This window comes from Heloderma suspectum, chromosome 1 (assembly GCF_057233095.1).
Source record: "Heloderma suspectum isolate Gila_16-S chromosome 1, 16-S_ref, whole genome shotgun sequence".
NCBI lineage: Eukaryota > Metazoa > Chordata > Lepidosauria > Squamata > Helodermatidae > Heloderma > Heloderma suspectum.
Window position 1 is genome coordinate 327,533,225 of NC_139458.1, and position 257,932 is coordinate 327,791,156.

The 257,932-nt window shown below is 42.2% G+C and overlaps 3 protein-coding genes across 10 annotated transcripts; 2 read left to right on the top strand and 1 right to left on the bottom strand.

Moving 5' to 3' along the window:
- Positions 1 to 2,112: 2,112 nt before the first annotated feature.
- Positions 2,113 to 205,098, bottom strand: CEP85L (centrosomal protein 85L). 4 transcript variants are annotated; one of them, XM_084827392.1, is made up of 13 exons: positions 205,028 to 205,098; positions 127,074 to 127,235; positions 83,106 to 83,890; positions 53,075 to 53,196; positions 38,191 to 38,308; positions 26,853 to 27,035; positions 24,432 to 24,584; positions 23,045 to 23,199; positions 18,229 to 18,346; positions 17,085 to 17,135; positions 11,747 to 11,854; positions 9,454 to 9,667; positions 2,113 to 8,090 (listed from the first exon to the last, which is right to left on the bottom strand). In XM_084827392.1, exons 3-13 carry the CDS (start codon positions 83,814 to 83,816, stop codon positions 7,930 to 7,932), a joined length of 2,094 nt encoding a protein of 697 aa, XP_084683518.1. In that variant the 5' UTR covers positions 83,817 to 83,890; positions 127,074 to 127,235; positions 205,028 to 205,098; the 3' UTR covers positions 2,113 to 7,929. The 4 variants fall into 4 exon arrangements, with proteins under 4 accessions (XP_084683518.1, XP_084683516.1, XP_084683520.1 ...); XM_084827390.1 differs by lacking the exon at positions 205,028 to 205,098 and adding an exon at positions 161,350 to 161,708; XM_084827394.1 differs by lacking the exon at positions 205,028 to 205,098 and adding an exon at positions 148,933 to 149,116.
- Positions 72,637 to 73,044, top strand: PLN (phospholamban). Its single transcript, XM_084827395.1, has one exon. It carries the CDS (start codon positions 72,718 to 72,720, stop codon positions 72,874 to 72,876), a length of 159 nt encoding a protein of 52 aa, XP_084683521.1. The 5' UTR covers positions 72,637 to 72,717; the 3' UTR covers positions 72,877 to 73,044.
- LOC146359474 (uncharacterized) lies at positions 174,166 to 178,040 on the top strand. Of its 5 annotated transcripts, none has more exons than XM_084831505.1 (6): positions 174,216 to 174,357; positions 174,462 to 174,490; positions 174,586 to 174,660; positions 176,527 to 176,628; positions 176,721 to 176,834; positions 177,063 to 178,034. In XM_084831505.1, exons 2-6 carry the CDS (start codon positions 174,481 to 174,483, stop codon positions 177,647 to 177,649), a joined length of 888 nt encoding a protein of 295 aa, XP_084687631.1. In that variant the 5' UTR covers positions 174,216 to 174,357; positions 174,462 to 174,480; the 3' UTR covers positions 177,650 to 178,034. The 5 variants fall into 5 exon arrangements, with proteins under 5 accessions (XP_084687661.1, XP_084687670.1, XP_084687631.1 ...); XM_084831516.1 differs by having other exon boundaries at positions 174,242 to 174,357; positions 176,554 to 176,628; XM_084831535.1 differs by lacking the exon at positions 174,462 to 174,490 and having other exon boundaries at positions 174,166 to 174,357; positions 176,554 to 176,628; positions 177,063 to 178,040.
- Positions 205,099 to 257,932: the final 52,834 nt, after the last annotated feature.

The window sequence follows — 257,932 nt, forward strand, 5'->3', positions numbered from 1 at the left end:
TTTGACCCTTGGACACCAACTACACTACACCAGCTTTTAACGTTGGCCCTGGCCCTGCAAGGGAAGACCCTTGTATCCTGCCACTTCTCCCCCATGCCTCACTTCTACTGATGATACCAAGGGGCATTTAGCTAGTAAGAAATAAATGCTATTGATTTGATTACATTAGTAGCTTATCACCATCATTTTACACTACTGGAATATCTCTTTAATCATGTTTTCCAAGACTGGACTCATGGTAGAGATGTGAGATATTCTCCCACATTTTTCCGCCCAGAATGCTTTTAATGGAAGCTGAATAGCTACAGGACCAAAAAAATCTCCTTAAGATATCCACATATTTTTTCATCCTCCCTGCTCCCACCCCAAGTGCTCTGTAACAAACTTAAGGAGGGTGAGAAGCTTTGCTAAGAAACTTGTCAAAAAGAGCAGTGCTTTTCATGAAACTTCTCCACAGGGGAGCCTTCACACCCAAAGGCTTCCCATTTCAGATGTCCAGGCTTACCTGTGGCTGGCAGGGCCAGAGCCAGAAGTTCACACTGACTGGTGAAGCCAGAGATACAGCCCCGTAGTCCCTTCTTACATGCTTTGCCCCTTCATGCAATGAATGCACTGGAAAATAATGCCCTCGTACACTGGAAAAGGGTCCCCTTGCAGACACACATTCTCCTGCAATATATGGCAAAACTCTAAAAGGACTCAACTGAATTTCAGTTCAGACTTGAAAGGTATGATGAACCATCCCTGTGGACACCTCTCTTTTGCAGGCTCCATACTCTACTTCAAACTTTGTGCCATTCATGTTTAGTGATAGAGGATGGAGGTTTTCAAGTGAGGGAGTCTAGTTATCTTCAGCAGTAGCTTTGTGGGGGCACTTTCACGTGAGCCCTTCACTGTTAAAAGCAAGAGGGAAGTCAACTCCTCCTAACTCTTCCATTTCAGAAATGGCCATGTGAACCATTAAAACAACTGGGTGGAAGTGCTTCTGGTGTGAAGTGTGGAGTTCTTGGAATATACTATTTAATACGGTCAAGCTTTAGGACAAGACCACACACCCTAGTCTCTGGGTGTTCTACAGATGCACTGAGGTATAACTTTGAGTCATTCTTCTTAACGCAAATAATTATTGTGGCATCTACAGCATCTCTTAAGGTCTAGTTGTCAGATGTAATGAATGGGTCTGGGGTATTATGCAAAGTGCTGCACTGGTTCTTCCTTGTCAGTGATTATTGAACCCTTGTTTTTTGATCATGGCAAAAAAGATACTACTTGGTGGGCCAGTGGAGTACAACTGATAGACTGAAACACAGCAGCCATGTTTGGACATGCTGTGACTAGTCATGAGTAATTTAACCAACAAGAAGCCAGGGTGCCCATAGGCACCAAGTTGCATATCCAACCGTTGCTTGGGGTTGTCGTGTCGTGTGGACCCGGCCAAGTGTGAGTTATGCGAGGATTGTTTAACCCTTGTATAATCCATGTTTGCACAACAAAACAACCCCTGAGCAGGGCTTGCATATTCAAAATGGCACCCGAATGCAGAGCTGTTGTGTTGTGCAAACAGCCCCACTGAGTGAGAAAGCTACCACTCTAATCTATGTTGTTGGAAGGAGAAGTAAAGTAAGTGTAAGGCATTTAATACTATACTGGAAAGCGATATAGGTATGTTAAATATGTGCATGTTACACATGAAGGAGACTGTAGGTGCTTTCACACAATCATTTCCTTCATTCACAAGATAGCTATCTGGAACTCTGTTTTGTGATTTGGATACAACACATAGCCAACTGTCGGCTTGCCAACCACACTCCGTGAAACACTCTGCTGCAAGGTCACCACAGCACTGTTAGATGGGACAAAGGCCAGATGAATCTCCTCTGATGCTTGATCCAGATCCACTGTGGTGACTCCTCCTATAAGAGTTGCCCTTGCCCATCCACTTCAATAAAGGGAATGACTCCATGCACATATAGGCATCTAGCTCGGGCATAATTTCATTTGACTCATATCCTTTATGTCTCTCCCACTACAGTCTTCCTGCTTTTGTGATGTGTTTTCTACAACTTGCACAACTTTTAGCATAATGACCCATAGAAACAAAGACAATGTCTTGGTTTTGTAACAAAATTTATTTCTGTTCCATAGATACAAATCCAAACATCAAACAGAGTGGAAAAATACTAGTAATTAACAATGAAAACTTTTATCATTTAATAAATAGAACTTTGGCATTCAAAATTGTAGCTTTAAATGCTACTTTAAAAAAAATACAAAGAGAGGCAAGAATGACAGGCCTTAAGACATGAGCCAACCAGTGGCTCTTTAAAAATAAGAAACAACAACACTGAATGCATTTCGATTAAGTCATGACAACTCTATGTACACATGAGGTATTCTGAGTGGTTCAAAAACTGAACCCAATGTTGAAAAACTACCAGTCTAGGAGACTGATCCAGTACATGTTTGCTGTGCTTTTAAAAACAGCCTCCCTTGCCTTTGCCACTGATTATCAATGATATACTATACCTAATATGTACAAAATCAATACATTCTGATTGAATTTCTTGCAAGTTCTACATATACAGAAAAACTGGTAAATAAAAACCAGACTGCCTTTCAAAGGTTGACCAAGAAGAGCTTTTAGAAAATATTTCTATTTGTGAAAGTTGTTTTTCACAAGGCTACAAGCTAAAAAGATTGCGAAGCAGAGGAAACAAAGTGCAACAACTTGTTACTCTTATGGCTTTTACAAATGAGAGATTATTACTTATGCCATAAGCAAAAATAAAAGGCACACAGGTACACCGAAGTGGAATTAAGAATGCTAATGACCTATTGATGTATTTGCAGGGTTCACCTATTTTTAAATATCCACTAGCTTTTCCCAAACTTTCCCTTCAATTTTGAATGAAATGGCATCCAAATCCAGAATATTGTGTCAAATCTATTCCATGCACAGAGCTATCCCTAAATATATAAGTGGATTTAGAGAAGCATTATTGGATGACAAATTTGGTTTTCTGTGACTGAGTGAACTCAGCCCCAGCTTAGGTTTTAGGCAAATGAAAATGTGTACACATCTTGCCTTCCTCTCTTTCCCTCATTCTGGAATCTGGCAAGAAATAATCAATTTCCATTTCCCCCAGAAAAGTGAAAATCATATGTTAATGAAAGGGATAAAAATAACTTTTGAGTCAGATAGCTAGTTGTGTTATTAGGTTAAAAAAAACAACCAAAAATGTTTAGCCAAGGTGGGTGATCATGTCAACCTATTTAAGGAAAATACAAACTTACTGTGCTTCTAAACCTACATATCTAGAGCTGAAGGTTTAATATCCAACCCTAAATACATTTAACTAGGAAGTCTTACTGATTTGGGGCTTACAGTTAGGGCTTATTTCCAAATACGTGTGCAGAGGATTGTTGCCAAGCAGTCCAATGGGGATGTAAAGTTAAGTATGCACAACTAATTTGAACCACGCCTATATACGACATTATACATATTATATGGCATATAAATATTAGCATCAGTCAGATCCAAAAACAACTTTCTAAGCTCCTTTTTGAGATACATTCTTGAATTACAGTAGTTACCATAAAATGCCATCTACATAATTAAAGAAATACAACCTGAAATATGAACATTACTTGTACTAATTTATTCATGTTTTGCTAACAGACAAAACTGTGTAGTTTCCATTAATTATTAATGTATTTTTCAGCCCTTGGGATTGCCTCTTATATCTGTGGGAAAAGGTTGTCATGACTAAATCAGTCTACTAAGTAATGCCATTGTTAACCACTTATCTTAAAAGCTAATACTCGTTAACCACTTCTCATTAAGTATGTTGAATGGGACCATACCCATACATATTAGATGAAAATACCCATGCACATCTTACATAAAACTTAAACCATTTAAAGGCCAGTGTAAACTGATAAGCTCTTTAGCTACTGAAACAGTAGGCCCTGTTTTAAGAAGTTAACCCTAATAAAACAATACTGTGTCTTTATGGCTCATTTAACTTTTGCCCATGTCCTTTCTGTCTTTGGCTACTACCTTCTTTCATTAACTTGACTTGAATGAGGCCGATAAAACCAGTCGCCAGTAAGTCGAAGCATCCTTCCAGATGCAAATTCCTTTCTAAATTGTCCAAATCATGCATGTGAGTGGCTGCAGTTAGTGTCCCTTCATTCAGCACTCATGGATAATCTCATGGTCCCTCTTGCTGCTGTAGGAACCATATTTGTACCTCCAAACAGGTAGTTGGTACTTTGAGCTCTGTCAATATCAATCAACTATGTGGGTGGGATGGCCACTGAATGAAGCGGTCACCCACTTGAACAAGTCATTGGCTGACCATCTGTTTGGTAGGTAGGTCACAATGTCAGAAATGCAAGAGCCCTCTTCAGCCCCTGCCCCCACCCATATGTTCAGTGAATGTGTAAGGGTATGTGTGGGGGTAGTAGGAAGATTACACTCCCCTGTGCTATGCATGTTTGGTCGTAGTGTGAAGGGGTCCAACTTTCGTACAGACTTACATATGTATGCCTTTTCCATGTGAGTGGGAATGCTGGCCAATCAGTATCCACGTCAGTCTCTTGACCACCAAACGTACAGTCTGTGGGCACAGGGCATGGCCCTGACAGTTTCACTGAACATGTGTGGTGGGGATGTCTCCAAAAGGTGCTGTAAAATGTTGGCTTTGTTCTTAGAAAATTTCTCAACATGTTTTAGTTTGTATGTGCATATTCACAAGAATATACATACACATTAAGTTGGAGTAACTATACCCATTATCATTATATAGAGCAATTACTTCTATTACAGAGAGAACTTACTCCATTATTCCCCTTAATGATATAGTTTTAAAAGTAATAAGTCCTCTACAGTATCTTTGGAGGCTTTCTTTGTGCCACAGCTCTCCTGTTTCTACAGCAGAATGTCAACTTCAAAAATCAAGGGCTGTAAAATAGTTTGTCATTGCCACTGAACTTTTAAAAAAGCACTGTTACTTAAAACAGTTCAATTAAACAAATTATAAACTTCTAGAGTGGGAAGAATTTTAACTAAAATAAATAAGTTTGAAAGTATCAGATAAGATATCAACAAAATCCAGGGTAAGGCTGAGAAGCTACCGGGTATCAGGAAGAATGTTTCACAAAAATATTGCATTCTCCTTAAATACCCTCTCCCATTATGGTAATTTGCAGTGGTCCTGCAAAACAAAGTAAAAATAATTACTCATTCAGCATGAGGGCAGGAATTATCCTCACTCTGATTTGACTTCATGATGTGATAATATAGCCAAATCTGATTGGCCATCTGATGACTTGATATTATCATATTGCCTATGTGAGCCCTGAATGTTTGGGCTCGCCTCAGAAAGAAGCCCATGTATAGAACAACAACAACAACAAGAACAAACTGGCACCAAAGCTACAACTTCAGGAAAGCAGCAGGTGTGAACGGTGTGCAAGAAAATAAAGGACAATCAAGAACATTCTACCCCTCCAACTTCGACTGACCCCCTTTGCCCCTAAATTTTTAATGGCCAAAAATTTGGTACAGCCTTATTCCTAAATGCTTTGTAAACCATCACTGTTCTAATTCTTCACTGGATTATCTTCCACAAGTGAAAAAGGAAATGAGCAGACAAAGAAAAGGATTTAAACAATTAATCTGAATCCTACCTTGACTAATTAAGCAACCAAGGGTGCAATCCTATGCATGTTTAGACAGAAAAAATCCTACAACTTCCAGCATTCCCCAGTCTTTTTTTCTCTAAACAGGCATAGGATTGCGCCCTAAAGCCCCTCTCTTGCAACCTATGTAAAAATGAAATTTCTTGCCGTTTCTTTGTCCAAAAACAACTGTTTACAAAAACTAGTTCTTTCTTTGCTCTAGAGTGAATTTGCAGGGCCAAATTATTGGCGAAAGTATCATAAAGATAATGTCACCATAGGATCGAGCAGAGGATACAATGGGAAAACATGTTTTAAAGCATAACATGAAACTCTTATCTCGCAACAGCAAAATAGCATAGCATGTTGAGGAAGTTTCTCTCACTTTGTTTTTTCCTGCTGTGTAAGTAATTTCTGACTATTCAAGCCCTCATCTGAATGGAAACATATTTAACAGCCCAATTCTAAACTTAAGTACCACTCAATTAGATGTAGGTCTTGGTAACTGTGCTTGGGATTGGAGCCTTAGTATTTTAAATGCAAGCCATTTGCTTTATGTTGTAAGGATGGAGGAGCATTCTCATATTTACAAAGTTCAATGTAATACTTACAGATATGCATTTGAAAACACTAAGCAGTAGTTAAGATGAATAGTAAAATAAATTTCCACAGATAGAAGCCAGAACAGTATAACAAGAAACACCTATTTAAATAAATCGCTTTGAAAAAATGACCAGACTTTTTTTTTTTTTACATTAGTACAATCATATACAAATGATACTTAAATGTAACTTACACAAAAGGGGGGGATCAATGTAAAACTGATCTTCTTTTAAAAATGGCTTAGGGAGAGATACCAACATAAGGAAGTGAAAATGGCAACTCATTCAATACACACTGCTCACTTTAAGCAATGACTGTTGGCAAGATCAGTCCAAAATTTTCTGCATATTCAGGTCAGCTGTAATTGCAAATAAGCAAAATGCACCTTATTCCCTCTCCCCCACTTCTCTTTTAAAAGTATGTGTTCCATTTCTTTATATAATTGATTGTCAGAATAAAGTGATGACAGGGTTGGCTTGGCAGAGAGAACGTATATGCTTTAACGCAGCAATACCAGTCTGGCTTATGTGTGGCATAGGCCCAATTTAACTATTCTGAAGCTGTATCCATGGAGGGGCTGTGAGGCCATACGTCATCCCCAACCCCTCACCTCCCAACTTTCTTGTACTCAGCAGGGAGATCTGAAGAGGAACTGTAAGTGCATTCGGCTGAACCCAGTTACAGCACCTAATCCTGGTGCACTCCTACAGTCATTAGCCATCAGTATCTGCTGCTTTCAGGCCTTATGAAGAAAACATGGTTCTTTTTGGCTTTTAATCTTCCCAGGTGCTGGAGTAAGCCCCTGAACAAATTCAAAATGTAAAATAGGTATTGATTACCAAGATGCAATACTCTCCTGCATTTCAGTGGCTTAAAAAAATCATCTCTAGCTCTAATGCACTCAGGTCACAAACAAACTTTACAGAAACCAAAATTTTCAAGCTCATACATTGCAGAAGAGGTTAACAGGATTATGGCTAAATTCTCAGTCTGAACTCCTTAAGCATTATCTGAAACGTGGAAGCTTATTTTCTGTTTTGTCTCTGAAGAACGCTAATGATCACTGACCACTAAGTGCTGGGTAAAATGACACTTCGCAAACCGAGAAGGCAAACATAAGGCATGTGCCAAAACCATCTCAGTGCCTGCCCACAACCAAGTCTTTGTAAGCCTCCATACCACCGTCCATAGTTTTAATGCCTGCAGATGGCCAGGCACTTCAACCACTTTCCCCGATAAGATTAGCAATACTGGTCTTGTACCCCAAAGTTTTGCTGAAGGGAGGAAATGATTCGACAATAACTATAGTGCCTCTTCTGATACTTACATTTTGAATCCAGAAAACAACAAGGATAGTTTTTTTATGGGCTGTAACAGAGGAAACAAAGTCCAACATTTTCAACAGAAACACATTCTTCACAGCTTTGACCTACATTCAGTAGTTCTGAATAAATCAGATTTCTCTTGCAGCACGTACTGTTCTCTTCAACTGATGACTGCTTCACCTGCATGAAATATGCGCAAATGTTTGAAACCCAGGAGTGCATCTTCCAATGTGGCTCCTTAACAGAAACACAAAGGACTAAAACCAGAGCAGCATTTAATAACTTAATTATTGTTGCTGTGAGGCCAAACCTTTTATCACTGTGTAATGCAATTTTCTCCCATGTCCTGAGCATAACAGTCTGATATTATAGTCCTCAATTCATCAATTTCCTTTCGTAACTGACACACCTCTGAGAGTTTCTTTGAGAGAGTTTCCGTGCTGTGGTAATACTCATCTTCAGATGAGCAGTTCATTGCTGTAAGGAAAAATCATAGTGTATTACAGTGAATGGAATCATCATCATCAGTATTGGCCTTTATGCAGATCTTCATTCTACATAATATATGAATCTGATTTTTAGCATTTTTGGAATAAGGGGCACTGTGGGATTTACCCTACTTTTGCAGAGTTGTTTAATTGCATTTATTGAATGTCACTGTCAACCTTTCTCAATGATACGATGTCCCTGTCCCTTCCAGCCAGAGACACACTAGCTTGAAAATAAGAACAAGAAAGAGGTTCATTCAAGAGTTAGATATCCCTCCTGTGAACTGGAATTTACAAACATGTTTTGTTAACTGGCCATGTTTAGTCTGTAATATTTAAGCTAGGCCAGAGATAATTGCTCATATACAGATCCGTCTTTTTTCTCTTATTTTTTATTTTTTGTTTTTCTCCTCTTTTTTAAAATCCCTTCTCTCTAAAATGGGTATGATATATTGTACTTAAATCTTGTTTGAGGGTGTATAGAAATGTGCACACTCATTTATATATCTAGTACAAAGTACATTAGTGATTGCTGTAAGGTTGCTTTTATTATATGATATTATATTAGTGATTTGTTATTATTATTTCTCTTTTTTATTATTATTATTATCATTATTATTATGAAACTGGTTAGTAAGATTTTTAGCTGGTTAAATTGTTAAGCTTTATAATTATATGTTAACTGAAGGGCAATATATGGTTACTGAAAATGAATTGTTGGCCTGCTTCCTTGCTATAAGATTGATGAATGTTCCCAATGTTATAGGTATAATTCTTAAGTAGAATGGGATTTGAAGTTGGTGTGTAATGGATTTTTCTTTCTTTTTCTCCTTTTTGTTACTGCTGTGTCCTCCTAAGAATATTATATTGTTGGGAAACTGTAGTTATTGTTTAGCTTGTTGGTACTGTTTATTTCATTTAAAAAGATAAAAATAGAAGTATTTTTTTAAAAAAGTGTTAGGTATCTCTTTGCATGCTGTCATGACACACTTCCCTGTGGATTCTGGGAACAGGAAAAAGTCTCACAATTCCTGCATTCTTTCGACTGTCTGTATGTGTACTCTATGTCTGTCTATCTATCTAAAATTATTTCTACGCTGCTCTTTATTTTGTTTTGCTGCTAAAACAATGTATGATCTTGGTAAAAAGCAAGTAAAATAATATTGAGGTTGCTAAATGGCAAATTGGAAGACATCTATTTGGTTTTTCTCATGATAACAGGGAAGTATAAATCAGTCCATGGTCTCCTCTTCCTCCCTCGCCACCGGCTCCCTCCCTTGGATTTCACTTGTACAGGTATGTCTTCCCAACATCAAAAGAATACAGCATTTATCTTTAGTCATGTTACTTACATCTGATTCCCAGGAGTAAGGACAGGTTAGGCTCCTTGCCCTGAGCTCTATGGGTAAGAATACTGCAAAGTGCTTTCAAGTCAAACAAACAGTGAGACATTTCCTTAAACAACTGATCAGCAATGGGCAGTTTTTCAGCCACTGGCTGTCTTGACTGTTCTATCTGGTGGATCTGTCCCCGCAAAGATGCATTTTCTTCCACAAGTCTTTGGTTCTTTATTCAAGAGGGAAAAGGAAAGGGAAAAAATGCATCATTTTATTCACTTGTTTTATTTATAAGAAAAACTTTAATAAAAAAATAGGGATGCCAAAATCTACTAGCCCTAATTTTAGTTCGAAGGAATTTCATGTTCAGGGGCAGTATACCTCTGAGTACTAGATGCTGGGGAGAAACAACAGAGCGTGGCATGAACATCATGTCCTGCTTGCGAGCTTCCAGAGGCCTTCGAAGGCTGGATGTGGTGGACTTTGCTTTAATCCAGCAAGGCATGTTTACATTATGGTATATTAGGCCTACTGCCAGAAGACAACTTAGACATATATGCAATCCAACACAGAACAAATCATAGTGATTAACTTATCACAATACACCTTCCCTCCACCACAAACTCCTCACACATTTATAAATATATCAATCAGTAGCATAGGTTCATTCATAAATAAATCTTAAGGAATAATTATGCTTTCAAAAATTAAGACATTGGTGCTTATTCCATATATGACATAGTTAAGAACATGGAAATCCCATCATTTAATAAACCTTAAACAACTGACCCAGATCTAGCAAGTATTATTTGTGCATGGGACCAGATTTTTATATGCACATCTAATTTGTGGATCAAGCCTATGACTGGGATTCAAAGAGCTATTTGATTACACCCAAATACTTAGGCAAGCCAGTGTGATTTTTGACTTTTCCCCCTTGATCAGAAGATACCTCCCCTCAACCCCCAAAACTCATACAATGCTATGTCATAAATTGTTCTTCCCCCACCCCCCTCCCCTCAGTTGCAGAAGCAAATTGTCTTCTAAGCCCAGAAGCATGGGGCACCAGTTTAGGAAACAGAAGTCCAAAGTCTCTTTGAGCATGCACAACTAGCTATACAGTCCTTTAGATCCTGGCCTATATGTGTAAAAACCTCCTACTATTGCATGACCCATAAGGCCCTGTATTCAGCATCCTATGCCAATCCCCTGTCAGGATTGGAATGTGAAGACCAAATCCAGGTATGGTCTTTCCCCTTCAAACTAGAAATTAACACTCCCAAAGCTGGCCATTGGTACACAAGGCATATTATATCCACTTACAGCATGGTGTAAATGAATATTTCTGGGTCGGGTCCAGTGTTTCTTATCTTTTAGGGAAAGTATTGCTTCTCACTCACATGTCATGAAATTATGTAATAATAATAATAATTATAAAGTGCTTTGTTACAATAAAAGAATAACTTGTACATAAAAGAATAACTCAACAATTTAAAATACATAATTACAATGATTCTAGTACAACTTAGAATTTTTGTACTCAAAAATACAATATTATAACAAAAGTCTTAATAACCCAAATACACATAAAAGCCATCAGCATACTTTACTTCAGAAACAACCAACCACTCTCTCCTCCTACTCAAAAAGATAAGTTTTCAAACCTTTCTTAAACACCTCCAAACTTTCAGTTAGCCATAATGGTAGGGGGAGGGAGTTCCACAGCTGCTGGACAAGGTCCTGGAATGCATGATAACGAGACACCGCAATTCGTGAAGTAGAGCGGGTCAGAAGACCCTGGCCCATGGGTCTAGTGGCCTGCTCTGAGACATATCAGGACAAAAGAGAGGATAGATAGGCTGGGTAGTGCAACCTTAGGGCCTTGAAGGCCAGGACCAAAATCTTGTAAAGGGTCCTGGCCTTCAATGGGAGCCAGTGCAAGGCCCTACGATAACAGGTGATATGAACAAAACCGGGAAGGTCCAGAACAGTCCTGACAGCATTGTTCTGAACCAGGATTAAAGGACGAAGAGAGGAAAGAGAGAGGCCAGCTAGAAGACCATTGCAGTAGTCTATACGTGAAACCACTAAGGCCCGAACCAGAATGTCTGCAGTCGCCTGAGACAGGAATCTGTGCATCCGGTGGATATTCATTACGTAGAAATTACAAGTCCTTGCTGTGCTCTCAGTAAAGGAGAGCAATACATCTCACTTCATCCCATCCAACGTTGTGATGTATAAAAAACAAGGAACAAGACGATACACCGTTGGTTAAATTTGATTCAAAGTATGTGATCTCAAAACTTACTTCAAGCAGAGTCTTATGTAACTGCTGTATACTCTTATCCTTTTCTTCAAGTTCATTTTTCTGTTTTTGAATTGTCAGTTTTCCTTGCAAAAATTTATCTTGCATAGACTGGGGGCAGGGGGAGAAGAAGAAATCATCTTAAAACACGTTGTATAAAAAAGCCAATAGCTCAAACACTGCCAGCACTGTATCTGTGACATATACTTACTTGTTTTTGCCTGAAGCTTCTGTTTTCTAGGGGTACTTTAGCCACCTTTATGCTGGCTATAGGCTACCAGTTTCTGGAGCTAAGCAGATCCTTTTGACCAGGACCTACAAGCCAAAAATTGTGAGTGCCAAGTTGCTCACCATTGAGGGCTTGATGGAGGTAAGTGCCTCTGCCCATCTGCAAAGGAAGTCTCCACAACCTTTCCTGTAGAAAAGGCAAGCAGGGAGCATTCTGGCTTCAGCCTATGCTTGGTGAAGGAGCTCTACAGAGGAAGTATCCCCCTGCCTCTCTCTCCTGCAGGAAAGAGAGGTGGAGAGAGTTTGGGCTTGAGCCATTGCTTGGCAGTGGGACTATTAGTCCACTGTTACCAAGCAACTGCTGACACACACTTGCGGGCACACACACACCCCATCCAAGTCTCTATTTCTTGCAGGAAAGCTTCAGCTGCTGCTCAGTGGCAATGGCAGAAGCAGCTTTGTGCCTGCCTCTTTCTTCTGTAGAAAAGGGAGGTGGGAGCATGTGTACTCTGCACAGCAGCCAAGAGGCCCCCAGAGCAGGAGAGGGTCAGGATCTTGCTGATTTGGCCCTACATGGCCAAAGCACTCCAGAGGCCACACAGCTACCAAACCATGCCCAGCTTTCCTCTCAACCTTAGAGCTGAGGAGGGGACAATGATAGCTGCAAAGCTCTTGGGATTATCCCTGCCCACCTCTGCAACTTCAAAGTTGGGAGGAAGGGTTGTCACTCATCACAGGGCAGTGCCATGCTCGCTATGGCGAACATAATTGTTGAAGACTGATTTGGTCAATGTTTGTTCGGAGGGAAAAGAAAGCTACAGATTTTGATAAACTAGGAGATTTTGATAATCTTCTGATTCTAATAATCCTCTTCACAGGAGTATGATCTAGACATCTGGTGGAGCCTTCTCTACAGCATTTCAAATAAGGGTGGGCAACTTGAGGCCCTCCAGATGTTTTGGCCTACATCTTCTATAAGCTGTAGCCACCATAGTCAATGGTGAGAGATGATGGTAGTTGTAGGCCATACATCTGGAGGGCCACAAGTTGCCGACCCCTGATCTAGATGATGGGCAGGGCCTTTGCTTAAGAAATTTGTGAAGGGACAACGTAGACCTTGTTTCAGTATTATAAGGATTTTGAACCAGGTCCTGTGCAGCCACCACAAGGTTACCAGGCCACCCATGTTTGAGGCATCTTGATATTCTGGAGCATTCAGATTATCAGGGATTAAGAGGAGAAACTGAGAGATCTCCTTAGTTGAGCACTGCAGAACATATACATCAGGGATGGGGAATGTGTGGCCCTCCAGATGTTGTTGGACTCCAACTCCCATCATCCCTCACCATTGGGTATGCTGGCTAGTGTTGCTGGGAGTTGCAGTCCACCAACATCTGGAGGGCCACACATTCTCCACCTCTGGAGGGCCACCACTGCAGCCAACTACTGAAGCTCAGACGATATTCCCCCATTGGGAGAGCTCTCCCAAGCTCCCCTTGGAATAACATAAAAGAGATCTGAGTTCTTGTCAATGTGTGACCATGAAAAATGATCCCCTCTCAGCCTGTGACATCTGCTCGTTTCAGAGGTTTCAGAGGCTGCAAGGACAAAAGCTGAGGGTAGGGAGGGAGCCTACCTCCATAGAAGATCCTTAGGGCAAGAGAGTCCTTTGTGATGGCTGTACTTCCCACTCCCATCCCTGATTTTTGCCTTCGCAGTGCTGCCAAAGCAGCCAGTTTAGTCTCGGATACCCCAAAGAGAGTCTCCAAGGTCTGAAAAGGAGATCTACTAGCATTCACTCAAATGCAAGTAGAAATTTCCGCACAACTGTGGACCCTGCCTTATCAGGAATCTCAATAGCACAGGGAGTTCTACTTGCATTCAAGCATGTGTGAGCAGAATTCCCTTTCAGACCTTGCCAATTCAACCCAGCAAGGTCTGTACTGAGGTGGGTGGGGACGGTGTACCCAGAGAAGTAGGGGGAAGAGCCAATGTGCAAGGCCTCGACTATCTACACACTTTAAGCGCTCACATGTTTGCCTGAACAGGGCTCTTCTTGATGAGAAATGCTAGGCTGAGGGCTCTCTCTACTGCCAAGAACGCTAGAACATCCTGTATATCTATTGCCATGCCAAAGAAGAAAAGGTTGGAAGATAGAATTAGGGTGCTCTTCTTTCAGTTGGCAAAAAGACCATAGGCTTTCTTGACATTGTGCTCAACCTCTCTCACAGAGGAGGATATTGTGATGGCAGTTGTTTGTCGTAGTTAGGAGCACAATCAGTACAGTAAAATCCTTCAAGAGCCCTGTTGATGTTGTTAACAAACTGAAAGGGAGACTCAGTAGTGCGAACATTTCAAATTTCACACAAACTTTAGTTATTGGTGGTTCAGAATACTGAGATATGTCTCCTCCATGTCTATCAAGGCCAGCACATTCCCCTGCTGAGGTGTCAAGAAAGCAGACTCTACATGCTACAGATCTACGTAATAGTTGATTTTCTTGAGAACCAGGATGGCTCTGACCACATCATTATTTTGAGGCATTGCGAACAAAATGGAGATAGGGCCCGGGCCGCTCTTCCCTAGCACATCTCTCTAGTAAGAGCATGCAACAGCCTTGACTATATTCCTTCCAATAGGAAGGGAAGGCTGAGCTTCCCCTCCTGCCTGAAGGAATTGATATGTGCCTGGTATATATCAATCATCTCTGAAGTCCAGGACTGCTGGACTCAGAAGAGAAAGATCCTTCTATCTGTCCAGATCATACTTTGGAAAGAGGTTGAAATTAGCTGAAAAATACCACCAGTGAACTGTAAATAGAATTATACTGCATTGTGTCTAAAATTATTGTTCATTGCAATCTGTTCCAAACTTTCAATTTTTAATCATGTATCTCAAGTGTCAATTTTATGCTAATTTAATCATGACTAGAGGGATGGAATTCTTTTCAAGTTTAGACTTCCATTATTAAAAACTCAGCAAAAACCTTGCGCCCTGGGATAGAAATACAGCTACTAATACTGCAGCTCAGTTCATATCAAAGATCGTTTCTGGCTTTTGACAGTTTCAGATATGGCAAAAATAAAAATTTTACTGCTCATGAATTAATTGCTTCTCATTCCCTGAACAGCAACTAGTCTGGATTGCAAGAGGCTTGTTCCCCATCCCCAGATACTACAGCTAACAAGGCCCAGCTGAGACTAATAGGAATGTCCTGACTTCAACAGCCCAGCTTCCCTATTCAGCCCCTGAAAAAGGAAACAGGAAACAAAAATAGGAACAGATCTAGTTCTATAACAAAGTCACTCCCTAGCAGAACTCATCTCTTCTCCTTAGATCTTTGCCCATTCATTGCATCTCTCCTGCTAAGTCCCTCTCAGAGTCTGGTGCTTGCTCTGAATTCTAGTTCTTGGTGTTGCTTGTTTGCCTAGCGCTGCCTATCTCCACTGCTGTTCCTGGACCCAATCCTACCTTGCCTCTGCCTCAGACCTCCTTTTGCCTTGCTTTCTCTGTCCTAGACTCATTTATGTTCAACCTCTTTAGCTACTCTTATTCTTTACAGACTCTTATCCTGGGACCAGGACTGAGTGCCAAGTTCACATTCGCACCTCTTGCATGTGAATTTCAACACTTCAGTGGTGGTTTCTCTAAACTGCAGTTTCATGTTACATTTAAAATGGGGAACTGTGGTTTAATGTCCGTTTACTAACCAGGATCAGAAACCAGGCTCCAATCATAGTTTCAGATCCTAGTCAGTAAGCTGACATTAAACCATAGTCCTTATTTCAGATGTAGCAAGATGTAAAGACATGATAATTGAAGCACCAAAACTGGTACAAAAGGGGCGGAGGGGAAGGGGGAAGTACGTGGGCTAATGCTCCTGGCTTAATCAACTATGATTTATTAGGTTGGGCTCATTTAATCCAAACTGGCCCAAAATATCAGCAATGTAATGAAAGAAAAGTAAGTCTGTGCTAGTCTGTAGTTTACTGCTGCCACACAGGTGCTTTAAGTCACATAAACAGCTGTTTACATGCAGCTATTTACCAGCAGGTTGAGCAATTTTTTTAACCACAGCCAGTCATAATAAAGATCTGTAGTGGCATATTAAGCCACTGATTGCAAACACTGCACCATGTGGTTATAGCCAACACATGGAACAGTTTAAAGCAGCCTTCCATTGGCAGTATAACATGTTGTAAACCAGCCCTCAAGTCATGCTAAAGTGACAGAAAGCAAAATCTTTGCATACTATGTTTTGCATTGTTGTATGTGTTCCAATCACTTCATCATCATCTTCATTAATTCATCATTCTCCTCTATACCAATTCTGCGTAGGTAACTGTTGACCAGTGAGAAGCACTTCACTACACTACACAGATCTAGTTAGCAGGACATGACAGCCCACCTTGGCTTAATTTACCCACAGGGGCTGTCGCATTCTGTGCCTGCTGGTGCTATTTTGCACAGTGCCCACAGTTGCCCAGCTTGTCATGTCATGCAAACCCATCGCTAAGGGTAAAAGTCTCTTGAGAAAATAGTGGGGAAGGGAATCCAGTAGTACTAGCAATGCTGTACTATTCTTATACCACTATGTGGCATGACTACATCATGCAAAATAGAAGGTGTTTGCTGCTGAAACCCAAGAGGGTAAAGTTGGCAGGTGCAATCTTGCCTACCTTCAACAGTGTCATAAGGTACTGTGGGCAGCTTATGCAGCCATGTCAGCAGATACACCCGCTGCTGCTAACATTAACCAAGAAATCCCATCCAGCCTTCATTGACACAACTAAGGCATTGCTGACAGAGATTCAGCTGGGTTACAGTGGTGGGACCTCAGTTTTCATTCTTGATGAGCTTTTCTTCTTCCCTACCTTGCTGGGTTCCCAGGTTATGATATTCATTCATTCAGAACATTTATATTCAGCCTTTCAGTCCTAGGTACCACAAAGCAGATTACAAATGAAGCATAAAAAGCATTAAAATAGTACAAAATAATGGCTTAATAATATTGCTCACTTATGAAGTGCAGATGACCCCCTTTTAATGAAGAAGATGCATCTTCCTGAATTGCAAGGCTAAGATTAAATGCATGAAAACCATATTTCAGTACCTGAATCTCTAAAGTCATCTCTGTAATCTGATTCTGTTGATTGTCTATGACCTGTTGAGAAAAGAACACAAAATGTTACTGTTCATATCGCTGATGCATCGGCCATATTTTGATTGAGGGACAGTTATCTTATTTCTTGTGGGCCTGAGAATGCATGCAAAAGACATGCACTACTAAAAAAAATCATGTTGCAGGATCAGGACTGGAACTAGCAAAACACAGAGGCTGGCGAGAAGGTTTGTTGGCACAACTGCCAGTGGTGCTAAGAGGCAAATGAGGGGAGATGAAAACATGCCCAGCAGTGGCTGGAAAACGGCAGTGGAGACACAGTGTATTTTGGTCAGCATTGTATATGTGCACAGATACTGACTGGCTAGCAGGCCTCAACATGGACTACTAGTCAGACAGCAACTGCATGCTTGGCATGGTCATGACTAAGACAGTCCTTGCCTCCACCATTACCCCTCACCCACTTCTGGCTATGTTTACCTCTCTTCCCTTGATTGCTCTGCAGCAGCACCTGCTGCTGGCAACACATAGGGAAATAAATAACAGGTCAACACAGTTCAAGGAGTTGTTAACATATAAAGCTCTAAACAAATTGGGACCAGGTTGTCTTTGGGACTGCCTCACTCCTAATGTCCCTCCCAGATCTCTGTGAACATCAGAGGGAGCATTTCTGAGGGTGCCACATGTTTCTGAGGTTCGCCCGAGGAGCGCTCGCAGTACAGCATTTAGTGTAGCAGTACCCCCCTCTGGAACGCTTTCTCAATTGGCATTAGAGAGCCCCCCACAGTTCTGATGTCCAGATGTCTTCTTAAAACTCATCTCTTTACATAGGCTTTCCCTGAAGTGTGACCCAGCCAGGTATGGTTTGTAGTACACAGTAGAGCGTGTGGTCTTGCTGCTGATTAATTTGTGTTGTGTTGTTTTTGTTATATTTATTGTTGCTTTTTATGCCATTGTATTTTATGCTTACCACTTTGATACCTTTGTGGAAAGCAGTATAAACATCTGAATAATAAATAAAAATAAATAATATAACATAAAATAAATAAATATAACTATAGCAATATGGCCTAGAGCTGAAAGAATTTTTGATATAATTTTTGACTGGATCATCTAACCAATTTGGTGTACTTACCTTGCTGGCTTTCTCATTTTCCTCTTTGAGGCTTTCATTTTCACTCTGAAGTTGTTTTGTGTCCAACATAGGAAGGCGGACACCATCTTCCAGGCATTTTTCTACTTTCTGTTGCAGGCTGTGGTTTGGATTTAAAAAGGCAAAAACAAACAAACAAGAAAATCATACATTTCACACCAATACTCAACAGCCAAATGCTGTGTAGTACATGTCATTCAGAAAATCACTTTTTGATTTGAATCTATAAACAAAATGAATTCTGCCACAACCAAAGATTCCATTCACACATTAATCCCTGGAAATGTTTTGTGGATAACTCATGCTGATGTAGCGGCCCAGTTTACATATAACACTAAGCCACTAATTCAGCATTACATGCACAAGCCTTTGTCAGCCCAACCAAAGTATTGCGCGCATGATCCTAAGAGCTTGTGTACATACTGCTAAATGCCAGCTTAAGTGTTATGTGGCTAGTGTTTTTACTTATTTGGGTTGCTAGTTTCATTTTCTGAAATGAACTTGTGGGCACCAAATCACTAGAACTCCCTGGAATGTTATAAAAACCTTCAGCCTTTTACAGATAGGTAAACTCCAGCCTCAGGAGACGAACTAGACTTGTAATACAAAACATGGGTGGTTCCATGGGGCCAGTAGAAATGCCCTCAGGTCTCTGATTTATAGTATGGATTCAGCTGTGTGTATGGCCCTTTTAAAAAGGGGGAAATCTGCTGGGCATATTCCAAAGCTGAGTCAGCTTTCAGTTCTCAGTACTTTTCTGCCAGAAGCCTCCTGCTTTGTTTTGCAAACAGAGATGGCTGTGTTTGCTTATTATTTATTATTATTATTATTTTATTTATTTATTTCATTTCTATACCACCCAATAGCCGAAGCTCTCTGGGCGGTTCACAAAAACTAAAACCAAACAACACACAATAAAACAATTTAAAATATATAGAACATTAAAACCACAATACAATACAATGCTTCTGTTTCGTGACTAATTTTGCAAATACCAGTGACAGTGGTTTTATTCTGTTTCAAGTCAAAACTATCAGTTTTTTAATCTCCTTTGGTTTATCTTTCCCTGTGGCTATTGCAGCCCAATCCTGTGCAGAGAAATTAAGATTCTTTGAATTCACGGGGATATACTGCCAAGTAAGAGTGTTTAGGATTGCAGGGGGCGGGGGGAGGACAGGAGACTGGCAACTTGATTCCAGTTATTGTTCTAGTTACTCGATGATAAACATTTGCCTAAAAATACTAAGATCCTGTTCTTGGGCTGGCCCTAGTAAGCCTTGGATATTGCATATAGGAGGAGGAATGTCCACCTTCAGCTGCAAATGCCTGCTATGTCAGTTTTAGCAAAGAATATGATGTTGTAGGGTGTTTTTGTTCTTTGGCCACTTGAAACAGAGTGCAAGCCTCATATTAAAGTGTGATCATGGTGTTATTGTTGTTGTTTAACTTTAAAGGCTTTCAGGTATTTGAAATCAGAAGATGTTGGCTTTTAAAAATGGGACGGGGGAGAGAGAGAGAGCTGATTATCCTTATTTTATATGAAAGATGCTCTGCACATACTCAAAATGCTTCTGATTTTACAATGTCTTGGTCTGAGCTCGGGCAATGAAAACACAAGAGTAGCTTAATCCAAACAAGCTCAGTTTCAAATTAAGCCCTGCAATATGAGGAAGCAGAAAAGCAGGAGATATGGATGTCCATTTTGCTCTGCAAAGTCATGTTATGTGAACAGCTTTTTCTTGTAAAATAATGTAAGTTTTGTCAAAAAGCAGGTTTGTTTTACTTAGGTTATGTGAAGGGATGTTAAATGCAAGCTTCTTAAGTAGATTTGACCATGGTTTTCCTGTTTATTTCTCCCCCTCCCCACAATTTTGGGGGCAGAGAAGGATAATTGCTCCTTTAAAGTTGAGAAGTCTGTTTTATCCTTTGGTAACTTTTTTAAAAAATCTGACACTCCCCAAAATATCTTCTTTAAACCACCACCACCACTATTTTTGAAAATGTTTTTTTTCAATCCTTATGTCTAGCCAGGCTGGCTAACAAAATTTGTTTTGTGAGCTATTATCTCCAGTGTACTTATTTTCATTCTATCTGCAATCACAACAATATGAAAGAAGAAAAGTCACCCCTGAATGGCTGAAGTCCAACGTCAGTTCAAGTTTTTACAATGGCCATGTGTGAGCTACTGACTGTAGCATGCAGCCCTCCCCCCCACCGAAAAGGAGCAAATAAAACCACGTGCGTCTACCTTACATAAATGTTGCCTTAATTCTTTGCCCTTTGCCACTCACACACATGCCAAATATACCCCCTCCATTACATACAAATGTCCCAGAGCAGGGAAGAATCACACTTTTGCTTCCCATCATCCCCATGATCTTTCAAAAATAAAAATACTAATGATGACAATGACAATTGTTGTTTAAATTTAGAAACAAGACTGCTCTTCAAATATTTGTAGACTTTCAGGAGGGTACAAAGCCAGACTGGTGGATTACACACTCACAAATACAAGAGGTACCAGATGTAAGATGGAAACAATGTACTCAGTAATTTGGCTAACTGTCTCAAATACCTAACCTTTCATCATTTGAACAAAGTGTTTGTGGCATGAACCTTCAGCAACAGAGGGTCACAAACTGAAGTGTTACATGTTAGAACGTAGACTGTTAGAAATTAAAATTCTAAAATGACTTTTATTGTTATCTTTATTGCATAGTTACAATGGAGTATTCGCCTAGTTTCTTTAAAAATAAAAGCCTTCTTATAAAATGATAGACTCCAAAGAATTTAGTGCATGCTGCAATGACACTGTCTCATTTTAACATTTAGAATTGGTCAGGTGAAATCTCTCTTCCTGTTCCTTTGTAATAATGTATATATAGTGAGAGAAAACATACTAGCTAAATGTCTCTTGTAAATATTTGTCTGCTTCAGCACAAATATATGAATTGTATATTTTAACAAAGCTCTGCAAACTACTTTACAATCCTTATTTTCTCCTGTCTCACAACTTCACTGTGAAATAGTTTCTACTACTTAGATACTCAAGATACAGTTGCTTGCTCAAAACATTCAGTGAGTTAACACGCTAACAGGAGTTTAATCCCAAAAACCAAACCTCACTTCTAGTCAACAGATCACACGGTTTCTACCTGTCAACAAGAATGGAATTTTCATTCCTTAACTCTCATGTTTAGCAACTAAATTGACCAACGGAGGGAGCAATCCTATGGCCACTAGACAGCGACTAGACGGCCATAGGATATGCTGTTTTCCAGGAAGCCACCTCAGAGCCCATGCTCTGAGGCCAGTTCCTGGAAAACCGACCTCCCCCCACTTCCGAACAACCCTGTCCTCTGCACTCACAAGAGGAGCGCAGAGGGACCGGAAAGGGGCATGGCTGGGGGCATTCCAGGGTGGTGAGATCACAGCTGCTTGTACAACACATCCAATGTGTCATACAGCAGCCTCCTTCCCCACTCTGTGCTCATGAGGCTATACAGCCGCAATCGGCTGTCTAGCTGAAAAAGTGGGGCAGGAAACACGTGGGGGGAACGATTCCCTCCATGCTTCTCCTGCCCTGCTTTGGATAGGCGGTCGCCTCCGAGTTTGGAGGCAGCCACCTATCTAGATAGGACTGCGCCCTAAATGACGCTCCCAACTTTGGCCTATCAGTGCTAGCTGGGAAAGCTTATGCCACAATCCATCTCCTAATCTAGAAGTCACCACAAGTTTCTGTTGTTTTTGCTGCAACAGACTCACATGGTGACTCCTCTGGAAGTTGTTCTCATAGTGAAGAAGAATATTCTCACTGTCACATTAAATTTAGGAACTGCAGCAGAAGTCTTGTAACTTTCCAGCCAGGTTTTGTCAGCTGCAGAGACTGCATTGGAATGGAAGGGAAAATGGGGGGGAATTACGTGTGTGGCTGCAGTGCTGGCTCCAGGTCTTTATGGATCCATGGATAAGACACCCTCAATGGACCCCTCTCCCTTAGTGAGTCTACCGTCTCACCAGCAGTGTGGCCTGCTGCTCCTCCTCCTCTTCCTCATAATTGCTACCAGGTCCAAGGGCTCTTGTTAGCAGGCCTTCTGCTGGGATGTGGGTCTTGGCAGGTGCCCAAGCATGCCAACACTTAACACAGGCCCTGTGTAATTGCTAGGGTTCTATGCAAGCATTTCCCATTGCTTCCTGTTAACCTGGAAGCACTATGGGGTGCTTGCTAAGCAACTATGCGTGCAACTCCCATTTGTTCTCCCTTGTTTGTAGTTCTGCCAGAAAAACTAGTTTGGAAAGTTATGTGACTGCTGCTGCTGCTCTACCTACATTTCGGATGCCAACACTGGCAAACACAGCACCTGGAGTACACCTTATATCCTCAATGAGACTTCTGGCGACAAATGGCAGCCTTCTATGAGACTGATTCTGCCCATGCATTGCCAGTTTATGGCCTGTTCTCCAGTCAAACATGTTATTTGTTAACAGTTATGAATCCTCTTAGCCATCAGGATTAGCAATTCCTCTTAACTCAAGCTTCTGTTTTTACCCCTCCTTTCCTAAAACCAGCAATTTTTGCAATGACCACATATTTAAAAAGATGTTGCTGTCACCAGGCACAGACACATCTCATCTGCATTTTGCAATGTAGTGCATCACTGCCTTTTGTGCAGTGTAGAGGGGCAGTTGACATTACAACAGCGTTCACCTGAGTGACTTCACTAGAATTGGATAAGTGGAGCTGGATTGAAATATCCTGTACAGAGCAACAGACCAGCGTCAATCATGTTATTCATACCTCTGTACTGCAGTTACCAATTCTTTTTCTTTCTTCTTCTGACACACTAGCTGGAGTTCTTTTTCTTTACATTGTGCCTTGGACTCTTCAAGATCCTTTTCTAGCTCAGCCACAGTAGCTTTCAGCTGCTTGTTCTTTTCTTCAAGAACTTGCAGCTATAGAACAAGGAAAGATTTTAATATGGAGGCATGCTTACCACAGATCAGGGACACTCGGTCTATGCCTTAGCACAGTTCTGTTTAAGGGAAATAACTATCCAAGCTTCCTCAAGTGTACTAAGACAGATCTACAAACAGGTAGTTGGCACTGGGGTGTATAGCTTGGAAGCGAGCAAATCAAAGCAAAGGGAGGGAGGGAGCATGGTCACATTGTACCCTTTAACATGTTTCAGGAATTGTTTGCTAACTAGAGAGGGAGCCAAAGCTTCAAAAAGATGTTGGTCGTAGAAAAGTTGAAAGTTTATTAGTAAGTGCAACATGCTCCACATTTTTTGGCATATAGCTTTCTTCAGGAGCAATTTTTTCATATTGAACCTACTATGGGCATTCATGTTTATTTAAAAAAAGGAGCCAATATATCAAAACACAGTGGGCATATTGCATTTTCCAGCAAACTTTTCTACTTTCAGAATCTGTTTGAGGCCCCATCTCTCTTTTTGTTTCCAGGTTCCAAGATGCTGCCTTCCTTTTTGTGAAGCATCTGGAATAATGGGCTTAGCCACAGCCTCTCTGGACTCAATATCATTCTAACACAGCAACAGGCAAAATGTCCATGCTTACAGTTCTCTGTATGATACAGTTACCATTGTTAAGGCAATGTGTGGTTATCTAGTTCAAAACATGAAACCACAGCCCACACTTTTCATGCTCTGGAATTTTTTGTCCCAAATTATTTGTTCCACTGGTTGTTTTATATTACTTTAATAATCAGAATGTGTTGTTGTTTTTTGAAAGAAATAATTGTATACAATGCAGCAACTAGTTTACTATGCTAATCAAGAACAAAGAAACTGGAGACTAATTCAGACTACTTTTCTGTTTTCCATAATTATTTGCTCCCATACTACAAAAGAAAAAACAATGCAAACGAATGACAACAAATGTGAGCTTCACATCAGGGCAACAAGTTTTAAAACCCTTTTCTTATTAGTATATTTGAGCACAATTCACTGGAACTATGTGAAGTCTGCTGAAATGGGCGGGATCTGTGTAGAAGGCTTTGGGCAGCACTTATTCCTTTCTATGGGGCTTATGCTGAGATGTTCCCAGATGCTTTTTATATTTTATCAGAGTACAGTCTATGCAAGTACAGCACAATTTGGAATATGTATTCAGCAAAAGTTCTTTGCGAGCCCTCTGTCTTCTGAGCACTGCAAAACACAGATTACCTGTTTAGTCTGACTCTCAACATCATCCAGTGTTGGCAAGTCAGCCAGGTACTTTTCAAGTGTTTCAATTCTTCTTTGTTTCTCTTTATTTTGCTCTGACTCTTTTTGGCATTTCTTTTTCAGGCTGGTTATGTACCTATCTCTTGTTTTGAGCTAGAAAGGGAATAAAGTTATGTGTTTCATTATGTGAGGTAGGAAACAAATCTTTATAGGCTAATTTAAAAACAGAATGATTTATTATTAAACCTCAGTAAAACCTTAAGTTGTTTTTTCAACATGGATTAAAACAGTGTTTTTATTAAAAGACAAACAGACTGCAATGGAGTATTTATATTTTCAAAAGCTAAGAGGTCTTGCTTACCATCTCCATGGTTAAACACACATCTATCTAGAGCTGCTTTTCCTTTATTTAAGCCAGCAGTTTGGAGACCACAAAACATATTAATAAAAACATACTATTGCTTACACTTATTTGTCTTGTATTAATAGCTGTGGGAACAGTTTCTTTTCTCCAAAATGTAACAGTCAGAATTTTGCTGCTGGTGGCGTAACTGTTGGCAGTTTCAAACATAGTCTCAGCCAGTATCCACAATACAGTATGAACCATAGGCTTGTGTGCCTTCCCCCACCATCTGAGAAAAGTGTATTGTGAACTACAGCCTCTGAGAGAAAATGTCAATACCACAAGTAGGCCCTCCTCATGCTATGCATCTGCTGCAAAGAGATAGATCCTGACTGTTTGGCCTAGTTGTGTAGTTTTGGTTATGGAAGAGTGTGTGAGCCTGAAACTTGCTTTCACACCCTGCTGCTTGTATAACTTATATACTCAGGCTATGTGTGAAGTGATCACATGTAGGCATGACCTCTGAATGTGCACACATATATTTTAAGGAACTTCGGCAGAAACAGCAGTGGTTGGAAGAGTAAGGGGAAACTAGGGAATTACACTGTCCATAATCAAGACTCACAAGCATCTTCTCACAAAAAGATCCTTGGGATCTATTTCTTGGATGACAGTCTGCCACATGAATGAGAAAAGTTCCAAATCCATCCCAATACAAACAACACAAGACACGAAACTCAGCCTAACGTCTTCCCTTGACAGTCTGACAGCTCCATCAGAGGATTTCATGTCAAATAGCTGCTTTGTTGAGGTAGACTTCTTACAGCACTCATGTCACTGTCAGTCTTTAAAAAGTATGTCTTTATTGTACCTGATAATTGACATCAGCAAAGGTAGATGTGCCTTGACAACTTCTTTGTTAACAAGGATTTTTTTAGGCAAACCAATTTAAAATCTGTACTCTAAAATTTAACACATAAATTGTGACTTAAATTGACTGCATAATAAAAATCAACCCAAGTGCTTAACCACTTTCTGGATGAGACATTCATTTCATCATGAATCAGTGTAGGATTGCCCCCTGCCCCAATATTTTTAAATACAAAAGATAGTTTGTATCTAGGATTTGTTATACCCAGCTATCCATTATACTGAATATCAGCCATGATACAAACAGGTGGAGATGCCTGTAAAAGAGTTTATTAGATGGTATCAGAAAAAAAAAAGTTGAAAAGTCAGAAACAGGACACCCAAGTAGTTAGGGTGAAGGGTAATACTGCCTTGCATAACTCCCATGGCTAGAAGAATTAGAACAAAATCATGCACAGTTGGCCTTGTAGGCCCCTTCCAACCCTACTAATCTATGAGTTAACCATGTTTTGTTAATTTTTTTTCACAAGGTGCATAACTGCTCTATTCTTGGGTATGGAATTTTGATACTTTTTTTTAGAACAGAACAGAACAGATTATAGATCACTGCAGTTTTTAAGGCTGAGGCTTTAATCACCATTTTGGCTTTTATTAGTAGTCCTGCCACAGTACAAGAGCCTCCAGTAGATAAGCTGAAATGTACTGCATTAGCACTAATCCAATATCCCTTTAATTGTACTTCTTCCTCCTATTGCTGCAATCTAAAACAAACAAAAAACCAAGAGTAATTTAACAGTGGAAGGAAGAAATATGGTACAACTGAATTAAATATGCAGAGTCGGGTATCAAGATGAACCAGACTCACCCTCTGCCATTTTCCAAGATAACAGGCTGGATCTAGACTACGTCAGTGGAGCTTAGTTCCCAATAAAACTAATGGGACTTAAGCTACATTGTACCACTGATTTCAATGGAACCAAAGTTCAACTAACTTAGTCTGGATCCAACTCACTGTACTGCAACTCCAATGAAAAAAAGAGCTCTCCTCCAGCTGAATAAAGCTGTATAAAATGGGAAGATCACACTGATAAGTCACGCACAGCATGCATGAAGATGCTATGAACAAATCTGAAGCCTTAATATAGCTAACCCAACTGAGAAATTTGTTTTTGTCACAGAAATAAAGCCAAAATCAATGCAAGACCCACCTTCTCTTCCATCTTTTTTTTATCTTCGTTGGATTTGTTTGCCATTTGTTTGAGAAACTCACTGAGTTGTAGCTCCTTACTTTGTACAGCTACAAGCTTTCGTTCCAGCTCCTCCCTTTCACAGTGTGCCACAGTTCTCTCTGCAAACTGAGGCTGCATTGCTGGGTTCTCATACTGAGGTTGCTTTGAAGAAGGAAAACAGAACAGATGAGAAAAGGGTCCCTGAAGATACTGCTATTAACCTTGCATAGCTGGAGCACGGTTTCTTGAGAAGGCTCTCTCACCTGGAACATTTGGATCAGGGTGGCCATCTTGGAAAGATAACAAATATAGTATATGCTATATTGAATTTCATAATGAAAAAACAGAAGCATACCACAAGGAATATTGGTGGTTATCTTCAGCTATATCATAAATTTAAAGTGGCATCCATTTTTCAGCTAATATCTAAGCATAATATGCATTTATGGGTAGACACCAACTAAAGTCCTACTTTGAGTAGACTCATTGAAATGAATGGGACAAGTTACTCATGACTAACCTAAGTCCCATTCATTTCAATGGGTCTACTCCAAATAGGACTTTAGTTGGATTCTACCCTACGTGTTAAAGAATGCATGGATTCCTAGGTAACTATCCTGGCCAGATGGTGGGTGTGTGTAAAAAAGAAAAATGAATTTGGCCATCAGTCATAATGTTGAGGTGTGACTATACTACACCAGTAAAGAACAGGTCAACTGTGCAATCCCTCCCAGCTTTCCCATTAGGTTTTCCTTTTATACAGAGAGAGATTTCACACAGTTTTGTGAACAATCTTATAGAGAAAAATAGTAGTAGAGAGTCATGCACTCTAAGAAGACTGGAACAGAGGCTGACAAAGTGGACTTAGGCATGGTAATAGTATGTCAAATCCATACATGTCTAGTGTCAACATTTCATAAACTGAAGTAGTCAAACTAAAGCTCAATCTAGAGCTTATTGCTTGTAAAACCCTTCCTGACTGCACTACTTCAGACTACTGTGGGGGACCTATAGCCCTCCAGATGTTGTTGGTCCACAACTCCTGTCATCCTTCACCATTCGCCACGCTGGCTGAAGCTGATGGCAGTCCAGTAATACTTGGAGAGCCACAGGTTCCCCACCCCTGGCCTAAGTGAATACTAGAAAACGAGCATGTCAGTGGCCTGGTTTCCACGATCACCACCATGGCTTGCTTAAACTGCAGTGCGTACCGGTGCTTGCTGGGTGCCATTTACCTAATTACTTGCATGGACATGCCTTGTCATGTCATCCAAACCCAGGTGGTATGGCTTCTTTGAGGGGGAAACACCCTGAAATAATCCAACAACAGGCCATGGGTTGAGAGTTGTTTCCGCCTCCAACAAGTCATGCCACCAGGGTTTGGATGACATGATTTAAGCCACGTCTGGGTGGATAATTGGCAAATGACACCCAAACAAGCCACTGTTGTTTGTTTAAGCCATCAGGTAAGTGGGCTGCAGGAAGCCCAGGGGGCTGCCCTTTAAGCCATCAGGTAAGTGGGCTGCAGGAAGCCCAGGGGGCTGCCCTTTATCCTTCTGAGAGGCTGTGAGCTCACCAGGTGCTTCTGAGAGCTCCAACTGAATTGGAGGGGTGTGGCCTGAGTACTCCCAGCAGCTGAGTGGCAGGGAAGCTTCAGTCTGTTTCCTGCCTCCCAGCTGAGCAGAGCAGAGCAGAGCAAGCTGCTCCAGCTGGTCCAGGGACTACAGAAGCAAGCAAGCTCCCAGAGAGTGAGCGACCAGAGCGAGTGACCAGGGGGAGCAAACAGGAGTTGGCCAGGGGAGTTCAGCAGGGGAGGCCCAGGGGGAGGCCCCTAACATTTTTTTTTCATTTTATTTTTAACTAACTTTTTTTCCATTTTGTAACACACACTTTCACACAAGTGGGACTCTGCTTTTAACCTCTACTGAGCAGAGGAACAGGCACAGGCTAGTCTAGAACAATCACAAAGCTAGACACAAAAAGGGAAAAGAGGCTATGGAAGGACAAGACTCTCCAGTGGTGGTGACCTGCAAGGTGTGTGCAATGTTTGTTTTCTTGCCTGAGAACAACATGGCCTACACCTGCAACAAGTGCAAGTTGATCACACTGCTGGAAGAAAAAGTAAGTGGACTGGAGCGGCGACTGTCGACCCTCTGGGGAATAAGAGAACATGAAGAGTTCTTGGACAGAATGGGGGAACTACAGCAGCAAAGGGAAGACCAGAAGCTTGAAGAGCAACAGCAAGATGAGGCAGTGGGAAATGCTGAAGTGAAGAAAAATGGAGTAGAGGATACTCCTTGGAAAAGGGTGACAGTTAGGGGAAGAAGAACTAGACGCCACTCTGCACCAGTGGAAGCAATGGAACTGTGGAACTGATTCCAGGTACTTGCGGATGAGACTGGAGGACAGCCTGCAAAGGAAGAATCACAGGGGAACCTACATGAGAGTGAGCAAGAGGCTGAAGGTCAGTCAAACAGAGGCGATGAAACCCAGGCCTACAAGAAGAAGAAGAGAAGAGTGGTAGTAGTGGGAGACTCCTTGCTGCGTGGGATCGAGACCCAAGTATGTCGCGAAGACCCGCGGATTTGCCAAGTATGTTGTCTCCCGGGAGGACGAATTAGAGACGTGACTGAAAGGTTGCCTGCGCTCATAAAGCCCACTGACAGGTATCCCTTTCTTCTCATCCATGTGGGAACAAATGATACCGCCAAGTGGAGCTACGAAGAAATCACGTCAGACTTTGAAGCTTTGGGAAGGAAACTCAAGAACTTTGGGGCCCAGATAGTTTTCTTATCCATCCTTCCAGTAGTTAGAAGAGGGATAGAAAGGGAACGAAAAATACGCTGGGTGAATGACTGGCTACAAAGGTAGTGCCGACGGGAAAGATTCTGGGACCACGGCCTATACTTCCTGGAAGATGGGCTGTTGGCAAGGGATGGGTTGCACCTCACAAAGGATGGGAAGAATGTGTTTGGCCACAGCATGAAGAACTTCATCAGGAGGGCTTTAAACTGAATCCTACGGGGAAGGGAGATATAATGTTGGGGGTAACAATGGACTTGGAGCATGCACTGCAACGGAGAGAACAGCTCTGATAGCGCCCAATAATAGTCTTCAGACACATGTAGGAAGAAAGCCAGACTATGAAGCACATGGTCTTCGATGTCTATATACTAATGCCCAGAGTATGGGAAACAAACAGAACGAACTTGAAATCTTAATTCAGGAGGGAAATTATGACTTGATGGGTATAACTGAGACTTGGTGGGATGACTCTCATGACTGGAATACAGCAATTGAAGGATATAACTTGTTCAAAAAGGAGGAACAGAAAGGGAGGTGGGGTTGCACTGTATGTGAAAAATACATATCTCTGCACAGAAATATGTGGAGGAGGAGCTTGGTAGCCCCATCGAGAGCATCTGGATCAAAATAAATGGAGCAAAGAATAAAAGGAACCTGGTGGTCGGAGTCTAGTACCGGCCACCCAATCAAGGAGAAGACGAGGATGAAACTTTTGAAAAGCAAATAGCCAATGTTTTAAGGAAGCATGATGTAGTAGTAGTGGGGGACTTCCATTTCCCCGATATTGGTTGGGAGACAAATTCTGCAAAACATGGCCCCTCCAGGAAATTCCTGACTTGTGTGGCGGATAACTTCCTCCTACAGAAAGTAGAGGAAGGAACTAGAGGATCGGCTATCCTTGATTTGATCCTAACCAACAGAGATGACTTAGTGGATAAAGTAGCAGTTACAGGAACTCTGGGGGAAAGTGACCATGTTGTACTTGAGTTCTTGGTTCTAAGGGAAGCAAAAGCCGAGTGTAGTCAAACGCGTACCCTGGATTTTAGGAAAGCTGATTTTAATAAACTCAGAACAATGATCAGTAAGGTCCCATGGCAAGCGACGCTAACGAGAAAACGAGTCCAAGATGGGTGGGAGCTTTTAAAAAAGGAAATTCTCAAGGCACAATTACAAACCATTCCAACAAGATGAAAAGGTGGAAGACAACAGAAGAAGCCAATGTGGCTTCACAAAAAGCTTAGGGATGACCTGAAAACAAAAGAGGACACATACAGGAAGTGGAAAGAAGGCCAAGCTACAATGGAAGAATACAGGCAGGTAGCACAGAATTGCAGGGATGGCGTCAGGAAGGCTAAAGCTGAGAACGAGCTGAGGTTAGTGAGGAATGCTAAAAACAACAAAAAGGCTTTCTTCAGCTACGTGCATAGTAAAAGGCAGAGGAAAGAAACGGTGGTTCAGCTATTAAATAAGGATGGCAAAACGATAACAGATGACAAAGACAGAGGTGCTCAATTCCTACTTTGGCTCAGTCTTCTCCCAAAAGAGGGTTTATGACCCCACTGGCAAAGGCGAAGTGCAGGCTGAAGGGGCAGGATTGCAGCTTGAGATCGATAGGCATATGGTCAAGGAACACCTCATTACTTTGAATGAGTTCAAATCTCCAGGCCCAGATGAACTGCATCCTACAGTCATAAAGGAACTGGCAGAAGAACTCTCAGAACTGCTGTCTATTCTCTTTGAGAAATCATGGAGGACGGGGGAAGTGCCAGATGACTGGAGGAGGGCTAATGTTGTCCCTATCTTCAAAAAGGGTAAAAAGGAGGAACCTGGGAACTACAGACCAGTCAGTCTGACATCAATCCCAGGGAAAATTCTGGAGCAGATGATAAAGCAATCCATCTGGAAGAACCTTGAAAACAATGCCGTGATTACTTGAAGCCAACATGGATTTGTCAAAAACAAGTCCTGCCAGACAAATCTGATCTCATTTTTTGATCAAGTAACCTCCCTTGTAGACCGTGGGAATGCTGTAGACATCATATACCTCAACTTCAGCAAAGCTTTCAACGAAGTGCCCCATGATATTCTGTTCAGCAAACTAGCTCAAAGTGGGCTAGATGAAACAACGATCCGGTGGATCCACAGTTGGCTACAGAATCGGACTCAAAGAGTGCTTATCAATGGGACCTTCTCAAACTGGGGAGAGGTAACGAGTGGGGTACCGCAGGGCTCAGTCCTGGGCCCAGTGCTCTTCAACATTTTTATTAATGACTTGGAGGAGGAGGTGCAGGGAATGCTGATCACATTTGAAGATGACACAAAATTGGGCAGGATAGCTAATACTTTGGAAGACAGAAACAAAATTCAAAGTGATCTGGATAGACTGGAGTGCTGGGCAGAAAACAACAGAATGACATTTAATAGGGATGAATGCCAAGTTCTGCACCTAGGAAAAGAAACCAAATGCACAGTTACAAGATGGGAGATACATGGCTCAACAACACTGCAAGCGAGAAAGATCTTGGAATTGTTGTCGATCACAACCTGAATATGAGCCAACAATGTGATGTGGCTGCAAAAAAGGCCAGTGCTATTTTGGGCTGCATTAATAGAAGCATAGCTTCCAAATCCCGGGAAGTACTAGTTCCCCTCTACTCAGCACTGGTTAGGCCTCATCTGGAGTACTGTGTCCAGTTCTAGGCACCACACTTTAAGAAGGATGCAGACAAACTGGAGAGGGTTCAGAGGAGGGCAACAAAGATGATCAGAGGACTGGAAACAAAGCCCTATGAAGAGAGACTGAAAGAACTGGGCATGTTTAGCCTTGAGAAGACTGAGGGGAGATATGATGGCACTCTTCAAGTACTTGAAAGGTTATCACGGAGAGGAAGGCCAGGCTCTCTTCTCGATCATCCCAGAGTGCAGGACACGGAATAACGGGCTCAAGTTACAGGAAGCCAGATTCCGGCTGAACATCAGGAAAAACTTCCTGACTGTTAGAGCAATATGACAATGGAACCAATTACCTGGGGAGGTGGTGGGCTCTCCCACACTGGAGGCATTCAAGACGAGGCTGGTCAGCCATCTGTCAGGGATGCTCTGACTTGGATTCCTACATTGACTCGATGGCCTTGTAGGCCCCTTCCAACCCTACTATTCTATGATTCTATGATTGTGTGAACTGGGTCAATGAGAATAGTAAGCTAGTACTCTTCCCCTAAATGCCTAGTTTCTACCTGCAGGGTATTTTTAATGTACTGATCAGATTTTTGTATATTTCAGTCTGAACAAAACCCAAGAAAAAGCTCAGCCTGAAGTTTCAGTCTTGTGGTCTCCAACCTACAGTCTTGTCCACGAAACGTTTCAACATATGTTTGTGTATTCAGGCCTCATACACTGATCCTAATCTTTTTGGTGTGTTTTTTGAAGTTTCTTACTGTGAATTCCTGTTTTCATTATCTTCTGGAGGGCATTCCATGACCTTCAGGTTAGGCCCTCCCATCGGACTTAGTCAGGGTCCAATCTAACAGTCCTCTGCAGTGGGAGGGGCTACCCAGTCTGCCCAGACTGGACTGGAAAAGCCGAAGCCCCTTAACCCCTAATAGGAGAAACAATCTAACTGCACAAGAATGAAATAAGCAACAAATGAAACAAGTGCAACAGGACCAATACTAACCCCTTACCAAGAAACTCAAAGGACTCATTGAACTGGAATGGAGCACCCAGGATGCCTAACTACCAGCCCCACATGTGTGGCAGAAGTAGAAGCCTATAAGGGAGCAGAAGTATACTAGCTAGTCACTGGTTCAGAAGATTCAGAAAACAAGAATTCACAGTAAGAAACTTCCCTTTCTCCTGTATCTTCTGGAGGGCATTCAATGATCTTCAGGATGTACAAAGCAGTCCCTCAGGGTGGAAACAGTGTATGTACCACTGAATATGCACCCTCCGCAAAACCCTTCTGCCAAAGGAAAAACATCAATTTTATAATGTCTAGCAAAGCTGTGCAGAAGCCCATGTGGCCACCTTGCAGATCTCCTCAACCAAGGCACTGTTGTGGAATGCAGCTGTAGTGGTTGCTCCTTGAAGAGGGTGTGCTGTTACCCCTGATGGAGATTTTCCCCAATATTGGTAGGCCAAGGCAATGCATTACCTTAACCACCTGGAAATTGTAGATGCTGAGACCTTCTTACCCAAGGTACTGTCTTAGTGAGAAGCAAACAAGGCCTCTATCTGCCTGACAGCAGCTGTCCTGTCCAAGTAAAAGCGGAGGGCCCTGCACACATCCAGTTCATGCCAGACCTTCTCCTGGGGATGGACTGGCTTGGGACAGAAGGAAGGCAAAACAACCTCCTGCTGCTGATGAAAAACGATTAACCTTAGGCAAAAAGGAAGCATCTGTCCTAAGTACCACCTTGTCCTGATGGAATACACAAAGTTGGGAGTCAGAGGACAATGCTCCCAACTCAGAAAGTTATCTGGCTGAAGTGACATCCACTAGGAAGATGGTGTTGATAGTCAGAATCTTAATAAGACAAGTGGCCAAAGGTTCAAAGGGGGGGGGGCGCTATCAGAGCCGTAAGTACCTATTACAGGATCCACATAGGAAATCTGTGAACCACTGGGGGATTAGCAAGAGCTGCCCCCCTCAAAAATCTCTTTGAATGGGGATGGTCAGGTTGCCACCTGGCATTTTTAAGTGTGCTAGTACTGAGTCCTTTCAGCAGTCTCGCCTGAAGGAATTCCAGAACTGCTGACAAATCCGCCTCCTCTGGAATTCTGCCTGAATTGTGACACCAAGAAATGAAGGCCTTCTAGGTATTATTGTACATCTTCTTAGTAGAATTGTGCCAAGAGGCCAAAAAGGTGTTTAGGACCTCATCTGAATATCCAAGGTGGCCAAGCCACCTCTGCTCAATCCCCAGTCGGTTGAAACATTTCTGCTGAGGGTGCAACAAGGGATGCTGGGTGAGGAGGTCCCTGCAAACAGGAAGGGGCAAGCTCCTCTGAACAGACAGGTTCACCAGATCTGGGAACCATGATCCCCGTGGCCAATGGGGAGCCACCAGAATCACCTCACCTGCTAACTGTCAAATTCATTGGATGACACATGGAATCAGAGGAAGTGGACAAAAAGCATAAACAGCCCCTTGGGCCATGGGCGGGTCAGAGCGTCCACCCCTGTTGCCCCCGAGGAAGGATTTCTTGACATGAAGTGAGGCACCTGGGCATTTTCCGGTGTGGCAAAGAGATCCACTGATGGCTGTCCAAAGCATCTGACCAATTGTGAGACCAGCCGGGAATATAATCTCCACTCTGCATCCTGAAACTTCTGCCTGCTCAGCCAGTCTGCGATCATGTTGTCTGTCCCTGGGAGATGGACGGCTGAGAGAGAGAGAAGATTCTCTTCTGCCCGATTCAAGATGTCCAAGGACCCCTTGTTTAGCTTTCCTGATTTTGTGCCTCCTTGTTTGTTAAAATAAGCTTTAGCCAACACATTGTCTGTTCTGATCAGTACATGGTTGCTGCTTATCATGGCTTGGCTCAAGTGCCAATTTTATTGTTCTCAGTTCAAGAAGATTGATGCTGAGCCGGGACGCCTTGGGTGATCAGGTCATCCAGGTGAGCTCACAATCCAATCAAGCTGGCATCTGTTGTGATGACTATCCGAACTGGACTTGCCAGGCTGACTCCTGTCGACAGCCTGTGGGGGTTGAGCCACCACATCCAAGACTCTTGAAGGGCTTGAGGAAGGGATAGCTGTAGGCAGAACCTGTTGGCAATCACCTCTTAGTTTGGAAGCAAAAGGGTCTGTAGCTGCCTGCTTGACCAAACCACTAGGTCTTGACAAGACACCAGAAGACCCATCAGATGGGCCAGAGAATGTAGATCTGCCTGCATGGATCTCTGAGAACTGCACAAATGGCCAGAAGGATACTGCACTGCCATTCCTCAGTGAGAAACATCTGGAAGCATTTGGTGTCCAGAACCACTCCCAAATGTTCTAAGGACAGCACAGGAACCAAGGAGCTTTTCTCCTGATTCACCATAAATCTGTGGCTGCTGAGACACCCCCGTGTTGCCAGGACATCCTCCATCCCTTTCTCCCAGGGGGGAGACTTCATGAGGATGTTGTCCAGGTAGGGGTATAGGTAGATACTCCTCATTTGTATATGGGCCATAAGGGCCACCAAAATTTTGTTGAAAACTCTGGAGGCTGATGTCTGACACAGTGGCATTGCCCTATACTGGAGATGTCTGCCTCCGTAGGCAAACCTCAGGAACCTGCAATAGCGTGGTCAGATGGGCACATACAGATACACCTCTGAGAGATCTAGAGAGGCTAGGAAGTATCACTGCAAAATGGATGTCAAAATGGATTTGAGGGTCTCCATCTTGAATTGCTTGTGTAAGAGGAAAGTGTTGAGCCATTTTAAGTCCAGAATAGCTCTGACCTTCTCATTCTGTTTGGCAACCAAGAAAAGAATAGAATAGACCCCGAAGCGCCTCTGGCCCAGAGGAAATGAACCTATTGCCCCAATGTCCAGGAGATGAGTGATCTCCCTCAGCATAGCCTGGTGTTTGGAGGGGGTTTGGGACCTTGGGGAGGCCAGAAACCTGTCCCTGGGGTGAAAGGCAAACTCCAGAGTGCATCCCTGGGACACTGTCTCCCTGACTCAGGCATCAGATGTTGTCATTTCCCAGACTGAAAGACAGCTGAGTCTGGAAAAAGGCCCTCAATTTTCTGGGATGGGATCCTGGTGTCATGCAGAGGGAGATTTCATGGCCATCTTGGGGAAGTTGGATGAGACTCCACTACCAGAAGAGGACTGGGAAAAAACCCTGCCAGAGGCTCTTTGGCAAAACCACTTGCTCCAGTGAACATCAGAGGGTCTGGACTTGTGTTGAAGGGTGGAAGAGTGAAAGTGCTGCCGGGACCTGGCCTTCTTGTCATCCTTTTTGGATGTGAGTAGGGCCTTTGTTTTATTCTTAGTTTCAACAAGTACCCTTTCTAGGGCGTCACCAAACAGTTTAGAACTGGAGAAAATGTAGCCTGCCAGTCTAGGCTGAGAATCAGGATTGGCTTCCCATGTTCTCAGTCAGAGATTCTTTCTAGCCACAATGGCTAGAAATTAGCCACCATGGCCCTGGATTCCAGCTGAATAGCATCAAGTGATGAATCTGCCAGCAAGGCTGTGGAAAGGGCAATCTTTTTCAGCCCATCCTTGACAGCTTTGGAAGCACCTTCCAGGCTGGCCAGCTGCCCTGACCAGAGATAAACAGCCCTGGCAAAGACAGTTGGTAACTGAGGCCCTGAAGGTTGTTGCTGAAGCCTCGATACGCCAGCACAATGTGGCTTCCACACTTTTATCCCAGGAACCCTTGGGGCCTCCCTCCCTATCTATGGGAATGACTGCACAGGAGACCAGAGCAGGCATGGGGGCATCCACCGTGGACACCTTCAGTGTTTCCATAACAATATTAAAAAATAAAATAAAAGGAAAACTCTAGCTGAGCTTGAAGAGTCGATGCCAGGCCTGGGTAGACTGGGTAGCCCCTCCCCCTGGAGAGGGCTGTTAGACTGGACCCTGCCTGTCATCTGGTGGGAGGGGCTAACCTGAAGGTTATGGAATGCTCTCCAGAAGATACAGGAGAAAATAATTTACAATATCATTTAACACAAAAGAGCAAATAAAATTCTCAAAATGGGAAAATTTTAATACAATCAATAACCAAACTTTCTCAATTCAATACTTCTTACTTTTTTCCAAACTTATATTATAGCTGTTAAACAATTTCTAAGACCACTTTCCCTATATTACAGTAATTATTCTTTTGTCTCCAGTACTGAATATATTTGTCCCATTGTTCTAAAGAATCCTTTTTTGTAACTTGACCTTTTTATAATATGAGATTTTATGCATTAATACTCCATGCCCAAACCCACTTATTTCAATGGTACTTGACACATACTTATACATTCAGAAAAAACATGTGGTATTGCCCTGCTGGGGCTACATCATCTCAGACTATAGGTGAGAGATCTCATGACTAAATGCTCCCCCACATCAGAGATTTCCTGCACACAGAAAGCTAGGATGTCACAGAGAAGTGCAAGGAAGCAACAATCACTAGACTTGTACCTTGTGAAGTAGTACAACTATTTAGACTCTTCATGATACAACAATATTTCATTATGTATAACAGAACTCTCGCTTCTGTATCAGTTTAAACTTGAATCTTTTAAATGTTACACAAATTAACAATTTTGAAATTATTGTAGAGAGCAGTAACACATACACTGAACTGATTTCAAATGATCATCAGATTACAAGATATGATATCTTTCACAGATATACCAGCCTCATTTGATTGAACAAACGTATAAACAGTTTGGAAGGCAAAACATTTTATTGTAATGTAATAGAAGCCTGCTCTTCACAATATCAGATGTGTTCAGGATTTCCATTTGACCAGGCGTAAAGAATAATAATAAAGAACCTCATCTTACCTGAAAACTACTCATGTAAGAGTCTTCACAATTCACAATGTGCCCCAATCTTGCTTGCTGAGCTCGCAGTTCATTCTCCTTTATCTTCTGATATAAAAGGTTAATTTGCTGGTTCTGCCTGTAATTCATAAGCATCAGAACAGAAAATAAGGTAGAACATGTGAAGCTTGAGTCATGCTGCCAATCTTTCCATTTTCATCCTCTCATCTATTCAAGCGGGAACAAATTAGTATTTTATTATCATCTCAGTTGTTCCAAAATTTTAGAATTCTTATTAAACTTCCATGGCCTTATCAGTAATTCCTTGAGCACATGGAGCTCTCCTGGCCATGAGGACTTTCTGGTACACTTCAGAGGATTTCACAGCTTTTTACGCATTGAGGGAACTGCAAAAGAGTTGATCCTTTCACTTGTACAGTGCAAACAGAATTCTAAAATGGGGATGTGGGATGATATGAGATTCCCTTTAAAATAAAAATGTTCTTCCCCAACACACATCAGTGAAACATATATAAATATATGGCTTTTGACTATCCAGGGATCTGATTTTGCAAGCCACGTGTATAATGCTCAGCATTTATAACTTTCAGTTGGGCAATACTATTATAATGTTCTACCTTGGCTACATCTTTGTGTTCATCATTATATTCCAGGATCTACAGTATTTCACAGAGTTGACAACTGTTGGACATTTCATGTTCTGTGGATTGTGAGGCACCATTATTTCTGTTACTTTTCAGTGTTTCTTCCCTAGACTCAGATGATTTTGCAAGAGCAGACTATTGTTTATTTAGTATTCATTTGCATCTACCATCTATGCTCTATCAAAAGTCAAAGACCTGAGACAGCAACGTTAGCTTTGTAGCAATGATGTCATAAGAGAATCTACCTTTCTGACAGGAGAATTATCACACGCTCTTTAAAAATTCCAATTTTAATGCAAATATCCTGTGGGTGAGGAGGAAAGCTATGTTATCGCCCTGATACCACTAACGACATTTAGTATTGGACGAGTGGATTAATATTTCTCAAAGTTGCCATCTTCAGCTTCTGCCTATCTGAATTTAGTAAGTAACACATGCCTATGCAATAAAAAATATATATATTTGGCCCTTTGTGTTGCAGGATTAACTTTTCCCTTGATGGTTTCTCAACGCAGATTTAAGGGCATCTTCCTCTTGTATACTTTCATATTATTATTTCATCTTCAACATCCCCTATATAACTTTTATGGCTCAGTACATCCAAATCCAATTCATCTTGCTACAGGTAAATCCAATAAAGTAATATAAATAATTGTGGTGCTTGCATATTTTAACATATACTTAGAATAAACCCCATCCTAAGAGTTTGCCTGAAAAATAGAACAATTTTATATGTTTCATTTAATTCTTAAGCAATTACCTTGCACATCATTAATTCTCACAGCAAAGCCAACTTCTTTTTAAAAAGTTGTCAAATATGGTAGCTATTTAAAAGGATGCCAAAACAAATTCTGTAGCAACATTCCTTATTTTGCATATAATCCTATAAATCTCCAGAGCAGTCTGACAATAAAAGGTGTCATGCCATGTGCATTTCATTGCTGATAATGTTGTATGGTTGCTTTAATCCTTTGTTACCCCAACAGCTGTTACTATTAATCCACTGTATAAGCACATGGTGATAGGCTTTGCTTAAAAAAATAATAGCATGATGATCTCACAAATCTAGTCAGAGCAGAGCAATGGAAACAATATACCCAACAGTCTGCCAGTCTACAGGTAATTCTAGCACTTTCCAATAGCTTCCAGAGTGTAAAACCTTCTCAAACCTGCTATGTAGCAATTTGGAAACACATACTGAAGTGGAATCCCTTGCCTGAAAGTCAATCATAGCTTCTTCTTTCAAACACTTCCAGTCATTTCTCTCTTTGCCAAGTCCTTTAACACCCTTACAATTACACCCTCAAAATTACCAGCTTCCATATTTCCCTCCTGATGTTACCTCTTGTTCTCCTCGTCCTGAAGGCCCCTCCTGATTTGATCATGCCTCATACTGTCACCCATATTCCTCACAGAGACATTGTGTATATAGCACAACCATCTCTGTTTTTAATGATAAAACATACTGAGCCCATACGTCAGTTTGCTATAGATACTGTGTAACAAAAGTGTGGGTGTGGGACCCAGGGCCGAATCTTTTCTGGAACACAGATTCTCTTCTTTTTCTTCAAAACTATGGATAGGGCAGCAACAACTGATCTCTATAGCTACCAAAAAGAACATATGGATTTAATGGCCTCTCAGATGAGTCTTATTCATCACCAAAAGGTATTTTTCATTGTCTCCTACTGGCAATCACACTTCACATTCAAATGCTTGGATTGTAACTTGGGCCAACAAAAGTTTACAGTATATATAAAGACAAACAGAAACAAAAACAATCATTTTGTCAGAAGTACCCTTTTCAAAATTATTACAAATAAATATAGTTAAGAAATAGCTAGAATGGAATCTTCTGCAATATATTTTTACTTTTTTAATCAGGACGTTTATACAAAACAGACATTAAACATGATATTAGAGGGGAAGGCACCTACAAAACATCTCAAATCTTTCTTTTAAGAGGTAAAATATTTTTCAAAAGCACCTACAGAGAAAAACTTTGAATTTTCTCTTATTTTATATAAAAAGTTATCATTGACTCCAAGGACCATTCTACATTCACTTGAGTAGTTTAAAACTTTCTTTTACTTTTCCCACTCATTGAAACTAATGGGAGAAAATTAACCATATCAGCTATAGGGCTGGCATACATTTGGGGCCTGTTTGGAAGTATATTGGAGGTCTCCCCTGAAATGCCCATACTGGCCCCCACTGCCTTTGGAGCACTGAGGGCCAGTCAGCAGAAAGCTCTGCTGCCACACTGGGGAGGCTTCTGACTGCCAGCATCCCCCTCGACCTGAAGCATTCTACAGCCCCTCAAACACTTACCCAGGGAACATGAAATTGCTCCCTAAATCTGTGCATTTGATTAGAATATTTAGTAAGTGTTTTTTTTTCATGGGATTAGCCATTCATATACAGAGGCTTACCATGCAATCAGTAGAATATCTTAGTTCTACCACTAGTTTTGTGTGACAGGTGCTTGTGGAGGACATGGGGAAAATCTCCAAATCTGCATGCCGAACACCAATAAATTAATGGCTTGCCACCCAGGCAGCAACCATTGGAAGGACTTTTAAAGAGCCTCTACTTTGAGACCATTTAATTTGTAATACACCCCTTAGAATTTGCTTACAGTTCTTGTCTCTAGTGCATCACAATCTGACCCTTCTCCTCCAAATCATATGCTTGTCATGCATGCTATTCAACTCTACTAAATAAAAGTATCTTTATCTTTAAAGGTGACCACAAAATAATTCTAAATAAATGAAGGAGTTGCCAAATATATTACATGTATTTTGTTATTGTTTCAATGTTTCATATTTAGCAGGACAGCTCTCAGTATTCCTATATTAGTCTTTTTCACTACTATAGTAAACAAACTGCCTAACTGCACCTTTCCTATACTTTGCAAGCTGTTCACCTTATTTCTTCATTTCTGTTCCTAACTCTAAACACCCTTTATTTTTCCAAACCTACATAAACATCAGCCATCTCTTTTTCTTTAGTTTAATAAATACTAGTACTAATCTTACAATAAATATCAGAGTGACATCCTGTTTATTCCTTCACAGGTGTGACCTACCCTGGTACACAATAAGACATGTATAAGGACCTACATGCCAGGCCATAAGCTGGTAACAATAGACACTTCCTAGACAGAGTATGTCAGGACTGCAACAAAGTTATATACCTATGGCAAGATGCCATATTTCACACAGAAACAATTAGGGTGTGTTCAGATCAGTGGTTGTAATTGTGTGTGTATTAAAAGGGCACAGGAATGCTCCTGTAGTTAAGGTCAGTTACAAAAAAAAAGGTTCTGCCATTATAAGCCCCCACATCCTACTGCTTATAAAAATGGCACCTGTTGAGCTAGTAACTTGCAATGTGGCATCCGTGATCTATCTGAAGAGGTCTACAAGTGTGCAAAATGTCAAAATTCAATAAAAATTGCCACAGGTATAGTAAGTTAAATAGTGCTGAAAAAGGACACGTTTGTATCTTTTTTTTCTCCAAGCTGCAGCTCAGCAGATCATATCCTTCATCAGCAAAGATGCCTGATGTTGTCCTGGTCCGGTATCGCCTTCTGAAACATCTAGCCTTACTGCCAGAAGAGGGCTCCCTCTCACTGTTTAACCCATCCTGCCAGCTACTGATGTAAGCAACAAATTGGCATTGGTGAACACACGGAAGAATTCATCTTGCAAAACACTCAAATGCTTCATAAGGCAATATAGGACCAGGAAAATGTGGGGAATCTTTGCTGGACCCATCTGGTTCTGGGCGGTTTTCTGCTGAGCCCAAATGTGGGAAATTATTCACACCAGGGTATTAACCAATGGTTTGATTGTATTAACTATGGCCTGAACATACTTTCCTGTATTTGAATGTAATAGGAAACTGCAATTTGTTAAACACTGCAAAACAGAGCCTTTACATTTTCTTTCGTCATGCATGAAAGAGGGAGAAAGGAGGCTCACACGTATTTGTCCCCATAATGCTAAATAACAGGGCTAGGCAACCCTTTGGGGCATGTAGGATCATTTGGCGATTTGATAAACTACTGTGGGCACCACCACAAAATGGCTGCCACTGGCGCAATGGCAAAGGACAAGAAACCTCCCCCAAAGACTGAGTACAAGGCAGAGGTGGGGTCTGAGCCCCAACACATTAAACAACTCCTTTGAACCAAAAGTTTTCAGCACCAGCAGAAACCTATTTCACAGAAAGCAAACTCTGCATACATATGTGCATACACACATGTCCCTCCCCTCTTCTCCATACTGCAAGCACATAAAAACCACACTCACAGTTTCTGGATCCCTCCAAAATCCCCACCCCCTGCAGCTGACTGCCATCTTCATTTCCTAAGTATGTCTCTGAAGCCCTCTATGTAGCCCAGACGCATTCATGGGAAATGAAGACAGCAACAGCTGGAGGCCCTCACTTTGCTTTGAAGCAATCCTAGCTGTGGGTAAGAAAATGTGCCAAGTTTTTAAAAAGTTAGAGCACCTTGGTTGGTGCCAAGAAAGGTGTCCTCCAGGAGCACACTGGTGCCTGCAGGCATCATGTTGCCTGCCCCAGTTATAGAATGTTATAGCTAGTCTGGATATACTCTTAGATCTCTTATGGAATGTGGAGAAAGAAAGCAACAGAAGGGCAACTAAAGCAGTAGCTCAACCATGGAGGGGCAGAAGACAATTAATTTTGTATATAACTAATTTACAGCTCTTTGTGTTCAAACCTATTTCCCTGGGAAAGCCAACATCAATTGGTACTGTCCTTGGGAAAACCCTTCCTCATCAATAACCAACTTTCAAAAGCAGTGCAGCATAACACTGTGTAGAACTCTTCAGGATCATCCCAGAGAACAGAATCAATTAATAATAACATAGACATTGTAAGATACAAAACTGATTCTTACTTCTTCAAAGTGTTGTGCAGATATACACTTCAAATCTACTTTAAGTGTAGATTTAGCTTCTATATACATAAATGTTCACATGGAAACAGTGTTCAGATTGGGATGGATGCCACCCCACTTCTTTTTAACAGATATAATTTAAGTCTGGCCTAATCTGAACCGAAACCATCCCACTTCCTTCTTTCCTCCTACTTGAAGCACTGCTTACAAATGTGCAATACTGTGTGTACAACAGGCTCAAACAACTTTCCTGATATTTATGTAGAGAAGCTATCTGTCATGCAGCTTTAACTAATTCACCTGTTCCATTTTTACTATCCCTCAGTCTGTGGGATTTACTTTAACATTTACAATAAGCTTCAAAGGGGCTTTTAGACAGAGAGAGAGAGAGACAGAGACAGAGACAGAGAGAGAACAGCCTCTCAGAGAGATTCCATTTTTTTTTATATTACTTTTTTTGCTTTCAGTTTTAGATATAAGCCCAAGACTGCTAGGATCTGTCCAGTTGTTACAGTGTATGAACTAATATCTCTCAGCACTCTACAGCCAAAGAGCAGAACCATTAAAACATTTGTTTGTTTGTTTGTTTATTTATTTATTTATATTCAGAGTTCAAGTTCATCAGTATTCCTAAATTCTCCAGTTTGGTTCAGGCTCAGGCACAAACTTTTTTAAAAAGCATGGCTCAGTAACAAGTTCAGCCACTTTGAACCTGATTTTGAGCTGATTCAGATACATTTTGTACAGAATTATTAATGTAAAACTTTTGCAATTGCAGTATAATACCTGTAAAATAAATACATTATCAATATTTAACAGGAATATTTAACAATACATATTTTAAGCATGCAATTTGCATGCACTAATGCCCCACCTTCTAGAACTCTGTCATATTTGACAACTGAATGGACAGAATTAATACACAGTTTCTACATCGACCAGCACAGCACGAACAGAAAACATAATTTTAGTTTATTTCAGGCATTTCTATTTTTTGTCTCCTCAAGCAGTGAAGAACAGTAAGTATAAATTTCATTATATAAATCCTTGGCGCAGCTACATTTAGAATATTAGACGATATCCAGCATTGCACAAGCAGACTTGTGCTCATGCAACAGAAGCTTCCTATCCTCTCTACCGCCCTGCAGCCCCCACACCCTCCAAAATGGGGAGATGCAGGGGCTGTGGGAGAGATCTGCTGCGCTGATATCTGCCGTTCCATTGGGGGAAGTGCTAGTTGGATACCACCAACTGTGTACAGTTCTAGTTGCCCCATTCTAAAAAGGATATCCTAGAGCTCAAAAAGATACAGAAAGACAACCTGCAGTCATCCTAAGCCTATTTATTCAGAAGCAAATAACTCCAAAGGAATTACTTTCAAGTAAGTGTGCATGGCATTGCAGGCTAAAATTATCAAGACTTGGAGCATCTTTCTATGAGGACAGTCTAAAGCATAATAGACTTTTTATCTTAGGAGGAAAAAATGTGCCAGCATGATACAGAGGTTTATAAAATGAACAGCTATACGGCATAGATACAGAACATCCCACCCACCGCCCCCATCCAAAACACTAAAACTTGGGACATTCACTGAAGTTGATCAGCAGAAACATTTCTTCATACAGCACAACACTTAGAATCATAGGGTTGGAAGGGGCCTATAAGACCATCGAATCCAACCCCCTGCTCAGTGCAGGAATCCAGGTCAAACATCCCTGACAGATGGCTGTCCAGCCTCGTCTTGAATGCCTCCAGTGTGGCAGAATTCATTCACTTAACAGAATCCTATGGTGTGGTTAGCCACTAGCTTGGATGGCTTTAAAAAACACCACATGGAGCTCCACAACCATCACTGCAGGGCATCCCTCGTGTGCATGTGTTACCTCAGCCTGAAAAAAAAACCAGTTAGCATTGAAGTCCCTGCTCTACCTTCGGCCTCACTTAATGTGCGATTTTAAAAATGATTAGTAGTAGTAGTAGTAGTTTTCAAACATTTAAAAGTGCAACCAGTCTGCATGAGAGCTAACGGTGTAATGGTGAGACCATTACAGTTCCATACTGCATGTAACTGAGGACCTGATTTGACCTGGGAAGCAGGCTGAGGGGACAATTTAAACAGAATGACCTTTGCTGTAGCCTGAGAGGTATGGGGGATTTTTGACTGGGAACCCAAACCAGCCTCAGCCCTATCTTTGACTTGTAATATTAATAGTGGACTACATTACAGGTTGTCTAAAGCTTCTCTCTCATCACAGCCCCGCAAATTGTAATAGCGGCATAACAGAAGGGTTGTATACTACTTTCTCAGCCCAACTAGAGAGAGCCAGTGTGGTGTAGTGGCAAGAGTTTTGGACTGGGAGCTGGGAGATCTGGGTTCTAGTCCCCACTCAGCCATGGAAGCTCACTGGGTGACTTTGGGCCAGTCACACACACTCAGACCAACCTACCTCACAGGGTTGTTGTTGTGAGGATAAAATGGAGAGGAGAAGGATAATGTAAGCCACCTTGGGTTCCTTGCAAGAGGAAAAAAGGTGGGCTATAAATGCAATAAATAAATAATAATAATAATAAATAACTAGCAATTTGGGGATAAAAGCAATGGTAATACTGCAGGGTTGTTATAAACTACTCTCAGCTCCAGCCCAACCTGCAAAAGAGTCTTAGTACCTCTTATCAACACTACAGGGTTGTTGTAAACCATTAAGAGCATGATGTGCAGTATTCAGTCTGAATCACACTTTGGCGCTGTCATAAGCCACTCTCTCCCTGTCACAGCCCCTTCCAACCTGCAATATGAGGACAATAGACTGCATTTGCTTCGGAAATTGTATTAGCATGGTTATTTTTAAATCTTTCACACTAAATAAGACTGAGTTAGAAAAAGCAGGAACATTTAACTTGCTGCTATATTTGGGGTGGGGTTGTGGGACGTGCATACTGTGGTGCCCAATTCCAACTACAAAAAAATCTTGAATTTCTCCATTAAGTATATGAGCAGCTCTCAGGTCCTGTCCCATCCCTGGGAACATTTAAAATATTTTCTCGGTGTGAATCAGGAAACGATTCCAGGCCAAGAGATGGTTCTCTCCACCCTTTTTATAACCATGTGTCTCTTCCTCAGTCCTCCTTTGCTCATTTCTTTCAGAGAAGGAAAGAGAAAGAGAGAAATGGAGAAAGAGACAATGGGAGAAGAGACACACAAATATATATCTTCTGAACTTTCACTCTTCTCCTTACCCTCTCTGCATTGCTTGTCTTCTCTCAATCTCTCTCCTGCCAGCTGATCAGTGGCATTTTGAAGCCACTTGGGCTGTTGCGGTCACACTTGGCCACTTCCAGTCTGTTCATCTCCCCCCAACCCCCCAGTTTTCTTTTCCAACTGACTCAATGTTCTGTAGCTACTGAGCATACCCATTCCTCAGTGACCCCTTTGGAGTCCTCCTCCCCTTTAGGGTTTTTTCCTTAATTTTTTTTTTTTGGTAGTTCTACAAACCTTGAGATTCCTCCAAACCTACTGATACCTATCGCTTGTCCATGGTTGGTGCAGTTTTGATTACACAGGGTGCAGCACTCATCCCTGAGCTTTGCAAATAGAGGGAATGATTAGACAAATTCATGGAGGAGCAAAGGTCTATCTAATGCTATTATCCATGACAGCTATATGGAACCTCCACATTTAGACACAGTATACCTCTGAGTACCAGATGTTGGAGACAAAACAACAGGGAATGGCTATCATGCCATCCCCTGATTGTGAGTTTCCAAAAATATTGGATTCACAGTTGATGGAAACAGAAAGCTGAACTAGACAGACCTTAGCCTTATCCAACAGGGCAATTCTTTAGTTGTCATTTTTACTCTTACCGAGATGTATCATCCTGATAAAAGAATCTGGGCAGGGACCAATATGTTTGTGGGCCTTTATCTGAGCAAGCACCTCTTGCTTTCTGAAATTGTTAACCTTCTGAAAAGTAGTTCAAAGTCACTATTCTCAACTACCCAGATATTTCTGATTGAAAGTTCGGTCACATTCCGCTTAGCATTGGGAGTACGTCCCTAGAATGTCCAAACTCGCCTGCAGTTTAGTTAGATTTCCTTTTTCCTTGTCTTTATCTAAGAAAATCAGTTTGACTCTTAAGTAGATGCAGGAGAAATACCAATGCTGCAATCCCTTCTCCTGATCCTGTCTGTCTCATTTCCAGTGGTTACCCTAGAAATACAGACCCTTTTGCATATCTCTAGAAGTTTTGATATTAGAGAAAGGCAGAGTCTGATAGACACCCTTCCTTACTACCCTTAAAACAACCCCCAGAGCTTCTGATTATAGAACCACTTAAGAACACAGGAAGCTGATTTATATTAGATCAGCACATCTATCATGGTACTGTCTTCCCTGACAGGGAGTGGCTCTCTCAGGTATAATTTGTGTTTAAGAATTCTGTTCAGTCTGGGTTTAAGAAAGCTCTTTAAACTAGTTTTTAGGTCCAGGTTCAGTTTACAACCTACCTACAACTTTAAGCAGAGTGGGCATACACCTTGCACATGCTTCCAAATTCTGCTCATCCCAACTTTCTGCATAACAGAAAGGAAATATTGCCACAAATTATTCCGTTGTCCTTCAGAATACCTTGTGGTTAACTTTTTACCATAGGAAGGCATAGAGAACAAAAGCCCAGCACAAACAAAGGCTTCCTGCTCTCTTCCTGAAGGAAAACACTCCACACATGCATGAAGGTTTGCATATTGTGCCATTAGAGCATCTGACTGCTCCAAGAAGAGAACAGGAAATCCCTGCATGCATGGAGCAACACCCACGGGCACCAAGAGCTACTGAGTACAGGCAATAATGTGTGGAAAGTTATAAATAATAGTTGTGGAAATGGATGTAATGGTGCTTCCTTGCAGATTCCGAAATACTCACATATTACAGGATAGCAAAGGGTCCAATATATGATAATGACAAAACCTCAGGATGATTGATCCTCTTCTCATCCAATCTAACAGGAAACATGTTTTGGCAGAGGCTAATTTACGTCCTGCTATCCAGACAGCATAAGGTTCCAGCCTTTGTAATGTAAGAATGTTTTGTTCACAAACTGTATATAATGTTAGACTGATTTCTTTCTCAGGTTCAGGAAAAATTAAAAGTAGCAAGAAGGAAAAATTATCAATATTTTGAAGAAGAAAAGGTTGTTGTTGCTTTTCTAGCTGGTGGTCCTCAGTTTTAAATTACGAATAAGAGAACCCCACTGCAAAATCGTGTATGCCCATGTGGCGATGACAATATCGAAATAGTGGAGTATTGCTGTTTTGTTCGATCTAAAGAGATTTATGAAAAGGGTTAATTACTTCACCATTATTATCTCTCCCAGAACATTCTTCTATTTTTATGTGTCTTTTCTCCTCCCTGGTCAGGAGAATTGGGTGACAGTGAGGTCGGCAAAATGTTTAACACTTGCTTTTAAGGTAAGGTCCTCTGTGACACTTTGAGTCTTGATTTGTTATATTTTTAATTTGGTAATTTTATCTGTTCAGTTGTACATTTATATTTTTTATATATCAATTGCAATGGCTGTGGCTGATGCAAATAAATTTCTATCTACAAAAATGACTGCTCTGTTTCAGAACCAAAGCACAATCAAGGGGTTGAGTGTGTGTTATCCTATTATGTCCCAGCATCTGGACAGTTCAAGGTTCCAGCCTTTGTCATGGAACAGTAAGTTCTCAGACTGCCCCAGGAAGTCCCACCAAGTTGCCTGTATTCCAGCCTAGTGGAGCATGTCATACATTAATCCCCATCTTCCCCACTATCACTACATAACTCCAAAACAACTGCTTACAATGCTTTGATGCACAGTTGAAGAGGCAAGACTACTGAAGTAAAAAAAAGAGTTAAAGTCAATCCAGTCTCTACATTCACCCTTCAACAGGCATAGACCTATTTTGTAAGCCATGGTGGGCTGCAGCGCATGCCGGGCAGGATTTGAATATTCAATGCCTGGCCACAGCTTGTCGTGTCATATGAACTTATATGGTGGGGATTGTGGAAGGGTTGAACAAACCTCATACAACCCATGGTTTGTTGTTTGGGTTATTCAAGCCTTGTTTAAATAAGCCACAGTGGGCTGTTTGATTGTGCAAACCAGCCCGTTATGTACTGGGCAGTCACAGGTAAAGCCAACAGCAATCCCCATGACCACAGTGGCACTTTTTCTAGCTCTTGCTGACAGCTCTGTCTACATTTACCTAGCCCACACTTCAGGCTTGGACATATGAATGGACCTAGGGATGGTCAGGGCTGCTCATTTGGAGAAAAACGTTTTGGTATGAAACATTGTTATGCATCAAACAAAAGAGTAATATTGCCCACATGGATCCAATTGCATACTATCACCTGAGCATATCAAACCAAAAACAATTCTACCAAAACAAAACAAAAAACTATGTAATTCAACAGTCTGGGAATGAGTTACCCAAAGTTCTAGTAATGGTAATAAACCAAAGATTCAGCAGCTGTTTCAGAATTTCAAAAATCATTATACCCTGTGGAATGAAAGCTATTCCCTCAAATCCTAACCTTTGTATTTACCTTTCCTTAAAAAGCCCTTTGAACACCCTTAAGCTGTTTAGAAGAGAACATAGCAAATGTTGATGAGTGTGCTATTATTTTCAGGGACTTATGTCATATGTTTAGCATTTGGCATTTATTCACACTACCATTCTAGGCAATCCTTGCCAAATGAACGGTGCCAGTACTAGCCTGAGCACTGCAGTGGAAATGTGTAGCATGCAATGGCCAATCAAGGTCAGAACAACCCAAACTATTACAAACCAGTGGTTGCAGTGTGTGTGTGTGTGTGTGTGTGCGCGTTTTCAACAGAGTGAAGCAGTACCACAAACAGTACGCTACATAAAATCATACAAGAATCCATTACTCCCTCTAGTGTTAAAAATAAAGCCATGTAGTATTTAATAATACTATTAAACAATAAAAATGGCCATGTAATATGGGAAAATGAAACAAAACAAAAATAATAAAAATAAACCTTGTTTCAGTGAGGGAAACAGAAGGGAACGAGCAGCTTACATCTTCATTACATTCCTTGTTTTTTTGCATTATAAACAAAACGACAGTTGAACTACTCCTGGAATCAAACCCAGTATTAATGTGATCCAAATATTCCTTAGAGAATTCCACTCATCCATCAAAGAGTCATGTAACCTTCTCTCTTTTTCTGGACTAACTCACATGACCAGAAAGGTCGGTTAAGAATGGGGGTTGAATTAATTCATTAATATTTCCACATGTACGAAAGTGGTCTTTTGATTGTTTCAAGCAAGTTTCAGTTCACAGTCTAACCTTATCTATTTTGGCAGTTCCTGAGGTAAACATACTCCTTTACACACGATCAACTTCATATAGATTTCATATTTGAAATATGCCAGTTTGGTCATATGAACGTGTTCTTACCCTGCAGTTTTATCCAAGTAAATGGTAACGGCTGCAAACCAAAGAACCCTATGTAAGCAAAAACTGCTCCCTTTCACACACAGGGGTGGGGTTGCTGGCTTTCTTTCTATCTGTAGCCTGTCGCGGTGCAACGAATACTACTCAGAGGGTCCTCTAACCTTCAGAAGCAGCACTCTGGGGGGACATGATGGGTGGTAGGGGGTAGGAGACGCACCCACTCTAGTCCCTAACTGTAATTTGAAACTTGTTTGGCATCAGTATGAAATGCCTCTTAAGCAAATTAATTTGAGATCAACAAGGAGTTTTGTGACCCTTCGATAAACAACACTGTGTAGTAGCCCACATGGTTAGCCTCGTGCTATGAAGTTGCTTTAGCTATAGCGGTGCACATACAGATGGAATTACAAATCAGAAACTCTGAGTATGTTTCCATGACCTAGAAACAACTCTCATGGCAACTGCTCAAACATTGACAAGCTAAGAACCTGTTGAAATGCTCCAGCAACAGCCATTCACATCATCTCATGCAGCAGAGAATCCATTTATAATCCTGGTCTTATAAATCCCTTAGAGGGTAAGAGGAAATCGACAGTAATTGTATAAGCACAAACTGAAAACATCAGTAGAGATATGGCATATTCATATCATATATATGACCAATTCATGTGTAGGCAATTTACTGCTCTCCAGATCTTTTCGACACCAGCTCCCATAAGCATGGCCAATAAGCAGGGATTATGGGAGCTGTAGTCCAAAACATCAGGTTGCCTACCAACACTTCAATCCTACTGAGAGCTGTATGCTTGGAACAAGATATTAAGTATGAACTGGTGTTGATATATCAAGGCTTAATCATTGACTAGAAAACTACAGTTCTTGGAATATATTATTGCATGTTATTCATTTTTATGTTGTATCAAGTAATTGCAACAGATGTTATGTAAAAGACATTGGGACTCATCTCTGTTTAGCATCCTGCTCACGCTAGGTTCTGCAGACCCTCTTTTAAGCATTGCAAAAGCTCTGTGCACTTGCTAACTCTGCCTTGTCTGTTAGATTTCTAATTCAGTGATACTCCTGAGACTAATCCAACTATTCCATCAATTTTCCTTAACTTGATATTTCAATAAATTAATTCTGTCTTATGCGTTTCATGTAGGCACTTTCTTTTGCTTATCCTGCATGTAACACAAATAAACTTCATTGGAAGACCCTGAGCTCTAGGTGTCTATCATAACCCACTCTCAAGTTGTCTTTTTTCTAAACTAAAAAGCTGCAAATATTTTAGCCTTCCCTCAAAAGAAAGGTGCTCCAAGCCCCTTGCTCTCCTCTGCACCATTTCTAGCTCTTCAGTATCCTTTTTGATCTAGAAGTCCTATAACTCAGCACTTTGTATTAGGATGTTCCCAGGAACAATCCTTGGCATCTCCAGTCAAAGGAGACCTTGCAACAGTGCTTTGAAAGACCTCTACTTAAGACCTTTGAGAATTGCTGCCAATCAGAGTATACTTTACCAAGCTAGATGTATAAGGCAGCTTCATTTGTTCAGAACTGTACTCTGCACCACAATATAATGGCATTATGACACTAGCCAATTTATTTTCAGTTCCTTTCCTTATCATTCCTACTATCCTGAATATCAACTGTGATTTTGTATGATGCAGAAGCTCCAGTCAATTCAGCTATTCACATGACTTCATTCAAAGCGCTATAAGTCCCACTAGCCTGTATTTCATATTTTTCAGGGTACATCTCCATCCTTTTTGGAAATCAGCTTCTAAGATGCTCACCTGATGTACAAGGCAACTTTAAAGCAAATGGAAGAGTGGATTTACTCACCGATCAATCACAATCTCCTTTTGCCTTAACAACCCTTCTTTGATTTTCATCAGGGATTCCCAATTATTGTAGTCCTGAAAGCTTGCAGCCGGATAACTCTGATGAGATGAACCACTCAGAACCTGCATAGAAATGCACAAAGCGAGACAAGCACCATCAAAGAGAAGCATAATGAGTAATATCTCCCCATCTCCCCCACTTATACAGTTAAAAATATTGTGAAAATGCTTAGTTGGGAGAAATATACTTCAGAAATTTCTTACGGAAGACTGTAAGAAACCAATCCTTCCTTTGTTCTTCATACAGGATGTAGCTTGAACATGGAAATTTTGCAGTTTATGCAAGTTTTAATCTGCAGTATTTTCACCTCGTGTCTTCTTGCTTTACACTTTGCTCTAAGTGGAAGCTTACTGAAGAATTACATATAAGCTTTTCATTGTTCTGGTTTTTCAATGTAATTAAATCCATTAGATTATTATTTGGAGGCACAAATAAAGCATCCTGCATTAATCAGCTACGCCACTGACAGTCCATGTTGTAGAACAGGGGTCAATGAAACTTGAAAGTTACAAAAGCCATAAGGAAGATGATCTCAGTTTTGGATTTAAATTTTATAATAAAAGATGAAAGTCAACTCTATTAAATGAAGGAAGGAATCTTGGTGGTTACTGTTTCTAGCTGGCCTTCAAAAGAACATGGCTATGCATACTCACAAAAAGAACTATCCCGTGAATACGATTTACACCCCAAACCTTAACTATGTGCTACAAGTAGCACTACTTTACCACCAACCAGCCAGGCTGCCTTGTCTTGAGAGTCAAGCCCAAACCCTTGTCAAACATAAGTTAGTGGAAACTTTTGGACATCACCCTATGACGTTTGAAAATAAACAGAATTTTCAACCCAACAGGTAGATAGATTTGGAAGGAAGAAATAAATCCTACAACATTACAAATGTTTTCTAGGACAACTGTGAAGCAATAAATCCTACAACAATACAAATGTTTTCTAGGACAACTGGGAAACAATTCTGTCCCAGGTTGAATGGAGTTCTTCATGGTTTTCTTTTGGTAGAATATACAATGACATCTTTTGCTTCGCATAAAATCACTTGATGGACTATGGATTACAGGAGTTCAAAGATCCAATATGTAAATGTACAAAGGCTTTTGGGGAAGGATGTGTGTAGAGAAGTAAATTTGTTTGTGTGTGCATGCGGGGGGAATTAAACTGGTGTTTACCATTTTCTTTTAATGTTTTGAGGTTCAATTGTTTTTGTTCCTTGCTCCAAAGCATATGTATTACTTTTCCACTACTTGTATCCAACTTTTTCCCCCTGGTGCTATAAATACACTTCCCTTGCTTGATACTGCCCAGACCAACAAAGACACTTTTGATTCATATAGAACACATGGTGCTGAACGCTCACAACGGGTTCCTAGGCTAATAAAATTCTCTGTTACTAAAATATAGGTGGATCTGATATTTCTAAATATTAAGGCTGATATCCTAAAAGGTCCAACTGACAATTTAATTATTAATTAATTAATTAGGAAGAATCCCATAGAAGATAACAGTTCAACTGTAAAAGTAAACTGCTTAAGGACTGATGAACTGCTTTTGGAGTTTAATATGATGCAAAATCATTTTACAATAGCAAAATAAATACAATCACAATATGGGTTTTTCACATAATATAAAATTACTTTGCTCAGTTAGAACACTGGGCTAACTAGTGATGGGGCTGCTGAGAAAAGAGCAAAAAGCAATCGATTCATCTTGCATCAAAGCAGATTTAGAACAGAACTCAGCATATGTTCCGTAATTGAAAGAATGGCAACTCTGCCAGAAACCTGCTGCTGTAGAGGACTGAGGTAGGTAACACAAGGATACTTCAACTTCTCACTGTATTTCCCATTTAAATGAACAGAAAGATGTCAATGAAATGATATATATTTTCCATGTGCACACCCTACTATTGGGTTCCACAGGTAGACAGTGCTTCTATTCACTGGTGAAGCTTATGTGCTGCTGCTGTTGCTGCCATCATCTGCTTTTCCTCCTAAGACCACTTCCAGACAACAGCTCTTGCAGCACCAAAATCCTAGTGTGAGACCAGTGTGGTGTACTGGCTAGAGTGTTGAACTGGGAGCCAGGAGATCCAGGTTCTAGTCCCCACTTGGCCATGGAAGCTCACTGGGTGACTTTGGGCCAGTCACAGACTCTCAGCCCAACCTACCTACAACATGGGGTTGTTGCTGTGAGGATAAAATGGAGAGAAGGAGGATTATGTATGCCGCCTTGGGTTTCTTAAAGAGGAAAAATGGCGGGATATAAATGTAATAAATAAATAAATAAATAAATAAATAAATAAGATGAGGCCTAACCAGTGCTGAGTAGAGGGGAACTAGTATTTCACGTGATTTGGAAGCTATACTTCTATTAATGCAGCCCAAAATAGCATTTGCCTTTTTTGCAGCCACATCACATTGTTGTGATATTCAGCAGCAAGCCAGTATAGTAAAGGGAGGAAGACACAGACAAACCATTGCTTAATTTTATTTTAAAAACTAGAGCCAATTTCAATGGGCTTAAGTACACTTAACCTCATGTTAGATTGTGCCACACGTGAACCCATGCAGTACGCTATAAGTTACAGAAGGGAACAAACTGTTGTTCTGTGCATGCCCTTTTCTTTTATAGCACTTCTGGAGTCAACACACTCCAGTGACAGAAATGTTTCCAAAGGGGTGATTCACACTACATACCTATGGATCAGCGAAAAATCTTAACACGTAATGTTAAAATATCATCAGCAAAGAAAGCTTTAAACCATGCACCAAAGTCAGTAACACATTTGCCAGAAAGCCTTCCACCTACATTCTGGCCAATGTTATGGACAACACTTCTAGGTGGCACTTCAGATGACGTTCAGAGCAAGTGTGTCTGGAATTTTCCAGAGATAACAGAAGGTCTCTCCTAAGTATAGAAGCACTTGTTTTAATAAGTGTTCTCATTATCTTCCCATTACATTTGAATTCACTAAAGATCATTACAATCTTTCACCTTCTTTGAAGCTGTTTAATGTGTGATACAGCAAAAGAACACTATTAAAAAGTTTTTTTTAACACTGAACTAGGAAGTATTCCAGCAATACCAATTCATATAATAATCAATTTGGAGTTAGTACTAATGTTAATACAAAGGTAAAAAAAAAAAAAAGCCAAATCTTTTAGTTGAGAGACTGACAAAACAAGAAACCTTTGGGATGCCTGTGAGCAACATATATGCACACACACATATATATACTTTTTAAGTGCAGATCTTGTGTCAAACATCTATAATAAATGTTCTGACAGTGTATTATAAGTGTCATTTTAATTTGTATTTATGAAATGCAGCTATAAGGTGTTTTAGACTATGTTCAGGAATAACGGTGTTTCCAAATGGAGGGTTTTCCAAGTATTGCATGGAAAGATTCAAACAAATGGGCTTAATAAAAGTTAAGGCTGCTTTCTCAGATAGTAGAAATCATCTGAGGGACAGGACTGTATTAATTAACCAAATCATAATGTAGAAAGTATTTCCCCCTAGTTCAAGGGCACTTAAATGGTAACAATTAGGCCTCGCCTACGAGTCACAGCAGTACTGAGGCACCCTGTGGCAAAGCGCCGCCACATGCACACAACGTGCCTCCTCCACCTTGTATATGCGGAGCTCTACTTAATGCCTGAGCAGTCCAGACAGGCTGCCTCCAAAACATATCAACTTCTAAATGCTCACAGGGAGGGGAGGGGAGGGAGTGTGCTTTGGCGAATAGGGACTCTCAGCCAGAACCGACACCAGCAGTCTCCAATCAGAGAGAGAAGGAGGAAGGCGGTATATATACTTCGGTGAAAGGCTGCGTTCGGTTATTGCACTAGCTGTGTCTTTGGGAGAGGGCTGGTGTGGATAGATGATCGTGTCTGTGTGTGTGTGTGTGTGTGTGTGTGCGTGCGCGCATGCGCGCACATTCCTAGGAGTTACTCCTTCAGTTCATTTGGTTTTGATCGTCATTAGGCTTTCCTCAAAATTTAAATTGAAAGGAAACAGCTTGGTTGTACTGGGAGCATTTTCTCACTCCTTGATACTCTGTCCCCTTTGGGACGGTGTCTTTTGCAGCACCTCTTCCAGCCCCCCTCTCCTATTTCCTTCTACTTCTGACTTGTTTGTTATTTGTATTTGATTAGATTCATCTTTCCTTTCCATAATTTTTCAAACTAACATAGCTTTTTCTCAGTTGTTGCTGCTACACTCTCCCCTCCCCCACCATTCCTGTGTTTGTTTACCTCCATTTTGGACTCCGGAAAAGGCTGTGTTTGTTGTGTAACGTCGACCCTTACTTCTGCTTTCTCCACTCTATTTCCCCGTCGATGTCTGTCAACTCTTTTAGATTTTTAAAAACTTAGTCTTATTTTGATTTTTAAAAGCAAACGTTGACTTCTGGGCATGTTCCTCCTCCCCCCTTTTAAAGTCATATTCAAGCATTTACTTTTATCTTTCTAAATTCTGAAAGAAAGACATATTATACCGTCTGTGTCTTCTCTCTCTGTTGATCCCCCGAAAACAGAAATTAAAGGTTTCTTTAAAAAAACATTTGTTTGATTACTGCTCTTATCTTACTGCCTGCACTGTCCTGTATTTCTTGAAGTTACCCTGCCTTCCATAAAAGAACATGAAATATAAAACAATAAACTAAAGACCCCCGTCATTTGCTTAGGTAGTTCTGCTTTTCTTTAGCTATTGTGTGTCTGTGTCCGTGTACGTGTGCGTGCTAGGTTGCAGTTCCACCAACACTATACGTCCAAATTTCAAGGCAGTGTTGAAAAAGCATGAGACACATAGTATTTATATTAATTACCTTCTTATTCCAAGAACAGTCCACTGTGTGGCAAAGCAATTCAGCGCAATATGAGGAATCTTTGGTGAGTTGGCAGGGGCAGAGGTGGGGAAACAGGGAAGAAGTTATGGCTCTTTGCTTTCTGAATTTTTGTGGGAAACCTCTAATTTCACCAGCGCCTTGCACACAAGCCAGTGGGCCAAAGTGCCTAGACTTTGGTGGTGGATGCCGTTGAGGGGTGCTGGGAGGGGCCCAGGTTTCACACCCATCCGTGGAAACAGGGAGAAGTTACAGATCTTTGCTTTGGGAGTTTTCCTGGAAAAAATCAAATTTCACCTGCGCCTTGCACACAAGCTGGTGGGCCAAACTGCCTGGGCTTTTGGGGGTGCGATGCCCTCAAGGGGGGATGGGAGAGGCCAGGGTGTCATGTGTGTGTGTGGAAACAGGGAGAAGTTACAGCTCTTTGCTTGGAGAGTTTCTGTGGAAAACATCAGATTTTAACTCCAGGTAGCACAAAACTCACTGGGCCAAACTGTCTGAAACTCTGCAGGTGGCCTCCTCCCCAGGGGCTTGGAGAGGTCCCCAAATGTTATGCCTGTATCATAAAAACTGAAAACGTAATGACCGTTTGTATTTTCCCATGCAAGTCAATGGAAAAACCCCCAAAACGGGCGATCCAGATATCCGAATTGCGCTTCGGATTCAGATCTGAGTCAGAGTGGGAGGGGTCCGTGCAGAGCCCTAGTAACAATAGCTATCCTATCCATGGGTCTTCTAAAATCTGTTGCCTGTCTTGTCACTCTCATATTACATGCATGTGCTAAACCTATGATACCACCATACTGCCTCCCAGATTCTGCCAAACATTGTAACCAGGATTCCTTTATGTGAGTATTTATAATAAAAGGAGAAGAATATAATACTGACTTCATTCAGTATGGTTCATACTCAACTTACTGAAATGACTATCACTTATTTCCTCCACGTAGTAAGAAAAAGCAGAGGGGAATCTTTATTGCTTTAGAGGGAAATTTGAAAGATCCTCCACATTGTGAATGTAAATAAAACAATCAGGCTACAATCCTCTCTGTACACACTTACCTGAGAGTAAGTCTTATTGAAATCAATGGGTCTTATTTATGAGTAGGCATGTGCAGGATTGCACTGTCAGCCTTTTTTTGAGCATTTTGAATATGGCAGAAAGCTACTTGTGATAAAGGCTGCAATCATTTGCATACTTACTTGAGAGTAAGCACTGTGAAACTCGTGCTAAGGATGAGGCTGTATTTCTCACTAAAATTAATGAGACTAAACTTTGACTGCACAACCAGCCAAACGTTTGCGCTATTTATTGAAATCATTATTTCAATGGAAGAGTGCTTACCTCTTTCAATGAAATCAATGGGACTTGTAGGTGTTTAATTTTGCCTGGATTGCACCCCATATTTAACAGATTACTTTGAGGTTTCTTTGGCTAAAATCAACAAGCACACAGGCACGCAGAGTTCCTCCTGCCTATTAAGCTTAACAAGAGTTTCACGAGTTTGAAGAGTGCTTTGCATTGTCATAGCTGGCAGTGTGGGCACTCTGTATGCACTTTCACTTGACCGGGCTATGAATTAATTATGCATGGTCATTAATCAAAAAATGGCTCAATCCTATGATATGTTATACTAGCAAATAAATGTTTAGCATGGCACATGCCAACTACTATATTATGTTAGTTCAATATGTTTAGTTGATTATGTAAATTTGTTATTAATATTGTACGCCGCCTAGAGTGGCCAGATGGGTGTAGCCAGGCAGATGGGTGGCTAATAAATCAAATAAGTAAATAAGTAAATAAAAAATAAAATGCTTGAATAAATACCATAGCTGCACTAGAGCTAGATTTACCATCCCAATAGCTTAGGGTCCTAAATGCCAATTCCGTCTTTTTTGTATGTTATCACTACACAAAAAGGAAAATAGAATGACAGAGTTAATAATATCTATAAAAATCTATAGTCATTCTCATGTCTTTATAAACTAGCATAATGTGACTCAGAGTCCTCTGAATTTCTTCAGAACCAGTTTGGATTCTATGGTTCTCTCAGGCAGGCATACTACAAGCTGAATGCAACTCAGACACATCCTGCTTGTTAACTGAACCTCCAGAAAGACAGCAAATACAGGGTGTTTACTGAGACTCTGGTAGAACATGGCTGGGAGACTACATTCCTCTTGGTGGGTCACATATTGTGAAGGCCTAATACAAGGTCTACACATTTACTTAGACACATAGTATGAGGCAGCTGGAATTAACAGACAACTGCCATTATAAAGAATCCTCTGCCCAAATACACAATAAAGTTTAACATATATATCATGTGTTTAATATGCACCCATAGATTCTAGGTATTTGCCCACACCATGTGTAAACTTAAAGTGGGAATGGGATGTGTGCAAGCGCACACCCACCCTGCCCCCAAGTGTGCCCACATCCCTGGTCATGTCATAGACCTTCATGTGTTGAGTCCAAAGGTCTGTATAGACGGCTTGTAAGTATATGCAGCTAAACAGGTTTAAAGCAACATGTTATGTGTGGTGGAGGATGAGTATACAGAACTTCACACTCAACACACCAATGTCTATGACATGGCCAGGGGTGAGGGGATACTTGGGGGCTAACCCCTAAGTATCTCTAAGCAAAGCAATCAAACAGATTTCCCAACTTCTTTAGCCAGGGAAATTCCAAGTTTGAAGCAGCCCATTCCTACCAAGGTTCAAACACCACAGGAATGAGCTGCACCATATTCCCAAACTCTCTCTTTCTTGACCTCTGCTGAGACAGAAAGAGTGTGTGCAAAATATTCTGGCTACACTTTAGGTGGGCCAAGAGGCAGATTATGGATGCTCACCTCCTCCCTTATCCCAGTCAAATTAAAACACAGGTATATGCCTTTCCATTTGTGCTGACTGATTTGATAATATGCCCATGTTGATATAACAAGTATATGCCTATGTTGGGTACTTCTTGCTGCCCCTTGCCTCCACTGCTTTACAACAACATCGACCAGTGAAAGTGTGGTCTCTCTCCTTCTCAGTCACCACTCAGCAGCTATGGTACCCCCCCCCACACACACACAAACTGTCATTGCCTATACTATCATGCTTTCTCCAGACACAACTCCAGAGAGAACAGGGAGAATGAGTGAACTGTTCATACTGATTCATCTTAGCTGGGAAGACTCAGAAAATGTGCTGCTTGAACTGGAGAGAGTAGCTAAATCACTATTCTTGAGCATCAAATTCTACTAAGTTGTACAGCACTAGAATTGCTCTCCTGGTAAAAATGTAAACCATGGCTGAAAAATTATAACAGCTTGAGTGACAAATGCAATCTTTGGCTTCTAGTCTATAATTGCTGTTAAAGAGGAGATAATGCAGCTCTAGAATTCTTGGTTACTGGAACAGTACCCTAACTGGCCTTCCAGCCTTTTATCTCTCCTTCATATGCCTTTGCCTCTGCGTTCATCCAGCACTCATAACACGTCAAAGAACACAGCTAATCTCAGTGCTTCCTGGAACAGTTTATCAGAAAAACACTCAGCGCAGCTCCAAAGTTACAAGACTCTTAGCACATCAACTGGTGCTGTTTTTGCCAAATATGTAACATTTTCTAAAGTAACACCTTACATGTGGGGTGGGGAATGATTATGAATTCACACTTTAAGGTCCAATCCAGCACTCTAGTGTTTAGCTTTGTTTCTATAAGCCTTCCAAATAGGCCAATGTGCCAATGAACTAGGGAAGCCACCGAAACCTGAAATTAGTCAGCTCATAAATCAAATCTAGTAGAATCATAATTCCTGAATATATAATGAGCCATGATTGTGTTCCAATGAACTTTAAGATTTTTGTAATTCTAACCAAGATTCATTACAAGTTAGTTTATATTTTCTGCATGTGTGTGTTCTGCATGACTAAGCATCTAAACTCCACCACCTTTGTACATGCTCAGATGTTGCTTGCTGTCAACAAAGCACAGCCAATTAGATAGGGATGCATCATGGCACATTATATCATGATATGCAGGGCAGAGAAGAACACAGCCCATGGTCCTGTGGTGTACTTCAAGGGCGCATGTGCTCAAAAATTCGAAGATAATTTATAAATGCATAATAACAGAGAACTTTCATCTGAATCCATGAGGTTGGATGTGTAACTCAGTCAGCAGATTACAAATTAGGATGGGGCCAGTTCACCCAATAATATAAATAACTAATTTATAAACTAATATAAATTATTTTATTTATAAATTAATTATAAATAAACTAATTGTAACTAATTTCCATTCATGAACAAACCACATATTTACAAATTCTTAGGGCTTCTTCCACAATACATTTTTTGTTCATGTCTGCAGCCCTGAACATCATCAAGTCCATTCAAACAAAATAAGTGAACCAGGCAGGCATGGATATAGTCAGCAGCAATTCCCATTATCATGATTGTTGAAAAAGTATTGACATTAAAGCCAGTATTTAATGTCTACTTCCAGGTTCACAATAGGAGGAATACAAATCTTTTTCTACTGTGCGGAGAGAAGCAATATGGTGTCCACATATCATATTTCACCTCCCTTCAAACCCAGTCCAGAGCACAGGAGAAAAGGAACTCTCAAAAATGAATTAATAGCATTCTCATGCTCTGTGTTAACATTCTAAATTTGGTCTTATTTGTTATTAGTCACGCAAACATTTTGGTTGTGTTCCCAGTGAATATTTTCCTTTTTGTAAAGCAATAAATAGTTTTTTGTTTTCTTAAAGAAAAACAACTTTAAATAAGACATGGATCTCATCAAGAGGGCAAAGTCTGAAAAATGATGCAGAATCAAAACAAGACACTCTGGATATAGCTAAAAATCCAATTCCAAGAAAAGCTTTAAATTGCTTCTCTCTTCTGAAGAGGGCCTGTACACAGTATCATTTTGTTACTCAGCTTTGGGTCAGTTATTTAGTTTGTGTAAATACATATCATTAGCTATTTCCATGGCTTTTACCCGAATGTTACCCTCATTATAATCAAATAGGTGGGCAGGTCCTTCCTTCTGTGCTGTACAATTCTGTATGAATTGTAATATACTTCTAATATACGTCTAATCACAGTGGACTGCCTTATACTGATTCATCCCATTGGTCCACCTAGCTCAGTATTGTCTGCTATGACTGCTAATCGCTCCCCATAGTCTCAGAAACCTTTGCAAGCTATGCCACTACAGATCCTATAGCTGGAGATGTCCGTGATTAAATCTGCATGCAGAGTCTGTAGACTAGTAGTGGCATATGGCCCCTTCTACAAGCATGCAAGTTTACACCAACAATGGTGCCTCAACTATGACTTGAAAAGTTTTGGGCACAGTGGTAAGAATGGCTGTTCCTAGGTACATCATGACAAACTACACTACAATATCCTGAATCAGTAAACAATGCCAGCACACTGGGTGGTCTATGATATCCTGTTTGTTCAGCTTCAACCCTGTCCTGAACATGCATTTGGAGGTTCAGCCATTTGTAACATCAGGTTGTTAACCAATTCATACAAATGAGTATCTGTTTACCATAGAATTAAACAGAAAGATACACCTGCAGTTTTAAAAGCTAGTATACAATATGTCAGAATTATTTCCAGCGTGTAGACAACAATGTTGTCATTTTTAAACCAAATATGCTGCTACAACAAGGTACAAAATGCCTCTCTCCTTAGATGTGATCCCCAAATAATTTTCTACCAGATCTCTAAATAAAGAGAAACATGCTCTGGTAGTAGATTCCTATTCCCTCTGGAGAAAGCCCAGATCATTTCCATTTAAGGTCATGTAAGCAGCAGCTGCACATTTTTGTCCCTTGAAGAAAATGGAAGTTGACCCAAAGCTTTACACATGCATTGCTTTTATATGTGACAATATTCCAAGTTGCTCCATGGTTTTCAGTTTTTTCTAATGTATCCTAGGAATTAAATGTTTATTATTTTCTCTGTACATGCCCTTTATTATCTTCAGAAGATGCTTCAAATTGTTTCTCCTCTCTCCACAAATTGTGTGTGTGCGCGCGCACACGCACGCACAGAGGTGCATAAAACGTATAAATTTTAAATGCAGGAATGGATGGGTTAGATGTATTTGCACTCCACTAAAACATACAATTACATGATCATATAACTGGTGACAACATTTCTAACAGATATTGGCTAAGTGGGTTTGATGTCATGTAATATTCACAAACATGTCCAATTCTACAGGAAACAAAACTGTTTTCCAAGCAGTCTTCTGTGCAGGAATAGAAAGCTTAACTGGGCTAGGAGTAAAATCTCGCATAAGCCTTAAGGACAGGAGGAGCTGTGGGGGCAAAGTAGAGCTAGAAAGCCAAGTGGAAAGAGTTCCCAGGAAATAAGGAAGCTAAGAGGAAGCAATCCCCAACACAAGATAGATTAAGGAGTGGGTGGAGTAGGCAGTTTGCTGTGAAACAGGGAAGCAAGGTCTGGAAAAGGGGATAGAGAAGACACCTTAGGTGAGAAAGGAGATGGTTATGAGAAGAGGGGCTGTGGGATGAGCTCATACAGGATCTATGGACAAGAAAGGATGAGTGCTACTGGTGGGGTAGAAATGTTAAGTGGCTGGTGCTGGCCAAGAGTCAAGGTAACTAAAGAAAATGAGGTAGAGCATACATACTTAAGAGCAGGCACCTAAAAAACAGTGGAGCGAACAAACCCTGAAAAAATAGGGTCCCAAGACAAAGTAGGACAAGAGTGGAACCTCACATAGAGCAGAGGCACAGAAGGGGATGAGTGGCTGTGTAATACTGCCGGGAAATAAGAAGACAGAAAAGGGGGCATTTGGAGGCCTGGATTACAATGTGGGCCAGGGAGCAAAGGGGTTATAGAGTTATCAGATCTAAACCCTGAGAGAACCACTGCACTTTTCGGAGTTGTGTAGAAAAGAAAGGTTCTCCCATCATCATAGCGGGATGACCTGGAATTCCTGTTGTTCAGTCGTTAAGTCATGTCCGACTCTTCGTGACCCCATGGACCATAGCACGCCAGGCCTTCCTGTCTTCCGCTCTCTCCCAGAGCGTGCTCAAGTTCATATTCATTGCATGGGTGATGCTATCTAGCCATCTCATCCTCTGCCGTCCCCTTCAAGACAAAGGCAAGTGAGGTAGGAGAGGAAAAGTCACACATTGATTGGAAATAATCAGCTCTTTGGCTGCAAGTTTCTCCCATTTTACATTGCTTAAGTGGGGAACATATGGCCCTCCAGATGTTGTCAGACTTCAGCTCCCATCATCCCTCACCATTGGCTGTGCTGGCTAGGGCTGGTGGGAGTTATAGCCCATCAACATCTGGAGGGCAATTTAGGGTTAAAAGGTTATGTAGGAATGAGAGGATGAAACAGGCCAATCCTATGCGGTACAGCATTGGTAAATAAAAGGTGTCACAGATCTGCAGTCAAGCACTTGCTTTACATGTACAGAGTGGCCCAAAAGTAGGTATACAGTACAGTTTATTTGTATTTTATTACATTGTTTATTACACTTACATTTGTTTACATTCTCTACACTTAACTGATTTAACTGTCACCCCCTGTCACTCACTCTTCCCAACTGTCATTCTGGCTCCACCCACACATCTTCTACTCACACATTCTCTCTCCCTCCCATCAACATTCTAAACAATAGTATACCTACTTTGGGGCCACCTGGTATATGATTCATCAATCTCTGACATCTCCCATTAAAGGATCTCAAAGGAAAGACCTGCATCTATGGGGAGTTGCTTCTAATTGGATCATTGGGGTATAAAGATAATTGGTCTGAACCAGAATACAGCTGCCCTTTGTGTCTTACACATCTAGGACTGGTACAATTATTTTTACACTTAAGGCAAACTCAAGACTTCTGGTATGCTTATGCCATGAGCCAACATATTAGTATTTACAGCCTAGCAGGGCAGACTCAACCCATTTGCCAAGCAATGGAGTAATCTAACCAATGCAAGTATAATGACTGAATCCAATGTAGATGTGTCATTACAGATACTTGTATGTACAGGAAAGGAATGTCCATCCCCTTAATGTATCATTTATGTCCAAACATACTTCCTCAATTATTACTAATTCGAAGCTCTAAATTTCAAATAAAAATAAACACGTGTTTTAGGGAATGTTAGTTTTCTTAGGTTTGCAGTATTTTTTCACCACTGTAATGAATTTTTAAATCAATTTAAATTTGTTCTAGACCCTCAGAAGAATGGTCCATAAATATTTTTTTAAAAAACAAGCTAATAGGAACAAAAGACTCTCTAAACTCATCTGCACAAATGTAAATTGTGTATCTGTAGCAATGAAAAATCACTGTTATGAACAAATGTGCCCAATGAAAGTCAAGATGAAACTTTCAACAGCTTGTCTTCTATCCATAAAGAAGTGATACTATGTGCTCTCATATGTGGTAAAACAAAGTGGTACCTTATCTGCAACAGACAAACAGTGAAGGTTCTTTTTAAAAGGGCAAGTGCCGTTCTCTTGAGAGCCTCAGAGATCCATAATTCCAACAACGGCAAAGGACAACACTGCTACTAAAAGAACTGACGCTTACGTCATTCCTAAAAATGCTAATCCGACACAAGTATCATGAGCTGTAAGACAGGAAACAGCATCACTCGTGTTAAGAAGTGGTTTCATGGTTCTCATTAGAAGTATTTTGCCAATAATGCTGCAAATTCATTCTAACATTATGAAGCTCTCTTCAGCTTTTCTAAGTCAGAAGTAGACACAACGAGCAGGCTAATCTATTTACTTTGGAGCACTGCACGACCCAATTAGCTGGACCTATCCAAAGAGCTACTCCAGGCACACCACAAGGGGTAGGTTTGATTCCCCTTGCCCCAAAGAAGAGCAGATGCCCCTTCCATATCACAAACTGGTTTTGAAATCTGGGATTACAAAAGTAGTTGGGTGCGGAGCATGTGGGGGATCTGCACTAAGCAGGCAGAGCTAATTATTTACACTTTTCTGTGGACCACAGTCCTTATCCCTGGGGAAAGTGATCCTGAATGCCTGTACGTGCAAAGGCAAAACATGTGTTTCAATTTTTCATTTTTATCTTATAGTTTTATAGAACAGTTACTTAAAATAGTAGCTGTAGTCTGGCACCATTCAGCCCAATGAGGGTTTTTTTCTTCACTGACAATGGAAACTGCTGTGTACCTACCGTGTAATCATTACTGACTGAATTCACCATCATGTCTCTGTTCAAATGCCTCACTTTGCAGAGACATGCAGAGTCCTTTATACTCTCTTCCTCTCTTGACAGTTCAAGTACTAAACATCACTGCTCTAAATGAGGTTAGCCATGCAACTTCCCTGTTGTTGTTAAGGCTCTTCTATAACCAATCGCCAGAGTTAAATTCCTGAATGACATCATGAGCCCTGCCTATGAAACTTTTGTTATTTTTTCCCTCCACCAACTTCAGTTGTTCCCACAAACCCAGTGGCAGAGAACGCCTTTTAGTTTCCCAGAGCATATCATCATATAATTCAGTAACCACTGGCTGTTGAGGTAAGGGAATTTCCTTTTCTTACAATACGATGACTTTGTTTTTCTAAATTAACTATTCTACTTTTTTTTTTTTAGAAGTCTACAGCCTTTGTTGAGAAACACTAATTTGATACAGAACTCCAACACCAGTTGCCTTCTGATTCTTTTTAGGATTGTTTTATATGTAGGCATATCAAGCATTTCTGGTGTGTGTGTGTGTGTCTGAAGAAAGGGGGGAGGTGGAAGAACCATAATACAAGAAACCAAATTAAATCAAGTTATATTTCAGTTTTGTTTGGAGGACAGGTTAAAGAACATTGCATTCCCAATGTCAGAAATTTGAGATCTCCTTCTTTCCCTTAATTTTCTATTTAATAAGAATGATACCCCATTCTTAGTTTTTCTTAAAAGTATACGACTCATTTATAGCATTCACATTTAGATAAATAATTAAGCCATTTTCGTTTGAATATGCAATCTTGCACATGTGTTTTTTACTGCAGCCAAACAAATGAATCCAATATATTGTATACAAGTATTGCCTGGGATACAGACAGTTACTTAGGGAAGCCCAAGGGCTCCTGTATGTCCAGAAGGATTTTTGATGTTCCCCCCCTTGAACATCAGACCCCATACCATATCACAAACTGCTTTTGAAAGTCCCCTCAAAATTAAAAGTCGTTTGCCATCTTGTAAGTGGGGCTGTTATTCAAGGAACATACACCCAAAGACTTGTTGGGCACACGGACCTAGGAGCCTGGTTCCTTGGATCCTAGCCAGTGGCTTCAATCCTGCACAGTTAAGCTGCTTAACTCTCACTAAAGTACCCTAATCTTGTGCAGAATTTTAGCCACTACCATTAACAAGGTATTTATTTCAACCAGGCTCCAAATCACCTACAATGAAAATTTATGAATAATATACAATCTTCTCAAATATTAAAGTGCATGATTAAAAACACAAACATAATTATAAACATAATTATGATGGTAAACATAAATGCCAAAAGCAAAAAATACGAAGATAATCCTCTGGAGAAAGGAGATTCCTTTTACACTTCGTAACATAAAGATATGTTAAGGCACGCATGTATCTTTATACCAGAGAAACACTCTCCACTCTCAGTGTTATAGCTTTGTAATGCTATGTAATTGTTATTACAGAAGTTTTTCAAGGTTGTATTTTCCATTTTGTCCACAAGAGGTCTTTTTAAAAAATAACCCCACCCCAGCCACAGATTAACAGAAAATTCTATTACATCATCTCAGGCAGAAAGACTCTGGATTTCAGGATAAAAACTGAAAGGATCAGAGGAACTTGCAATACATAACATGACATATTATGGTTACATAATTTAATCAGTTGAAATGTGAACAATGTGCTATTATTACAATTAAGAGTTTAATTGGAAACAAAACCTGGAAATCATAGAAATAATCTATTTTTATTAAGAAGTTGGGAACTGACTAAATGATTATTTCCCTCACCAACTGAAATAGTAAAACCTGATCCATTTCACTGTATGTTCTCCTGTGTGGGGTGTGTGTGTGTGTGTGTGTGGGTGTGGGTGTGGGTGTGTGTGTGGAATAATAGGACTGAGAGGAAAATATTATTTTATCTAATGATAAAATGCTGGAGTTTTGGTTCCATGATGATGATGATGATTTTGATCTTGGGAGAGCAGGGAGAAGGGGAATATCAGAATATATTTTAATGCCCCAAGGTTTGTTCTCTACTTGGTATTCCTTGTTGGTTAGGTAAACATTTTTACTTTTAATATGTCAGCAGAGATTAGATCACCCTGTGATTTGCCTTTGAAAAGCACTTCTCACTGCTATTGTATTATTCCAGTGGAGCAAACAGAACCTTTCCATATCGTTGTTTTCTGTCCTCTCTCGCTGACCTGTTCTTTACTTTATACCTGATCCTTGACACCCCCAATGCTCGTGATAATAAAATATGTTTTCCCAAAGATCCACTGCCAGCCTCTTAACTGAATCCCCAGACTGATTTAAGAGGGCTAAAATAAACCTCAGTAGTTGTACACAAAGTAATAATTCATTGCTGCCAAAGTTGTCAGTATAATGATGTAGCTTGGAAGGGAGGCAAGAGAATTTTAGCAGAACAGACAACCAGGGGACTGCTGGTAGAAGATGCCTCTGTTCCTCAAAGTATTTGATAATATTAATGAGCTCCCCACCATTTACAGCATTTCTTTTTGCATGAACTTGGGGGGGGGGGGGTCAGCAGTAGACGGATGACCTCTAGTGGTCTAATGAAAGAGTGCTCACCACTGTCTTGTTTTATTTTGTTTTGTTCTTTAAGAACAGTTAAATAACCCCCCCAAAAGTAAATAGGTTTTCTAAATCAAAAACATTACTTACTACTGCATTTCCATTCCACCCAACAGCTGAAGGTCTCTGGGTGGTTCACAACATAAAGATTAAAACTGTAAAATATATAATAAAACCATCTAAAATTTAAAACAGATTAAAACTGCCACAGAATAAAACCAAAATAAATCCAACAGCAGAAGACAGCACCAGTGCAAGGATCTAGGAAGCACAAAGACCATTTTAAAAATGAAAGACTAAAAAAAGACCACACTGTAGATGCCAGGTGAGCCACTCTATGGAAAGCATAGCCTCATTGCAAAGATCCATATGCATTCCTGTATGAGTGGTTTGACTTCATGTTTTCACACTGTGAGCCAAACTGCTTTGGGAAAGTCTGATGTTTGAAGACTTCCAACCCACAACTGGTTTGTGTTTTGAACATGCATTGAACAAAATTCTAGAGCAAATCCAAGACTAGCCCTCCCATACTGCAGGAAGAAGTGATCTACTTCAGGGAGCACCATGCAGAGGAGTGGGGAGACAACAAATGAAAGCAGGATTTTTAAAGTGTTGGCCCTAGCAAGGGGCCAGCACTAATATTAAATACCTGAAACAAAATGCTGATTTCCCAAGAATAAAGCAGAAATGTAGTTTTGTGCCTTTTTCTTACCTAATACATCTAAATAAATCTACTGTCAACTGACAAGCAGTAAAAGCAACAAAAATTCTAAATTGCCCTGTGCTATATTATACCAAGCAGAGATTTAATACAAAAGAGAACAGACAAAACAGCAAGCAATTCACTAGCATTTCTGTAGAATTTTGACAGTTATTACCTGCACCACATGGGACACCAAGAAACCAAGTGGATTAATTTGGTGAACCCCCTATTTGCTTATAATCTATGAACGTATCAACTACGGAATAAGACATATGCTCAGCTGTGTCTCTTTCAATGTAGCTTTTCTACACGGGGACAAGTTAATATTGATTCATTGGCAGCATGAATTAAATTAACTTGAGGGATTCAACTTCAAGCACCTGTGATTTTCCCAGCAAGATAGAAAACAAATCAAAACATTCAGATAAAAATAACCACAAACAGAAAAAAGCACTACTACAATAGTGCTACAACTGCTTGCTTAAAAAATTCAGCAAGATCGAAAACAAAATTTCTTGAGCGCAAGGAAATGAACTTCTATATTCTGAACCCTACTACAACTAATTTCAATTATTACAGTTACTTGGAAGGAAGCCCCACTTAACAAAGTGGAGCCTACTTCTAAGCAAATATACATAGGATTACACTTTGATTCTTATTTCTTTCAAAGTGGTACTCGATATAAAGATATAAAAGAAAATATAACCTTCAAGTACTTTGAAGATCTCCCTCCAGTTTCAGAGCTACAGTTATGGACAACAGTATTAATCAAAGTTAACACCTAGCTATCATTATTATGTATTGCACTGAAACAAGATCTATGCTGTTCGCATATATGTTACAATTAATCATTAAGTCTTAACTCTTTAAAAATCTAAACCAGAAAAAAGCAACTTCTTTAGCTTGCCAAAAAAGCAGCTTTGTCAACAAGTATGTTGTTGACCTTTCCAAGGAGCTTGAAGAGTTCCATAAAATAACTTCATCTTAAAATGTTACATGCAGGAGATGGGAATGTGTGTTTTTAATTGATGTGCCGATTCGGTAACAGGAGATTTATAAATATTTCTAGCAACTAATTATGAGATACGTCTGAAGTGTCAAGCCAAGCTTAACAAATGTGTTTAATCTGCCAGTATTTAATTCACTATAGCCTACTTGGAGCAGGATAAACACTTAAGCATAACTGAGTCCATATTTGGCTAGAAGAAGGAATACCATTTTTACCAAGTCCCTTGAAAATACTTCTGCATGCCTTGTTATTACAGCATCTACTCCTGACAAATGTAAGCCAAAAAAAAAACTGAACACAGTGTCAGGCAAGTATTTTAATAGCTAATGGTATATTGCCCTTCATTTATCCAGAATGAAACAGAGTGGAAAAGTAATGGATATACAATCTGGGATTGTGGAGTTTTATTTATATAAAACATTCCAGTACAAATTTTGACCCAAGCTGAACACAACCGACCAGCTTTGTATTTTGGTCTGCCAGGTGCTTGACAACCTCATTGTTCTTGCACTCTTGGACAGGCATCAAAAAACAGGAGACTTAATAAGCCCCTTGAGCCACCATACATGGTTGGTGGGCTACATTCGGCTTGGTGGATCACAAATCAAAATCTGTGTGGCAAATGTCGAACAGAACTCTCAGGACGGTTTTACGTGATACTGAAGTGTTTGCAGCATGTCCACTGCTACTCCCTATGACCAACTACAACAAGTGTTAAAGATGCAGGCAGGAGCTGGATCCAGCTATAGATCCCAGATATAAATGTTAAAAGCATGTGTATCTCAGTAGCTGTCACCATAAGGGCACGTGGTCAGCCTGCTCCAATCGGCTTTTTTCCTTATCGTAAACAGTGGCTTTCAGAATAAGCCTGGTATAATGTTACTGCAAGGTATGTTTGGTCTTATTGTTTTGTTTTCAATGTGAAAATGTCTTACAACAGTAATGAAACCTCACATATTTGTTTTAAGTGTTCTGTCCACTGGATTAATCTGCACTTGTACTGGTCAAAGTGCTGTTTGCCATATTTTTAACACTCCACTTTCCTGCTTTCTCTAGCTCCACAAAGACTCTTTAAAAAAAAACCCAAAGAGAAGATATTAAGCACTTTTGCACTGTCCCTGAAAACTTCTGCTTCTTAAAAATCTGCTCTACTTTCTTAAATTTCTGCTTTCCTGTTGCCATGGAGAAGGTCCAGTACATAACGCGGTCTGCTCTGAGGAGAGCCTCAACTATTGAGGTGAACCCACAAACACGCCAAAGGCTTCAAGAGCTCTTTGTAAATTTCTGTCTTATCTTAATATGCCTCTTGCTTATCTGCATCATTGTGATGCTTCTCTGAAGTCCAGCTTCTTTGATTGATCTTCAGTGCACTATGCAATGAGAAAAGCACACCAGAGGGGGAAAAGAACCAAACAAGAAACCTCCAGCACAAGGAAATCCTTGCAAAGAAGTCCAGCATTTGGACTAAGCAGTATCCCACCAGCTGCACTATTCACTTATTGGCCACTGCAATCGTGTTAAAAGCACCACTACTGAACAGTGATTTGAAACCTACTGTCATAACGCTATGCATGAGCTAAACCTATTTGCCCTGCTAAAAAAGCGAAGTCTTCTGTGGATGTTGCAGACTAATGTCTTTGATTAGTTGTTTTACTGAAGTGATGTGCTAGTGAAACAGATATAAAATGTTCCAATACCATCCTTGAACTTTTGGTTACAGATTTTATGCATCAGTGCCAATCAGCTTTAAGTGTTTTGGTTTTACATTTGAATCATGAATAGGTTGAGATCAACCATGAATGAGCTATTAAGAGATATACTTAGATCATTATATATTCTATAAAAGATCTTGCACAGCCTACTTTAAGATCTTGGCTTTAAGGATTGTTCATTCAAACTATTACCAACATTGCTTCAGTATATTTATGACTTCAGCCCTGAAAATAATGTCAAACCATTACATGATCACTGACTTTTCCATCTGAAAAACCATCATATTAAATCAACCTGATATGCAAATTATACAGCTCAACAATGGTATTTGTCTAAAACAATCTGAAATCAGCACAGCCTGTGCCTAAACATATCTTTAGGCAGTAGGTATATTTGCAAATACTGGATATTCTCTCTTGTGTTTTAAAGCAGGGTAATCTGAGACTAGTGGAAGACACTAGATTGCTTCCAGATACTGTACGACAAGTAGAGTTTTTAACAATACTTTTCTCAAACATAAAATTAGGGGAAAGTGTGAATGAAATAACTGCTTTGCATTTTTGCAGTGCAGAATACTAGTTTAAATAGAAGAAATATTCCCACCCTAAAAAGTCTTGAGATAAGTATCTTTAGTCATGTCTTTTTAATTTTTCTCCCCAAACTGGAGTTAATGCTCCCAATTTTCTTAGCATGGTTAAGGATTGTGAACCGGACTTTATGCTTCCTATCCTGTACTCCTTCACCCCTCTGACACAAATTTCCCTGAGAACCATAACCATGGTTAAAGCTTATTTAGGTACTGACCTTAACTGTGGTTAAAACTAACTGGGTTCACTATTAACCAGTGCACTGAAACCAATTTCAAACTCTGATTTCAAATCATGATTATTTTTAACCATGGTTATAGTTGGGGCCAATAGAAGTCTAGTTGTGGTGGAAGAGGAAATGGTACTGGGGAAAGAGAGTACTTAATCCAGCAGCCCACTCCCTTAACCACAGTCAAGCGACTGAAACTATTACATGTGTACCAGTCCACTGTGTTTTTTTCATATTCCAATTACAGATATCACTTGATTTGCTGAATGTGTGAAAACTGCACTTTTAGATGATTTTTCTCAACTCTAGTATATGCAGGTTTTACATATAATAACTTGGTTGTATGAAACCTGTATCATAGACTGAATCTTCTTATCACTTCTATGAAGTGTACATGCTATCACTTTAACTGAGGTGATAAGAAGCAACAATGTCTAATGTTTTATTACATGATTAGAGTTGTTCCACAGATTGAGAATTTATTCTTCATATGATAATTATGTTACATATGAACTTATTCTCCCTTGTTGAAAAACAATCATTTGTTCTGATCTAGTCCTAAAATAAAAATGAAGGCTAACTGATTAGCAGGTTGTTTGGGGCGTATTTCTGTTTATTTTAGTTTTGGCTGGTGAATGTATTTGATGCACTTGAATAAATTTAAGAAAGTGAGTTTGGTCATTTTCTGTGTTTCACTAAACACAATGATTTTTAATCACAATGATGATCAGTTTCATATAGTGAAAACAAAGTTAGACTGGGAATAGACAATTCAGGTATTTGAGCAGAATGGCAATAATGCAACTGAAAATGCTTGAGCGTTTTTGATAAAAGAACAAACATGTGCCAATTTGTTTGGCTCCAAGTTCTTAGTCAACTCTATTAGCACTCTTATCTACAGTCAAATTCACAGTACTGTGCTCCTTCCTGCCACTGCTGGAAATTTGCCTCCCTGATCAAACTGGAACTATAAAGATATTTTTGAAAAGTTTTAACACCTTTTGAAAGGTAAAAATTTACATTTTAACATTTTACCTTAATTTCTGATTAATTTTTATATCATTGAGAGAGCCTCTTTGTCAGATCATTATTACCTACTCTGGGTGTGCTTTCTTATTCTCACCACATCCCTATTTTGTCTGTCACATGCCAAACAACATGTATCACCTGATGTCAAATAACAAATAAAAAGAAATAAACATAAAATATCATACTTTTGTTTGAATGCACATGATTCAGCAACCTTGCTGTAGCTAATGCCCGAGTCTGGTCAGTGCCTAGATGGGAGGGAGATTGCCTCATGTATGTCACCTTGAGTTCAATTATGAAGGAAAGGTGGGATTTAAATGAATAAAATAAAATAAAATAAAATAGACAACTTCAGAACCAGTAGTGGAAGATTTTGAGGATTTAGGGAAGCACAATCATTTAATGTCTAGAATTCCAGCTGACAAAATTCTGCCACCTCTTAAACCCAGCCCTCATTTCTTATCACAAACTTCTGGGTGGCAACAAGAACAAAGTTGCATGCCTGGGCAGTTACAGAGCAACTCCTTCCTCATAGGAGGAGGAGAAGCTTATTTGTTTGGTGGACCAGTTGGCATCCTTCTTCAGTCTCAATTTTGCCCAGGGTAAATCTCATAAAATATCTGACCTGTTTTCCAAATGAGGTTGAGGCCATCACTGGAATATTTTATGTAAGCCTCCTTTAGTCCAATTTTGTTTTTATCCAAGGCCAAATTATAAAGATTTAAAAATGAACTAGAGGTGTGTTCATTAAAAAGAACAAATGGAGATGCAACATGAGTTAACAAACTTCATTCTTTAAAAAGAAAAAAGCTGTTGTATGAGCACAAGACTTTCACAATATATTAGAAAAAGAAAGTAACTGTCATGCAAATCCTAGAACATTAGGAATCTTCCTATTTGCTTTTTAAAAAGGCACATTAGGAAACTATTTTTGTGGTATATTAGGAAACTAAAAAGAAAAGGTTTACAAGTTACTGTATGTTGTGTAATGCCTCAATGGGGCTCTGTAATGATTATGGGTACACGCCATCAAACCTTAAACTTTTATAAGTCCCATTAATTCCAATTTGAAATAGTTTTTTTTAATTTAGGAAACTCATGCTACCATTCATAAAAAATAATCACGGGGAAGATTACAACAAATTATGCATGCACTTAACTCACCCACGGAATTTAATAGGACTTAAAAGTGTGTAATGTTGGCAGGATGATGCCCCATGTAGCCAAGTTTTTCCTTTTGGTCTGCAAACATTTAAAAATAACAGTAAGGGATGAGAAAGTAACTTAAACAGGTTGTAAAGAGACCGTCCTGTGTGCTCCTGACAATTCCAGGAAAGAGGGCAAGGCTAGGAACAGTAAGGAAACTACCTCATATTCAAGACTATCTTTCTAAGAAAAGGTGAGATTAGACTACAAGGAAATATCTGTTGCTCTGAGTCGTGATCTTGCATGTATTAACTCCCCCAACACAGATTAGTCCATATATCCAGGGGCCCACACATTTTGGCTGGCCTTAGAAGCCAAGTCAATACTTATGGTCATAAGGCCCCTTCCCTTCAGCGCAATCCTATGGATGCTTACTCAGAAGTCAGTCCCATTATGTTCAATGGGGCATAATTCCAGGTAAATCTGCATGGGATTACTGCCTTAATTCCCAATTTTCCACTGTGCCTCTGCAAGAGGTCAGGACCAATCTGCTGCTCCCCTCTCAAACTCCTGACTTTTATAGCTGGGGGAGGAGAGCCAGCCCAAACTTCCCCTCCATAGCCAGAGACTGGAGCTTATTTTGGAAGGAACGTGATCTGAGCACTTCCACTGCCTACCACCAAAATAGCTCTCTCTGGTTTTCTCCCTCTGGAGCCAGAAAGTAAGGCTGGAACATCAAGCACCTCAACCACTGGGTGTGCCCACATCAACCTTCCTTTCTAGATTGGTGCTAGAGAGGGGATGGGGATCCTCTCAGCTGTTCCTGTAAGAGCATTCCCATCCTCTAAAGCTCAGTGTCACGGTGAGGATGATCACAGCCCTCTCCATAACTCCAAGTTAGAGAGGAAGGTGGGTTTCTCATCACCCTCTCCAAAGAACAACTTGTCAAGGCAAGAGTAGCAAGTAGAAATGTGGATTGCTGAATATAACTTCGATGGTGCCATGAATAGCAGAATAGCAGAAGCAAGCACAGTGCACCACTGTCTGAAGATAAGGAGCCAGTCATTCAGTCATTTGTCAGTAATATAAATTAAAGGCACAATCCTAGGCGTGGTTAGACAGAAAAAAAGTCCTACAGCTCCCAGCATTCCCCAGCCAGCCATGGGGAATGCTGGAATTGCCAATAATATTTATTGACAATTTTGGGAATTGTCAATAATATTTAAGAATGAGGGCAGACACAGATGACTGGCAACTCTGACGGCACTGTTGCGCAATGTGGCATATTATCAACATAAAAATATGTGTTACCACACAGTGACACCCACTGTATGAGGAAAATATCTTTTCCACCGGGCATGAGGAGACAGACCAGTGCCTTATTAAGTGGTTATGTACACACCATGGTAAGTTATCACTTCTTAACTAGTTGCCTGTATCTTTGTTCAGGGTAAATTTTGGGGTAGTGTGCTTTTGGAACTGTCTTCATTAGTTTTTGCTCACCAGCCATTTTCTCTTAGGTGGTGGATAATAAAGCTCAAATAAGAGCCAGGAACTGAAGATGTGATATACATATATGTCACCCATAACCCATTGTCACTGAAACTGAACCAGCCTGAAACTGCAATCAAGACTTCTGTTGCAGGCGCAAAAAAACGCAAGGGTGGCCACAATGGATCTGGCTACAAATAGAGGCCTCAACCTGTTACTCAATTTCCTGCTTATTTTCTTGGTTCTTGTTCTCATGTACATCCTTGTGAAGCTCATGTGAATTTTGTGTGTGAAAGTTTACTTTTATTCCACTATGGTAACCTGAACCTTGAAACTATGTGAACATAAACAATGAAACAAACAAATATATATAAAAAACCACAACCCAACAACAGGGGAGCTCTGAATTTATTAGACAAACTAAGAACATTGATTTGCTGATGTGTAGTATTTTTACATCAGAACAGACTAACAGTGTAGTGTACAAAAGCTACACCCCTGATGGTTTGGAATCAAGTTAACTGCAGCACTGTCACCAGCATCATACATCAATGCCTTATATTTAAGTATCTACCAAAGAGTGGGTAGTTTGTGGACTTCTGATACTACAGACTCTGCAAGCAGGACAGGAAAAAATGCAAACTCAAACTGCATCACTACAACCTGAAATAGAACGAAGAAAAAAGAAACAGCAAACATGAAATTATCTAGAGGACAAAAATAATGGCATCATGTTTATTTGAAGCAAACATGGATATTCCTGTGACTTTTATTTGGGGGGCAGGGTGTGAGGGCAAATACTGCTTAGAAGAGGTAAGAAAAAATATACAGCCAAATTGTATGCATGTTTATGCAGAAGTAAGTCTCCCTATGTTTGATGGGCCTTACCCATACATACTAGGGAATAAGCCCCATTGAAAACACTGTGATTTACTTGTGAATAAACATTAATGGGATTAATTATGTTGAACACTGAGGGAGAGCATGCACATACTATTACAGTATGTTAGCCATATTTGTAGCAGAACAACAGAATACATTCTTAACAAAAAGCACATTATGTTTCCTTTAGTTGATTTGAGTCACTCCCAAGCTTGTTCAAAGCCTTATTTAACAATGCAAAAGCCTTAGCCCCACAAGGCAAATCTAGGCCTTTCTCCCAAATACATCCTATTAATCTGCAGACTAACTCCCCTTCAGTCTCCAGTTCCACAGGCCTTTCAAGCCAGAGGAGAGTATTCTAAGGCGGGGGTCTCCAACCCCCAGGCCACGGACCGCTACCGGTCCATGGCCTGTTAGGAACTGGGCAGTACAGCAGGAGGTGAGCGTAGGGGTGTGCGAAACCCCTTTACCTTGGGTCCGCGGGGGTGCGGAGGCGATCTGTCTCTCCCCACCGGAATCCTCGCTGGCCCCGGCCGGCTCCGCTCCACGGCAAGTCCACGGAACTGCCAGCCGGCTCCAGCCAGTGGCGGACTTCCGGCCGCTGGGATGCAAATGGTGTCCGCATAGCGGACGCCATTTGCGTCCCTGTTCTTCAAGTAATAGGCTACGTAAATCTTTATGTAGCCTATTACTGCAAAGAACACAGGCGGAAATGGATCCCCCCGGTCCATGGAAAAATTGTCTTCCACGAAACCGGTCCCTGGTGTCAAAAAGGTTGGGGACCGCTGTTCTAAGGGACACATTATAGCGGATAGATGTGTCTAGGATTCTTTTCTCTCTGCTGCCCTTTGTTGTGATGTGTATACAGATGTGCAATCATTATTTCAAACAGACCTTTCAGAAATTCAGAACATGCATATTTCTTCTATGCTAAAATAATGCCACTTTGCCATCATCTTAGCTTTGCTTACAGATCTCTGTTTCACACAGAATAAACTGCCCAATGAATTTACTGCAGGATCTTTATGCACTATGTCACTGGTCATATTTGTGAAATATGTGTGTCTGCATGCCCACCTTAGCAGAAGAGTCACCTTCAAAACCAGAATGACTGGCAAGACCTATTTTATTAAATGGAATGTCATATGGAAAACTAGCAACTTAATGTATGTTACAGAATTCAAATGCCTGGGATGCCATGTGAGATATGCTTGGAAAACAACCACAGACCTTCATAATCATTTTAGAAATCACAAGTCAGCCATCACAACAAAAACAATTGAACAGCATGTTGCCAAGACAGATTTATATGACCACAACATTTCCTACACAAAAATATTTCCAATAGAAAGATCATCCAGTCTGGAATAGTAGAAGCATTATAGAACTTCTGGATAACATACACTGAAAACCTTAACATCTCCCATACCCTTAACCCTGAAAGCATTTACCTATGCTTTTAACTCTCTTTTAAACGTTTCTTGCACTTATATAACAAATGCCACCATCTTGACAATTCTCTCCATCCTCAGCATCCTTACCCCTATCTCCTTGGCTCCTGGGGCCTGGTCTGAAATCAACAAAGGTGCAAACCGAAACATTTAACTACCTAATTTTAAGCTGCTCTCTGTTTTGCCGGTCACTTATTACATATGACTTGAAAGATAGTTACAGAATGGTGTATTATTTTATGGGACTGCTATGCATTCCGCACAGGTCTTCCCAACTTGTCGCATACTGCTGCAGTCTGTTGAGATAATGGAAAGACCACACTTAGTGGAAAAGCTACTCTCATATACCCAATATATAGGACAAATATCAGAATGCACAGATATTGATGTAACTTACCAGTGTTAAGAGCTGCAAGAATTTAAAGATACAGATATTTGATGTAACTTATCTTAATGTATCAAAAGTTGAATTTTGCTAAAGAATGAAAAAGATTATGTGTTTCTTGTTGTTTTTTCCCTGTCTACAGCCAAAAATATCTGACAATAATTAGCCATTTTAATCTCTTCACAAGCTCAGGTACACAGATAACACATGGGGTGAACTCAGCATTTGTAGAAAAGCCTAAAGGAAATATACAAACTTGAAGACTTGATTAGCCCCTTACTTCCTCGCTTTCTCAGTTCAAAGTAACTTTAGCAACACACAATAAAAGGGAGTTATAGGAACTGCTAAATGATCTTCACAATTTCAGTATGCATAAAGTTACTAAACACAAAGCCCAGTTATGCCCCTCCAAAAAAGACACCAAACAAGCAGTCCTTTGGGGGGCCCAAACTAGTGACAATACTAATGTCAGTAGCCCATGTGTGACCTCCACCCCCCCTTAAATAGCCAGTGCATGGGGCCCAAGCTAGATCAAGACCATGATGTGGAGGCAGGGGGCTTTAACCCTTTGCTCCTACAGTGATACTGATACAAATGGGGGTGGGGGCTGCACCTACTATTTGCAATGGGAGGAAAGCTGCCACACCAACGGAAGTTGGAAAAAAATATCTGAATGTTCTTATGATTATTTTCCATACCACTTATTCCTATTCTGTGCAATTTAGGCTGGCAACATTAAAATATGGAACACATGCAGCCAAATCCAAAACAGGACTGTAACTGTTATTTATTTATTACATTGATATCCCACCTTTCTTCCTCCTTAAGAAACCCAAGGCGGAGTACACAGTCCTCCTCCTCCTCCATTTTATCCTCACAACAATAACCCTGTGAGGTGGGTTGGCCTGAGAGTCTGTGACTGGCCCAAAATCACCCAGTGAGCTTCCATGGCTGAGTGGGGACTAGAACCCGGATCTCCTGACTCCCAGTCGAACACTCTATCCATTACACCCTACTGGCTCCCACTGTTATACAACCTCGTGTACATAATCAAGACAAATCTGCTCTCTGACAAGCTGAAGGCTAAAAATGCAAGTCAAGAAGTCCCTGGCTCAAATGTCACCTCAACTATACACTCCCTGGGTGGCCTTAGGCAAACTACTATTCTCTATCTGGAGAAAGAGAATAGCCTACCATACTGAATTCCCGTAAGAATTCCTAAAATAATTTCTGAAATGCCCTGAACAGTCTGAACTGCTATATAAATGCCAAGTATTATTTTCATTATCACCACCTTAACTCCCTCCTGATATACCTTTTTACTGGTTCTGTGGTGGATAGCACCATTCCCACAGCCACAATACAGGGAGCAGAGGACTCTACTCACCTCTCTTCACTTGCTGCTGCTCTCATACAGGGTGTGAGGATCAGCTCCCAGGTTATCCTTGCACCAGCGCTAGGAGTTCGGTATACAATTAATGCTTTACACAGCAATGTCACGTGCTGCACTGCACTCACCCTGAGATTAATATATGCTGGCACAGCAAGTCTTAGAACTGACCCAAAAGCATTTTGGATGATTGCAGTTAAGAAAATCAGGGACCTAAGATAAGAAGTCAGTATATAGATAACTGAAAAAAGTAGTTTCAGTTGCAAAGGAAACTTGATCATTTTGAGTTAGCTAGTGCTCTAAACAAAACACATAGCCCTCACCTTTGAGGTACAGATCCTGTCCAACTAGCTGGCTTCATGATACAGCAGTGTGCTACTTGGTGGTGCTGTGGTTAGGGCATGGCTGTATTGATAATGCATCTGCTACACAGGTGAGGCTTGAGTAGATAGCTTGCAGGACCTACAATTTCTGCAGCTGGGAGGCCTATATGGATACAGGAGAGGAGCTGCCCGGGTGAATGTTAGGTCACTTGAAAGACACTTAAAGCTAAATTTAAGAACAGCAACATATAATTTTGGGGGGGGGGGGGCTGGACTCTACTGAATTGTTACAATCTAGACAAAAGGTAACGAGAAAGAAACTTCATTCTTGCAGCATCAACCAAGTCTAATACTATATAAACCACTGCTCTATTGTCATCAAAGCAAGAAGATGTGGTAAGTCTTTAGGGGCACAATCCTATGCATGTTTAGACATAAAAATGCCCCAGCATGCCCAGCCAACTCCCAGCATGCCCCAGCCAGATATCATACCAAGAAAGTGGATTATTTAACTTAAATATGCTAATGATATACAAGGCCTGAAGTCAATGGTCCCAAATTCAGTATAGAGTTAATCATGGTTGAGTTCTGCTAATTTTAATGTGACTTAAGAGAGCAAAAATTGACTGTGGTTGATGTATGGACCGAGCCATGCTTATATTAATGTTTAATTTGCTTATCCACCCATAATCAAGGCTCCCTGCAAATTTGGAGAAAAGAAGGAAACTGGGGTGAATCAGATTACATCCACCAGCAATACCTAGAATGATGGTGTCATTCCAGTCCAATTCAATTAATGCCTTTACAATATAAAAAGTCAGCAGGTACACGCTATACTACAGGACCGGGAAGGACCTTTGCTCTCATTTAATAGCACGTCATTTGATGCCATTTCTCTTTCTGTCCACTTGGTGGCAGCAAACACTGAATTTCTGTTCTTACCTGCAGAGGATGTTCACTTCCTGTTCTAAGGTCTTCAAGCTGCTGTAACTGCCAAGGAGGTAAACTGTATGACTCCTCAGAAGTCCTAGACTCTGGAGGGTTTGTATGAAATTGTTCTGTAAGCCACCGCTGAGTCCTCTCAGAGGGCTGAATGGGAACCCCGCTCACAGCCTGCGGTCCCAAAGTTATGTATCCTTGATGAAAAACCTCACAGTTTGACACAGCAGGCGTGCTTTCAGGTAAGGCACTGTAGGTCATGTCTAAGGCATGTCTCCTGTTGGAGGGATCAGGAACCCTCAAGTCTTCTTTGCTGCAACTTTCAAATTTGTATTTGCAGTCCAAGGTAGAATTTCTTTTTTTCCCAGTTTCTCTGTCCTCAGTCTTGAGTAGCTCCATACTATTGTGCAAGCAGCTTGTCCCATTTCTTCTTAGTTGTAGTGACACAGCCTTGTCTCTTCCCATTTTATCCATGCTGGCCTTGCACTCTGCCAAGTAAGCACCCCCATCCTGGTTACAGCTAACTGGTGTGCTTAGCTTAGACAAAGATGACCATTTCCTTACAGGCCTCAAGTCCTTCATATCAAGAGAACTGTCCAGCATGCCCTGATGCCTGCTTCCAGCAGACCTCAGAAGGCTTGTACTCCATTTTGAACAGTCAGACTTGAGAGGTTCCCGATGTCTGGAAAGCGAAGAGCTAGTATTAGACGGCATCACATGGGCAGTGGGAATTGAGACCAGTGAACGGCTGGGCTTAAACGAGGAAGTGCCACTTGAGGTGGAATGATCTGGGGAGAAAGATGTTCATCATGAGTGAATACAGTGCTAACGAAGGCCGGCCAATATTACTGGCCATAAAATTTAAAAGATAATGTACTGACACAGCTGAGATTAGTTAAAACATACACTTAATACATTTTTATTTTGAAGACTTTTGCTAATTAAGATGCACTTTTTAAAAGCCTCACATGTGAGGCAAGAAAATGCTGTCAGTTTGTAAGCTCCACTCTCTTCTTTTCTTTTTTTAAGCACAGCACCTCATTTATTCCTATGTGTTTTCATCCTCTGTGTTTTCATCACGTCATGAACTGAGTTCAAAGACTGAAGCCATTGCACAGATACTCACATACTGCTGATCTTTCCAGCTTATATTTGCACAAGTGGACATTTTGATATGGCTGCAAGGTTTATTTCATTTATGTTTTAAATTTCATTGACAAACCATCTATTTTTTTCCAATTCTTTAAGAACAGTTTTGTTTCTTTTCTTTAGAAGTACTATCAGAAAAGTCGGTAAGTATAGTGTACCCTCATCTATACTGTAATACACTAAGGGAGCAATCCTATGCATGTTTGGATATATAAAGTCCTACAACTCCCAGCAATCCCAAGCCAGCAGACTTTTTTCTACCTAAACATGCATAGGATTGCACCCTAACTATCTTAGTACACTAACAGAACTGGTGGCAGAGATGCGAGAAAGAAAAGCAATGGTTCACTATATACAATGGCTTTGATCCAGACATACCGGAAAGGCATTTCCACTTACACAAGGCAGCCGTGCCAAATTCTCCCAACTTCCCCATCCCACTGCAGCCTCCTGTGCCCATCACATGCCATTCTAGGTATTCCTTTGACCCTCAGAAGCTGCTCAGGAGGGAGGGTGCTGTAGTGTGTGTGTGTGTGTGTGTGTGTGTGTATGTCCGGGGGGGGGGGGCAGGAAAGCCCCACTGCATGAGTTGAGTTCCACTCATCTATCTCTGGATCCAATCCATTGAAACTACACTGGACAGTTGTTTGCTGAACTGACCTCTGAAATTTTCAAGAGGCTGGAAAGCCATATCAAGTATTTATGTTAATGGTTAAAGCATTCCGTCTCAGGGGACACATATGAAAGGAACACTCTTTAAATGAGTTACAATAGCCTCAGTGTGCAACCATCTTCCAAAAATAATTCCTCAGTACCAAGCAAGAAGAAATTTGAAAAACAGCACCGATTAGGTGATGAATGCTCCTTTCTTTCCTATACAGTGGAAAAAATGCTCTGTTCCTCATTAGATCACTGAAGGCTTTCAGATAGATAGGTAGACGTTGGTTTGGATCCAAAGATGTAGTACAAGAAAAACATGGAAGGAGTTGGAATCTCCAGTTTGGGGCATTTACCCCTTACTGCAGCAGCCACCGTGCCATATGCCATACTGTTTGAGAGGGTCCCCCAGGTCTCAGAAGAGGCTTTTTTGGAGTGTAGGGGGCTGCAGAGGGATGGAGGAGGCAGAAAAGTACTGCTCTGTTCCTGAACAGAAGTCAGGATCAAGCTTTTGTACCCGGTATACAATATGGAGTAATGGCATTGCTACTGTCTTGGCTCTCCCATTCTGGCTCCATTCTCAAACTGAAATATCAGTAGGCTTATAGAAAATCCCAATGTGCCAATGCTCCTAGACAGACATGCAAGTTAAAATTAACAAAGGTGAAACAGAGGTTATTGGAATCTGAGTGGCAGCTCTCCTATGCCCAGCAACTGCTACTTTGCATCAAAGCCTGCAGACAAGCAAAAATAAGCAGCTAATCCTGGCATTAGGATTTTAGCCTCTACTACATCATGTAGCTCAAGCTTCCCCCAAGCTGTTCACATTGCTCTCACATGGGAGGCTTTTTAAAAAGTCTTACTATTTACTTTGATCATAAAGATCTGCTGGAGTTTAATTTATGGCTTTTCAAAAAGAACAAACAATCCCAAGCCTTCTGGATCTTTCTTTCATGCCACTATGGTTTCTTCAGAACCTTAACCATGAATGAATTCAGGTAAATTCACATTTAAAGCTAAGCAAACCTGTTCAACTGCTCTCCATTTATGATGCCCACAGGATAGGGCCCAGAGATCTCTGGAAGGGGTGAGGATGGGAAGGTCATGAGGTCTTAGAGACCAGACTGCACTTCAGTTGCAGAGGTATATCACCCCTCACATTATATATCATTGTCATCTCTATTAACTAACATAGCTATAGGCCAAATACCTTAACAGAAAGTTAAAATCACTTAAGTGTTTAGCTTAAACAAAAGCAATTATATTGAAATAAAATTACATATTATAAAACCTCAGTGATGGAACCTTTTTGATCTTAAAAGTAGGGGAGTTTCCTTCGTGCATGTGACAAAAGCTTACAATTTCATAAATAAAAGCAACCACACATTGTAAGAAGGAAAGGCAATATTTAGCATTTCTTTTATCATCAGATCTGAATGTACAGAACATTCTAAATTTGAGTAACATACTGAAGCTACATTATACACCACTATATTATGGAAGATAAAAGTTTAACAGTGCAATCCTATGCATATTACATAAGTCCCACTAAGTTCGGTGTGACTTATTCCCAGATAAGTAAGTGCGTACAGGATTGCAGCACTATACTGCAGAAGATGTATCAACATTTCAGCTGAACACTCACACCTTCAGTTTCTTCTGGTGGTTCTTTTAGAGTGGTAACCATAGCAGTTTCATTCTGAATGCCAAACTATTCTGGTAACTTTGGAGACAAACTGAAAGAAAAGGTCATCTTTCAAATTTCTTCAAATATGACTCTAAGAAAGGACAGATTGCGCTTTTTTGTGTTCTGCATGATGCTGGGGTGTCCCAGACTCCCAAATCCCAAAGTTTTTACTGATTGTCAGTTCTAACAAGTAAACAGGGTGAAAGACTGAATGTTCATCCTTAATTAATGTTTCAGTTGATTGATCACACCGATTAACCAATTAAAGCTAGCAGCTTTTGCTTCTAATGTATAGCAGAGGAACACCAGCATGTCTGTTGGAACAAATACACATTTGGACATGCCATTGTTCAGAAGTTCAGTTTCCAGTACTGCCATCTATTCAGCCATAATTAAATGAATGCCCTCATGAAAATAGTGGGTAAATGCATGCTTGGCTGCTTTCACTCTAATGGAACAGCAAGACATTCTATTGAAGGAGCTGTTTGCCAACATTAGGACTAATAATCTCTATGGATTTCTTTCTATCTTAAATAAATATTTGGTTGCAGGGTTCCATTTTGCTTTAGTTGTGGAAGAATGTTATTGTTACAAAATTTGAGAGTAGGGAGGTAAGGCCTCTAAATTTAGATTTCCTTATTGCTATATTTAAATTGTTTACTGCAAATTTTACAGCTAAATTTCCTGGTCATTTTAAATCAAACTAGATACCAACCATATGCTTTTTAAGCAACCAGTTAGGTATCTAGAAGAAAAGCCACAATGGTTTTTGAAAGAACAGAAGTGTTTGCTTTGGAGTTATGCAAAGAAATGTGAAAGGTTGGGGGGGGGGGGAGAAGGCTTGCAAGGAAGTATTTAAGGGAAATCCTCTCCTCCTTGTTGTCATCACCACCACCCGGGTGCCACAGTACAGCACTGCATTTCTTCAACTGCAGCTAAGAGCATACAGTAGCCTTAATGCTGCACCAGGTTCTTTCTCTTCCTTTTCCTCTCAGCTGATCTTAATGTCTATCATAGTTGTAGGTTTTCTAAAAGCCCTTGCAACAGACAACCTAAAACTCCCAGATTTTACTACTTGTCTTGTTTGGTCGACAACATGATTTGCATTTCTACATGACTCAGCCAGAATTCCAACCCAGGAATTCTTCCAGCCTCTTCCCTACTTCTATCCACTGCAGAAGTGTGAAACTTGTATGTGAAGACTGCAGGAGTCCAGCTGCAAATTCCACAACAATTCCTTCCAAATGCTCATGATATTTCATCAAACCACCTTTGGTCTTTTTGCTTTTAGAAACTACCCTCCCCCCACAACCATATGGGCTATACATCTTATTCAGGAAAAAAAAAACAAATCTTGTGGCACCTTAAAGACTAGCAATATCACTCTGGTATAAGCTTATGTGGACTGTAGTTCACTTCATCAGATGCATGAAGTGTCATCAAGAGTTTTAGGGAGCAATCCTATAGGGATAGTCGACTGCCTCTGAACTCAGAGGTGGCCGACTATCCAATGCAGGACAGGCAGAGCATGGACGGGATCCTCTCCTCCACGCTCTGGCCATCCTGCATTTGTAGCTAGACAGCTGATTTCGGCTGTCTACCTGGGGAGCGTCAGAGTGGGGGGGGGGGCAGATGGTGCATAAGAAGCATTATAACGACACTTCCACAGTCTCCCCCCCTCCCCACCACTGGGAACGCTCACTTTTTTCCTGCTCCACGCTGCTCTTATGAGCGCAGAGACAGGGATGAACCGTGCTGCCTACAAGGCAGTGGGGGAGGCGGTGGGGAGTGAGATTTCTGAGAACCAAGCCAGAAACTGAAAAATCCTATGGCCATCTAGACACTGTTAGTGTAATAAAGGTATTACACTAATGTAGATTTTGTATTAAACCTGAAACTCTCAATAACACTTCAGGCATCTGAAGAAGTGGATTACAGTCCACAAAAGCTTATGCCTGAATGAAATTGTTGGTAACACCTGACTCGTCGGTTTTTTCTGCAATAGACTAACACAGCTACCTCTCTGGAAATTATTCAGGAAAGTAAATCTAAGACTATGGACATTCACAATTGTGCTTTGTTAACAATTCCATGAAACTACAAGAAGCAATAACATCCAAACATTGTGGTCACAATTGCAAGAGCTAAAGTGGCAAAACCGTTTACAAAAAAGGAGCATCAAAAAGTAGCATGAGAATAGCTGACAAATGAGTTCATCAAGCACAACAAAACCAGACTGGGTTTTTTTTAAGGCTTTTGATTTTTAGACTATCAAACCAGAATATGAATATCCAGAATATGAAACTGACTTACAGTGGGATATTTTTCCATTAACGTAAGATGCTCTCAATATAAATCTATATAAATATGTCACTCACTACAGTTTCATTGACTTGTTTTCTGACACCTTCTCATCCTTCTCCGCACTGACCTTCTGTCTTGCTGTAGGTCACAATTCATCCATGACTGCAGGTCGTCCTGCTGGCTCACCAGCTATGTGGTACTCATACTGGCAAGCTGCCCAAGTTCATTCAGTTTTCGCCATTTAGTACATCTTCTAATTTAAGTAACGTTTTAGAAAATTAAACATACTGAAACATTTGGTCAACCCGAGTTGGAAGTCAAAGACAATCATACATGAAAGCTTTATTTTTAAACTACATTTAATCTTATCTGTTTTCCCCTCTGCCATCCCACCTCTGCACTTGGGCAATAGTTTCACATTGAGATCACGCTTATACTACATTTTATTCCTGATGCTGTTACTTCTCCTCTGCTATAAGAATACATGTATCACTAGGGAACAATTGAGACTATGAAACAATTCATCCATGTTAATTACAGCAGATTCTCCAGGATGTTTGGGACATGCGTTATATATTTTTTCTCTCAATTCATTTGAAGGAAAAATGCAGCTACCCAATCCTGATGGATTAAGAAATCAAGCACAATGCCTGCAATAATGCTAGTGTAGAGGGCTGATCTGGACTTTTCTATTCACCTTTATATACCCATGCAGAACTTGTGAAGAAAAGGAGAGGAAATAAGACTCTAGTATTATAAAAAGCATCCCTAGACTATTGCGAAGAAAGGTCTTTGAATGCAAAGATCTGATTCAGAAGTGGTAAAGCCAGGTTGCTTACCCATAACTGTAGCTCTTAGAGTGGTCATCTGTGCATTCACACATAAGGTCTGTGAGCCTAAGTGGAGTCCCATTCAGGAAACTTCTATAGCTGAGAAATGTTTGGCAGTCCAGGTCCCCCACTGTCCTAGTGCGCATGTTCCTTGCAGGTTCCCACCTACTCCCTCATTCCCAGAGACCGCCTATTGTGGCCTCGGAACCAAGAGTAATCTCAGCACCAACATCTACACCAAAGTGGGGACAGTGGGAGGGTTGTGTGAATGCACAGATGACTACTCAAAGAACTACAGTTACAAGTAAGCAACCTGTCTGTCTTCTTTGTGGTCTCTTGCGCATCACACATATGAGAGAGTAGTAAGATGATTACTGGAGGTGGATCAGTGTCCTACAGTAGAACAGAGGAGAGGACAGCTCGCTCAAAAGAGCAGTCAACTCTACCCTATACATCAAGCCGGTAATGCTTAATAAACGTTGATGGTCTCGACCATATCGCCACTCGGAAAAGTTCAGGAAGAGCGCCGCCCTTTCCAAATGCTACCAACTCTTGTCGAGCACGCTCGAACCCGAGCAGAAAGTTCAAGTCCCACTGCCTCATAAGCTAACTTGATGGTCTGCACCATAGGCAGAAAGTCATTGGGATGACACCAGGATCTCTTTTTGGTTACCCCCATAACAAATAGAGGCACAGCAACTGATGAAAATATTTATCTAGAGTATGAAGCATAGACTAACAGAGAAGCAGATGATGGAAAGAAAGCAGGCCTTGAGCTCATACACTCCCCTTCCTCCCTATTTCATGTGTGAAGGTGTTTCTAACAAACAAAAGTTTCCCATTTCATCTGGATAGGTGAAACAGTGATTTTACAAACCATAATAAAAACTTCATTATCAAACAGGTCCCTGTCTCCAGATGAAATAGGTAACTACTCTTTCTTAAAATCCTACCCTCTCAACACAACAGTCCGCCCTATTCAGGACGGTTCCCTGACCCCGGGGAAGGGCTTTTCATGGGGCTTGGAGGAGGATGGGGACAGAAGAGTCACCTCCTGCACACACACACCCTTCCACCACCACTTCTCAGTATCCCAGTCATGAGTATGACTTCTTTGGGGGATTAATTTCATGCAAAATGATTATAATTTTTCTGCTTACTATTAAAACTATACTTTTGCTGATGTGAAACCATACATAGCAGTTTAGGGCATAGTCATCTGGTGTGGATAAAACTGTCTATAAAGCCAGATGCTAAACTGGTATGCCAATATTATTTATGTACCCTTATTATGGAAGGCTGTATAGCTTGACATGTTCATTTTATTAAAATGCTGGCAGTAAAACTAAATGCAAGACAATAAATTCTGTACGCTGTACAACATTTTATTCTTCTGCAAGTTTCTACAGCCCATTGCCTATCTGTTATGTATATGTCTGCATTTCTTTTCCCCTGAATAATGAAATCCAATAAGACTATTTTATCTTTCACATATGCATTCATTTTCATATTCCTAGTGACATAACTTCCCAGAAGTTATCTATTTTTCCATTCCAGAAAAGTGGCGACTTAACATTCTTAATACAAATTGCCGTGAAACAGCAATACCATTCTTAACCATCCAAGTACTGCTTAACACTATACAAGATACAATGAAGGCCAGGCACAGCTACCCTTGCCAAGTAAACCCTTCTGGAATGCCCAACATTTCACTAAAACATCAGTTCCTGAGAAAAACCAGGAACAGAGGAAGCAATGTGGATAGAATTCAGTGTCAGATTTCACCTCAAGCTACTTATAAAATATAAATGTACATATATTTACATATATTTACATACAGTACCTCAAATACAAAGTATCCACTTCATTAAATCTACGTTTTAAAAATGCCACTATAGGAAAGTACATTGAACAAACTATTAACAATTTCAGAAAAATCAAAACTAAATGGACCCAAGAAGATTACTATTTGAAGTTATTTGTGACTTTCATTAGTCACTTCATTCTCAACCCATAGTTTAACAAACCATGGCTTGTGACATCCAAACTGGGTCTAAGTGAGCCTTTAAGGCAGCTTCTCCTACGCCAATTATTAATATTTAATGTAGTATATGGTACACTAGGGGCTCATTTTAAATTTGATTGAGATCCTAGCTGGAAGGCAGATTTAGCTCATTATTTAAGGCTTGATGCATTATTTCGGTCACCTGTGAACAAGTGGTCTTTAATAGGTATATTCAAACCTTTACTCAAAAGAGAAGCAACTGGAGGGCATGGCTTATTATAAAATATGCTGTTGGTGGAAATTAGGAGTGGCAAATGCTGTAATATCAATATATCGTGGTGGTGTGTACAAAAATTGCACGTAGCTGTGTTTCATGGGCTCCAATCCATGAAAGCTTATGCCACAAGATTCCTTTTTAGTTTTGGTTTTTATTTTGGTCAGACGCTGTCAGACTCCTGATGGGACTGCTCAGTATTCATTAGTCCATCTCCTACTGATCATCACAGTGACTACGGGCAACCTGTCTAAAGGGTCCTGTTGCCTCACAAGGCAACACAGTGCAAGGAGAACATACTGGTGCTCAAAACCACCAATTTCTGAAGCTACTTACTATAGTAAATTCCATGAAGAATACAGGGTTAAAGAGTGGCTTGTAGGGAAAAGGAGGGAAGAGGCAGCAGAGCCTCCAAATCCAGGCCACTCATAAGAATCTCTCTGAATATTTCTTATCTGGAAAGTTCTGAACAGTTTTCATCAGAGCAGGTGTTCAAGATCATTTTCTCAAAACCAGAGTCAACAATAATTTCAGTTGTTTAACGGAGCACCACAACATCACTGAAGCGAGCAAGTAACCACTTATGTTTACTTAACTGAAGCCTTACAGCAATTCAGTTCCCTCAGGATGCTCCAGGTAATAGAGGACTCAAGCTACTTACATCAAAAGTGTATTTTTAAAGCCCCACTGAAAGCCATGCTCCAGAACAACTCCAGACTAAAGCATGCTGAAGACGACAGCCTGACAATATTTGAAGTTAGGAGGAGGGATGTATGTGGAGGTGCAGGGGGTGAAAGGAGAGCTTGCATACATATCTACTCAGAAGTAAGTCCTACCGAGTTCAGTGGGGTTTACTTCCAGGTAAGTGAGTATAGGACTGCGACCTAAAGAACATTAGCCAAAGTTGTCATTGAGCTGAAACCAAGGACCCAAGTAAACCAGGGGTCCCCAACATGGCACCCACAGGCACCATGATGCCCACAGGCACCTTCAATGACACCTGTGAAGGGGTCCCCAACATGGCTCCTGAGGGAACCCACAAAACTTTTAAAAATGTTTAATTCCATGTTTTTAATATAGGTACATGGATTTGTATATACCTATCCATAGCAATGAATACATATGAAATGCATAGAACTTTCTAGCCTTCAACAATACATAGCCTTCAACAAAAAATGGATCAAGTATCCAAATAAGTATCCATTTGAAGGTTGCATCTATATGAAGACCGTTCAAATATTGAAAGTGTTGTAAGGTTCCCCAATCCATTGCATTATAGGAAGTGAGTATTTATCCTTCCAGTCTTGTAATATCTGTCTTTTAGCTGTCAAAAGGGCACAGATAATCCATTTATGCTGACCATTTCCTAATTTCCATGAAGCAGGTTAATAATTTAAAAGAGTGTGTACATCAGTGAATATAAAAGATTGTTCCAGTACAAAATTTACCCATATAATAACCTCCTCCCCAAAAGAAGCAACCACTGAACATTACCAAAACATATGTTTAACAGAAGCATTAACTGTATTGCACCACCAGCAATTAGCTGAATTAGACAATCCTTTCTTATAGAGATGTTGCGATGTCCAATAGACACAAAGCAAGCTTTTTTTTTTTCTGAATAAGACGCAGCCTAAGATCCATAGACGCAACAGCTAGACACCAAAGCAGCAATCTACTAATTAGGTATTTTGTGGTGGTGCCCACAGCAGTTTCTCACCTTCTCAAATGTGCCCAGGGCTCCAGAAAGGGTGAGGACCCTTACAGTAAACAACTGTGGTGGAGACATGAAATTGATGAAAGGTGGTGCCAAGGAGAAAGTAAGACTGGGGCAAAACCTCACATAAGGTTTAAGGGCAGCCTTCCGCAAACTGTTGCTCTCCAAATGAGTTTGACTACAACCCCCATAATCCCCAGCCAGCATGACCAATGGCCCTGCTGGCTGGGGATGATGGGGTTGTAGTCAAACCCATCTGGAGGGCAACAGGTTGGGGAAGGGACAGGTAGCCCTCTACACTCTTGGTGGCAAGGAAGGTTTGAAAGGCTGGGGAGCAAAGCAGCATAGGTAATGAAGTCTAGGACCTGTCAGGGCTGCTGTATCTTTAAGTAGTTGCCAATTTTAATTTCTGTAGTCCTGCCAGGATTATAGACTACCCACTCTAAAGGGGCTACAAGGACCATGAGGGGGGCAGGGATGAATGTCACATTCATATGACCTAATCAGCCAATTACTTCACTGCAGACTTCTAGAGGTGTTTGAAATCTCACTGCATCCACCTTGGAAGAAAAAACAGGTTATTTTTTCTAATGTATAATCAATCGCACTTGATCACAATCAATTTGTAAGGGAAGTAGCAAATAATGAATATCAAATAGCTATGTTGCCCATCTGTCTAGATAATTATAGAACATATCACCATGGTACCAAACTTAGCTTATGCCACAGGAAAGTCAAAAGAAACCAGTTACTTTCACTGCTAACATTTATTTAAAAATTAGGGAAGGGGAGGGGCTGTCAAATTCTCATTTAGTGCAATCCTAAACATGTTTACTCAGAATTAAGTCATACTGAGCTCAATGGGGCTTATTCTCTAGTAATTGTGGTTAGGATTGCACCAGTAATAGATGTATTCAAATACATTCCTTCTTCCTCTTGAGGACAGGCACTCCCTAAAAAGTAGTTTTGAGTTTAGTGTGTCTAACTGATGTCAGTTAGGTAAATTAGGTACATCACCTAAGTACGTAAGTAGCTTTGGAATGGAAGACCTTTAAAAGGAATGGTAACAAATGAGACAGTGAAGTATCAAAGATAAGTATCACGTCTGAAAATAAAAATCAACTCCTTGGATCATCCAACAAGAGCTACTTTGAATGATTCAGCCTCCTGAACACCCAGTTCAGTAAAATAAGCTATTTCAGTCTAGTCTACTGATGTTAATAATTTAGTTTTCTTGCCCCCTACAGGGAGGGGAGGACGAAGAGGAAACATGCAGGGAGCAATTTTGCGCAGTGCAGCTTCTAATCTGTTTTCTTGTGTCACCTAATAGTAACAGCAAATCCCATATTGCAATGACAACTGGCCCACAACAAAGCTACTAGGGTGAAATGTGACACCTAGCACGTGCACATGCATACACATACCTCAGAGTAGTGATTTTTAGAAGCCTCAGAGATAGTGCTTTATATCATCATTCAGGAAGAGAGTTAGGTGGGTAATGAGCCAAAACATTTTTGTATGATGACAAATTTTATTTTATTTATTAAGAAGCCGACAGCAGGAAGGAATAATTTTAAAGCCACAAGCTGCTGATGGAAATGTAGTAAGGCTCAATTACATCTCAGTAAACCATAGTTTAGCATGATATGTGAATCAAGCCAATAAAGACGTACTCAATAAAAAACAGTTAAAAGTAGCACTAAAACACAGTAAAAATTAACACCCATCAGAAAAAAAATTTTTTTAAAGCAAGGGAACTTGGGTCAGCTGTAAATAACTAACCTGGGCCAGTGATTCAACTGTTGACACATTCCTTGTATTTGTAGATAAAGCTAAATATTTCAACATGCAGTATAAAACGACACAGCATGTTACTCATGGAGAAGCCCATGCAAGAATACACCTTAGGAGAAGTGTACCACACCATACTGTTACCGATATATGTATGTACATACAAACACCTTCACTTCAGTTTGAGCGCATACTGTCATTTTTAAACACTTGGTAGGTATAAAACATTTGCATGACTGTCATGCTCATAAACATAGCCAGATAGTAAGACTTGCTGTGCCAGTAAATGTTTCCAATGAGGTAACTGTTGTCCCAATGCAGGGCCATGAAAGACCTTTAACATTTTTATTACATTTATATCCTACCTTTGTTCCATGATGGAACTCAAGGGAACATATAGAGTTCCCAAGCAGTCTTTCATCCAGGCACTGATTAGATACAGAGCTGCTTAGCTCTATCAGGCAGATGCGTCATTTGCCTTCAGCCCATTGTCTAGGCAGCTTTCCCCAACCTGCTGCCCTTCAGATACACTGGACTACAATTCCCATCACTCCCAGCCAGCATGGGGAATGAGCTGTGCTGGCTGGGAATGATGGGGGTTGTAGTCCAACATATCTGGAAGGCACCAGGTTGGTGAAGGCTGGCCTAGGACCTAAAACATTAATTATAAATCCTATGTTCAAAGACAATGCATTGGTACCAAAGCTGCATAAGAGCTGCATTATGTTGCATTAACTCAACCTAAGAGGCTCTTTCATTTACTATTTAAAAGCAGCAAAGGATAAGCCAGGTCAAAATATCCAGATCTAGTCTTGGACTAGTTTCTGTCCCTATTTAAACCAAAGAAAATTAGGAAGAACTGCTCAAACCAGAAGCAATTTCTAACCACACACTGGTGAAAAGCCATAGAAGTTCAGGACCCCAAAATCTTCATAAAATGCTGAAAACTACTTTTTAAAAACGCAGCTAACATTATAAACGCATACAGTGTATAATCACTAAAAGTGCTGACCATTTATAAGCTTTACTGCAGAAGACAAAGAAACAAGGCACAGCAGGTTTTACCAATCCTGTTATAGAAGTATGTAAATCCAATTTCAATCAAATTTTATTAGACAGCTAAGTGGAGAATATTACTGGCATCAAGAATTCCAGCACTTTATATATAGTTATTGGGTGGTGTCGATTTGAATACTGTAAGAATTTTTAACCCAGTGATGACCGGAAATAATTTGCCAGAAATGTGTCCAGTGATAATGACCTTCTAAAGTTATGAGGATGAAGGACAATAAAGTTCTATGAACATGTCAAAACAAACACTATACTGAAATGTTTTGAAATGAAATACCCAACTTTTAAGTCAAGCTATACTCTTTTTCTCCTAAAGGAAATCAACCCTGACTGCTCATTGGAAGGACAGATACTGAAGCTGAAGCTCAAATATTTTGGCCACCTAATGCGAAGAGAAAACTCACTGGAAAAGACCCTGATGCTGGGAAAGACTGAAGGCAAAAGGAGAAGGGGACGGCAGAGGATGAGATGGCTAGATAGCATCACCGATGCAATGAATATGAACTTGAGCACGCTCCGGGAGAGAGCGCAGGACAGGAAGGCCTGGCATGCTATGGTCCATGGGGTCATGAAGAGTCGGACACGACTGAACAACTGAACAACAACAACAAATATTCTTTTTCCCCTTGCCTTCTAAGTGAGTGAATGACTTTGCTTCACTGATGTTAATCCTTGCAATAAAAGCATTCCTTAAAAAAAGTGCTTCCTGCCACTCCCCAAATTGTGATATATCACTAAAAGCATATATGTCAAACCAAAGGTCTTCATATGCCACAGGTACATATGTTTCTTTACTGGATTGCAGGTACGTCTTTACTATATTGCAGTCGCTGAGGGCCACAGGGTTATTTTATTATTATTTATTATTATATTTATATCCTGCCTTTTTTCCTCTTGCAAGAAACCCAAGGCAGCTTACATAATCCTTTTCCGCATTTTATCCTCACAACAACCCTGAGAGGTAGGTTAGCCTGAGAGTCAGTGATTGATCCAAAGCCACCAAAGTGAGCTTCATGGTTGAGCAGTGACTACAACCTGGATCCCCTGAATCCCAGTCCAACACTCTAACCACTATGCAACTCTGGTTAAGAGCCCAGTAGATTTTAAGAGTCTGGCAAAACCTCACACAGAGCATAGTCAGAAGAGGCTGTTGATGGGAAGAGGACCACTGAATTTCACATGTTAATTCAAAAACAAATCTCTGTAGGTCTCCAATCAAAATGACAATTCAAGTAAGTTTTCTTAACATCTTATTTGGCATTCTAGTGTGATTTTCAGGATTTTCAATTCCCTAACTGGAGCTTATTACATAAGGTAGGGTACCCTAACCACATTTCTTCTGCTAAAACTGTAAGTTCTGTAAATAAACTATATAACGTAGTCTGGTATAGTGATAAGCAGAGGAGAGATGACATGATATCCTGCCTATGTGTAAAAAATTAGCCTTAGCCAATCCACCGACACACCCAAGTGTGGGTTTATTATCCAGAGACAACAACACAACACCAATATAACAAACCTTTATAAATAATACAAATGAGGCTTATAAAAACATACTGCTTTGTATTTAATTCATGCGAGCTTTCCCCCCATCCTAGTCTACACAGAATAACAGATGCATCTGCAGATCATACAAACAGGTAGAAAAACATGCAGGGTTTCCTCCCTCATGTAAAAGGTTAGTTATCTGAATTTAAAAATAGAATTATTCCTGGGCTCTTGTTACAGCATGTTTCTGCTGACCTTCCAAAGTGCTTTCAGTAGGATACTAGTTTTGATTGATGGTCATAGTACAAGGAACCAGCGAGGGGAAAAATGCCTGCCCTCTTGATGAAAACTTCATCCTTTGCTTAGTAAATAAGAGTTCAGCTCCTCTTGCCTCATCTGACCCTTTGTAAGAGGGGCTATTTGGTTTAGTGCTTTGTTGTAGAGGCAACCTTCAAGTATATGTACTACTCTAAGTACAAATTGTTACGAATACATAGTGAAATCCACATTTGCTATACACTTGTCCTATGATGTTCTGATCTGATACAGTTTCTGCTTTTTGTTGAAAATAAGTAATATAAATCCTACCTATTTCAGTTTTGGTTGACGAAATGTGATCACATGTCAGTAGCACTCCTAATTTCTTGGACATGTACACTCTGTAAAAATTGGGTCAATGATTTTAAAACTGACAATTACATTTAGTTGTTGCAGAGAAATTCTGTAATTGCCTAGCACAACACTGATTCCCTAATGAATTTACTTTGAAGTGAAGATTACAAAAAAGCCAAGTTCTAGCATGATAAGTTTACATCCTCATTGGGTGTGAATGCAGAAAGCCAATGGATTATCCACAGGATTAGAGACCTTTTCCTCAGGTGGGACAATCAACTTTGGAAAACCATGAAATTAATCTTGCTGTGTGTTAGGATGCATGGGGCTGCTGTAGTTTTAAACCTTCAATTACATCAGCTACTCTACCGGCAAGATTCCACTGAACTAGTTTGTTGTGGCGACAACTGTAGTGACAAATAAATATTTAGTCAATAAACCAATGACATTTGGCGTTGTAACAATATCAGGCTTGTAAACAAAACTAAAGCAATTCTGTGGGCAGCCCTTGATGATCTAGAGGGGAATAAAATTGAAACTGTTGACAGCCCTGCTTGCTAAACATTCAGGTACTCTTAGGACAAAGCTTGAGTCTGGTGAAATGGAACTTACCACCTCACCTGCTAGTATCAGGATTCTAGGACTTCATATTCAAGTATTCCAATTGCTAATGAGATCCAGATATGGAAAGTTCCACACTAGACCTGCCCAACCATGGCAACTATTTTAGATAGTTTCATAGTAGTTAAGAGTGTTGGACTGGGATTCAGGAGATCCAGGTTCTAGTCGCTGCTCAGCCATGAAGCTCACTTGGGTGGCTTTGGACCAGTCACTTCTCAATATATATATTGTCTCTCTCTTACAATACTCCGACGTATTTCCAGCTGCAAAACATATTGGTGGAAAACCAAGGGACCTTGGTTGTCAACATCCATATGCACAACACACCTGTTTTCTTCAGTGCATAGTAGCCCTTGTACTGAACTGCAAGCCCCTTTTGAAATAGTGAGGGTGGAGAAGGAGTCAAAAGCAGGTGATGAGAAGGAATATTCATGGTCTACAATGACAGCAGAGTAGTGGAACCCAAGATATGAGGCAAAATGTTACATCTGAGATGTACTGACTCTTGAGGAGACCTGCTTGGGACATCAAGCCCAATGAGGGGGGACAAGGGAGGCTGCTTTCCCAAACCCGGATGAACAATAATTCTTGGATTGCCAGCTTTCATTTTTTTAAAAAAGCAATTCTCTTCCCCTTGTAAAACCTAGCATATGAGGCAAAATGTAAAGGCACTATTCTGCCCATTCATTTGTGCAAATTTAGAGGTTAGGAAGTAAATTGAGGGGAAACTTGTGCAAATGTAAAGGCTAGGCAGTAAACGAAGAGGAAATTTGTGGATCAGGAGTAATTACTCCAAGAAGGAGCCGCGAAAAAAGGTGGGGAGCCAATAACTCCCCTTTCTGGACTTGCTGGAAACTCGGGGAGGTGTTGAAAGGGAGGAGGACACTGACAACTGTCTGTTCAACTACTAATGGAGAGATGATGACATTGCCAAGAAGGAGATATTGTCTCCGTTCCTTTGGTGCACTTACTTCGCTTTTTTCTTTTTCGGTGCTTCTGAATTGTGCAAATGGGTTCCTCCTTTATCTTACTATTATTTATCCCCTGGTCCTTCACAACTGTGCACAAATTAGCCTATATACAGTCTCGCCTTGTCAGTTTCTTTGTGTTACCTACTCTACTTCCCTGTTACTGTTGACAGCTGAGGAAATGAAACTGACAAGGTAATATTACACATATTGGACAGCTGAATCTGTGCTCTTGTGCACTTGCAAAAGACTGGGAGGTGTGTGTTTTTTAATGATCCATTTGCACAAATTTCAAGATCCACCCCCCAAAAAAGAAAATCCAATTTGCACAAATTGCCGCCATTAAAAAAGGGGGAATCCGCATATTGGATCAACTCACTACAGATCAAGTTGATGCCAGCGGGGGGGAACAGAACTAAATCCGCTAGGGCCGAACCAGAAAAATCCATCGAGTTTTCACCCCCACAAACTGAATTCTCAGACAACCCTAGTTTTTAGCCAATGAATGAAGTCATGAATATGATTCATACTCCCACTGTCTAGTGAAGGAACTCTGATTCATTTTGAAGCCATTTTGCTGGTCTTCCCTGGTGGAGTAGTGATTGCTAACTCATAGAAAACCATTCACAAATCCAGGATTTTAATGTAGCTGTCAATGGACAATAGTGTGTCTACCCCAAAACAAATGGTAGCAGCTAAGGTAACTAGGGTCTTATTTCATACCAAAAAAAAAAAATGTAATTCTCTCTTCCCACCCCCAGGTTTGTAAACATTTTAAAAATTACCCTGCCAATGCCAGTGCAGACTTCATTGCATTCATTTCATTTATTACATTTCTACACCGCCCAATGGCTGAAGCTCACCGAGCAGTTTACAAAAATTAAAAACATTACAATATTATACATTGTATAAAAACCATTTACATATAAACGGACAGCACACACACACACACACACACACATATCTCTAAGCAATTTTAAATGACAAACAATTCAAGAATCCAGGACCTGATTAAAAACCCTATCATATGCTGCCAAATGCCTGAGAGTAGAGGAAGGTTTTAACCTGGCAGTGAAAAGATAACAATGTTAGTGCTAGGCGGGCCTCATTGTGGAGATTGTTCCATAATTAGGAGTCCATCACCCAGAAGGCCCTCTCCCTTGTTGCCACCTTCCCAGCCTCCCTTGGAGGAGGCACCTTAGATGAACTTAGGAAATGGGTAGGTTCATGCCGAGAGAGGCGCTCTGTCAGGTAGTGTGGTCCCAAGCCATGTAAAATCCATCATTATTATATCCATTCTGCAGGGGGCAGAGCTGTGGCTAAGACAGCGTGGGTTACACCAGCCCTGCGAAGTACTCCAGTGTTATAACATTTTTCTGGGTAAGAGTAGTATATGACAACCTTGCAGTGTGATCCAGTGGTGTTATCCAGTCTCCTGGCATGTTGGTATTTTTTATAGAAATGCAGGAAAGCTATGAAGTTGATTGTAGCAGCCGTGAAATTCATTATGGGTTGGAGGGACTCATGGAAAGAACTGAGGGTTTCAGCTGAGGGTGGAAAGACATTACTTGGACACCAGGTCTACTCAATGAGTGGGTAGAATTAGTACACATTTCTCAGAGGCCAGGTCTGCCCAGTTCAGTAGACCTATTGCCCAGGACTTGCCGCTGCTCAGCCAACTGGATCTGCCAAAAAAACAGTAACTTCTTCTGATGCTACTTCATTGGTCTGGAGGTTCTGGATTTGGTTATCTTTTGTATGGTCAGTGATACTGGTGCATTGTTTTGTATGGTCTTGTCTGTGCCCCACTTTTCCTTGCAAAGGAAGTCCAAAGCACGGGCATCAACAAAAATGTTATGTGTTAAAAGAAAAAGAAGTCTCACTGCATCTAGTTTGGCCCTCAAGATTATGTTTTCAATCTTTTGTTGGTTGATTATTACTATTAGGGTGACTCACTGACTTTCTGTCTCCTATTCTTTGTGGTTTCTTTGTTTCTTTGGAATTTTTGTGGGATCCTACCCCCTTTTCTCATTCGACCTGCAAGCCTCCTGCCTTAGGACAACAGTGAGGACTGACAGCCAAACAGTTTGACTCAGCTATACTTAAGGAGGGCTCAAAGAGTTTTTTTTATTTATTTCAAACACCTGTATACTGCTCCATCTATTTTTTAAAGTAAGTTGAAGGAGTTTACAGTAATAGCTATGAAAATACTCTACCATCATACCATCAACAGCAAAAGCACAAATACAACATATTAAGCACTTTGAATTTCCATTTATTTCAGTGGCAGAGTTAAGTACATGCTTAATCTTTCCCAGCAAAATCATCAGGACCTCTAAGTGATTAAGAGAACAATCCTATGTCTGCTAGACAGTGGCTACACAGCCAAAGGATTGTTTGGTTTTCGAGAAATGACCTCAGAGCCATTGCTCCGAGGTCAGTTCCCACAAAACCGCCTCCCCACCCCCTCTCCCACCCCCTTGTAGGTGGCATGGTTTGTCCCCGGCTCTGCACTCAGAAGAGCAGCACAGAGCGGGGGGAAAGGGGGCATTCCTGGGGGTGGGGAGGGAGCAGCGGAATCACTGGTACGATGCTTCTTATGTGCCATCCAGCCTCCCCCACCCCTCCAGCTAGACAGCTGAAATCAGCCATCTAGCAGCAAATGTAGGGCGGCCAGAGCAGGGAGGAGAAAATCTTCTCTGCACTCCACCTGCTCTGCATTGGATAGTCGGTCGCCTCTGAATTCAGAGGTGGCCAACTATCCCCATAGGATTGTGCCCTAACTCTAGTTGGATCATGCCCTAAATCTGAGAGCCTTTCGTATCACGGAGAGGGTTCAATGCCTCACACCTTCAAATCTATGCAGAAGAACAAGTCAAAGTATTTTTTTTAATCTCAATTTTTCATTTAGTCAGAGAAGGGGGAGATTGTCAAGAGGCACAAATGGCTGATCTCCACCTGACTGATCTCTATGCTTTTCAGGATCTCCCACACAACTTATCAATATATGATTAGTCCTGTAGGAAAAAGTCATGCACATTATTTTCTATCTCCCTTTCATGCCAGGGAAAAAAATTGCTATGGTACACTTAAATGTGATATGCAGTCATACATTTGAATAATTCTCTTTAATGCTCAGTTGCTTAGCAACAGTTAACAGCGATACAAAAAATGAGACGCATCTTAAACTCCAATCCAATCCAAAATGAGCAGGTTGGTCCACAAAGACATTTTGATTTACAGCCAGTTCGTTTTCCAACTAATTACAGTCTTCTGTTACAGAATCTTGGCAACTTGCAGTCTCCAACATAGAAATCAATACAACATGCTGCCAAGAGAGTTGCCTCCTGCGCTAAATGCATTACTTGGGAGAAAGAAATCTGGTTGCAAGCTTTTTGCTTTTCTCCATGGAATTCCACCCTGTAGCAGGATAGTCTACTTTCCTCCTCTCACATCTTTCACCTCCCTTCTTAACCTGAGACATCCTACCATTATCATTCAAATTATACTGCCAAGTCAGTTTGAACATTGAATGCCACTACGTAACTAATGTATTCTACGTAACTAATGTATTATGCAACTAATTACTAGTGTGCAATCTATGTACCCTTTAAAAATGTTAGCTTACCTTTTGATAGAGAATCTGTTCCTACTCAAAGCCCACAATCATAGTGTTGAATCCCTCAAGCCACAGCTATCTGGACAAGTCTTCCAAGTATTTACCACTTCTATAGCTCTTAATTTTCAAAGTAATCTACAGTCGTTATTGTGTCTATCCTCAACGCAACCTCTCCGAGACAGGCCAACTGCCCATGTTTTAGTTGAGAAACTGAGCCTGACAGGCAATGGATTAGATCCATACTTGTCCCTCCATGAATGGAAGGGTTCCTTTCATCGGCAGAAGGAACTGAGGCTCCCCGCTGAAGGAAGGGGGTGGGGTGCAATTTCTTATGGTTCCTCCTTTCTCTAGCAGCCCCCAGAATCACCTGCCATGCAGTTCTGGAGGGTCCCCTGACAATATGGAGCAGACTTCGAAGACACAAAGCAGTGAAGGCAGGAGGGAGAATCAGCAAAGCATGCCTCCCACCCCACAACAGTTCTGTCCACAAGAGCATCACATTTGCAAAGTTCCAGTCTGCAGAACTCTGGATTCAACCCAGCAATTTGTCCAAAGCTACATAGTGGGTCCTTGGCTGAAGTGGGCAGAATTTGAATCCAGGATTGTGTTAAATCTATGAAATGTGGTGAAACTACAAACCTCCTAGCTTCACAGATAAAACCGGTAATAACACAACAGACTGGACTGGTATACTACAATTCACTCTTAATACCCATTTATGGTACACTGTGGTTTATATTTTTAAAGCTACATTCTGCACACACTGCTGTGTTTGATTAGAGGCTACAAGGCTTAATCCTGCCTGAAACCCATACTGTCTGTTCTGGGCAACCAGAAAATGTACTGCAGTTATTCAATAGAGAGGGAACAGCACTCTGCACATGTTCAAATGCAGCCTCCCCCTTATCATTTCTTCATAGGCATTCAACTATTCCAGCACCTGAGTAAGGCTGCTGAGGTAGAAGACCTTAAACCAGGGTGCACAAAGTGCAGGCCAGAGGTGCCCCCCCCCCCAAGCCTGTCTAGCAACCCTCTAGCATCTGCTGCCATGAAAAGAAAGGGAAAAAAGGAAAAATGCTCTAGGAATGGGCTCTATGGTTCCTGCCATAGAAATCTAAACGTAGAGCCAACTAAGAAACAGTGCCTGAGAGTTCCTGCTTGCTTCCTAGGATGCTCTAGGAACAGGGCTTCTCTGGTAGGAACCACAGAGCCTGTTCCTAGAGTGTTTCTTTTTTCTTTTTCCAGCAGCAGCAGAGGGAAGGGAAGGGTTAAAGCTGTGAGTGAGTAGGTGTGAGTATGTGTGAGTGAGTGGGGGACATTACTGTGTGTTAGTGGAGAAGTGGGATATAGCTTGTGTCTGTGACTCTGTAAGATTAAAGGAAATGGAGCACAGGTTGCCCACTTCTCTCTTAAACTGAAGGTTTTAAAATATTAGAATATATACAAGACAAACACAGTGTGAGTGACTCAGTGATGCGTGAGAATGTGCATGGGTCTATGTGCATCTGCATCCATGAACGGACATATGCCGTCCCCACCACCCCAGCAGACACCCAATGCAGCCCGCAGGGTTGAAAAGGGTTTGGGCCCTGGCCCTGGCCTTAAGCAAAGCTGTGAGAGAAGGCAGAAATGCGTCCCTATGTTTTCTCACACCCTTCTTTAGTTAGATTTGTCTACTTCATCTCCCCCCTCCCTCTGGTCTTTCCTACTGATTGTAAGCTCCTAAGGGACCCATCTGTTCTGTTTCTATAATAATATCACTGATGGTGCTATAGAAATAATAAAGGAAAGAGCTGAGTAGAGAACTGAAAGAATTCAGTGGACTCCAGAATGACCTTGGCTAACCAGCAACAGGATGCAGTTAGCAACACACCCAAGGATCCACTTCCTGTACAAATGTTAACTACCTTGGATATGCTTCACTGTGTAAACAAGCCCACCATCAACTACATCAGTGATGACTGAATATGTGCAGAAACTAATTTCTAGGGTTAAAAATATATGCAGCATTTCAACATGAAATAGTATTTTTAAGATAATATCTTTTATATTAGTGGATCGAAGTTCTCTCTGATTATTACCTTTACAAAAACTTAAAACAGAAACATATGCACTATGAATGTAAATGAAATCTCTGAACAATGAATGTGAATGAAATCTCTGGATGCTCCTGCATATTAAAAAAAAAAGTGCATTCAAGAATTCAGTAAAAATGGAACAAGTTTAACAACAACAATACCAAAATTTAAAGCAGCATAGGCTATTCTTACATTTTAATACTGATGAGCTGCTGCATAAGGACACATGGGTTCAAAATTAATAGTCCCTTGTAGTAAATATGAACAGGGTCTTCAAACCTGTGATTCTCAAGACCATACCGAACAATAATAAACTGTGGTATATATTTAGGCCAAACTAGTATGTTACAAGGACAGGCCTACTCACAATAAAATCAGAATAACTCTTAAGCAAACTTAGTTGCAAGACCACACGTAACAGCTAATGCTGTATTTAACTGAAGTAATGAACTGAGCCCCCCTCAAAAAGGAAATTTAGTTCTTCAAGCAGAGGCTGAACAGCCATCTGTCTGTTGGGGATGCTCTAGCCCTGGTTTTCCTGCATCAATTTTTCCTGTTGGACTAATGGCCACAGTATTAGGTTCTATCTGATGTTCTATTTGATGTCAATTTTATTGTTTTAATTAGTAAATTATGATTGCTTCATTTTGTATTTTTATGAGTGTTTATTGTACTTTCTGTATTGTAAGTCACCTTGAGAGGCTTTCTTACCCTGAAAGGTGGCCTAAAATATGTTACATACATACATACATAAAAGCTCCCATGCAGCTCTATGATTTCTTAAGAGTTCTTAGTCAGGCATCCAAAAAGCTTATGTAAATAATGCTAGGCAATCCAAATTAAAATGCAAATAGCCTGTGGGAGTGACTAAACTCTAGTTGCCGCGCATGCGCGCGCGTGTGTGAGATCCACGCACCTGTAGCTGGTTCAGTAAGATGCAGCACATACAGGATGTGTTACAAAGGGGGCTCAGCAGTGAGGCTTCACCTATATAATAATTTTCTAACCATAGTTCCAGTGATAATCAGGAAGATATATGTAAGTAAGCACTATGTGAATTATTAGTAGCAGTTCTAACTATTGTAAGGGAGAAGAGAGTATTATAAAACTATAGTAAGGGCACATATGTGACCTAGTACCTCCCAGTTACTCCATAACTAACATTTTCAATTATCACAGTGGTTTATCTTGCATTGTCCAGCCACAATTAAAGGAACAATCCTACACCTGAGGAAGACAAACATCAGAATTCCTATTGATACTAAGAATATGGCCTCTGGGACTGCGATCCTATACACATTTACCTAGGAATAAGCCTCAGTGAACACATTGGGACTTACTTCTCAGTAAACATGCATAGGATTGGATTGCACCATTAGTCTGTTTTTCTGAAAATCTGATACAACCTCTGAAAACTAAATGGCAACCAGGTAGGTTGCTCTGCAAACATGGCTTAGAATGCAAACCTATAGGATCCGTCCTGGGTACTTGTATGCCCCCGAGTTCATAGAATCATAGGGTTGGAAGAGGCCTACAAGACCATCAAGTCCAACCCCCTCCTCAGTGCAGGAAGCCTGATTCCCAGGCGGTCTCCCATCCTGACCCTGCTTAGCTTCCCAGATCAGTACATCTTGCCATAGTGGGGAAAACGTATGTGAAAATACATTCGGAAGCTTACGATTACCCAGGGCAGATCCCATAGGATTGTGCCCTTAATTAGGAATTGGTGATACTATATTACTTGGGTACCTTTTCTTCTCTGTTATATCCTCACTAAAGGATGCTTTATATGATGTATTTCCTAAAGAGGTCGATAAAAATATACGTACATTAAAAAAAGCCCGCAATGACATATCTGGAATCAAGTGTTCATATTGTGTGCGTATGTACCTAAAAGCCACAATATGCAGAAGCTTTCAAGTGCGTGTATACAGAGCAAAAATATATGGCACAATTTTCACACACTTCGTGCATGAAAATACCACTGGTAAAATAGTATTCGACTACATTCTATCCAATATACTAATAGAGAACTCATTCTTCGAGTGTGGATGCTTATGTAGTCAAAATGGCAGTACCCACACACAAAGAGGTATCAGCAGACTTGCAGAAGTACAAAAACATCTTCTGAATAAAAAGCCTAAGGTGGGGACCCTCCCCCCCCCCACACATACACACACAAAAAGCCCTCAACGAGGGTTGAGCATGTTCAGTAGGCATGGAAGGTAGACTGACTGCTGGCAGGGGAAATGGAGGCAAAGGCGGATGGAACTGGCAATGCAAGGCAGAAAATTTTCAGTTTCATAAGTTCATTAGTAAAAATGGATGTATGCCAATTGCAAATACAATATTAGGCAAGTTTGGCAGTTTCAAAGTTGTAATTAATGTTTTTCAGGTGATCATCCTTAGCAGACATGTGAGAGAATACATATATGGCACTGAGATACATATATGTCTCAGAGTGAAATGAAACTAATAAATAGCGACAGTGAAACTGAAGGTGCCCCAACAAGCTTAGTGGAAGAGAGTTGAACTCTGTTGAAATAGATGCGTGGTTGTCAGCATATCATGCCCATTTCTTTGGGTTGCTAAAAGTACTTACAGCACAATCCTACGCATGTTTAGACAGAAAAAAGTCCTACAATTCACAGCAGGCCGTTAGGTGTGCTTTAATTTTCTCCCTCAAATATTTCAGGTCAAATACTTGTGGTTTATTGGGACAAAAAATAACACGGGGAACTTTTTTTTTAGCTTTGTTTACTAAATACAAGTAAAATAAATATGCTAAATTAGATCTCTCTAGGGCAGGGGTGGGCAAGTTGTGGTCCTCCAGATGTTTTGTCTTACAGCTCCCATCAGCTCTAACCAAACATGAGAACATCCTCTAATCCAAACTGAAAATTTTTCTATTCAAATGACACTAGCAAATTAACCTACTTTGCATTGGGAAATTTTCCAATTCAAAATTTTCCAGAAAACCCACATCACTGTATGGAATGGAGTATCCTGGGAAAGGGCATGTCTGGATGATTTGCTTCCTGAACTGGGGCACCCTACAATGCAGCCTTCCCCAACCTGGTGCCCTCCAGATGTTTTGGAGTTCAACTCCCATCAGCCTCAGCCAGTATGGCCAATGGTCATGAATGCTAGAAGTTGTAGTCCAAGCCACCTGGAGGGCACCAGGTTGGAGAAGGCTGGTGTAATGCAACACTTTATTGCAGGTCTCACTTGTAACATACGGTTAGGCATGCTAGGAAAACATTGTCAAGTTGATGACTTGCTAACAGATTATCAATGTGGCTCCTTCTGATGAAACACCAAGGATGACAAGAGATGTCGTCCTGACACCTGGGAACCTTTCTCCAGTTTTTGGAATGTAATACCCAACACTTTAGAAAAGTAACACAGTAATGGATTGCCCGATTCAAGGTGCTGGTTTTAACCTATAAAGCTTTACACGGCTTTGGATCGCAATACCTGACAGAACACCTCTCCCGACCTGAACCTACCCAAACACTATGATCAACATCTGAGGTATTCCTCCGAGTACCACCTCCAAGGGAGGCTCGGAAGGTGGCAACAAGGGAGAGGGTCTTCTCAGTGGTGGCCCCCCAACTTTTGGACTGAACTCTCCAATGAGGCCCACCTGGCGCCAACACTGTCATCTTTTCGGCGCCAGGTTAAGACTGCCCTCTACTCCTAGGCATTTAATGGCATATGATGGGCACTTCTGTCAGCTGTCTTGAACTGGTCTATTATTACAGATGTTTACTGAAATTGTTTTTAGCTGCTTACATTGTTTTACATTTTGTATGTTAAAAATATTTAGACTATGTTTCATCATAATGTTATATTTTGTAATGTTCTATAATGTTCTTTGTATGTTTTGTGTATCGTTGTGAACCGCCCAGAGAACTTCAGCTATTGCACAGTATAGAAATGAAATAATAATAATAATAATAATAATAATAATAATAATAGCCGCCCTAAACTGTTTTCAGAGAATAAGACAAGAGGCAGAAAACCGAATTTCTCACTAGAGTTAGCTGAACTTAGTTGACGGTTTAGAGAGCCTTCTAAGAATCTGGTTCAGGGTTAGCAGATTTGCTACCTGCTGAATGAGTGCCCATGAGAAGTATCCAGTACTCCCTCAACCAAATTAAACTAAATCCTATAGGAGTGCCCCTGGAACCCTTTTTTGTTCTATTAATCTTTTTATGGTGATTTTAACAAAACAAAACAAATCATGATAAAAAAGACAAGAAATTACATGCATAGAAATATCAATATTCCAGTAAATACAACTTTCTAAAAAAAACCCACACCCTGAAACTCCTTACCACTCAGAGAACTGGGGTGTGTAACAATACTACTGGAGGAATCTGTGGGGTGAGTGTAGACTGTACTGACTTTCTCTGTCATTTGCAAAAAAAATTGTTCTTTTTCAAACATTCATGTCTTCATCTACTACGATACAATAAAAAAAGAGTTAAACCCATTACTTCTGATTAACTACTACTATTTTTTTAGATCTACAGATTGGTAAGTAGAGTTAAAAACCAAAAATGACAAAGCAGCCACTAAATACACGGTTATCTCTCAATTGTTAGTTTTATTTCAATTTACACATTGCTGAAGTATATATTCTCTGTAAATTCTTCATCACTTTGTGTCCCCAAGGTATATACAATTGTAGGTACTTTCTGACAGGTTATGTCTAACAGTATAAAATCTCAGTACAAAAATATATTTGACGTAAGCCATTTTTTATTTGCACTTATTTTCAAATACAGAATTAGTATGCTAGTACTTTAACACCTTTAGATTATTAACAGCCCAATAGAGGGCTTTAAAGTAAGCCAATAAACTTCTGAGTGGCCTACACATGGTCATTTAATCACAAAGGATTCATCACAGGTACAAGGAGGCAGAGAAGCAGTGGCCACTCACAGCACTCAACGCCAATGAGAAGTTTTTAAATATGTTTCCTTTTGGAGTACATAAGATCATTCTCCAGATGTTTCTCAGTTTCAGTATTCCATTCTACATTTGCATGCTTGCCTTCTGAATTAGGAGGGCAATGCTAGAATCATGAATAGCATGTAAAGAAAGGAAAATATTTCTGGGTTGGAGATTCATCTTAGGGCATATGTCGTTTCGTTTTCAGAGCTTCAGTTCAGCATATGAGGTCCTCACAGACAACACAGCACCCATTCAAACAATCTACCGAAAAATTTCAGGGCATGCCGCCTCAGCATTAATTTGTGACCTTTTATCTTGTTATTCATACTAAGACTTAATAGAAAAAGAAGGGGACTCAATCAACTAGCAAAATATATCCCTTGTATTTTAAAAGTATTCATACCATTATGTTTCTGCTTTATAAAAATAGAAACAGCTATGAATTTGATTTCTTGCCATTTTGAAGCACTTAATCTTGACAAGATATTTGATAAAAACAAACTTTTCCCATTAGCAGTATAGCTGCTGGCACTGCTTGCTGCAAGGTTTGCTTTTGCAAAGGAAGGGAAAGACTTAAGCTTCGCTTTTGTTCCTGGCAGTTTAAACATTGCTTACACTGTTTTGCAGTTTCCATGAGAAAACACATCTCAAGCAGGAGCCAAATGAATGGTCTTGGGAGCACTTAAGGCTAAAGCACTGCTGAAGCTAAGCAGGTGTGGATTTGATCAGTACCTTGAATGGGAGATCACTGGGAGCCCCCTGAGAGAGCAGGAACTAAGTACAATAAATAAACATTTTTTAAAAGAAGAAAACAAATCCCAAGTAACAAATTTAGGAGAGGACTTTTCCATATCTGCCCATCACCTGCTGGTGGTTAATGGGCAATTACGATGAGCAGCTCACATGGTGCTGCTCCCTGGCATATTTTCCAAGAGCATAAAAGAAACACAATTAATTAAGAAAGGAAGACTGGGAAAGAAGAAGTATATACAGAAACAAAACTATTGAAATAGATCTCCAGCCCACTGCTATAAAAGTACAATGACGAAAGACAAAGAACAATGCATACACATGCTTTCCCCCACATGATATTCCAGCCAAGCTCCAGTATTCTATAAATTAGTTCCAGAGCTGTCTAACCACCAGAACTGGATCAGAGCTTGTTAGAAAGAGGCTAAAGGTGCGGGGAAGAGAGGGGAAAGGGAAGCAACACTGAATTCTTCTGTCTCCTGAAAGGCATTGAAATGATGCAAGGAACAGGGAGGCAAGAGTTAATAGAGCTCCCATGCTAGAGTGACTCCTTTCTCATCTTGGGCTGGCATAACGCCTGTGGGGAGGCAGAAGACCCAACACAAAGCATTTGAGCCTGTATTCCTCAATGGGTCCTGTGTCTCCTCACAGGCTTGATGGTACTTCTTAGAGATGCAAGCATAAAAGAACTATCCAGACTGAGTACACTGACATTTCAATCTTGAAACTGCAGCAGCAAATGGGCTTATCAATATTTTAGATACACCTTTAATGCATAATGTTTTAAAGCTTATATTTTTAATCTATGAATGTTAATAAACCATGCCCAGTACAGAAAGAGTTCGTGTAAGTATATAAAGAAGTTTGATGATACTGATTAGAATCTTGTTGTTCAGTCGTTCAGTCCTGTCCGACTCTTCGTGACCCCATGGACCATAGCACGCCAGGCCTTCCTGTCCTGCGCACTCTCCCGGAGTGTGCTCAGGTTCATATTCATTGCATCGGTGATGCTATCTAGCCATCTCATCCTCTGCCGTCCCCTTCTCCTTTTGCCTTCAGTCTTTCCCAGCATCAGGGTCTTTTCCAGAGAGTTTTCTCTTCGCATTAGGTGGCCAAAATATTTCAGCTTCAGCTTCAGGATCTGTCCATCCAATGAGCACTCAGGGTTGATTTCCTTTAGGACTGACTGATTTGACCTCCTTGCAGTCCAGGGGACTCGTAAGAGTCTTCTCCAGCACCACAGTTCGAAAGCATCAATTCTTCGGCGCTCAGCCTTCCTTATAGTCCAGCTCTCACAGCCATACATTACTACTGGGAAAACCATAGCTTTGATTAGACGGACCTTTGTTGGCAAGGTGATGTCTCTGCTTCTTACTATGCTGTCTAGGTTTGCCATAGCCTTCCTTCCAAGGAGCAAGCGTCTTTTAATTTCATGGCTACGGTCACCGTCTGCGGTGATCTTGGAGCCCAAGAAAGTAAAATCTGTCACTGCTTCCATTTCTTCCCCTTCTATATGCCAGGAAGTGATAGGGCCAGATGCCATGATCTTTGTTTTTTTAATGTGGAGTTTCAAACCAGCTTTTGCACTCTCCTCTTTCACCCTCAACAAGAGGCTCTTTAGATCCTCTTCACTTTCTGCCATTAGGGTGGTATCGTCTCCATATCGGAGGTTGTTGATAATTCTCCCGGCAATCTTAATTCCGACCTCTGATTCATTCAACCCCGCATTTCTCATGATGTACTCTGCATATAAGTTAAATAAGCAGGGTGACAATATGCAGCCTTGTCGTACTCCTTTCCCAATTTTGAACCACTCGGTTGTTCCATGTCCGGTTCTTACTGTTGCTTCTTGACCCTCGTACAGGTTTCTCAGGAGACAAGTAAGGTGGTCTGGTACTCCCATCACTTTAAGAATTTGCCACAGTTTGTTGTGATCCACACAATCAAAGGCTTTCGCATAGTCAATGAAGCAGAAATAGACATTTTTCTGGAATTCTCTTGCTTTCTCCATGATGCAGCAAATGTTGGCGATTTGATCTCTAGTTCCTCTGCCTCTTCGAAACCCAGCTTGTACTTCCGGTAGTTCTCGGTTCGCATACTGCTGAAGCCTAGCTTGTAGGATTTTGAGCATCACCTTGCTGGCATGTGAAATGAGCGCAATTGTGCGGTAGTTTGAACACTCTTTGGCGTAGCCCTTCTTTGGAATTAGAATGCAAACTGACCTTTTCCAGTCTTGCGGCCATTGCTGAGTGTTCCAAATTTGTTGGCATATTGAATGCAGAACTTTAACAGCATCATCTTTTAGGATTTTAAATAGCTCAGCTGGAATACTGTCATCTCCACTAGCTTTGTTGTTAGTAATGCTTCCTAAGGCCCACTTGACTTCACTCTCGAGGATGTCCGGCTCAAGTTCAGTGACCGCACTATCATGGCTATCAAGGACATTAAAATCTTTCCTGTATAGTTCTTCTGTGTATTCTTGCCACCTCTTCTTAATCTCATCTGCTTCTGTTAGGTCCCTGCCTTCTTTGTCCTTTAGCATGCCCGTCTTTGCACAAAACGTTCCCTTGAGATCTCCAATTTTCTTGAAGAGATCTCTAGTCTTTCCCATTCTGTTGTTTTCCTCGATTTCTTTGCATTGTTCATTTAAGAAGGCCTTCTTGTCTCTCCTTGCTATTCTCTGGAACTCTGCATTCAGTTGGATATATCTTCCCCTTTCTCCCTTGCTTTTTGCTTCCCTTCTTTCCTCAGCTACTTGTAAAGCCTCATCAGACAGCCACTTGGCTTTCTTGCAGTTCTTTTTCTTTGGGATGGATTTCATTGCTGCCTCCTGAACAATGTTACGGACCTCCGTCCATAGTTCCTCAGGCACTCTCATACCTGAACGGTTTAATGGTTTTCCCTACGTTCTTCAATTTCAGCCGAAATTTTGCAAGAAGCAGCTCATGATCTGAGCCACAGTCAGCTCCAGGTCTTGTTTTTACTGACTGTATGGAGCTTCTCCATCTTTGGCTGCAAAGTACATAATCAATCTGATTTCAATATTGACCATCTGGTGATGTTCATGTATAGAGTCGTCTAGAATCTATTATTTACAAAAAGGTCATCATCTAAAGCCAGTGTGGTAGTATAGTACAGTAATCAATTCCCTCTTCATGGGACTGTTGTGAGGGTCACTTATGTTTCACATCACAGATACTACACCGTGAAGAACAATGAAGTATTCAAGAGCTGCTGTTCTAGAAGATTGGGCAGAGACAACTCTTCTTGTCCCCAACTTGTGATTTCTGTATTCCACCTCCAGACTTTTTACTGTCCTCTGTTGGTATATAAGCACATACCAACAAAATTAAGACATTCCTTGTGCTACTGTGTGGACAAATGCTCACAAGAAATTGTGGAAAATGGAAATGTCTACAGGCAGCAGTATTATAATTTGCTATAATGACGCTGTGCAGCAATAATCATAACTACAGATTCATACTTTATGTTTTGGTAATTTATTTCACTGGTCCCTTCCTGATAGAACTGTTTGCTATGAAATCAAATTTTCTAGTGGTGTATTATGCTTGCATAAATAGCAGAAAATACAATAAACATTGGAACTGGTGGCACCTAGGGACAAATCTGCTTCCCTGAGAGGTGCCGCTTTACGCCTCCTTTGCTGGGCAAGAGTACAGAAGAATGGGATGGTGGAGAGAGAAACAGAGAGACATGGGAACCCACAGCAGAGCAGAAGAACACCCCTACTCTCACTTGCACATTCCTTTATCTGCCTCCACACGTCTGAGCCATTCTGGGTATATTGGAGGGTAGATCTGGGTATTCCTCCATGCTGTGTGAAATGCCATGAGGGAGGGGAAGGAGACCAGCAAAAGAGCATGTGAGCAAGAGAAGCCGAGAAGCCCCTCCATTTGCTCTCTTCCTCCTGTAGTGTCAGAACATATGGAGGAGAAGGGAAGGGGGTGAGGGGTAGAGCTGAAAAAGTGGTTGCTTCCTTTGCCGGGGAAGGGAAGCTTAGAACCACACCTCTAAAGATATTGGTCCAACAACAAAACTAATGCTATTACTAACAGGTGCCCAGTACATAATGGCTTAAAGGAAAACACAACCCACTCCACTGTCTATCTTCTTCCTTCCTATGCACCCAAGACATTTCTGATTGCATGAGGTTTCCCTGAGGCATTTGGAGGGAGATAAATTAGCACATGACCCAAAGCATAAACAGGAGATATTTTCACTAAAAGAGAATTGTCCACCCTTTGGGTAGAACTAGTTATTTCCTCTTAGGTCATAGAAAACAATAACAAAGCCAACTCTTCAGCATCCATTCCTTGGTTGCAGTTTTCATTGGCTGCAATGACATTTACTCATTTAAAAACAATTTATTGTGACACACTATTTTATCCCTTTAATGTTGGCAGAGTTAATCTGCATCTGTAGAGCAGATTTATGCAACCAACATGCATACAAAAGGCATAGCAGCAATGATTTCCCATTTTTCTATTTACAATCACAGAATAATTCTTATTTCCCTTGTAGAAAATATATTTTATCATTTGACTACCACAGTACACACTATTCACAGGAGATGACAAATACATTTTCTACAACCTACCGATGAACTGCAGTGCTCGCTGGGATGCTTACTGGTGACTGTTCTTCGAGAGAAATACACACAGACACAGAAATCACAGGCAGAAAACTTTCTAGAGCTGCTGCACACATTACAGTTAACATGAACATGTAAAATATGTTTAAAATTTGTTCTCATAGAACACATTTTTACCTCTGCATGTATGATACATGTGCACATGCCAGTAAACCAGTATTTGACACTGCACAGCATAGAAAGGTATATAGCATGGTGAAATTCCAAGACAAGAGGAGAAAGAGAATATGAGCCACCAGCACAGGTAGGCAATATTGGGCCAGTTCACACAACGCAACAGCCCATCATAGGTTTATTTACTGTGAGGTAAACATTCGCATAACCTTAAAACAGACCATGGGTTATATGAGGGTTGTTTAACCCTCAAATAACCCCCTGCTGCCCAGGTTCAGACTGCACAACAAGCCATAGCAACCCCCGGCTGGGGCTTGCATATTCATAATGGCAGACAGCATGCACTGCACCTCCCTGAGGGTTAATTAAGCCACAATGAGCTATCGTTTCATTCACAGCAGATCACTGTTTTCTCCTTCAAGTGAATTCTCACAGTCTTGAGTGACTAGTCCTTTTCCTCTAAGAAAGATGAGTAGGAATGTAGATATATTGATGTCAGTAGGAATCTCCCCGCAAAAGTATATTTGTAGACAAAAATTCCTATTTGCCACTGTTTCTCTTTATGGTACTTTATGAGTAACATGAAGAAGCACTAAACTCCCATTTAGGACAAACAACACATCTATTCAATGGAAAGTCAACGGAGCAAGCTCAAGCAGAATAAACTGTATTATTATTATTATTATTATTATTTAGAGTTACCTAGTCCTGGTCTACTTGCATTAGTTAGTTTACCACTAAGCATTTCAAGACACTTGAAACAAGTATAGTATCTATCTGCAGAACCAAAATGAAAACAGAACTGTCACTAAGTGAATATATAAAGCCTACTGTGGCTGAGATGCTGCAGTTCTTGTGTTGGGAGAAATGCCAATGGAAAAGAAAGAACTAGCATTTTGGACAATTGTAATGTTATAGTATAAGCTTTTAGTCCAAAAATTTAGTTGTATTCTGGCCAGAGATTTGGGGGGGGGGGGGGGGAGATAGTCCCAGCTGATATAATTTTATTTGCCTTTTTTGTAGCTTCCCTCTTCTCCTACCGTAGTAAGTTGGATTTTTCGGTTTGTAATAAATCATTTTGACGTGACAAGGTAACTACCTCTCTCTTAAGCATTCATTTATTGGTTTTTGAACAGGGGAAAACATTGTTTTGATAATTGTTGAGCAAGACTAGGAAGCAAAGAGCTCTTGTAGCTTTGGAGGCCTGAAAGTGTCATCTCACCTGGAGAAACATCTGCAACTCTGGCTTACCCTCAGTGGGGATATGAAGGTTCCCGAAGTGTACTTTCCTTTGCAGAGTTTATGCAGAAGTAGACCTACAACATGGGGCAATATCCAATCCTGACTGTTCGCATGCAGGGCCCACCACCACTTTTCTTCTGCGTGCAACCAACCCTGCCAATTCTGCTGCTCAAGCAGCCCCCACCGCTTGTGCAATTGTAATTTAGCACTTCCAGGGGAAAGCCCCCAAACTAGCAGAAACACTAATTTCTGGAAGGGGGCAGGTCAGCAGAACTCACTTATGCCATTTTATTTCTAGAAAAAATCCCCAACGCATGTCATGCTCCCACAGGAGGAATCCTCCTCTGAGGAGGAGCTAGAGCTCTCAGACACAGCCAAAACCAAGGAACCACCCGTGGCAGGAGACCTGGGGGAGTCTGGGCCCTCAGGGAAAATTATCACGGTTCCATCCCGGCAGAAGGGGATGGAGGCTGGGCAACCACCTAGCCCCCAAGAGCATTGCCACCTCAAGAGAGCAGGTCAGTAAGGCTCCTTTAAGAAGAAGTGCTTGAATTGAAAGAAGGACTCCTCAAGAGGAAGGTAATAATCAAGAGCAAGGCCTGTAACGAACTGCAGCTGAGCCCTGAACGCTCTGGCAATATAAGTCTGCAGTATCAGTCTAGTGATTGCTGGAAACAATGTCTTCTGCCAGCTCCAATGCCTCTGACCTTGCTCTGTGACTGAACCTTAGTGCTACTGACTTTGGACTCCTGCTTGACTCTGCTTCTTACACTGTGTATTATACCTGACTGCTCATCTGTGTTTGCCCCTCAGCTGCTCTTCAGACCTCTCTTTTGTGACTCTCCCTCTTGTCTGGTAAACTGTGCCTTCGACCATTGCCTGTTCATTGACTTGCTTTTGGCTTGCCCCTTAATTTAACGTTATGCAGAGCCTGATCCAGCCATAGCAGGACACGTGGGGCATAAAATATTCCCAGAATCTATTAATTTTTGCAACTGGGGTGTCTTTATGTCCCCAAAATGAAGCGATGTTTTAGAGGTACAAAATCTCCCATGGGTTTAAAAAAAACTGGTATAGGGAAGCATGCTTAAGTATTCTGGGTGTCAGTAGGTTGGCACACACAAGACCACAAGATGTTAGTTCTTAGTAATAATACTTTTTTCTTACTTTTTCTAATATTTTGAGTTGTAGATTTTTGTGTGTGTTGGATGATAGTTTTAATGAGAAGGGTGGGGAAAATTCCCAAACACAGCAAATATTTCCAAGCACACTGAAATCCTAAGAAGTGTAGGACTTTCCCCAGAATGTGAAGAATTTTATCCCATATCCTTCTTGGAATAGTAGTTGGAAATAGCCATTGGGCTGGTCATAGGAACAGGAGAATCCGACAATTTCAAGTTCCTCATTTTTCTGGCCTTAAGTTCATTCCATCCTGTTTCTACGTAAATTTTCATTTAAAAAAAAAGTTTGTATGGACACTCATATGCATTTTTGAATGCATTTCTCCTAATACACACATTCTGTATGCACTTTTGCATAATGTACACGTGGCAAAAAGTTGCCCCTTATATACTTTTTGGTACATTTCTTACATTTTTATGTACTTTTCCCCTAATATATGCAATTTGAGGGCAATTTTTGTTTGGAGAACTGCACTGCAAAATCTGGAGAAGTGCAAATACCAGAGGACAACTTTGTTGTGGCTTGCATATTGATTCGGGAAATGCAAACTGGTATGTTTGAATCGAAATGCAAACTCAACAAAAAACTTCCACATCCCTAGCTGGTCATTTGTTGTTGTTCAGTCGTTAAATCGTGTCCGACTCTTCGTGACCCCACGGACCATAGCACGCCAGGCCTTCCTGTCCTACGCTCTCTCCTGGAGTTGGATGCTATAGGATGCTATCTAGCCATCTCATCCTCTGCCGTCCCCTTCTCCTTTTGCCTTCAGTCTTGCCCAGCATCAGGGTCTTTTCCAGGGTGTTTTCTCTTCGCATTAGGTGGCCAAAATATTGGAGCTTCAGCTTCAGGATCTGTCCTTCCAATGAGCACTCAGGGTTGATTTCCTTTAGGATCGACTGATTTGACCTCCTTGCAGTCCAGAGGACTTGTAAGAGTCTTCTCCAGCACCACAGTTCGAGAGCATCAATTCTTCGGTGCTCAGCCTTCCTTATAGTCCAGCTCTCACAGCCATACGTTGCTACTGGGAAAACCACAGCTTTGATTACACGGACCTTTGTTGGCAAGGTGATGTCTCTGCTTCTTACTATGCTGTCTAGGTTTGCCATAGCCTTCCTTCCAAGGAGCAAGCGTCTTTTAATTTCATGGCTACAGTCACCGTCTGCGGTGATCTTGGAGCCCAAGAAAATAAAATCTGCCACTGCTTCCATTTCTTCCCCTTCTATATGCCAGGAAGTGATGGGGCCAGATGCCGTGATCTGAGTTTTTTTAATGTTGAGTTTCAAACCAGCTTTTGCACTCTCCACTTCCACCCTCAACAAGAGGCTCTTTAGATCCTCTTCGCTTTCTGCCATTAGGGTGGTATCGTCTGCATATCTGAGGATGTTGATAATTCTCCCGGCAATCTTAATTCTAACCTGTGATGCATCCAACCCGGCGTTTCTCATGATGTACTCTGCATATAAGTTAAATAAGCAGGGTGACAATATGCAACCTTGTTGTACCCCTTTCCCAATTTTGAACCAATCAGTTGTTCCATGTCTGGTTTTTACTGTTGCTTCTTGGCCCTTGTACAGGTTTCTCAGGAGACAGGTAAGATGGTCTGGTACCCCCAAACTCTTTAAGAATTTGCCAGTTTGTTGTGATCCACACAATCAAAGGCTTTAGCATAGTCAATGAAGCAGAAATAGACATTTTTCTGGAATTCTCTTGCTTTCTCCATGATCCAGCAAATGTTGGCGCTTTGATCTCTAGTTCCTCTGCCTCTTCGGAACCCAGCTTGTACTTCCGGTAGTTCTCGGTTCACATGCTGCTGAAGCCTAGCTTGTAGGATTTTGAGCATCACCTTGCTGGCATGTGGAATGAGCACAATTGTACGGTAGTCTGAACACTCTTTGGTGTTGCCCTTCTTTGGAATTGGAATGTAAATGACCTTTTCCAGTCTTGTGGCCACTGTTGAGTGTTCCAAATTTGTTGGCATATTGAGTGCAGCACTTTAACAGCATCATCTTTTAGGATCTTAAATAGCTCAGCTGGAATACTGTCATCTCTGCTAGCTTTGTTGTTAGTAATGCTTCCTAAGGCCCACTTGACTTCACTCTCTAGGATGTCCGGCTCAAGTTCAGTGACCGCACTATCATGGCTATCAGGGACATTCAGATCTTTCCTGTATAGTTCTTCTGTGTATTCTTGCCACCTCTTCTTAATCTCATCTGCTTCTGTGAGGTCCCTGCCTTCTTTGTCCTTTATCATGCCCGTCTTTGCACAAAACATTCCCTTGAGATCTCCGATTTTCTTGAAAAGATCTCTAGTCTTTCCCATTCTGTTGTTTTCGATTTCTTTGCATTGTTCATTTAAGAAGGCCTTCTTGTCTGTCCTTGCTATTCTCTGGAACTCTGCACTCAGTTGGATATATCTTCCCCTTTCTCCCCTGCTTTTCGCTTCCCTTCTTTCCTCAGCTACTTGTAAAGCCTCATCAGACAGCCACTTGGCTTTCTTGCAGTTCTTTTTCTTTGGGGTGGATTTAGTTGCTGCCTCCTGAACAATGTTACGGACCTCCATCCATAGTTCCTCAGGTACTCTGTCTATCAGGTCTAATCCCTGAAATCTATTCCTCACCTCCACTGGATATTCATGAGGGATATAATTTAGGTCATACCTGAATGGTTTAGTGGTTTTCCCTACGTTCTTCAATTTCAGCCGAAATTTTGCAAGAAGCAGCTCATGATCTGAGCCACAGTCAGCTCCAGGTCTTGTTTTTACTGACTGTATAGGGCTTCTCCATCTTTGGCTGCAAAGGACATAATCAATCTGATTTCGATATTGACCATCTGGTGATGTCCATGTGTAGAGTCGCCTCTTGTGCTGTTGGAAAAGAGTGTTTGCTATGATCAGCGTGTTCTCTTGGCAAAACTCTATTCGCCTTTGTCCTGCTTCATTTTGTACACCAAGGCCATGCTTGCCTGTTATCCTGGGGATTTCTTGACTTCCTACTTTAGCATTCCAATCCCCTATGATGAAGAGGACATCTTTTTTTGGTGTTAGTTCTAGAAGGTGTTGTAGGTCTTCACAGAACCGATCAACCTCAGCTTCTTCGGCATCAGTGGTTGGGGCATAGATTTGAATTACTGTGATGGTGAATGGTTTGCCTTGGATTCGTACTGAGATCATTCTATCGTTTTTGAGATTGTACCCCAGTACTGCTTTTCCTACCCTTTTGTTGACTATGAGTGCTACTCCATTTCTTCTAAGGGAGTCTTGCCCACAGTAGTAGATATGATGGTCACCTGAATTAAATTCGTCCATGCCTGTCCATTTTAGTTCGCTGATTCCCAAGATGTCGATGTTCAATCTTGCCATCACATGTTTGACCACCTCCACCTTACCTTGATTCATTGATCTTACATTACAGGTTCCTAAATAATATTGTTCTTTACAGCATCGGATTTTCTTTTCACCACCAGACACATCCGCAGCTGGGTGTCCTTTCGGCTTTGGCCCAGCCGCTTCACTCTTTCTGGCGCTACTTGGAAATACCCTCTGCTCTTCCCCAGTAGCATATTGGACACCTTCCGACCTGAGGGGCTCATCTTCCGGCATCATATCTTTTAGCCTTGTGATACGTTCCATGGGGTTTTCTTGGCAAGAATACTGGAGTGGGTTGCCATTTCCTTCTCCAGTGGACCACATTTTGTCAGAACTCTCCACCATGACCTGTCAGTCTTGGGTGGCCCTGCACGGCGTATCTTATGGCTTCACTGAGTTACGCAAGCCCCTTCGCCACAAGGCAGTGATCCATGAAGGGGCTAGCTGGTCATACAGGTGGGAAACATAAAGAAAAGCTTTTTCTGGCACAAAAATACCTTTGTGGTCTAGAATGGCCCACAATCCTAATTGTGCTTATCTACACTAATCCATTCAGATGAACTCGGCATATGGTGTCTCTTCTATAATTTATCAAACTCATGTACCTGTTTGCTATAGGAATGAAAGGTTAAGGCAGTTCTATGTAAAGATGTGTTACAAAACAAAGTTCAGAATGCAGATAGTTAAGAAGGGAAAGTAATAATAATATTTTAAAAATCAGAGTAGTAATTCAGTACTGATGTTGGCTGAAACTTTCATATACTTTGTTAAACTTGAACTGTGGAATTCCTTTCCCTGCATTCTTGCAGTGATCACAATTTGTAAGGCTGTTCTTCAGTAATTTCTGCCATCAGTTACATAATACCTCCATTGCAACTGAGAACACATGGCTAAGTATAACTTTGAAAATAAAATTCTTCCTGGCAGTCCATCTAGATTATATCATAAATTATGCTGCATCCTAATATTTCCTCAAAAAGAGGGCTAATAAAGCCTAGTCAGTGTTGACGAAAAGGCAATCCAATGAGTTCAGAGTGAAGTTCCGGTTTTCCTCTTCCTTTGAAAAACAGCCTAATGCAACAACTTCAGATAGACAGGAAAACAGCAAGATGATTTAGAGCAACAGCATGAAAACAAAGTAGATAAACTGCATCAGCAGAACTGATAACAAGTCTTTTATTTCTACTCCAAGTCAAAAAAGGACAAACAGAGCATTAAAAAGGGTAGATCAAACAAGGTTGTCAACTAGAACCATATAGTCCAACCACTGGAAATGACAAGGGGTTCCAGATCTAGAGCCAACTCTTTCTGCATTGTGCCTTGAAGGAACACAATCCAATCCTAACCAGAGCAATCTGCATGGCCAAGTTGTCATTTGATCACTTCATCCCTTGTACAACACAGCAGTCAGCACAGGCCAACGCAAACTAAAACCTTTAGGCTGCAATCTTACACACACTTACCTGGGAGTAAGTCCCACTGAATTCAATAGAGCTTCCTTCTGAGTGGACATGTAAAGGTTTGCGTTATTAGTCATTTAATGATGCAGTGACTGGCAAAGCAGACACCCATATATCATGAGGTATTCCATACCTGTGTAATAGCTAGGTGTTCAGTTTGTTTTCTCTTTAACACCAGGGATGAAGGCTGTAAAATGTTCCATTACAAAACTGTTCTTAAGGTCTGGAATTGTTTCCTGATACCAACTAAAATAAAACCCAAGCTAAAACCTGGTTCGCTACCTCTGAGACCCACTTCTCATCTTTCCTACAATAACCCTACTGAGTTTCTTTTAGAAATTTTGAATGCTTACCACGTTCCCCCTACCTTCCTTCCCCTTAAACTTCCTTTTTCTACGTTAAAAGTACTAAAATCCTTAAGCCTTTCCTTATATGTCACATATTCTAGATGCATTGCCATCTTCCCCACCCTCATGCCTTAGGATTGTTTCCTTTTTCTTTGTATACTTCTGAAACATGATAACCAAACAAGACACAAGAATTCAGATGTATCCTAATCGAGAACATTCGCATCTTGTGTCTTTCATAGAAACATGCCTTTTTTCTTTCTTTCACAGCTTAACTTCACTGATTCATTTAACTTGTGATGGCTGCTGTAACTATACATTTTCTCAGCAGCACTGGTCTGGGTACCTGTTTAAGCAAAATTATTTACGATCATGAAACTATAAAAGGCAGTAAAAAAAAAAACTGAGAAGAGACTGACCAGCTTAAAATGTATGGAAAAACAAATGTTTTGACCTGGCACCAAAATGAAAGCAAGGTCAGTGCCAGTCACGTCTCGATGGGGGGGGATGTTCCATAAACAAGGCACCACAACAGAGAAGGCTCTTTTTCCCTAGCTGTCATACAGTGAGTAGACGGCACCTTGAGAACAGCTTCCCCTGCAGATCTCAAGACATGGGTAGGCTGGTATATGGAGTAGAGTTCCTTAAGGTATTGGAGCTCCAAGCCATTTAGGGCTTTATATGTAAGCACCAACAACCTGAATTGGCCCGAGAAGCAAATAAGCCACCAGTGCAGCAACCTTAAGATCAGTATAACTGGTAATCTGGCCATGCCCATTAACATCCTAGCAGGCACGTTCTGCAGTAGATAAGCTTCCGTGTCATCATCAAAGGCAGCTCCACATTCAACGCATTGCAGTAGTCTAACTGGGAGGTTACCAGAACATGGACCATTCTGCCAGACTATAGGATCCCTGTAGGCAGAGTCAAGGGGTCCTTGTAGGCTGAGCCAACTAGATCTAGTTGTTTTCTCCCCATCTTCTTCCCCTGCAAAGACTGTAAATATGCTTAATTCAATGGGTGTGACTTTTCCAAGGAATGGGGATTCCACAAAGTTTGGGAAGTATAGAAATCAATGTTCACTAAATTTGCAACAGCAACAAAAGCCAGCCAAAAACAGTTGCAAGCACCCATCTTGGAGCTGGAAAGGTCTTCAGACCCAGAGATCTATAGTATGCCCAAGGTGTGCATGCACACACACACACACACACACACATACACACCCCATGCAAACAAGTCAACCCAAAAAAACACTGCAGATGCCCATTTAAGAGCAAGGAAGCTTGTTAGATCCAAGGCACACAGACTATACAAGCAAGTGAACCAAAAAAGAATTGTAAAAATACTTTAAAGTGAATTAAGTAATGCACACAATGCCATCTAGGCCCCCCAAGACCGTTAAGTCCACAATCTAAAATTAACTAACTGCACCAGTGGCTCATGCCTACATCCCTTCTGCAAAATGAAACCAATCATACTTATAGGGTTAGTATAAGGATTGCTGAACTAATAAGTGCTTTGAAATCTCAAAAAGCAATTAAACTGCCATCTATTATTAGGAATAATAATGAAAGTAGATAATAAAAATGAAAGAATAAAATAAAATGTCCCTGCAGAATCCATTCTCTCTGAGCAAGTAACTGGCTTCTCCTTTCAAAAATGGACCTGAGGACCAATTATCCCTGAACATGTGCTGAAGGCTTTCTACCTTTGACATGCTTTTTTTTAAAGTCAGTTAACAATGCAATGCTATACATGTTTATTCAGAAGTAATTCCCACTGAGTTAAATGGCACTTTCTCCTGGGTCTATAGGCAGCCTAAAAAAACAAAATTACTCAGGATTTGTAGACTGGCCCCAGAAAAGATGCCTTCACCCCAACAAACTCAGTCACACAGATACACACACACACACACACACACACTCCCCTCTTATCTCTCTCTCTCTGACAGACACACCACTTTAACCTACCCCCTACTCTCTGCTCCCCTCCCCAGAGTTCCCAATGCACACCCATTCATTCACAGCAATTCTGCTTGCACTGGGAATGATAGGAGGACAGGACAAACAGTTTTACCAAACCTCCGCCCCCCTCCTAATGCATGGAAAATAGCAGTGGTTTTGCTTTGCTTTGCCTCATCTCTCTCTCCAAAGCAATGTTCTTTGCTGCAGACTATGACCAGACGACCTGAGCAGCCACATAGTATGTGTATTTTTTTTTCTTATTGTCATGCTTGATTGGTCAGTGTGATGGCAACAACACCCATTGATCAAAAAAATGGAATGGACCCTCCCCTCTGCACAGGACTATGAGTGAAGTTCTGTTTTTAAAGAACATTTTCAAGTTCATAGGGGGATTGTTTCCCCCAGGCAAGCTCAAGAAAATTTGCGATTGCTGAATTGAACAATCTGCCCATGTGTGGCAATTGCACATGCTCAGTTCATCAAAATGAACCTACAAGACTGCTGAAGGAAGACTGAGAGAAGCCAGCAGTAGCACAGCTAAATCCACATAAATAAATAATTAATAATGCAGCAGTTTGAATGACTGTGAGTAACACAGGGAGTTCCCCCCAGCTGCCAGCACGTAAATGTCAGCCATCCCTTCAAGTTGAAGTAAGTGAGTGAGGACTGGCAGGATCAGGGAACTGGGGATAGAGAGAAAGATTAGAGAGGGTGTGTGTTAGTGTGTGTGTGTGTGTGTGATGGACTCCAGCTGGCAGTGCTCTGCCCTCTTTTGCCCTATAAAGGAGCCTTCCCTTATTAAGGCTACAATCCTTTGAACACTGACCTGGATATAAGCCCCACTGAACACAGTGGGACTTACTTCTGAGTAAATATGCTTAGGATTGCACTACATCTCTTATGTCACTGGAAAAATTATTATTTCAATGTCACCTTAATTAGCTCTACTCTACATGACACTCAACTTCTAAAGGTTTCAGGCCATGTCCTCTCTCTGCTTTCCATAAAAGAGACAAGGCGTTTGCTTTAAGCATTGTTACTCACCTTCCACACTATCAGAACAGGAAGTTCCGATGCCAGTGTCCCCACTGTCAGAAGCTATGCTGTGTCTTCTGATATGGGTACTTCGACCGTTTGATGGACCAGTTGTGGCTTGCCACAGTGAATCAGTACCAGGTAACCATCCTGATGAGGAATATTTTGGGCCTGCAGAAAGAAAAAAAATGTATTTCAAAAGCAGCTCAATAGAGTTCAACTGCAAACTGGGTTATAGTGCATCCACATGTGAAAATCTGAGAGACAATGAATAATGCAGCAATTAGTTTTATGGTCATAGCAGAGAGTTCTGACAAAATGTGGTCCACTGGAGAAGGAAATGGCAACCCACTCCAGTATTCTTGCCACGAAAACCCCATGGAACGTATCACAAGGCTAAAAGAGATGACGCCGGAAGATGAGCCCCTCAGGTCGGAAGGTGTCCAATATGCTACTGGGGAAGAGCAGAGGGTATTTCCAAGTAGCGCCAGAAAGAGTGAAGCGGCTGGGCCAAACCCAAAAGCACACTCAGCTGTGGATGTGTCTGGTGGTGAAAAGAAAATCCGATGCTGTAAAGAACAATATTGTTTAGGAACCTGGAATGTCAGATCAATGAATCAAGGTAAGCTGGAGGTGGTCAAACATGAGATGGCAAGATTGAACATCGACATCTTGGGAATCAGCGAACTAAAATGGACAGGCATGGGCGAATTTAATTCAGGTGACCATCATATCTACTATTGTGGGCAAGAATCCCTTAGAAGAAATGGAGTAGCACTCATAGTCAACAAAAGGGTGGGAAAAGCAGTACTGGGGCACAATCTTAAAAATGATAGAATGATCTCAGTACGAATCCAAGGCAAACCATTCAACATCACAGTAATTCAAGTCTATGCCCCAACCACTGAGGCCGAAGAAGCTGAGGTTCATCGGTTCTATGAAGACCTACAACACCTTCTAGAACTAACACCAAAAAAAGATGTCCTCTTCATCATAGGGGATTGGAATGCTAAAGTAGGAAGTCAAGAAATCACCGGGATAACAGGCAGGCATGGCCTTGGTGTACAAAATGAAGCAGGACAAAAGCTAATAGAGTTTTGCCAAGAGAACACACTGATCATAGCAAACACTCTTTTCCAACAGCACAAGAGGCGACTCTACACATGGACATCACCAGATGGTCAATATCGAAATCAGATTGATTATGTCCTTTGCAGCCAAAGATGGAGAAGCTCGATACAGTCCGTAAAAACAAGACCTGGAGCTGACTGTGGCTCAGATCATGAGCTGCTTCTTGCAAAATTTCGGCTTAAATTGAAGAACGTCAGGAAAACCACTAAACCGTTCAGGTATGACCTAAATCATATCCCTGATGAATACACAGTGGAGGTGAGGAATAGATTTCAGGGATTAGACCTGATAGACAGAGTGCCTGAGGAACTATGGACGGAGGTCCGTAACATTGTTCAGGAGGCAGCAACAAAATCCATCCCAAAGAAAAAGAAATGCAAGAAAGCAAAGTGGCTGTCTGATGAGGCTTTACAAGTAGCTGAGGAAAGAAGGGAAGCGAAAAGCAAGGGAGAAAGGGGAAGATATACCCAACTGAATGCAGAGTTCCAGAGAATAGCAAGGAGAGACAAGAAGGCCTTCTTAAATGAACAATGCAAAGAAATCGAGGAAAACAACAGAATGGGAAAGACTAGAGATCTCTTCAAGAAAATTGGAGATCTCAAGGGAACGTTTTGTGCAAAGACGGGCATGCTAAAGGACAAAGAAGGCAGGGACCTAACAGAAGCAGATGAGATTAAGAAGAGGTGGCAAGAATACACAGAAGAACTATACAGGAAAGATCTGAATGTCCCTGATAGCCATGATAGTGCGGTCACTGAACTTGAGCCGGACATCCTCAAGAGTGAAGTCAAGTGGGCCTTAGGAAGCATTAGTAACAACAAAGCTAGCGGAGATGACAGTATTCCAGCCGAGCTATTTAAAATCCTAAAAGATGATGCTGTTAAAGTGCTGCATTCAATATGCCAACAAATCTGGAACACTCAACAGTGGCCACAAGACTGGAAAAGGTCAGTTTACATTCCAATTCCAAAGAAGGGCAACGCCAAAGAGTGTTCAAACTACCGCACAATTGCACTCATTTCACATGCCAGCAAGGTGATGCTCAAAATCCTACAAGCTAGGCTTCAGCAGTATGCGAACCGAGAACTACCGGAAGTACAAGCTGGGTTTAGAAGAGGCAGAGGAACTAGAGATCAAATCGCCAACATTCGCTGCATCATGGAGAAAGCAAGAGAATTCCAGAAAAACGTCTATTTCTGCTTCATTGACTACGCTAAAGCCTTTGATTGTGTGGATCACAACAAACTGTGGCAAATTCTTAAAGTGATGGGAGTAGCAGACCACCTTACCTGTCTCCTAAGAAACCTGTACGAGGGTCAAGAAGCAACAGTAAGAACCAGACATGGAACAACCGATTGGTTCCAAATTGGGAAAGGAGTACGACAAGGCTGCATATTGTCACCCTGCTTATTTAACTTATATGCAGAGTACATCATGAGAAATGCCGGGTTGGATGAATCAGAGGTCGGAATTAAGATTGCTGGGAGAATTATCAACAACCTCTGATATGCAGACGATACCACCCTAATGGCAGAAAGCGAAGAGGATCTCAAGAGCCTCTTGTTGAGGGTGAAAGAGGAGAGTGCAAAAGCTGGTTTGAAAGTCAACATTAAAAAAACTCAGATCATGGCATCTGGCCCCATCACTTCCTGGCATATAGAAGGGGAAGAAATGGAAGCAGTGACAGATTTTACTTTCTTGGGCTCCAAGATCACCGCAGACGGTGACTGTAGCCATGAAATTAAAAGACGCTTGCTCCTTGGGAGGAAAGCTATGACCAACCTAGACAGCATAGTAAGAAGCAGAGACATCACCTTGCCGACAAAGGTCCGTCTAATCAAAGCTATGGTTTTCCCAGTAGTAATGTATGGCTGTGAGAGCTGGACTATAAGGAAGGCTGAGCGCCGAAGAATTGATTCTTTTGAACTGTGGTGCTGGAGAAGACTCTTACGAGTCCCCTGGACTGCAAGGAGGTCAAATCAGTCCATCCTAAAGGAAATCAACCCTGAGTGCTCATTGGAAGGACAGATCCTGAAGCTGAAGCTCCAATATTTTGGCCACCTAATGCGAAGAGAAAACTCCCTGGAAAAGACCCTGATGCTGGGAAAGACTGAAGGCAAAAGGAGAAGGGGACGGCAGAGGATGAGATGGCTAGATAGCATCACGGATGCAATGAATATGAACTTGAGCACGCTCCGGGAGAGAGCGCAGGACAGGAAGGCCTGGCGTGCTATGGTCCATGGGGTCACGAAGAGTCGGACACGACTGAACGACTGAACAACAACAACAACAACAAACTGTATCGAACCAAGCATAACATGGGCAGGCAATGCACAAGCATGCCCATGATGTCCTGCCAAGATGCCTGAATTATCCTGCTGTTCCTTCTACAATCTTGCCAATCAGGACAGACTGCAAGGCTTACCCACAGTTTGTGAGAAGAGAGGGATGGGAGAGCACTTGATGACAGGAGACATTAAGAGAAAATCACACAACTACGCCAAGGCTTAAATTGGCCAGATTCCCACTGGACACTATGTCTTAAATCCACGTAGTTCTATGTACATACATAAAATGCATATTTAGGTTTTCATCAGTTCAGTTTCTTACCATATTGAATTTTATTTTGTAGGAAACTAGTCTTATTTACATATTAACTATGATAGTTTGATTAAGATCTTTTTTCTGATAGGTTCAGGAAATGGGAACTACAATTCTACTACATGTATTGTGTAATCTGTAGTTACCAAAGAATTTAATCTCTCTAAAGTTGTTAAGTTAAAAAGATGGACAATGCTTGTTTGCTAACATGTGCATACAAAAATGGTATAGAAAATGTACATTCTAAAGTAAGATAATATTCATTCAGGCAGACATTACTGTTTCCACTACAAAAATTCGTTCAACACTACAGTCAGAGGACAGCGCTTTGAGGCAGGAGCTACAGATAATTATAGCAGAAGGTATGGATTTTACACAACTATACAGATTCCTGCATGGATAGGTCTCTATCTCTCTCATACACACACAAACTCACAAGTGAACATAACACACACAAACATAATTCTCTCTTAGCAGAAAGATCTCAAAAGCAAAGCAGGATATGGTTGATAAAAAGTACTTTTCTGTAATACTGTCTAATCTTAACCATGTACAGCTGATTTCAAAAGGACCTACCTCCAAATAAATATGGTTTAAGTTTGCAGCATATGGTTACAGACTTGCAACCTGCATGACTGCACAGTGTAGGACAAACTCTCATAAGAATCCAGAGTATCCTCCTCATAACCCCCCACCAGGGCATCTGTGTATTCAGTTTTGATGAGCGTGCTGCATCCTGGAAGGCCCATTCTTCTAAACAAAAGTTCTTCTGCATCTCACATTAGGACATCCAACAGCCCACACTTGTCCCAGCCCCATATGCGGATGTGATCCTGCCTTTACTAAAACTAGACACACTCCAGGGGCCTGAGAGAGAAGTGGGCTGTTGGAAGTGCTAAAGAGATATGCAGACAGGCTTCTGTTTTAGAGGTACAAGCCTGCTGAGAGACAGCATGCTGAGCATGACAGTGGTGCACTAAGGTGCCTTAGTGAAGGAGGGGAAGTCACATGGCTCTTTACAGAGAGACCCACACCTTAATCTATTCACTCAGATCCAGAATTGCAGCTTTAGAGCCTAAATACCAGGATGTTTTGCACAAGACCCATATTAATTTAGGGATGAGATCCAGCAATAACATTGCATAAAAGCTGATGACATCCAAAAAATGTAAATAGCCACTTACTAGGTCACTTGATATGAGTAAGAATTATCTCTAGGTGACTAGGTGGGGAACCTTTACAAACATTGCTTCTTTTAAGCCACAGATCACCAATGCAGGTAAGCATGAAGAGTAGACTACTAAAAATGGTTGTAGGCGAGTAACTAGTGGACTTATTTACAAGGTTAACTAATCTAACAGGGATGGATAATTGCAGCACTAGGGTCACATATGGCCCTTGTCCTAATTCCATGTGGCCCTCAGCTTAATTTCAAAAGCCCTCTACATGAAATCAGTTCAGACCTTTAGCAAGAGTGATCTCTCCCTTCCCTAGCAGCCTGCTATGTGGGAAAGAAGAGGGAGAGAGAAAAAAGAGGGCAGCAGAAAGATTATGGCAGAAGGGGTGACCCACAGACTTCCTGCTCTGGCACTGCACACCTCTGGTTTCAGCCACACTCACCACCAACTTGTGGACCCAACAGATCACCCTCTACGGAATACAACCTTCAACAGAAAAAAGGCTGCCCACCCTGATCTAAAAAAAAACAAATTAAGGAAAATGCTGACCAAAATACATTCTTATTGTATTTATATCATTATCAAAGGACCTGTTATACTAGCAAATAAATATTTAGGACTGAACGTGACAAACACTGTGCCAGAATACCATCACAACATGTGGCATTCTGGCCAAAGTATGTCCCTGTCCTGTTCATTACAATGCTAGGATAAGCACTGCTAACCCAGGGAGGCACTACCAATGGCTTTGGCTACCTAGCAGCATCACATGAAGCTGCTGGCTGGAACAGAACTGAGCAGAGATTAGTTTGTAGGCAAGACAGGTGGTATTGAGGACAACTAACCTACACGTTATTCTGGCTATCACAGAACTATGTCAGTCCAATTCTGTGCCCCAGAAACAGCAGGTATAATCGGGTATATGACATATCAATTGGCATGCAATATAGAAGATAGACTTGCCTCACCGGGGATGCTTACAGTGAGAGCGTTACTGTTGTTATTTATATTGACAACATTATTTTGACTATTCCTTAATGCACTGGCCCAGTAGTCATGAGCATTTTCTCACTGATTCTCACAACTAAAATTATATTTCACAGATATAGTGGAACTTTCTTAAGCCATTACCAGTTACAGTGGATAACCAATCGTGGTCAAAAAATAAACACCTTGACTGCATAAATAATACAGCATATGTGAGCAATATGGCTGACCATAAACCACCTGTTGTTTTATACAGTTTTTATAGGGTACTGTTGGGAATTGTTGCCCCAATACTTTTATCCTGCCAGGATAAAGGTGAAAGTAAAGCTGCTACATGTGTAAAACACATGTAGCAGCTTCACCTGGTAATACAACTTCTCTGAAAAAAATTATGGTAGGCCTTACTCATACCTGCAAGGGCAGGCCTCATACCTTGTACAATTAGTGCTAATCTAGAAAGACAGGAAGCATTCTAGGAGAAGTCAGACAATACTTTCTCAGGACATCCCCGCAGTACAAGAAGCTAGCTGCAAAGAATGCACAACCCAAGCTGATCCTATAATCCCCTACCCCATCTCTGTAAAGACAATCCGGGGCCAATTCTAAATAAAGCCTCTATGCTTTTAGCCTGATTTACATAAGGTTTTTTTATGAAGCAATTATTTGTATATTACATTGAACTATTTCTCAATCTGTCATTTAGTATTATATGCAAGTATTATTGATTACTCCACAAGGAGTGTTTAGGCTTATAGTTGTCAATGTACTTGGATAACTTACCACTTATTTCCAGAAAATTCAGATGACCAATTTTTTTTGTCAGTAGAATGCTGCCCATTTCAATCACATATGTAAGTATATACTTGGGAAAATGGGTTGCCAGAAGGGTTCACTGCATTATGGATTCAAATATACCCATGATTTTGAAAATCATAAAAAATACTACCTCAACTTATACTGTGCTCATTGCACCCTTAATAAGATCCCTTTTAGAGAGTTCAGTTCCATCAGAAGCCATTGAAAAGTTACTGCAAAAGTTATTGAAGGATGGGAAAAACAAGGCTCCCCAGAGAAGCTTGCCTGGAACCTATATTGTGGGCTTTTCAGCATCAGGGAAAACCTTTTTTGTTTCCCCAGGGTCCTTCAGTTTTAAAAACTGTGTTTAGTGCGTTCGTAGATCTTTACACTAATGCTGGTTTGATTCTGTTTTAAACTTTTTAAATATTATGTTTTACTATATGGTTTTAAGTTTTGATTTGTGAACTGCTCAGGGAGCTTCAGCTATTGGTAGAGATGTAAAATGTCTGGACATTTTGAAGCCATGGGGGGAAAGGGTTTTTTTGTTTTTTTCAGGAAAATTTGAAATTTTGGGGAAAATGGCACAGTAAGCAATACTTCTTATTTTAGCACTCCTTACAGATCTAAAGTCACTTTGTTACTTTATGACAGCCTTCCCCAACCTGGTGCCCTCTAGATATTTTGGACTTCAGCTCCTATCATCCTCAGGCAGCATAACTAATGGTCAGGAATGCTGGGCACTGTAGTCCAAAACATCCAGAGGGCACTAGGTTGGGGAGGGCTGCTTTAGGAACATAAAGCAGCCTTTCTGTTCCTAAAGTTATTTTATGTATCACTTAGTTTGCTCATAAAATTATCATTATATTTTAAAACTTTAAAAAGTAAAATCAGTTAATTTGTAATTACTGACTGAATAAATTAGAACTACATTAAGTGGGCAACCCTACGGCTGCTAGTCAACAGCTAGACAGCCATAGGATAGGTCGGTTCCCCGAGAACTGACCTCCACCCCCTCCCACGCTGCCTCATAGGCAGTGCGGATTGGCCCCACACTCTGCATTCACAAGAGGAGTGCAGAGCAGCGAAAACGGGGCGTTTCTGGGGGCAGGGCGGGCGGACGTGCCTTTCTTCCTATGCGTCGTCTGGTGTCCACCCCCCCACACTCCAACTTCCCATGGCTAGACACCCTCCGCGCTGCTCCTGCCCTGCATTGGATAGGTGGTCACCTCCGAGTTCAGAGGCGGCCACCTATCCCGATAGGATTGTGCCCTAAATGACTGCTAAACATCAGAAACACAGGACTCTATAGAATAAAACCCAAACTGTCAAGAATGCGCATTTCCTGTCAAGAATGCACAGTGGTGACTCTAAGCACATGTTGGGAAATTGAGCATAAATGTCACCAGTAAAATATACTTTAGATCAATAATTTTAAAAAGGTATTAAAGAAATAACTATGCTGGGAACTTATCTACATTAAGGGAAAGTCCTGAAAACTTACTGGGGCTTCGTCTTCCAGAGTCTTTGCAGGTTTACAATGGGCACAATACACACGCTTCCCCCTCCCCCTTTTCCTTGGTCCCTTTGTGGGCAGGTTCCTTCCATATGTTTCATTTATTCAGGCAGGAGTTGGCACTGCAAGATTTCTGAATTTCCTGAATTACACCACCTCTTCGATGCGGCTTTTGGCGGCAGGGGAGGGCGATGTTACAGAATTTTCAGGGGTTTTTAAAATGGCGGAATAAATCTTAAAAACAGAGAGAGGCACTGGAGGTTGATGACATAATGGAAAAGACCCGCGAACTTCTGTGAGTGAACAATCACAAGCACACGATAAATGCTTCATGTGAAAATGCCCTGGGAATCTTATGTAGAGGATTAAAAAGATATTTTCCCCCATGGCTTTATTACTTCCAGACATTTTACATCTCTAGTCTTTCTATAAGTGTTCTTATTACATAGTTTTTAGAAAGCATTGGGGGGGGGGTAAAGGCTGGGTAACAATATGTAAATACTTCCTTTAAATTCTAGAAGAAAACATTTCATGATCCAAAGCTGTTCAATTTTTCCAATTTGGGGGGGGGGACTTTTCCCCCTTTCACATCTCTAGCTATTGGGTGTTACAGAAATGTAATAAATAAATCAGCAAACATAAAATGGGATGGAGATTCATGCTGAAGAATGTTTTAAACAAAAAACTCATAAACTTTATAAGTCTACAAGTTGTAAACGAATGAGACTACAAGACCGATTGAAAGTGCTATAGAAAAACAAGGAATAAAGAGAGGTCCTGGCCTAGAGCATGAATTTCTTGTACTGAACCTAACCACAAGTAACCATTACACTGGCACCAACAAGCATCAGAGCTATTTCTTAACCAGGATTTAAAAACAGCTTTGAACCATGATTCCAAGTCCTGTGTTAACTGGGAACCTTAGTTAGTTCTCACCATGGTTAACATAAAAGTTGACATACTAGTTAACCATGCTTACTCATAGTGAAGGAAACTCACAATTTAAGGAGAAGTAGGGTGCAATCACCTGCTCCCAACTGCTTAACCATAATGTGACTGTCAGCATTACATGTGCACCAAGCCCAAATTTGATACAATACAAGTGTAAATAAGCTGTCCGTAGATCACATCAAGTAAGATTGCCTTTTAGGGCCCTTTTATGATGGGGTAATTTTACTGAAAACTTTTATCATGTCAACGTTTCTTGTATCTCACGGCATTTGGCTTAATGTTTTATTCATCAAAAATATAACCCTGCTATCACATATACTTCAATATTATGGTTAGGTGGTATAAAAATTCTTCAAAGTCATATAAAAGAAAGAGCAAAATGATATAAGAGAGAAAATACATTCAGAGGATACAGGACAAACAGTAGACAAGATACAAGAATATAAATCTTATATTTCAGTCTCTCAGACTTCTGGAATATCAACTCCATTAGGGTAGAATTTAGTTTAATTTACTATCCTACTTACATAAGTTTAGTACTGATTGTATCTTATACTGTAATTCTATATTCACTGTAATTTCATCTGCATCTGGTGAAATAACTGACATACATTACTTTCATTTTTATGATACAATAATATTTAATGAATCAGTAATGTCATAGCAATTTCCAAAATATACAAAATATATAAAGTAAATGGCACTCAACACAAATGTTGAGACAGGCAACATAATACAACATATAAGCAAGAAGACAAACACTGCTCAAAGAGCACATGGGTGTTCTGAGGACCAGGCGAAGTTGTGTATGTACTTACACATATCCACATGCAAGAATGGGAGGAAGGTGGCAGAGTAGGAAAAAGTTTCTCTTTGATCTTTTCACCCAGCTCTTGCAACAAGCAGCAACATATAAACATGGCATACTACACTGCAAGCCCAGAGGGCTTGAAAAGTAATTAGAGAGGCACAGGGAAGACAAAGATAGCCTATAAACAACCTGCTTTAGCATACTGAAAAGTTTTTAAAGCTCAGGTTTTGAGTGCATCTGTGTAACAAATGATAACAAGATGCACATCAACTAGTGAACTTTCAAGGCATTTATATCTTATTGATCTCATTTTAACTACAGACATTTTGGACATCTGTGTGATTGCAACCGCAGAGCAGGGAGTATGGCCACTGACTCTGAAAGCTATTCCTTTATGAATCTGTTTTCTTTTAGGACTGCAAGTTCCTAGTTCACTTATTACCACCAGGGGAGAGGGGAATACAAAATATGTTGACAGCTTTTGCTTCAATAAAAAGTATTCATGGGAATTCCAGTAATCAGGAAAAGGCTCCTTTGCTCATTGCAACTAGCAGCCACTTCTCATAGCAAAAGCCCATTTACTGGCCTTAAAACCTATTATCTTCCTTCACACACAATTTTAATTGCTAAAGTTAGTGCAGCCTTCCCCAACCTGAGGCCCTCCAGATGTGTTGGACTACAACTCCCAGCATCCCCAGCCAGCCATACTGACTGAGGGAGTTGTAATCTTAAACATCTAGATGGTTACAGGTTGGGAAAGGCTAAATTAGTCTATCAACAGTTTTCAGTACTTTTGTTTCTTCCTTACATTTAAACAATGTAAGGGAAGTACATGCTATTGTCCTTACATTTTTACAAATATGCCAATAAAAATATTTACATTCTGGGCAGAATCCAGTGCTGCCCATCTGCTACTGAAGCTGCCTGCCAATTCTGGTTTGTGCACGGCCAGCCCCACCAATTCTGTTCCCCAAGTGACCCCTACCCCTTGCAGAATGACAGTTTAGCACTTCCAGAGAGAGGCAAGCCCTGAAACAAGCAGAAACACTCATTTCCGGAAGGGGGCGAGTTGGCGGAGCTCCCTTATTCAAGCTCCACTGACCTGCCCAGTTTCAGAAACGAACATTTTCATTCATTTTGGGTTGCCCCAGGAGCAATAAATTGCTGTTCCACAAGTGGCGGGAGCCACATGCAGAACGGAATTGGCAGGGCTGGCCGTACATGCAAGGGCAGCCTTGGAATCTGCCCAATACGTTTAAATCACATTTAGTGTGCTTCCTCAAATATTTCAGGTCAAATACCGATGGTGTATTGTGACAAAAAAATTAACATGGGGTATTTTTAGCTGTTGTTTATTTTATATGTTTTTAGTAAACATGCTAAATTAATTCACTTTTTAGTGATTTTCTGATACAAATCGTAAATGTTCCAATGCAAACTGAAAATGTTCCTGTGCAAATGATCCTATGCAAATGACCTTATTTGGATGAGAAATTTTCCCAAAGCATTTTCCAGTTCAAAATTTTCCCAAAAACCCACATTGCTGAAACACACACAACAACATTCCAAATTCTGGAAAACAAAAATTACTCCCCCAAACCAACTCACGAAGCAGTGCAAATTGTATGAACCATTCAACTTCAATAAATTCATAAATGTTTTCTGAGGTTATTCCACTTGCAAACTCATGTTTTATTATTCAAAAGTATGGGGGAGGGGTTGTGAACGCAGAGCACAATTGTACAGCCCTTCCTATTCGTTATTTCTCTATCAACGTCTACAGTGTACAAAGTCTCTTAATACATACCAGAAATAGAAATCTGAAGTTACAGATGTTTCTTATTTCTACCTTGGCACAAAAAAGCAATGTATTAGCTCATGCCTGCTATATTGGCTCACCTCGCCATCTTCCTAACCAATGCACTCTTCACCCCACAGCAACTATTCCTCTTTTGCATTCTCTATGCAACCAAATATTGCATGTGGGGAGGTTTCTTTTAACTACACGGGAATAGTATTTTAACTTGGTTTACTCTAAGTTGTTTTCAAAGCAGAGTTTTAAGTAGATCTGCATACAATATGTTTTTGCTGTAGTGGCTAACTGTAATACAGCCTTCTTAGAGTTATGTTGTTCAGTCGTTTATTTATTTATTTATTTATTTATTTATTTCATTTCTATACCGCCCAATAGCCGAAGCTCTCTGGGCGGTTCACAAAAACTAAAACCAAACAACACACAATAAAACAATTTAAAATATATAGAACATTAAAACCACAATATAACAATACAACCACAATAAAACCTAGCAGCAGTACAGGAGTTTAAAATACAGATTTAAAACAGCAAAGATAAAAATTTAGAAAGCTAAAATGCCTGGGAAAATAAAAAGGTCTTCACCTGGCGCCGAAAGGAGGACAATGTAGGCACCAGGCGAACCTCACTAGGGAGCTCATTCCAGAGCCGGGGTGCCACAGCAGAAAAAGCCCTCCTCCTAGTAGCCACCCGCCTCACTTCCTTTGGCAGGGGCTCACGGAGAAGGGCTGCTGATGATGATCTTAAGGTCCAGGCAGGCACATATGGGAGGAGGCGATCCTTCAGGTAACCTGGCCCCAAGCCGTTAAGGGCTTTGAATGTTAACACCAGCTCTTTGAATCGGGCCCGGAAATGGACTGGCAGCCAGTGCAGCTGGAAAAGTACTGGCGTAATATGACCTCGCAGGCCAGTCCCTGTTAACAATCTTGCTGCCCTATTTTGGAACAGCTGAAGTTTCCGGACCGTTTTCAAAGGCAGCCCCACGTATAACACATTGCAGTAATCCAGACGAGAAGTTATCAGAGCATGGATAACTGTAGCTAGGCTATCTCTGTCCAGATAAGGGCGTAGTTGGTATACCAGCCTAAGCTGATAAAAAGTGCTCCGTGCCACTGAGTTCACCTGTGCCTCAAGTGACAGTTCTGGATCCAAGAGCACCCCCAAACTACGAACCTGATCCTTTAAGGGGAGTGCAACCCCCTCCAGAACAGGTTAAATATCACCTAGCCGGGCAGACGAACCACCCACTAACAGTACCTCCGTCTTGTCTGGATTGAGTTTCAGTTTATTAGCCCTCATCCAGTCCATTACCGTGCCCAGGCACTGGTTCAGAACAGCCACTGCCTCACCTGGTTTTGATGAGAAAGAGAGGTAGAGCTGGGTGTCATCCGCATATTGATGGCACCTCAGCCCACACCTCCGGATAACCTCCCCCAGCGGTTTCATGTAGATGTTAAACAGCATGGGGGATAAAATAGAGCCCTGTGGAACCCCATGGCACAATTGCCATGGCACAGAGCAATAATCCCCCAGCACCACCTTCTGGAATCGGCCATCCAAGTAGGAGCGGAACCACTGTAGTGCAGTGCCTCCAACTCCCAACCCAGTCAACCTATCCAGAAGGATACCATGGTCGATGGTATCGAAAGCCGCTGAGAGGTCCAGGAGAATCAACAGGGTCGCACTCCCCCTGTCCCTCTCCCGGCAGAGGTCATCCCACAGGGTGACCAAGGCAGTTTCCGTTCCAAAACCAGGCCTGAAGCCCGATTGAAATGGATCTAGATAATCCGTTTCATTCAAGAGTGCCTGGAGTTGTTCTACAACCACCCGCTCAAGCACCTTGCCCAGGAAGGGGATGTTGGCCACTGGCCTATAATTGTTAACATCCTCTGGGTCCAGGTTAGGCTTTTTCAGGAGTGGTCTAATTACTGCCTCTTTTAAAGCAGCAGGCACCACTCCCTCTCTCAAGGAGGAATTTACAACCTCCTGGACCCAGCCGGACAACCCCTCCTTGTTTGATTTAATAAGCCATGAAGGGCAAGGGTCAAGCACACAAGTGGTCGATCGGACTTGGCCAAGCACCTTGTCCGCATCCTCAGGCCTCAGTAACTGAAACTCATCCAATAAAACTGGACCAGACGGTGCTCTGAACGCCTCTACCAATGGAACTGCATTAATGGTGGTGTCCAGTTCATGACGAATCTGAGCGACTTTATCCTCAAAGTGCCGCGCAAACATGTCACAGCATGCTACCGAGGGTTCCACCGTCTCTCTCCCTGGCCCAGAATGTAACAGGCCGCGAACCACTCGGAAAAGCTCCGCCGGACGACACTGAGAAGATGCAATGCTGGTGGAAAAGAACTGCCTCTTTGCCACCCTCACCGCCACAGAGTAGGCTCGATAGTGGGCTCTTACCTGTGTTCGGTCAGACTCAGAACAAGTTTTCCTCCACCTGCGTTCTAGCCATCTCCCCTCTTGCTTCATTGCCCTCAGCTCAGGTGTATACCAAGGAGCTGGCCGGGCTCTGCTCAGAGGGAGAGGGCGCTTGGGTGCGATTATGTCAACCGCCCGACTCATCTCTGCATTCCACAGAGCGACCTCGGCTTCGACAGGAGCACCAGCCATACCAGCAGGAAAATCCCCCAGAGCCCTCTGGAATCCATCGGAATCCATTAATCTCCGGGGGCGGACCATTTTAATAGGTCCCCCACCCTTGCAGAGGGGAAAGGCCGCCAGAAGTCTAAACCTCAGCAGGAAGTGATCTGACCATGACAAAGGGACAGATGTTAATTCCTCCACTTTCAGATCACCATCCTCCTGCCCAGTCGAGAAAACCAGATTAAGTCGTGTCCGACTCTTCGTGACCCCATGGACCATAGCACACCAGGCCTTCCTGTCCTCCGCTCTCTCCTGGAGTGTGCTCAAGTTCATATTCATTGCATCGGTGATGCTATCTAGCCATCTCATCCTCTGCCGTCCCCGTCTCCTTTTGCCTTCAATCTTTCCCAGCATCAGGGTCTTTTCCAGAGAGTTTTCTCTTCACATTAGGTGGCCAAAATATTTCAGCTTCAGCTTCAGTATCTGTCCTTCCAATGAGCACTCAGGGTTGATTTCCTTTAGGATGGACTGATTTGACCTCCTTGCAGTCCAGGGGACTCATAAGAGTCTTCTCCAGCACCACAGTTCGAAAGCATCAATTCTTCAGCGCTCAGCCTTCCTTATAGTCCAGCTCTCACAGTCATACATTACTACTGGGAAAACCATAGCTTTGATTAGACGGACCTTTGTCGGCAAGGTGATGTCTCTGCTTCTTACTATGCTGTCTAGGTTGGCCATAGCTTTCCTCCCAAGGAGCAAGCATCTTTTAATTTCATGGCTGCAGTCACCGTCTGAGGTGATCTTGGAGCCCAAGAAAATAAAATCTGTCACTGCTGCCATTTCTTCCCCTTCTATATGCCAGGAAGTGATGGGGCCAGATGCCATGATCTGAGTTTTTTTAATGTTGAGTTTCAAACCAGCTTTTGCACTCTCCACTTTCACCCTCAACAAGAGGCTCTTTAGATACTCTTCGCTTTCTGCCATTAGGGTGGTATCGTCTGCGTACCTGAGATTGTTGATAATTCTCCAGGCAATCTTAATTCCGACCTGTGATTCATCCAACCCAGCGTTTCTCATGATGTACTCTGCATATAAGTTAAATAAGTAGGGCGACAATATGTAGCCTTGTCGTACTGCTTTCCCAATTTTGAACAAATCGGTTGTTCCATGTCTGGTTCTTACTGTTGCTTCTTGGCCCTCGTACAGGTTTCTCAGGAGACAGGTAAGGTGGTCAGGTACTCCCATCTCTTTAAGAATTTGCCACAGTTTGTTGTGATCCACACAATCTAAGGCTTCAGCGTAGTCAATGAAGCAGAAATAGACGTTTTTCTGGAATTCTCTTGCTTTCTCCATGATGCAGCGAATGTTGGCGATTTGATCTCTAGTTCCTCTGCCTCTTCGAAACCCAGCTTGTACTTCCGGTAGTTCTCGGTTCGCATACTGCTGAAGCCTAGCTTGTAGGATTTTGAGCATCACCTTGCTGGCATGTGAAATGAGCGCAATTGTGCGGTAGTTTGAACACTCTTTGGCGTTGCCCTTCTTTGGAATTGGAATGTAAACTGACCTTTTCCAGTCTTGTGGCCACTGTTGAGTGTTCCAGATTTGTTGGCATATTGAATGCAGCACTTTAACGGCATCATCTTTTAGGATTTTAAATAGCTCGGCTGGAATACTGTCATCTCCGCTAGCTTTGTTGTTACTAATGCTTCCTAAGGCCCACTTGACTTCACTCTCGAGGATGTCCGGCTCCAGTTCAGTGACTGCACTCTCTTGGCTATAAGAGACATTAAGCTCTTTCCTGTATAGTTCTTCTGTGTATTCTTTCCACCTCTTCTTAATCTCATCTGCTTCTGTTAGGTCCCTGCCTTTTTTGTCCTTTATCATGCCCATCTTTGCACAAAACGTTCCCTTGAGATCTCCGATGTTCTTGAAGAGGTCTCTAGTCTTTCCCATTCTGTTGTTTTCCTCGATTTCTTTGCATTGAAGTCAGGAGTGGATATCTCAATTGTTCTCCTTTGCTGTGTTTTCCCATAATTAACACTCGAGAACAATTTCTTTGCATTGTTCATTTAAGAAGGCCTTCTTGTCTCTCCTTGCTATTCTCTGGAACTCCGCATTCGGTTGGATATATCTTCCCCCTTCTCCCTTGCTTTTCGCTTCCCTTCTTTCTTCAGCTACTTGTAAAGCCTCATCAGACAGCCACTTGGCTTTCTTGCATTTCTTTTTCTTTGGGATGGATTTCATTGCTGCCTCCTGAACAATGTTACGGACCTCCGTCCATAGTTCCTCAGGCACTCTGTCTATCAGGTCTACTCCCTGAAATCTATTCCTCACCTCCACTGTGTATTCATCAGGGATATGATTTAGGTCATACCTGAACGGTTTAGTGGTTTTCCCTACGTTCTTCAATTTAAGCCGAAATTTCGCAGGAAGCAGCTCATGATTTGAGCCACAGTCAGCTCCAGGTCTTGTTTTTACTGACTGTATAGAGCTTCTCCATCTTTGGCTGCAAAGGACATAATCAATCTGATTTCGATATTGACCATCTGGTGATGTCCATGTGTAGAGTCGCCTCTTGTGCTGTTGGAAAAGAGTGTTTGCTATGATCAGCGTGTTCTCTTGGCAAAACTCTATTTGCCTTTGTCCTGCTTCATTTTGTACACCAAAGCCATGCTTGCCTGTTATCCTGGGGATTTCTTGACTTCCTACTTTAGCATTCCAATCCCCTATGATGAAAAGGACATCTTTTTTTGGTGTTAGTTCTAGAAGGTGTTGTAGGTCTTCATAGAACCGATGAACCTCAGCTTCTTCGGCATCAGTGGTTGGGGCATAGATTTGTATTACTGTGATGTTGAATGGTTTGCCTTGGATTCGTACTGAGATCATTCTATCGTTTTTGAGATTGTACCCCAGTACTGCTTTTACCACCCTTTTGTTGACTATGAGTGCTACTCCCTTTCTTCTAAGGGATTCTTGCCCACAGTAGTAGATATAATGGTCACCTGAATTAAATTCGCCCATGTCTGTCCATTTTAGTTCGCTGATTCCCAAGATGTCGATGTTCAATCTTGCCATCTCATGTTTGACCACCTCCAGCTTACCTTGATTCATTGATCTGACATTCCAGGTTCCTAAATAATATTGTTCTTTACAGCATCAGACTTTCTTTTCACCACCAGACACATCCACAGCTGAGTATCTTTTCAGCTTTGGCCCAGCCGCTTCACTCTTTCTGGCGCTACTTGGAAATACCCTCTGCTCTTCACCAGTAGTGTATTGGACACCTTCCGACCTGAGGGGCTCATCTTCCAGCGTCATATCTTTTAGCCTTGTAATACGTTGCATGGGGTTTTCGTGGCAAGAATACTGGAGTGGGTTGCCATTTCCTTCTCCAGTGGACCACATTTTGTCAGAACTCTCCACCATGACCTGTCCGTCTTGGGTGGCCCTGCACGGCATAGCTTATGGCTTCACTGAGTAACGCAAGCCCCTTCGCCACAACAAGAGAGTAAAACCATTTTAAAAAGAGAAAGTAGCTGAGTCTGCTCTGCACAATTAATGAACTGTAGAGCATAAGGCAGAGCTTGGCTGTATAAAGCTTTTGCATACAGTAAAGCAAAAGTACAGATGTGGGAGAACATGGCCTTAGGGTGGGTTCATATAACCATTTACTGTATGGTAATAGCTCAAGAACTAACTGTGTGGAACCATGCTGAAGAGCTGGTAGCATCCAACCATGCAATGAGATGAACTTTACCACATTCTTACAGCCACTTGGAAAATGAATCTTGTTAGTTCTATACAACATTCAATTTAAGTTATCAATGTAAAAGATATTTCATACCGCCAAATTTTTACCTGGAGTTTTATTTTTATTGTTATACCAAGAGGTTGAAACAAGAAAATTCTATTCATTCACTTGGAAATCTTGATAAGCAGGGGAGGAGGATGCTTGGTTCACTGAGTAACTGGAGGTTATAGACAGCCAGGTCTCCACCCAATTCGAGCAATCACCCAGCAGCATGGTAAGTCAAATACTGCTTCAGTAAGAAATGGAAGGTGCAAGTATCATATTGTTACTTCCCACACCAGCACTGCACCTGGCAACTCACTGCCAAAGCTGACATGAAAGTAATGTGACATGAATAAAATACATGTGACCTTCCACATGTTACCAAGGTGGTGTGGAGCTGGAACAGGCGGAAGCTATTTTTCAGGAGCCAGTACACTGTGCAATAACATATGAATTGGGCAACAGGAAGTTAAGCTAGCATCAGAGGTAAAAGTTAGTGTAATACTGAAGCAACCCTTTAGTTTAAGAATGAAAGAAACTTAAAGCAAGAGAGAACAGGTTCATGTACGTCTCTGTAACAGCAAGGCAAATTATGGGAAAACACAGCAAAGGAGAACAATTGAGATATCCACTCCTGACTTCATTTGACAGTGTCCTCCTCCTAAGGAGAACAACAGGAAATGTTCACCTTTGTTTAGCGTGATGCAACCACAGTTTATACAACAGGTAAATTCAAGGCATGCCATTTTCCACCACCAGCCCGACTGGCAGTACAACAGGTTGGAAGAGGATGCTAATGCTGAGCAGTGAGCAAGATGGAAGGGGGTTTCACACTCTTCTGGTAGCAGAGGCAGGGTGCAGCTGGTGTACAGGGGCTCCCCGCAATCATTGCTCAGCAGCACTTACTTATTCATCATACTACCTTACCATTGCTGTCAGTTTTTATAGCTTACACAAGCTTTCCTTAAGTAAGACTGGCATATTCCCTGTCATTTGTTAAAACTCCCAAGTAATATCAGTCTTCCTGTTTGCAGAAATGTGGAGTCTGGGGGAAGAATCTAAGGGTGGAAGGTAGCGTGGGTAGGGAGGAAGGCCACCTCTCTTTTGGTATATTCCTAATTCCTGCCAGATTGAGTTGGACATCACCTATGGTGTGAGTACCTGTGTCCTAAGTGTGGAGAAAGTAGTGAATAATATCTGGTGTGCACAACCCCAGTTTTCATTTACAGTCAGGGCCAGAAATATTGGAACAAGGATAACTGTTTTGGCAGTTGGCCTCTGTACACCACCACACTGAAGTTGAAAGAAAACAGACCCAGAGGGGAGCAAAGTCAGGACTTTCAGCTGTAATTCAAGGGGGTTGACAAAAGTGGGGCACTAACCATTCAGGAAGTACAGCCAGTGGCATACACACACACACACACCCATCATTGGTGGCTCATAAGTAATGGAACAAACCAACATCATTTCAAACTTGAGGATCACCTTTAATACCTGGATGAAAATCCTTTGCAGTCAATGACTGCCTGAAGTCTGGAACCCATGGACATGACCACATGCTGAGTTCCCTCCCTCGAGATGCTTTGCCAGGCCTTTACTGCAGCTGCCTTCAGCTGCTGCTTGTTTGTGGGTCTTTCTGCCTTCAGTCTTGTCTTCAGTAAGTGAAAAGCATGCTCTATTGGGTGGAGATCAGGAGACTGACTTGGCCACTGAAGAACATCCCACTTCTTTGCCTTCAGAAACTCTTGTGTAGCTTTTGCTGTGTTTTGGCTCATTATCCATCAGCAATATGAAGCAGCGTCCTATCAGTTTGGCAGCATTTGGCTGAATCTGAGCAGAAAGTATAGCCCTATACACTTTCTGCTGTACATAGAAATGTATACATAGGCCTGGCGTGCTATGGTCCATGGGGTCACGAAGAGTCGGACACGACTGAATGACTGAACAACAACATACACTTCAGAATTCATCCTGCTGCTTTTATCAGCAGTCAGGTCATCAATAAACACCAGTGACCCGGTTCCATTGGCAGCCATACATGCCCATGCCATAACACTGCCTCCACCATGTTTGACAGATGATGTGGTATGCTTTGGATCAGGAGCTGTTCCTTTCCTTCTCCATACTTTTCTCTTCCCATCATTCTGGTACAAGTTAATCTTGGTTTCATCAGTCCAAAGAATCTTATTCCAGAACTGGGCAGGCTTTTTTAGGTGTTTGCTGGCAAAGGCTAATCTGGCCTGTCTGTTCTTGAGAGTTACCAGTGGTTTGAACCTTGTTGTGAAGCCTCTGTATTTACATTTATAAAGCCATCTCTTGACTGTAGATGTTGACAATGACATGCCTACCTCCGCAAGAGCATTCTTGACCTGGCTAGATGTTGTGAAAGGGTTCCTCTTCACCATGAGCAGAATTCTGTGGTCATCCACTTTAGTTGTCTTCCGTGGTCTGCCAGGCCTTTTGCTGTTGCTGAGCTTGCCAGTTAATTCCTTCTTTTTCAGGATGTTCCAAACTGTTGTGTTGGCCACTCCCACTGTTTTTGCTATCTCTCTGATGGGTTTATTTTGTTTCCTCAGCCTAATGATGGCCTCCTTCACTCGCATGGACACCTCTTTGGACCTCATGTTGGGGGTTCCAGTGAACAGCTACCAAATGCAAATGTAACACTCAGAACCTTTTATCTGCTTGATTGGTCATGGGGTACCCAGGAAACAGGCCACACCTGGCCCTGCAGCTGCTTGTCAGCCATTCGTTCCATTACTTATGAGCCACCAACGATGGGGGGGGGGTATGCCACTGGCTGTCCTTCCTGAATGGTTAGTGCCCCACTTTTGTCACACCCCTTGAATTACAGCTGAAAGTCCTGACTTTGCTCCCATCTGGGTGTGTTTCCTTTCAAGTTCAAAACAGTTATCCTTGTTCCGATATTTCTGGCCCTGACTGTATACAGAGTCCAAACCCTTTGGGACAAAGCCATGTGCTCTGCTATTCCAGCCCACACTTCTGGTTTGATTAAATTCTTTTATAAACCACTTAATTAAATCTTCATTTACTAAAGGCCAAGTCCCAAAGTACTTTTCAAGAATATGCTGAATTAGTCTAACAATCTTCCTGGAGTTTGATTTTACTGACAATTTCAAACGCAAACCAGCGTTTATCAGAAATGATGATACAACTTTAAGAAGATGGTTCCTTGTGGAAATCATGTGAGGAAGTGGCTACCATGAGAATTAGGATATATACATATCCATATTTTGTACTATAACTGCCTTCAGCTTCAGACAACATGAACAATGGTCAAAGATAATGGGAGCTGTAATTCAAAACATCTGAATGGCACCAGGTTGGGGAAGGATGGCACAGGATAACACTACAAAAAGGGTCACTTAAAGTAACAACTATGTCATAAGGACATTCTGGCATCCATATCCTAAGTAATCCCAAATATTCTCTAGTTTTAACAGTTATTCTACCTCCTTGCTCTTCTGAACTCTACAGATCTATACAGAAGAAATGTTTTTGCAAGTTACAATGTTATTTCTCAGGCTACAGTGATTTTTTTAACAACTGGTCCCCTAAATCCACTCATGAAACTCCCTATAAGAAAAACACAAGAGGATGAGTTACTATTTCCACTTTATATCCTACTATATATAATCCATCTAAACTTAGAAAAGGAAGCAAATTCAAGTACCTTCGTTACTACATTCTTCTGACATCTTCTGAAGAATAGTCACTATTACTCCCACTTTACCAGTGGGAACCTGAAGCTGAAAAATAGTGATTCTCTCAGGGCTACCCTTGTCAGCCATGGACTTAACAGGGAGTTGAACCCTAGTGTCTCCAGGGTTCTGAAACAAAAATAAAAATGTAATACTCTTACATTTTCTACATACTGTTTTGTATTTGGTTCCAGCTTTTTTTTTTTCAACTACAAGAAAGTGCTCACACTTTCAGTATCTTTTGCAACATCCACCTAGACTGCAGGTCTCTAAATTGTGTAACTGTACCCACACAAGCCAAAAGAGTCAGAGAATTCTATATAGAGTTAAACATCTTATGTATTCATTCTCAGCTTATGAAACAGAAGTTTCAAAATACTTAGTACTGGCAGTATGTATGTATGCACAGCAGCCATTCATAACACTATCTCAAACAAACAGAATGATTAGCATATCAGAAAACCAGAAAGGCACAGCCTTCCACACCATGTGAAAATGTGAAACAATGTTCTTCAGCAACATAAGAATGCTTGTTGTTTGGCCACTGAAAATTAAAAACAAGTATTTCATTCAGTGTTGTATAGATAGACTCATTTAGAAATTCGTTTCATTTAGAAATCTCAGGATCATGGGCAGCTGTCTGCGAGTTCAATCAGAAAGAGACTCATCTTCTGTTTCTTATCCTGTATTTATGAATTGTACACAATCCTGAGTAGAACCAGAAACACTTTTGAGGAGAGGTTTTGTTACGATCAATGGTTATCCATCCTGAAGTTCCAAGCTACAGTAATTAGAAATGTAAATAAATATATTTTATCATTTTGGAAATAATCTAAGACGCAGGCTACATTAAACATTTCTCACAGTCCTGGACAATCCCCATCTTGTAATAGATGTGAATCCCAATAAAGAAACTGACTGCAAACAGTCCAGAGAACAATACTTGTACTATTTACATTCACACAAAGATCATCCAAGTACAGAAAAAGGACCGACTCTGGCCTGCTTGCACTGGCTGCCTGTATGTTTCCAAGCCCGATTCAAGGTGCTGGTTTTAAGGCCTTACACGGCTTGGGACCTATAAGGCCTTACACGACTTGGGACCACAATACCTGACAGAGCGCCTCTCCTGACATGAACCTACCCGTATACTACACTCAGCATCTAAGGCCCTCCTCCAGCTGCCTACTCCAAGGGAAGCTCGGAAGACAGAGACAAGGGAGAGGGCCTTTTCGGTGGTGGCCCCCAAATTTGGCATGATCTCCCTAACAAGGCCCGCCTGGCGCCAACACTGTTATCTTTGTGGCGCCAGGTTAAGACCTTTCTCTTCTCCCAGGCATTTGGCAGCATATGATAAGTTTTAATTGATTCTGGAATGGCTTATGGTTATGGCTGTCTGCTTTGAGATTGCTTGTTTGAAGTTGTTTTAGATATATGTTCTTGTGGATATTGTCTGTTCATGTGTTTTTTATGGAATTGGCTTTAAAATCTGTATATTGTATTTTTAAATGTTTTTAATCTTTGTAAACCGCCCAGAGAGCTTTGGCTATTGGGCAGTATAGAAATGAAATGAAATGAAATAAATAAATAAGAAATACATGTTGTGTGAATATAGCCCATACCAGTTTCAGAAACATCAGCTTATGAGAATCTTAGTCATAAATTAATCAAGCCCTTTGACTCTCTGAAATTTTCATCCTTAGCTTGTTTCCATCACTGTTAGAAGGGACAACAGAACAAAGCAACCAGGAAATCAAAAACATTTACAGAAAGCTGGACACTGGTCATCATCCTTTTCTGCATTTCTTTCTATACTAATCACAAATGTGTGCAGGTACGTTTGCAGCCCTAATCAATGCAGTGTGACCATCCTGTGGCTAGCCAGAAGTTCCTACTCCTAGGTATATGGGACCAACTCAGTTTCCAAATGCCATGGTTGTGACTAGCCAAGAGGAAGATCCAATAAATTAAGGCATATCAAAATAGTACAATTTAAAATTCATTCTTCAATTATTCAAGTATGTTTTCACATCATATCTATGTATCAAAACATCAGTCCTTCAGTAAAGTAAACAACAAACTGAACTGACCCTTTTGCAAAATACGTAGATATACTAACATCCCAATCTTAGACAATTATATGAAAGGCATTCACATGGCTTACAATCGAAGTTAACCAGCTGTGCTAAAGAGGAAAGGGAAAAAAGAAAAGAAACATTGCATTTTAGGAGTTGGACTTAGTTGTTGGTATAGGTTTTCAGAACACAAAATACAAAACTTTTATAAGAAATGCCAATAGCATCAACAAAGTCTTCGTAAGCATAGCTGTACAGTAAAGAAAACCATTGGAATTAACAAGCAGCTTGCAAGCTTACATGTTTGACTCCTGGACCTCAGGTTACAAACCCAAGATAGGATTCTAAAGTTATGTGGAAGACAGAACAGTTGATACTGGAGACAAGTGCAGAAGCAGCCTTCCTCTTATTATAGCCTATCAGCAACAAATGGGTTTTTCTTCAACAATGGCTGTGAGACATCTGCTCTTACACACACTAAACCATTTCAAGACCTTCAGGTCTCCCAAACAAGTGCGGACATTTCTCATCTACTGAGTTGTATATGGAAGTGATGCACAGAAAAAGCACTTCATATGAAATACGTTGTATTTAATATTAACACATGCGCTATTTAAGAGCCCACTCTGCTACGATTTTAAGCTAAGAGTAGCTTCCATTGCCAAATTAGTATGTATGTAACATGCAATTGAGAAGACTGCAGTCTTTGTTAGTCCACATGCATAATGACTGCCTTTTTCATTCATTACTGTTTCATAATACTGATTTTATTTTACAATACTTAATAAGAGTTGTTTACATATCCTTTTTAAGATATATAATTCTTAAATCTGGAAAAATTATGGCTGCAAAATATCTTCATTTGCTCCTTGCTGTAATGTAACCAAGTGAAAGACAACAGCAATTTGCCATCGAACTGTTAGATGTGAGAAGAGCCCACTATGTTCTTGTTCCCTCTCTTTTGGCCACCACCACCACAACCCCCAGTCCAAAAGGTGATGCTCTATGTGAACCTCCCTCGGTTTTGAGATTTATTTTCTCTCTTGCTTGTTCATTATGGAATTGTGCATCCATACATGTTTGTTACAGCATTGTCCAAAAGCACAACCCTCAAAATGAATTAAAAAGTTCAAACTGGGAAAGAGAGAAGCAATCCCACCAAGGGACAGTACAGCAACAAATCCACATACAACAGAAATGAAACAAATAGTGAGAAGGACATGGCACAGGAAGGACTTGCTGACAAAAGGCAGATGTTCTACAAACTTTGAGAATCAAGGCCACACAAACCAGACAGGGAAATCCTGTACCTCAGATACAGAAAGCCCTAGTGAGAGGTCTCTGAGCTTACAGTTCATCCCAGAGATATCCCAATTTCAATCTGATTTCAAATGACTGCATTGTGTAATCTGAATCTGATGCTGAATGCTCCAGGCATGCCTGAGACACTACACAGCAAATGTCATAAACTCACCATTAATTCCCGATCTTGCAAGGACACACCAACATTCTTACAGACCAGCACCACCATGGCATTCTCACCTGCAGGGCTCTGATTTTTTGTTTTGAGCTCATAAAGCTCAAAACATATATAAAACTACTTGATCTTTCTTTCCCCCCACCACAGCCCAGCCCCAACCCATCCCACCCTCAAAGGACAAAGATGGTTTAAGTTATTCTAGCCAGTTATCTTCATCAATATGGTGCAAATTCAGTAGCTGTTTTATGCTTTAACATAGCCACCCAATTCATGAAACCCCCAAAGCTCATAATAGATTGTGATCTCACCACACCTGTTGAGTTTTAAATTATGACATTGCCACAAGCCTGATCACTCTCATTTCATACTACCTGGTCACTCTCATTTCATACTACCCATGGCTGAGATTTGACACACACACTATTATCTTGTTCAACTAATTACAGCTGTTGTCAACAGATCTGCTTGTCACATATTACCAAGTGCATGGACACAGGTAATTGTTTCTGGGGAAGGAGAATGGTGATGCTGATGGCACTAATGGCTGCCTTCTGGAAAGTTTCTGGATCAAAGTTCTAAATACCGCTCACTATTAAGTAGCTGAATTTCCACCAAAAGCTTAGAATGACATAGAACACTGACAACTTTAATCACTTAACTATATTGTAGTATAAAACCTATTACAAATTGTTGCACTGTAATTATTAGGATATGATGGTTTGGAAGAGTACTCTAACTCCAGATCTTCTTGATGTGCCCCTCAAAGCTCGACTTTATGCCCTCTTGATAGTCTAAGGCTCTGTTCATATACGCATGGAGCTGGCACTCTAATCTGCATAGTGGAGAGCAGTATGTGGCATTTTCTCCACCCCATTCCTTGCACATAAGGTAGACGCTCTATAGGAAGCTTCCCTGCCTCCCTTCTTTTTTTTAAAGAGAAAGACTTCTAAAATGTGTCAGTCACACATATGGTCTTCTGAAAAAAGTGCTTGCTTCAAAATCTCATTATTTGCATGATGGAGAAGACCGCTCCTGCATAAAGACCTTCTGAAGCAATTGTATACAGCTGCAAAGTTATGTATAGCATGTAACAGGAAGTCTCCAAAGCAACCAACTAAAAGGCAGCAGATTAATAAAATTTGGGAGACTATGAGTATATATAAAGTTACTCAGCCAAGTGTAGCAAGCAAGGAATCCTAACACAGAGAATGATATAATGGCACCATGGTTTCCATTCAATTCCTATGTTGAGGCACTTCAAACTTTTGATAAAGTTCCAACGAACTACAGTTGCCTGTATTTTTTCTGATTAATACGAACAAACACAAAAATGACATACACTTACGCACATTCCTTTTATATGTTGTAGAACTTGTATTTTTACTTTCATTAAGTGCTGAGCTCCTACTTAGGTTGTTTTATTGTAGATGCTCCATAAGCATATCTGTTATAGACTAAGATTTATATTTAGTGAATGCCTTTGTTTCTTTAGTGATTTTCATTTATTATGTATGTTCTTCTTTTTGTTGCCTTTATTTTTGAAATAAAATCCAATTTCATGACCAAAAAAAAAAGATGGGGGAGACTGCTCCTAAAGAACATTATATTTGAATTATGAAGATGCCTAGTGTTTTATTTTTAAAAGGATAAACTGCATGCTGTAACAAGCACTGAGGAAATAATTTTGAAGATGGAATGGCAAAAGAAATGGTAACAAAGGCACAAGTAATAAGTTTAAATTCCTACTTTTTCTGCCTTCTCGTGCTAAAGTCCATGCACGCAGCAGCCTTTTCATGTACTGAGTCAAGTTGCTCTTCATTCAAGGATAAAGGGTGCAATCATATGCATGTTACAGACAGAAAAAAGTCCTGCAACTCCCAGCATCCTGGGAGTTGTATGACTTTTTCTGTCTAAACATGCATATGATTGTGCCCTAAGAGGTTTTTTTAAGAGTACTTAAGAATACAAATAACATATTAATTAACCTTAATTTGGAAACTCCCAGGTTAACTGAAGCTGTATACACATTGTTACAAGTAATGATGTGCATGCAAATTAACTTACAGCCCTCCGGCTTGTGAAATATTTCTACAGCACAATCCTATGCATGTTTATTCAGACATAAGCTCCATTGTGTTCAATGGCATTTACTTCCAGGAACGTGAGCATAGGATTGCAGCTTCAGCATGTGTCTCAACACTGAACAAGACGTTCACACCAGTATACAGCAAATCAAACAGTGCAAGAACATCAGCCTCATTACAGAACCTTCATGCCATTTACAGGCAAAGGTCTATGTGCTGTATGACTTATCCAGATGATTAAGACAGACCATACCTTAACACCATATTCCTCCTAGCCATTATACAGAAGCCATGGAACAATAAATTTATCTACATGGAATGCACAAGGAGGCAACTTGGTGTCCTCCAGAAGTTTTGGACTACAACTCCCATAAGCCCAGACATCTTGGCAAATGGTCAGAGATTATAGGAGTTGTAGCCCAAAACATCTGGAAGTCACCAGGTTGCCTACCCTTGATGTAATGGATGCTGGTCTTACTGCAGAGGGATTACCTGTGCATTACAGTTTTAGTTTTGTATTTACAAGGCAAAAATCACAGAATATTTGTGTTCTGGGGAACGAAGAAGAGAACACACAGTCTTCATTCATATATATGTGTGTGTGTGTGTGTGTGTGTGTATATGTGTATGTATGTATGTGTGTATATGTATGTATATGTGTGTGTGTGTGTATATATATAAATATAAATATATGAAAACCTATATAGGTTCACAAGATGGTGAGGCACTGCTGTGGAAATGCTGAAGTTTCCCACTTTTTTCTTTTGAAAGAGCTGCATGTTGCCCAAATTGCACAAGAAAGAAGGGCTTGACCTCTAGAGAAGACAGAAATAATTAGGTACTTTTTAAAAGATAACACAATAGTGCAAGCAGGAAGGGGTTATGTATTCATGACTACTGATGCTGTAAGAAAGATTCAATGGGGCCAGTGGCAGTCAAACAATTGCTACATGGCATGTGGTTGCATCAGCAATGTATATGGTAGCTAGGGAAAAGAACCACATTTTCTAAGTAACAAAATCTGAAGCCTTCACCAACAGAAGCAGTACCACCTTGAGAGGAGATATCTGGATTTCTTTCAACGTTAGTAAATACTACCCATTTATCAGGTAAAAATAATCATCTGGGTCTAGAATGATCTATGGATGCTTTTTGTCTCAGTGAATTATATAACACTTCACAGAATCCAGTCACATTGCGTCATTGAGGATGGTCCTATAAGGCATTTCTAAAAATGGGATATAAATGGTGAAATAATTGAATATGAATGTCCAGAAGTAGCTAATTATCAGTCACTCTGATCTTCACAACTGCCTCCCCTTCAACAGTTGTCCAGAAGTTCTTTTCTTAAGAAGCAGACATATTACCATGATGAACAACTCAGCCAGAATAGGGTGCAACTATTTATTACTGAGCACTCACACGTTCATAGGAACCAAGTAGTACAGTACCCCATCATCTTCTTATAGTTGGGTAATATATGCAAAACAAAATGAACCCTTAGGGATCACCTATCAGCTATTAGTACTATCAACCGCCCCATGACTGCAAAACATCTCTCTCCTTCTCCCTTCCAAACATATGGGGGAACAGGGGGAAGTATCTAACACTGACCCCACACTAGTGGGATCCACTGCTAGTGCAATGCTAGTGTTCCCAAAAACAATTTGAATCAAGCTGAAATCGTGGATTCCGAAACAAAAGAGTATGCCAGGGCACAGAGAAGGAGCTTATTCCCAGGGTTATTTTACTAAGTGCTAGTTGCTGTCATAGTGGGATCTGCAGGCGCAAGAGAAAAAGCGGAGGTTCAGAGGCAGCACTGGATACTGCCCAGGGTGCTTGGACTATCAAAGGGCAGTGAACAGAAGGGGCATATGCACATGATTGTTGTGCAGGAGGGAGGAGCAGCCTCTTATGAAAATTTATTTATTTATTATTATTAAATTTATTAATCGCCCATCTGGCTGGTCACCCAGCCACTCTGGGCGATGTACAGCATACAATAAAACAGTTTAAAAAAATAAAATTCTACAATAAAAACATTTTCTAAAATACCCTAACCCACCCCAAATGCCTGCCTGAAGAACCACGTTTTTAATGCTCAACGGAAGCTCATTAAAGAGGGGGCATGGCGGAGTTCCCTAGGGAGGGAGTTCCACAGAGCGGGGGACACCACAGAAAAGGCCCTCTCCCTCGTCCCCACCAGTCTAGCTGTCCTGGCTGATGGGACAGACAGAAGGCCATCCAAGGCTGATCTTTTTAAGCAGCCTGTCTGGTGCTGCTGGAGGCGTTCCTTAAGATAGGCTGGACCGGAACCATATAGGGTTTTAAAGGTCAAAACCAACACCTTGAATTTGGCCCGGAAAACAACTGGTAACCAGTGCAACTCCTTCAGCACTGGAGTAATGTGATCTCGCCGGCGGCTGCCTTTAATCAGGCGAGCCGCCGCATTCTGTACCAGCTGCAGCTTCCGAACAGTCTTCAAGGGTAACCCCATGTAGAGCGCATTACAGTAGTCTAAATGAGAGGAGACCAGGGCATGTACTACCGATGGGAGCAGATGGTCAGGAAGGAAGGGGCGCAGCTGCCGTATCAGATGGAGGTGATACAGCGCTGTCCGGCTCACAGCTGACACCTGAGCCTCCATGGACAGCTGGGAATCCAAAATGAGCCCCAGGCTGCGGACGTGGTCTTACAAGGGTAGCCGTACCCCATTCAACACCAGGTCAACATCCCCCAGCCTCCTCTTGTCTCCCACCAAAAGTACCTCGGTCTTGTCAGGGTTCAGCTTATTCCTCCCCATCCAGCCACTCACCATCTCCAGACATTTGGACAGGGATTCTACGGCCAACCTTGGTGAAGATTTGAATGAGAGGTAGAGCTGTGTGTCATCCGCATATTGATGACACCACACCCCAAACCTCCTGATGATAGCCCCCAGCGGCTTCACATAGATATTAAATAGCATCGGGGAGAGGATGGAACCCTGTGGCACCCCACAAGTAAGTGGCCACGGGTCCGAAACCTCCTCTCCCAGTGCTACCCTCTGGTACCTGCCGGAGAGGAAGGACTGGAACCACCGCAATACGGTGTCTCCAATGCCCAACCCCTCCAGGCGGTCCAGGAGGATACCGTGGTCAACGGTATCAAAAGCCGCTGAGAGGTCGAGGAGAACAAGGAAGGAGCATTCACCCCTATCCAGAGCCTTCCTCATATCATCTACCAAGGCGACCAAGGCCGTTTCTGTCCCATGCCCAAGCCTGAAGCCCGACTGAAATGGGTCTAGATAATCTGCCTTGTACAGATTGCCTCTCGCTGGATCAAGGCTACCAATTAAGCAATACTCCCTACAGAATAATTCTGCATAATTCTCTAAATGGTTAGAATTTCTATCGATCTCACCAACATGGTTGTCATAATACTGAACTATTATAGGTTCTTTACAAACCCATTTAAAAGTGATGGATTGTTAAGCACCAGAATAACGAAAAATATTAATGGTGGTAAGAAAATAAACTTTTTACCAAACTATTATGCCATCATAGTTAAAACTAATCTGATTGGTTCAGAGAACTGTTCTAGTCTAGATACTTCAACCAATCAAAATACAACACCAAGTGGTCAATAATACTATGTTCAGCAATTGTCCTTCTAATTTCTAGCACTCAGCAGGCATAATCATTGCTTTAAGCGGATGGTATAGATTTTAGTAAACATATTAAACTGAAATTAAAACCATCACAGCACAAATATTTTCAGAGTTGACAACAAGAATGTCACATTCTGTGCTTCAGCAAGACACTATTATCCACTAGCAATATTCTTTTTAATCAATCGATTTTATTCCTCACTTCAATATTATCTAAGCAGAAAAGGTAAACAAACAATATTGATGTAACAGTAGAACATGCCGAGAGGCACTGTCAATAACCTTTGAGCATTTTTCACAAGCCTTGCTGTCCTTTTACTTCAGGAGTATGAGCTGGAAGTAGAAAGATCAGCTGATTGTATTGAAAGACTTTTGTTCTGCTAGATGGGGGGTGGCGGGAGAGATAGAAATAACTGTTGTACCTGATCTAGTCTTGTCTTAGGTTTTTCTTCCCTTTAACCACTTCTCCTACTATATGGTGAAAGCATTACAGATATAGTATTATTATTGGATGGATTGTGCCCTTTGTTACTCTGATACTGTGCCAATTGCCAGGAATGAATGGAGTTGTTGTCCAAAACATCTGGAAGGCACCACATTGGGGAAGGCTGGTTCACGTTAGATACTATAAAAAGGTGTCCCCAACCAGTCGTGTCCGACTCTAGGGTGCGACTCTAGGGTGCGGTGCTCATCCCTGTTTCTAAGCTGAAGAGCCAGCGCTGTCCGAAGACGCTTCTGTGGTCATGTGGCCAGCATGACTGAACACCGAGGTGCACGGAACGCTGTTACCTTTCCCGGCGAGGCGGTACCTATTTATCTACTTGCAATTTCTTGCTTTCGAACTGCTAGGTTGGCAGGAGCTGGGACTGAAGACGGGAGCTCACTCTGTCACGCGGCACTCTGGTCTCGAACTGCTGACCTACCGACCTTCCGGTCTGCAGTTCAGCGTCTTAACCACCTGCTTTTTTGAAGCACTCACTATGGTTTTGCTGTAGATGTTTCTAATTTGCACGGAGTCTGCTTGTGCTCTGCTTTTCTGAAATGTGAAACATTAATGGGTTTTCCCTTTACCAAACAAGACTAACACAAAGTGAGATTTTGTTCTAAAATGGATAAAGTGCAAGTAACCAATATTCTAAAAACTAAACATACCTGGCAAGTGCATATGTGATACAAATAATTAATTCCTCATCGTAAAAAGCATGCCCTATTTCACTTTAGAGCAAATAACGGTAACAACTGGAGCTACATGGGGAGGTACAGCTCTTGTACCTGACAGTACCTTGGTACAGTACCTTGCCTTGGTACCTTGGGTGGGCAACTTGTGACCTCCAGATGGTTTGGCCTACAACTCCCATCGTCTCTCACCCCTGGCTATACTCGGTAGGGCTGATGGGAGTTGTTAGCTAAAACATCTGGAGGGATACAAGTTGCCCACACCTGGTATAGAAAATTATTGCCATGTTGATCCTTGATAATAAATTAGGTGCAGTGATATTTTCTAGTGAACCAACAGGAAAAGCACACCAATGCCATTCTTTAAATATCTTGATGAATATAAAATTATTTTAGTGAACCAATCATAAATTCTGCAATTTGTTTCTGGAATTGCTATCACCTCATCATCCGAACAGAAACTTCCCTAAATTCGATAAATCTATTGTTTGGGTCTCCAGGTGAATGAAAGAAGGCCAAACCAATTATTTAAGTACAACGGCTCTGATAATTCATTACAAAGTTAGGAAATGAATGGTGAGAGTAAACAATTAAACCTACATGGTCTATTAATGGTTCTCTCCTAAAACAGCTGGAAATTTAAAGCTATATATCCCAGTCCTAAAATATACTGAACAGTACAGTTATTCACAGTGTAACCAAAGAATGATAATTAATTCTGCTGTGCAGCCAAGCACAGTTTGTTCTCAGGAACCACACAAAAAATGGCCCATATCAGTAATAAAGTGCTGATAACTGAAATATGGTCTTGTTTCAGCCATCAGTGCAAGAATATTCAGCATACTCCTATTTTGGTCGGTTTAATTAGAGAGATAACTGTACTGTTTAATTACTCGTGAGAGATACTGACATGTGAACTGAATGGGCCAAACCAGCTACAGATCGAAATGCCACCGATTTTAACAAAATGTATCTACCCCCACAGAGGCATCACACTGAAGTCACAGAAGAGTCACAGAAGATGCACTGATGCACTCGGGTTTAGGACTAGGGAGTTTTCTAAAACATTCCTTCAAAAATAAAAGTCCTACGCCTGAGTTATCACTACTTCCCGGAAGCAGAGAGGACGCATTCTCTGTAAGGAAGCTGGGTTCCATGAATGGAGACACGCGCGCACACACACGCAACCTTTATTTATTTCGATGCCATGTGCAAAACCGGGCGGCACCGAGGTCGTCTTTCTCTCCCCCTAGACCCAAACTCATCTCTGACTTCCGAAAAGAAAGCAAAGCTGGGGGAGAGGATTTTGGAAAGGGGTGGATTTCCTTCCCTTTTTAAATTAAGCTACGTTCACCAGCCCCAGATTTTAAAAGCGATTAGGGAGAAAGAGCTAAATATAGCCGCAAGCTAATTGCATCGCCGTATAGCTTAAATGGCTCCCTGAAACGGCGTCCGCTCCCTTGCTTTCCTTCCCACCCAGGCCGGACAGGCAGCCTGGCTGCAATCTGCACTGTCGCGCGGATTTGCGGCGGTGACCTTCCTCCTCCGCTTCTCTCCCCGCAACTCTCGCTTCCAGCCGCCCCTCCTCCAAATCGTTCAGCCAGATGGCGACGTGCGCTAACGAACATCCCCCTTGCAAGACAGGGGGACAAGAACAGAGCCGGCGGTGGGTGGGGGAGACCTTTACTTCAGCGTCAAAGTTGAGGGAGGAAAGCTGTACCTCGGAAACCGAAGAGAGGGGGGCAGGCTCTGGAGCCGAGTCTCACAAACCCCGACCTAGGGCTGGGCTCAGACGTTCCCCTCCACCCTCCAAGCGCTGCGCAACGCCCGCAGGGCGCCTAGCGGGACACGCGGCTGCCCGAAGAGATGCTGCCCCGCACAAGTTGGTCCCCCGCTGCCCAGCCGGCCCATTTGCCTCGCCTTACCTGCTCGGTAGTCGCCGCTTTGCCCAACCTCGGAGAGGAACCTCCCCCACATGGTGGTGGCGCCGCCGCCTCCTCCACCCTCCGAGGGCCAGAGAAGGGGCGACGGCGAGGCGGAGCGGCCCCCGGGGTGCCGCCGACGCTGCGGGACGCGGCCTGCTGGACGAGGGAGAAGGCTGAGGGGGGCGGAGGCTGGTCACGGCTGGGCGTTTGCTCCTCCTGCTGCCTTCCGCGCTTTGCAGCCCGCCTTTGGCCTGGGGGGAGCCGAGGCCATGGTGCTGCCAGTCAGTCAGTTCCTCGCCAACAGCAGAAAGGACAAACCTCGCCTTCTTCCGCCGCTGTTGCTGCTTCCCACTCACTGCAGCTACCCTTCTCTTCCTTCCTCCGCCTCCTCCGGCTCGGTGCCGGGCGGGGACAGAGGCGGGAACTCAGCAGACGCTGCCGCTACTCTGAAGCAAGGGGGAGCGGGAGCTGAGAGAAAGCGGGATGCGAGGTGGGGCTGGCAGAGAGTGCGCACCGCCGATCCCACAAGGGGCGACTGGAGAAGTGGGTGGAGAAAAGGGGGGGGCTCATTGGAAAGTGCTAAGAGTTGCCCCAGGGACATAGATTGGAAAGTAATGCGAAACAAAAGCGCCTCTGAGCCCGTGCAGAGAGGCCAGAGGCCATCTGCGCAAGCCTAGCATTAGGAAGAGGAAAGCGTTCATATGAGAGGCTCTGGCACTCGCCATTCAAAAATTAAGCACTGATTAGCTGATTAGCACTGAGGGAGAGCTGGGTAATTCTAGACCCTGGCCTTTTAATGTTCTTATGGGTTGCCCCTCGCCCCTTTAGATAGCCATGTGTATTAGTTCCGCTGTGAAGTACACAACTAACAGTTCTCCACACATCACCACTACTCCATGCTTTACAAAAGCTTCTACATTCCTAATATATTAGAGCAAAAACAAAGAACACCCCCAGAACTGTTTATTAACCCTGAGTTTTTTAAAAAAGGAATACTCTCAGCATGTGAAGTCTTGCATTCTAAACTCACTTAAAGCATCAGGACCTCAGGAATAAAATGGATGCAAAATACATTAACTTGGGAATAAGCACTATTTTGTTGTACAAAAGCATAACATATCTTTAAATTAAAAATAATAAAATGAATATCTATAACCAGGTTGGGCAACTTGTGGCCCTCGTGATGTTTTCACCTACAGCTCTCATCAGTCCAAGCCAGCATAGCCAATGCTGAGTGATGATGGGAGTCGTAGGCCCAGACGTCTGGAGGGCCACAAGTTGCCCAATCCGGCAACACGTCCATCCAGCCCTTAGTGAATATTAAAAGTTTTTTAAAAATAAAAAATGATGCGGTGAACAATGCCAGCGCTGGCTGGTCCAAGTGGTGACACTGGTCCTGTTTGCCAGAGCCCCGATCACCTGCCACTCTGGGTGGTCATGGGGTGGGGGGTGGACTTTGGCCCTGAGGTCCAGCCCTAGCCTCACCACTGGTCACCACTACATGAACAACATATAGATAGTGAAGCTCCACTCAAAAGGCAGACTTCTGTGGTTGCCTTTTGTGTGGAAAGCTGACTGTATGACATTCAGCCAGTTCTAACCACAGCAGACAAAAAAGGAAGAAAGGAGACATTTGCTGGTCTCAAGCCTTATCAGAGCTACTTCACACTGACCCAACTAATCTCATTTTAATGAGGAAACATGGTTGCTTCCAGAAAAGAGCAGCGGCATGGGGGAGCCACTTTAGCATGATAGTGACCCATGCCACAGTAGTAATGTCTTTAGCAGCTGGGATCACTGCGTTACTGCTCCTTCCCCCAGCAATTCTGGTTGTGAATGAGTGTGTGTGTGCACAGGTGCGGGTGCAGGTGCAGCCCCTGGCATCCTAGCAGACATCCAGTACAGCCCTTGGGGCCAAAAAAGGCTGGGCACCCCTGCCCCATGTGATCTTCAGATACAATCAGTACTAGTGTAACATGAGAATCGGCCCATAAGAACATAAGAGCCATGCTGGATCAGACAAAGGTCCATTTAGTCCAGCATTCTGTTCACACAGTGGCCAACCACCTGTCAACTGGGAACCCACAAGCAGGACACAAGTGCAACAGCACCCTGCCACCTATGTTCCCCAGCAACTGGTGTACATCGGCATACTGCCTGTGATACTGGAGGTAGCACATGGCCATCAGGACTAGTAGCCATAGATAGCCTTCTCCAGGAATTTATCTAACCCCCTTGTAAGCCATCCAAATTGGTGGCCATCACTACATGTTGTGGTAGCGAATTCCATAGTTTAACTATGTGCTGTGGGAAGAAGGACTTCCTTTTATCTGTCCTGAATCTCCCACCAATCAGCTTCATGGGATGGCTCCGGGTTCAAGTATTATGAGAGAGGGAGAAAAATGTCTCCCGATCCATATTCTCTATACCATGCATAATTTTGTACACCTCTATAATGTCCCTCTTTACTCTTTTTTCCAAGCTAAACCATCCCAGCTATTGTAACCTTCCCTCATGGGCAGATGTTCCAGCCCCTTATCATTTTAGTAGCCCTTTTCTGCATTTTTCCAGCTCTACACTATCCTTTTTTAGGTATGGTGACCAGAACGTACACAGTATTCTAAGTGTGGTCGCATCATAGATTTGTATAAAGGCAGTATGATATTGGCAGTTTTATTCTCAATTCCTTTTCTAATTATGCCTAACATAGACTTTGCCTTTTTTACAGCGGCTGCACACTCGGCTGACATTTTCATCAAACTGTCCACCACTTTTTCTATAGAACTTTGGCCTCTGTAGTTGGCTATCATGTTCTACCATGTAATCATGGCCTATTTCTTCCACTTCTACTTTTGGGCAATCGAAAACATTTTCATCATCATCCCCTTGGGATGATTTAACCCGAACCAGATGCTTCCCAGCTCCTGTCAGCTTTCCTCCAGGGTTTAGTTTAAAAGCTGCTCGCCACCTTTTTTTATGTTTAGCGCCAGCAGTCTGGTTCCATTTTGGTTCAAGAGGAGTCCGTCCCTCTTGCGCAGGTCCAACTTGTCCCAAAACGTTCCCCAGTGCCTAACAAATCTGAACCCCTCCTCCTGGCACCACCGTCTCATCCATGCATTGAGACTCCTCAGCTTCACCTGTTTAGCTGGCCCTGCACATGGAACAGGTAGCATTGCAGAGAAAGCCACCTTGTTGGTCCTGGATTTCAACCTCCTACCTAACAACCTAAATTTGGCCTCCAGACTTCACAACTACATTTCCCCACATCGTTGGTACCAACATGGACCACAACCACTGACTCCACCCCAGCACTATCTATTAGGTTATCTAGAGGGCGTGTGATACCTTCGCACCAGGCAGGCAGTTCACCATGTGGGCCACACGCCCATCACAAACTCAGCTGTCTATGTGTGTAATGATCAAATCTCCCACTACAACAAGCCCCCCTCCCCCCAAAGACACATCCTTGGTGCGAGATGATATTTTCTCGTCTTCCAAAGAATGGGTCCCTTCCAAGGGTTCATTTCCCTGTTCCTCAGAATGACGCCCTCCTTCCCCGAGACCCGCATTCACCGTGACATTGAAGTTGTTTCAGTGATAAACACTCCAAGATAATATCAGAATCGGGTCACAAATGGCTTCCAACATAGAAAGGCATTTGCAGTTTCTGTGCAGCATCTGCCAAAATTACAAGTAAAGTAGCCCTAATACCACTAGTCTCTTCTCGTTTTCCTTCTTTGTCTTAGGACTGCACATCCAAAAGAGGCTGAAGCTGAGGTAAACAATATATACCATTGCCCCAAATCTTCACTGAATGTATGTGTTTTCTAGATTTTTCTTGGATCTATCCAGATACAACTAAGGTTTGGTATTTACCATAAAACACACACAGATGTACACTATCTCCCCTGCCACCGCCCTCCACGACAAAAGGCTAAGTCAGCCTCTTAATAGCCAGCACTGCAGCAGAGAGCAGGCAGGCTGCACAGTCAATGCAGTGAGTGGTGTGTGGAGTTCCCTCCTCACACAAAACTGAAAAAGCCTGATGTTGGGGGCCAGGTGAATTTGCAATGGCAATCAGAAATGTAAATCTGGAAACAAGACAAGTTGCACAGGCAGCAGAAAAGAGGCCCCCCCGAGCAACGATCAGGTAGTTGCGAATGGCTACCGTAGAGAACAGTTTGGAAACTTTCACTTCTACTTTTAAACTAACCAGAGTTCCTGATTATGTCTGAACTGAGAGGAACTGTTTCTCTTAGTTTAAACTATGGGTTGTTCAAACAAGCCAGGATCAAACTGTGGATTATGAACTGACTTGTTAACAAACTATAGTTTAAATAAATAAGAGTTTTCCTCAGTTTGGATATAATGAGAAATTATGGTTAGTTTAGGAGCAAAACCTTCTAATCTGTTCCTCCCAGTCACACTGAAGAAGAAGACAGAGAGAGCATGAGAGCCCAAATCTCATCTCTGCTTGTGCATGTAGCACTAAGCTACACTTTAGCTGTGTCAATTTGTAGCAGCAAAAACAAAAGAGCAGCAAAAACTTATAATATCACAGTGTGCTCAAATGACAGTGAAATGCAAAAAGTGCAGTCTGTGACAAATCTATATAAAATTTAAGATAAGCAAAGTGACCATTCACTACAACACAATCTTCTGAACATTATTAAGAGCATGATCCTAAGGGACTGCCACTCCAGGCATGGCGGGAGAAGGATGGATACTTTTATGGCCTCTTTGGTTTCTATTTAAATTTGTTTTTTACTAGACAGGTCTCTCAGCCCATCTAGCTTGCTTCCCAGAGAATGGGTGGAGACAGTGAAGGTGATGGAGAGGCTCTTGGATCAAGCAGATCTAGGCCTCTCCTCCTCCCTCCCCATCCCGCTCACTGTCCCACCCCATTTTCTCCCTCCCCAACATCTCTTCCAAGGTCACAGTTGCGACTTTGAAAAAGAAGCCACTGTGGAGATTTCCGCTGTGGCTTGGAGGGTGGGGAGGGCAAAGGGAAGATCCACAATTGGATCTCCTCCTCTGTAGTCATAGCTTTGTCTACGGCTGCAGAAGAGATCTATACCACTCTGAGATGCCATCTGGCAGCCATAGGATTACTCTGTAAATTGATTAAGCTCCAGGAATCAGGAACCCAGATAAGACAGGTCTACCTAGTAAAACCTAATGAGCACAATCTTTAGAGAATTTCTGTAATATGTGCTAAAATAAGCGTTGATGTGAGACAGCCAAATTTCTGCATTCTTCGTGGATTGGTCCCAATATTTGTAACTTCATAAGAGGAGAGGAGAGGAGAGGAGAGGAGAGAAGAGAAGAGAAGAGAAGAGAAGAGAAGAGAAGAGAAGAGAAGAGAAGAGAAGGGTTGGAAGGGGCCTATAAGACCACCGAGTCAAACTTGCCTCACGTCTATAAAGCCACCTCAGAATAAATAGATGAAATAAAAGTAAGCATATTAATCCCCAGACAAGTTCAACCGGAACCAATAGAAGGCAACTGACCCAGAAATGTAAAAGTATACAGTTGTGTATGCTTTACTGTACTCTGGATTTCACCAAGCACAGGCAACTGTTCACACCATTGACACAAACACAAAATGTAGGATGATGTGTTGCCCTTGATTTCTTGTTTTTGATTAGGAGGAGAAAAATGTCCAGACTGGAAGATTTGGCACCTGTTTAAAGCAATATTAAGCACTAAGGGAAGGCGCCTATTACATCTAGCCCGAGATACGTTCAGAAAAGTTGAGCCATGCCATAGTTATAGAGCTGTATCTTCAGTTTCTCCTATTTCTTAAATCAAGCCCAAACAATCTAACTGAAAAAGCACAATTTCTTAGAAAGATGCTTTATAGTTCTTATCAGTGTTAAGGATTAATGGCACTGAATACAGCTGAAACAGCAAAAACACTTTCAATATAGAATTATTTTAAAGGAAAGGCAGGTATCTGTCACACAGGGGCAATCTACATTACAACTTTAAACTGGTTTCAAACCTGTTTTTAGCGATTACGACTACCAAATACAGGAATTCTGGAAATTTTAGCTCTAGGAAGAGGGGCCGCTTGGGCAGGGGACAGGGGTCTCTAGCAAAGAATTCTCAGTACCCTCATGAAACCGCAGGATCCCTTTAGATAAACAGGTCTGAAACCAGTTTAAAGTTGTAATGTAGATTGCCCCTGTGTAATCCCTTCTCCAAAAGGCTGCAGACTTACTCTTAAACTGCTTCTGGATGCAAAACTTTTTTTTGTCAAGGCCAGCACTCTTTAAAGCCAGCTTTAGAAGGCATATACGTTATGACACACATACTGATTTTAGATGTTATTATCTTTCTTGGACCATTAGATAAAGGGCATATAAAAACCAAAATAAAATCTAATAAACACATTATAATCCTTAGTCATGAAGCCAAGGAAGTGGCAGCTTCTACATCAGGACAAGAGTGGAGTAGAAACAATAAGCAGGAATGCCAACACCAAGTAGGCCAAAGCAACCGGAGCAGGAGGTAAGGTAATCCCGGTCATACCAGAAAATACATTGCAACTAGCGTCCCTAGTGTTAGTGGCTGACCCAGCCTGAATGTTTTCTAAGCCCAGCAGTCATTAAAAAGGCCAAGTAAGTCAAAGGTTCCATTGACTTTCCTCCTTGATCTTCCAAGATGATTGCAAACTTTAGACCTAAAGGATGCAGGTTTAAGCACTGTAAGTGCCAGTTCTTTGTTAACAGGGATTCTTACCACCACCCCTTTTTCTGTTCTATCTCAGGGTAAATATATATAAATTATAGTCTGGTTATTATCTCAGGTATGCAGAGGTGGATGGAATTCAGAGTTTACTAGAAACACAGTTTGTGGGAGGCTTGAAACTGTCTTTTAACATCACATTTGTTAACAGTTCTCTGGCACTTTCAGCATTAGGCTTGCCATATAGAGTAGTTTGGCCTCTATTTTATTTCAGATGTGTAGAGGGGCCTTAGGTTACCTGACCCTTAGGATCTGTGGAGGAGCTCATAGTATAGAATACTGTATTATTTTCTTACATCTTTATTGACATGTTGCTATCTTGTGTTCTATTTGCTATGGCCGCTATATATATTTTTAAGAAGCCTAAAAGTAGCTGTGAGAAACTTTTTTTGGATGCTCAGTCATGTGGCCATGGGTTTAGAAATAGCACAGGAGAGTTGGTTATCTTTTTTTTCAAGTGCTAAATGGGATCCAGTTTATCTTTGTCATACTCTGCTCCTGAGCATAGTACTTGGACGTAAATTACATTGGTTTCAATCAGGCTAATTTCCAAATAAATGGAAATTATGTTAGTTGGGAACATGATATGTATTGTACAAACTGAGTTTTCAGTAACCTTGGTTTACGGATCCTGTATATTAGGATTAGCCACGCCTTCAGTGAATGGAAATGTATGCTCATGCAGACAGGAATTGCTCCCACTTTCTCCTTCTTTCCCTTGCTAAACTACTGAGCAAGTTAGATGACCTTCACACATGTTGATAGCCACCTTAAAAAGATAAGCTGTAGAAATTCTCTCATTTCCCTGCCTTGTCAAAATTAATATAAATGGAATTCCCGGTCTTGACATTTAGAAAGCCTAAATGCATTGCTAATTACATTTTCAGATGAAAACTGGTTGTCCTTTGTTAGTGGTGATGTGACAGCGGAGAGTTGTCAGTAAAAGCACACTGAAGTAGTGTGCTGTGCAATCCTATGCACATCTTTTCAAATGCAAGTCCCATTGAGATCAGTGGTGCTTATTCCCACCTAAGGGTGCATAATGTTGCATCCTTAGTTTCTGAAGAATTACAACCAATAAATAATAAAATACAACCTTTAAAGTGCCAGGAAATGGCACAAGACTAGGAGGGAGGTTTCTTTACTTCAAAAGATAGCACTACAGCTGTTTTGAATCTTTGATACAGAAAAATGGTACAAATACATTGAAATGAATATAAACTGGCAGCAGTGATTGAAACGCATTGCTTTTCTTTATCTCCTGTGCATTCAATTTCCCCTCCAGGACCCACACTGTGCATCACTACATGCACCTTGCCAGTCACATTGCTCTCTGTCTCTTGGGTTGCTCTCCCCACAACTAATTGGCTGATTGCTCCCGCATTCTACTCTCACCCCACCTTACAGACGGCGAGCCCCAAAGCCTCCTCCGGTAGCCCAGGCCACAGCAGCCAGCCCACCACAATAGCAAAAGAGGCAAAGCTAGAGAGCCCCTACTGAGCAGCTACTGCAGAGACAGAGAGAGAGAGAAAGAGTGAATGAGTAAGAGAAAGGCAGAGAGCTGCACTTGAGGTGACTGGGAGCTGCCAGTGGTTCTCAGGCCTTGCAGTGAAGAACACTGGCTATTAAACTACTCCAGTTGCAGTCCAATATGATGCATATTTGTGTGGATGTAAATCGCACCAAATTAAATAAAGCCTACTCCCAAGTAGGTATTTGCATAGCATTGTAGCCCTACTCTAGCTACTGTCGTTTCTGCTTGCTAGAAAAATCACATTCTGCCTCTCTGGGAAGAAGACAAGGGTACATGATGTACCACCATAGCAATGACAACTCCCACTGGTCAGCTTATGATGCAGTGTTGACATATAACCTGAGGAGAATGCTTATGATGACAGAGTAGATGCTTCTAAAGGTCTACAAACAGCCTTATATTTCAAAATGTTGGTAGAAAACTGGAGAATGACATAAGAAGGATGGATTCATATAGGCCATGAGATTAATCCTATTATTGTGTCATTTTGTAGAAAACACAAAATGTTGTTTTTTCCAGGAGGAGGGGGGTTCTGAATTTTTAGAAAATAGCTAATTTTGCTTTATTGGACTTGCTGGGAAGGCTATTAAGAAAATGCTAACCTACCTCTCTTAAAATAATATAAGATGTTTGATTATGAAATGCAAATGCCAAATGTTCAATGATAAATAATTAAGATTGTGAAAATGTAAATGAGTAAAAAGTAGTAATATTATGAAAGGGAAGATACACAAAGACATAAGCAGGTTCACAGTGAATTCTGGGTAACTGACATAAAAAAATAGTTGTCAAAATGACCTGGATGGTATCCAAAAAGAAAATGCTGAATTAAAGCTGTATCACTTGGACCACGGGGTTTTTTTGAGTAATGAGTAGATGGAACAATATGGTCTTATACGTCAAAAGTTTACTTAAAGTTTTCACTTATCAATTAATGAGCAAAAAAATATTGTGTAAGGTATACACATCAAAAAGCTTGATACACAGATGCCTGAAAACATTTATAGACTTTGGTTTAATGAGCAAATTTTGTGTATTGCGTTACTTGGTTTAAGTAGCTAATTTTGAATATGGCGTTATCTTCTCAAAGGTATGATTCAAAATTGATCTTGTCTAGCCTAAAAGGTGCACATGTAAGCCTTTTTTGTATGTTCTAATTTTCCAGGAATGTTTAGTAACAATAATTAGGACTGTAAGCCCTAATTTATGGGACAGTAGATTAGCTAAGAGGTAATTTCTACACCAAAAGGTATAAAGATGTGCTGAGTTTAGATTGTGGGAGGTTCTTATGGGAAGCTCATGAGACATGCATGCCTGTCAGCTAAATAGCCTATTCAGTATTGAATGGGTAACTTGATACTTAGAATGAGATCTCTCCTTTTTAAGCTATTAGGACTACAATTCTATAAACAACTGTTTACAAAATTCTTTTTCCTGTTAAGCTATTAAGATTTAAGAATCTTTAGCAAAGCTCTGTTTAACAACAAGAAATGTTTTTATGTCATTTTATGCAAGTGATATTTTGATGTGATGCCACAAGTATACTTCTAGTCAAAAATTTAAAAAATGGATCAGAAGAGGTTTCTTTTGCTAATTCCTGTTAGTACAAAACCAAAACTGAATTTACCTAAAACAACGTTTGGTGTATGCTTTGTTTGAAGTGTATTGATCATCTATGGGTAGTGAACGGGCAGCCAAAGGCTTCCTAAATACTAGAACTATAGTTTGAAAACACTCAGCAAAGGCCAAATCCATAACACTATTATACCCCCTGCAATTTATTTTGTAGGCAATAACCCACCAGACTTTGGGTTAAAAGTTATCTGCAGAATTTCTTGCAGTTTTGGGGAAGGACACATTTAAAGGAACCGTCCAAAAATTGAATTTTGTGCCCAGTTGATGTAAGAGTTTGGGGCTATAACTTTCATGCTTTTTTCCCAGTTTTGGCCTCAGAGGATTCAAACCAACTGGAAGAGATCTGCAGTGTACTGAAATAGTTTGTGGGAGCATCATGGAAAAGATGGAAGATATGCTGTGCAAAATGTCCATAATATGCATGGAAAAAATCTTATTTTTCAGATTTCACATAAGGAAAAAATAGCTTTGCCATATCATACAAGTTTAGGCAACTTGCGGCCCTCCAGATGTTTTAGCTTATAATTGCCATCACCCCTTACCATTGGCTATGCTGGCTGGGGCTGATAGGAGTTGTGGCCCTCCAGATGTTTTGGCCTACAAATTGCCAGCCCTAACAGATGGCTGTAATATTGTTGCTTAAGAACACTTGTAAAAAACAAAACATAACCCATGATAGTCATAGCTGACTTGCCCATGAGTATGAACTGGCAAATCAAAAGTCTTGGTGGGAAAAGTGGTCCAATCCTGAAGCATCCCAGTCAGGTCAGCCACATGAATTTTTAATGATAATGAATAGGCTGTGGTTGGGATGCACCTATTCACAAAATGCCTGCCATGGTGGCCATAGCTAGTCACAAAACACCAGTTTAACAGAAAGGCAGACTGGCAACTTGCCCAAGATCCTGATTACAGGGTGTGGGGGTTGGGCCCACAAGGACAGAGGTGGGGCCTGAGCCCCAAAACACAAATCCACTCCTTTGAACCCACAGTTCTCTCTCTTGTTCAGGAATCCCCAACACACACACACTTAACACACACTCCCAGGAGACAAGACCTACTCATTCATTTCTGTCTCTCACTCATGCCACACAAGATCCACTCACCACAGTCACGCCTTTCTTTCTGTCTGTCTGGCTGTCTCGCATACACACACTCACACCCCTTCCCTGCTTTCTGTCTCTCCCTCCTGCTCCTTAACCCCTCCAGTTGCTCCCCACCCAAGCCTCCCCACTTCCTCAGGTCACCCCCCCTTTTCACCTGGTTGCCTCACCAAGCCTCCCTGCTTACCAAACAGCTGCAACTGGGCCTCTTCCCTCTTTTTCAGGTGCCCAGGAGTACTTTAAAGTGAAGTACTAGTCTCCGGCCATCTTTAGTTCCTACGGATATCTCTGGGTCTAACGAGGGGCCCAAAGGCATTCAGGGGAATAAGATAGCAGGCCGCTGAGGCAAGTTCTTCAGTTTTAAGTGACTGGGGCCAACTGATTTTTTTTAAAGAAAAAAATTTAAAAAGTGCAAGTATCAGCAGGCCACTTTGCAGGTGCAGGTGAAGGTATCCAAGAGCACACTGCCTGACCCTATAGAGGGGGTGGGTATAATAACCAAGCAATTTCCCCCATGTAACGAATATGCATGTGTGTGTTTTGAGGACAAAAGTCTGTAAAAAATAAAGGCTATGCTTCTAGACACCAGCAAGTGTTTGAGCTAATTTCCCCGTTTGACAAGTAGCTATTCCCCATTTGCTAGAGCATAGTGCTGTGTCCACACGTCTGGTTCATGGCCCGCTTAGACTTGCGTTGGTTGTTACATGTCTAGACATGCAAGTTGCATTTCTGTGAGAACTGTGTCAGTTTCAGACAGATGGCAGGTCATGGTTATAATATTTAAAGTGTGGCAGATTTTAATCTCCCATTGGGGAAGAAAAAATTAGCATATTGTGACATCATAAAATAAAGTGTTTCCAGGATTAGCAGTGTTTTAGATCTGAAACAAAAGGAGCCATTTACAACAGCCCTGAAAGGTAGATATGTACTTTAAGCTTGCTGGGGCTTAAAATTGCTAGGATTTTAAAAGTCTTACATGGGGCCTGGGATCATGGGATGCAGTTTAGAAGAGACTGGAATGAAGGTTCTGGGGTAGAGGGGCAGGGATATCAAGTAACCTTTACACTTTTGTAAAATACATTAAAATCTGAGATGACGGTATGTGTAAAGCTGGTTTGGGGTTGTTGTTGTTCAGTCGTCAAGTTGTGTCCGACTCTTGGTGACCCCATGGACCATAGCACGCCAGGCCTTCCTGTCCTGCACTCTCTCCCAGAGTGTGCTCAAGTTCATATTCATTGCATCGGTGATGCTATCTAGCCATCTCATCCTCTGCCGTCCCCTTCTCTTTTTGCCTTCAATCTTTCCCAGCATCAGGGTCTTTTCCAGTGAACAATGCTTAAAACTGAAAATACAATTATTCTCATTTTAAATAGTCTTGTCTGTTTTCCTTGTAATCTAGCTGTAAGCAGGTAACAGTCTGGTAAAGGTATTAATCGAATCACCTGATCTTGGAGATTGTGGTACTTAAGAAGAGTTGAAATCCCTGACCGGATTCCCTAATCTCTGAGAGACAGACTGTGCTGCTGCTATCCAGCCTTTAATTCGCTGCATATACAGGAAACAATGTGGGGGGAAGAAGCATGGACTGCTTACAGCCCATCTTGACCATTTATATTTAGGGGTAAAAGAGTACAATGTTAGTTTTAGGTCTTTACAACAGCCTTGTAAAGTAGACTTTTATCGTCGGTTTCTAGCGGTGATACTTAAACAAAGGGAAGGGGGAGTTGTTGGCAAACATGGCCAAAGCCACGTGTTTCCTAGGGAGTGAGATCACATGCCTGCAAAATCCAACCAGAGTCCCTGAGCTAGGGGGTCAAGTTTTGCACGAGGGTCAGGAGGCCTTTGGGGCGGAGAATCCATGATTGTATCCAATCACAGCTGCACAGCACCCACAACAGCATTTGAGGTTTTAAAAACCCTGTGCGGGGGAAGCTCTGTCTTTTTTACCTGGAGCCAAATTGAGAAGAAGTGAGGTATTCTCTGCGTGTGAGTAGACTGTAACCCCCCCTCCTTTATTCCTTTAAATGGGGCTCATTTTAAAAATGCAAGCCAGCTGATGATTATTACTCTGTTCCACGCACACTTCACAGAATAGCAAAGGTGAACAGAATGGCTGAAGGCAAGTTCATAGTGCTTTTGTGGGGATATATTTTAAAGAATTTCAAGCCTCCGGGGTACTATTTAAAAAAGCGGTTGTGTTTTTCTTTTCCATAGGAAAGCCCCCAAAAGCTGTTCCTCAGGCAGGTCTCTACATGGAATTAGACGGAGTTTCCAATAATGTGTTGCAAGGCACGTATTTTGATTTTTAAATGTTGCATGTTTTGAGTTTTAAGGGAGTTGTTGTTTAACAATCTGTACTGCTACAGGTTTATGTTAAAGTGCAGTTAACACAGGCAGTTTTGCAATGGGAATCCCGATTATTTTAAAAATCCGCAAACAATAGATGCCAGGTCTGCAGAAAGCCACGTGCATGTTGCTAATTCTGTTTCCTGAAACACGAGCTCTTCCCTCCCACAGCTACCACGCATGTGTGGCAGATTACTTTATGAAAAATTGAGATGGATTAAGGAATAGGCTCCATAAAGTGCGGTGGTTTTGGAGAAAGTATGTTAAATTACAGTTGCTGGGTGGTTTGGGGCAACTTTTAGTTTTAAGGATGTTGTTCCTTAAAAAACGGGGGATGAGGGAATTTGGGGGGAGGGCTGCAAAACCAAAGTATCTGAAAAAGCTTATTTATTTAATTGTAAACTAATGAGACCTAGGATTTAAGGCAACTAACCCCCCTTCAACATTGCAGCTGTATATTTAACACTCCCCCCCCCAAACTTTAAAACATTTATAATTTTAGGCTAATGTTGCCATATGCCTGGGCTATTAATCTTTTTCCAATACAATATCCATTCATGCGGCCTTTTGACTGGGTCGAAGATTTAACCCCCAGCCCAGGTTTTTTTTTTCTTCCAACTATACCATATGGTTAGCAATATAAATATACTAAAAACAAATGAAATTTAAATGTTTCAAGTTATTTATTTTAATTCAAAGGCATAGTTGAAATTTCTACGCAGGGAACAGTAGCCATTTTAGGGAATAATGCTTGAAAAAGCCATGACTTGTGTCTTCACAGATGTGGAGTGGTAATTGTGGGTTCTCAGCCTCAAACCTAGTTACAAATCCATTGTCCTGACATAAAGATCAAATAGTAGTTTTATTCGTTGATGTTTTGACCAAAAGCACTTTTTTTTCCAGTCCAGGAATAGTAATAGTAATTCACCTTAGATTTCCCCTATCAACCCTGCAGTCCTAATCTGGCCCTTTGTGGTTCTCCAGATGGCCACGTCCCATTTCCCCCAACCATCTATCTTTTAGTGGTTTCCCAGCTTTAGTGCAGGTTTTTCCCCATTCTAAAAGGTTGGAATCCTCTCCTAAGGCTTAGTTAATTAACAATGATGGGCTCTTAGGGTTATGAGATTGCTGAAATGTACCCAGTCTTCATTTGCAATTATCCTCTTTGCTTTGGTGGTTAGGATATAAGATGGGATAAAATGAGCTAGCTGTCCCATATTTTATCTTGTCAGAGAAACTACATGTGTCTTTGCAATGACTCCTCCAAACAGAGGAACTGTTAAAAATCTTCCCCCGGTTGGTTTTACCAAATTCAATTTGCATCACTAAAGTAAACGTCAGAATGCGTTACCCAAATAATGGATTTGAAAGGAGCTGACATGGTGTGTTATTCAGCAGCATCCTGAATTGAAAAAGCATTTTATGGGGTAAAATTAATGCTGTTCTGCATTCTGCTGTCTCATGTGATGTTTGACTGCAAACAAAGTTCAAATAAGCTTTAAACCAGTTGATCCTCCATTTGCTCTCAAGGTGCTGCTAAAAATGTCCAAGACACTCATACTGTATCTATTGTTCATGGACTGGGGTAGGCCTCAACATGCCCTATGGTCTTTAAGTATGCTAACCCACTGGCTCATTGAATGATGCTCCCATCCAAAATGCTCCAGAGTTAACCCAATAGGTGCAAAGCAGGGAAACCAGCATCCAGAGTATTCCCAGCATCCTACAGTAATAAAGACAGGGAGGGGGTGAATAGGGATGAACAGCTTTTTGAAATATAAATCCAACTTTTTTTGTTTCTGAAACTAGTACATATATGTGTGTTGTTGTTTACAGAAGACTTCATTGAATGCAGCCCTCGCCTTGTTAATGTTTCCAGGGCAGCATCTACTCTGGCATTTGGAGGAGCAGGTAACAAAGCATTTTATACTAAGTGTCAAGTACTCTGTAGGGATGCTTGTAACTTGTAAAAGCTGAAAGGAGTTAAATGTATGTGTTTGTAGGAAGCATATTCGATGTTCAGGAGACTGAAGTGCCAGGAGGGTCTGTGATGAATCTGCCCAAGAAAGCTGCAAGGAAAAGCAAACATACAGTCCCACAGACGTCTGATGACATAGGTAAAGTTCCATTTTGGGGAGTAGAGGGTGTCTGTAAGGAAGACTAGGAATCTACTAACGTGGCCATTGTGGACATCACTGATGGTAGCTCCCTGCCCGGGGGCGGGGGGGACCTAAAAGTCAGAAGGACACCAGGCAAAGGCTTTGGTATAGATGCCTGTTAAGTGTGTGTGTGGGGGGGGACACATTACACAACTGACAAGTGTTTTTCTCCTTCCTTTGTTTTAGACGATGAAACTGAGGCACAAAAAAATGTTAAAATATGTGCCTGTGCAGAACACCAAGATGGAACAGATACTAAACCTGAGAGGAAAAGACATGAAGCCTCAGAGTCTGTGATCTCTGAACCTGAGCGTGCCATATGCACTCGTCTTAAGCAGTTCACATTGCGGACTGGGATGCTATCTAACTGTTGTGAATATATTAAAACTATGATCACAGTGGGTGATGAGCTCATAAAGCAGGGACGGGAGTACGAAATGTCCATATACAGGTTTTGGGCTAGGCTACTTGATGATGATTATGATGAATCTGAGGTTTTCACTCTTTATAATGATATTAAAAAACATACATATTTCATTCATGGTAATACATCCTTTAAACATGTACAAGTAGATGGTAGTAAGCCCTACCAAAGATTCCGGAAAAGAAAGAACAAACTCAACAAGGGGAGGCAGTACTGGAGAAGGAGGGTAATTAATATATTAAAGAGGTCTAAAAAGCTACACTCAACCAGTAAAAATCGGAGGCTTCCTAAAAGAGTGATACCTTATGGGATGATGAAGAGGCCTTTGTGTACAAGAGGGAAGCTATAGCTCAGGGGTGAGGAATGTGTGCCCTCTGCAGCCCCCCCCCCCCAGCATTCCAGAATTAAAAACTGCAAGCTGCAGGGGGGAAATGCTCCCCCCCCCCCACTGGACCTTGAGGAAAAGACTTTCTCAAGGGGTCACTCAGATTAATTCCCTGCCAACCAAATGTGCCCCTAAAGGCATGTTCCAATCTCTAGTGGGCAATTCTGCCAATAGAAAAAAATTGGACTGTCTAAAGTACCCCAGTAGTGTTACACCAATGCTGATTTCCTCACCCAGTCTTTCTTACCACTTCTAAAAGGCAAAGGTAGGCTAGTATTCCTACCCAGCTCAACTTCTAATATTACTGTTGTGTTTTTCAAATATAAAAATAAATTTTAACATTTGTTTACACTTATTTGCTGCCTGTGGATAGTTGCTTTGAGGGGGAAAAGGAAAAAAATACAACAGATTCTTTTCAGGTGCATTTCATTGGGAAACACGGCTATGAAAACCACTGCACAATATACAGTGTCGGGCTGGTTGAAACATATTTGAGGCAGGCCTAGACATGTTCTTAGGTTTGTTTCTAGAAATTGTTTTACCATTTGATCATTCTAAATTGTGAGAATACAGTTCTTAAGGATGTTTAATTGTTTGACCCTTTCACAATGTTAGTGCAAAAACAGCACACACTGGTAGCCGCACACCAGAGTTTAGGGGGGAGGGTGCTGCAGTTGTCTGACAACCAGGTATGTTTGCACCTTCACCCTGTGAGGTAGAACAGGCTGCAAGACATCCTGCTGTCTATATTCCTCAGAGGTAGTTCCACCACCACTCCCATGTCTTCTTAATATCCTGCTCACAGGAAAAGACAGGCTAATGGGTTTTATATATGGAGGAGGACATGACCTATATGCCTGATCGGTGTGCTGACCAGGTGCTAACTGTTGGACGGACGACTTCAAGGCCCCTGCTCTCCCTTCTTGTGGTTTCTTATTCTTTATCTTTCAACCTGACCTGGACTGAACAGCCAATCAAAGTGAGGGTACCTTCAAATAGAGGACTGTCCTCTGTAAAGCAGCTCACCTGACTATAGTATGTTTGCCAAGCAGTCCAGCATGTGGTTAGGTCAATGGCCAGGCTAGACAAGATAAATCTACTGCAGTAGATTTATCAAAGAGACAAGCAGAGAGAAGTTGAGAAACTTAAATAAAACGAAGCATCAGACTAGCTCGCTAAACCTTATCAGAATCCTAAGAGTAACTCACCAATGTAGCTTATGGGTGGGGGGAAGACCCACACCTAGGATTTCCTGGTTTAGCTAGTCTGGTGTTGCCCTTTTGTTTTCCATGCATAGACAGAAAATCTTTCCACTTCTAGGGGTCTTTTTATCTTGGAACTTTCCTTTTAGGGGGTCAGGGAGGCCTGTTGGACTCACCCATGATACTTTTTAGATCCTCCTTTTAATGTATATCAGGCCTGATGCCTCTTGTGAAGGTAGAGAGGGTTCACACTTTTCAAAACTGCTTGAGTAACATGACCACCACAGCTTTAGCTATGTTATCTGCTGTTTTTGCATGTGGTTTAATGATGTCCAGGCCTTTTCTCAAAGGGGGGGACTCCTTTTTGGAAAAAGGTCCTAAATATCCCACCACCCCGTGCCCCATACACAACAGTGAGTCCGCTGTTGCCATGGAGGAGCATTTCCTGCCAGGGCCCTGTAATAATTCTGATGAAGGGGCCCCCATAGGTTTTCAGAATCACAATTTTTAAAGTGTTCTTTGGGGGGGTGGAGTGCGGGTATAGCTGTACAATTGCCTTACCAAAATGAATGTGATTTCAGGATCAGGAACTTGTCCTGATGTAAATGTAGCTACAGCTAAGCTCTCTGCAGCAGACCTCTTTTTCTTGCATTCTCAGGCCTCACATCTTTCTTTTGAATTCTATCTGAACTCTGGAGCCAGTGGCAACATTTTCATGTATTGAGTTTCAGAATTGGGAGCACCTTGCCAAGCATGACTCCTTTATGTCTGGAGTGGGTAGTTTATATTCATGGACCCCTGGCACTACCATAGGCCCATAACCTATTGTAGGACAGTAGATGTTTTGAGCCTCCCCATCTCCCTGAGACAGGGACCCAGCCAAGAGAACCCACCCCAAACTGAGTGCTAGGAGGGGAAATTCCCATCATAATGGAGCCAATCCTGTTTTGAGTTCCAGTTTTTACAGGAAGGAGACCAAGAGAGAGTGGAGTCTAGTTTCTCCAGAGTCAGGGACTCCCCACAAATCCCCTTCATACTGCTTAACTTTTGCCTGCTGAATTCTAGTTAGGCTCTGTCTGCCTCCCCACTGTTCTAAGAAGGAAGGACTTGCTGCTCTTTCTTCATGGGATTCATTGTCTGCATGGAGCCAGGCCTGAACATACTGCAGGGGAATTTGGCAACCTACTCGGTTTTGTCCCATGGTGCAAGCAACCCTATGGCAGAATGGGCCATGCCCCCGTTAAAGCAGAGAAAGACACAAGAGGCGTTGCCTTCATGTTTCCCTGGCCACCCACAGGGTTTTATAAAGCTGTACATCTACAACACTGCTGCTCCTACGGACTTCTAACCCCAAAGGGGGCTCAGAACAATACATCTATAGGTTATGGTGATTCCCCCACTGTTGCTACAGTTTTTGCAGCTTGAAACCACAAACTGAATGACCGCAAACACTGGTATGTTAAAGCGCAATACATGCAATGGGAATCAAAAGGCTGTTTTAACAACTGGCCTGCAGCATTTTTCCCTGGCTTGTTGAAAACTCAGCTGTCCCTTTCTTTCAAAAATTCTTCTTGATTTCTCAGTACTTTGCAATTTTACTACCCGCTTTCACCCTATAAATATATATACAGTAAACAGCGATCTACTGAAAGCACAACAGCTGACTCTCATCACTGGCTACAGTGCCTGCTTCTCAGAAATGAGAAACAATGATTAAACGAAAAGGACTCTGATTCAACAGTCCAATTTCCCTCTTTGGCCCCTGCTCTTTCCCCCTTATATACATATGTCGGATCCCCTTCTTTCCATGCAATTATTTGCAGGCTATATAAAAAAAAGGAACAATAGAAAGCAGCTGTGAAATATGCCGGAGGTTTCCTTTTGGGTATTATTATTGCAATAGCACCTACTTTCATTACTGCACACCAGGATCTGACTGGCACTGAGTGCATTCTAAACCTGTTTCCAGACATTTACAACTCAGCTGTGGAAACTTTTGAAGAACCAAACATCTAACAGCAAATCGCAGCCTGTACATACATCATTTATTTAGTACAAAGTAGGGTGTCACCATCTCTTAGGTTTTGGAGACCTACAAAAGGAGACCCACAATGGAAGCTATTTTTCTCACCTCATTTAGCCTTGAACATAGGACTGCACGGTGTTTGTGTAATTCAGTGGTAGACAACCTGGAACTCTCCAGATGTTTTGGACTACATGCTGCCTGGGGCTGATGGGAGTTGTCCAAAACATCTGGAGGGCAACAGTTTGTCTACCCCTGTTAATTCATCACACAGGAGTCTCTGCAGCAGGAATAGCTCCATGCAAGTAGGGCGTTGTTCTTATGGAACAACTGGGTGGAGCTGTTTTCCATTTCAAAGGTTATCTAATGGTCCTAAAATATCTATTTGTGTTTCACTTTTACAACTTGATAGAAAAAACATTATTTGGATTTGAAACATTGTATGTGCATACTAATCCTAATGGACAGCAGATCGTTTAAGGTATGGATGACAGGCAGGAGTGGTTCAACTTGAGATATGTTCAGAAGGCAGGATTGTCCACTAGCCTTTTTCTCTTTCGTAGCCTAGGCAGAGCTACGTATGGGTAGTTGACTGAACAGTTCTCTTCACTGCCACAATAGTGTTGTGGTTGTTTTTAGCTTAATTGTTGCAGTCTCCAGGGTCTCTGGTCTTTCCCCTTTCCTTTTACTTGATTGTGTGCTATTAAAAAATGGAAGATGCCAGGGACTGAACCATTGTTTTTAGCTGCTTCAAACTGTTTTAAATTTTTGTATGTTAAGGGGTTTATATTATGTTTTACCATGCTATATTTCATGGTTTTAATTTTTGTGAACTGCCCAGAGTGTTTTGGCTAGCAGATGGTATAGAATTGTAATAAATGTATCAATGAGATTCACAATGTAATGAAATAATTAGTGGAAGCATCCTGAAACAAATATAGATTAGACAGTCAAAAACTCTGGCTCCGTAAACAATTTAGTTCATAAGCAAAATATGAAAAACGAGGGATTTTTGCACCATTTTGCGTTTTGTTCATGATTCTTCCACCAGCTATTAATCTCATCCAGGCATTTTGAGCCCTCTTCCCCCTAATTAGTGTGAAGGTATAGCACCAAACTCTTAAGCCACCAAGGTGTAAAAATTGTTTTTAGTTTTGTGTCTTTAAATGCATCCTGACCCACCCCCACCCCAAAAAAACTCCTGCAGGAAATGTTGTGGAAATCTTTTAGTCCAAGATCAGTAAGGCTTGCCTATCCGCTAACTAAATCCACTGAGAAAAAGTAGTTCCCAGATGACTGAAAATCACCTTCTGAGCAATTTGTCCTGATCACCCAGTGGCGTCCACATAACAAATTTTGAGCTGCATTATTTCAGCTGACATATAATCCATTGTGGTGGCACTTGAGCCTTTACACCCACAGTGCTGCTATTTTCTGTGTGACATTTACCACTGAAAACAAAGGCTGTTTTTGACATTTGGCAGCCAATGGGTTTTGTGCACAAGCCATTACAAGACAGTTTTGCAGATTTTCTAAGAGCCTCATTTGAAATTCAGCATGTAGAAATACAGTGTGGTGGAATCGTGCCTCGTGAATTTAAATTACCTTAACTGTCTCTCTCTGTGAGGGTGTCTGTGTCAGTCTGTTCCAGATACACTCATACACAAGCCTTAGGCAAAAATAGAACCCCCGACCCAAGGAAGGCTAACTGAAACCTTATGTGAATTAAGTGAAGCCATATTCAACTATTGTGTCCATTGTTTGGTCCTGAGGGGAGGGAACAGAAGTAAAGAGGCCCATACAGTTTATAAGATATAAGCTATTTGCATTCTGAGTCTTCCTGAACCATCAATTCATACAACAATGAATGTGCAGTTGTTACTCATTTGTTGCAAGGGAGACGGAGGTCTATGCCTTTATTGGAATTATCACTTCCACTGAGGGCATGTCACATTTTCCCAACACACAAACCGCAATATGGTTTCATAATACATGGTACTAGAACTCAGAGGCCATCCAATGAGATTGATTGGCGGTAGATTCAGGACAGATGAAAGAAACAACTTCTTCACACAATGCATAAGGGCCCAATCCTATTGGGACAGGCGGACGCCTCCGTACTTGGAGGCGACCGCCTATCCAATGCAGACCAGGAGAAGCACGGAGTGGACTGTTTCCTCTGCGCTTCAGCTGCCCTGCATTTGCAGCTAGACAGCCGATTTTGGCTGTCCAACCGCAGGAAGGCGGAGCAGGGGAAGCGGCTGCTGGACAAGACATTGGATGTGTCGTACTGGCATTTCCGCCTTCCCCACCCTGGAACGCCCCGTTTTCACCGCTCTGTGCTCCTCTTCCCGAGTGCGGGGCCATTCTGAGCTGCCTGTGAGGCAGTGTGTGTGTGTGTGGGGGGGGAGGTGAGTTCTCAGGGAACCGACCTTGGAGCGTGGCCTCTGAGGTCGGTTCCCGGAAACCGATGTATCCTATGGCTGTCTAGCCACTGACAAGCAGCCATAGGATTGCTCCCTAAGTAACTTACTGAATTCACAGACTCAAGTGGTGGCATTAGCCACTGACTTAGATAGCTATAAAAATAGATTAGATCAATCAATGGAGGTGAATTCTATCCATGAGTATTGGTCAAGACAGGTTTGTTGAACTTCCCATGTTCAAAGACAACATTTATCTGTAAACTGGTTGCTTTGGAGGACAACAGAAGAGGAGGGCTCTTACATTTATGGTAAGCTTGTGGGCTTCCAATGGCATCTGATTGGCCATTTCTGGGAAACAGGCATTTGGTCTGATCCAGCAGGGCACTTCTTATGTTCTTAATAGATCATCAGTGGACAAATTAGGTTCTTCATCCAATGAGTACATCCATTGCTCTGGCAATTGCCATGTGGAATGTGGGTAGGTGTCCTGGGCACCTGTTCTATAGTGCAGCCTTCCTCAACCTAGTGCCCTCGAGATGTGTTGAACTACAACTTCCATAATTCCACGGCCTGCTAGGCTGGCTGTGAGATAATGGAAGTTGTAGTCCAACACATCTCGAGGGCACCAGATTGGGCAAGGCTACCTTAGTGCCTGTGGCATCACTAGTGACAAGCACTGCAGTTCCCCCTGTAAGAGCCCATGCAAATTTCTAACTATAAAAAAAAAAAAACCCTTTCTTGGCTGAAATCTGAACTGTTAATCAGAGCCTACTCCAGGTTTTTGAAGACTTTCTGGGAAGATGGTCTCAATGGGCCCCCTCCCTCAGTGAGTGGACCTTCTCACCACCATTATCACCAGCTGCACTTGCTGCTGCTCCTCTTTCTCATCACTGCTACCACTTGCTTGCTTGACAGACAGAGGGCCAGTGAGCAAGTAGGCCCTGGCATCTGCTGCTACTCCTTCTTGCCACCACCATTGTCTTGGCCAGGGCGAAAGGCAGGTGAACAAGCAGGTTGCAATGGCGAATAAGAGGAGCAAGTCCAGGGGACTCTTCTCAGTGAGCCCTTACTGGGGTGTGGGCCCTTAGCAAGTGCCCAACCATGCCTACCCTTGGTGCTGGCCCTGCTGCTAATACTTGGAGACCTTTTTTAAAAAAGGGTAGCAAACACCAGTGTTTGAATTATGGAGGAGGAAGTAGGGGGCCTTACTGAAATACACAACCCCCCACTCAATTTTAGCCAAATCATGCCCCCTCCCCCAATTGGGCTTCAAAAGTAGTAGCTAAGGGGACCAAAGGTAACATGGACAGACACTTCTGACTCCTTTGTAGTAATCGCTCCCTCCAAATATTGCCCTATGTTTTTGTGGACCTTTTATTTATATTTTTAAAATGTTCTTTGAGAGCTATGCCTCTCCCTTAATAGGCTATTTGTACATTATGTATAGGACCGCGGTGGCTTAGTGGTTAAGACGCTGAACTGCAGACTGGAAGGTCGGCAGGTCAGCAGTTCGAGACCCGAGTGCTGCGTGACGGAGTGAGCTCCTGTCTTCAGTCCCAGCTTCTGCCAACCTAGCAGTTCGAAAGCAAGAAATTGCAAGTAGATAAATAGGTACCGCCTCAGCGGGAAAGGTAACAGCGTTCCGTGCACCTCGGTGTTCAGTCATGCCGGCCACATGACCACGGAAGCGTCTTCGGACAGCGCTGGCTCTTCGGCTTAGAAACGGGGATGAGCACCGCACCCTAGAGTCGGACACGACTGGTTGGGGACACCTTTACCTTTTTTTTTTACATTATGTATGGGCAACTGCTGCTGGATAAGGGCTAGCACAAGTATAGCAGTATCATAAAATAAACATTCAGGGTTTTTAAATAGGTAAGTTTTCATGGAGTTTCAAGGCAGCATAAAAAGCACATGTAAGGCCAGGCTAAAACTCCTTTCCGCAGCCTACACTGAGAGTGGGTGTGGAGGAGGCTCATTTTACGAGCACCCCAAGATGGATCAGCTAGTGACATGAAAGGAAGGCAGGAGAAGGGGGGCTGTCCTTGACGGCCTTCTCTTTTTTTCAAGAAGGGCTCATGTTGCACCCTGCTAATGGTTGTTGTCATACACAGCACGTTCCACAACACGTGCTCTGCATGGAGCAACGTTGCTCTGCATGGCTTCCAGTGAAAAGTAATGCCCAAGAAACATAAGTAGGGCCAAGAGAGAGTAAACAGCTTTCTAATTATAGTGAAGCTTTCCTGGTAGGAAGAGGTAGCAGACATCTCAAGAGGTGTGGAATCTCCATTGGCTGAGCTGCATTTCATATCCCCTCATCTGTAGTACAGTACACAAAAGGGATGAGAGCAAAGTTGTAGTGCAACTGGAGATGATCACTCTTATATTTGTAATGTGGGATGAGCACATATGGATATCCTACAAGAGAACAGATGGAGACCCACACTAGTCCTTCAGAAAAATAGCAGGAAGGATCCCAAGGTTCCCTCTAGCCCCAACCCCTGAATGACCCAAATAAGGGTGTATATCACACAGGCAGCTGGAAAATATTTAATTAAATTAATTAAAAACATTGATATACTGACTTTCATCAATGATTTCAAGGGAGTTTGCAAAATATCAGCTGGACCAGCAGCAGAGAGCAGCACTCAGGTACTAGCCCTGGGCCCTAGTGGGGATAGAAAAACTAACTTGGTTCTCACATGTTTTAACCCACAATTTGCTGTGCATGAGTGGCAGTGAGCAAACACGTTGCCTCCCACGTGCTCCTCACTTCCGCTTTTAATCACAACCTACAATTTGCTGGGTCATAGGCTGTGGATCATGATGTGCGAACTGGGGCAAAACAACCAAGTGGTTAAACCATTGTTTGTTTTGGGGTTAACCGCTGGGTTGTTTAGCTCCTAAACAACCCAGCATTCTGGGTTCGCATGTCATGAACAATAATCTATGACCCAGCTGATCATAGGTTGTTGATTAAAAGTGGAAATGATGGGCATGTGGGAGGTAGCATGCCCATTCACTCCCACCAATTTATGGGTTAAACAACCCACAAATTGGTATTACATGCGAACTGGCCCACTGTGTTGAGGGTGTGTGTGTGTCCAACATGGGTTCAGTGCAATGCTTGTCTACACTGCAGTAATGCTGAAGCGGGTGGCACGTGGCAAGTCGGGTGTGTGATGTTACTCAGGCTGTTCTCAGTTACCATGGGCTTTTTCCTTTTGTCTCTGGTTGTGAGCAGTATCAGTGGCAACATATACTGTAGTTTTGGGCTGACAAGCCCACTGCTTTGTCTTGTTTTTCCTAAACGTTTTCAACTGTTACTCTTTATGAATTCAGAATTCTGTGCCCAAGCAAATGGCCACCAGTCCAGCTTGAAAAATACATATTTGAGGGGGGAAAGGGGTTTGTGCCATTAGCACATCATCCCGTGCTAGCACCTGCATGGCTATTTTTGCCAGACATTTAAAATAAAATATATAAATTGACAAGAGCAACTCTATGCGGTTGTGCACAGCTACTCAGCTCAGAAAAAAGAAACAAAAGAAACATAGAAACAAAAACCCAGTATGCACCATTGTGCACAGCTGCGTAGGTGTGCACTTGAAATATTTCGGGAACAGGGGGATTAAAAAATACAAATTACCTGAGAAATAAAAATTCCAAAGGAAAAATGGCTGCTCAAATATTGGGGGGGAAAGCTGCCAAATGAAGCTTTGTGGAAAGTGATATTGTCAAAAGCGAAGGACAGGAAATGGTGGAACTTGTCACCAAAGGTGGAAGTGGGGCCAAAAGGCCATAAAGCCAGTTCTGCAGGCTAATCCACTCCCACTATTTGGGTTCAACAATAGTACATCACTTGTCTATACTAGATACATTTGCACAGCAACAGTGCAAGAGACAGAAAAATGGTCCTAAATCCGGCCAGAAAAATATTGAAATAAAAAGGTGGAAAATCCAGGTGTGCAATGGGTTGGCTATTATCTTGTGCGGATTCAGAGTCAGCAGAGTATTACAGTAACTTCAGCCCACCGCTTTGTCCAATTGTAACACAACTACGGGCAGTATTTGATATTGCTGCTCTACTTACACCATCAACATTCTGCTAGTGTAAGCAACCTCTAGCCCAAGGCCAACAGCTTATGCTGGGACAATGGGTTTTCCAGGGAAGCCCTTTAGACCAGCATATGCTATTGGCATCGTGCTAGAGGTCACTTGCACTAGTGTCAGCGGACCAGCAGTACTGGATACTGCCCTATTCCAGGCCTTTAAAAATACTTTCAAAATCCTTTGCTCTTTTCTTGGCTACTGTTTTTTTTTTTTTTCTGTTTTGCCTGCCTCTTCCAGGATTACATTAAGCACCCTGAAATATTCTGTGCTCCCACTTGCACAAACAAAGCACCAACAATCATTCCAATATGAATCCCGCTTACATAAGGAAAATCTCTCTCACACACACGCATATATTACACATTAAAGGTTTTGCTGAACAATTTTGAACAAAATCACTTGTAAGGGAAATTTTAAAATTACTAAGTGAGTGAGAATGGTTGCTCTGGATCAGGGCCCGATTCATTATCATGCTAAATGCAGGAGAGCACAGATTTCTGTCTAGAGGAAGCCGCCAGTCTGCAAGTGCCTTTTATTATCTCTACCCTTCTGGGAACCCATTTCCTTAGATCTACTGTCCTGTATAATAGATCTGTAACAGTAGCCCTTCTTTCCCAAATCATCTTCCTTTGTTTAACACTAGCTTCTTATGCAGCTGCCTCTCTCACTGCTCCCATTCTATTGCAGCTTCCCCTTGCAGCCTGGCAGATGACCCTGGTTGAGTTTCAATTCCTTCCAGACAAGTAATTTGCCAGGTCTATGGCTTAAGCCACCATAAAGCACATGTGATAGGAAGATATTAAACATTATTTTATTTTTAGATTGTTTTCTAGTGGATTCTCATCACCACCACCCATTCCAATAGGCTGCAGCAGGCGGAGACTGCACCAGCCCTGATGAAAGACTGCTTGCTTGTTTCCTCTTCCCTCACCGCCTGTTTTTCCTTTTGTGTCGTCTCTTTTTAGATTGTAATCCTGCAGGCAGGGACTGTCTTGTTTTTATTGACTCTATATAAGCACTCCAGGAGCTTTTTAGGTCTGAGGACTGGGATAAAACTGTTTTAAATAAAAATAAATCAATACCTGTATACCACTTTAGATGCCTCTTGTTGGCAAAAAGTGTGGTTTATAAGTTTCAAAATAAATAAATACATGTATTGGTTGGTAATATTTTGTCTTAAATCAACACAGAAAATGAAGAGACCTCATTATATACAAATAGTACCTGTATTGTACTTCTGTAAAAAGTTGAAAATGTATAGATTCTTAAATATATACAAATCCCAATGAACAATACAGACTAAACCATCTACTATGGATTACTAGTAGAAAGTCGGTTTCAACAATAAAAAACAAAGACCGCCACATTGGTCCATGAATAAAGAAAATAAAAACTGGATTGTTGAAACAGTTTTTCTACTGGTACTTTAGGGCACAATCCTATGCATGATTAGATAGCAAAAAAATCCTTCAAATCCCAGCATTCCCCAGCCAGCCATTGCTGGTTGGGGCATTATGAGAGTGTGTACAGTTCTGGTTACCACACCTAAATATATATATATTGTAGAGCTGGAAAAGGTGCAGAAAAGGGCAACTAAAATGATCAAGGGGCTGGCACATCTCCCCTATGAGAGAAGGTTACAACAGCTGGGTTTATTTAACTTGGAAAAAAGGAGGGTAAGGGGAGACAGAGGTCTACAGAATTATGCATGGTGTGGAGAATGTGGATAGGGAGAAATTTTTCTCTCTCTCTCAAAATACTAGGACCCGGGGTCATTCTATGAAGCTGATTGGCGGGCGATTCAGGACAGATAAAAGGAAGTACTTCTTCACACAGCACATAGTTAAACTATGGAATTCACTACCACAGGAAGTAGTGATGGCCACCAGTTTGGATGGCTTTAAAAGGGGGTTAGACAAATTCCTGGAGGAAAAGGCTATCAATGGCTACTAGTCTTGATGGCTATGTGCTACCTCCAGTACCAGAGGCAGTGAGCCTATGTATACCAGTTGCTGGGGAACATGGGTGGGAGGGTGCTGTTGCACTCATGCCGATTGTGGGCTCCTGGTTGACAGCTGGTTGGCCACTGTGTGAACAGAATGTTAGACTAGATGAACCCTTGGTCTTATCCAGCATGGCTTTTCTTATGTTCTTATAGTATCTATGGTTAATTTTTATTTTCATATATTGAAGAATCGATATGTTTTCATTATTACAATAAAGGTTCTATTTGTGTATCATTGGGTCTCTTTATTTGCTGTATTAATCATTGTGAGGTTCTTATAGTGTACATTTTTATCTGCAAGGCTCGCGTAATCATTTTACAATCTCTTTCCTGGCTAAAATCAGCCAGGGCCTGCAGTAGAAGCCACCACCACCACCACTGGGGAAGAGGCGTGTTTGCTGCCGCTGGGCCTGCTGCCGCCGCCGCTGGGCCTGCTGCTGCCGCCGCTGCCACCACCACCAGGCCTTCCCTGTGGACTTCTGCCTGGCAGACCGCCAGTCCCTGCAGGACCGGGCCCCCAGGTACCGAGCCAGCTGTGCTGCTCCACCTGCTCCTCCCTGGAGAGGCTACATAAGCTGGCTGGCTGAGGTGGCCTGGGAGAGCCAGGGCCTGCAGGAGAAGCCGCCACCACCACCACCACCACCGGGGAAGAGGCGTGCTTGCAGCTGCTGGGCCTGCTGCTGCTGCTGCTGCTGCTGCTGCTGCTGCTGCTGCCGCCGCCGCCGCCGCTGCCACCACCACCACCAGGCCTTCCCTGTGGACTTCTGCCTGGTGGACCACCAGTCCCTGCAGGACCAGGCCCCCAGGTACCGAGCCAGCTGTGCTGCTCCACCTGCCCCTCCCTGGAGAGGCTACATAAGCTGGCTGGCTGAGGTGGCCTGGGAGAGCCAGGGCCTGCAGGAGAAGCCACCACCACCACTGCCACCACCACCGGGGAAGAGGCATGCTTGCTGTTGTTGGGCCTGCTGCTGCCACCGCTGCCGCCGCCACCAGGCCTTCCCTGTGGACTCCTGCCTGGCATTTTTAAGGGGATTTTAATTGTTTTGTTTGTTTGTTTTATTTTGTTGGGGGGGATTTTGTTGTGTTTTTAGGGGTGGGTAGCCTGCCTGATAGGCGGGAGCGAGGGGGCATGTGTCCACCTGATGGAGGCAGTGGGGGGAGTGTTGGGGGCCAGAACATACCGAGGCTGGGCGGCAGGCGCTGGCGGAGCGCTAGGGGCAGGCCATGCCAGGTAAGGGGAACAAGGGAGAGATGTGTAGTATCTGTCCCCTGCTCCGGGCCTGTCCAGAGCCAAAGGATGGCTGGGGGAGGCGTGACCCCATCTTCTGGCCTTCGTTTGCTGCTCTGCAATGCCAGGGCTGTTACCCAGAAAACCTCCCTCATCCATGACATGATCCTGGATGAGGGTGCAGACCTGGCATGTATTACGGAGACCTGGCTGGCCGAGGCTGCTGCTCCAACCCTTGCAGCCATGTGTCCAGCTGGATTTTCGTATGCACAGCAGCCAAGGGCTGGGGATCGGGGAGGGGGAGTGGCTGTTATCTACCGAGAGTCCTTGGTCTTCACCAGACCCCTCTCCGGGAGACCAAGGTTGCTGAGTGCATGTACTGGAGGTTGGGCCCGACGGGCAGTCTGGGGATTCTGCTCGTGTACCGTCCACCCTGCTGCACGACTGACTCCCTGGCCGAGGTGCTTGAGGTGGTCTCTGATGTGCGTGTACAGTCCCATAACTTACTGGTGTTGGGGGACTTCAGTGTACATTCGGAGGCCATCCTCACAGGAGCACCTCGGGACTTCATGGAGACCATGGCCTCCTGGGAGCTGCACCATATTCTAACTGGGCCCACCCATGTAGCCGGTCATGCACTAGACCTTGTGTTTGTTTCTGGAGAAGCGGGGAATGATCTGGAAGTCAGGGGTATATCCACCACCCCCTTGTCATGGTCAGATCACTATCTGGTGATGTTGGACTTCTCGGTTCCACAACCCCTCTGCAGGGGTGGAGGACCCATTCAAATGGTCTGCCCCAGGCGTCTTATGGATCCAAATGGATTCCTGAACGTGCTTGGGGATTCTCTGGGGCATGCCAACGGCCACTCAGTCGAGACCCTGGTGGGTGGCTGGAATGCCGCAATCACTGGGGCATTAGATCGGGTGGCTCCGAAACGCCCTCTCCCCCTGAACAGGGCTTGGACTGCACCATGGTTCAATCCGCGGTTACGAGCTCTGAAACAGGAGGTGAGACGGCTAGAGCACCGGTGGCGGGAGTCTCTCTCCAAAGACGATCAGACACGGGCTAGAGCTGTATCTTCAGCCTATCACGTGGCGGTGAAGGCAGCAAAAAAGGAATATTATGCTGCCTCCATCGCGTCTGCAGAGTGCTGTCCCAGGAGGCTGTTCCAAGTGGTCCAGAGCCTGGTCGGTCCTGTGGCTCCGGAACCACTGGAGCATTCTAAGGCCTCCTGTGAGACTTTGGCAAGGCACTTTGCAGATAAAATTGATGAGATTAGGTGTGTTACTCTGCACACTGTGGATACAGTTAGTGAGCAAGAGGCGGCCTGTGGCAAACCGGTTTTGTGGGATCGGTTCCAGCTTCTTCCTCCTGATGAAGTGGACAAGGTGCTTTCATCTGTAAGGCCGACCACCTGCTTACTTGATCCTTGCCCATCTTGGCTCATTATGAGCTGCAGAGAGAGACTGGGTGAGGGGATCAAGGCAGTGGTGAACGCCTCCCTTGAGGACGGAGCGATGCCATCAGCCCTCAAGGAGGCAGTGATAAGACCGCTCTTAAAGAAGCCCTCCTTGGATCCTCAAGTTCTGAACAACTTTCGCCCAGTCTCAAATCTGCCATTTTGGGGCAAGGTGATTGAGCGGGTGGTGGCGGTGCAGTTGAAGGCACACTTGGAAGAAACTGATTATCTAGACCCATTTCAGTCGGGCTTCAGGCTTGGGCATGGGACAGAAACGGCCTTGGTCGCCTTGGTGGATGATAGGAGGAGGGTTCTGGATAGGGGTGAATGCTCCTTCCTTGTTCTCCTCGACCTCTCAGCGGCTTTTGATACCGATGACCACGGTATCCTCCTGGACCTCCTGGAGGGGTTGGGCATTGGAGACACTGTATTGCGGTGGTTCCGGTCCTTCCTCTCCGGCAGGTACCAGAGGGTAGCACTGGGAGAGGAGGTTTCGGACCCGTGGCCACTTACTTGTGGGGTGCCACAGGGTTCCATCCTCTCCCCGATGCTATTTAACATCTATGTGAAGCCGCTGGGGGCTATCATCAGGAGGTTTGGGGTGCAGTGTCATCAATATGCGGATGATACGCAGCTCTACCTCTCGTTTAAATCTTCACCAAGGTTGGCCATAGAATCCCTGTCCAAATGTCTGGAGACGGTGAGTGGCTGGATGGGGAGGAATAAGCTTAAGCTGAACCCTGACAAGACTGAGGTACTTTTGGTGGGAGACAAGGGGAGGCTGGGGGATGTGGACCTGGTATTGAATGGGGTACGGCTACCCTTGAAAGACCACGTCTGCAGCCTGGGGCTCATTTTGGACTCCCAGCTGTCCATGGAGGCTCAGGTGTTAGCTGTGAGCCGGACAGCGCTGTATCACCTCCATCTGATACAGCGGCTGCGCCCCTTCCTTCCCGACCATCTGCTCCCATCGTTAGTACATGCCCTGGTCTCCTCTCGTTTAGACTACTGTAATGCGCTGTACGTGGGGTTACCCTTGAAGACGGTTTGGAAGTTACAGCTGGTACACAACACAGTGGCTCGCCTGATTAAAGGCAGCTGCCGGCGAGATCACATCACTCCAGTGCTGAAGGAGTTGCACTGGTTACCAGTTGTTTTCCGGGCCAAATTCAAGGTGTTGGTTTTGACCTTTAAAACCCTATATGGTTCTGGCCCAGCCTATCTTAAGGAGCGCCTCCAGCAACACCAGACAGGCCGCTTAACAAGATCAGCCTCGGATGGCCTTCTCTCTGTCCCATCAGCCAGGACAGCTAGACTGGTGGGGACGAGGGAGAGGGCCTTTTCTGTGGTGGCCTCCACTCTGTGGAACTCCCTCCCTAGGGAACTCCGCCATGCCCCCTCTTTAATGAGCTTCCGTCGTGCATTAAAAACGTGGTTGTTCAGGCAGGCATTTGGGTGGGTTAGGGTATTTTTTAAAAAAAATTATGGTAGAATTTTATTGTTTTAAATTGTTTTATGGTGTGTTGTACATCGCCCAGAGTGGCTGGGTGACCAGCCAGATGGGCGATTAATAAATTTAATAAATAATAATAATAATAATAATTTATATATACACACATACATACCTGGAGACACTGGAGGGATCATATGAGAGCCTACCAGATTGGACCATTCACTCGGTCATTCTACCTCCAACACACAGCCTCTCCTAGGGGGTGTTTCCATCATAAGCAAAGGAGAAAAGAATGGAGGAGTACCAGATATTTTTAAAGGGATCAGCTTTGCTGCACTTTGTTCCATGCAGGGCTCCATGAGCAAGTGCTCCACACCAGTAAAAAGCACTTCACAGAACATACTTCAGGGTGGGGTTGGGGGTTGGAGTGAACATCATCTGACTGGCAGGGGATGCTCAACCAATAAGAGAGCCTTCCCCCCCACCAGGCTCCCCCCCTTTCTCCTTTCCCTTGAAGCTCCAGATGCATCTGCATTTCAGGAGCAAGCCTCATTGACCAAAATGGGAGTTACTTCTGAGTGGACACACATACACTTGTGCTGGGAAATGGGAAACACCTTTTGTCTCAATAAAAAACACTCTTTCTCTCTCTCCCCTCCCTGCACCTGCATTAAGTACTACTTAAAGTGACAATCATTAAAAGAACACAGTGTTCTCCCTGCTGAACAATCTCCTTCTTGCTCTCGCTCTTTCTCCCCTCCCATGCATTACTTATTTCATTAAATAAACAATCAATAGAAGAAGAACACAGTGTTCTAGCTGCGGTGCTGGATCAATCGAAGCTTCAACATTAAGGCTCCTAAATGTGTTATTTTGATTCATGGGAATCTCAGTGAGTCCCTGGAGTGCACATTTTGAGGACAAGCCTCATTGAGCACAATGGGAGTTACTTCCGAGTAGACACAATATGCTTGTGCTAGGAAAGACAGGGGAACACATGGATGGGAAACCACCCCCTTTCTAACCCGATGCTGCGCAGGATCCCTATAACAAAGGTGTGAAGTAGTTACTTCCTAAGGCAATAAACCAAACAATGGAGAATCAGAGCCTCAAGATCACACTTGACAGCCTTTAGGGAATTTGTGCTTTAAACTGTGCCATTTCAATTGAGGGGGATCTCTGTAAATTCTGATGTGCACATTCAGGGGACAAGCCTCATTGAGCACAAGGGGAGTCACTTCTGAGTAGACACTAATTGGTTTGTGCTGGGAAACACAGGAAAAGGAAACACCCCTTGACCGGGGTCATGGTGAAAGGCACACCTCTGGGCAGGACTAGCATACCTGAGATAACTGCATACTCAAGGTAAACGCACACAACAACTACACCACCAAGAACCTGACTTAGGAAAAAGAATAGGACTTTAAGCAGTCTCAGAAAACCCGTTTTTTCTGTGATAAGCTCTGGGGTGGTTGCTGGATGGCCGTGATGTCATATATTCCTAACAACCTCCAAATGCAGCCAGCTCGGAGTAAATCACTCATGGAGAAACCCCCTAGTCGGGAGGCACCCAATCTACAAATGCAGTATTGGGAAGACTTAAAGCCTCTTTGCCGGCAGTGGCTATGGGGAGAATTGCACTTTAGCAAATCAGGATTACATCTCTATGCAGCTTGGTCCTGATCCTGCAAACCTCCAAGGTTTTATAGCTACCTTGGATTTTCACTGATGTCAGTGTCATGGTGCTGGGTTTTGAGGATGCAACCGGTGCCTCCTAAGTAGGGGAGGCTGGCTATAAGGTTTGGTCCGAATGCTGCTCATCCCCCCACCCCTGCTTACACTGCTGGCTTGGTTGCTTTAACATGTTCCTAAGCGCTAAGCCAGCGAAGAGCAGAGCAGCAGCGGTTTTGACCACGCTTCCTGCACAGCTCTGCAGCTGGCCAAAATAACCCACAGAGACTTCCTGATGACACAATAACCCAAGATGGGTTAAATAGCCCACTCTGCAGACTGTGGGTTATCAGAGTGGGTTATTTTGGCCAAATAAGCCGTCATGGGGGTTTAAAAACTCCCACCAGACAACACATGTCCAAACCCAGTTAGTCTGGCCCTATCATCTGGCATTCAATGACTTGTAAGTTCAGAGTATCACCAGGATTAAGCAAGTTCTCCAAACCTTCATCAAAACATTGAAGAATGTTAAGAGAAATATACAAATCTAATTCTACCCTGCCTTCATTTGATGCAGTAGGTTTCAGCAAAGCTAGAATATTCTGCATTTTTCTCAAACAATATTTAATAGGCAGATGGGCAAAGTCTGAAAACACTGCTCTGTGCAGGCATTTAAGCGAGCAGTAAAGACCATACTTCCTTCAACTGGATTCATAATTGGCTCATCTGTTAAGATCAGCTCGCAAAATATTTTGTATGCTCGCAACTGTAGTTGTTATGTGTTGTAACTGACTATAGACTTCTTTGTTCACTACTTTGTGAAGGCATAGCCCTAAAAATACTTTAAAGGTGCAATCCTATCCATGTTTAGATGCATAGGACAGCACCTTAAATGAACAATAAATCAAAATAACCTACAGGCACACACATTCCAATTCCAAAGAAGGGCAACGCCAAAGAGTGTTCAAACTACCGCACAATTGCGCTCATTTCACATGCCAGCAAGGTGATGCTCAAAATCCTACAAGCTAGGCTTCAGCAGTATGTGAACCGAGAACTACTGGAAGTACAAGCTGGGTTTCGAAGAGGCAGAGGAACTAGAGATCAAATCGCCAACGTTCGCTGGATCATGGAGAAAGCAAGAGAATTCCAGAAAAACGTCTATTTCTGCTTCATTGACTACGCTAAAGCCTTTGATTGTGTGGATCACAACAAACTGTGGCAAATTCTTAAAGTGATGGGAGTACCAGACCACCTTACCTGTCTCCTGAGAAACCTGTATAAGGGTCAAGAAGCAACAGTAAGAACCAGACATGGAACAACCGAGTGGTTCAAAATTGGGAAAGCAGTACGACAAGGCTGCATATTGTCGCCCTGCTTATTTAACTTATATGCAGAGCACATCATGAGAAACTCCGGGTTGGATGAATTACAGGTCGGAATTAAGATTGCTGGGAGAATTATCAACAACCTCCGATATGCAGACGATACCACCCTAATGGCAGAAAGCGAAGAGGATCTAAAGAGCCTCTTGTTGAGGGTGAAAGAGGAGAGTGCAAAACCTGGTTTGAAAGTCAACATTAAAAAAACAAAGATCATGGCATCTGGCCCCATCACTTCCTGGCATATAGAAGGGGAAGAAATGGAAGCAGTGACAGATTTTACTTTCTTGGGCTCCAAGATCACCGCAGACGGTGACTGTAGCCATGAAATTAAAAGACGCTTGCTCTTTGGGAGGATAGCTATGGCAAACCTAGACAGCATAGTAAGAAGCAGAGACATCACCTTGCCGACAAAGGTCCATCTAATCAAAGCTATGGTTTTCCCAGTAGTAATGTATGGCTGTGAGAGCTGGACTATAAGGAAGGCTGAGCGCCGAAGAATGGATGCTTTTGAACTGTGGTGCTGGAGAAGACTCATACGAGTCCCCTGGACTGCAAGGAGGTCAAATCAGTCCATCCTAAAGGAAATCAACTCTGAGTGCTCATTGGAAGGACAGATACTGAAGCTGAAGCTCAAATATTTTGGCCACCTAATGCGAAGAGAAAACTCTCTGGAAAAGACCCTGATGCTGGGAAAGACTGAAGGCAAAAGGAGAAGGGGACGGCAGAGGATGAGATGGCTAGATAGCATCACCGATACAATGAATATGAACTTGAGCACACTCCGGGAGAGAGTGCAGGACAGGAAGGCCTGGCGTGCTATGGTCCATGGGGTCACGAAGAGTCGGACACGACTGAACAACAGCAACAGGCACACACACTCCTCTCAGCAAGTCTAGTTTTATACACCAATCCAGCATTTCTGAGTATACAGCATAAAAATCTGTGTGCAGCACTTTTCAACACCCCAAACGAACATTTTGAGAATTATACACAGTGTAGAAGTAATATGCAAATCACACTTTTATCTAACAGTGAGGAAACCACATTTTTTAAAAAGACAAAGTGAAGACGTTATCCATGCCAAATGATGATATGATTTCAACAGGCAATAAATGGGACTTAACAACACAAAGCAAAAGCTGGGGAGAATATCTGTTTGCTCTGACTTTTTTGAAATAAATAAACAAACAAACAAATAAAAGATGGCAAAGTCCTAGTCACACATAACATATTTTTAGTGTATCCTTTTGTGTGTCATATATAGTTAGTAGTATATAATTTTGTCTGCCTCATAATATGTCATTCACAAGATGATTTTGTAAGATGCATTGGGCCGCTTTGCGCTTGTTGTGTCATCCAAACCCTGGGGGTGGGCATTGTGCCAGAGTAAAACAACCCTTGCATAAACCATAGCCTGTTCTAGGGTTATGTGAGGGTTGTTTAACCCTCGCACAACCTCTTCCCACTGGGTTCAGATGATACAATGAGCTATGGCTGTGGCTTGAATATTCAAAAACCGCCTGGCATGCAGTTTAAACAAGCCACAGTGGGCAGCAGTGATCATGTGAACTGTGTCACTAATTCTTAAGAGACAGCATCCACCTTAAACTGTACTTTGGTGCCTCCATGACATTGCCAAAACACTTGTTGTTGTTGTTGTTGTTCAGTCGTTCAGTCGTGTCCGACTCTTCGTGACCCCATGGACCATAGCACGCCAGGCCTTCCTGTCCTGCGCTCTCTCCCGGAGCGTGCTCAAGTTCATATTCATTGCATCCGTGATGCTATCTAGCCATCTCATCCTCTGCCGTCCCCTTCTCCTTTTGCCTTCAGTCTTTCCCAGCATCAGGGTCTTTTCCAGGGAGTTTTCTCTTCGCATTAGGTGGCCAACACACACACACATTAAACATATACACAATGCAGCAAATCTTTAAAAGTCACAGTTATTCACTTTGTTAATACTCAGTTTCAAGGAACTGGAAATAGGATGAAAACCAAGGTAGATTATTTCCTTTATTCTAAAATAAATGTAAAGGATGTAGTGGTAATTTTAGCAGTGTTAATTGTTACACAATTTTTTTATTAATTTGAAGGAATGGCTCAACAGATTATGAGAGCATTTCCACTCTTGAGTGTATTTCTAATTACTGCATCATAACAAGCAGTTATTTTGATTACAATACTGATGATGACTAAAATAAGTGTGATTGGTCAGTTCCTTGTCTCTACGCAAGTGCTGTTCCTGAAAAATAGTGCCCTTTGCAGGTAAACCCACAGACTGCATGCTTGTCACTGCATTACTTCTGTACCTTAAAAAATGGAAACAGACATATAGAGGAGGACATCTTCCACTGTTAGTCTTACTGTGCCTTCGAAATTATGGGATACTTTTGTTTCCATTAGTATTTCTTTTGTTTTTGTTACCATATTTGCTGTTTTTAAGTAAGTATGTACACAGTTGATTAATACCCTATCATTTGGCCTCCCCACTTGCTTTGCCACTAATTTTGGATAGCTAACCAATTAGTTTCATATAGAAAAGCACCTACAAATGAAGACTACCTATTCTGCCTGGGGTTCACATGGAAGAAAATGTATATACATTGCCTTATAAATTGGCCATTTCCAATTAGCATGTACAGAGATAATGTAAAGGACAAACAAAAAAAATCATTTTCTTGACTTGTGGATTTTTGGACACTCTCTTTTTACATTGTTATTTTGCATTGGGTGGAGTATTTTGAGAATTATTTCTGAAACAGCAGTAGAGAGATTTTATGAGAATAAAACTCAGTCACAAGTTTCAGAAATATTCCTACCAGTCCTGGGTCATTCAGCAGTTATATGTGGAGTTGTTAAAAGGACAAAAGACAACATAGCTTCAGTCTTTAGGGCCTTTTATGTTAGATTCTTTACACAGAGCAGCGCCTTCTAGTAACAATAATTCCCTCCTACTCACACACACACACACACACACCCAAAAGGAGTTGCAAAAGAAGGCAGACTGGAAATGGGGAACGGGCCAGATAGTTCAAGATATGCACAGTTTATATTAATTTGTGAAAGGGACAAAGCGCAGTGGTAGAGCACATGCTTTGCAGTAGGTCCTAGGTTCAATCCTTGATGTCTCTAGGTAGGACTGGGAAAAAGTCTGCCTAAAAACCAGGAGAGCTGCTTTTAGATCTCTTCAGAGGAGGAGGAGGATTGGGATTCCACAGCAAACCCCACTCCCACAGACAATGTGGAACAAGGTAGATGTGAAAAATATCAGCTAAATACAGGAAGTTAGCAACATTATTTCAAGGCTGTGAGCTGTTTTGCATGATCAAGCAGCCCACCATGGTTTATTTAAGCCACAGTGGGCTGTGCTGCATGCAGGTGGCCATTTTGAATATCCAGTCCACAACTTTGTCTTGTTGTGTTGTCCAAACCTGGCTAGGTATGTTGTTGGTATGATTAACAAACCACCCACAACCCTAAAACAGGCAATGGGTTCTGTGCGGCTTGTTAATCATGCCAATAACCCACCCTCACCAGGTTTGGCTGACCCAAGCTGCGGTTATGGCTTGAATATGCAAAGATCGCCTGGCACGCTCTGGCACATGCTGCAACCCACCGTGGCTTAAATAAGCCACATGTGGCTGTAGTGATTGTGCAAACCAGGTCTCTGTCCCTATCTTAGTGCTTCAAAAGACAGAACAAGAAACAAACCATGGGATTTCCCCCACATTTAAGCAAAAAAAATAATTGCTCCATTTCTGTGAGAGCCAAAGGGACTTAAGTGTGCTCAGGTGTGGGCTGAATTCCACTTTCGGTACCATCTCGCAATCTGTTTAAGCTTGGGCAGAGTGTCGCTAGCCTATGCACAACAGACATTTCTTTTTCCAAACCACTTCCCAGGGTCCAGGCTCGCTCTAGTTGCTGCTTGGAAAAAGGTAAAATTCTCACTGCATATTCATATCTTTCCTCTACATTGCATTGTAGCCATGGCATGGAGGTCTGACCCCATTTTCAGCAAGTGGCATTTAAATCAGTTTCTGCATTTCCTGTACGCATGCCACTTGACCATAATAGCGGCATTGGTTATTATGTAAAGATAGATCTTTTCTACTTCCTATCCTTAATTAAAGTACTCTGACATTACTCAGATTATGGATGACAGAGCAAGAGACAGCAGCTGGTGGAAAGATGGACAGCATGCCCCCAGACCGCTGCACCACTTTTGCACTTTAAAAGGCACCCTTTCCTTTACATGTAATTGGGGCAGATCCATGTTTAAAGACAGGGGTCTGCTGCCCACGGTATCACTTCTAAAAGGTCTCTGAAATTATATAATCTTGATGGATGGATGTGAAAGCTCATCCACATCATAATTACCAGACTCTTAAGTGTGCAAGCAGCAGAAAGTTGAACTCAGTGGGTCTTATGCACACAGATAAATGCTTGTCCATTGATTTCAATATGACATAATGGACTACAAGTTTGAATAGCAAAAGTGGGTTGGATCAAGAGTTACGCAAGCAGGTGTTACACTTGCACAACAGGGTTTTTCTGCCTCTCCATCACTTGTGCAAGGTGCCACCAAACAATTTCTGCCAATTTCCCTTCCCACTGTAGCCTCCCAAGCTCCATTGGGTCCCCTGGCTCTAAGGAGGAACTGGGCCTCCCGCAAGGGCTAAACTGGAGAGAAGAGGTAGGAAAGGCCTGTTGTGCAACTGGACCTATGCTCACACAGTTCTGAGTCCAGTCCAGTAACTCTAAAAGCCAACTATGAAAATGCTCTTTCTGGAATACCAACTCGGTTAAGAAAGCTACTTCTGAAGTATAGTTCATTTTCTTACTCTCTTGATCACATTTCCAATTCTATGACCAAAGAGCTTCCCTTACAATTTACTGAACTGCATCAGTGTATTACCCAGGGGCTGTATTTTGACTCTCAGTGTTATCTCAGAAATGGAAATTAGTTCCAATTAGGAAGACATTTGCCACAAGATTACAGAGTGTTTTAATTCCTCACACAAACTACAAGGGGTCTCTTTGGGTCTCTACACTGCACTACATACAAGACGATGGGTGATATAAGCTAATATCTTTGATTGAAGAATATTCATTGCAGTCCTGGTCTGACTGAATTTCATGGCAGTTTCTGACATGGATCTATTGCTGTTTGTGGGGGTTACAGCAGCCAGATCATATTCTCAAAATAAAACTAACTGGAGCCCCTCCATTCATGGAAGGGGTTCTCAGTCGAACCCTATCACATTAGAAATCTCAAACCTAAGTCTTATTTTCCATGCAGCCATTTCAAAATGGACCACTCTGTGATCTCAAAGCTTTATGGCCATATTTGCTTTACTGTTGCATTACAATTCCTCACACATTACACCACTTACATATCACCCTCCCCTCCAAAAGCAAATGCATCATCAAAAAAGCGGACAGCGATTTGTGCAAACTTTGTATATGCTAATATTTATGTATAGATGGAAATTTAGAATTAATCAGTATAATTTAAATAGAAATACAGTACATCACCCCATAGTGGGGAAGACTGTGACCAGGTGACTTGTGTGCCTGCCTAGTCTGCTGACCAGTATGTGCAAACTATTGATGGGCTACTCCAAGGCCCTTCCCTGCTCTCCCTTCTTATGGTTCTTTATCTTTAAACTGGACTTGGACCAGGGGACACCTTCAAAGAGAGAACTGTTCTCTGATGGCTGTTCACACAGTAAATTAGGACATATGGTCACCTTCCCTCTCCTTCCCCCAAGCAATAATTCCCACATATAAAGGGCATCTCTACGCCAGCCTCCTGCCTTTAAAACGGGCCTTTCCGCTTCCGTTTTAAATGCAGGATCACAATGACTCCCTTTTTCACGTGCTTCCTGCCCCCCCTCCTTCTCCCTGTATCTGAGTCTTCCATTATCTTTCATTGATCTCGCTCCTCTTCTTGCCGCTTTCACACTTCTCAGAAGGGAACTCAAGAGAAACACAATGCGGTAATTTGATAGCTCATTATCTGAGATCTATTTAAAAACGGAACAAAGGGCTTTTAGTGCAGGAGATGCCCAGGAGGGTCATGTAAAGAGCCCGCAAACTTCGGTGAAGGAGCAATCTCAATCACAGGATAAAAGCTCCGTGTGAAGAAAGCCAAAGACAGTATTTTAACACAGAAAGAAAGGCAAGTACTGATCCAGTTTTGGCTCAAAATGAGTACTGCTGGGATGGGTGAAAGCTACCAGTGAGAAATTATAAACATCAGTTTGTTCACCAGGACTTATGATGCCTAGATAGCATCAACCATGGCAGTTGATTTTCAGCTCCTTATCAAAGAAGGAGCTGCAGTCAACAAAGTGTGCAGACATTAAAAGTTTAAGAGTGCTGAGGAAACTATTAGGGCTTTGTGTTATTACAAAAGCCAGTAAAACAGCCTTCATATCCCACTCTTGTTTGGCTCATTTTCCATGTTGCCAGTGAAACAGCTGCACAGCAACCCCATTTTTCTCACCACCTTTCTTCACAGAGAAAAGAAACATTTGTGTTGTTGCTGCTGAGCCTTTTGTTTTTGAAATACAGTTGTAATTTAAGTGCATTTATGAAATCGAACTGCGATGACTGAGAGATCTGCCTCTAAATGGGTTTGTATTGATAGTGTCTCCCCTGAAGAGCACCATAATTCAATGTGTAGAGAAGCACGTTATCTGAACAGGTCAGACGGTGGGTCTGCTTGCTTTCCCCCTCCACCCCATTTCCTGTTACCAAGTCAGGAAACCATTACCATTAAGCAAAAGGTACAAACAATATTCTTCATACCAATGACCTGTTTTATGACCAAGGTTAGGAGAGGCCTGCACTCAAGCAGAATATAAAGGCCTCATTAGGAGGCATAAATCATTCTTCTCACCACTTTGAAAACATGCTTCTTCAGTTTCAGTTTTTAAGGAACACTGATGTCTGGTCTATGCATGCAGCAGAATGAGATGGTAAAATTCTGAGGTGGTAGAGTGCGTTGTATGCCTTAAGGCAGCACAAGAAGGGTGCCATTTTTAATGATCCCATGTGTAAATAGCTTCCCGCAGGTAAAAAAAACCAAACCCAAACCCTCACCCTGGTGTATACAACCTAGTTCCCTCCAGATGTTTTAAACTACAGCTCGCATCAGCCCCAGCCACCAATGACACTAGTAAGGGATTATGGGAGTTGTAGTTAGGGGTGTACGAACCATGCAGTGGGAAATCCAGGCTACTTGGGGCCCCACGCATTTCCCAGGAGCCTTACTGCATCTGTTGGATTTCGCAGGGTGGCTGTCCTCCATGGGGGCTGGTCACACTGGGATCCTTCTTCCCCATGCTGGCTGTTAAGGAAGCCCTTGACAGTCCTCACGGGGAGGAAGGGCCTCGGCAGCACCCCAGCATTCTCGTCCCAGCACCGTTTAGAATGGAGGAGCGCCACCCTGCGGGAAATCCGTTGGACCTGGAGGTGAGTGGGGTCGGTCTGCTGCGGACTTCACAGGTCAGATTCTTGAGAATCCAGCCTGATTTGAATCCACAGAGGATTTCTTCACCATCCCTAGTTGTGGTCCATAACATCTGGAAGGCACCAGGTTGGCTACTCCTGCCCTAACCATTAGGGAAATGGGTTCCAATGCCCAAATCAGGGCCGACCCAAAATATTTTGCTGCATGAGGCAGAGCAGCAAAAGCTGCCTCCCACCCACCCAAGTCAAGACGAATAGTACCCAAAACCAGCCATGGTATTTTGGTACATGAGACAGAAAAACCTACAAACACTTCTCTCTATTCCTTTTATTATTGTAAAAATATAATAGTAGCAAAATAAATAACTAATAATTTGCTGCCCTTTCATGACACTGAAAATCTGCTGTCTGTGGTGGCTGCCTCATTTTGCTAAAAGGTAGGGCTGGCCCTGGCCCTGGCCCTGCTGTGCTAGCATTCTACTTTTATACAAGGGGAACATTAAAAATGTGGTTCCCATGTGCAGTATGAAGGAATACAGTCTAATTTACTGTGGCAGGACTGTACCACCTCAATTTGCAGCATATATAGCCCACCAGGCCTTGGTATTCTACGGCAAAGGGCTTGGTTCTCTTATCAGATATCCTCACCACAGAAACATTTTCCAGCCAACATTTTAAGAGTCACTTCACTGTTTCAGACTTACTAAATTAAAGCATTTCCTGAACGAGATGCAACAGTACATTCTGAACCATGTGCTGGGGAAAAACACTTTATACTTTTAAACTGAGATTATAGACTCATTTGATCCATAGCCGTCCTCACCCTAATGAATTTTAAAAAGCAGTTTAACTAAATTACAACAAGCAGAGCAAAGGGTGAAGAAAAATCTTAATCAAATACCTTCAAATTAAGGCAACACTTCTCTCAGTAATGTCTTCTGCAACATAGTCAGTTGAGATGCCATTGACAGGAAATTGTGGTATTCTTGTGCAAATTATGAGAACACATATCAGAACACAAGCCACACACTGCAATTTGCAGGAACAAATCAGCATTGAGCTGTGCAACTACACCACCTTTAGCCCCATTTTGCTTAAAGTTTACATGCAAATTTTAAACTGACATATTAAAATGAGACTACACATATGATGGTCTGCCTACAACCTGGTGAAAATCTGCATTGTTAATAGAAATCATTCTTAGCAGAGCTTTTCTATGAAGCTGTAGGATATCTACACAGGGAAGTCATTGTACACATATTGGATGAGAAGCACATGATCTATTTTACCTGACTGTTTCTACATTTTCAGGAAAAAACAGTGCATTTTAAATAAAATCATGTCTATCCTAAACCTGTTTTACAGGGCCAGATTAATCACTCTCCTTTAGAAGGCTTGAGCAAATCCTCCAACAGCGCATACCTGTGCATGTCTACTCAGAAGTAAGTCCAACTGAGTTCAATGGGACTTACTCCCAGGAAAGTCTTTATATGATTGCAGCTCAAATGACTTAAAAGAGTAACTTCACATAACCTTATAAAAGGTGTTTGCAGTATGTCCATTGCATGTCCCATTAATGAACATTGTGGCATTTGATGCATATTTGCAAAACACAGTAAAAAGTTGCCTGGAGCTGTGAGAGAGTGAGGCTCCAGTCACATGTCTACGATATGTCTGCAGACACATGTTTTTTGGCAGTCTTCCCCAATCTGGTGCCCTCCTTATGAGTTGGTCTGCAACTCCCATCATCCCACAGCCAGCATTCCTCTGAGCCATACAGCATTCCTTTGTGACTCACAAAAATGTTAGAATATTGGAGGCTTCTGAGATTCCTATGCCAGGCTGAAGCCAGCAGGGTGGGAGGAGCAGCAGAAACGATCTTTGCCTCCCTAAGCAGGGTCAGCCCTGGTTAGTACTTGGATGGGAGACCGCCTGGGAATCAGGCTTCCTGCATTGACCTGGGGGTTGGACTCGATGGTCTTGTAGGCCCCTTCTAACCCTATGACTCCTCCGTGTTTTGTGATTTTCACTAGACCAGTTTTTGAGCCTGTTTAGCAAGGGAGCTTCAGAGGGGACGGATAAATCTTATCCTGGCCTCTCTGCTCCCCTCCCTTCCCTGTCCATTGGAACACCCTCTTCCCTCCTCCCTAGTTGCTTTTCCAGTCTTGGAGAGGCAGCTGGCACAGTTCTTTCCATGAGGCTGTGAGGGGTGGGGTTCTCTGGGGCCAGATCTCCGACTCCCTCTTCTGAAGTTGGAGTTTTGTCTCCAACCTCAGAGGTGTTTTCTGAGCAATCCCATGTTCCCTGGAACACTCTCCCCAGGGACCATAGGATTGCTCTCTAAAACAATCCCACGGAGTATATGGTTTCTAACCCAATAGAGTAGACCTATTCAGATCAAGCTAGGATTCTATACTGCGCTCAACTTGCATATCTTCTCCAATTACAAACTGGGGAACCCTCATCAGTTTACCAATCTGTGTACATGGTCAAAGAGAACTTCGTACTTCCAGGTACACATCACATGTACGCACTCTTTCCAAGTACAGTGCTGGAAAATGTAACAACTTTCCATTCCATATCCAATACACTTCCATACTTTAAAAAAATGTGATAATTTGTACAAACATATGTTCATTATGGATTTTTAAAATGAGTGCTAATTGTACAGACATCACCCCCAGATCCATAGGAAACATCCTTGTTGTTGTTGTTGTCGTTCAGTCGTGTCCGACTCTTCGTGACCCCATGAACCATAGCACACCAGGCCTTCCTGTCCTGCACTCTCTCCCGGAGTGTGCTCAAGTTCATATTCATTGCATCAGTGATGCTATCTAGCCATCTCATCCTCTGTCGTCCCCTTCTCCTTTTGCCTTCAGTCTTTCCCAGCATCAGGGTCTTTTCCAGAGAGTTTTCTTGTCGCATTAGGTGGCCAAAATATTTCAGCTTCAGCTTCAGTATCTGTCCTTCCAATGAGCACTCAGGGTTGATTTCCTTTAGGATGGACTGATTTGACCTCCTTGCAGTCCAGGGGACTCGTAAGAGTCTTCTCCAGCACCACAGTTCGAAAGCATCAATTCTTCGGCGCTCAGCCTTCCTTATAGTCCAGCTCTCACAGCCATACATTACTACTGGGAAAACCATAGCTTTGATTAGACGGACCTTTGTCGGCAAGGTGATGTCTCTGCTTCTTACTATGCTGTCTAGGTTTGCCATAGCTTTCCTCCCAAGGAGCAAGCGTCTTTTAATTTCATGGCTACAGTCACCGTCTGCGGTGATCTTGGAGCCCAAGAAAATAAAATCTGTCACTGCTTCCATTTCTTCCCCTTCTATATGCCAGGAAGTGATGGGGCCAGAAGCCATGATCTTTGTTTTTTTAATGTTGAGTTTCTAACCAGCTTTTGCACTCTCCTCTTTCACCCTCAACAAGAGGCTCTTTAGATCCTCTTTGCTTTCTGCCATTAGGGTGGTATCGTCTGCATATCGGAGGTTGTTGATAATCCTCCCGGCAATCTTAATTCTGACCAGTGATTCATCCAACCCGGAGTTTCTCATGATGTACTCTGCATATAAGTTAAATAAGCAGGGTGACAATATGCAGCCTTGTCGTACTCCTTTCCCAGCTTTGAACCACTTGGTTGTTCCATGTCTGGTTCTAACTGTTGCTTCTTGACCCTCGTACAGGTTTCTGAGGAGACAGGTAAGGTGGTCTGGTACTCCCATCACTTAAGAATTTGCCACAGTTTGTTGTGATCCACACAATCAAAGGCTTTTGCATAGTCAATGAAGCAGAAATAGACGTTTTTCTGGAATTCTCTTGCTTTCTCCATGATCCAGCGAACGTTGGCGATTTGATCTCTAGTTCCTCTGCCTCTTCGAAACCCCGCTTGTACTTCTGGTAGTTCTCGGTTCGCATACTGCTGAAGCCTAGCTTGTAGGATTTTGAGCATCACCTTGCTGGCATGTGAAATGAGCGCAATTGTGCGGTAGTTTGAACACTCTTTGGCGTTGCCCTTCCTTTGGAATTGGAATGTAAACTGACCTTTTCCAGTCTTGTGGCCACTGTTGAGTGTTCCAGATTTGTTGGCATATTGAATGCAGCACTTTAACAGCATCATGTTTTAGGATGTTAAATAGCTCAGCTGGAATACTGTCATCTCCGCTAGCTTTGTTGTTAGTAATGCTTCCTAAGGCCCACTTGACTTCACTCTCGAGGATGTCCGGCTCAAGTTCAGTGACCGCACTATCATGGCTATCAGGGACATGAAGATCTTTCCTATATAGTTCTTCTGTGTATTCTTTCCACCTCTTCTTAAGCTCATCTGCTTCTTTTAGGTCCCTGCCTTCTTTGTCCTTTATCATGCCCATCTTTGCACAAAACGTTCCCTTGAGATCTCCGATTTTCTTGAAGAGATCTCTAGTCTTTCCCATTCTGTTGTTTTCCTCGATTTCTTTGCATAGTTCATTTAAGAAGGCCTTCTTGTCTCTCCTTGCTATTCTCTGGAACTCTGCATTCAGTTGGATATATCCTCCCCTTTCTCCCTTGCTTTTCGCTTCCCTTCTTTCCTCAGCTACTTGTAAAGCCTCATCAGAGAGCCACTTGGCTTTCTTGCATTTCTTTTTCTTTGGGATGGATTTAATTGCTGCCTCATGAACAATGTTACGGACCTCCGTCCATAGTTCCTCAGGCACTCTGTCTATCAGGTCTAATCCCTGAAATCTATTCCTCACCTCCACTGTATATTCATGAGGGATATGATTTAGGTCATACCTGAATGGTTTAGTGGTTTTCCCTACGTTTTTCAATTTAAGCTGAAATTTTGCAAGAAGCAGCTCATGATCTGAGCCACAGTCAGCTCCAGGTCTTGTTTTTACTGACTGTATAGAGCTTCTCCATCTTTGGCTGCAAAGGACATAATCAATCTGATTTTGATATTGACCATCTGGTGATGTCCATGTGTAGAGTCGTCTCTTGTGCTGTTGGAAAAGAGTGTTTTCTATGATCAGTGTGTTCTCTTGGCAAAACTCTATTAGCTTTTGTCCTGCTTCATTTTGTACACCAAGGCCATGCCTGCCTGTTATCCCGGTGATTTCTTGACTTCCTACTTTAGCATTCCAATCCCCTATGATGAAGAGGACATCTTTTTTTGGTGTTAGTTCTAGAAGGTGTTGTAGGTCTTCATAGAACTGATCAACCTCAGCTTCTTCGGCATCAGTGGTTGGTGCATAGACCTGAATTACTGTGATGTTGAATGGTTTGCCTTGGAGTCGTACTGAGATAATTCTATCGTTTTTGAGATTGTACCCCAGTACTGCTTTTACCACCCTTTTGTTGACTATGAGTGCTACTCCATTTCTTCTAAGGGATTCTTGCCCACAGTAATAGATATGATGGTCACCTGAATTAAATTCGCCCATGCCTGTCCATTTTAGTTCGCTGATTCCCAAGATATCGATGTTCAATCTTGCCATCTCATGTCTGACCACCTCCAGCTTACCTTGATTCATTGATCTGACATTCCAGGTTCCTAAACAATATTGTTCTTTACAGCATCAGATTTTCTTTTCACCACCAGACACATCCACAGCTGAGTGTGCTTTTGGCTTTGGCCCAGCCGCTTCACTCTTTCTGGCGCTACTTGGAAATACCCTCTGCTCTTCCCCAGTAGTATATTGGACACCTTCCGACCTGAGGGGCTCATCTTCCGGCATCATATCTTTTAGCCTTGTGATACGTTCCATGGGGTTGTCTTGGCAAGAATACTGGAGTGGATTGCCATTTCCTTCTCCAGTGGACTACATTTTGTCAGAACTCTCTGCCATGACCTGTCCGTCTTGGGTGGCCCTGCACGGCATAGCTTATGGCTTCACTGAGTTACGCAAGCCCCTTCGCCACAACAAGGCAGTGATCCATGAAGGGGAACATCCTTGTACATTTATCTTAAGGGTGAAATAGTGCCCATGACTGTTTACATAATGCAAACAATTAGAGCACTACCCAATGCAGAACTAGGCATGCCTACATCCACTGAAGCCAATGGATTTAGACATGCCAACTCAGCATAGGATTGCAGCCTTGGGATTCAGAACATACCGACCTCATCTTGGAAGTGTAGAATGTAATATATACACACGCTGAACATGTCAACAACAGCACATGCTGTTCACATTATAATTTTCCACAGAGATGAAACTATGGAGCATTGGGTTAAACCTGGCTCATAGTTAGCACAGATGGAGCTCTGAAATAAATTCTATCCTGCACATTGCTAACAATTTGTTTGCTGAATCACAGCCAGCTGTACTTATGACAAATTGTTATAGGCTGTACATAACACCAAATAAATGATCAGGGCATGGTTGACTCTTCAGGTTCATCCATGCTAAACTATAATCAATATAAGTTTGCCTTGGAGGCAATATTAGACAACATTCAACTTGTGTAAAGAGAAGCAATTATTAAACTGAGTCATAACTGATCCAAAGGGAAGTCAATGTATGGAAGGTGGAAATGGCTATTTGAACAGGAGATGGAGAAAAACATCCTTACAGGCAGTGGTGTAGTGGTACGTTTTGAAGTGCAGGCACGTATCATGATATCTCTCATAGCATGCCCCCAAGGAGAGTACAAAAAATGCAGGCAGCTGTGTTGATCCATATTAAACCAGTTCTAGCAGCTTTCATCCCCACCAGGAGCGGGTCTTTCATAAAGCTGATGGGTCTTAATAGCCCATTCAAGTCCAAGCCACCCCAGAATACTATGCATTACAACAGGGATCACTCACAACAATACTGTTGCCTGGAAAATCAATTTCCCCGGGGAACTTGTAACCGAAAGAGTGAGTGGAGGGAATGATTGACAGCTGAAATCAGAATGGAATGTTGGGTGGAGCTAGTGGCAATTTAAAAAGTCCGGTGAAGGAGGACAGGGTGAGGGAGAGGTCAGCAAAGGAGGGAGCTGTGTTAGGATGGGCAGAGATAGTGACCTGGTTTGCATGACAGTAATAAACAAAATAAAATAAGCCGCTATGGCTTAATTCACCCATGGCTTCATGCTGCATGCCAGCCACCATTTTGCATATGCAAGCCATGGTGGGGGCACACCGTGGCTGGTCGTGTTGTGGAAACCCGGGAAAGGTAGGTTGTTGGTGTGGAAAACAAACCACCCACAACCTATGGTTCCAGAATTAGTTCAGTTAGGGAGCAATCCTATGGCCACTAGACAGCAGCTTGCTGGCCGTAGGATATGCTGCTTTCCGGGAACAGACCTCGGAGCCCGCACCCCGAGGTCAGTTCCCGGAAAACCAACCTTCACCTGCAAGAGGACATGGAGCAGCTGGAAAGGGGTGTGGCTGGGGGCATTCCAGGGCGGGGAGATCGCAACTGCCTGTGCGACACTTCCTAACATTCTAAAAACCTAACACCACATCTCTGCTTTCAATAGCTTCTCTCCATCTCTTCTCATTCATCCTATGTGCCGTACAGCAGCCTCCTTCCCTGCTCCGTCCTCCAATCGGCTGTCTAGCCAAAAAAGCAGGGCAGGAGAAGTGCGGAGGGAGCGATCCCCTCCATGCTTCTCCTGCCATGCTTTGGATAGGCAGTTGTCTCCGAGTTCAGAGGCAGCCACCTATCTAGACAGGATTGCTCCCTTAATTAGTGAGTAGAATCACTACTATGAATGAGAAGAGATAGAGAGAAGCTATTGAAAAAAGAGATGTGGTGTTAGGTTTTTAGAACATTATTACTAATTATCAGTTACTGTTTCTTCTGAGTGTTAGCCTATTAAATAACAAAAATACATGTTTATTCTGTTAAATATTTATGTTCTGGTCTGGGTAGAATTGAAGCTTGGTACATCTCACCCCACGTGCTCAGAATATAAAGAGGAGATTGCTCTTTGTAAATTCAGTAGATGGTGGCAGCTGGTGTTTTGGGGAAGTCCTGGGAAAAGTCTGGGCTAAGTGATCTCTAGGGGCCAGGGCCTTATAGGGGACTCCTATATACATATTCGTATACATCCATAGGATTGTGGCCTAAAAGTGTTTAGCTTTGAACCCATAAAATCAACCACATTACTCCAGGATGAGCTTTCTGCGATACTTCCATGTAATTTTTTAGTTTCATGCCAGGCACTATTAGGCTCCAATCCTAGACACATAAAACTGGGGAAAATGTCTGACTGAAGTCAATGGGCTCACTACTGAGTAGACATGTAATGGACTGCAGTACTAGTTTTTACTATTATCCATTGGAAAGTGTATATAGATGCCTATGGACAGTATCCATTTTGGCACTAGTGCTAATGTAAATTACATTGTGCTACTGTAAGTGACTTCTAGCGTGACTCTAACAGTGTTTGCTGGTGCAACACTGATGGTTTCCCCAGAGAACCCATCACACTAGCAAGTGCTATTGGTGATGTGCTAGAGGTTGTTTATATGAGTACAATGTAATTTGTGTTAGCACTAGTGCCAAACTGGTAACTGCCCTATGATTGTTCCCAAAGGTGCTCTTACCATGCTTTTATTCTGTTCTGCCATCATCTCTTTATTATTGAACAACATCCTACCAATGTTAATTGCTCTTAAAAGTTGAGCTACAGAAGAATAAGCTAAAAGGTGATCACACTGAAGAGTGAATGGGCTTTGCTTAGGGCAGCGGTTCTCAACCTGTGGGTTGCGACCCCTTTGGGAGTCTAACGACCCTTTCACAGGGGTCGCCTGAGACCATTGGAAAACACATATTTCCGATGGTCTTAGGAACCAAGACACCGCTCCTCTATCCGTCTCCAGGCAGGTCCGCCCACATGCAGATACGCCCACATACGAGTACCCGGCGTGATGACATCATCGCGCCAACCCCATCACATACACCCCGTACAAATACAGGTGTATGGGACAGGGTTGGCGCCATAATGTACTTATGCGGACCAGTCACACATGTGTAGAGAGCAGCTACTGTGTAGAGAACAGCTGCTGTGTTGAAAGCAGCTACTCTGTTGAAAGCAGCTACTGTGTTGAAAGCAGCAGTATTGGAGGTAAAACGACACTTCATGAATTATAATTACTGGGTAAATGTAAAATCATGTACTGTAAAATCAACTACTGCAAATATATATATATATCTTTATCTATCTATCTATCTATCTATCTATCTATCTATCTATCTATATATCTGTACCATGGAAACTTAATCTGGATGCTGATTGGTCTTTTTATATTCAGCTGTGGTTGATGTGAATACTGCCCCCTTATGATAGTAACAGGTATGTAAAAACAACAACACAGAGAATGGTAAATCATAGGAAACTTTAATGAACTGTATTGACTGAACTATGCCATGTATCATCTTTTGTATTATTAAAGCTATTGTTATATATTATTTTCATTAGCAAACCATCCCATGACAATGGATCGTGTAGAGAAGAACGTTAAGAAAAGAAAATATAGTGAGGATTTTTTACAGTATGGTTTTGTAACAATGAAAATACATCCTGCATATCAGATATTTACATTACGATTCATAACAGTAGCAAAATTACAGTTATGAAGTAGCAACGAAAATAATTTTATGGTTGGGGGTCACCATAACATGAGGAACTGTATTAAAGGGTCGCAGCATTAGGAAGGTTGAGAACCGCTGGCTTAGGGGAAGAGATAGTATTGGCTAGTGATTGCTGCTTAGTAGACTTCAAGACAGAGTGAAATGTTAATCACCATTTCATTAATTACCTGGGTTTTTATAATGTTCTTGGTCTGTTTATGCTGTTCGTGCTTATGGGTTTACCTTTGGTATAAATTAAGTTACACTTTATTAATTGCTTTGGTAGGAACATTTAGGGAGCAATCCTATGGCTGCTAGTCAGCAGCAAGACAGCCATAGGATATCTGGTTTTCCGGGAACCGACCTCGGAGCCCGCGCTCCGAGATCGGTTCCTGGAGAACTGACCTGCCCTGCCTTTCTGCACTGCCTCGCAGGAAGCATGGAACAGCCCTGAGCTCCACACTTGGAAGAGAAGTGTGGAGTGGCCAAAATGGGGTGTTCTGGGGGTCGTTCCGGGGCGGGGAAGGAGGAAATGCCGGTATGAGACATCCTATGTGTCGTACAGCAGCCTCCTTCCCCAGTCTGTCCTCCCACAAATGCAGGGCAGGAGAAGTGCGGAGGGAATAATCCCCTCTGTGCATCTCCTGCCCTGCATTGGATAGGTAGTTGCCTCCAAGTTCGGAGGCAGCCGCCTATCCGCATAGGATTGCGCCCTTAAACACTTTTTTTTTTTTTTTAAGGAAGGCAATGCACTTGCCATCATGTATCTAGTTGGCCAAGTATAGATTGGCCATAACTTTGTGTTATGCACAGCCACAAAAGTGACAGGAGTTATAGCACCGAAGAAATAACTCCTGGATCTCATATTTCTACAGCCCTGAACTGATAATGGTGTGTATTCTTCTTTGGAGTAGTTTAAAAAAAAGTGTGTGGGGGGGAATCTGTCCTATTGGGCAAGGGTATTAAACCACTGGTACACCATCAGAAGCTATTGCAGTAATTAACCAATATGTAGCACTTCATCCTAAGTGCTACAGAAGTGGAGTGGAGCTCTACACGATTTGGCACTAATACTCTTGGTTCTTTTATACATATATGGATAGAAACAGCAACTTTCTAGTCTATATGATTATGGAGACAGATTAAAAAACATGAAGTTGATTGAAAAAAATTACTTTTAAATAAGTTTATCTGCCTTGTGTAGTGATTACCCTTTCCTATCATGTTCTGTTAACCTTATCTCTTATGCTCTTTGACAAATGACATCCAAAAATTATAGAATGTAATACGGTATTTGGAAAATAGTTTGCAGATTAACTGCACTACTGCAAAATAAGCATATTGGGGGGAAATTGCTTGGATTTGCATATCTTTTGAGCACATATTTTTTTGAGAATGTAGGATATGTTGTTATAAAATGTATATCCCAAACACAGAAATATATGGAAACAATAGCATAACCGATAATATATTATAAGGATAAATCTAGTCTCTTCAGCAATTAAATGGGTTCCATGATCTAGGACCTTATAATAATGTTCAGAATAGCATTTACAGCTCTTTTAATCCTCTTTGAGAAGTGCCTACATTCCTATCATTTATGATGGGATTCACAATCCAGTCACATCTGTTTAGAACCATATAAGAACTAGTGCAAATTGTGGGAATAGAGAGGTATTAATCTCTCTGTTCATTAGATTTCTTCGTACTTTATTTTGTTCCAATTGCAGCCTATTGATAAAAAGGAAGGAATGCTAATAAATTGATAGGCAATGGTTTAAAATATTATGCCCGATTTTCTCTTTATGCTAAGGATTTAAGTTGTGTAGTAAAAATGAAAATCAATAGCTGAGCAGTGAAACATTTGGGCTGGAGAGAAGTGAGTGGAAATGGAGTGTTAAGCAGAACTAACGATGCTTGAAATGTATGACAGATGCAGTTGAATTTGGTCTTTCTTCAGATACAGGAAATGTAAGCCTGGCACATTTTCAGTGCTTTGCACTGAACATTCAGTGTCTATTATTTAAACTAAAAAAAAGTAAGGGCAGTATAAACAACAACAACCATCCTTCTGTTTCAAAAATATTGAAGGCAACTGTAAACATATAGGATAGAGGTGCAACAATTTGTATCTCTGTTCAGAAGTATGTTAGAGAATGTGGCAAACCCCTATTTACTGATGTAGCGCAACAGTGCTACATCTAGTCAGTTGGCACCCTGCTGTACAACCTGAATAGGCTTAGTTCACCTTCTCCCACTTTTTTTGTCTTAAAAAAAGCAAAACGTTTTCTTAGAATAGGCTATCTGGTTCTAATCACCTTGGGCTACTGAAATCATAGAATCATAGAATAGTAGTGTTGGAAGGGGCCTACAAGGCCATCAAGTCCAACCCCTTGCTCAATGCAGGAATCCAAATCAGAGCATCCCTGGCAGATGGCTGTCCAGCCTCGTCTTGAACGTCTCCAGTGTGGGATAGCCCACCACCTCCCTAGGTAATTGGTTCCATTGTCGTATTGCTCTAACAGCCAGGAAGTTTTTCCTGATGTTCAGATGTAAGTTTACAGTCATTGAGAAGGTGGGTCCAGCCACTAAGGGTGCAATCCTATGCACGTTTAGACAGAAAAAGTCCTACATCTTTCAGTATGCCCTAGCTAGCATGGCTGGCTGGAGAGACACTGGGAGCTGTAGGACTTTTTTCTTTCTAAACAGGCATAGGGTTGTGCTCTGAGTAATTTTCTGATTTGCTGGCTAGACCACTGACATCAGAGATGGAGTCTATTACATTATTGGACAAAACAACCATCAGCCTCTGTGAAAGAACTGGCTTTTACTAAACTGAGATCCCCATAAAAGAAGGCTTAATTCATTCCTTCTAAAGCTTTGTATATGCCATCTAATTGGAGGCCAACTTTCTCTCTCTGACCATCCTCTCTGTATTTAACTCTGCATATGCTCTGGAACCCAAGGTTCTCCTCAAATAGGTAACATCTTAATGGATTACTTAGACTGACTTTATTGATTGTATTAGTAATTCTGGGTATGTGTGTGATCGTTGCCTTCCCTCTGCCTGCTCCTTTCCTCCAGTAAACTCTTTTATATTTAGACATTTGGATGTGTTGCTTTAAAAAAGATTTCTCACAAAACTCTTCCCTACATGGAAGACCACATGGCTACAAAGCTGCCACTTCGTTTTTAGGATTTTTAAAAGGGTTTTGTTTAAGTTCTGTGTTTCTGGGCCTTGGGAAGGAAAGAAAGCACCTTTCTTATTTTTCCCTAGAGCTGGGCTGAAGGGAGGGGTCCTTGGCAATAGGGCTCAGAAACACCCCAAGCAGCTGGACAGACTAAGGTGTGTCAGGAGGTTCATCCTGACTGGTAGCAGTCTTTCAGTAATTCTTCTTCCTGGGGAACCCTTGTAAAGAAGGGGTTCACCAGGAGGAAAAATTATTCTGCCCTCCCAGTCCTGTAACAGAGAGTAATATAGTGAGAATTGGGGTCTGCAAGTACAGAGAAAATAATGTGCTTGCCCCACTTCCTCAAGCATTGCAACATTGCAAAGTTTACAGTTTAATTGTATTCACATATACCCAGCAGTAAGCCCCAGAGTTCAACGGAGCTTACTTCCACATAAGTGACTATAGGACTGTAGCTTTAGCTTCTTTTGTATGACAGTGTACTAGAGACATATGGTGTCCTTTGCAATATTAGTTTTATCTACAAATATAAAAGCAAAGCCTATTGGAGGCAATAGGTGCCTTCAGCAAAAAATCTCAGCTGTTAAGAGCAACTGCACCTCAAGGATGCTTCTGTTTCCACCAATTCACAGCTTTCTCTGCTCCTCTCTTTTCTCCAAACCCAAGCTGCCAATTGGATGCAAATTTTCTTTCCCTTACCTGGAGGCATATCATCTTTGGGTTTCCCATTCCTAAAGCTGGAGAGAGAATTAAAGATATCAAGAGAACATTTAATTACCTCCCACTGATGAAACATCACACAATTGTATTGGACTACTAGTAATCCATCAGCCTAATAAGGGATGTTCTCAGCAGGATCCTCAGAGTAGAAAACTAGGAATAGACATTTGTCCATCATCAGACCCCTGAACATTTTAGAATTAGCTTTCATGAGATTTGGAACAATTATTTTCTATTCCTGTCACTCTGTCAAACTCCCCTGCCCCCTGCCCATGAACATTTGAACCATGTTTGATTAAAATTAAAGCAAGGGTTAATAGGATTGTCACAGGAATTTAAGGGATTCATGGCAAGCTCTTTCCTGCCCATACATGCTGCTACTTTGACAGAGCAATCTTGTGCATGTCTACACAGATGTAAGCCCCTCTGAGCTCAGTGGGACTTTCTCCCAGGGTTTATAAGGGTTATAAACCTTATAAGGGTTTATAAGATGTTTGTGCCTTTTGTCATACAACTTGCCTTAATATCTTCAGCTAATCTTCATGGTGAGTACTTGAGGATAGATTCAGAAGACTTTAGAGCCAAATAGTAGGCATTTAAATGTCACTGCATTGTACCAGTAACCATGCGGGAATGTGATGGTCCATCCTTCCCCAATCTAGTATCCTCCAGATGTTTGGATTACAACTGCTAGAATTCCTAGCTGGGAATTCTAGCTGCTAGCTGGGGCTGATGGTAGTTGAAGTCCCAAACATCTGGAGGGTACCAGATTGGGGAAGGCTGTGATAGTCTGAACCTTCAACCCCACATGGTTAAACCCAATGTTCTTTCTGTGGCCACTTGGAGTACAGGCCAGGAAAGAAGTAATTACAAGGTTTAATCACTCATTCAGAAGCTACAGTTTATCTCATCCCCATGTAGATAGCGGCACTACACAACAGGCTTTCAAGTGGCTATTGTATGTCTCCCAGTTGTCTGTGAGGCTTTGTCATACAGGAGCCTTTTGCTGCACTTCAGGAAAAGAAGGATTAACACATTCACCCAATTCCACCCTTTGTGCCTTTCAGCTGAATTAAGCACTATGCTAAAATGACAGCCTGTCTGAACCATGAGGGGTCAAAACTGATGGGTGAACCAATGTTTGAGTTGCTGGATAGTCCATGACAATTTTGAGGTAGGAAGGGCAAGAAATGGCTTAGTTATTAGAATCTAAAGTTTGATGAGTGCCCACCAGCAGTCTGACAGGTATTGCCTCTTTCCCCCCCTATAGAATTACATGGGGTTCACTTTGCAGTAACATTACTCTGTTTGTACAATGTCCCCTTGAAAAGTTTATCATCTTAGGACAGGGAGAAGGTATAGTATGTGCTATGCCCCAGAAAAAGTATAAAGTATTTGTAGGTTTTGAAAAAAGTGTGATTTTTCACCCTATTTTAGCCTATGAAATTCCATATGCTCTTATTCGCAGGATGGGAGGGGGAGTAGAATAGAGGGTGAGTGCAGCCTTCTGGTGGAATAGCAGCATCTCAGCCTTTTTTTACTCTGCTGAGCCACTGTAGGGAGATGCTTTCTGAGGGGACTGTAAGGAGAGATTTTAAAGGAAGGTTTTGCCCTTCTCCCAGTTGCCAGCGGGTGGATATTGACCAACTCTCAGTAACTGACGCCTACAATTACTTCTGAGTCCTGGACTGCACAACTAGAGACAGGTTTTATATTAAGAAATAACCCACCTTTAGGAAACATATCACTTTAGAGAACATATTGGACTCCCTTCCCTCTATGTTTATTGTTTAAACACACTTTAAATCATGTATTCATTTGGATGTTTGTTTTGCTCCCCCCCGCTTCCCCCCTTTCCCGATTTGTTGTTGTTGTTGTTCAGTCGTTCAGTCGTGTCCGACTCTTCGTAACCCCATGGACCATAGCACGCCAGGCCTTCCTGTCCTGCGCTCCCTCCCGGAGCGTGCTCAAGTTCATATTCATTGCATCCGTGATGCTATCTAGCCATCTCATCCTCTGCCGTCCCCTTCTCCTTTTGCCTTCAGTCTTTCCCAGCATCAGGGTCTTTTCCAGGGAGTTTTCTCTTCGCATTAGGTGGCCAAAATATTGGAGCTTCAGCTTCATTATCTGTCCTTCCAATGAGCACTCAGGGTTGATTTCCTTTAGGATGGACTGATTTGACCTCCTTGCAGTCCAGGGGACTCGTAAGAGTCTTCTCCAGCACCACAGTTCAAAAGCATCATTTCTTCGGCGCTCAGCCTTCCTTATAGTCCAGCTCTCACAGCCATACATTACTACTGGGAAAACCATAGCTTTGATTAGACGGACCTTTGTCGGCAAGGTGATGTCTCTGCTTCTTACTATGCTGTCTAGGTTGGCCATAGCTTTCCTCCCAAGGAGCAAGCGTCTTTTAATTTCATGGCTACAGTCACCGTCTGCGGTGATCTTGGAGCCCAAGAGAGTAAAATCTGTCACTGCTTCCATTTCTTCCCCTTCTATATGCCAGGAAGTGATGGGGCCAGATGCCATGATCTTCGTTTTTTTAATGTTGAGTTTCAAACCAGCTTTTGCACTCTCCTCTTTCACCCTCAACAAGAGGCTCTTGAGATCCTCTTTGCTTTCTGCCATTAGGGTGGTATCGTCTGCATATCGGAGGTTGTTGATAATCCTCCCGGCAATCTTAATTCTGACCAGTGATTCATCCAACCCGGAGTTTCTCATGATGTACTCTGCATATAAGTTAAATAAGCAGGGTGACAATATGCAGCCTTGTCGTACTCCTTTCCCAATTTTGAACCAATCGGTTGTTCCATGTCTGGTTCTTACTGTTGCTTCTTGACCCTCGTACAGGTTTCTGAGGAGACAGGTAAGGTGGTCTGCTACTCCCATCACTTTAAGAATTTGCCACAGTTTGTTGTGATCCACACAATCAAAGGCTTTAGCGTAGTCAATGAAGCAGAAATAGACGTTTTTCTGGAATTCTCTTGCTTTCTCCATGATGCAGCGAATGTTGGCGATTTGATCTCTAGTTCCTCTGCCTCTTCGAAACCCAGCTTGTACTTCCGGTAGTTCTCGGTTCGCATACTGCTGAAGCCTAGCTTGTAGGATTTTGAGCATCACCTTGCTGGCATGTGAAATGAGCGCAATTGTGCGGTAGTTTGAACACTCTTTGGCGTTGCCCTTCTTTGGAATTGGAATGTAAACTGACCTTTTCCAGTCTTGTGGCCACTGTTGAGTGTTCCAGATTTGTTGGCATATTGAATGCAGCACTTCAACAGCATCATCTTTTAGGATTTTAAATAGCTCGGCTGGAATACTGTCATCTCCGCTAGCTTTGTTGTTACTAATGCTTCCTAAGGCCCACTTGACTTCACTCTCTAGGATGTCCGGCTCAAGTTCAGTGACCGCGCTATCATGGCTATCAGGGACATTCAGATCTTTCCTGTATAGTTCTTCTGTGTATTCTTGCCACCTCTTCTTAATCTCATCTGCTTCTGTTAGGTCCCTGCCTTCTTTGTCCTTTATCATGCCCGTCTTTGCACAAAACGTTCCCTTGAGATCTCCAATTTTCTTGAAGAGATCTCTAGTCTTTCCCATTCTGTTGTTTTCCTCGATTTCTTTGCATTGTTCATTTAAGAAGGCCTTCTTGTCTCTCCTTGCTATTCTCTGGAACTCTGCATTCAGTTGGGTATATCTTCCCCTTTCTCCCTTGCTTTTCGCTTCCCTTCTTTCCTCAGCTACTTGTAAAGCCTCATCAGACAGCCACTTGGCTTTCTTGCATTTCCTTTTCTTTGGGATGGATTTCGTTGCTGCCTCCTGAACAATGTTACGGACCTCCGTTCATAGTTCCTCAGGCACTCTGTCTATCAGGTCTAATCCCTGAAATCTATTCCTCACCTCCACTGTATATTCATCAGGGATATGATTTAGGTCATACCTGAATGGTTTAGTGGTTTTCCCGACGTTCTTCAATTTCAGCCGAAATTTTGCAAGAAGCAGCTCATGATCTGAGCCACAGTCAGCTCCAGGTCTTGTTTTTACGGACTGTATGGAGCTTCTCCATCTTTGGCTGCAAAGGACATAATCAATCTGATTTTGATATTGACCATCTGGTGACGTCCATGTGTAGAGTCGCCTCTTGTGCTGTTGGAAAAGAGTGTTTGCTATGATCAGCATGTTCTCTTGGCAAAACTCTATTAGCTTTTGTCCTGCTTCATTTTGTACACCAAGGCCATGCCTGCCTGTTATCCCGGTGATTTCTTGACTTCCTACTTTAGCATTCCAATCCCCTATGATGAAGAGGACATCTTTTTTTGGTGTTAGTTCTAGAAGGTGTTGTAGGTCTTCATAGAACCCATCAACCTCAGCTTCTTCGGCCTCAGTGGTTGGGGCATAGACTTGAATTACTGTGATGTTGAATGGTTTGCCTTGGATTCGTACTGAGATCATTCTATCATTTTTAAGATTGTACCCCAGTACTGCTTTTCCCACCCTTTTGTTGACTATGAGTGCATAAATCCTATTTCTTGTTTTATCAATTGCTCACTTCAAATCGATATCCCCCCCCCGTTTTTTTTACCTCTGCCCCCCCCCCCCCCGGGGGTATGTAAAATTTCAGGCCAAAAACAGGAGGGGCAAAGCTTGAATCCTCCTTCCCAAATTGCTATGGTCCCAATCTGAATCACGCTGTGTGCTTACACTAAAGTAAGTAAGCCAATCACACATAGTTCTGTTATGTGTGATTAGCAGAACATTTTGTTTGACCATGAGTTGCAGCCTGGAAGGCTTGGCCTTGCATTGCCTTTTTACCTCATCCATCCCATCGCTTTTACCTCAGTCAATCTGCTTCAACTTTCTACAACTACATTTTCCATTTGATCTCCCATGTTTATTAGGTTGCTATTCAAGTTACGTTATTAGTGGAAATTGATACACATGGAAATGTGGATTGGAGATGAGTTTAGGTGCCTGGATAGGCACACGGCCCAACATGGGTTGAGGTCAGAAGAGGAGCTTGACAGCTGTAATTCTCAAACCAAGCTCAGGATGGATTTGATTTATTTTTCTCTTAACTAGTAGAATTTGTCTGTCAACTTATATTCCCGGCTGCTTTTGTGTCTGACTCCAGAGCTTGTGGTCCAACACCCATGTTTCTTGTGTCTGAGCTTAGTTGTTTTGTTTCATTCTGCCACTATTTTTGTCCTCAACATAGGATGCTGGGGGGGATGGGGGACTTTACAATGTTAATGTTACTTCAGTTTCAAATCCAGAGGGCCCTGCACTCTGAGGCATGCACTGTTGAAAAGTACATAGTGCCCTCAAGCATGCTCAGAACTTCCATTAGTTCCTGTGAAGTGCCCTGAGGACAGAATTTAAGGACAGCTTCTCACATAACATGTTGTCCTTAGGAACCCAAGTGCAAACTTTGGGCCTGTTGTATCGATCATTTTGGGTCTGTTGTGTCGCTCGTAAAGGGCACATTCATGTATATAATTTGCCACTTGTCCTTTTCAAATACTTAGAAATATTTCTGTTTCTAGATATTTAAAAGGAACCAAGGTCAATTTTAGGAGCACCACCAAGCTATGCACGTGTTCCTTCAGACGAAGTGTAACCCCATCAAGAACAAGCAACTTCTCTAATTCCTGGAGAAGGGAACTACCCATCCACGCTGCCTCCATCTTGTCAGGGTTCAGCCTCAGCTGATTAGCCCTCATCTAGTCCACCACTTCATGGATCACTGCCTTGTTGTGGCGAAGGGGCTTGCGTAACTCAATGAAGCCATAAGCTATGCCGTGCAGGGCCACCCAAGACGGACAGGTCATGGCACAGAGTCCTGACAAAATGTAGTCCACTGGAGAAGGAAATGGCAATCCACTCCAGTATTCTTGCCAAGAAAACCCCATGGAATGTATCACAAGGCTAAAAGATATGATGCTGGAAGATGAGCCCCTCAGGTCAGAAGGTGTCCAATATACTACTGGGGAAGAGCAGAGGGTATTTCCAAGTAGCGCCAGAAAGAGTGAAGCGGCTGGGCCAAAGCTGAAAGCACACTCAGCTGTGGATGTGTCTGGTGGTGAAAAGAAAATCCGATGCTGTAAAGAACAATATTGTTTAGGAACCTGGAATGTAAGATCAATGAATCAAGGTAAGGTGGAGGTGGTCAAACATGAGATGGCAAGATTGAACATCGACATGTTGGGAATCAGCAAACTAAAATGGACAAGCATGGGCGAATTTAATTCAGGTGACCATCATATCTACTACTCAGGGCAAGAATCCCTTAGAAGAAAGGGAGTAGCACTCATAGTCAACAAAAGGGTGGGAAAAGCAGTACTGGGGTACAATCTCAAAAACGATAGAATTATCTCAGTATGAATCCAAGGCAACCTATTCAACATCACAGTAATTCAAGTCTATGCCCCAACCACTGATGCCGAAGAAGCTGAGATTGATCGGTTCTATGAAGATCTACAACACCTTCTAGAACTAACACCAAAAAAAGATGTCCTCTTCATCATAGGGGTTTGGAATGCTAAAGTAGGAAGTCAAGAAATCACCGGGATAACAGGCAGGCATGGCCTTGGTGTACAAAATGAAGCAGGACATAAGCTAATAGAGTTTTGCCAAGAGAACACGCTGATCATAGCAAACACTCTTTTCCAACAGCACAAGAGGCGACTCTACACATGGGCATCTCCAGATAGTCAATATCGAAATCAGATTGATTATGTCCTTTGCAGCCAAAGATGGAGAAGCTCTATACAGTCAGTCAAAACAAGACCTGGAGCTGACTGTGGCTCAGATCATGAGCTGCGTCTTGCAAAATTTCGGCTGAAATTGAAGAATGTAGGGAAAACCACTAAACCATTCAGGTATGACCTAAATCATATCCCTTATGAATATCCAGTGGAGGTGAGGAATAGATTTCAGGGATTAGACCTGATAGACAGAGTGCCTGAGGAACTATGGACGGAGGTCCATAACATTGTTCAGGAGGCAGCAACTAAATCTATCCCAAAGAAAAAGAAATACAAGAAAGCCAATTGGCTGTCTGATGAAGCTTTACAAGTAGCTGAGGAAAGAAGGGAAGCGAAAAGCAAGGGAGAGAGGGGAAGATGTATCTAACTGAATGCAGATTTCCAGAGAATAGCAAGGAGAGACAAGAAGGCCTTCTTAAATGAGCAATGCAAAGAAATCGAGGAAAACAACAGAATGGGAAAGACTAGAGATCTCTTCAAGAAAATTGGAGATCTCAAGGGAACGTTTTGTGCAAAGACGGGCATGATAAAGGACAAAGAAGGCAGGGACCTAACAGAAGCAGATGAGATTAAGAAGAGGTGGCAAGAATACACAGAAGAACTATACAGGAAAGATCTGAATGTCCCTGATAGCCATGATAGCGCGGTCACTATTGTCGCCCTGCTTATTTAACGTATATGTATTGTCGCCCTGCTTATTTAACGTATATGTAGAATACATCATGAGAAACACTGGGTTGGATGAATCACAGGTCGGAATTGCCGGGAGAATTATCAACAACTTCAGATACGCAGACAATACCACCCTAATGGCAGAAAGTGAAGATCTAAAGAGCCTCTTGTTGAGGGTGAAAGAGGAGAGTGCAAAAGCTGGTTTGAAACTCAACATTAAAAAAACAAAGATCATGGCATCTGGCCCCATCACTTCCTGGCATATAGAAGGGGAAGAAATGGAAGCAGTGACAGATTTTATTTTCTTGGGCTCCAAGATCACTGCAGATGGTGACTGTAGCCATGAAATTAGAAGACGCTTGCTCCTTGGGAGGAAAGCTATGGCAAACCTAGACAGCATAGTAAGAAGCAGAGACATCACCTTGCTGACAAAGGTTCGTATAATCAAAGCTATGGTTTTCCCAGTAGCAACGTATGTCTGTGAGAGCTGGACTATAAGGAAGGCTGAGCGCCGAAGAATTGATGCTTTCGAACTGTGGTGCTGGAGAAGACTCTTACGCGTCCCCTGGACTGCAAGGAGGTCAAATCAGTCCATCCTAAAGGAAATCAACCCTGAGTACTCATTGGAAGGACAGATACTGAAGCTGAAGCTCAAATATTTTGGCCACCTAATGCGAAGAGAAAACTCCCTGGAAAAGACCCTGATGCTGGGAAAGACTGAAGGCAAAAGGAGAAGGGGACGGCAGAGGATGAGATGGCTAGATAGCATCACCGATGCAATGAATATGAATTTGAGCACACTCCGGGAGAGAGCGGAGGACAAGAAGGCCTGGCTTGCTATGGTCCATGGGGTCACGAAGAGTTGGACATGACTTAACGACTGAACAACAACAACGAACAACAATTGGCCAATAACACACACACACACACCCTTCACACTTGACTATTTTGTACTGGGGTATCTATCTATCCTGGAGCACAAATAATTGCATGGAAAGTCACAGAGTGTGACTTCATACATTACATTTGTAACGCAAGAATATTTATGTATACACCTCAACATAGAAAACATTTATGCTGCTGCCTACCATATAGGTAGAATCACCATAGTACTGGGATAAAGGCAAACTCAGATTTGCTGCTATGTAATGCATGAAACTGCCCTAAGTATTTCAAAATCCATGGTCAGGCAATACCTTTATGAGAACCAACCAAATATGCATGAAATTGTCGGCAAGCTTTCGAGATCTCCAGATCTCTTCTTTAGGCTACATGGTACAAAAAGCAAGTGTGGGGGGTAGGGGCGGTGGAGAAGAGGATATGGGAGGCCGGTGGGGAGGCCAATGCTGCTGAAGCCATGAACTCTGCATCATCAGACTCTTAAAATAGGAGAGGAGGAGGAGGAGGAGACGCAGATTTAAATTGATTAGGCTCTACTAAATGTCATGTAGGTTTCAGGTTATACTTAGAACTGTTGGGATGAACAAAGACATAATGGCAGATTCCCTCGTTTTTGAAAATATACATACAATGCTTATAAGCTTTGGACATTGAATTAATTTGGACATCCTCTTAATTCTACCCACCACTTTCCTAAAAAATCTGGTGACGCATTGAATTAGTACACACACATGCACACATGTGTGTCAATGTCATGATAACGACACTGCAAAACACTAGAACAATGTATTAGTCTTACTTCTAGAAAGAATGAAGTGAGTCTTGCAATAAGCCTGGAAATGTTTAAAATGTTATCGACATAGCTTTTATATATTCCAAATATTGTGAGATTACTAAAGAACGTAGATTTACATACCATATATTAGTGAGGCACTCTTGGTACTATGAAGGTGCAGTCATAGCAGGACTTAACTGTTTGACAGTATTTAGCTGAATATTAACGCAAAACCACATGCTATGGGAAAGTATGTATCTTCAGTGTTGGGTATGGATTGGCTGCCTTGAGGGGCAATATTGATGCACTGGTGGTATATAAATGTTTCAGATAGATAGATAGATAGAGAGAGAGGGAGAGGTGCATTATTCTGAATGATCTCCATTCACCTGCCTGGAAATTGCTGCCCGCAGACCAATTTGGGTATGGAGGTATTCCAGCTGTTTCCAGGTTAGGGGGATGTATCCATAAGTCTCCCTAAATAGCCTGAATTCATATAATTGAAAAAAAAAAAAGGAGAGCCAATTGCAGAAAACCCATTCTTTCTGTGTTGAAATGTAAATGGTCATCTTCCATTTTCATTTTGACCATAAACTTATGTGTTAGTGTATGTACTTAAAATAAGGGCAGGTTGACACTTGGCATTTTATACTGGGTATAGAATTAATATAGGTATAGGTAAATACTTCTGAGTGTATATTCTAACCTGTTTTTTGGTTACAAAATAGGCCTGTAAGCACAACAATGTAAAGCAAACTTAGCGAAAAAAATAAGCAAGAGCACAACCTTAGCCATACATACCCGAAAGTAAACCCCACTGGACACAGTGAGACTTCCTTCTGAGTAGAATTGCACTGTAAATGAATAAAACAACCAACAAAAACAAACAAAACAGCCAGATGCTGTTAGTTGAGAAGTTGTCACCAGAATAACAAAACGTTCACTCAGCTGATGAGAAGATGGCCCTGGGAAAGGAAAAGTCTATCACAGCTTTCCTAAGCAAGTGCAGGCCTTATAGGCCGCCCAGGGAGGTGGTTTTTGCATTCAGCACATCAGTTGCTAATGTGTAATTTATCAAGCCAATACAGTCATTGGCTTGAATGTGTACTTGATTTTAAAATAGCTCTTATCTACCTCCTGTTCCACATTAACAACTTTCACACAAATGCTCAGTACTGCATGAGAGATTTGGACAATCCTATAAATGTTTACTTGGACACGTTTTTCCCCCCTTTCTTTCTTCAATGGGGCTTACTCCCTTATAGGTGTATTTGGGATTGCAATGTATACATTTTTATTTTATTTTATTTTGCACTGTGTGTGAAAACATTCACATAGGCCAACGGAGCCTACCACCTTTACAGGACTGCTTGTGTACTGGTGTGGTTATTGCAGGAAATATTCAGTTTCCACTGGAAAACACGAGTTGTGAAGGCAAGGCTGCTGGATCAGTGGATTTACAGGCGAATCCAGTTTGAGAAATCCTGTGAAATGCTAGATCCCACAGAAAGAAAAGGAGGGCATAAACTTAAAAATCCATACATTCTTCTGAACATCACTGGCATCTCTAGTGATTTAGTTGATAATCTTTTGACGGTTTGCGATACCAAAATATACAAGCAACCCTGTACACAAGTGAATACACAATAGGACCCCAAAGGAAAACACAGTGGAATATAGAAATGGAATATGTGGAGGTGGGGTGGGTACAGGGGAGAGAATAATCCTTCAATAAGCCATTGCCACAACAAACAAACAATCCCCAAGGATGCATCCTTAACTAGAAAGGCACAGTACTTCTCTTCTGTTCCAAAGGCTGTCCTTGAACTCTCTTCCCCACTGGAGACTTAGTAGCTTTTGATGGGGAGCAAAAATGAGTGGGAAAGAGATTTCATTTGAATATCTATAAACCTGATTGAAGTCAGTTTACTGACAGTCCCATAAAACTGTCTGTCAGGCAGTGACCCAATCTGGGTGAGAAATCTGTTTTAATTAAAAAGGAAAGATCACTCCAGATGGAATTGGCTGGAATGAGGGACAAACAGCTTCTCAGAGATATGGTTTCACTCTTAGAGAAGAAACCAGGAGTGCCAAACTAAAATAAAATAATAAATGCTAGCGCCAACAGTTTCTGGTTTATTTTGTGTGGGTTTTGTCTGAAGTCATGACAGGTTTCTCGGCCACCTGAGCCCCATTATCCTCAGAAGAGGGAATAGCCCTTGACACGCCAGCATCTACAAAAGGAAAGCAGGCTGGCTAATTTGATATTTCTCCTCCATTAATATTAATCTTTTCATTCAAGTGACAGCAAATGCGACCTGTCAGATTTGCCTCCCCTCCTGCTCCATGTTTTGGGTTGGAAAAGCAGTGCTGAAATGGCAGCTTCTGCTGATGCTACTCCCCTTTTACTCTGGAAAGGGCTTTTTTCTAACCTTAAAGGATGAAATATGGACTTGAGCACGCTCCGGGAGCGAGCGCAGGACAGGAAGGCCTGGCGTGCTACGGTCCGCGGGGTCACGAAGAGTCGGACACGACTGAACGACTGAACAACAACAAAAGGATGAAATAGGAAACCTAGAGCATTCCGCCTTGCCCTCTGCAGAGAACTGCAGCCTTCTTATTTGAGAAGCTGCATTTGGATGAGCCTTGAGTTGGCCTCTTGTCACCCAGCTTCATAAAAACATTAAAAATACTGAGCATAAAAAATTAAAGATAATGAAATGCAATGAAAAATTCAATAGATAAGAGAATAGAATTTAGAACAGAATTTAAAATCTATATTTAAAATAGAATTTAAATAGACAGCAGACCAGGGGTTCAGAACCTGTTTCAGCCCAAGGGCCAAATTCAATTTCAGAGAAGTTCTTGGGGGCTGTGTTCCGCTGGTGGACGAGGCTGAAGACAATACGGATGAGGCCATCCCCGCCCCCCAAATACCACCCTAGTTTTACTTAATGTTCTGAATGCTGGTAACTAAGCCTTAGGAGAGGCATTTCAACCTTTTAGAATGGGAAAAACTGCACAGAAACTGGGACGCTCCCGATTTGGTGGTTGTGGGAAAGGGGGTGGGGCCAGGGAAAAGGGGCATGACTTCCTGGGGAGCCCCAGAGGCCTGGATTTGGAGGTTTTGCACCCCTGCAATAGACAATAGAAACAAGTTGCAAATTTTGTTTTCCAGAGAGAGAGAGAGAGCGCGCGCACGGGAGCGAGTGTGCCAGGGTGTACCCTTGAAGCCACCTTAGTAGTTTTTGTTGTTGTTTATTTGGTCAGTTGCTTCCGACTCTTCGTGACTTCATGGACCAGCCCACGCCAGAGCTTCCTGTCGACCGTCGCCACCCCCAGTTCCCCCAAGGTCGAGTCCGTCAGCCCCAGAATATCATCCATCCATCTTGCCCTTGGTCGGCTCCTCTTCCTTTTGCCTTCCACTTGCCCTAGCATCAGCATCTTCTCCAGGGTATCCTGTCTTCTCATTATGTGGCCAAAGTACTTCAGTTTTGCCTTTAATATCATTCCCTCAAGTGAGCAATCTGGCTTAATTTCCTGGAGTATGGACTGGTTTGATCTTCTTGCAGTCCAAGGCACTCTCAGAAGTTTCCTCCAGCACCACAGTTCAAAAGCATCTATCTTCCTTCGCTCAGCCTTCCTTATGGTCCAGCTCTTGCAGCCATAGGTAACTACGGGGAATACCATTGCTTTAACTATGCAGACCTTTGTTGTCAGTGTGATGTCTCTGCTCTTCACTATTTTGTCAAGATTTGTCATTGCTGTCCTCCCAAGGAGAAAACGTCTTCTGATTTCCTGGCTGCAGTCAGCGTCTGCAGTAATCTTTGCACTTAGAAAGACAAAGTCTGTCACTGCCTCCACATTTTCTGCCTCTATTTGCCAGTTATCAATCAAGCTGGTTGCCATAATCTTGGTTTTTTTGAGGTTTAACTGCAACCCAGCTTTTGCACTTTCTTCTTTCACCTTCGTCATGAGGTTCCTCAGCTCCTCCTCGCTTTCAGCCATCAAAGTGGTATCATCTGCATATCTGAGATTGTTAATGTTTCTTCCAGCGATTTTAACTCCAGCCTTGGCTTCATCAAGCCCAGCACGTCGCATGATGTGTTCTGCGTACAGGTTGAATAGGTAGGGTGAGGGTATACAACCCTGCCATACTCCTTTCCCAATCTTAAACCAGTCTGTTGTTCTGTGGTCTGTTCTTACCATTGCTACTTGGTCGATATACAGATTCCTCAGGAGGCAGACAAGATGACTTGATATCCCCATACCACCAAGAACTTGCCACAGTTTGTTATGATCCACACAGTCAAAGGCTTTAGAATAGTCAATAAAACAGAAATAGATGTTTTTATGAAACTCCCTGGCTTTCTCCATTATCCAGAGGATATTGGCAATTTGGTCTCTAGTTCCTCTGCCTTTTCTAAACCCAGCTTGTACATCTGGCAATTCTCATTCCATGAATTACTGGCGTCTACCTTGCAAGATCTTGAGCGTTACCTTATTGGCGTGTGAAATAAGTGCCACTGTTCGATAGGTTGAACATTCTTTGGTGCTTCCCTTTTTTGGTATGGGGATATAAGTTGATCTTTTCCAATCTGTTGGCCATTCTTGTGTTTTCCAAATTTGCTGGCATATGGCATGCATCACCTTGACAGCATCATCTTGCAAGATTTTAAACAGTTCAGCTGGGATACCGTCATCTCCTGCTGCCTTGTTATTAGCAATGCTTCTTAAGGCCCATTCAACCTCACTCTTCAAGATGTCTGGCTCTAGCTCACTGACCACACCGTCAAATCTATCCCCGATATTATTATCCTTCCTATACAGATCTTCCGTATATTCTTGCCACCTTTTCTTGATCTCTTCTGCTTCTGTTAGGTCCTTGCCATCTTTGTTTTTGATCATACCCATTTTTGCCTGGAATTTACCTCCGATGTTTCTAATTTTCTGGAAGAGGTCTGTTGTCCTTCCTATTCTATTATCTTCTTCCGCTTCCGCACATTGCTTGTTTAAAAATAATTCCTTATCTCTTCTGGCTAACCTTTGGAATTTTGCATTTAATTGGGCATATCTCCCCCTATCACTGTTGCCTTTTGCTTTCCTTCTTTCTTGGGCTGCTTCCGGTGTCTCAGCAGACAGCCATCTTGCCTTCTTGGTTTTCTTTTTCTTTGGGACGTTTTTTGTTGCCGCCTCCTGAACAATGTTGCAAACTTCTGTCCATAGTTCTTCCGGGTCCCTATCTACTAAATCTAGTCCCTTAAATCTATTCTTCACCTCCACTGCATATTCATTAGGAATATTAGTGAGCTCATATCTAACTCATCTGTGGGTCTTCCCTTTTCTCTTTAGTCTGATTCTAAATTGTGCAATAAGAAGTTCGTGATCTGAACTACAATCAGCTCCAAGTCTTGTTTTTACCAACTGCATAGATGTCCGCCACGTTTGGCTACAAAGGATGTAGTCAATCTGATTTTGGTGTCGACCGTCTGGTGAAGTCCATGTATAAAGCCATCTCTTAGGTTGTTGGAAGAGAGTGTTTGTTATGCACAGTGAATTGTCTTGGCAAAATTCTATCAGCCTATGTCCTGCTTCATTTTGTTCTCCAGACCATGCTTGCCTGTAATTCCAGGTGTCGTTTGACTACCCACCTTAGCATTCCAGTCTCCTGTAATGAAAATAACATCTTTGTTTGGCGTACTATCCAGTAGGTGCTGCAGTTCCTCATAGAACTGATCTACTTCTGCTTCTTCAGCATCTGTGGTTGGGGTGTATATTTGGATCACTGTGATGTTAAATGGCTTACCCTGAATTCGAATTGAGAGCATTCTGTCATTTTTTGGATTGTATCCAAGCACGGCTTTAGCCACTTTATTATTATGAGGCTACTCCATTTCTTCTGTGGTCCTCTTGTCCACAGTAGTAGATCTGGTGGTCATTTAATGTGAAGTGGCCCATTCCAGTCCATTTCAGTTCACTGACACCCAAAATGTCTATATTTAATCTTGACATCTCCCCAATAACCACATCCAATTTGCCCTGGCTCATAGATCTTACATTCCAGGTTCCTAAGGTGTGTTGATCTTTAGAACATCGGATTCGTCGTTCGCCACCAGCACCATCGGCTGCTAGCCGTCCTTTCGGCTTTGAGCTAGCTGTGTCATCATATATGGGGCTAGTTGAACTTATCCTCTGTTCCTCCCCAGTAGCATTTTGACCATCTTCCGACCTGGGAGTCCCATCTTCCGATGGTATACTGACGTATCTCTGGTTGTACTGATCCATTTAGTTTTCATGGCAAGTATACTGGGGTGGGTTGCCGTTTCCTTCCCCAGGGATCGTATTTAGTCTGACCTCTCTGCCATGACCTTCCCATCTTGGGTGTCCCTTCACGGTTTAGCTCATGATGTCATTGAGGTGCTCAAGCTCCAGCACCACGACAAGGTAACGATCTCCTTTGCTGGAGACCTTAGTAGTAGTTTATGATAAAATGTGAAATTCTTCCATATGCAGTTTGCTGGAGAAGTGCAAAGCCTTCTAGTTGTAAAACCAAAGGCAACTGGGAGACACGTTCAATGTGAGCATCCATTTAAGAACAAGTTGCTAACACTATAGCTTTTCTAGATGTATGGCAGGATACAGAGTAGTTTGGAGTATGGGACTTGGCAGCTTTCCATGAGAGGCACAAAAGCATTTTGTAATTGATTAAGCAGGACTGTTCCAGCATAACCTTATGCATACAGCTAGCTCCATGTTTGAGGGGGCCCTGTGCAGAGTGTCCCTTGGTGGATCTCCTCCTCTGTCAGTGGGCCCTGATGAGCCTAGCCACTCTGTTAATTTCCCACAATGACCCAGAATGATGCTAGGCCAAAGGCTTTGTGGGAAATTAAAAGGGTGGCTTGATTCATGCCAGAAAAATATTCAAGGATACCCCAGAACAGGCATCACCAGTTATAATTATTGTAACTTAAATAGAAATGCAGAACATCTCACCATAGTATGGAAGACTGTGGCCAGGTAACTTTTGTGCCTGCCTGTTCAGCCTGTTGTCCAGGTGCCCCCTGTGGATGGCCAACAGCAGTTCTTATGGTTCTTTAGGTTTAAACTGGAATTGGACTGAAGAGCCCTTCAAATAAAGGATGCCTTCAAATAGAGGAGCTGTAGGACTTAAACCGCTTATAATCCGGCATGCACAGCTACTCAGAAGTAAGCCCAATGAATTCAATGGAACATACTCCCAGGTAAATGTACACAGGATTGCAGCCTAAAAGTGATGTGTCTTTTGTGCTTTCTACATGCTGGCTATGCTAGGGTTTGTGCGCAGGGAGGCAGCAGTTCATCTAGTGCAGATCTGACACTTCAGTTTTTTAAATAAACATTTCCAAAACCCATGTTGCTGTAATAATTTTCTTATGGTCAGCACAGCGACCTTTGCTATAAAAACAAAACAACACATTCTTCGTAAACATTAATGCTGTTTGTTTTAAAAACAACACACACACACTCACTCCCCAAGCCTAAATCGACAGTTCCAATGGGAGAATGTTTCCCGTGCTAGGTGCTGAGATTGAAGGGCAAAACTGAAATGAAAGGTAACAACAGAAGCACCAAGAAGAATGGGAGAAGAGCAGGCCTGGGGAAGCTGATCTCAGCTAGCAAGGCTGGGGAACGCTGTATGGTTACGGTACCATATACAAATCGATCCCTTTGTCCATGGTAACTCTGCAGCCCATCTCTTCGAAGGCTGAGTCAGTGATTTGAGTCATAGGTAAGTAAGTATACTTGACTGTTGTTTTGTCTGAGTGGGTGGGAAGTGGAGCTGGGAGACTGTCCTTATGCTTTGTACATTTTATGAGTTGTTGGGAAGAGCCCCAACCCCAGCTGAGTCACTGGCAGTAGAGAAGCAAAGTGGATGTAGCCCTGGGGTGTATAGGACTCCTTTCTAATGGAGTAGAGCCCATCTTTTTGCTATGTTCAGAAAACAGAATTATTTTTTAAACTTTTTGTAAATGTAGACATCTATAATTGTAAATGTAAACTGTATATGTACAGACATCTACAGTGGTCTTATGGTGAACATCTACAAGATTAGTCAAGGTGAAAGTACAGATATTTATTCTATTCATCTAGACTGGGGTGAGCAATTTGTGGCCTACAGGTCCCACCAGCCCGTATAGCCGTGGTGAGGGTGGATGACAGTTGTAAACTGAAACACCTGGGGGGACACAAATTGCCCACCCCTCATCTAGATCATCTTTCCCCAACCTGGTGCCTGCTAGATGTTTTGGACTACAACTCCCAGGATTCCTGACCAGTGGCCATGCTGGCTGGGAATGCTGGGAGTTTCAGTTCAGCAATCTGGAGGGCACCAGGTTGCGGAATGCGGATCTAGATTTATAACCTGCCCTATATATGACATTAACAGTGGGCAGTAACCTTGTAAAAAATATGCCAGCATTTTTTAAAAAAAACAAACTCTATAAAACATTTCCCATTTACTCACTCAGAATTACTTACACACTTCATTACAATGTGCAACTCCCAACACCACATTGATTTACACACCAGCACACATCTCATTCACACACCTAGACTGCTGTTTAATGAATGCCAGAGACTACAGTATCTTAATAATAACCATTTTATTATCTACAAATTAGAAAACAGTTTTAACAAACTCACGAGTCCTCTTCCTTGTTCTTCAGTCCTTCGACCTTTAGTTTCACTTTTCCATAAAGACATTGGCCTGGTTTGCACGATTGCAGGGTGGTTAATAAGCCACAGTGGCTCGTTAACTACCCTGCGTGTGCCAGTCGCGTGAGGGGAGATTAGCATAATTACCCTTTGCAGTGTAGCTTCCCATGTTGTGTGAACCCAGCCAGGATGGCTTGTTGGTGTGAGTAACAAACTACGCAGAACCCTACAACAGTCCATAGATTCTGGGTGGTTTGTTGCCCATGGCAACAAGCCACCCTGGCTGGTGGCTTGTTATGGGGTGGCATAGAAACACAGTAAATTTTTTTTTAAAATGCCTTAATATTTGGAAAGGCCATTACACAAAACAAGAGTATTTCATGAGTAGACAAATATCTAAATAGTGATACACCATTTTTTTGCACACATTTTCTTTCACAAAAGGGGGGGGTTACCTCAAGGCCCTCTACATTTCCACCTCTTTTGTGCCAGTTTGTAGCTTTCTTACTGCTCAATCTGCTGCTGCTTTAATTTTTTTTTAAATCTCTCTCTCTACTTGCTGAGTGTGTAACCCCAGCCAATCAGGGATTATCTCACCATCTTAATACCATGTAGTCAATTGGATTTAGTTGTGTAACAATATCAGTGAGGGCAAAGGAAGCTCTCATGTTGTCCTAACTTTGAAATGACGTGGGAAGACGCAGAGAATGCTTCGGTCTGTTGCCAAGACAACCGGGCTAATGATTCTTCTCCTACTACTCTGCTCTTTGTATTGCCTGTTACCACAATAAAAATACAGGGAGTATTGGCCTTCAGGAGGGAAGATGCATTCCCTCTTCCCTCCCAAACATATCTGTGATGACTTGGATCTCCCAACTAGCCAAAGATGGGAGGAAGGGGGAAAACAAAAATATGTGTGCACATCAATCCCTATTTCAGCTTGGCTCCACTTCTAATCTGTTTCTGAGATGTTTCCAGTGAGAATGATGGTACAGCAATCTAGTAGTCAAGATGAAGAATTTAGAGCAGAAAACAGGTTTTTCTCTCTAGTAGGCCTCACAGGGTTCAGATGCTGTAGTAGCTGAGAAAATGTGGTGCAAGTGGCTGGGAGAGGCGAGATGAAGTGAGGTAAGGCATGGGTGCAGGTAGAAATAAGGCTGAGAGTGGTGAGATGAGGCAGATACAGGGAAAGATAAAGGCTTTGTCTGTGGCAAAGGGCAGCAAATTGCCCACCCCTTGTTAAATCCATTCCATCTGTGTTTGGTGGAATGTCAGGCGTTTTTTGTTCTATCATGAGCTCATTGATGGAATTGATTTTTTTTAACCAGAAATCTCCTGTAGTTGTGCTAATTCGCACCTGTGTACATGTGCGAATGCAAATTAGCACTAATGCATATTAATTAATGTGCATTAGTGCATTTGTGCAAGCATGCATTAGTGCGAATATGCACTTGTGCTAATGAGCATTAACACTAATGGAAATTAGTGCAAATTCGCCCCAAAAGTGAAAAACCGGTCTGCAAGTCCATGGATGGGGTCACAAAGCGTCGGACACGACTTAACGACTGAACAACAACAAGGCCATGGAATCCGCACGACAACTTGAAAAAAGTTGGTCTGCTGCAGAATCCACAGGTCAGAATCATAGAAATCTGAACTCATTTGAATCTGTTGTAGATTTCCTGGACTGACTTACTGACTTGACTTATTTATTTCATTTCTATACCGCCCAATAGCTGAAGCTCTCTGAGCGGTTCACAAAAATTAAAACCACAGAGTGCAACATAAAACAATATAAAATGCAAAGCTTAAAACCACACTATAACAATACAACCAGAATAAAACCTAGCAGCAATGCAAAGATTTAAAATACAGATTTAAAACACCAGAGCTAAAAGATTAAGAAGCTAAAATGCTAAAATACTGGGAGAATAAAAAGGTCTTCACCTGGCGCCGGAAGGAGAACAACGTAGGCACCAGGTGAACCTCTCTAGGGAGCTCATTCCACAGCTGGAGGGCCACAGCAGGAAAGGCTCACTTCCTTTGGTGGTGGCTTCTGGAGAAGGACCCCTGAGGATGATCTTAGGGTCCAGGCAGGCACATATGGGAGGAGGCGATCCTTCAGATAACCTGGCCCCAAGACGTTTAGGGCTTTGAATGTTAATACCAGCACTTTGAATTGGGCCCGGAAATGGACTGGCAGCCAGTGCAGCTGGAAAAGTACTAGTGTATACGATGTCATTGGCCAGTCCCTGTTAACTATCTTGCTGCCCTATTTTGGACTAGCTGAAGTTTCCAGACCGTTTTCAAAGGTAGCCCCACCACGTATAACGCATTGCAGTAATCCAGACAAGAGGTTATAGAGCATGGAGAACTGTAGCTAGGCTATCTCTGTCCAGATAAGGGCGTAGTTGGTATATCAGCCTAAGCTGATAAAAGGTGATCCATGCCACTGAGTTCACCTGTGCCCGAAGTGACAGTTCTGGACCAAGAGCTCCCCCAAACTATAAACCTGATCCTTTAGGGGGAGTGCAACCCCCTCCAGCACTGGTTGAACATCACTTAGGGGGGCAGACGAACCACCCACTAACAGTACCTCCGTCTTGTCTGGATTGAGTTTCAGTTTGACGTCCTAGCAGCAAGCAGAGTCTCCTTGTTCCTGAGGCTAGAGAGCTGTGGAGATTGAGAATGCACACGCAGATGGAGGAAGCTCCTGCTATGGGCCACTTGACAGCCTCACTCAGCAGATCTAGCTCTTGTCCATGCTCAAGTTTCCTCCTCTTGTCAGCTGTCATGGTGATGGAAAAAAAGGGACCTGCCACGAGCCCCTCAGAGTATATAGGTCCTGAATCCCAATACCTGACAGCATCTTTTCTTTGTGCAGACAAATCAGACAGAAGTGAGCGGAAAGATATTAAGATGCAGTGGAACAGTTTGATTAATATCATTAGTTGTCCAGGTTAACTGAAGACCAGTTCATACTCTCAAATTCGTCCATATGATGTCTATGTACTGCATGTATGTTTTGGGTATTTCTCCAAACTTTCTCTTTTCTGTATTTTTTTGGCCAGTGACAATAAGTGTATTAGGAAAATTCCACTATGGAAATTATGCCAAGAAAGTAACAAATGTGGAAACAGAACATTGGAGTGGCACAAGCTTTATGTAAAGGCCATCTGTAAAATATTGGCATGAAGAACGGTGAGAGAGAGAAAGACAATGTTAATCAGAGGCCTCATTTCAAAATGACTGACTGGTGCGTTGGTCCTAGAGTTAAACATGTTTTGTATTTTAGTAAAATGTTTACTTTAGTGAAAATGCTCTTGGAATAGCCATAAAATACCATAGCCCTCAAGGTGGCTCTGTGGCAAAATCTGAAGATATACGCTAATCATTAGAGTCTAATGGAAGAGTAACATACTGTAGTAGACCTGTATTATAACTAAAACAGATCTATGATACATAAGATATATTTATGGCATTACATTTACATATGAGAAAGCTAAATTAAATTCCAAATTAAATTCCCCAAAGGAATACCCAACAGTGATGTAACTTAAGCAATCTTTCAAACAACATAATCAGCCATGGATGTCAGTGCATTGATTTCAGCTAGGATTCCATGCATTAATATATATAATAATTAGATCACTGAAACATAGCTTTAATCACAGATGAATACTTCCTGTCAATTTTAGGCTGGGCTGAAAACAAAGAAAACTTGGTAATTCTGAGATGTGGGCCATCATGCACACTTCAAAGAGGCCCTGCCATCCTCCTCCTGGCACCAAATGCAACTTAATACTATCCTCCCCACACACAGCCCTCCAGTTTGTATATCTAAAATTAGATGTTGCTTCTGAGGGTGAAATTAGTGCTTTGCAATTTATACTAAGAACTGCAGGCAATTGAAGCAGACAATGCTGAGCTGAATTATGTGGAAATAAGGGGTTGGATATAGACTTGCCCTTCCACAAATGGAAAGGTCTCTTCCAGTCGTGGAGAGGATCCAGTGGAAGTTCTCAGCTGGAGGAAAGGGACTGGGTGGAATTTTTGCTGATTTCCATTTTCCCCAACCCTCCAGAGCAGCTTTTTAGGAGGCACAGAGGGGCTGGAGCACGAAGGAAGAATGGGTGACAATCACCATCCCTGTCCCTTTCCTCTAGCGTCTCAAGAATTTTGCTAAAACCAAATCCAGATCCAACTCACAATATGTAAATACAAATATTCCACAATACAGATGGGACTTGAACTTGTTATTTTCAAAGCCACATTGGTTCTCATTTTATTGTAATAGGGAATAGTCTTTATTTCATATTTCAAAAGTTGACCAAAAAAATGAAAGATAAATGGTCAGCTTTTACTCTCTATTATCTCAGGGCTGGTTTATACATACAGATCAATTGACTGCTTATTGATAGATGACACACGGTGGAATGTCTCCATTGAAAAATGGAATTGTGTGTGTGGTATTTTATGTATGATGTCTCATTCACATACATGAGTCACCACTTGATGCTGAAGTCAGCAGTGATGAGTGTGAGTGAACCAGCCCTCACACGCAAGGGAAACTATGCCCTTCCTTCAGAAACCTAAAAAAGGTGCCATTAATTGAGATGTTCACTATATACATCCATTTACATTTATAAATCAGCTGCTTAATCCAGTGGTTTTCATGGGATCCTGAGGTTATCCAGGATTTCTCAGTGAAAAGGTCAGATCAGTAATGAATGGCCAACTGTGTGAATGACAGCTGATAATTATTCCTGATCTTTTCCTGCAATGTGTACTAATTAGCTCCAATTAATGACTTCTTAGGTCCATAATATGTTATGGCAACCATGTGGAGGCCACTGACAAAGAAACTCCTTGTGGTGGCAGCTTCTCCAGAGGATGTAATATATGAAATACAGAATAACCCCACCTTATGGGGATGTTAGCATCACACCTTCCTGGGCATTGCTAGCACTAGGTTTGCCACCTTTAGTCCTTAGGAGGTCCATCCTTGTCCACTTTTAAATTCTGATGGGCATTTTTTGTGTTAGAACCTGTGATGATATATTTTTAACTTGTTGTCTGCTGCTTTTCTTTTTTTTTTTCCAATGCTGTTTTTACTGCTTTCATTTATTAATTTTATTTATGTTTGACTGCTTTTTAACGGTTAGGGTTGCTTTAATTGGTTGTGATATATATTTGTGGAACACCATGAATATGCTTTATCATGATTTATCGGCCTCTGTAGCTGTGCCTTTAACAGCAGCTTGATGTGCAGACATAGAAATTGGGACCTGAACAAAAACTTTGCACTGTGGAATGCTCCTGTTCAGTTATGGCCACTTCCAGTATAGTCTATTCCATTTCCCTCCCTGCCCCCCACACCTCTGATTTTCCATTCCTGTCCCCTCCAACAGTAAGCCATGGCCACTGAGGATGGTCATTACTATTTGGCCTGTTTTGGAGGGGGTTGATGTTTCCTGTCTAAAGCTTTTATTTTCGAATACAGCAATCCTACAGCCCCTGGGCAAGGGTCCCAGGGACCATAGGATGACTTGGAAAACCCCTTCTGAGGTCAGAGACAGTGCTGCCCCGTGCCCCCTCGCAGCCGGTGTGGAGAGAACCACACCGGCTCCCTCTCCAAGGTCGGAAATCAACCTTGGAGAGGGGGAAAAGTGGGTGTTCTGGGGGGACAGGAGGAGACTGGGGAAGCCAGCATATGATTTATCCTGAGCATCCTCCAGCCTCCTTCCTTTCCCCTCCAAAGTTCCCTCACTAGATGGGCTGAAAAGCTGGTCTAATGAAAATACAGGAGATTGGAGGATGGGGAGGCAAAGATAACCTCCGCTGCTCCTCCCACCCTGCTGGCTTCAGCAGGAATCTCAGAAGCCTCTGGGTTTGGGGGCTTCTGAATAGCGAGGGCGCAGTCCATTGGATTGTGCCTTTATAATTCTTGTACTTTTGCAAACCTTTGAGTTTTCCTGAGCCTCCTGATACATCCCTCTTGTGTGTGAATGGTGCCATTTTGCTATATAAGGATCTGCATTCAGAGAACGAGTTCACTGTGTCTATATATGACCATGTTTATCTCCATGCTGTGAAAAACTTCACTTGCTGATTTCTTCAGCTCAAGCTGCTGATAAAGGTAGAGCAGGACACCAAATTGTCCTGTTCACCCCACCTCCTTCCAAACAGTTGGCCTAGCTGCCACTGGTATGAAGACTCTAAACTTTTTAGTAGCAAGCAGCCTTCAAACATTATGGCAGGAGTGCAGAACCTTAGGCCCAGGGTCCAAATCTGGCCCTCTGGGATTCCCCAGAGGCAACTTCCCCTTCCCTTGGGCTTACCCCTTTCCCCCCATCACGGGTTGTTCGGCAGTTTCCTGACTTTTGCATCCCCCCGCCCCCCAGCTCCATTCTATAAGGCCGCAATGCCTGTCCTGCTCAGTAAGAGCTGGCAGTAAGAGCTATAAGCTAAAATCGGCTGGTATTCGTGTGTGTGTGTGTGTGTGTGTGTGTGTGTGTGTTGCCCTGCCCCTTCTGCCTTCGGCCCCACCTACCACTGGAATGTGGCCCCCAAGAGCTTCACCAAAATGGAATTCAGGCCTTAGGCTCTGTGCCCCTGCATCATGACCTTCATGTTGAGCTACTACCATCTAGGAAGCATTAATTCAGCCATGATATTTGAAGCAGCCTCTATAAAAAAAAAAATCAAGACAAGCTTTCTGTTCACTTCAGTGGCTTCTGAATCAGGCCATTATAGGTTAAAAACTGCCTTTTCAGAAACCTTTGGGTGACTAAAATGCTGGGCAGATGCAGACATGCCCCATATTACTTCCTTAACACACACAATAGAATGGACAAGAGATGACACACACTGTGTATCACCCTGCACTTATTATGTCAGCTCAGGTTAGAGTCTGTTTTTCAACTTGTACTGAGAAAACAAGATCTAACTAGAAGTAGACTATACAACCCCCCCACACACACACACACTCCCCGCCAGAGGCATTAAGAAGATATTCCATTATGAAAAGGAATAATTTTGCTTTTTCTCTAGTGAGCATTAGCATGATGGTTTGTGGCTAATAGCTTTTAAACCAAAACGACCTAAAGCAAAAATGCATGTACTTGCTAGAAAAATGCCCGGGCAGGAAAACGTTGTTGTTGTTCAGTCGTTCAGTCGTGTCCGACTCTTCGTGACCCCATGGACCATAGCATGCCAGGCCTTCCTGTCCTGCGCTCTCTCCTGGAGCGTGCTCAAGTTCATATTCATTGCATTGGTGATGCTATCTAGCCATCTCATCCTCTGCTGTCCCCTTCTCCTTTTGCCTTCAATCTTGCCCAGCATCAGGGTCTTTTCCAGGGAGTTTTCTCTTCGCATTAGGTGGCCAAAATATTTCAGCTTCAGCTTCAGTATCTGTCCTTCCAATGAGCACTCAGGGTTGATTTCCTTTAGGATTGACTGACTGGACCTCCTTGCAGTCCAGGGGACTCGTAAGAGTCTTCTCCAGCACCACGGTTCGAAAGCATCAATTCTTCGGCGCTCAGCCTTCCTTATAGTCCAGCTCTCACAGCCATACATTACTACTGGGAAAACCATAGCTTTGATTAGACGGACCTTTGTCGGCAAGGTGATGTCTCTGCTTCTTACTATGCTGTCTAGGTTTGCCATAGCTTTCCTTCCAAGGAGCACGCATCTTTTAATTTCATGGCTACAGTCACTGTCTGAGGTGATCTTGGAGCCCAAGAAAATAAAATCTGTCACTGCTTCCATTTCTTCCCCTTCTAGATGCCAGGAAGTGATGGGGCCAGATGCCATGATCTTAGTTTTTTTAGTGTTGAGTTTCAAACCAGCTTTTGCACTCTCCTCTTTCACCGTCAACAAGAGGCTCTTTAGATCCTCTTCGCTTTCTGCCATTAGGGTGGTATCGTCTGCATATTGGAGGTTGTTGATAATTCTCCCGGCAATCTTAATTCCGACCTGTGATTCATCCAACCCGGCGTTTCTCATGATGTACTCTGCATATAAGTTAAATAAGCAGGGCGACAATATGCAGCCTTGTCGTACTCCTTTCCCAATTTTGAATCAATCGGTTGTTCCACGTCTGGTTCTTATTGTTGCTTCTTGACCCTCGTACAGGTTTCTCAGGAGACAGGTAAGGTGGTCCGGTACTCCCATCACTTTAAGAATTTGCTACAGTTTGTTGTGATCCACACAATCAAAGGCTTTAGCGTAGTCAATGAAGCAGAAATAGACGTTTTTCTGGAATTCTCTTGCTTTCTCCACGATCCAGCGAAAGTTGGCGATTTGATCTCTAGTTCCTCTGCCTCTTCGAAACCCAGCTTGTACTTCCGGTAGTTCTCGGTTCGCATACTGCTGAAGCCTAGCTTGTAGGATTTTGAGCATCACCTTGCTGGCATGCGAAATGAGCGCAATTGTGCGGTAGTTTGAACACTCTTTGGCATTGCCCTTCTTTGGAATTGGAATGTAAACTGACCTTTTCCAGTCTTGCGGCCACTGTTGAGTGTTCCAAATTTGTTGGCATATTGAGTGCAGCACTTTAACAGCATCATCTTTTAGGATTTTAAATAGCGCAGTTGGAAGACTGTCATCTCCGCTAGCTTTGTTGTTAGTAATGCTTCCTAAGGCCCACTTGACTTCACTCTTGAGGATGTCCGGCTCCAGTTCAGTGACTGTACTCTCATGGCTATCAGGGACATTCAGATCTTTCCTGTAGAGTTCTTCTGTGTATTCTTTCCACCTCTTCTTAATCTCATCTGCTTCTGTTAGGTCCCTGCCTTCTTTGTCCTTTATCATGTCCGTCTTTGCACAAAACGTTCCCTTGATATCTCCGATTTTCTTGAAGAGATCTCTAGTCTTTCCCATTCTGTTGTTTTCCTCGATTTCTTTGCATTGTTCATTTAAGAAGGCCTTCTTGCCTCTCCTTGCTATTCTCTGGAACTCTGCATTCAGTTGGGTATATCTTCCCCTTTCTCCCTTGCTTTTCACTTCCCTTCTTTCCTCAGCTACTTGTAAACCCTCATCAGACAGCCACTTGGCTTTCTTGCATTTCTTTTTCTTTGGGATGGATTTCGTTGCTGCCTCCTGAACAATGTTACGGACCTCCGTCCATAGTTCCTCAGGCACTCTGTCTATCAGGTCTAATCCCTGAAATCTATTCCTCACCTCCACTGTATATTCATAAGGGATATGATTTAGGTCATACCTGAATGGTTTAGTGGTTTTCCCAACGTTCTTCAATTTCAGCCGAAATTTTGCCACAAGAAGCTCATGATCTGAGCCAGTCAGCTCGAGGTTTTGTTTTTACTGACTGTATAGAGCTTCTCCATCTTTGGCTGCAAAGGACATAATCAATCTGATTTCGATATTGACCATCTGGTGACGTCCATGTGTAGAGTCATCTCTTGTGCTGTTGGAAAAGAGTGTTTGCTATGATCAGCGTGTTCTCTTGGCAAAACTCTATTAGCTTATGTCCTGCTTCATTTTGTACACCAAGGCCATGCCTGCCAGTTATCCCGGTGATTTCTTGACTTCCTACTTTAGCATTCCAAACCCCTATGATGAAGAGGACATCTTTTTTTGGTGTTAGTTCTAGAAGGTGTTGTAGGTCTTCATAGAACCGATCAACCTCAGCTTCTTCGGCATCAGTGGTTGGGGCATAGACTTGTATTACTGTGATGTTGAATGGTTTGCCTTGGATTCGTACTGAGATCATTCTATCGTTTTTAAGGTTGTACCCCAGTACTGCTTTTCCCACCCTTTTGTTGACTATGAGTGCTACTCCCTTTCTTCTAAGGGATTCTTGCCCACAGTAGCGGATATGATGGTCACCTGAATTAATTTTGCCCATGCCTGTCCATTTTAGTTCACTGATTCCCAAGATGTCAATGTCCAATCTTGCCATCTCATGTTTGATCACCTCCACCTTACCTTGATTCATTGATCTTACATTCCAGGTTCCTAAACAATATTGTTCTTTACAGCATCGGATTTTCTTTTCACCACCAGACACATCCACAGCTGAGTGTGCTTTCGGCTTTGGCCTAGCCGCTTCACTCTTTCTGGCGCTACTTGGAAATACCCTCTGCTCTTCCCCAGTAGTATAATGGACACCTTCCGACCTGAGGGGCTCATCTTCCGGCGTCATACCTTTTAGCCTTGTGATACGTTCCATGGGGTTTTCTGGGCAAGAATACTGGAGTGGGTTGCCATTTCCTTCTCCAGTGGACCACATTTTGTCAGAACTCTCCACCATGACCTGTCCGTCTTGGGTGGCCCTGCACGGCATAGCTTATGGCTTCTCTGAGTTACGCAAGCCCCTTCGCCACAACAAGGCAGTGATCCATGAAGGGGAGGAAAACGTTAATTTAACACAAAAGAGACTTTCCCCAGAAATGTAGATATTAACATAAAGCCAGAAGCAAAGCTCAAATATATTACTGTCACAAGAATGGTGCATTGGCTCAGTGTTGATATTAATTACACTTATTTATTTTTTATTATTACGTTTCTATCCTGCCTTTTTTCCTCTTGCAAGGAACTCAAGGTGTCTTATATGTTCCTCTTCCTCTCCATTTTATCCTCACAACAACAACCCTGCAAGGTAGGCTGAGAATCAGTGACTAGCCCAAAGTCACCTAATGAATGTCATGGCTGCGTGGGGATAGAACCTGGATCTCCCGAGTCCCAGTCCAACACGCTAAGCACTAATCGCTACCACCACCACCACCACAAAAAGTTTACAAAAGAAAAATCATTTTATATTTTTACGTAATATCATAATATATACTAATACTGATCTCAGTTTTCTGAGTGCTGATGCTTATGAAGCCAAAATGATACCACCCATACACTTGGGGGACACCTGAGGTTTGCAGAAGTACAAAATACTTTAGAAAAAAACCCTTGTGGTGGAGTCCCAGAACATTTCAATAAGGGCTGAACATGCTCAGTGGCCACAGAATGCTGTGTGTATGTGTGTGTGTGTGTGTGTGTGTGTGTGATAGAAAAACGGGGGGGGGGAGGATGGGGAGTAGAATGTACTGCCTGGAATCCCGAACAGGGAGGTCTCCACACTGCAACTGTGTGGGAGGGAAATAGGATGGAGCGTCATGGAGGACGGCATGGTTGCCTGCCTGCCTGCCTGCAATGGTGAACAGAAACACTCTACACTGCAACATTTTGTTGCAGATTCACTTCTATGTATACTAATAGTGAACTCAGGTGATGGGTTGTGATGGCTTTGTAGCCAAAATGGGGCCACTGAGAAAGAGAGAGGCATCAGCATGGTTGAGGGAACCCCATGGTTTGCAGTAGAAAACAATCTTTAGGAACCCTCACACCCCCACCCCCAGTGGCAACAAACAAACAAACACAAATCCCAAGATAGCTCAGTGAGGATTGAGCATGCTCAGTGGCCGCAGAATGCTGAATGTCTGGTGGGGGGATGGAATATCTTGAAAAATGGTATCGTTGGTTGGCTGGCTCTGGAGGACTCTACACTGCTGTTTTGTGCAGGTCCCATGTGTGCGCGCGTATGTGCGCAAGGAGACATTTGCTAGTGCTGGAAAATGGTGCAGTTGCCAGCCATAGATCAAGGTGGAATCTCGGAGACATTTAAATTCCCTGTGGCGTGTGTGTATATCACACTTTGGCTTCTACAAGTCTCTGTATTGCTTGCACTGTTTGCAATAAGATAGCTCTCTGGAAACTGCTTTTCATTGTCCTTCCTTCAGCCCAACAGTTTCTTCCTCCCCCTCCCCTCTCAATCTCAGGAAGTGGGAATTCATCAAGGTCCAATGGTGGCATGAATACAAGGAGTGCTGAAAGTGATCTGATGCTGGAGAAAGTGCTACACATTTACTTGGCTCAGCAGTTTCCTTGTTTGGCAAATAGGATCATTTTACATAGGCATAAGCAAAGTAAGTATTGTTCAATGACACTTTCTCCTTGGAAAAAAGGGTGGAAGGAGGGGACAGTTCTTTAGTCTTTGTCAGCTTTACTTGAAAGAATCCAAATTCAACTAATTAGTATGCTTGAGATCAGAAGGTTAAGGCCAGCATCCCTTCCAGATTTCTTCTTTGGGGTTTACGTAGGGTGCTGCCTTACATTAGGTGTAGTTTTTGTCCGTTTATTTAACAAATTTATAAGCCGCCTTTCAAAATACATCAAGGCAGCCTATGGAGTATAATAAAAACATCTGAAATAATATCAGTATTAAAATAATAAACAAGAATACAGTAATGAGAAACAAGTGAGATCTTTTCATTTCTTTCTACCGTAAGATCTAAAAAGCAAGGTCACTAAGAACAAATACAAAGCTAATCATCATGCAGTGGTTGTAAAATACACACACATGTTTGTGGAGCATTTTACTACTCCAAGCCATTTCCCAATGTATCCTGGGGTAGTAAAATGCTCCCACAAACAAACATGTCTGAGGTGTCAGACATAGTACGTTATAAACTCAAAATACCAGAAAAGTATCACACACTGTCTAGGTAAAACTTCAGGTTAAACTTTATTATTACTAAGACCTAACATATTTGGGTGTTGCGGAGTATTTTCTAACCCCCATAACCAACCTGTCTCTGTGAGGTAAATGTTCCCCAGTCGAATGCCATAGATTGTGCCAGCCGACCTAGGTCAGGTTTGGATGTAATGAGAAGCCACCGTGGTGTAATTTCCTGATGAGGCTTCTTGTGGCTGTGGCCTCCATTTTGAATATGCGAGCCATGGGGGGGGGGGGCACACCGTAGCTTGTTACGTGCAAACCCAGCGAGGGTGCATTATTGGGGTGGACAAGCCAACAAACCTATGGACTATGGGTGTGGATGGCTTGTCAAGCACCCTAACACCCCACCCTCACAGGGTTCGCATGTAAATACAAGCTATGGCGCATCTCCGTTTCTCAAATATTTAAAATGGTGGCTGCTGCTGCAACAAGAAGCCCCATGGGGAAATTCCCTCATGGTGGCTTTTCGTTGTGAACCAGGTCCCAGAGTACTTAAGTCTGCTTCCTTAGACTAGTTTTCTTTGGAAAATCCATGGGACATTTTCATACCCCTGGCACAATGCCTGGCTTTTGGGTCATAAAGATACCCCAATGACAAAATCTGCAGATTCTGAGGATATTTTATGTCCCACATCAAGGTTTTTTCCCCCCAGAAAGAAAACAGTAAGTAATAAGAGGCTGAAATTTGGGGACAGTATGTAGGTAGCAGAATATAATCATGGCATGGGAGGACTATGTTGTAGGTTTACTTCTGTGTAAATTCTGCATGAAAAGTGCATTTGGGGCAGACTTTCAGACCTCATTGCAGCAGGGCTAATCTACCCTCTTAATTACAAGTCTGAAATAAAAATGCTTTTAGGGCCTGCTTAAAGGATAACAGGGAGGGAGCTAATCGTATCTCCCAAGGGAGGGAGTTCCATATGTATGGTGCTACCACCAAAAAAGCCATCTGTCATACCTGCCAACCTAACTTCACCTCCTGGTGGGCATATGAGCAGGGCCTCCATAGCTGAAATTAATGGTCGGGGAAGTTGGACTATTTGTTCATCTAGCCCAATATTGTCTACTCAGACAGGCAGCAGGTCTCAGGCACTCTCATTGCCACCCCAACCTGTTGTAATTGTTCAGGGCTCCCAGTGTGCAACACATTAAGGAGGGGAAGGGGGGATGTCAGGGCCTGGGAGGGAACTGGCAGGAGAAGCTGTAGCTGCCTTGTCTTCTACTGCAACAGAAGATTAAAAGGTGTTTGAATGTTCTTTGGCTTGCAACCCTGTCTCCAAAGCAGGGGAAAAGTGTAGGGAACTGTGCATTTATTAACTAGATAGGCAAGAACAATTATCCAGATTTAGAACCCTTCAGCAACTTGTTCACAGGCAACTGTCTGATGAAATAAAGCTCTTGGCTAAGGGCACTGGAGTCATTTTCTCATCCGAGCTAAGTAGCATGATGAAGCTCTATACAGTCAGTAAAAACAAGACCTGGAGCTGACTGTGGCTCAGATCACAAGCTGCTTCTTGCAAAATTTCGGCTGAAATTGAAGTACGTAGGGAAAACCACTAAACCATTCAGGTATGACCTAAATCATATCCCTTATGAATATACAGTGGAGGTGAGGAATAGATTTCAGGGATTAGACCTGATAGACAGAGTGCCTGAGGAACTATGGACGGAGGTCCATAACATTGTTCAGGAGGCAGCAACGAAATCCATCCCAAAGAAAAAGAAATGCAAGAAAGCCAAGCGGCTGTCTGATGAGGCTTTACAAGTAGCTGAGGAAAGAAGGGAAGCGAAAAGCAGGGGAGAAAGGGGAAGATATACCCAACTGAATGCAGAGTTCCAGAAAATAGCAAGGAGAGACAAGAAGGCCTTCTTAAATGAACAATGCAAAGAAATTGAGGAAAACAATAGAATGGGAAAGACTAGAGATCTCTTCAAGAACATCAGAGATCTCAAGGGAACATTTTGTGCAAAGACGGGCATGATAAAGGACAAAGAAGGCAGGGACCTAACAGAAGCAGATGAGATTAAGAAGAGGTGGAAAGAATACACAGAAGAACTATACAGGAAAGATCTGAATGTCCCTGATAGCCATGATAGTGCGGTCACTGAACTGGAGCCGGACATCCTCGTGAGTGAAGTCAAGTGGGCCTTAGGAAGCATTACTAACAACAAAGCTAGCGGAGATGACAGTCTTCCAGCTGAGCTATTTAAGATCCTAAAAGATGATGCTGTTAAAGTGCTGCACTCAATATGCCAACAAATTTGGAACACTCAACAGTGGCCGCAAGACTGGAAAAGGTCAGTTTACATTCCAATTCCAAAGAAGGGCAACGCCAAAGAGTGTTCAGACTACCGTACAATTGTGCTCATTTCACATGCCAGCAAGGTGATGCACAAAATCCTACAAGCTAGACTTCAGCAGTATGTGAACTGAGAACTACCGGAAGTACAAGCTGGGTTTCGAAGAGGCAGAGGAACTAGAGATCAAATCACCAACATTTGCTGGATCATGGAGAAAGCAAGAGAATTCCAGAAAAACGTCTATTTCTGCTTCATTGACTATGCTAAAGCCCTTGATTGTGTGGATCACAACAAACTGTGGCAAATTCTTAAAGAGATGGGAGTACCAGACCGCCTTACCTGTCTCCTGAGAAACCTGTACAAGGGTCAAGAAGCAACAGTAAGAACCGGAAATGGAAGAACCGATTGATTCAAAATTGGGAAAGGAGTACGACAAGGCTGCATATTGTCACCCTGCTTATTTAACTTATATGCAGAGTACATCATGAGAAACACCAGGTTGGATGAATCACAGATTGCTGGGAGAATTATCAACATCCTCTGATATGCAGACGACACCACCCTAATAGCAGAAAGCGAAGAGGATCTAAAGAGCCTCTTGTTGAGGGTGAAAGTGGTGAGTGCAAAAGCTGGTTTGAAACTCAACATTAAAAAAACGAAGATCATGGCATCTGGCCCCATCACTTCCTGGCATCTAGAAGGGGAAGAAATGGAAGCAGTGACAGATTTTATTTTCTTCGGCTCCAGGATCACCGCAGACGGTGACTGTAGCCATGAAATTAAAAGACCCTTGCTCCTTGGGAGGAAAGCTATGGCAAACCTAGACAGCATAGTAAGAAGCAGAGACATCACCTTGCCCACAAAGGTTCATATAATCAAAGCTATGGTTTTCCCAGTAGTAATGTATGGCTGTGAGAGCTGGACTATAAGGAAGGCTAAGCACCGAAGAATTGATGCTTTCGAACTGTGGTGCTGGAGAAGACTCTTGCGCGTCCCCTGGACTGCAAGGAGGTCAAATCAGTCCATCCTAAAGGAAATCAACCCTGAGTGCTCATTGGAAGGACAGATACTGAAGCTGAAGCTCAAATATTTTGGCCACCTAATGCGAAGAGAAAACTCCCTGGAAAAGACCCTGTTGCTGGGCAAGACTGAAGGCAAAAGGAGAAGGGGACAGCAGAGGATGAGATGGCTAGATAGCATCACCCATGCAATGAATATGAACTTGAGCACGCTCTGGGAGAGAGCGGAAGACAGGAAGGCCTGGCGTGCTATGGTCCATGGGGTCACGAAGAGTCGGACACGACTTAATGACTGAACAATAACAACAACCAGAACAGTAGGTTTGCCAGCTTTTCATTTGTCCCCCTTAGTGGAACCTTTAACAACTATTTGATCTGTAGCCATAAGCAGGTGATAATGTTCTGTGCTGTGAAAGGTTTCACCAGTTGACCCCTGCTTATCAAATGACTATTGAAAGGTACACATGCAGACCAGTTAGCATCCTAGAGAACACATAGAGACCTTTTAAAATCTCGGCAGATGCAAAAGACAATGCAGCTGCAACTTCTCCACCTCGCTCTTTACCCAATCCCATCATCCACTCCTGGAAGTGACAGACATTCTAATTTTATTTCAGAGGAGGTGATCAGGGAAGGTGGACTTCTCTTGTGGGAGAAGTGGGGTTGGGGAAAGCCATGGCATCACTGCATATCTTTGACAGAGCTGTTAAAGGACTCTCCCGATGTTGACCTGACAACCTTTGGACTCTACTATGTAGCGACTAGGGATGTATAAGTTTTATGTTTCACGGATTGTCAGGTGTCTTTCATTCTGTTGTCCTCTCATTGACGGAATCAGATTTTTCTCAATTTCTCGAACTTGCGTTTGTACTGGAAAATGTGTACTTGCACAAATGTGCACTTCTGAAAATGCCCAGTGAATGGATGGTATTTGATCACTGGCTTCTCTTATGTTTCCAGTTCCACAGAAGCCTTTCTGTCCATTCAGTGGGAACAAGGCTTTGAACCAGCTTGAGTGTTAGCAGAATGTCCTGAACATAAAATGGGTGAAACAAGCAAGCAAGCAAACAAAAAATATTGCACCAAAATGTCTGAACAAGGAAATGCTAGAAAATGTTCAGGTGATATCTGTGGGCATGGTCAAAACAATAATGGAGTTACAGGTTGCGTGAATCGTATAACAAAAACAACAGTCCTCTTCCAACAGGGATGGGGAATGTGTGGCCTTCCAGATGTTGTAGGACTGCAGTTCCCATCATCCCTCACCACTGGCTATGTTGTCTAGGGCTCATGGGAGTTGCAGTCCAACAACACCTGGAGGGCCATGTGTTCCCTAACCCTGTCTTAGAACAAAACAATTAAGCATCATTAAAAGGCAAATAAGCATTAATTTTCGAACATTTGCCTAGTATTATTTTTGAGGGGAGGGGGATTGATCTGTGAGAGATGAAAAAGGGAAATGAGACCAAAAAGAATAAACAGTACAGCGTGGATGTTAAGAGACAAACAACCTGTCACTTACAAGGACTGAAGTAACCCAACTGCAAAATACAGAAAAAGATTTCAAATGTTAGAAAACAACAATGACAAGAAACCAACTAAGGGTGCAGTCCTTTGCATCCTACAATGTCCAGCGTGGCTGGCTGGGGAATGCTGCGAGTTGTAGGACTTTTTTCTGTATAAACATGCATAGGATTGTGCCCTAAGAGTCCTGTGGGACCTTAAAAACGAACAAATATATTACGGCAAGCCATAAGTTTTCATAGACTAAAGTTCACTTCATTAGGTGTACTGCCCTATCCCTGAAAGCTTATCTCATAATAAATGTGTTATTTTTTTTTAATGCCACAAGACTGTTGAATTTGCTGCAAATTGTAATGGACTAGTTAAAGCACCCTCTGGTGGCCAGAAAGTAACGTTTTAAAACAATACTGTTTCCAAACCCCCACTCTGAGAAGTAACTGTGAAAGAAGGTAATGATTTAAAGATTAATTGCGGGATGCCATTGGCTTGGCCTAGGGATGGATAAGGACACTCTCTTGGCAAAGGGTGGATTCAAGTCCACCTAGGATGAACCATAACTCTGAGACCTTGGCCCATAAACTATACATCCCTCCATCTTCCCTTCCATTATGATTTGTCACCGGCAGAACAATCCTGTGGGGATGGCGGGAAGGAGCATCTGTGGTGGAAGAACTGCCAGTTCTGACACCCTGTGGGGTAACGCAGGCCAGGGCAGGAGAGGGAGACCGGCTTAGTCCTCCCTCCCTTTTTTCTTTTTGAGTTAGCACCTTGAGAATTTCCCACCCGTTGCTTTCAAATAGAGGGAAGCTCACTATGCCCGTTTTGAGGGTGTTCCTGGGAAATGAGGGAACTTTGGATTTGGTGTATCCAGACTCTCCTGTGATCTGCCCCAGGCATGCCTTGTTTGTGCCCTTACTGATGGCAGAGTATTGCCAGCAGGGCTGCTACAGTGGCAGAAAGGGCTGCTGTCATCCAGGGCGGACCATAGGAAAGGACTATAACAGAAGTAGGGTTGTCATTTTTTTAAAAAGTTATACAGGTTCCATGCCATTAATACCTGCAGAATGGGCAGAAATTCACAAGTAACGCTTTTGCCATAACTTCATTTCCATTCAGGAAAAAGTGTCGCCTCCTGATTTCTGCCTCTCACACAACTATTAAAAGGCACAGAGGGCAGAATCCAATGCTGCCCATCCATGACTGGGGCCCACTGCTGCTTCTGTTCCACAAGCGTCCTGCCCCAACGATTCCCTTCCGCAAGCGGCACCCACCACTTGAGGAATGGAGATTTAACGCTTCCGGGGGCAAGCCCCCAAACAAGCAGAAACGCTCCTTTCTGGAACAAGTTCCGCTGACTTGCCTGTTCCAGAGTTTCCCCGGGAGCACTAAATCTCTGTTTTGCAAGTGGTGGGTACTGCTTGCAAAAGGGAATTGGTGGGGCTGGGCACTCGTCGGGGGGGTCTCCCCACTGGATACTGCCTAGAGCTTCCATTCATAAAGAGACAACCTGAAAACTCTACTCCTATTTAGTAATATGGAGATAGAGAGGGGGCATATATAGAAGCACTAAGGCATTTATCAGCAATATTGATAATGGAGCATTTGATCATGTTCCAAAGGGCATCACAAGCAGGGTGTAGGTGGCAGTCAACGCTACTATTGTCAGTGCCTAACCCCGAAAGTTACAGTGCCCTTACTATCTGTATGGGAGAGAAAAGTCAGCTTGTATAGTCTTTCCATCATTTTTTGAGGAGGATGCACCTGGCCTGGACAAAAGTTGTGTAGCTTGACCTTATGCATGTTTACTCAGAGGTAAGTCCCACCTTGTTCAGTGGAACTTACTTCTAAGTAAGCTGTGACTTGCTGCTTTAAAAGCACAGATATATATACAAAGCCTGGCTACAGAGAGGGTGCACAGGAAAAGTCAGTGGGAGAAATTGTTGGAGTATAAAGAATACAAGGTATTCTTACACAAATTCTTGTTTAAGGAAGAACAACATCATTCCAAGGAGAATTTTTGCAGTTCTCACACATAACAGAAAGTAATCTGTTTCGAAACTGGATAATACAGGTAATATCAGTAACCAGTGGATAAAAAGCATAGTATTTATTATTAATGTGATCCCATTGCAACAAAGACTGAGCATGTGGCACCTAGTTTTCCATCAATAAGTGCATTCCCTATGATATGCAATACTGTTCAGCATCATTTGGGAGAACCAACTGATGATTTATTAATCCACTAAGAATTCTAGCTTTGCCTTTCAGCGTGACCCACAGTGCTCTCTGCTCACAGACTGCCCCCCCCCCCCGCAATATACATTAATAAGCCATGTGCAGACAGGGTACTTCAAGGATTAGACCGGTGCAACTGTGACATATTAATTTACTTCTAAACCAACAAGAGATCAATCTTTGATACTGAATTTCACAAACCCACAAGGAACTTCAGACCCAAATAAAAGGAAAACAAGGGCAAATGCTGGCATTCATAAAATTTCTCAAAGTCACAGACACCATGTTTGCAATAATGTATTTGGACTCTTTAACTAGAGGGTTTTTTTTGTCCAGGGGGATATTTATGCATCTACCACAGGGGTGGGCAACTTGTGGCCCTCTAGATATATTGACCTACAACTCCCATCAGGCAGAGCCAATGGTGATGGATGATGGAAACTGCAGGTCAAAAGATCTGGTGGACCACAAGTTGCCCACTCCCTGACATACAGGAAGAGCAGTTGCTGTACTGCATGCACTGAATGGCCTCAACTGTAACCAAGGCTGCCTGATAAAAAGCAAGCGATATCCCCACAGTGAACTAAATAACATACAAGATACTCTGAAAAGTTTAAATGTTCTGCAAAATCTTTTTGTTTTGTTAGAGGCATTCCAAATAACAGCCCTAGTTCTAACTGCAAAAGAAGCACTTAGGGTGCAAGATGGGTTTGAGGTTCCTTTTTGAGTCATGATTTTGTACCAAAAGCAGATCGGGCTTTGTACTAAAGGTCACAGCTTTGCACATCAGTGTGCTGTCTACCACAAGTGCATTATCACTGGCTCTCAGCATGAACACTGCATGGCTTTGCACACAACAAGAATACAAACACCCTCTTGTGAGGGATGTGCTGTAGCGCATTTGTTGTGTAGAGAAGGGACAATGTTTTGCTTACATCAGAGTGATCTGCAGCGCCTGGAGAGTTGCTGATACTGTCACTATTTTAATGTTATTCATTTGAGAGATTTCTTAGCCATCTTTCAAAATACAAATATTTTTCCAACATGGTGTGCAAGATACAGTAAAATAATTTAAAACATAAAATACTAAGTTAACATTAAAATGAATAAAAACAACAAGCAAGCACCAATCTAGAGCTCAGAGTGTGTGCCAAAACCAGGGTTAGTCTGTAGGTTGTCAGCTATTTGTTTTGCAAACAAGGAATGCAAATAAACAATACCTGGAGGTTGTGAGTGAGAATAGATCAGGTAGATTGGTAGATGGCCCCAAACCAATGCCAACTCATGGAGGGACTTGAAGAAATGATGCAGAGTTCAGTAATCCCAATATTCAGGACATAGGTCTACTCAGAATTAAGTACAATTGAATTCTATGAGACTTGCTCCAAGGGAAGTGGGTATAGTATTTCATCCTAAACCAAGTTCAGGCTGAAATACTATACCTACCTACCTTGGAGCAGCTCCCATAGATTGTAAAGCACTTTGCAAAGTGAATAATAAAAATTAATAATTTCAGTTATTGAAATGCTTCAAGCTTGATTTCTCCTATGGTAAACCTATGTCTTCACATATTTGTAAGGGGAAAAGGCTTTTGGTCTCTGATTGCCCAAATTTTCCTGAAGTTCAGAAGTGTCATTAAAGTTGTTGTTGTCCAGTCGTTCAGTCGTGTCCGACTCTTCATGACCCCATGGACCATAGCACGCCAGGCCTTCCTGTCCTGCACTCTCTCCTGGAGCGTGCTCAAGTCCATATTCATTGCATCAGTGATGCCATTTAGCCATCTCATCCTCTGCCGTCCCCTTCTCCTTTTGCCTTCAGTCTTGCCCAGCATCAGGGTCTTTTCCAGAGAGTTTTCTCTTCGCATTAGGTGGCCAAAATATTTCAGCTTCAGCTTCAGTATCTGTCCTTCCAATGAGCACTCAGGGTTGATTTCCTTTAGGATGGACTGATTTGACCTCCTTGCAGTCCAGGGGACGCGTAAGAGTCTTCTCCAGCACCACAGTTCGAAAGCATCAATTCTTCGGCGCTTAGCCTTCCTTATAGTCCAGCTCTCACAGCCATACATTACTACTGGGAAAACCATAGCTTTGATTATATGAACCTTTGTGGGCAAGGTGATGTCTCTGCTTCTTACTATGCTGTCTAGGTTTGCCATAGCTTTCCTCCCAAGGAGCAAGGGTCTTTTAATTTCATGGCTACAGTCACCGTCTGCGGTGATCCTGGAGCCGAAGAAAATAAAATCTGTCACTGCTTCCATTTCTTCCCCTTCTAGATGCCAGGAAGTGATGGGGCCAGATGCCATGATCTTCGTTTTTTTAATGTTGAGTTTCAAACCAGCTTTTGCACTCACCACTTTCACCCTCAACAAGAGGCTCTTTAGATCCTCTTCGCTTTCTGCCATTAGGGTGGTGTCGTCTGCATATCAGAGGATGTTGATAATTCTCCCAGCAATCTGTGATTCATCCAACCTGGTGTTTCTCATGATGTACTCTGCATATAAGTTAAATAAGCAGGGTGACAATATGCAGCCTTGTCGTACTCCTTTCCCAATTTAGAGGCTCTTTAGATCCTCTTTGCTTTCTGCCATTAGGGTGGTATCATCTGCGTATCTAAGGTTGTTGATAATTCTCCCAGTAATCTTAATTCCGACCTGTGATTCATCCAACCCGGCGTTGTCATTAAAGTAATATACTCCAAATTTGCTGGCAGCTGAGCACAGAAGTTACCAGGCTTTCAGTTAATCTATATTCACTGCATAGGGTGCCTTGGCTGTGCCAATCACATCAAATTATCACCATATTTTTAAGAAAGCAAGCAATTCCACTGGCAGTGTTCTCACCTAGAATAAGCATACTCTTTTGCTGCATGCTGTGCTATACTGTCACTGATCAGTGTCTTGCAGGAATAGCAAGAGCACATGTATAATAAATAAGCAGGTC

Bases quoted from the DNA above. Each gene is read 5' to 3' on its own strand.
- LOC146359474 (XM_084831505.1), top strand. The intron at 174,661-176,526 runs GCACGTATTTTG...TTCTGAAACTAG, and splicing joins TTCCAATAATGTGTTGCAAG to TACATATATGTGTGTTGTTG. The intron at 176,629-176,720 runs GTAACAAAGCAT...ATGTGTTTGTAG, and splicing joins TCTGGCATTTGGAGGAGCAG to GAAGCATATTCGATGTTCAG.
- PLN (XM_084827395.1), top strand. From the start codon at position 72,718: ATGGAGAAGGTCCAGTACATAACGCGGTCTGCTCTGAGGAGAGCCTCA.
- CEP85L (XM_084827394.1), bottom strand. From the start codon at position 149,050: ATGGCTGACAAGGGTAGCCCTGAGAGAATCACTATTTTTCAGCTTCAG. The intron at 18,347-23,044 runs GTATGAATAACA...TCCAAACCACAG, and splicing joins TTGGTAACTGCAGTACAGAG to CCTGCAACAGAAAGTAGAAA. The intron at 9,668-11,746 runs GTAAGTTTTGAG...TCTTGAATAAAG, and splicing joins TACATAAGACTCTGCTTGAA to AACCAAAGACTTGTGGAAGA.